Source organism: Sciurus carolinensis, chromosome X (assembly GCF_902686445.1).
Source record: "Sciurus carolinensis chromosome X, mSciCar1.2, whole genome shotgun sequence".
NCBI classification, from domain to species: Eukaryota; Metazoa; Chordata; class Mammalia; order Rodentia; family Sciuridae; genus Sciurus; species Sciurus carolinensis.
In genome coordinates, this window is record NC_062232.1 from 65,104,745 (window position 1) to 65,393,102 (window position 288,358).

At 32.9% G+C, this 288,358-nt stretch overlaps 1 non-coding gene and 1 pseudogene across 1 annotated transcript; one reads left to right on the forward strand and one right to left on the reverse strand.

Annotated features, from left to right (window-relative positions):
- The first annotated feature begins 44,655 nt into the window (after positions 1 to 44,655).
- Positions 44,656 to 227,547, forward strand: LOC124971526 (mitochondrial genome maintenance exonuclease 1-like; annotated as a pseudogene).
- A 41,405-nt stretch (positions 227,548 to 268,952) lies between these two features.
- LOC124972793 (U6 spliceosomal RNA) lies at positions 268,953 to 269,059 on the reverse strand. The gene has a single exon (XR_007106567.1). It is a non-coding gene; the product is annotated as a U6 spliceosomal RNA (small nuclear RNA).
- Positions 269,060 to 288,358: the final 19,299 nt, after the last annotated feature.

Below are 288,358 nucleotides of genomic sequence, written 5' to 3' on the forward strand. Positions count from 1 at the left end.
ACATTAAAATGAATCTTTTGAAGTCCTTAGATACCACAAACACAGAAAGTTCTTACGATGACATTGCTCTATTTGTCTAGAAGAGAGATAATTTTGTTTACTTTAGGAAACATTGCCTCATTTGTTTCTACATTTCAGCAATTAATAAATGTTGACTTCTCACTTGTTCAGTTTGAGAAAATTTTCAAAGTGCCAGGTTATGTCACATAGCTGTACAGTACTCTTCTAATCTAAATTTTCTCTCCACTCTTCACAGAGAAGAAATAATTAGCTATTTGTGTGAAGCTGGCAAAGTCTTTTTTCCTTTTTCTTTTCTGTTTCACTTCCTATTTCCCTCTCTTCAGAAACTTTAAAGATTAACTGGTCAAAAAATCATTCAGATGTTTGGCCCACATTCTAAGAATACAAATTGTATAAAGAGGGTAGTAAATTTACTATAATATATTGTTTTATTTAATATCTCATCAATTAGTTTATTTATTTGTTTACTTATTTTGGGGTACTAGGGATTAAATTCAGGAGCACTCAACCACTGAGAAACTTCCCCAACCCTATTTTGTATTTTATTTAGAGACAGGGTCCCAGTGAGTTGCTTAGCACCTCCCTTTTGCTGAGACTGACTTTAAACTTGCAACCCTCCTGTCTCAGCCTCCCAAGCCACTGAGATTATAGGAATGTTCCACTGCACCCAGCTCTCATCAATTATTTTAAAGATATATTTATACTTACCAAAATATTGAACTTTGTATACCTCTGTGTATGTCTAATCACATAGGCTGTTTATATAAAAGCATAAGAGTATTGCACCAAGGAATAATACTTAGAGAAATCCAGAGACTATCATTAACCATTAGGGACCATCACAATTCAGGAAAAAAAATAATAAAAAATAAGATGCTCACTGTATAAAGTTAATATTTTCAAATTCCTATGGTGTCTGTTCTTTCATAATGGAATGTGTAATAAACCCAACTTGTTGAATTACATTTGTGTTCCTTGTGGTCTTTTTAATGGAGGGCATTAGCATTCTTTTGTGCCTCCAATTTCATGATAAACCACTGTGTATGAATTTTTGTATTTAGTGTTCTGGATGACTTCTTGGATAATTTCCTTTCCATTTCTCCACTATTTCTGTTTTGGATCTCCAATTCTTTGAATATTTGATATCCTAGACTAATTATCAAGATTTAGTATCCCTTCATTATCTTCCATCTCTTCATTTCTTTGACTTTCTTTGAAATTTCATCAACATACACAGAGACAAACCCACATAAGTACAGTTATCTCATACTAGACAAAGTTGACAAAAACATACAGTGGAGAAAAGATAGCCTCTTTGACAAATGGTTCTAGAGAAACTGGAAATCCATATGCAGCAAAATGAAGTTAAACTCCTATCTCTCACCCTGTATAAAATTCAACTCAAAGTGGAACAAGGACCTATGCACTAGAACAGAGACCCTGCACCTAATAGAGAAAAAGCAGGCCCAAATCTTCATCATATTGGCTTAGGACCTAATTTCCTCAACAAGACTCGAGAGTGAAAGAAATAAAATCAAGAATCAACAAATGTAATGGATTCAAACTAAAAACTTCTTCTCAGCAAAGGAAACAATCAATAGTGTGAAGAGAAAGAGAGAGAGAGAGCTTACATAGTGGGAGGAAATCTGTACCTGGAGCACAATCTCCAGGATATATAAAGAACTCAAAAAACTTAACACCAAAAAAATAAATATCCTAGTCAATAAATGGGCTAAGGAACTGAGCAGACAGTTCACAAAAGAAGATATACAATCCATCAGAAAAAATATGGAAAAAATTCAACATCTCTAGTAATTAGAGAAATGCAAATCAAAACTATTCTAATATATCATCTCAGTCTAGTCAGAATGGCAATGGTCAAGAAAACAAGCAACAATAAGTGTTGGCAAAGATGTGGGGAAAAGATATACTCATACATTGCAGTTGGGACTGCAAATTAGTTCAACCACTCTGGAAAGCAGTATGGAGATTCTTTAGATAACTTGGATTGGAACTACCATTTGACCCCCTCCTCAGTCTATACCCAAAAGACTAAAAATCTGCACACTACAGTGATGCAGGGAGTCGAAGGCAAAACCATCACACAGAAAATTTCATTGTATTTACCATTTAGCTCTTAGACAAAAGAGACTGTGAAAGGAAGAGTGGAGCGAAGAAGAGGTGGGAAAGCAGCAATTGCCATAACATAACACCGAAAGCCTGTGGAAAGCATGTGATTTAAAAGGACTTGCTCTGAGTCCCATCTACCTGTAAAACAGTAAATTGAAGTCAACATACCTAAAGATAAGTAAAATAACAGATCTTGTGAGAGGGGCTCCCACGTAACAGCACCTAAGAGAAGTTGCAGATTTTCCCAGATTCCTCCTCTCTTTTTCAACTTATTTGTATGCAAAAAGACTCTTCCCTTTCACATAGGAGAAATCAAAAAAGAACTCACATTGGACATGCACATAGTTACTGTCAAATAAAAGGAGTATAAGAACAGAAGCAAATGTTGAAAGAAAAATATGCTCTTCCAAATAAATTGCCCTAGGAGTTCAAGAATTCAGAAAAAGTTATCTGGTTCCCCAAATAAACCATAGATTATGTTAATTCATTTTATGACAGATTAATGAAGATATACAAGTGTTCAAAAAGGAGACAGTAAGATAAAAGATAGGAATTTCCAGAGTTCAGGAAAACTGACAACATATGTTTGTGGGAATTAGACTTCTCTCTGTCAGATACTGACTGCATGTCCCTAGCAGTTATGGTTCCTGGTTGTGATTTGTGAGTGCTTGTTTTATTGATACTGGAGGGTTTTTTATTATTTAATTCTTATTGGTGACATTTATAAGTTTTGAACAAAATGTACAGTAAAATTGTCTTTATTCTTTTATCTTATACAGATGGAAAAGGTAGCAAATATTTTTTTATAAAATTATTGGACCCTTAGTAAAAAGGAAGATACTACATATCTTCTTATATATATGAGGCAATTTGAACCCGTAAATATTAGTTACTTTGCTCAAGCACATAGTTACATGAATAATTAAAATTGTTTTCCTTATTAAAATGCAATGACATTTTTAGTTAGAAAGTCATATAATATAAAACTTTCTGAGAACCTGACCCAATGCCAGGAAATGATGGCAGTCTTGACATCTGTACATATGACTAAAATATAATCAAAAAGACAACAACCATTACCACCAACCAAAAAATTGCCCAAACTATAAGATACTGGGAATTGTTTTTTGTAAATGAGTAGATTTTAGCTGTTCAGGTCATGAAGAATAAAACAACTATATGAGATAACAAATGTAATTTTGTTTTACAATAGTAACCATCTTAACTCTATATATCCCATAATACCATGTTGTAAACTTCAAATAAACAATTAAGTTTATTTTTAAAATGTACTAATTGGTTATTGTGAGAATTTACAACCCAGCTAATAGGGTGGAGAGGAAGACAAAACTTCAAAATTTATTATAAAATTAAATTCTACAGTAAGACCTTAAAAAATGGGTCTCATATGATTGATAATTGTGGGTTGTACTTTTTGAATTAAAACAAAAATATTTGGGTAGATGAAAGTTGGGGCACAAAGATCTCAACTTTACCTAGATCTCAGACAGTCACAGTTCAGAGGTAGATACAACTCCAAATCAAATCACTGCTCACATCTAGCTTTCATACATAATTTATAGAGTCAGAGAACACATTTACTTGATTTCTTCAAGGGGAGCGTGATGAGGAATTGAATTCATTTACAAACTTCTTATATGTGAAATCAATGACAATATCTATATTGAACCTCTGAAAATAAAACATTGGTAAGGTGGGTTAGCATTATTTCAGAGTCTTGCCATATCAGTGTCTGTAGAAAGCTCTTCTGAACATTAGAGAATTCTAGGAAATATCTAAAGTCGTGTAGTCATAGATAAAATTACAAGAGCATGAAATATCATGTAGATTTCTTTCTTGAATATGCTTCCAGTGGACTTTCAATAAATATTTTGAAATAGTCATGTAGTGCTTCTGCATTTTAGATGGAAGAACCCTGCTGGGAGCAACACTTCAGAGTTGTATTGTAACACACAATCATTTAACTTGTATCAGAGACATAAAGGAACATTCCCCATGAGAGAAAGCACCCTAGAGAATCTGACTGTTAGGGAATATCACATTTTTTTTATGGAGTAGAACCCAGGGCCTTGTGCTTGTGAGGCAAGCACTCTACCAACTGAGCTATATTCACAGCCCCTGGAACATCGCTTTTATTGGTGAAATTGATTTGTTATTTTATCATATTATTTTATTATGTCATCAAACAGACACACCAAGAATCTCTTGTAGAAAGGGTTCCAGGAAGCTAGGCCTCAGAAAAGAACAAGGATAAGTACCCTTATTTTGTCAGTTGAATGGGTGCTAGAATGAAGTTAAGAATGACAGAATCTAGTGCTCAATTAATATCCAAGTACAATACCATGTGAATTAAATGGAATGCAGAGTATCCATTTTAAACTTAAATTGTATTCCTGGGAAGGCTATAACATTGCTCAGAGGGCAATGTTTGACCCAAGATTAACAGATTGTTCAATCAAATTTGATTATAGACTGAAATTAAACTTCTCTAAGTACCACTGTAGCCTGGCTGAATTTGTTGTTCAATTAAGGAGCCTACTATGTTACCCTGTCACCTTTGGGCTTTTAAAGTCTAAAAGAAAACATCAGTGAGGAAATTCCAAGAAAGTCTTCTCAAAACAATATGTTCCAAAGGACAGTAGGTTGTCTTTAAGAACACTGTGTCCCTTGTACCATGATCATGTTGAATTCTATTAGCTAAGTAGGATCAAACTGTACGAGACTTCCATTATTCTTAAGGAAAACCAAGTATACTACAGGAAGTTGAACTAGAGAAGAAATCAATAGTATTCTTATGTTAAAAGGGAACAAATGAGATGCCTCAGTGCAATGTCAAGGCAGATACTGCATAATTGGTAATATCCTTAGTTTGCAGTGTATTTCAAAGTTCAGAGAACTTGGTTCATTGCCATGTTCCCTGAAGCTCTTGACAATAAGTAACTAAGATTAGCTAAAATGTTAGCTTCATGAGGTCACTGATATTTTTTATGCAATGTTCAAATACAACAATGTGTTTTTAAGACACATTTAACTTTTCTACCTGACATTTGGGCTGTTTTTGCTACCAATCTAATAAAAATATAGGTATGACCATTTATTTCTTCCTTTAAAGATCACTGGCAATTCACTTTATATATTTTCCATATGTGATATATACTCAATATCTATTTTGTACTTACTTCCTGTTATACACCATGCTAGGTGCTTGGGTGGGAATAAAAATATGGATAATATTGAATCTTTACTCTTTATCTAATAGAAGAGACAAAGTATATATGCAAAGAATCTTCCACAAGGTAAAAAATGAGGTATAGACTATGAGATTGACATAAATTGTGACAGAATTAACACTTTTCATTTTCTGTGAGGCAGGCAAAATTTTTGCACATGCTATTTTATTTGATCTTCATATTACAAATATATGACATAGCTAATATTATGTCTACTCCACAGTTGAGGAAACTTTAGTTGAAAGAGTCAAAGTCACCCAAAACCACCTGGCTGGTAAAACTAGGTGATGGGCTTCACACTGGGTCATAAGCTTTTGTGCTTAAACATAAATTACTGTCCCTGCTACTTTGATTTCTAGTGTATCTGGCTATTTGTTTATATACTTTCTTATGATAACCCACTACCCAATATAATCCTATTTTTCCTCTTCTGCTTTTTCACTTTACCTCTATGTTAGAGTCAGCTTCTAGTGTGTAGGGAGCACCATGTGTAGGGAGTTTAGGAATGATGCAGTGTGAAGACATAATCTTAGTGCTACTTCTAGCTGGTTGTGTGTCCCTGAGTTCAAAGAGATCATGGTAGACTTCTGGGAAAGTGGTATTTGCTCCTGGCTTTCAATAATTTTCAAGAACTAAAAATACAAAGATGGTGGAGAAAATGTTATATATAGATGTGCCTTGGAAACTTACTGACTTTATAGTGAAAAAGGAAACGGAGGAAGGGGAATGAATCAATGTATTTTCAAGACTTGGAACTTAGGTGAGTAGGATGCAAGTGACATAATTAACAAAATAAGAAAAAGAGCCAGGTGTGGTGGTGCATTCCTGTAATTCCAAGGACTTGGGAGTCTGGGTCCCAAGGATCATAAGTTCAAAGATAGCTTCAGCAACTTACTGTGGCCCTAAACAATTTAGCAAGACCCTGTCTCAAAATGTAAACAAAAGAAAGAAACAAATGAGAGAGAAACAGTTTAAGGATGAGGGAAAGAATATAAGGATAGTATTTTTATAACATTTTGAATTAGAAGCACCAGTGATATATTAAGTTAAGAAATATCTAACAAACAGATGAAAATCAGCTTAACTTAATCAGAAAACAACCAATTATTGTGTTACTTTATGCAGGGTATTTCATATCTAATCATTCTAAATGGAATCAAATAAAAAACAATGTTCAATTTCAAGTAGTGATGGAAATTAGCCAATGGTGATATCTTTAAACTTTGTGGCCCTTCAAGTCACAAGTCTATTCTATAGTTGTTTTAATCTTGAATAACATTTTATCTTTCTCCCTGATTTTGCCTTTACTCTCCAGGGGACACTGTTTATTTACCCATTAGGATTTTATGCTCATACTAATCATACAAACAGAAACAGGAAATTAACTAACTCCAGACCCCTGGGTAAAAATAATGAATTTTCTATAGACAAATTGAATGAAGATGGTTTCATGGTTAGACTTTTCATCTTGTTGCTAGATATGAGTGAGATAATTTTAGGCAGGGGTCGTCTTTGACCCAGGGTTTCTTTGAATATCTTGGGATTTTTATTCTAGATTCTACATGCATGCCTAACATGAATCCTGTCAGTCATAACATGTGTATTTTGCTCCCTAGTGTATGCTGAGCATATCAATCTATCTATCTATCCATATATATATATATATATATATATAAAATCTCTCAAATTACATGTGTATATTTACATATGCACACATCATACACACACATATAGAGAGAGCATGTGTGTATGTGTGCGTATATGGTATATGTGTGTATATATATATATATACACATATATATGTATATACAGAGAGAGAAGCTTTGTTGGTAATGTCAATGTCATTTGGAGAAAGAAGTAATAATTATTAATCTGCCATTCCCATTTGAAGCATGGATGATATACAGAAAGAAGGTAAATTGAAATGGGTTTACCACTTCGCTTTCTCTTAGAAACTGATGAATGTACTAAAGTGAGGTGATAAAGTAAAATTGAATAAGGAGTGAGGAAGAAACAAAGGCAGAAGTAACTTCAAAAGTTTGCCTTAGGGGAATAATTTGAGGGGTTCTATCAAGGCCCTTTCACCTCCTATAGATGAGACATCTTTTCAGGAAATCAGAGCAACTAAATAACTTAGATTGAAGATACTCCTGAAAGAAAATAAATGAAGGCTGACACCTGCCAAGGAAGCAGTGTTTGTTAGGAATATCTGTGGATGTCTGAATTGAGAAAGGCACCTTAATAAAGTGAAACATTAAAGAGAATAGAATGGAGGAAGCAAAGACAAATGGTACTTATTTCATTACTTTACTGAGGTACTGTTTAGTCTGAATATCAAGAGTCTTTGATGATCACTAACCTATATTGAATAGTTGGCAAGTCTACAATCTGGCCTTGATAAAAATATCATTTTTTATCCAAGTTTATAACATATTAATTTGTTCCCAGATGTTTATGTAGCAGTATCAAATCAGATACCATTATTAGAATTTATTAATCTCTTTACAACATTTTTTGTCTTCTATCCAGGGCATAGTCTTATCTTTCCCCTTAATGAAGGAACCCATGTTAGAATCATAAAGGTATTTATTGAAAGAGAAAGTTACTGAGTGTAAAAGAAGACATAAGGTGGTTTATGATATTATTATACCATAGAATACTGTTTCCTAGTGGTCATATATCTGTCTAAGACAGTAACTCTTTTGAAGGACAAAGCTAGAGATAACATTGAGCTATTTCCCCAGGTTTACCTTCCTTGAGATGCTAAATTCCCTGTTTAGTTCTCCAACCATTTTAGTCAGCTTTTTCACCATCATGACCAAAAGACCTGACAAGAATAATTTTAGAGGAGGAAAAGTTTATTTGGGGATCTGGGTTTATTTCAATAGTCTCAGTCTAGAGACCACCACTCCCATTGGTCTGTGCCCAAGGTGAGGCAGAACATCATGGTAGAAGGATGTGGCAGAAGAAAGCAGCTCAGCACATGTCGATCAGGAAAGAGAAAGAGCAAGAGAGAGAGAGAGAGAGAGAGAGAGAGAGAGAGAGAGAGAGAGAGAGAGAGAGAGAGAGAGAGAACAAGCTCAGTTCAACAAGGACACACCACAAATTATACTCCTAGTGACCCACCTCATCCAGCCACAACCAACATGCATACAGTTACCAACCAGTTAATCTCTATTAGAGAACTAATTGCACTGATAATTTTAAAACTCTCATAACCAAATCATGTCATCTCTAAACATTCTTGCATTATCTCACACACAATATTTTGGGGGACACCTTGTATCCCCCAAAGAAGAGACAAAGGCAGAAGTAACTTCAAAAGTTTGCCTTAGGGGAATAATTTGAGGGGTTCTATCAAGGCCCTTTCACCAATAAATTCTAATTTATACAATCTTGTATCAAAACCATAACAGTTACTGCTCTACCTTTCTCAGATACAACTTCAACCTCTTTTTAGTTATTAACTTCTAGTTTGCAATAATCTCATTTCAGAAAAATATTCTCAGTTCCTTCTGAGAAGGTCTGTAGAAAATAATAATCACTTATAAAGTGACTTGGGTTAAGCAAGGGTACCAGAAAAGAGAATATGCTTTCCTTGATCACCTAGTTATCTCCTTTTTCCTCAAAGGTCCACCAAAACAAGGGCTATCAATAATTTGCTGCTGTAATTAACCACTTAATATGTTAAATTACAGAATTAAAGAAATAGACTTTGAAGGAGCTCACTAGTTCCTTAATATTCATAATTTTAATTATAATTATTAAAATGTTAATTTATAAATTAATGGGATTCACTGTGATATTTCTATACATATATGTGCTATGCATTGTTCATGCTCATCTAACCTTTTTCTATCTTTACTACACCTCTCCCCTTCCCCCAGGAAACCTTCCTAGTCCCTAGTAAACCCTCTTCTACTCTTGTACTTTCAGTTTTTTTTTTAAGTTTCCACAAATGAGAGAAAATTTGCAATACTTATCTTTTCTTTGCCTGAATTATTTTTTTACATGATGTCCTCCAGTTCCATCCATTTTCCTGCATGAGACAGAATTTCATTGTTTATCCATTCACGTAGGCAGATTCCATATCTTAGCTATTGTGAATAATGCCACAATAAACAAGGATCACAAGAAATTCACGTGCAGCCCACCCTGAACTCTGACGTCAATCCTGTTCCTAGTGAGGGAGATTTAAGGTGCTCTAAATCATAACATGTTAGTTTAGCATCAAAATGAGCATGCTCCTCTGACTTGCTATCTTAGGAAATATCACAGAATTTGGGCTCTTGCCCTATATACACTGCCATCCATTTAACTAAGAGCTTCTCTTCATATCCTCTTTGATTTTGTCAACAAAGGTTTTGCCTTGCTCTTTTCTTGAGCCAAGTTCTGGTCTTAATATCCTATCATCAGATGATCTCTACTCTCAGTGGTATTAAATTCATATGTAGTTTCCTTTTGTGAAAAGTCGCTAATTACTGAAACCTCCCCAGTTTTTCCCTTTCTTAAGGTCCATACTGTACTTCTATCAAATAAATTGATGTTATGTGTTTTACTAAACTGAAAAATATTTTCATGTCATTTAAAGAATGGGTATTTCATAAGTAAGACAGTGTCCAGGCATTTAATCTAAGACATTGCAAAATAAAGCCATGTGGTTAGCTCACAATTACTAAGTCCTCTCAGTTGTAAAAGATTCTCAGTTGGGTATTAGAGGATATTAAGGAATTATTGTTAATTTTATTAGATGCGATAATAGAATGATGACTTACGTTTTGAACAAAACACAAGTTCTTTCTTGGTAAAAACTATACACTGAAGTGTTATGGAAGAAATTACATGATATCTGAGATTTACTTTAAAATACATGGGAGATAAAATTGAATGTGGACAAGCGAAATAGGGATAAATAAATGAAATAAGATTGGGAAAATGTTAGGAGTTATAGCTAGGTGGTGAAAACAGAAGTATATTATACTATTTTTTCTCTTTATACATGTATTTAAAATTTTCCATTGTAAAAAGCTTTATTAAAAGAGATGTCCTCTCTTTCCAAAGCAATTAAACCTGTGTATGTATATGAATGTGCACATACACTTTCTTGTCTATATATATACATATGTATGTGTTACAAAAAATTTCAGAATTTGACATCCTATGGCATGATTGATAGAACATGGGATGTGATGTTAGGTATAACTGGTCCCTAATACCTAGTGACATAAAAATACATTTTGAATCTTGCTAAACTTTGATTTAATCAGTTGTAAAATGGAAATGATGTGAGTAATAATACCTACCTTGTATTACTGTTGTATGGGTAAAAAAGATCAAATACATAGTATCTTATCTGTTTGTCTATCTAAATAGATAAAAAGTCTTGTTTTTTCATCTCTGGAAGAATTACAGAATGGTCCCACCATTTTAAGATAAATGCACACTTATATGAAGCACATAATTGCTGCATGGTTAAATCAGATTTTCTTATGTATCTGTGCATAAACTTATCCTTACACTTAAATTGTTGGATTAGGTATGAGTCAGGAATAATTATTTTGCCATATCATATTGTTTCATCCTAAGAAAAACCTATTTCTATCATTTTGTAGATAGGATTTGAACCCAGGAAAGTAAAAGAAAAACCTTAATTAATTTCATACACATAATAAATGATGTGTTATGAATATTATGTATCATTTATTTTCCTATACATTCATGTTACTGTATTAAATCTTCCAGTTACCTTAGTTGCCTTTTCCAGGTGCTGAAAAGGAAGGAAAGAAGGAAATACCAAAACAAATCACTGATTTTTAAAACACCAGTAATAAACTGAATAAAAGAGAAATAAAAACCTCTTTATGCATATTAATTATAGAAAGAGTAGATTTCATTGTGGCACATTCATACATGCACATAAAATGTATGATTTCATTCCCCAATAACCCCAACTAGCCATACCCTCCTTCCTCCCACTTATCCCCTTCCTCTACCCCAATCATCTTTTTCTTTTATGACAGCTACTCCCTGCTTCTACACGTGAGAGAAAACATATGACACTTGTCTTTTTGAGTTTCACTTATTTTGCTTAATATGATGCTTTCCAGTTCCATCTATTTCCCTGAAAATTACATAATTTCATTCTTTATGGTTAATTAAAAAACTCAATTGTGTATATATGCCACATTTTTTTTATCCATTCATTCATTGATGGACACCTAGGCTGGTTCTACAACTTGGCTATAGTGAGTTATTCCGTGATAAACATGAGTATGTTTATCACATATCTCTAAATTATGCTGTCTTTAAATTTTTAGAATAAATACAAAAAACTCTCTACAAATATATCCTTTTATGTTTTAAGTGCATTATACATGTATATAATATCACTGTTCATTTTGAGATAATCACACAAGCATGGAATATAATTTGCTCTACTTCAGTCCCCAGTCCTTCCCATTCTCCCTCCCCCGTTCTCCTTTCTCTACTGATCTTCCTTCTATTTATTTATAGATTTTTTAAAATTAGTGCTTTGTAGATATACATAAAGGTGAAATTCACCGGGTATAGTCATATATATACACATAGCATAATTTGGTCAATTTCATTCCACCATTCCTCTTTTTCCATCCCTCCTCCCTCTTCCTCAATTCCCTACCTCTACTTCACTGATCTTCCTTATTTTCATGGGATACCCTTTTCACCTTATTTTGGTCTAGCTTCTGCATATGAGAGAAAATATTTGACCCTTGATATGCAGAGTCTGGCTGACTTCACTTAGAATTATGTTCTCCAGTTCCATCCATTTATCAGCAAATGCCATAATTCTATTCTTCTTTATTACTGAGTAAACTTCCATTGTGTATATATGCCAAATTGTCTTTGTCCGTTTTTCTGTTAACAGGCCGGTTCTATAACTTGGCTATTGTGAATTCTGTTGTTACAAACATCGATGTGCCTGAATCACTATAGTATTGTGATTTTAGTTCTTCTGGAAAAATACTGAGGAGTGGGATAGGTGAGTCATATGGTGCTTCCATTCCTAGTTTGTTGAGAAAAATCCATACTGCTTTCTGGAACGGTTTTACTAATTTGGAATCTCACCAATAATGTATGAATGTATCTTTTCCCAACATCCTTCCCAGCATTTAATATTATTTATATTCTTGTTAATTACTATTCTGACTGGAGTGAATTGAAATCAATGTAGTTTTGACTTTCATTTCTCTGAATGGTAGGGATTAATATCCAAAGTATATAAATGACTCAAAAATACTTAACACCAGAAAAATAAATAACCTAATTAGTAAATGGGAAATAAGTAAAATGATACTTCTTAAAAGAAGAAATTACAAATGACCAAGAAATATATGAAAAAATATATCTTATTTTTTCTCATATATATATATTTTTTTATTTTTTAGAGACTGTGTTTTGATTCTTTGTACACAAATGGGGTACAACTTTTCATTTCTATGGCTGTACACAATGTAGATTCATACAATTTGTGTAATCATACATGTACATAGGGTAATGATGTTTGTCTCATTCCACCATCTTTCTTTCCCCTGCCCCTCCCCTCCCCTTATTTCCCTCTACACAATCCAAAGTTCCTCCATTCTTCACTTATACCCTCCCCTCCCAGTTACTTATCAGCATCCACCTATCGGAGAAAACATTCAGTCTTTTGTGTTTTGGGATTGATTTATTTCACTTACCATGATATTCTCCAACTCCATCCATTTACCAGTAAATATCATAATTTTATTCTTCTTTATGGCTGAGTAATATTCCATTGTGTGTATATATGCCACAATTTCTTTAGTCACTCATATATTGAAGGACATCTAGATTGGTTCCACAATCTAGGTATAGTGAATTGAGCTGCTATGAACATTGGTGTGCTGCATCACTGTAGTATGCTGATTTTAAGTCTTTTGACTATAAACCAAGGAGTGGGATAGCTGGGTCAAATGGTGGGTCCATCCCAAATTTTCTGAGGAATCTCCATACTGCATTCCAGAGTGGCTGCACCAATTTGCAACTCCACAGCAATGTATGAGTGTGCCTTTTCCCCTACATCCACACCAACACTTATTATTGCTTGTGTTTTTGATAATAGCCATTCTAATTGGAGTTAGATGAAATCTTAGGGTGGTTTTAATTTGCATTTCTCTAATTATTAGAGATGATGAACACTTTTTCATGTATTTGTTGGTCACCTGTATATCTTCTTTTGTGAAGTGTCTGTCCCATTCCTTAGCCCATTTATTGATTGGGTTCTTTGTATTTGTGGTGTAAAGTTTTTTAAGTTCTTTATAAACCTTGGAGATAAGTGCTCTGTCTGAAGTGTGTGTGGAAAAGATTTTCTCCCACTCTGTGGGCTCTCTTTTCACATTATTGATTGATTCCTTTGCTGAGAAAAAGCTTTTTAGTTTGAACCTATCCCATTTATTTATTCTTGCTTTTATTTCTTGCGCTCTGGGGGTCTGGTATTGTGATACCTCCTGCTTCAAAAGACTTCTTGTTTTCACTTTAAGGTTTGTTCTTGAAACAGCTTTCAACCTATTCCACTCTGTAAGTAAATAGTTTGTTTGTGTTATTCTACATACCACTGAAATTGGGGTTCTGCAAAACTGAGATTTAGCTTGAGGGTCTTAATATCTTAGCTTGTATCAACTATAATATCAACTGTATCACAAACGCACAAAATTACACACACACACACACAAAAAAACACACACACACTACTCTATATGAAAAAAAGATATCACTTCAAATTCATTTCTCAAACATAAACCTCAACTGTTCCTTTTCCAAGATGTATTTATCGTATATTTATTGAGTTGCCTATATCTAGACAAATTCCAGTGAACTAGTTACCAAGAATTCCTCTAGCTAAAGACAGTTCCCAAGAAGACCACATTTTTCTGTCCCAATAGTATTACCTACTTCCTTGGTAAAGAAGGTTAGATGACCAGAAACATCTGAGTCTAGGCACTAAGCAAAAATAAGGAGGTCATACAATTTATTTTCTACCCTGTTCAATGTACAAAGAATAGTTGTTTTTGAAGATAATAGAAAAAGATAGAGGCAGCATTATGAATAGCCCAAAATAAGGGCTATGAATAAACTATGGATGATTTCTATCAGAAGAGTTCTCAAAATAATACAAAGAGAGGATTTGGTGAATTGATTCTACTCTTGTTTACTTGCCCCTTTATAATGAGCTATGCAGATAGAAAGAGGTAGGATGATATACAGGTATTCATATAGGTTTTAATTATGAGAAAGCAATGCCAGTACTTATCTTTGAGCTTGTGATAATTACTATGCAAATGAAGGGCAACTGTACAGGAAAACCTTTGTGTGTGCACGTGTGTGCACATAATCATGGAATATTTAAACCAAAAGGGCATTTGAGAACATTTAATACAGCCTAATTTTACAGATGAAGAAATTGAAGCACAAAGAGTTGTAATGACTAAAGTGATATAGCCAGGTATTATCAAAGTCATGATTTATAATTTAGCTTTCCTCAAAACCAGAAATGTCTAAGATTGAAAAACAATGTCAAATAATGATTGACTATGAACTTGAAGTCAGAATAACTAAATCTGCATCCTAGTTCTCGCCTTTCTTAGGTGTGTGAGTAAAGTTACAAACCTCTCTGGACCTTAGTTGACTTTTAACAAAGTTGAGGTAACAGTAGTACATCATTTGTAGCAAACAGGTGATTAAAATAATTCCTGGGACATGTTAAATAATCGACATGTTAGTTATTATTTTTACTCATCAAATATTTTTTCTATTTTACTATAATAGGCACTCCAATATTAGAAAAATTCAAGATAACGTTTCTGAAAAGGGTAGGGAAGAAAGTAAGAATGGAGGTTTTTTTAAATAAATAAGAAGTATAGATGAATGTTATTGGTTGATCTTAATTAACTAATGTGTTCATTCATAATCCTTAATTGAAACGTTCTGGGCAGGCATGAAATTCATAGTCATATGTTCCTTTATTTATAGATTCACCCCAAAAAACATCAAAACAGCAGTGATAACTTTAAAAAGAACAAGAAAATCAAAGTTGATCTTCCATAAGCTAAAGTCAGCTGTATTTGAGGAAGGGGTTTGTGATAGGGTTGGATAGGGAGAAGAAAAGGCCAAGTCATTTCAGAAAAGGGATGGGAATAAAACCTATTATTACTATGGCTGGTAGCTTCCTTGGAAACAAGCCAATAATGACAAATGTGCAGAGTACACAAAATACTTTTTTAAAAGGAGTTTGAAGTTCCATTCTGCAGCTAGGGACATGAACCTGAGTCATGTTACCCTTAGTTAAGAACATTTGAAACCAGAGTCAAAGACTGGGGGACACTGTTATTCTCAGAAGTTTTTAAGGTGATACTTTCTCATTTTTATTAATGAATGGTTAACAGCTAGAAAACCAGCTGAACTTGTAAAACTATTGGCCCAATTGAGGATAAAATCGAGAAGTCCTGATATTTTTTGTTTTTGCCCAATGTTCTTCCTGCTATTAGTAAAAATAAATATTTACTCAGTTCTTACTCTGTGAACCTCTGTTTCCTCATACTATATACTGAATATCATTGCATACCTCAGAGGATTGTAGTGAGTATTAAAGAAGTATTTTCTAGGTGTATGGCCTTAGGTATTTTACCTTTAATTAATTTATTTATTTTTATTTGTTCTTTTTAGATATAAATGATAGTAGAGTGTATTTTGACATATTATACATATATGGAGTATAACTTATACTAATTAGGATCCCATTCATGGGTCATCTCACTTTTAACTGGGTCTTAATTCTCTAAGCTGTTTCTTCCTCTGTAAAATAGAAATAATGATAGGAGATAATAGTATAATAGCAATATACAATATTAAGATGTATTAATACAATATGAGATTAGTAATACAATTCTAGGTCTGTTGTCATAAGGATTAAATGTATGTGACGTTCTTATTCCAGTATCTGGCACTATAACTTTGACTATTACTCTGTCAAATGGATAGGGTATGTACCTCATAAATTGTTTGGGGGTTGTAAATCCAGTGATACATATAAATTTCCTGGCATACAGTTGGTCATCCTCTACCTACTCTCTTCTTTCTTCTTTATTTCACTGGAACAGCCTTCCTCCTCTTATCCACTCATAGCTCAAGTGCCCCAGTAACCTGTTATTTATAAGTGCAGGAAACCCAGCAATAACTCATCCCTAATAGCAACCTCCACCCTCTGTTAACTTCCTGGGTGGTGCCTGTTCTGTGATGCCCACAATCCTCCCCTATGGTCTGAGTTTTCCAACAGGTTTGGCACAGACCTCTGCTGAATCATAAATTAATTAAAATGTGCACTCATTACAGATTGGGCTCAATTGTAGACAGTGACATTGTGATGAAAGATAAATCTCCTGAGTTAGTTTGTTGTGTGATTTCCTTTATAAGAAACAGTTAACTATGTATGCCTCAAGACTTGATATAAATAAGTTTACATGAAAGCTTTTCAGAGGTCCTTTCAATTTAGATTTTTTTGTAGCACACTATTTAGCTACCCACAGTTGTATTCTGCTGAACATTGACTAAATAGAAAAGGAGACATAAAAACCATCACAGAATTAGTAGCTTGCTTCATTTCTGCTTCTTTTGTTATTAACTATATTACTGTAGATGAGTCAATTTTAATCTCTAGTTCTCTGTCGCTCCAACTTTAAAATTAGGGAATTCTCTGGATTGTTTATAACTTTAATATTTATAATCAAATATGATGTGTTTGGTTTTTTCCTATTAATTTGATGTGACAGTGAAATTAATACTTTACATTTGTAAATTGATTTTTTTCAGTACTGGAGATTAAAAAAAAGGTGTGCTCTTCCACTGAGCTATACCCCCAGCAACCTTTTTATTTATTTATTTTTTATTTTAAGACATGGTCTCACTAAGATGCTGAGGCTGACTATGAACTTATGACCCTCCTGACCCAGCTTATCTAGTCACTAGGATTACAGGTATGTACCACGACATCCTGCTGATTTTATCTGTTTAACAAAAAGGACTTCTACAAACGTAATTTCACATTATCATTACAATTATACTGTAAACATAAGACTGAGAAACTCGAACACAGTTTATAAAGGTTAAACGCCTTGCTCATGGCCATAGAGCATATTAGTGACAGAACTAAGATGAGAACCCAGGACTCCTGACTCCTAATCCAGTGTAAACACACAGAAAGATGAATTACTCTAATATGTCTGTGTGCTGGAAGAAACTTTACTTTAAAATCTTATCACCTGTAACTTCATTACTTTTAAAGGTGATTTATCTTCATTAGTTTTAAAAGGATAGAACTGTCACTTCCTTCAAGTATTTTTTCCTGAGTATAAAACTTCTATACACCACAGAGACTAATAAGCATCACCATTATAATGGATAATATACCCCCAAGAGCTGAGTGACTATCTCAGTGAAGTTACTTAACACTCATGCTGTGAGGTTATTTGTCCTTACCTATATTATGCAAGTTGGCTAAAAAATAAATGGCGATCTTTATAAGGATGTGCCTCCTAGTTGGGCATGTTGAGACCTGTCTAATTTTTCATTATTCTTATTGGTTCAAAATAGTTATACATAACAATACGATTCATTTTGACATAATTATGAATGCATTGAATATAATTTGCTCCAATTCGGTCCTCAGTACTTACCTTACCCTTACCCACTTCCCTGCTCCAACTCCAGTGAACTGAACCTAGCAATTAAGTAAATTTACCTTTTAGAATATCATTTGGAACCAATACTTTAACTAACTAACTAAATGTATCTGAACAATAAAAATTATCATTAATAGCTGGTGTTTTGATTTGTATCCCACACTTGAAGGAAGCTGAATATATGGTGTTCAAATCCTCAGCAAATTACAAGTAAGAAGAGGGACTATAGAAAGAAGTGCATTGACATCCGAACCAGCTGTAACAGAGATGGAGAAAAGACAGAAAAACAATAAAACTCAGGATCAAAAACTCACAAAGAATAGGTCATTTGGCATAGAAGCAATCAACACTCTCCCTCAGGGCACAATTATACAATAACATACTATGCGATTTCAGATTCTGAGTGATGTCGCTAACTTATTAAAACATTAGCCAAAAAAAAGGTTAAACATTATAGATTTTGTTCTCTGCTTAAAATGACAGTGGGATATTCCTATGGAGTGACAGTGTTCTTAAGCCTAAAGCGTGAAAATAAAGACAAATATAATTTTTTATTTTTATTTTTTACCTAAGTAAAAATAACTCATATTCAAAATGAAGATGGAAGGACTATTTTATTTTTCAGAAGAATCGATGATCAAGACATAAACTTCAACTATCTGCATGACTGTACTCATTGGAATGACTCATTCCCAAATATTCTTCATAACTGAAGTTTACTGCAGTTATAGAGCAAATTAGTCAGCAAGAGTGATTTTTCTCTAACTTGGCCTTCACGGACAGAAAATTGCCAACACTGATATATCTTTTAAAGTGGTCCTTGATTAATGCCTTCTGGGCATGGTAACTTCTCAGAGCACTTTAAGCAATGAGATAACAATCGCGAGCTGGCTGCAAATCCCTTTGAGAAGAAGAGTATGTTTGGGATCACAACTGTAAAGGAGCAAAAGAAATAAAGCACATTCCTAAAAGCAAGTTCTCCTTCTTAAATTGTATGCATATCTGGTAAATATAAAAAGGAAATTTTAATTTAAAAATTATTATGTTTTTTTAGTACACTATAATTATATACAATAGTGGGGCTCATTGTGCCATATTCAGATGTGCACATAACAAGATATGTTCCATTTCATTCAAAAAGGGAATTTTAAAATAATATATGGTCCCATTTAAAAAATATTGACCTTAAGTATGACAAAAAATTTTTTTTATTATGCCATCCAATAAAAGTTGGTTAAGAATGCTTTAATTTATGCTCTTGTTATTCTGAGTATGCACTGAGATCTATCTGTGGTCAATAATTTCAGGATGAGAAGAATTTGTATATTTAGCATTTGTTTATAGCTTCACCAATATACTTATTTTTGACAGTTGGGAGAAAAGTATAAACTTCCATGTAGGCTCAAGATATAGTTAAGATTTTGGGAGAGAAAACTATATTTTTCAACACTGGCAAGAGAATGAATCTTCAAATGGCCTATTTTATCCCTTTCTATCCCTAAATTCTGAGTAGAATACTCGAAAATTCAACTTAGGGTCATATATCCTAAGTTCATGAATTTTTTTCTGAAGCATGAAGATAGAAATATTCAGCATTATGCCTGGTACCAACTAATTGATTACTAATTCATATATTGCCTTAATTTGAATGACAAACAATTTTAAAAATGTGAAACAATCAGCTAGTCAGTTATAGTTCAGCTATTTTCTCCTACGTTGAATAGATTTTCTGGAATTGATTGGGATGAGAAAGCTTCAGACAACTTTAAGCCTAGAGGAACATAGGACTGAATTGTTACAAAGGATCTATACTTTGATATTTCTGGAAATGTAATAAGTAGATCTTGGGATAGAAACTAATTGTAAATGCATACAAATTAGATTAGTTTTTGATTAAAATATTGTTGCTCCAAATTGGTTGAGCGTGTTATACAGCAGGGGAAATGTGATAGGTAACCAGTGGGTCTAATTGTGTTCATTATTGGTTTGGTACAAAAGTAATTAAAACACACACACACACACACACACACACACACACACACACATCAGGATCAAGGCTCGTCATGGGGCTACATTGGTAACTGATATAGAATTTCCTTTCCTGCCTTGCTGTCGGATAGAAGGAAAGATTCCTTTCTTCCCCTTCCCTTTCTTCTCTTCTCCTTTTCTTTCCCTCATGCTCTTCCCTTCTTCTATCCTCTCCCCCTCATCCTTTAGTATAAATGAGAAAGTATCATCACTGAAACTGTTAGGCAAGTAAGATACTTCAGCATATCTTGGACAAAAGGTGATATTCTCTACATATTTTGATTGTATTCTCTGCTTCTAATGTAATTTTATGATTTGACTTCTTGGTGGGAATGGTGGATTCTGTTGTTTTCAGTCACTTGTGAGTTTACTTTGAATGTATTCATATACTATGTAATACAGTAGTTTCCCTTAAGCCTGATTAAACGGGGCTGATTGAGCTTCACAGAGAGCATGCTGCTGGAATCTGCTTAGCAAGAAGTGCGGTTAGAATTGAATGCTTCAGTAGACAAAAACAGGCAAGTCTGTATACTTCTTTGTGTGCTGAATGATATGTTTGTTTTGTGTTTATGTGGCTTTCAATCTTTCGGGATTAGGTGATTCCCCCATCCGCCTTTAGAATTGGTGATGTGGCTAGAAATCATGCATGTATGCAGCAGTTGGCAGAGTTCTCAGTCAGGATCCTGGGAATGCAGATGAGGTCTGGAATAAAAGATCTTGCTAATGTCAGTGATACTAGTCATTGTCCAGGTTCTCACTTGTTCTCACTTGTTTTGAAAATGTATGTATTAGGACAGTCACTATTGCAGTGGAAAGTACAGTCCTTGCTCAGTGTAGGGACTATGGTAGAAAATGACAGAGGCTGCCTTTTCTGTAAGCACACTCTCACTCATGGAATTCCTTAAGAAAACTTAGAAACTATTACCTGCCTGTATATCTGTAGCTCATCATATGTAGGTAGGAAGATAGAAAACATTTTTCCTTGTATACATAAGTATACTAGGTGTAAGATTTATAAGATGAATAAAATGTTCTCTCTTACTGGACACGAATGAAGTCAGCATTTAAAAATGAAAGGCAAGAAAATGACATTGTAGAAGATTCTAATTTTTTCTGCACGATTTTATACTATTCCAAAGTAATTTAAAGCATATTTATTATTTTTGCTGTGGAGAGTTAAGTTGTTTGCTTTTAAGGATGGGGCAAAAATAAAAATTTTATGTACCTGTTACACTAGCAATTTTTGTGAAGATATTTTCACTTTGTAAAGAAAAGAATTCAACTGACTCATGAGGATTGTGATTTCCTAGTTTTTGTGATACATGGCAACAGTCATTTTAATGCTAATTTTGTTCATTTTGATAAAATGGGTGTATACATAGATATCAATAACATCAGTGGTTAGCTTTTCTAGAGAAATGAAAATATTATAGTTTGTTTCCACAGCATTGTGACTGTCAATTCAAGAATATTGGAAATGCTAATTATCCTACATATTTCATCCAAGATGATTTCTGATGTGACTAGCTAAATAACAGATATCTGTGCATGCATACCTTAACAGAAACAAGTCTCTGTGGAAAGATGAGATGTGTCAAATGCCAAAAAAGTTGTCAATATTTATTATTTTCAGAATTGTATAGGGGGCTGAGCAAAAGGAGAATTTATGATGACAGTAAAGGGTGAGTCAAAACCTAGAATGACAAAATACAGTTAACAATTTAACACTTGTTGCTTCTTTTCAAGAATGTACTGATACTTTTAAAGCAAATTTAATTAAAGGTTGGTTAATGCATTTGTCTATATTTGGACTAGTTAATATTTCTGTGTTTATTTTGTCTACTCCACATATAAATATTTTTGTTCTTAGCATGCAATTGGACTTTTTATCTTATTAATCTTCAGTTCTAAATTTTCTTAATATAAATAGAAAAATATTCAGCAGTTTAAGACTCCTGAATTTTCCAATAATCTACTGCAAATCACTTATTAAATAAGGTCATTCGAGATCATATATTTGTAGTACACAGTAAGTTTGCAAATATGAGTGAAAGCATAAATAAACTTCTAGTATCTGCTACTAAATTTATATTCTTATTTCTGAGACATTTATAACTATATCAGCATTTTTGCCTCTACATGTAATCTGGGATATAATTTTCCACTCTAAAAACAAACTCAGAAAATTATATGTTAAAGTATTTACATTTATATTGCTAAACTTAAAGTGTGCATTTTCACTCCAAGTAATGCATGTAAAGGCTTAAGCGACATCACAGTGATTTAGTTTTTCATTTAGCAGAAGGACAATTAGTTCAGAAGTAACTTTCCTGTCATTTTCCTGATTAGTGCCACTTTACTGCCTGCATTTGGCAGATGGTTATTTCATTACTAATCAAGATGAAACTCCAGAGTATTCCTGGTATTCAAGTAGTATGTTCTGTCTCCATAGGAATTGCTTGGGACTCACCCATTGGCTGAGATTTACCTTTTAAAAATATTGCAATGCCAAAGACTAATTAGAAACTCTCATTTGTTATGCCCTGACATATTCTGGCTGCTCGTTTGAGTTAAATGTATTGATTTGAGAACTGCAACGCATCTGTAAAAGTCAGCTATTGCCAGAATATCATGGATATATAACAAGAAATGCAACTTTGTGTTTAAGCCTAGCAAACTGTAGTATTCAGTCAGATATTTTGATTTTTAAAATCAGGGTGTTCTAGCAATAATGACAATGGGGTTCTTTATTTTCTATGAATAAAAGTATATTGTGGGTGTAAACATGATTTAGGGGATTACAGAATATTTGGCCTGCACATCAGATACATATGTCCCTGTGTAATGATGTTGAGATTTTCCTTGGTAAAGAGGAACTAAAATGATGAGGGGGCACTTTACTTGGAAGGGCTGATCCAAATGGTTTTAACAGATTACATTGTTTTGTATTACTAAGGCACAACAACAACTGAACAAATCACCAGGTATTTATTGAGTGTTTACAATGATCCAGGTACATGTAGGAAAAGTTGAATAAAACTGCATGTGTCATATTCTGTTCAATTGTTAATTAATTGTTTAAGTAAAGGCTGAAGCTAAATGTTAAGCCTATTTAGAGAGTACATTTACTCTGAGAAACATTTGCTATATGTGGTTGAGGCAATTTTTACATACTGATTATAAAGTACTTCTCATAAAAGGAAATAATTTAATAAGCAGTTACAGGGTTTTTTAAAATGTTGCCAACAACAGCCAACTCAGGTTAAGGATTAATTATTTAGTTTCTGGAATATTCAAATTACTGCTTTTCTCTTTTCTGTTGTTTGCTCCTTTTTTTTTTTTTACCTCCCTGACGCTTGGACAGGTAACAGTAACAATCTCATACATTCCATTTTAATACTTATTAGTGCCCATGTTAAAATATTTAATAGAAGTTAAAATAGAGGTTTGAGGTGATTTGGCAGTTGATTTCAATTAGAAGTTGATTAGGAAATCAAAATATAATGTAAGAAAAGTGGAATAAATCTGATCTAACTTCTAATGTGCATATATGAATGGACTTTAGTGAATCTCACCATTACATGTATCCATAAGATACTAATTTAAAAAAGTAAATAAGTAGAAAAAATTTGTAGAGGAAAGGTAACAAGGAGGTAAGAAAGGGAGAGTAAGGTTCAGTACTGAGGACTTAATTGGAGTGAACTGTACTCCATGCATTTATAATTTTATCAAAAGAAATCATAAATTTATGAATAGCTATTATAAACCAAAACAAAATTAAGGAGAAAGAAATAAATCTGTTGTAAGAAAAATATATATAAGTATACTAGTCACACCAAAGAAGGCACAAATACTTTTTCTAATTTCAAAGTGACTAGACACTTCATAAATTCAGAAGTAAAAAAATAGTAGACAAATAGTATATAAAACTCTAACTTGGTTTTATGACTAATACAAGGGACTGAAATGTGGGGGGTGGTTGAAGATAAATTAGTAGCTAGGGAAGGTTAATAAAACTAAATAAAATAGGCATTACTATTAAGATGTAGTTCCTGGTACATCCAGCAAAGAAATTATTAAGTATGCTTCTAGTAACATTAATGGTACTTTCCTTGCTGATCTATAAACCAGTTTTGGATATATAAAAATTATGTGGGACTGCCAATAGCAGGTGGGTTTGAATCTCTCCTCCCTTTTGTTAACCTATAATATCAAAAATTCAAAAAAGAAATTTCTATTCCCAGCTATTTAAATGTGTTGCATTACTAAGGATTTGATTTTGTAGAACATAAGACATTAGAAAAATATGAGAAACATGTAAATAAAGAAAATAGCAAAAATATAGTGGCCAGATGCCAGGAAAAACCAGTAATGTGAATGAGATATTTGCTTATGGTGAGAGATTATGCTTTTGAAATCAGCCAGTCTCTGCTTTAGTAAGCTATATCCTACGACTGATTCTTAAAATACAGGCAGTTTTCACTTGTCTACATCAATGGAGATTTCAAAGTGGTATGGATATTTAAAAACTGCATATTTAACAAAAATTTCTATGTAAAAATATATTTTGTGGGTGAGGTCTGGTGAATTTAACTTCTTAATTGCATAGGCTTATAAGGGCCAGGGAAAGAGGACAGAGGGCAAGGGAAGCCAGATTGGGGTTATGAAATGCAATGATGATCTATATGCAGTTAATTAAGTGTTAAACGTTTATTTCAATTGTCTGCTTGGTGTTCTGGTGAATAATCATTAAAAAAGATGTTGTTCTTTAATATTTGTAGCTTCCACAGCTATCCCTAGCAGGTGTAATTTTAATGCACTGAAAGAACATAAATGTCCTAGGTCTCTAGGTGGGTAAGGTTTTATGCATATGTCAATTATGCACTGCAGTCACAGAGAGCAGGATTAATTTGCCAGAGTTATGTTAATCATGGAAATTCTGGAATTCTCAAGGAAATAGCAGGGTAGTTGGTGGGATTTGGGGAAAAAAGTAGGGGTACTGCACAGAAGCAATTTTCTCTCTCTCTCTCTGTTTATCTTTGTGACTTACATTCCAGATACATTTGGGGCATCATCTGTCATGTACACATCATGACTAAAAGAGACGGATTTCTTAGAATCAGGGATTGTGTCCAGTCAAAGTCAATGGGGATGTCATTGTCTTTGTATCACCTCTCTTCATGTTCATTCTTTATGAGAACTAACTTGCCAATTCTGGTTCAGGGCATGTTTGATCATTCTATTTATTTGCATTAGTTACTTTATGACTTCATGCACTTTTCCCCTAGTGGTACTGGGCAATGAACTCAGGGCCATATGCTTGCTAGGCAAGTGCTCTACCAATAATCTATACATACAGTCTTTTGGTTCTTTTTAATAGTCAATCACTGCAGTTCTGACAGGCACAGCCATTTCAGTAATTAATCCAAAGTTTTGATAAACTGATTAATATATGCATAATAAAATAAAAGCCCATCATAATTATAAAAATAATGAAATCATTTGGACTTTAAACTTACTTGGTGAATGTAGGTTAACTACAGTGCTGCTTTATTAATCTATACTCTTAATGCAGTTACAAATCCAGCTATAGAGGGCTTTGGAGACACAATTAAAAGAGAAGAAAAGAAAGGAGGAAGGAAAATTTCAGAAGGTTATGAAAAGATACACTAGAAGGCTTCCGAAATTGTTTATTAAATATTTTGACAATTGAATAGTTCAAAATGAATCTTTCCTTTTTAATGACAAATATAAAGGCAGGTTTATATTCTATGTGATGGGAATTTGCTTGGTATTCAAAAACAAAACTCAAGAATTAATAAAATAATTCTGTCCTTTAAAACGACATCCTCTAAGATGAAGAATACTCATTTTATAAGACAAAAAAATAAAATGACATCCAAATTCAATAGCTCTGCTAATATTTCATTGCTATAAGATGTCAATACAGATCTTCGAATCTTTCTGGTAGTATGATTTTCTGTCTTCTATATTAATAATTTACTTCTGTTACTCTGAAGTGCTGTTTACACTTTGGTAACTCATAATTATGGAAAACTATCCGAAATGTTCTTTATAATTTTGGGGAGAGGTACAGAGAACACTTAAAATGTCTGTTGTTTCTATTTAAACAAACAACACTTTCCTTTTAATACTGTCAATGCAAACAGGCAAACCTTTCTCATTTCTTGGCTGATTTTGAGACCATTGCTAATTGGACAGTTTTATATAATACCCTGCTATCTTTTGACATAATTTAACTGGAAAATATCACAGGTCATGATTTATAAACAGGGCTAGAATGTCATGTCTCAATTTTGAGCATCCATTTAAAAAACTGGGGTTAGTTTACTAATATAAGTAGCACATTAGTTTGTCTCTTTCAGTTTTGAAAATTAACATTTTCCATCGTGCTTGATAGCCTTGTGACCAAATAAGCTTTTAAAAAAGATGGTGTTGAGTAATTTGGAGGTGGGGAAGACTGACCAAAATCTCTCTCATAATGGCCTGGAATTCATCTATGAAAGATTACTTAAATTATTTCCTTTGAACCTTGAACAAATTTATCATCTTATACTCATTTATTACATTTTAAATATCCCATGAGCAAAGAAACACCCTAAAGAAAATCACTAGCTGTTGAAACTTTATTGGAAATTCATTTTCCTAATTAAGGCCTATCTAGATTGCAATACAGAATGGATATTTAAGGGAATGGGAAGAGATAAGTAGGTTGGTGGGAGGAGGTTTGCAAAAGAAAAATAACTTTAAATTATTTCTTTGCATAGATATTATTTATTTGTGACCAGATTCAGATATTATCCTTCAGTGGAGTCAGAATTTTAAAACCAGACCCCGCTCTCACTCCATGCTAGAATTTTGATCCTTTGAATTTCATATAAACATTTCCTCAGTTTTATGATATGCTTGCTCTTTTATTCTTTTCTTTTTTTTGATACTTGTCCTTGTCATAGCAATCATGCCAACAAAATTATTAATAATCATATTGAATGCAAAGACATTTAAAGAAGTAAATGTAAAAAATCTCAACTTGTGTGAAGAAGCTGTGAGAGAAGACAGTAGCATTAATTTAGAGCACTTCAAAACCTACAGGTTACTTAATTGCACCTTTTTCCTTGTCAGATTCAATTGATTACATTAAAAATCCAGCACTAGAATTACTTTTCTAACAAAGCATGATTTATAGTATTAGGCTTATAGGAACATTGTAAAAAGATGTGAAATCAGTGAATCCTTCCTTAGATAAGCAATAAAACTGAATGTAAGCATTGATTTTCTTAGAGTAACATGTAAATTAAAATGTAATTCTAGAATGTAAAGCATTGATTTTCTCGGAGTACCATGAGCTTGGGAATCACATTTTTGCTTATTAAGCTGAGTTATAAAATATGTTATTATTTATTTAAAGAGTCCCAATTCAAAAGAAAACCCTAGTTTTAATATTTCCTCCTAGAAAACTTATCTGTGATTTGAGAGGGAAAACTGACAGAAAGAAATTTATTGAAGATACTTTACATTAGACTCATTCAATTGTAGATTTGTAATAAACCTTAGAGATCACTTAATTCAGTCCTCTTTCCTTTCATCATTGAAAACTGTATGGGCTATTAGAAAATAAGTGAATTGCCACAGACCCATGCTAACTGAATACTAATTGTGTGTGTTCTTTAATATACAGGTTACTTATACTTTTGCCATTCTACTAACACATCTATTTTTTTATGTGTCAAATAAATTTGGAATTTTATTCTCTCATTCTAGTTAATTTGTTTTATCCTATTAAGTTTCATTAAAAGTAAAATAAAAAATATTTGAAACAACAACTTTAAAAAATTAAGCAGGTTAAAATGCTGGCTATCAAGGAGCCTGTGTTGTGCCTGCAAATGGGCAGTATTTGTCTGATCTAAAACAGCTGCCTAATGACTTCGGGTGTGCGGTTCTGATTCCAAATGAAAGGATTCTCCCCTCCCCCCCCCCGCGAAAAATAGAGCTTTTTTATCATGCAGATAAATACTGTATGTATTCATCATGTGAACATAGAGTTTTGAAGTATGTTTACACCACGGAATGGTTTAGCCTAGCTAATTAACATATGTATTACCTCATTAGAATTTTGGGAAACACATAAAGAACAAAAGTCAAATCTCATTCACCAGATAACTATTAACTTTGATAGAGTCCTTCATACTTTTCATTGATTTTATATATATATATATATCTGTATATATAAGAAATATATAAACATGTATATTAGTAAACAGTTATATATGCTTCTCAAAGACAAAAGTTAGATTTTACATATATATCTATTTATTAATATAAATAGTTTAATCCTATATTCAGTCAACAAAATAAACATTAAACTTCAGAATTAAATATTCAGAAATGGTGTATTGACTGCATACACTCCATCACATGGATCTATCACCATTTATTCAGTCAACACTCATTATAAATTTATGCAGTTTCTAATATGTTGCTATTTTTCATAATTGTGTTGTTAAGAAAACATATACAAAAATCTTTGCCCATTTCTCTGGGCAAATTTTCCAGCCTCTCAGAAGTTAGAAAATTGAAAATTGAGTGTATGGGTATGAATAATTGTAAGGTATTGTGTAATGCCACATCACTTTCTAGGAAAATTGTACTATTTAATGCTCTTAATAGAAGTGTATGAATTCATTTTTTTACCTCACATTTGTATATCACATAAGTGGGAGGTAAAATTGTGCATTCATACATAAAATAACTTTTAACCTTCAGCCTTAAATATGTGAACACCATATATATGTATTTAAGCTATACATATATATATATAAACTATATATATATATGCATATATATTGTTTGTTAGGTAAAAAAGAAAAATAAAATAAAACCCTGTATTTTGTGATTTAATACTGATAAGTTCACTGCTGAGTTTTAATTGCTTTGTATATTTATTGGCCTCAATATTTCTTTGTTCAACTCCTCTGCACATTTTCTACTTTGTGTTAAAATATTTCCTCATCAATATCTAAGAATATTTTCTATAGTAAGGATATTAATCTGTTATTGGATTTATTACAAGTATTATTTTTATAAAATTATCATTTGACTTTTTTCATTATTTATGACAGTTTTCATCTAGGAGATTTAAAAATTATTTCTCACCACAGAGACTTCTTCAGTAGTACTCATCCTGAGAAAGTTCTTACCTATCTTGAGAGTTAACAAATATTTACCCTTATTTCTTCCTTAATTTTTAATTTAATTATTTGAGCCATCTGGAATAAATTTTCATATTAGGTGTGAATGATGATATAACGTTGTTCATTTCTAATTTGCTGAAATAATTGTTTCATAGCAATTTATTGAATGTTCCTTCCTCTTCCCACTTTTTTGTTCCTGTGCTGGGGATCAAATTCAGGATATAATACATGTGAGGCACACACTCTACAACTGAATCACATTCCCAGCCTTAATACTGCTTTGAGATTCCACAATGTTGATATTTTAAGTGTTCTGCTTTAGAAAACTACTAATATGAGATTTTTCTCTCAAATTTGTGAGTTAATTTATTGCATTCCAAAATAGTATCCATAGATGGTCAAATGACTTATTCCAGGTTACTCACAAAGTTATAGTTAAGCTTGGATTTTGAGCTCAGGCCTTCTGAAATACTGCCAAGTGTAGTTTAAATTATTTCTCTATCCACAACTTAACTTTAAAATGAAGATAAAATACATTAAAAATTATATAACTTTAATCCATTATTGTAAAACTTTCCAATCTTCCTAGAATAGGTTAGCCATGTTATTTTGTGTTATAAAGTATATTTAATGGAAGACAAGAGGACATTCTGTTTAGAGATCAAAATAAATATTTATCTAAAATTTAGAGCACTAATATATTTACTGGGTTGAACATGGTTAACAGTTTTGAGTTTAAAACCTCAAGTGATCTGTTTCAACTGTACCCAATAGGGTAATACCTTCATGTAAAATCAGATATTCCAAGTTGGTGCTGATTGATCCCAGGGATTATGTGTAGAGCAACTGGAAGAAAGGTATGTTCCAAGATGACTGTTCAAATATAAATACTTCTTTCACATACGTACCTTATTTTTATTGATATTATTACTTGAACTCTGCATTCCTACTTAGTGATCCAGAGACTGAAAGTCAAATAAAATAAGTTAATTCAGTAGGTAAACTGACTAACTAGAATGCATTGATCCTTGTTCATATCAATTAAGTTTGGATAAATGGTTTTCCTTAGCATGTAATTCCCTGATTTCAAATTGGTTCATAAATGAAGAATGGGTCAAGAATGAGCAGATATATCTGTGACGTTAGTGCATCTCATTAGTATTCCCATCACACAGGCCTCCTGTGACTCCCTTTCAGTTTTTTTCCTTTCATTAAATCAGCTACTTGCTTTGTGTTCTAACAGCATGGTGAATTACTGAATTTGTATAATATTTTTAAAACAGTGATTTAAATTGTGGACACAATGATAAATATAAAAATATAGTAACATTTTATGGTTTTGAACTCAGAAACCCTCAGCTCTACTCTCTCAAAACTCTCTCTTTGAAATTTCTTTGTAGGAAATAATATTTTAGAATTGCAAAAACTGGCACAGGGCAGTGTATCTGACTATCATAACTTAGGCCAAAAATATAGATTTGACTCAGTAGCAAAATGAGACTCGGGTAATTTAATGCCTTTGAAGTGGGGAGGGAGGAGAGTAAGAAAGAAACAAAAACAGTGTCAGAGATATAGAAATAACAGCACATTATCAGGTACATAGAATTTTCTTTAGGTTTTCACCATGCTTTTCTTACTACACAACTGGAGAAATAATATGAGGTATTTACTGTTCCAGTTAAAAATAGCTCTGGAATGCTGGAGAACGTATGTCAGAGTCCTATCCTTCATGTCAGCTGTGTCCCTGGCATGAACTCAGGGGTGATACTTATGAGGACCTTGTACCAAAAGCATAGCTGTAATTAAACAGGTGATGTGAGTTCTCAACCACTACACTCAGTTCTACTTTTTCACCCCTTACCCCACTACATCCTTCTTTTCAATAGAGAATTGAAATGGCATTGTAATTTGAGGAGGTCCTATTGCAGTATCTTAGACAGTTAAATCCTGAAGTCCTCCAGTAAGGTCAATATTTTCTGCCAAGTAAGACTATTGCAAAATGTTAAATCTTTATAAAACCATAGACCAGGTGGTCAGTATAAAAACCAGACCATGAAGAACAATCTGATCTTATCTCTTTGTATCTCCTTTCCAATGAGGCTCATTACAGTCTTGTTCATGAGAGACAAGATTCAGTTTTGAACACTCTATTCTCAATGTCCCTGTTCACTTGCCCCTTTGTAAAAAGACAAAAGAAAAAGTTGAGATCAACCTGCCTCGTTTTTTTTTTTGACATGAAAGACTAAATTCCTTTTATACCTTCTAATTTTGTTAAGAAAGAATAGGCAACTAGTTTAAAAGAAGAAAAACATCTTATTTTTACTCGTGTACTATTTCTAAGAAATAATGATTTACCTTACATTTGCTATACAAAACACTTCCACATAATTACCTCAGTTGATCAACAAAGCAGCACTTTGAGGTGTTATTGTCCCCATTTTGCAGATGAAAGAATTGAGCCTCAAAAATATTAAATGATTTGCTCAAGGTAATTAAGCAATACAGCAGGATAATACTGTCCAATTTCTGAACAAAGGGAAAATCTCGAGACACTCAGAACAGACAAATAATTTAGATCATCTGAGGCTTGAGAAGTTTAATTTGGTAGTGCCAGAGCCTAGCGGGTTTGAGGACAATATTTTCCTCTAAGGCAGGAATTTTGGATGTAGCTTAAATAAACACAACTGAACATTCATTTACAACTCATCTTGGAAAAACAATAGTGAAATTGGTGATTTTAAATCTATCCATTCAGAATCAATGAACAATGTTAATGCTTTTTGAAACATCTTATATGAAGAAGACAAATCACTATTTTGTTTAGTCAAGAAACAGAAAATTTCACATTTGATTTTTTAAAGTTTCATTTAAATTTTTAGTTTAATTTTCCCTCAGCTTTATTAAGATACAATTGATGATTAGTTTTTTTTTATTTAGTGTGTACAACATGATTTTTTAATATGTGTATACAGTATCATTAAATCAAGGTAATTAACATAGATATCACCTCACATACTCACATACTTAATTCTTTCATGATGAGAATATTTTTATCTCCTTTCAGTAATACAATACATTATTATTAACTACAGTATACATGCTGTACAACAGATATTCAGAACTTATTCCTCTGGTCTAAGTGAAACTTTGTACTTTTTTACCAATATCTCCTCATTCCCTCTGCCCCATCTCTCCAGTCCCTGGCAACCATCATTATATTCTCTGCTTCTAAGAATTTGACTTTTCTTTTATCTTTCTTTTCTTTTTTTCATTTTCTCTTTTTTTGATGCTACTGAGGATTGAACCCAGAGGCACTCTATTACTGAGCTATATTCCCAGTCCCCTCACCTTTTTGGTGGGACAAGATCTCACTATGTTGCTAAGGCTTACCTCAGACTTGCAATTCTCCTGTCTCAGCCTCCCAAGTACCTGGGATTACAGGTGTGCTCCACTGTGGCTCAACTTTTGTAGATTCCATATGCAAGTGAAATCAAGCAGTATTTGTCTTCTGTGCCTGGCTTAATTCTCTAAGCACATTGTGCTCCAGATTCATTTATGTTGACAAAAATGACAGGGTTTTTCTCTTTCTTAAGGCTGAAAAATATTCCATTCTGTATGTATACCATATTATCTTTATCCATTCATCTGTTGATCAGAATCTCAGTTGATTCACAGGTTGGATATTGTAAATGATACTGCAAAGAATATGGAATCAAGCTATCTCCTTGACATCCCAGTTTCATTCCCTTTGGGTGTACGTACAGAAGTTTGGTTAATGGATAATATGGTAGTTCTATTTTTAATTTGTTGAGGAATATTCATACCGTTTTCCATAATGGTTATACTAATTTACAATGCAAAAGGATTCCCTTTCTCCACATTCTCTCCAACACTTGTTATATTTTTTTCTTTTGATAATAGTCATCATAACAGGCGTGAGGTTATATCTCATTGCACTTTTAATGTATATTTTCCTGTTGATTAGTGATATTGAGCAATATTTCATATACTTTGTGGCCTTTTGTGTGCTAACATTGACAGATATTTATTCAGGTCTTTTGCTTGATTTTTTACAAGGTTACCTGTTTTCTTGGCATTGATTGCTTTGGATTTTGGTTATTAACCACTTATCAGATATATGGTTTTTGAATATTCTCTCTCATTCAATAGGTTCATTTTTAATTTCCAATGTTGTGTAGAAGCTTATTTTTATAGACTCTTATTTGTCAATTTTTCTATTGTTTCCTGTGCTTTGAGAGTCATATGCAAAATGTTTTTTCTCATAGCTTTATAGCTCAAAATCTTATGTTTATATCTTCATTCCACTTTGAGTTAATTTTTATATATGGTGTGGGATATAGGCCTGATTTCATTCTTTTTTATGTGGATGTTTAGTCCCAACACTATTGAAAAGACTATCCTTTCCCCATGTATATTCTTAGAAATTTTGTTGAGGATCAATTGAATATTTATTCACAGAATTACTTATGGGCTTTATATTCTAACTAATTAGGTTATATGTCTGTTTTTATGCCAGTTCCATGCTGTTTTGATCACTATAACTTTGTATTGTATTTTAAAGTTAGGTAGTATTAGACTCCAGCTGAAGTCATCCAATTGGTAAGGAATAACTTGACTTTTAGGTTAGGCAAATATATTATTACTGAGATTCTAAAGAGTATCCACTGTTTCCATGCACACACACATAGAATGTCTGAAGTTATTATAGACATTGAGTCATTCTTTGGCAAATAAGAAATATTTACAATGCAGTTTTACATGTAATTACTTTTTCTATGTTGAGGACATTACCTTTTTGTGATGTTAAGTCTTCTCTATGTATATACTTTCAGATACTTTTGATTTAATATTTTGACATTAGTGTCTCTCCCTTTAATTTGTTCAAAGTGTACTTATTGAAGAGGATACACATTTGATTTGTTTGATAGAACTTATTTATTCAGGAAAGAAGCCATAATAAACACCAAGATTTCTTTTGAATTAATTGTACTGAGATTTGAAGAGCAAAAACAAATAGTGGGCAAAGTTGTGTCACAATATAAACACTCTGTTCAAACTGTAACGTAGCACAAGTATATCTTAAGCCCAACTTCCCATGTTTCTGGTTGAATAGCATCTGAAGCTCTGTATCTTCATAATATCATTCTCCCTTAGCTACTTATAAGACTAAATGTCCTTTCCTCAGTCTCCTGGCTAATGAGCACAGATGAGATTTAATGTTTCATCCTCTAGAATCTTCATATTTAGGAATTACCCCAAAGCAGTGAGTAAAAATGTCACCTATTGTGACTGGCTACTGGTTATTAGGGAATTTAAAGGATATGTATGTTTTCCATTACCATCATGTAACACTGTGTACAAAGATGTCTATTGCCTGGATGTGTAGTGCAAATTGTAGAAGAGAATTGAAAAACTAATGGCATTAATGGGGTAGAGGAGAAGAGGGAGATATAATTCAAATTAATGCTTTTGATTTCAACATGTTAGACATTTTAAATTTAGCTATAGAGTAATGAGGTCTAGAAGTAACAGCTTGTAGACCTTCTACAGGATGGTTCTCATTGGTGTAATTTATATATTCCTTATGTTTATTAGTATACATCTAGTAAGTGCATATGGAGATTGCAATCAAAAAGTGAATCTTTCCAACACATTATAATTTTCACAAAGGGCTGGATCTACTTTCACTACTCCTTTCCATGTTTTTTTTTTTTAAACTTAACTTTAACTTTATTTTGTTTTTATGTGGTGCTGAGGATTGAACCCAGTGCCTCACCTATGCTTGGCAAGCATTCTACCACTGAGCTACTATCTCAGTCTTCTCTTGCATGTTTTTAATTTTACTGAACTAAATTCTACTAATACCTGTGCCTCTTTTCCCACCTCATCTGTTCACTACTCGATATCCACCCATTTATTGTGTGCTTTGACATTTTTATTCTCTGAAGAACAAGTACTTACATAGCTGTCTTTGTATAAGAAATTTGTAACCAGATAGGTTGGGTTCAAATTATAAATATACTACTTAATGTTTTTTTTGTGTGTGAACTTGAGCTGGATATTTAGCCTGTTTCTTTTTCTTTTTTGTTTTCTCATAGTTCATGCTTGTGTCTTTAATTCTTGGATTATTAGGAACAGTTCTAAAGATTTACCCTCAGTTTGTATTCTCATAATTAAATGTGTGCATGCACATGTGTGTGTTTGCATGTACTCTAAAACCCCAATGATTTAGAGCCCATGTTGAATGAATCATTTGGATAATGAAAACTAAAGGGGTTTTACCATTTATACTTTTGTTGTTGTTGTTGTTTAATGTCTTCAAAATAGCAACACCTTTTTCAGAGTAACTATATTGGATAATAGTCATTTAGAGTTTGACATAAACTACTTCCTCTTAGAATTTACTAAACATAAGTTCTTTTCTGGCTAATTCAAGATCATCATTAATATTAATTATTTTATTTCTCTATAAAGCTAGATGATGCATTCAATGGTTACTAATACATATAATGGCCTTTTTCACAATCTGTGATCCTGATCAATTTTACATGAATAAATCTCCATTTACAGTTTTCTTGGTTTTTGTCAGCTGTCATTTCTTGCTGTTCTCAAGTTAGTCTATAATTAACCTTAGTTTCTTGATCAGTAAAATGGGGAAACCATTGGTTCCTATCTTCTGGAGTTATTTATTCAATTTGGTTTAGTTAAAATAAGAAAACGACTTAGAACCATGCATGGTATGTTTTCAGTGTTCAATAAATATTAACTGATTATTATTTTTCTACCATTTAGTTTTAATTAAATCATGGTTATTATCTGAAATGACACCTTAATTTTACCCTATATTTAAGATTGTCAATCTCATTATGGATAAACTACTTGTCTCTGTCAATCTTCTCTTCACATCAGTATGTCTCTGTATGTTCATGGTAAAGAGTGTGCTCCTCTTTTTCCTTTTATCTTTTCTTTTTTTCCTTTTTTGGTTAATTCTTCAACTCCCAAATCTTTAGCAATTTAATATTTTACTTTATAGTGTCACTGATCTCTCCCTCTTCATTAGTTCCAGTCCACAATTATTTTAAAGCATCTTTTCATCCTTTCAAATCTTTCCTCAGCTCTATTGGCTGTTCAAATTTTAATCTTATCTCTGACCTTTGCATCACTACCTAACTCTTTGAAGGTGTGGTATGAACTTTGAAAGTATGTAGAAATATTCCAAACCCATTCATGATGCAAGATATCAGTGCAATCTTAAATGTTGTAACATATCTAACTAATTTCTCACCTACAAAATGGAAATAAGAATAAACACAGTAAGAACAGAAAAATAAATTTTCAAGTGTTGTGCATGGGCAATGATCTGTTTCTTGATCTTGGTGCTGATTACATACATGCAATAATAAACATTATGATTTTATTTTAAAAACTAAATAAATGTGGGCACTGTTCCTGGCATGGAGTAAGTGCTCAATAATTATTTTTACTATTATTATTTTTATTATTGGTGCTTACAATCTGAATTCTACTCCCAAAACTCCAAGTTCATCAGTGACTTCTAATCACTGATTAGAGTGACCTCTAATAATATCCAGTATCTTTTCCTGTTTGAATAATAGAAACCATCACTTTTCATCTTTTTCCTCCCTCACCTCTTTCAATATTTCTGTACTATACCACTCAAATGCTAGTTCACTCAGGGGGATTTTGATAGCAGATTCTTTTTGTTTATGAAAAATTCCGTGTGTGCTTGTGTGTAGTCTGATAAGGTTTTCCTATCTTTGTAAGGAAAAATATTGAGAAGTTAGACAATGGGGCTAATTTGACAGGTTATTTGAGCTGATAATAATAGATATGGAGGTGAATATGCATTCAAAATTGGGGTTTAGGATCACCTGCACTGAGCAGTAGTTTAATTCTAGGAAGTAAAATCTATCATCAAGGAAATGCATAAAGATAAGTTTATATTTGTGAGAGTAATAGAAGGAATATGGAAGAGAGAAGGAGTTTTTGAAGAGGTAGGGTTGGTGCCAGGATAGTGTATTACATAGAAAACCAAATCATATGCTTGTGATGTGCAATTAATTTTCTATTACTTTCTAAAGGGAAAGTTGAAATAATTGCCATAAATTCTGAAAAACATCATTAAAACTCTTTCACATTCTTATTTAAGGGGTGATAGAGAGAGTGCTAGGGAGTGAAAATAGGTGGGTTCAAGTCTCAGCCCTTTCTGTCAGCTCACAGTACTGTATTGGGCAAATAATTTAACCTTTCTAAGCTTCAGTTGTATCATGTTCTTGATAGGTGTAATAATCTCTCATCCCAAGCATTTTCAAAACTTTTCTGTGGAGCTCAAGTGAGATAATATATGTAGAGATGCTCTGTAGCTCACAAGGCATCACACAGATGCAGGGGATGATTTGTAAGGTACTTGTTACATATCCCCTCCCATGCAGCTGCCGTGTGACTGGATGCTACTACAGTACAGCAAATAACGTCAGGGAAAGCAATGACCAGTAGATGGATGAAGGCTGTTGCTTAGGGGAGTAGGTTAGATTTAGGAAGCATTTCTCAGAGTGCAGACCTTGTGGTAAGCTCTCTTACTTGTAATAAGAGTCAGCGTTGTTTGAATTTCATCCTGAATGTGACAACCTGCTGCTTGTTCATAGGTGAGTCACTCTTTCTTATAAATTTATAGTTGAATCGTGATAAGCAACCTGTGCCTGACTTGTATGACAGATCAATGAAGAAAATAGGAAAGAAAAAAAAAAGTGGAATGCTTTTGTAACTGCTGCTTTTATTAGCTAATATTTTAAAGATAATTTTTGGATTTCAAGTTAAAGGATCAAATAAGGCCATGATTTATTTAGATTCTCAGAAGGATATTTATTGGTTTGTAATGTGGAGAATTACATTTTATTGGGAAGGCTAAATGTCAGGGCTAAATGTATTGGGAATTGGGATTTTTAACTATTATTTTTCCAGTTTTATTAAGACATAGTTGACAAAAATTATATATATTTCAGGTGTGCAATGTGGTGAATTTAAGGTGTACATTGTGAAATTATTACCATGATCAAACTAATTAATATATCCTTCACTTCGCATAGTTACCTTTTTATCTTTTGTGGTGAGAATAGTTAAGATCTCTGTTTAATGCTTTACTCTTTGTAAATTTAAAGTGAGCAATATGTTATTAACTATAGTCACCATGCCTTATGTCAGGTTTCCTGAGATTTTTTAATGGAACCTTTCCTGTTTATATTTATAGAAGGTCTATTTTATCTGAGTTGAGTCTTACAAAGATGGAAATGGGAAATATGAATTCTTTGTGATTACATAGTTAAAATAAATTCATGATTTCATTTATATCTTAATAAAATAGGGAAGTATGCAATAGTGTTTTCACCCTGTCCTGGTACTATGTAGTAGGATTTTGCATAAGAAGTAGAAGAGAGAAGGAGAAACATGAGAGAAAGGGGAGCAAATTATTCTGTTGTTGAGATGATTTCTAAAATGACATATCCAAAATGTACCTTAGTAGCTTGATATGGTGTATATTCTATAATATGGGTTATGGTTATTATTATGGAGATTTTGCAAGGGATTCTTTGCAAATAACTACCCCCAGCAATAGTATGAAATGCATCAAATTTAATGTAGTTTTAATATTTATCAAAATTGATTTTTATTAATTTTTGGTTAAAATCAAGTCATGAACTTAACTGGCTCCATTAACAAAATGTAGCAGTGGCTATGTACTTATAAGAATTTAGTCTTGTTTATGAAAAATGGAATATCATTTATGGAAGGAAAGGAGAACATGCATGTGAAAATACTTTGAAACCTATAACTTGATACTGATAAACCCTACCACTGTGAAAACCATTTGAAATTTGTGATGTGATATTGTTTATCACCACTGCATATCATTAACACTTTTCCTTAAAATTAGAGGATATGAAATGATGTCATTATATTGTTATATTCTTAGTTTACTTGTTTTCTTTTATGTTTACATAAATAAATATATACCTGTATAGAAAATTTGAAGGGATAAACAGAAAAGTCCTCTAGAAGTAATTAATCCTTGCCAGGTCTTTCTGATTACCATTCAGTACACAAAGCTACTGGTAAATTACATATACCTTAAGAGGGAGGTTGGCAACAATTATTAACAATTACCACAGATTAGTTTATCAGATTAGCTTGCACATGCTGAACCCCTGGGGAATAAAAACAAATGAAGTATTATGCCCTAGCTCCAAAGAAAAATATCTCATTGGTTAAATAATGAAAAGTAAGATTTCCACAAGTCGAATGTGCCAGATCTAACTTAATTTCTGTTGATACATGAATTTTTAATGATATACTCAAATACACAAAAGTAAGGTAATTTTGGTTGTTGAAATTATGTTCTGGCTGTTATATAAAGTTATCTTAATAATAATAACAACAACAACTACGAATTACATTTGTATAGCAAATACATATAGATTGAGCAAACAGGAGAGAAATTGCTTTGAGACAACTGGAAAAGGTGGCAAACAACTCTCTTTGTAAAAGTGTGCATGAGCCAGCATCTTTTCCCCTGCTTGATAATTTGTAATAGTTTAATTTTGTCTGAAGTGATACATGTATATCCATACTTGTAAAGCACTCATTGTTTTCTATGTTGCTTCTACTGCTTCCCACTCACCATCACTAGTTTTCCTCTCTCATCATTAGTGTTTGGATGTTTTGTTTTGTTTTTCTTTGTTTTCCCCACCCGTTCTTGTGCCTAGAACCTGGAAGACAGAAGAAACGTATGTGGGATTTCACAAAACTTTCTGCGCTTGCCTGAGATGCTGTTTAAATCTGGTATGTATTAGGGTTTGGTGGGAGTACTGCACTGCAGTTGGCCTGGGCTTCATCTAGTTCTGCCATTAAATGGCTATGTGACCTGGAACAAATTTCTTATATCTGGGCCTCAGTTTCCTCACCTTTAAAATGAAGGAATTATATAAAATTATTTCAAGTTCATTTCAGCTATTCATCAATTAATAATTCTCTTTGGTGGGCCATGCAACCTCCTTTTGGGACATGGAGCTTTTGGGGAAATGTTTTCAGGTGAATGGGGATATTAATAAAAATTTCAGTTCAGTTTATTACAGTTTTAAGATGGTTCCTTTGATAAAGGATTTTAAAATAAGTGCATTCACTCTTCATTGTACAATGCCTGGTGTTCACAGCTTCACAGACACTACACAGGAAAAGGAATATTCACCCATGATATTGAGAAGGACTGCAAAATATGTTTGGATAATTTCAGCTTTATTTAAAATAAGGTTCACAAACTCACAAGGTTAGGGGATGCAGTGTTTTGGTGATCATTTGTGTTCAAATGAAACAAAATACTTCTAAGTTTCATTGTCAACACCGGGTACTAGCTTGGACACTTTAAACAGGCATTATCTAAATCCACCGCTCATCAGTATGAGAACTACTTGAACTAATCTTGACAGTGGGAGGAACGGAGTGTAAGACTACAAGAGACCCTAGTTCTAGCCCTCAGTTTTATGATCTGTAAAGTTAGATCAAGAAAGGGAAAGTGAACTTCCCACAAATGCTATGGAGGGCCACCGCCTCACTTAGGCTCAACATTCCCACAGCTCAGCATTCCATAGATGGTCCCTATTATTCTGAAATCTATGACCACCTGTTGCTTCCCGCTGTTTTCTTCTCCTAAATTCACGCTCACTGTGTGTGGGTGTGTTTAATCTTGTGAGAGTTCCTAAAGCATGCCCACTAATTTTCAGACAATTTCTCAAGAAAAACAAACTTTTAAACAGCTGTTAAGTGCCTGGAAAACGCAAAGACCAGTTGCCCCGCCAACCACTTCACCCCGCCCCCCACCTTGCCCAGACTCGGGCTAATGCTACGTCACCCTCAGCTCGCGGTTCCTGGTTGTTGGCTGTGAGCGAGCCGGGACAGGGCGTGGGGCGGTTGGGACTGGTCCTTCCCAGACCTAACAGTCGAGTTGGCGGCTGAAGGGAATCCAGACCCCAGGGCGTCTGAACAGATGGGATGGGGGAGAGGCAAGTAGCGAGGCTGCCTGCTGTAGCCCTCTGAGCGGCTGTAGGGGGAGGCAGGGAAGCGTTTATAGCTCTGTGAACCTTCGCCTTGAAAGCTCTAAACCCCGCGGCGGTCGCTGGAGAACATCGGTACTTTCGGAGGGGAGGAGATATATGTGACTGCCTGGGCAAAAGGGCGGGGAAGCAGTAAGAAAGACCAGGCGTCTCTGGGTCCCGTGGCCTCAGGTAATCAAACTGCCTGGGTTTCTCACTAATTCTCCCAGTTTCGCATTGTAGGTGGCGATCTTGACAGACTAGACAGGGGATTTCAGTGAGGACAGAGCTGAGAAACATTCTTACAAGGTACCAAGGATGGAAAAGGCTGTACTGGGACGGTTAAGTTGTCCAACTGACAATTTGGCGGGACGGGGATGGTAGTTGCACTGACTCTGAGGTGAAAGACTTCTTCGAAGAGACTCGTTCACAGGCATAGCGTGAGGCAGAACAAGGACAAAAAAAAGAGGAGAGGGGACGTAAGTTCTGAGAAAGTGTACTTCAGCTCAACGTGAGAAACATTTCTCACAGCATTTTCGCTGTCCACAAGCACATACTACTGCCTAAACAAGCTCTGGGACATTTCTGTTGTGGCCATTCCAAACGCAGAATGGTTGACCTTTTTATTAGATAACACCTCTATTGTTTTATTCCCCCGAGTCTATGATTACCCTTTATGATCCCCCGCAACATTATTTATATAATTCTTTTGTGGTCAAGTCAGCTGATGTTTTAGAAATTCTTTTTGAATAATTTTAAATGTTACCACTTTATTTTCATAGATATGATTATTAGGACTTCTATTGTTTGTTTAAAATACACAGTAAGCTTAATTAAAATGCTAACAATTAGAAGTCTCTAATTTCCAGCTTAGCACCATAGGCAGCCTATAGTCCCAAGCCTTTCAACATAAAGCAAGGTTAATTAGCTCTTTTTAAAGCTAGTCAACTTTCATTGGAATAGACTCGGGTCTTAAAGAGGGAAATTTTCCACTACCTTAGATCACTGATAGTTTATTTTTTAAAATTGTTTTGACAGTTTTTGTTTCCTTTCTTTCCTACCACCCCAATTTGGTTCTCAAAAACTGAAATAAAAACCCTTAGTGAATATTTTGTATAAACAAAGGATGGATTTGTAAGAGTAGAAAACAGGTCACAGTCCTTATCTAGAGTTAAAGGAAGAAAGTAACAAACTGGAAAGGGCAAAACGAAAATATTTAGGTAGATTAGATAAATAATATATACATTAATTAGCCAAAATAACAGACAAAATTATCCTCACTGCATACTAAAAACTCCTTTCCTCAAAAGTAGTGGGTGTTAGGTGATCTTATAAAAATCATAATAGCACAAATACATGTTTTCTATTAGGAAATTTCCTGTTCTTGGCATAAAGTAAGCATGTACCACTCATTTCTTGAGTATACCTGAATGAAATGAAATGCTTTACATTTATATTTTAACAATATATTCTGAACAATTTATTCTGAAAGTCAGGACTTCCATAAGTGTTTTCTTACTAATTTCATTTTTTTCCACAGTAATTGAGAAACCTTCACAGTTCATTCTTGGAGTTCACCCAAATCTCCTTCCCTTTATCTCCCACTCTCCCCCATCTGTACAGCCTCTGCTACCTTCAAAACTGCTGGATCTGGAAGACTCCTTGCTACTTCATCCTGCTTTTTATAAGACAAAAGAAAATCTGATTGTAAGCATCAATATTCTTCAGATCTTCCTTTACTTTAGTAGCCTTATTTTTCAGTCTGTGATTGTCCACCAATTATGTGACTCTACTCCTTTTTGGAAGCTCTAAAGCTGTGTTGCCCCATGCAGTAATCATTAATTTCAGTAAATTAAAATACAATTAAAATTGAGTCCCTGAGTCTCACTAGCTTTTTCAGCCATTTCTGTGATGTGAGAGTCAGATTCAAATTCAGTTTTCTTTTATTTTTCCAAAAAATTTTAAATAAGCCATATTTCAAATAATAAACAAAGATTTCTATAGTGATGATCTTATTAATATCAAATCCAGTTTTTATGAGGGGCAAGGTAAGGTTAAACACAAAATGTCCTACAGAAATTCAAGAAGTGGGTGTATAACGCAGGGCCTCAGTAAATTGGGCTAAGTGAAGAGAGGGAAAATGTGACTGTAACATTCAACTGATTTGGTCCCACTTATTTAGGCTGGGAAAGAGAGACTTAAATTCAATTTTCTTTTATTAAGGAAGTGCTTTGGCTGTGATTTTAAGTAATTTGTTTAGCATAAATAACAATGATTTACATTTTTGCAAAAAAATTCATAAAAATCAGTTAAAATAAAAACAGGGGAAACGATTCAGAGAGCATCTGCACTATCACAGTGTTGTTTCTAAAAGTGTCATTATTATGCCATTTTCTGCATCTTTGCTAGTGTGGGTATTAAGTGCTGAGTAGCACAGAATGGACACTTCAAGCTGCAACAAATGGGAGTTTCAAAATTACCAAGAATAATAATGGCTCATATTTTTGTGACGAATGTTTTACCTTTTAGAAAGTATTTCACTTCTTTTTTTCCCCCCTCTTCATCAGTCTCACAAGACACTCATTTAGGTAGAGCAGATGTAATCACTTTTTTCTCAAGGTTCCTTTCTGTATTGTCTTCTTTGATTTGACTCTTGTGGCACCTTTTGCATTAAGCCCTTTTCCTTGCATTCAGTATAAACTTTGCGTGTGCGTGTGTGTGTGTGTGTGTGTGTGTGTGGTGCTGGGGATTAAACCCAAGGCCTTGTGTATGTGAGGCACACATTCTACCAACTGAGCTATATCCCCAACCCTCAGCATAAATTTCTTAACATTTTATTTGTAGAGTACTTAAGTTTAATTAACAGTATTGTGGTTTTGATCCTTCTTAGTAGATTTACAGTTCCTGTGGGACAGAAGTAGAATCTGACATTTGATATTTTTTATTTTACTAAACAAGCACTCAAAATAATAGTTTAATTATTATTTAATAGTGAACTCTTTTCCTTCATACTCCTACATAATTTAACACATGCTAATTATAATTCAGTCCATATGAATAGATAAAGCCTGAAGCTGATTAATTTCTATTATTTCATTCTTAGGTATTCAGATTATTAGTCTTAAACTTTGGAAGATTTCATCTACTCTGAGACATGGAACAAGTGTTTCATCATTTCCAACGAGATCCTACTGTGACATTCTCTCCCACTGAAGTTCGTTTGTGGGTAGAAGGTAAGATGTTCTGAGACCTCTCAGAGTCTTGTCTTTCCACTTCACTCCTCTTCTTCTTTCATGTGCTTAGTTGTCCAAATTTCAAAGAATATCCATTCATAAACACACAAAATATTTGCAGTCTTTTCAGAAGATATTTAAATATTAAAAATTTGCACCTGGAATATATAATTTAGGGTCACAAGTTTATATTTTAATAAACACATCACAAGAATAATTTCTTCATATTAATGTCTTATTGTATGGATATTGGGATTAATATATTAATTACACTTTATTTAGTATATTACTGTGTGATTTTTACAGTTAATCAGATTGATATATTATTATGGGAAGCAACCAAACATTCTAAAGTAAGGATACTAGAGGAACAGTATAGCATAATATTTAATATTTACATTTTTTACAAGAAAAAGAGTCAGTGCTCACTGATTATCATGGGCTCTGTAATGTAATATGTAAGAAAGGGGGGCATTAAATGCACTTAATTTTATTACTAATTAAAATTTATTACACTTAATTAATACTTAATTCTTATAATCTTTCAAAGCAAAGGTTATGCCTGCCTCCGTTACATGGTGTTCACATTAACAGACACACCAAGTGAATGTTTACTAATCCAAGAAAAAGGGGAGATCACAAGACTTTATCACTTTTATTTATTAGCATTAAAACATAGCTTTACTTTGGGAAAAATTGGCAGTCTTTTGTATTTTTAGCTATACAAACTCTTCTTAAGGTAATTAGTTACTATGAACCTTTGCATTATTTTTTTTTCTTTTTTCAGTGCTGAGGATTGAACCTAGGGCCTTGTGCTTGCAGCAAGCACTCTACCAACTGAGCTATATCCCCAGCCCCTGAACCTTTGCATTATTGAAGTGTTTTTTTTTTCTTTACACTGTTATAAATAGTGATTACTAAAGCTGGTTTAGCATATTCTGCTATGTTAAGTAAACATAATTAAACAATTCATAGATGAAAATAACATTATTAAAGAATTACAGTACCTTTAAAGTTTTGATTCTCTATAAACAACTTCAGTGTAATAAGATTTCTCTCACATTAAGTTGAAATGGTACAGTTATCTAGCACACTAATATGAATGAGAATTTAGTATGAAATAATTTCAGTTGTGTCAAAATTATTTTTATGCAGAACCATTTCAAATGAAGACGGAATTCTGTTTTCTTTGTTCACATTTTAGTTCTGACATATAATTTTAATGTCAAAAATTAAAACCTCTGAAGCCTATCTCACTCAGTAGTGCACAAGCAGGTGCAGTATATAAATGGAATAAAACTTGGTTCTTGCATTTGGAAGGAAATTTTAAGTTTTCCCGATTGCTATTGCTGGTTTTGTTTCTATGACTTATTGCCCTCTAGCTTCCTGACCTTGCATTTGAAATCTACTGAAAATACCACTAATGGAAGATTTATCTTTCTCTGTGGTTCCATAACACTTCATCTGCTTCTCAAAGCACTTTCTGCCTATTGTATTTGTGTGTATGTGTTTATGTGTGTACTTATGCATTTATGTATGCACATTTTGTATTTTCCTTATCAAACTGTAAGTTCTTTGAAGGCAAGAGGTACCATTGTATTTGTCTTTGTTTCTGATAGCATGCATTGCTGTGGCCTGCAAAGAATAGATGCTTAATAAATATTATTATTGACAGAATTATGAACATAATATTTACCTTTTTAATTTTTCCTGTAAAATTGCCCTTGTGGCCAGAAACTTTCAAATTGTCACACATATTTAACTTTTTCTGGGTCACATGAGCATGTTTTAGTCATCATTGTAGGATAATAAAATTCAGATAAGCATGTCATGAATTATAGGCTTCTGGTCTTAATAATTTCAATTTTCTCATCGAATATAAAATTAGAGATTCTTTACTTATCATACCAATTTGACTTACAGAAGACCTTTTCTGTGGCCAATTTAAAGGGGAAAAGCTGAGGCAAAACTAAAAATGCCAGGGGATTTGCAGGTAGATTTACGTTCGCATATCCAGGATATCATGTTTAAATTAGTTTTTCTGGAACCATTACCCTTATAATATTGTACAGTTTGAGACACAAATGTACTTTTGAAGAATGCTCTGATTTTGATACTTCTAGTGTTTAGAAAAACTAGTATGTTCATTTGTTGTTAAATAAAGGACTTTCCTAGATTCAGGTAAAATAGATGTGTGCTTTAAATTTAACAAAGGAGAAATCCTAAATCAGTTGAGAGAACATAGACTGAGAATTTGGAGACGCCATTTCTAGGCTTGATTGATCACTAAAACCGATTGCAATTCTAGATGAGCCATTTGACTTTTAGGAATCAGGTTTCTTTTTTCTCAAATTGGCAACACAGACATACATGTCTAAGAGGTGTATAGTAATGAAATGGAAAAAAATAAAATATTTTGTAAAAATTAAATACAAAATAAATTTGTGAAATGTATTTTATCATTGTTCCAATTTTATCCTATTAAAAATTAACTATTATTATGCTTGAGACATAAAGTTTGGCATACAAAATTATAGTAGCAGCAGCACAAACATATTCTCTTTATGCACCTTCTTGAATCTTACAGGTTTGTAAGATTGTTAGCTGTATCTACCTATGGATTTAAATATCATAAACCAGGTAGGTAGCTTAGAAGATGTTAATTAGGATAAAATTTTAATTTTGAGAATATTTTTTGGTCAGAAAATGATGAACTAAGCTGGGGAGCTTGCAAAATTAGAAAATTATGAAATGCCATAATGTTCATATTGTCAAAATCATAGGCTATTCAAGATGTATTTCACAGGAGAATCATGCCATTGTAGTGACTATGACAATATTGAATGTATCATTCAGTATGTGCTTTGTGATTTAAATGAAGAACTTGATAAAGGGTATAGTTAATTTTCAGTTAGAAAGAATAAGTTTTTGTTATCTGTTGTACAGAATGGTGACTATAGTTAATAATGATGTGTATTTCAAAATTGCTAAGAGTAGACTTTATATGTTCTTACCACAAAAATGGTGTTTAAGGTAATGGATATGTTAGTTTGATTTAATCATTCCACAATGTAAATAGATATCAAATATAAAAATAAAATAAAAGTCAAAATGCTAAAAAATACTTAAGAATGGTAAGTATGAAAACATTAGAAAGGACACCAATGTGATAATTATAGCTTGTTCCTTGAAGCAATTGAAAAATAAACCACATGAATTTGGGGAGGGATTAGGTATAAATCACCAGTTACAAAATCTGATGCTTTAAGAGGAGAGAACATTTTAGGGGAGGGCTAAGATTCATTCAAATGTCTCTTAAATTATTTTTTGGAGATAACTGAAAAAGTTGCAGTACAGATATAGAGACTGTTGGGGGAATAAAACCAGATGTTATTCTTTCTCTAGGTTTCTATCTTTCTATTTAAGTCTGAAGATAGGGAATTGGCCCTGATAATTTAACAGCAGGTTGAGACAGCTACTACTGTTTCTATAGCTTTGAAGCAAGGCACATAGAGTACCATGGGAATGCAGGAGAGTAATGGAATACAGGGAAATGGGATCCACCTATAACTACAACTAAGGTAGAGAAATTGTCTTTGGGAAATAAACTGGTATCGTTTTTATTCTTTTCTGAGTTTATAATCTCTTCTCTTGGTGCGTATAAAGGAGAGTTAAGTACATTGGCATTATTTAAAATCACACTATACTTAATGTTGTTTTATCTCTAATATCTCCAAAACATAGAACTAATGAAGACTAATTGAAAAATATTAGAAAATTGCTAGGTAAAACAAAATTGCAGTTTCTTTCACATACATTTACACCATCTCTACACATACCTCCTCAATTAATTCTTCTTTTTCCAATTTTTAAAAATTTTTATTTATTTATTTATTTTTGTTTTTAGGGATTGAACCCAAGGGTTCTTAACAACTGAACCACAAAATACTTTATTTGGAGACTCCCTGAATTGCTTAGGGCTTTTCTAAGTTGCTGAAGCTGACTTAGAACTTATGATCCTCCTGCCTCAGCCTCCTGAGCCATTGAGATTACAGGCGACAGCCATCACACCCCACTAATCCTTCATTTTTATTTATTTCATTTTTATTGTTTTAATTATTGTTTGGCCACAAAGCCTCTTATTATTTAAAGAACAAATCCCCAAAGCCCTCTAGTTATAGTAATAATAAGCCTATAGTCTGACGTATAATACTTATGACCAGTATAGAATTGAAAAAAATAACCATTTAGATTGCCACAAGTGAATTTTGAGATCAATTAAAATATAAACTTCTGTTTTTAAAAAAGCTATTTATTTATAACTTTTAACAAATTTAAGTTGCAAAAATGAAAATCATAAAGCACACCCATTACTCTTTACCCACATTCATGTGTTATTAACATTTTATTCCACTTACTTCATTTGTACGTACTGTCTCATTCTCTCCGCCCCAAAACTTTTTTATGGAACATTTGGAGTTATATTAGGTATATCATAATACTTCGCCTCTGAATTCTTGATGCTATATTTCCTAAGAATAATATTTTTCTTAATATATCATAGTACAGTTAGCAATAATTTTATCAACATAATTTGCCCCAAATAATTGCTATATTTTCCAAAAAATAAGAATTTTCTCACATACTATAGTATACTTATCATTGATTTTATCAAAATTATCAATTATTTCAAGTACTCTTTCATTTATAGTCCAATTTTGTGAATTGACTTCATATTCTTTTCAGTATTTTTATTCCCTTCAGCATAGCTTCCAATTTTAGATTGGATATTGCATTCAGCTGTCACCCTCTTTTAACAAAAATATTTCCATAACCTTTGTCTTTTATGATATGTACTTGGAAAAATAAATCCACCTGTTTTTTTGAAATAGAATATTCCTCATTTGGGTTTGTCGGATCTTTCCTTATGATTTGATCAAAGTTATTCCCTCTTAGCCAGAATATGGAGTAGGTGACATTGTTTCCTTCTCAGGGTACATCCTCTGGAGGCATATGATGTATATCTGCATTTTTTAAAAAGAATTTCAGCTTTTTTTTTCTAACTTTATTTTATCTAGTTTTGTATGGTGCTGAGGATCGAATCCAGTGCCTTATGCATGCTAGGCAAGCATTCCATCACTGAGCTGCAATTCCAGCCCTATACATACCTCTTATTGGTGGTGTTAATTTTGATATATTGATAATATTGCTTGACTTTGCAACAACACAGTTACTTCCTTTTTCTTCCTCTGCAAACAATAAACAGTCTGGGGGATACACTTTAAAATCATGAAATATCCTCTTTATCATTGACTCAGTATCAGTATTTTGTTATACATTGCTACCTAATAAATTATTCCAAACCTTAGTAGTTTAAAACAGTAAATATTTATGATCTCAGTTTCAGTGAGTCAGGAATTTAGCTGTGTTTTGGTTGTGTAGTTCTGGCTCAGGGTCTCTCATGAGGTTGCATTTAGGGTGTTGTATAGAAGTTGCAGTCATCTGAAGGTTTGTCTGGGCCTAGAGAATCCTCTTCTTAAATGGTTCACCTTCATGCCTGGCAAGTTAAGTGCTGGAACTGAGAATAAATCAGTAACTTGCCACATGGAATTCTCCAGAGTGCTACTTGAGTGTCTCCATAACAAGACAGCTGGCTTCCTCTAAAGAAAGCAGTGTTAGAAAGAGAGCAAGAGGAGAACAATATATCCTGTGACTTAGTCTTGGAATTCAAACACAAAAAATTGCATTTTTAAATGATATAAAAGAGTTCTATACTTAGCGTCTAATCTAGCACATGCTTTTGCAAGGGGTCATAGGAACTTTCCCTAGCATTAAAGTGGGAAGACCAAACAGTGTTTTTCTGGTGGTTTTGGAACTTCCTCAAAACTTATAGTGGCAATACATGTAAGCAAAACAACATTTGACACCCCGAGGAAGAGCTTGTAAGAACATCACTGAAGAATGCCAGGCATACTTACTATCACAAGTTTATAAGGCACATTGCCAGAGTTAAAAATTACTCTAACATTTATTTGATGCATTTTATCTGTGGAGAAAAACTGATGTTGTTTTGATTGGAATTTTGCTTTCTTGAGGTTATTCCAGACTTCTTAGTATCAGTTTCCTCTATTTAGAAAAATTATGTCAATAGAATTAAAGATAAATACTCTCACAGATGGAAGGCTTAATTATCATCTCAGTACTTTATCATATTCAAATGATCATAATCCTCAATGCTTCTTTCTTTCCATATTTGTTAGTTCTACAATTGACAAAATATAAATATTTCAGGTACACAATTGGATGATTTGATATATGTATATATTATGAAATGATCATAACAATCAAATTAATTAATATATCACCACAATTAAATGCCTTTTGTATAGATGTGTATGTCAGATTTTTTTAAAGTAGAATTTAGGATTGTGATCCATCAATCCTACTTCTGGGAATATATTAAAAGGAAATAAAATCAGTATAGTGAAGCAATATCTGTACCTCTACAGTTATTGCAGCATTATTCGCATTAGTCAAGATATAGAAACAATGTTCAGTGATAGATGAATGAACAAAGAAAATCTCTCTTCTCTCTCTCTCTCTCTCTCTCTCTCTCTCTCTCTCTCTCCCTCTTTCTCTCTCTCACACACACATACAGCAATATTATTCAGCCCCCAAAAGAAGAGATTTCTGCTATTTGCAACAAAATGGATGAATCTGGAATACATTATTGCTAAGGTAAATAAGTCAGACAAAGAAAAATACATCATCTCAGGTGTAGAATCTTAAAAAAAATAATAAATTCATAAAAGCAGAGGGTAAAATGTTGGTTTCCAGTGACTGAGGGCCAGCAAAATAGAAAAGATTTGTCAAAGTGTATAGACTTTCAGTTATGAATAATTTCTGGGCATCTAACCTATAGCATGGTGACTATAGTTAATATTACTGTATTGTTTACTTATGATGTTTCCTTGATGGTCTGCTATTTTTAACTATTTTAATAGATCTTCTTACATTGTTGGTAGACTCATATAATTTTCCAAAGTATGACAGAGTCAGTGAATTGAAAATTTTATCAAAATTCTGATCACACTAATAATATGTGGCACAATTGAGTCAAGGTATTCTTTTCATTTTGTCTAGTGTTCTCTGTTACATGGCCCCCTAAGTCCTCCTAATATATCAGGAAAATTATTAATGAAATATAAAACTACAGATCTCTAATATTTCATCTAGTTATGACAATGTATGTTTACATTATAATTTGATATTAAGAGAGCTCTATTTAAACTCAAGTAAATGCTTGCTGTTTGTTGGAATCATTAGAACATCAATCAAATTAGAGATTCACTGTTAAATGTGTTTGTGGAGGTATGTAACACAAGTCAGCTAAACTATGTTATGTCATGTTCTCAAAAATATATTTTATTGATTTAATAACAATTTTATTAGCTTATATTTATATTTACCTCATTATTAGTTAGGGCTTGATATAATTGATGGTTTTATTAATTTTAAAAATGTTAAAAGTTACTTTCATGTGAAAAATGTTTTAATAAATTCTCAGATGAAACGTCCTTATCCTTTTTAGGGAGTTGTGGAATTCCTCTGGATAATTTCGAGCTTATTTTTTATTCCTTTTACTACCTTCTCATTATACCTCTACTTTTTATCATTTCTTATTCCAATTTTAGTTAATGGTCTAGTCATTGGTTGTATCACATAAAGGAAAATCTAAAGTAAGTATTATTGAAGCCATAGGCATTTGAAATTTTAAATATTGAGGTTGTATTATGTTAAACAACTAGACCACACTTAGATTTTCAAGGATATCATAGAGAGAATTAGTTCTCAAAAATTTTATTCGGGCTGGGGATATAGCTCAGTTGGTAGAGTGCCTGCCTCGCAAGCACAAGGCCCGAGGTTCAATCCCTAGCACTGCAAAAAAAAAAAAAAAAAATTTATTCATCAGTCTTTTCCTAAACTGTAAAACAATAAATCCTTTGACCTAAGTACCTCTAAAATCTCAATTCAAAGTAAAGATTTATTTTACAAAGTTTACAAAAATATATTCATAAATTTTATTTCTTCTGTAGGGCAGGATATAGTGGGATATAATTAGGATGATGTAATATTTTATAATAAATCCCAGGCTGTATAAAGCAAAAAGCATAAGGAGCAGATTAGTTTTCTGGGTACTACTATTTCAACTGGATAGAAAGAGGTCAACTTGTTTTCATTTACAATGTTTGTTGATTTATTGACTAATAGTAAAGATGAAGCTAACATCTAAACCTTTGATAATACAGTACAATACATAAAATTACCACTTAGTTATTTCCATATATCCTGATCCAGATTTATTAGAACAATTTATTTACCTTCAGATCGTAAATTGGGTCCTTGCAGAATTGGCTTAGCTCTCAGAGTTCAATACACTTGTTTTATTTAAGTTTACAAGTTTCAGTGACCTACAATAGTGCATAGAAGATGACCTCTTAATCAGTTAATGTACTCAAATCCGAACCCATTTAAAAATCTGATGAGAGCAATAGACTGCTTTAAAATGTAAATATCCACTCTATTTTGCATTTAATGTCTACTGAATAGTTTCTAAACTAAGATATTAAGCCAAAAAATCTCAATGTATGTTGAGCAGCTCTTTGGCCCTCTTATTCTCTAAATTCTTCCACACGTCTAACATGTTGCTTCTATTCAGGGCAACTAAACAATCTCTTCTAAATAGGAAGTTAGAATTGAATATCATGTGTAAAAGCATGAAGGTATAAAGTCTAGAACCAGTGCCCAACATGAAGAGCCAATTCCTCTATCAGTTTTTGAAGTTACTAGGCGATTAATATAACATACAGATATATATCTGCAATTTTGTAACAGTGGTAGTTCCCTCTAATTTGAAATAATTTGCTAAGAATTTTTGTTGTTTCAATCAATTCCATTTTGACTCTTTGAGGACTTCCAATTTTTCCTTGAGTGAGTGATGAGAAAATGGTTCCATTTACAATAATTCCTATATCTCAATTTAGTTTTCTTCCAAGAAAGGTCATACACTGAACAAATACTGCTATTGGTCAATGGAAAGTTTGATATTATGAGGCTTCTGTATTCCACCCACATAACATGACCTTAACAATCATGAGCTTCTGAATTTTTGAGAAAGCTAAGTTGGTGATCTTAATTCATTTCTGCTAATCACTTGTTTCTAAAAGGACTGAGAATATCTTAATATTAGGTTTTAAAATTGAGTAGTGAGCCCCTAATGAAATGAAACATAATTATTTCAATCCAATTTATGTACACACCTTTTGAACCCATGTTTTCCTTGATTAATGAAAGAAACCAGAGGTTTCTTTTTTGTTTATTTTGTTTAAACTAGACTTTATTTTACAGTAGTTTTAGGTTCATACAAAATTGAGAAAAAAGTACAGAGTTCACGCAAATTCCTCACAACACAGCCTTCCCCTATCCACATCTTGTACCACAGTGGTACATTGTTACAACTAATGAACCAAAATTGACATATCATTATCAAGCAAAGCCCATGGTTTGCATTGGGATGCACTCTTGATGTGGCACATTTTATAGGTTTTGATACATCTAAAATTACCACTGTGCAGCTGGAGGAGGAGGATCACAGGGTCAAAGCCAGACTCAGCAACTTAGTAAGGCACTAAGCAACTCAGTGAAACCCTGTCTCTAATTAAAATATAAAAGAGGGTTGGGGATGTGGCTCAGTGATTACGCACTACTGGATTCAATTCCCAGTACCAAAAAAAGAGAAAAAAAAACTACTATTTGCAATTATAATATCATGTAGAATAATTTCTTTGAGATATAACCACTTTTCATTCTGCCTGTTCATCTCTCCCTTGATATTGAATTTCAAATTTCACCTGTCATTGCTGGCACATAGAAAGTGACTTTTCTATGGTAACCTTGTAACCATGTAAACATGTAGTCATGTATTACCTCCATTAAATTTCATTGACAATTTTTTGTATTTTTCTACAGAGATGAACATGCAATACATGAACAGATTATCTTAATATTTCCCTCCAAATATTTATGCATTTTGCACCTTTTCCTTTAATTTCATTAGCTAGGACTTCTAGTATAATGTTGAAAAAGAATGATGAAAATATACATTCTTCACTTGTTCCTGAACGTGAAAGGAGTGCTTCAATTTCTCACCATTAAATATGTTAGCTGAAGATATTTTGTAAATTTTGTCAAAGTGAAGATACTCCCCTTTATTCCTAGTTTGCTCCTAGCTTTTATCATGAATTACTGTAGGATGCTGTCAAAAGATTGTTCTACTTCTGTTGAGGAAGTAATCATGATTTTTTTCTAGTTAGCCTATTGATGAGATTGATTACAATAATTGATTTTTAAAAATTGAACCAGACTTGCATACCTGAGATCCCTTTTGATTTTGGTGTGGAATTGACAATATATAGTTTTGTATTGGATTTACTGATTTTGCTAATGCATTATTACCTCTATGTTTATGATAGATATTGGTCTTTAGTTTTCTTTTAGTGTGATGATTTTATCTGACTTTGGTGTTAGGGTAATGCTGACTTCAAAAACATTTATGGAAGGAGTAAGGAAGTATTCCCCCTGCTTCGGTCTTTTGTTATTTATAGAGAATTGGCATGATCTTCCCTTAAGTGTTTGGTAGAATTTACAAGTGCACTCCTCAGGGTCTGGTGATTTCTATCTCGGTTATTTCTATTTTGGAGATGTCTATCAGAAGGTTGTTAAATATAGACTGAATTTATTTCATAGATATAAACCTACTCAAACTATTTCTTCTTGTGTGAGTGTTTGTAGATTGTGTCCTTTAAAGATTTGCTCCATTTGATCTAGGTTACCAAATCTGTGGGCATATAATTGTTCATAGTATTTGTTTATTATCTTTTAAAATTCCTGGGAGCTGTTTTGATGACCCCTCTTTCATTTAAGATATTAGTAGTTAGTGTCTTTTTCTTTCTCTGTCTAGTTAGAGGCTTTTAAGTTTATTGGTCTTTTTAAGAAATATCAATTTTTGCTGTTGATTTCTTGTCTCCAGTTTTACTGATTTCTGTTCTTTCATTATTTTTTCTGCTTGTTTTGAATTTAATTTACTCTTCTTTTTTAGTTTCCTAAGATTATATTATTTCATTTAGATTGTGTATATATATATACACACAATTCAAAACCATACATTCTCTTAAAGCATGATTTTCATTGCATTCCCACAAATTTTGGTAATTTTTTAAAATTTTATTTTGTTCAAAGTATTTTAAAATTACTCTTCAAATATCTTCTTAGACCCACTTGTGATCTAGAACTGTGCTTTTTTATCTGGAAGCATTTTGAGATTTTTCAGATATATTTCTGTTATTGATTTCTATTTTAATTCTATTTTAGTTACAAAACAGACATTGTATGATTTTTATGCTTTTGAATTTGGTAATGTATGCCTTATGGCCAATAGTGTGGTCTCTTTCTTGGTGTTTCATGGGTACTTGAGAAGAATGAGTATTTTGCTGTTGTTCAGTGAATTAACTCAATAGATTTCCTTTGTATCCAGTTGATTGATGAAGTTGTTGAGTTTAACTAGGTTCTTCCTGATTTTCTGCCTGGAATGGCTCTTTCCATTCCTGGTACAAGGGTTTTTAACATTGCTATCAGCAGCCTAATCCAGGCACCCTGTCTGTATTCTGACTGGCTGGGTCCCCTCATCCTTACTTAGATGTCCACCTGCATAAGAAATAGGCAAAATTTGGAAAAGGAAAAAAGGAACTTTATGAAGTTTGATCAAACCTGGAAGAAACAGTTAAATTGTGTATCCTATTGCCACACAGAAGCAGTTACAATTTATAGAAACAAAAGCAGATGATATGCATATATAGATATAGTTGTCTTGAGGAGGAGCAAATTGGGACAAAATGTAGGTCATATGCAAAATTTGTTATCCTGTATTAGACAGGATGGAGAGAGAGGGCAGCTCTCTGCTCTCCCACTTCTTTGGATTCAGTCAGAAAAGTGGGTTGTAGCTGTTCAGCTTTAACTCTCATTAGAAAGAACTTCCTTATTTCAGAGAGGGGGGGGTCTTTCAAATTCAGCCTGTTTCAACAGCTCCAACTGTATTAGTGGATTCTATTTTCTTTTCTTTTCTTTTTTGTTCCCTCCCTCCCCCTTTCTTTCTTTCCACTGAGTTACATCACTAGCCCTTTCTTTTTTCTTTTTTTTATTGTAAACAAATGGGATACATGTTGTTTATGTTGTTTCTCTGTTCGTACATGGCCCTTTCCAATATTTATTTTGAGATAGGACCTTGCTAATTTGTTGAGGCTAGTCTCAAACTGGAGATTCTTCTGCCTTAGCCTGAATAACTGGGAATAGAGTCTTTTGTCACTGTGCTGGGCATTACTTATTATTTTCTGTCAGCTTTCACCTAACATATTTTTATGCTCTGTTGTGGGCATGCACGTGTTAAGGATTGTTGTCTTCTCAATTTACTCCTTTATCATATTATTATCCCACTTTTTATGCCTGATTATATTCTTTGCTCTTTGTCAGTTCTGTCTGAAATCGTACAGCTACCTCTGCATTATTTTGATTGATGTTAGCATGGTATATCTCTTCCACAACTTCACATTTAATCTACCTATTTCTTTTTTTTTTTTTATGCGGTGCTGGGGATTGAACCCAGGGCCTTGTGCTTGCGAGGTAAGCACTCTACCAACTGAGCTACATCCCCTGCCTTACGTAGTTCTTTACATTTAAATTTTTTATAGACAAAATCATGTCTTATTTTTTGATCCACCTTGATAGTCTGTGTCTTAATTGGTGTTTTCAGTTTTGGGTATATTTGAACTGATATCTCCCACACTTGTTCTTTTCTGTACATTGTCTTTGTTATTTTCTTCCCCTTTTTTCTAACTTGGTGATTGTCTTTGAATATTTTGCATAATTCAATTTTCTATTGTTTCTTAGCCTATTAATTATACTCATTTTTATTTATTTTTAACATTTCCAATCCATTTCTATAGAATTAGTAAAAGTTTGTAAAAGTAATTCACAAATAGTCCAGGTCTGTTTCAAATAACACTACACTGTTTGACATGTAGTGCAATACTTTATAAAAACCAAGTACCATAACACCTTCCTCCATGTCTTGCATCATTGCTGTATTTTATTTCACTTTTACTTAGGCTATAGTCATGGAATAAATTTTTGCTATTACTTTGTGTAAAATTTTGTCTTTTAAATCAATTAAGAATGATCAAAATAAAGTATTTCTTTATCATAATTGTCCACTTCTCCATTGATGTTCTTTATTGATGTCTCTTTTTTTTTGTGGGTCCAAATTTCTGACCCACATAATTTTTCCTCTTTCTGAAAACCATCCTTTAACATTTCTTGCAAGGCAGTCCACTAGGAATCTATTCCCTCATTTTGTATGTGTGTGTAATAAAGTCTTATTTCCTTTCTCTTTGAATGCTAATTTCATAGGCTAAAACATTCTAGTTTGCTCTTAAGGTATTTTGTTATACTTTTCTTATTGATTTGTAGTTTGATATCATTTTTGTTGAAAAACATACTTTATAAGTTTTAAATTATTTTAAAATGTTGTTTTTTTATGATTCTAAATATGTTCCATCTTAGCGTATGTATCAGGAACACTTGAAAAGAATGTATAACTCTTGCTTTCCATGGGACTTTCAGGAAATTTAGATTAACACTTGTTGGTTGATGATATTATTGAGTTGTCCTTTAAGTGAATTATTGTCTACATATTTTATTGCTTGCTGGGAACAGTATGCTGAAATTAATAACTATAATTTTTGCTTTTTAAAAAATCTGTCTTTTATAAGTTTCTTGAAAGGTAGATATACTGCCAACTATTTATCTAAATTTTTGTCATCTGAGAAAGTCACTTACCTATTCTTGAAGGATAATTTTGTAGGGTAAAAAAAAATGTAGTTTGATGTTGAATTTTTGGCTCAAATCTTAAATATATCACCCTACCCTCTTTTTACTTGCATTGTTTCTTAGGAGAAGATGAATGTAATTTTTACATTTATTCCTCTATAGTTCAGCTTTTTAAAAAATTCTGGTATCTTCCATAATCTTTGCTTTGTCTTTGTTTTTCTGCAGTTTAGCTATATGACTAGTCATTTATTTATTGGTTTTGATTTGCTTTGTTCTTGACATTTATTCTTCCAATGGTTGTTTAAGCTTTCTGAATTTGCTGTTTGGTTTATGACATTAACTGGTGGATATTTTCAGTCATTATTTTTTGAAACATTGCTTTTGTTTCTCACCTCTTTTTTTCCTTCACATAACCCAATTGTAAAAACTATACATTAACTGTTGTCCCACTATTCTTAGACATTCATATGTTTTTCAAAACATTTTTCTAGTCTTTTATTTTCAGTTTTGGAAGTTTACATGGTTATATCATCAATGTCTGGGATACTCTCCTCAGTTGTTTTAAGACTACTAATGGGTTTATCAGTATCAATCATTATTTGTTACAGTTTTATGTCTAACACTTATTCTGATTCTTTCTTAGAATTCTGTCTCTCTTCTAATATTACTCTTCTGTTCTTGTATGTTGTCTATTTTTTCCACTTGAGCATTTAGTGTTTTCATCATAGTTGTTTTAAATTCATGATCCAATAATTCTAACAACCAAGCCATATCTGCTTGTTTTTGATAATTGCTGTCTTTTCTAGTTGTGATTTTTACCTGTTTAGTATATATTATAATTTTTGTTGAAGCTTGAAATGATGTATTACATCAAACATCTCTAGTAATTATGGTTTTAGTGATGTGCTGGTAGGTTTTGAGTGAAAAGGAAGCATTTTATAGTCCTATGATAAGTTCTTAGGTTTTGGCGACCCTATGGCCTTTCGCTATGACCTTCAGAAGCTCTTTTAATTTTTCTCGTCTTTGGTGGGATAGTATGGGTAGCAGGGGCTGGAGTTTTGTATTTCTTTTCCTATGTGAGGAAGGCTTGAACATACTGAAGTAGTGTCTTGTTTTTGTGAAGTGAATTATGTTCCTATACATCCCCGATGGATTAGCTCCTTGGCATATTTTCTGTTGCTATAATAAAATATCTGAGATTGTTTAATTTATAAGCAATAGAACTTCATTTGCCTCATGGTTCTGGAGGGAAGATCAAAAAATTGGCATTAGCATCTGGCAAGGGCTTTAACGTTGTATCAACGCATAGTGAAAGGCAGAAGGACATGTGAGCAAGGAAGACAGAGTAAAGGGGCCACATTTATCCTTCTTCGAGGTATATGTTTCCACAAAAAAACTAACTCAGTTCCGTGACAAGGGCCTTAATTCATTCATTAAGGATAAGTCATACTATCGCAATAGTAATTAGATTTGAACTTGTGTTTTAGAAGGACTATTCAAACCATAGGCTCTGGTACAGTAGTTTCTCCTTCTTTCATGTGCTAACCACATAGTCTACCACTGACTTATATCCCCAGTCCAGTAGCTTCAGTTGGAGGCAGGCCTTGTTTAGAACAGAGTTATCTGGTTTATTTCAAAATGCTTACTTCTTACCTACCTATTGCAGGAAGCATGAGGGGATTTTTCTTTGATATTCATTGTGAGAACCTGATAGTGCTCCAGGTAACAAGGTGAAACTTAAAAAAGTTTGGGACTCCCACTTTGAATGGATCTCCATCCAGCAACTCATAAATTATGCTTTAGGTTTTCCTACTCTAGCACTTGTTCCCATTAAGGGTTTTGTTCATGGGTTTTTGCTCTGGTAGATTGTGATTCTCTTTATCTCTCGTTTATTTTCTTCAATTCAGGAGACAATCATTTGCCATATGAATTTGACAAATCCAAAAGAATTGATGATTTTTTTCAGTTTGTTCAAATTTTTACTTTTCTGTTAGGATGTAATAATAACTTCTAAATTCCTTATATGCCAGATTGGAACCTAGAAGACTTTCAAGGTTCAGATTTTTAATTTTAGTGAAATGGGGTGAAGAGTAGGTTTGGTGCAACTTTATTTTTTTTTATTGTATACAAATGGGATACATGTTGTTTCTCTATTTGTACATAGAGTCAAGGCATACCATTTGTGTAATCATACGTTTACATAGGGCAATGATGTTTTTTTTCCCTTCCCCCCACTCCTCCCACCACTTTTTTCCCTCTATACAGTCCTTCTTTCCTTCATTCCTACTGCTCTCCTTATCCCTAACCCTAAACCTAACCCTAAACCTAATGCTAACCCCTCCCACCCCCCATTATATGTCCTCATCCGCTTATCAGCGAGATCATTCTTCCTTTAGTTTTTTGAGATTGGCTTATCTCACTTAGCATGATATTCTCCAATTTCATCCATTTGCCTGCAAATGCCATAATTTTATCATTCTTCATTGCAGAGTAATATTCCATTATATATATATGCCACAGTTTCTTTATCCATTCATCAACTGAAGGGCATCTAGGTTGGTTCCACAATCTGGCTATGGTGAATTGAGCAGCAGTGAACATTGATGTGGCTGTATCTCTGTAGTATGCTGATTTAAGTCCTTTGGGTATAGGCCAAGGAGTGGGATAGCTGGGTCAAATGGTGTTTCCATTCCAAGTTTTCTGAGGAATCTCCACACTGCTTTCCAGAGTGGCTGCACTAATTTGCAACCCCACCAGCAATGTATGAGTGTTCCTTTTTCACCCCATCCTCGCCAACACCTATTGTTGCTTGTATTCTTGATAATCGCCATTCTAATTGGGGTGAGATGAAATCTTAGGGTAGTTTTGATTTGCATTTCCCTTATTACTAGGGATGTTGAACATTTTTTCATATATCTGTTGATTACTTGTACATTTTCTTCTGTGAAGTGTCTGTTCATTTCCTTAGCCCATTTGTCAATTGGATTATTTGTATTCTTGGTGTAGAGTTTTTTGAGTTCTTTATATATTCTGGAAATTAGCGCTCTATCTGAGGTATGGTTGGCAAAGATATTCTCCCACTCTGTAGGCTCTCTCTTCACATTTCTGATAGTTTCTGTGCTGAGAGAAAGCTTTTTAGTTTGAATCTATCCCAGTTGTTGATTCTTGCTTTTATTTCTTGTGCTATGGGAGTCCTGCTAAGGAACTCTGATCCTAAGCCAACAAGTTGAAGATTTGGACCTACTTTTTCTTCTATAAGATGCAGGGTCTCTGGTCTCATTCCAAGGTCCTTGATCCATTTTGAGTTGAGTTTTGTGTAGGGTGAGAGATAGGGGTTTAATTTCATTCTATTGCATATGGTTTTCCAGTTTTCCCAGCACCATTTGTTGAAGAGGCAATCTTTTCTCCATTGCATATTTTTGGAACCTTTGTCTAGTATGAGAAAATTGTATTTATTTGGGTTTGTGTCCATGTCCTCTATTCTGTACCATTGATCTACCTGTCTATTTTGGTACCAATACCATGCCGTTTTTGTTACTATTGCTTTGGCTATTCTAGGTTTTTTATTCTTCCAGATGAATTTCATAATTGCTTGCTCTATTTCTGCAAGGTACATCATTGGGATTTTAATTGGAATTGCATTGAATCTGTATAGCACTTAAGGTAGTATAGCCATTTTGACAATATTAATTCTGCCTATCCAGGAACATGGGAGATCTTTCCATCTTCTAAGGTTTTCTTTAATTTCTTTCTTTAGTGTTCTGTAGTTCTCATTGTAGAGGTCTTTCACCTCTTTTGTGAGATCGATTCCCAAGTATTTTATTTTTTTCGAAGCTATTGTGAATGGGGTAGTTTTCCTAATTTCTCTTTCTGAAGATTTATCACTTATGTATAAAAAATACATTGGATTTATGAGCATTGATCTTGTAACCTGCTACTTTACTAAATTCACTTATGAGTTCTAGAAGTTTTCTGGTGGAATTTTCAGGTTCCTCTAAATATATAATCATATCATCAGCAAACAGGGATAGTTTGAGTTCTTCTTTTCCTATTCGTATCCCTTTAATATCTTTGGTTTGTCTGATTGCTCTGGCTAGAATCTCAAGGACGATGTTGAATAGAAGCGGTGAAAGAGGGCATCCCTGCCTTGTTCCAGTTTTTAGGGGGAACACTTTCAGTTTTTCACCATTTAGAATGATATTGGCCATGGGGTTAGCGTAGATTGCCTTTATAATGTTAAGGAATGTTCCCACTACCCCAATTTTTTCTAGTGTTTTGAGCATGAAGCGATGCTGTATTTTATCAAATGCTTTTTCTGCATCTATTGAAATAATCGTGTGATTCTTAACTTTAAGTCTGTTGATATGGTGAATGACATTTATTGATTTCCGAATGTTGAACCAACCTTGCATCCCTGGGATAAAACCCACTTGATCGTGGTGCACTATCTTTTTAGTATATATTTGTATGCGATTTGTTAAAATTTTGTTGAGAATTTTTGCGTCGATGTTCATTAAGGATATTGGTCTGAAATTTTCTTTCCTCGATGTGTCTCTGTCTGGTTTAGGTATCAGGGTGATATTGGCTTCATAGAACGAGTTTGGGAGAGTTCCCTCCTCTTCTATTTCATGGAATAGTTTGTGGAGTATTGGAATGAGCTCTTCATTAAAGGTTTTGTAGAACTCGGCTGAGAACCCATCTGGTCCTGGACTTTTCTTTGTTGGTAGGTTTCTGATGACCTCTTCTATTTCATTGCTTGAAATTGGTTTATTTACGTTGTGTATGTCCTCCTCGTTCAATTTAGGTAATTCATATGTCTCTAGAAATTTGTTGATGTCTTCGAGGTTTTCTGTTTTGTTGGAGTATAGATTTTCGAAATAGCTTCTAATTATGTTTTGTATTTCACTTGTGTCTGTTGTGATGTTCCTTGTTCATTCCGAATTTTAGTAATTTGAGTTTCTCCCTCTTTCTCTTTGTTAGTGTGGCTAAGGTTTATCAATTTTATTTATTTTTTCAAAGAACCAACTATTTATTTTGTTAATTTTTCCAATTGTTTCTTTTGTTTCAATTTCGTTGATTTCGGCTCTGATTTTAACTATTTCCTGTCTTCTACTACTTTTGGTATTGGTCTGCTCTTCTTTTTCTAGTGCTTTGAGCTGTAGTGTTAAGTCGTTTGTTGATTTCTACTTCTTTTTTTGAATGCGCCCAATGAAATAAATCTTCCTCTAAGTACTGCTTTCATAGTGTCCCAGAGATTTTGATATGATGTGTCTTTGTTCTCCTTTACTTCTAATAATTTTTTTATTTCCCTCTTGATGTCTTCTGTTATCCATTCATCATATAATAGTGTATTATTTAATCTCCAGGTATTGGAGAAGTTTCTGTTTTTTATTCTGTCATTTATTTCTAATTTCAATCCATTATGATCTGATAGAGTACAAGGTAGTATCTCTATCTTCTTGTATTTGCTAACAGTAGCTTTGTGGCATAAAATATGATCTATTTTAGAGAAGGATCCATGTGCTGTTGAGAAGAAAGTGTATTCGTTCTTTGTTGGATGGTATATTCTATATATGTCCGTTAAGTCTAAATTGTTGATTGTGTTGTTGAGATCTATAGTTTCTTTATTCAATTTTTGTTTGGATGATCTATCCAGTGGTGAGAGAAGTGTGTTAAAATCGCCTAGTATTATTGTGTTGTGGTCTATTTGATTGCTGGAATTGAGAAGGATTTGTTTGACGTACGTGGATGAGCCAATGTTCGGGGCATAGATATTTATGATTGTTATGTCTTGCTGATTTATGCTTCCCTTAAGCAGCATGTAATGTCCTTCTTTATCCCTTCTGACTAGTTTTCGTTTGAAGTCCACATTATCTGAGATGAGGATGGATACTCCAGCTTTTTTGCTGTGTCCGTGTGCATGGTGTGTTTTTTCCCATCCTTTCACCTTTAGTCTATGGGTGTCTCTTTCTATGAGATGAGTCTCTTGCAGGCAGCATATTGTTGGATTTTTCTTTTTAATCCAATCTGCCAGTCTGTGTCTTTTGATTGATGAATTCAGGCCATTAACATTCAGGGTTATTATTGTGATATGATTTGTATTCCCAGTCAATTGACTCATATTTGTTTTTGACATGATTTGGTTTCTCCTTTATTTGGCTATTCCTTTAGGCTAGCGCCTCCTGTTGCTGATTTGCATCGTTGTGTTTCATCTCTTCCTCATGGAATATTTTGCTGAGAATGTTCTGTAATGCTGGCTTTCTTTTTGTAAATTCCTTTAGCTTTTGTTTATCATGGAAGGATCTTATTTCATCGTCAAATTTGAAGGTAAGTTTTGCTGGGTATAAGATTCTTGGTTGGCATCTGTTTTCTTTCAGGGTTTGGTAAATGTTGTTCCAGGCCCTTCTAGCTTTTAGGGTCTGGATTGAAAAATCTGCTGATATCCTTATTGGTTTCCCTCTGAATGTAATTTGATTCTTTTCTCTCGTGGCCTTTAAAATTCTATCTTTATTTTGTATGTTAGGTATTTTCATAATAATGTGCCTTGGTGTGGGTCTGTTGTAATTTTGTATGTATGGAGTTCTATAAGCCTCTTGTACTTGGTTTTCCATTTCATTCTTCAGATTTGGGAAATTTTCTGTTATTATTTCATTGAATAGATTGTTCATTCCTTTGGTTTGTTTCTCTAAGCCTTCCTCAATCCCAATAATTCTTAAATTTGGCCTTTTCATGATATCCCATAATTCTTGTAGATTCTGCTCATGATTTCTTACCATCTTTTCTGTTTGGCCCACTTTGCTTTCAAGATTAAATAATTTGTCTTCAATGTCTGAGGTTCTGTCTTCCAGGTGTTCTATCCTATTGGTTATGCTTTCTATGGAGTTTTTAACTTGGTTTATTGTTTCCTTCATTTCAAGGATTTCAGTTTTTTTTTTTTCAGTATCTCTAACTCTTTATTGAAATGATCTCTTGCTTCCCGTATTTGGTCTTTTAACTGTTGATTGGTGCGATCATTTAATGCCTGCATTTGCTCTTTCATCTCCTTCTTCAATGCCTGCATTTGCTCTTTCATCTCCTCATTAGCTTCCCTGATCGTTTTAATTACGTACATTCTGAACTCCCTTTCTGACATTTCTTCTGCTGTGCTGTCATTGGGTTTTATTGATGTAGTATCTAGGTTTGTTTGGGACATTTTCTTCCCTTGTTTTCTCATATTGGTCAGCTGTCAGTGGAACCCTGAGATATTACAGTTTTCCGCTATTGGCTTACAGTGTCCTGGTAGATTTCCAGTGTATCACCTCCCAGCCTTCAGTAGCCTGATGTCTTGGAGGAATCTGATAATGCAGCACATCCAAAGAAAACTGCCCCTAGCCCCCTACTGGTTCCACGGTTTGGAACTGGCTCTGTGCGGAAAGGCTCTCACTGTGGGCCTGCACCGTGCAGCTGGCCTTGTGGGAGTAGCCCACTGCCGGAGTGTGCAAGGCTACCTTGGAAGACTCTAGCTGCCCTGCCCGGCCCCGATAAGCCACCTCTATCTGGGCCTGCCGCCCGGGCCGAGCTTTACCCAGTGGGCAGACTCACCTGTGGCTCTATTTCAGTCCGAGTCTCTCAATGCCTCCCCTTCTTAACTCCTGGGTTCTGGAGCGACTGGGGTGCAGTCACCCTCTAGGCCGCCATCCTGGATCGCCCGGGTCTGGTGCAACTTTAAATATTCAAATGTCAAACCTGAACAGAGCTGTATGTATAAATTCCTTGTAGATCCTTATAGCTTGTGGTCACATTCCTTTTGTTCATTACTGAATGAAGTATTGTCTAAAATCTGAAATATAAGAAGATAAAGTTTTATTTGATGCTTGGGGTTTGCATTTGTTCTCATTCATCTTCAGTGAGAAAGATATAAAATAATAGGTAATTCAGGTTGCATTGATTCAACGTAGAATAATTATACATTTAGTTTAAAGGTGTTAATATGTATTTCCCTCATTTCTGCCATGCTAGAGAGCTGGTGGGCAAGAGGGCCAAGAACTGCTGAGAAAGTGCTGCTGCTGGCATTGGTTGCGATCTTCAGTATTCCCATCACATAATTCCTAGTAAACCTTTGGAATTTTTGCTTTAATTAATTCACTACTTGTATTATGACTGCTTGACATTACCTGTGAATATTCCTAATTTCTTAAAGTGTTGGTACCATCTCTGTTTCAATACTTTTTGTTTGATCAGCTCCCATGCCTGGGGAATATGGCATGTATGGTATTAACTTCCTATGAGGAAAATTTCTCAATTGCATAGAACTGTTGTTGAGGAGGTAGAAATATAAAATATAAACTTTTATTCATGATGTTATGTGAAATTTTTACACTTCTTAAATACAAAATAGCTTTCAGGTATTTATGGGAATTTGACTATTTATATTCCAAAGCAGAGATTTACCTAGTATTTTCCAACTAAGAAGCTAATATTCACATAGGCTATGATGTTGGTATTCACATGGTACAATAGAACATCAACTTGAATTCAGTGAAAAAGGTGCTTGTTTGACATTTAGAGTCTTTTCAGTCTGAAGATATTTGAGTTTTAAATTGGTATAGATTATGCCTTCCATCTGGAAGCAGTGCCTTATAAAATAATGATTTTCAGTATAATTAATAGAGACTTATTTCTGATGGGATGTTTATACCTTAAATAAACATTTTAAGATATTTTAAAATAAATAGGTAATATATATTGTGTACTGAGAAAATGTGAAGAAGGAAAAATAAGAAAGTAATAATTATCTGTAGGCTCTACAGTCCCACTCTTGAGAGACAATTTCTGTATATTTATTTAGATAATTTTATTTGCATAAATATATGAAATTATATCATTTTCCTTTTACAACACTGGGTGATTCATGTATCATCTTCAGGATTCTAGGCATTACCTTATAATTTATTTGTAAAGCATGTGATTTAATCCCAGCAGTAACTGAATAAAAAATTAAAGGCTATTTTTGGGGAGTATATATAGAGTGACTATATTGACTTCCTTGTGAATTAGGTATCAAATTCATCATGGAAACATCATTTATTAAATGGATCAAAAATTAACAAATCTATTTTTTACTATTATTTACACATGAACTCATTCAATATGAATTTCTCTAGCATAAGCAATATACAGAACACTGTTTGGTACTGAAGGTGATTCAGGGATACATCAAATGACATTTTACTATTGAACTTCATTTCAATACTGATTATTCCAAGAAAGAATAACATTCTCAGGGAAATACTATTTAAATTATTCAAATGCCAATAAACTCTTCTCAGATTCTGTACTAATGGTCATCTATACTCATGAACATTTTATATCATGTGAGTTATTAAAAAATGGAGATAATACTAAAAGGTAAAAGCTAATTCTGGGGTCGAGCGTAAGGCCAAACAACTACTCTTAGTGGTATATGTGAGCACACTTACGCATTAACTCCAGCCCCCAAAATATACCTCCAAAACCCATTTGCTAAAAGCTTGGTCATCAGCATGGTACTATTAGTGGCGGGTGCTACAAGAAATGGGACCTACTGGAAGGTCTTCAGGTCACTAGGGCATACCCTTATAGGTGATTCTAGGAAATCTGTCCCTTTCTCCTCTTGTTCTTATTTTCAGGTCAGAGCTTTGCTTGACCATATGCTCCCTACTGTGATTTATTATGTCTCAACAGGCCCAAATCAAGGAGCCAACCAACCAAGGACTGAAACCACAAAACTGTGGCCACAGTAAACCTTTTAACTTTACACAATGATTATTTCAGGTATTTGTTATAGTAATACATATGTGAGTGTGCACACATACACATACACATACACAGGAAACTTAACACTAGCCCACTATAGCATATGATGAGGGTGATGAAGGAAGCAAATCAGTTGTTTTACAGAAATTCTAGAAGGTAATCTCCATAATGACCATCCTCCTATGTCAGGGTGATCCAATGACAGAGCTATATTCTTCCTATTTGATATCTTTTATTTTTCATGTTCTCACCATAACATTTTAATTGGAATTTCCTTTGTCATTCATGACATTCTTATTTTTAAACCATGGTTTATTGCAAGATAAATTTATGAGTTTCTCAGGTTGCTTGTAATAACAAATGGGAGAAGGGAGGGAGAAAATAGAGCAGTTTTAAAATCAGATTCAGCTCTACCTATCATTTAGATTGAATTCTATAGGGCATAAATGAACATCTACAAAGACCTTCAGAGTCAACCAAGCTGAATACTGGTGAAGATTAAAAACAAGAGTGGAAAGACAGATTGAAGAATAATTGAAAAATAATTCACTTATACTACCATGTTCAATGAAATGAGAATTTAGAGAAAGTGAACAAAGGGAAACTAAAGTTATAGAGGCAGAGGATTTTGTACAATTTTCTGTTGTTAGCAACCAAGAAAAGGTGCAAGCTCTCTACTCAAAGTACAAATTCATTCATCTTCTCGTCTCCTATAATGAATCCTTAACGTTTACTGAATATAAACTATTTCTCAACACAAAAATTGAATTTGCCTTATGAGGGCAGTGGAATTTGTGAATGAAGAACTATTGGGCTTCTAGGAATATTACAATTAGAGTTATTTCTGAGTTTTGTTCACATGAATAAGTACTGTCTACATTTCCTTAGCATGTGAAAGAGATTTCTTTATTACTTTATTTTAAAAGGGAAAGGGCATCTTCTGTTACACTTGTTTGTGGATGCAGAATTTAATATGTAGGCCAAAATACATGTATTTTCTCCATTTAAATATTTTAGGTTTAATAGAGCAAAGTTCAGATTTTGGTATTGACAAACTATTTTGGGGATGAATTTGTGGAAGTGACAGAGCTTCTTGCAGGCTCTGTTTATTCTCCAAATATAGATATAGAACACTGAGTGAAAACTAAATGGGAAAGATGTGGATTAGTAAGAATACTGAAGTATATGACCAGACAGTTGTACTTTTTTGTTGTTAGGATTATGTAGCTTCTATTACAAGGAGTAATAGACCAATTCTCTTTCCTTTAAAGCATATTCAATCATATTTCTTTAGAAAAAGGTGTACTAAATAAAATAGGACCAATAGTAATTTTAAGCAACTTCCCTCATCATTTAATGCCTTTCTCACTCAATCTTTTCTCTTTAGTGTTGTAAAGAGAATAGAGTTAGTATATCTTGCCAAGGTTCTCACATTTATAAACCATTGGAATATTTGGAGTTTGTTTCTTTATTGTTAATGGAGAAAAATATATACTCTTCCTGCCTAGCAGGGTATTTGCAAGAATCAGAAAAAAATTATGTTGTGTATGGAATCACTTTATAGGTTAAAAATTGCTATATGTGAAATAATAATTGTGTCCTACTATTTACATTCTTTTGGCATACATTTTCTCATTAAAATGTCATTAACCAGTGTTTCACATTTTTATTTTCCTGGTCCTCAGTGACTTTCTTATGACATATTGTTTTGCTTTCTACCATTTATTTTTCTCTCTTCCTGTTCATGCCTTTCTCACATTGTGGAAAATCTTTCTAAAGGATTCAGTAATCAAAAAAAAATTTGTAAGATAAAAAAAAAAGTAAGATAAAAAAAGTAAGATAAAAAGGAGGGGTGGTCTAGGTGTATTTGAGTTAATGGACTTTAGTTTTTCAAATAGGATAATCACTTAGGGGGAAAGATTGTTGTGTTTTCTTTTTGTAATAAACTCTGTGTGTGTTGGAAATGTATTTGTTGATTTGAGGTAACATATATATGTATGTATATTCTTATGTAATTCCACAGATATAGATATACATTTAAAATGTCCCCAAACGTTTCCAGATATGCCACTTCACAGTCTTTATTCCCCCACAGATAACTAGTGTTCTTAGTTGGTTTGGGCTTCATAACAAAATACCATAGACTGTATGACTTAAACAACAAGTATATATTTCTCAGACTTCAGGAGTCTGGGATTGCCAAGATCAAGGTATCAGTCCAATTTAGTTTTTGATGAAGACTGTCTTCCTGACTTGCAGAGGGTTGCATCATGACATCATGTGTTAGAAAGAGGGGATTCAGCAAGTGTTCTGTGATCTTTTCTAATAATGGCAATAATTTCATTATGAGGACCCTACTCTCATGACCTCAAAATCTGAACACCACCCAGAGACCTCATCTCCAAATGCTGTATATTGGAGTTAGAGCTTCAACACATGCATTTGGATGGTGATACAACTTAGTCCATAGCATATTATTAATTTTGTGATGATCAAGTGTTTTGTTTATTCTTGAATAGTGGAATTGTATAGTGTCTCGCTTCTTCCATTCGACATGTATCACTGAATTTTTTCCAAGTTGTTTGTATTGGTAGTTTGTCCTTTTCTTTTTTAGTGCTTTGTATGTACCAAAGTTTGTTTATGAGATGAATAGAGCTGATACAATAGATAAATATGAATAAATATAATAAAAATACAATAAATAAATAAATATACTATTAGTTATATTACACATGCCTTGGGGGGTTTATGTCATTATTTTTCTTGGGTATCTACCAAAGGGTGGAACCTTTAGTTAAATGATAGACATATACTTTCTTTTAGCAGACACTATGAAACAGTACTTTGAAGAGGTTGTATGATTTTAAACTCCCATGAACCATGTGTAAGAGTTTTGGTTGTTTTCTTTCACTAGAATATTGAATTTTGAGACTTTTACATCTTTGGCCCTCATATGTATGTCATAAAACATGTTTTATATAATAAAAAGTTATCATTTTTATATCATCAGGTTATAACCACTTTATCTTTTCACATCCTTTGCTTTCTATCTTTCCTTGTCCCTGTGCCTTAACCCTGTTTCATAAATAGCATATTGCAGGATTTTTTAAACCCAATATCATAATCTCTGCTTTTGAAATGATGGATTTATTCCATTTATTTCATGAAATTAACAATAAGCTAAATTTTGGTCATTTGTCTCCCCGCTTTTTACATGTTTCATTTTCATTTTTTTGATTTCAGTATATTTTCATTATATTTTTCATATATTTTTCTCCATCCTAATATGTAATGCATGTACTATATTCTTTTAGTGATTATTCTGGGAACTGAAATCTGAAGAGATCATTTTACAAAGTCTATAAAAGAATATATAAACCTTTTTGCAACCAATTTATAACTTCGAAACATTTTAGCTTTAGTTAGCCTCTTCTTAATTTACATGCAATTTTTATCCAGTATTTTAGCTTAATACTTTTGGTAACCCTGAAATTTGACATTATAATTGTATAGAAATATACGAACTTTAAAATGAGAATATTTGGCTGAGTTCACATTTTTTCATTTTTTCTTTGTCCATTCTTTTACCTCAGATCATCTTTCTGAGATTGCTATATTGTGTGTGTGTGTGTGTGTGTGTGTGTGTGTGAAGTTCATCCTTAGTCATGTCCTTGAGAATTTGAATGCAACTCCTATCCATGACTCTTCTCCATGATCCAATGTGGAGAGCACATGTGGTTCCATAACTAGTTCTCCAATTTGGCATCCTTTTATAAGTACATCTGATGGGATCCAGAAGTTACCTTTCCTTCTGAGTGATATGTATTAAGATGATAATGACTCCTATAATGTGGCCATTTGCTATGGTCCACATGAAGTGATTGACAGGTCTGAGATATATTCATCTTTTGTCTCTTCTGTCACTGAGGAAAATCTGGGATGAGGTTTTGGGTAGGTCTTCTACACTGAGAATGAATTCCTGGTCCCAGGGCCTTCTTCAAATGAGAAGGCTTATTTCTGGAGCATCAAGACCTATGACCTTACAAGTTCCTGTGCAACTTTGTAGCTTTTGCTGTAATACATCTCACATTTATCTTAAAAGACAAGGGGCAAATTTCACTGTCACCTAGTAGTTACAGTGTTCATCAATTTGGGACAAATTCTTTCTGTTCGGCCATGAGTTCTAACACTTCAATCTGATGTGGAGTTATAGCTGAAAATATCCAGGGATACATATTTCACATTAGGGCAGCACTGCCTTTAAAAATTAGTAAATATGCTAACACTAACTTTCATGGACCTCCAGAGTCTGACACCAAAGGACAGAAAATAACATGATATCCCCTAATCAAATATTGACTATTCCTTTACAAGGTAATTTATATTGAGCACCTCAGGATGTTATTTTACTTATCATAACAAGTGCTTTGTAGATTGACAACAAAATAAAACAAAACATGAATATTCATACTAACCTCTGGTTTTATCAGATAGGTGAACAACCTCTATATTTAAATCATATGAAAACTTTTGAATAAAACTTTTCAGTAATTCAGTTGCTGCTGCTTGAAAGATCACCTGATGGGCAGAACAATAATCACCTTTGGTAACTATGAACATTGTGCAGCATTTAGAAAAATTGAGAAGTGTTTTCTTTGCTGTAGGCTCAGTCACATTTACAAGGAAATGAGCACATTATATCTTTGTTGGAGGATGTCATGAGCTATGGTGCACTTAAAATTTTTCTGTTTCTTTCTTTATTTTCACCTGTTATACAAAGAAGATACATGAGAAATTGACTAGAGAATTCTGTTTCTTGCTGGTAAACACAAGCAAATAATGGACACTTAATGGGATATTTAGACTCATGCAGTCAGAATGCTACATGCTTGGTAAAAATTCAAATTTATAGTAACATTTATTCCTCATGAATATATTTACTTTGTGACAACATATCACAAGTATTAGTGATCTCAGAGTCTCTCATTATGAAAATATGGTATGTCATACTCTCCTTGTGTGTTTGCAGCTATTTTCCCCTGTGTTGATTTGATATCCTTTCTGTTTTTTTTCCTTACCTCCTACAGGAATTCAGTTTTCAAAAATTTCTGGCTAGAAAATGGAGGAAGAACATAGTGGTAGAAATTAATATCCATTAATATGGATTGAATTGTATACCTCCAAATTCATATGTTGAAGTCCTAAGCCCTAGTGTAGCTTTCTTTAAAGATAGGTTTTTTTGGATGGAATTAATATTGAGTTTATAAGGATGGTCCTGATCAGATAAGACCAGTGTGTTTATACTATAAGGAAGAAAGGCAGGAGTCCACTCACTCTATCAGATGAAGACACAGCAAGAAAGCAGCCCTCTGAAACCCAGGAAAAGAGTCCTTATCAAACTCGACCATGCTGGCACTCAGTTTTTATACTTTTAGTCTCCAGAGTTGTGAGAAAGTGCATTTCTGTTGCTTAGGCCATCTAGTCTATGGTGTTTTGTGATGGCAGCCCAAGCTCATACTTTTATTATCACAAAATTTTAATTAGTCAGATGTTATAGTTAGTTCACATTATGCCACATGGTTTTTATTAGAAATATCACAAGAATTTATTTGTACCTAAAAGGCATTAAAAAAAAGCAACCTTTGGGATCATCTTAAAGTTGGTACAAATCTGGCTCGAACTCATACCATGGGAAACTTGGATTCATATCATGTTTTGATTTCTAGAATAATGACCTTTATTTTGGTACTGGGGATTGAATCCAAGGTGCTTAACCGCCAACCACATCCTCAGCCCCTTTTCATTTTTTTATTTTGAAACATGGTCTCACTAGTTTGCTTGTAGACTCACAAAATTGACGAGGCTGGCTTTGAACCTGTGATCCTCCTGCATCAGTCTCCTGAACTACTGGGATTACTAGCATGTGCCACTATGCTTGGCTCTGATAGAGTGTCTTGCTATTGAAAGAATTTCAATTGTGGTAATTAAAACTATATTTACCAAGACAAAAAAAAAGGGATTCAGGGTTGGGTTTATGACTCAGTGGTAGAGAGCTCGCCTAGCACACATGAGGCCCTGGTTTTGATCCTCAGCACCACATAAAAATAAAAATAAATGTATTGTGTCCACCTACAAATAAATATATATATATATATATATATATTTTAAAAAGGATTCAGATGATTTTTATAAAGAATTAACAAAAAGAGTTCAATCAAGAAGGGGTTTGATATTAACCTAAGATCTGAACACACTGATTAAAACTCTTATCCCTGAATATTATACATTTAAAGAAAAATGTATTATGAAATAATTAATATATAAAAGCTAAAATTTAATAAACTTTTTATAAAGAATTATGATTTCTTAAACTTCAATTGCACCCATTCTAACCTCTGCTAACAATCCATTTAAATAAGTACAAAGTTGAAATTATTCCCTGATATTATTTCCATTAGTGAGAAATGGCATGTATAATTAAGAAAATTAGGAGAGGTTTGGCAATTCCATATTGGGAGTCATCTTGACACTAGATATAACTTAAACACATATGAAAACATTAAAAGACAGAGGACAATTATCCTGTGCTATTTTTAGTAACATGCATAGATATTATGAAATAATATAAAATTTTATGTAATAAGAGAGCATTTAACAATATAGTATCTTCTTATAAAAAGAAAGTTGGATAGGAATTGAGCATATTTTGCACTAAAGACAGCATTTGCTTTGTTCATATTGTTACCTGACCCAAAAAAAATCATAAATGTCTTTTTCCCCCCCTTATCCATTATAAGTATAATTTCAAATAAGGGGTTGTTTGTCATGTTGAGTGCACAAGACAACCAGCACCTCACTAAAGCAAGCATTATTATTGAAAAGATGATGAATATCTACATGTAAACCCATAACTTTCCCTCAACAGAGTAAAATGTGGGCATTATTTCTCACAAATGTGTCAAATAAGTGAACCATCTTTTTAATTAGAGATTTGCAGAGGGCCTTTGACATTTTTTTTCTTTTTAGACAAATAATAACTTCTAATTCTTGCATGTGCTAGTTTCCTATGGCTACTATAACAAATTACTGCAAACTTGGTAAACTAAAATAAGTTTATTATCTTATGGTTCTGGAGGCCTAAAATACAAAATCAGTTTCACTGGCCAAAGCAAGGTTTTTGGCAAGGTTAATTCTTTCTGAAAATTTAGGGGAAAAAATAATTGTTTACCTGATGTTTTCCACCTTTCCTTGGTTTGTATCACTCAAATATCCCTAGTTTTCATTGTCTATTCTCCTACTACTCTTCTATGTTCATATCTCCCTCTGCCTCCAGCTAATAAAGACACTGTGATCGCCATTAGGACCTACTGAGATAATCCAGAGTTTCCCTCATCTTAAGGTATTTAACTTAAATAAATCTACAAAGTTCTTTTTTCCCATTCATTTATAGTTTTGAGGAGTTAGGATATGAGTAATTTGTATGGTACTTATTAACCATAACACAAATATGAACATGTAATGTATGTTGTGTGTAAAAGAATCCTATGTAAGAGTTTCAACTTTGGGAAATGGATAATAGAGATATGTATATTTATGTTCATGTATATGTTTATATGTATATGTTTAGATATTTCATTCTTTTTAGAGTTTTGTAGAGTCTAGTTCTGTGAAACTGGTAAACACATAGATGAAGAAAGCATAGTGAATTGGCAGGTAGGCAATATTATGCATATGAAGATAATATAAGATAAATATTTTGGTGCTTGGCCTTTCTGAATTTTCACTTGCGATGCTATAGGCAATATTTTTAGGAAAATCTCTAGTGAAGGATACAAAGGTTGCTGGGAGAGGACAGTAGCAGTTAAAAAATGCAGCATTTCAAGGGAGAAAACCTGTGAATTCTTTAAAACTAGGTGGAATTGAAAACACTACTCTGAAGAATGAGAAGTCTGCTTTTCTGAGAGGTGTTGGAGATTTGAAGAAGTGTGAAGAATTGCCTGATTTGATGATTCAGATGAGAAAGAAATATTGTATAATTGACAGCAAGTATTTAAATATGCTATCAGGGGACTATGTAGAAAGTATAAGAAAAGTGATACCGAAGATATTTTTTCCTAGGCATTCCTTTTGGCATTCAAGATGATAAACTGCTAATGTATTCTGAATAACTTTTTAAATCTAAAGAGGATTAACTTAATTTCCTATTTACTTTAAAAATAATTTGAAGAGAATAGGAAGAAACTATGTGGAGAGTTGGGTATATGGGGAGATTTTTAGATATAAACTAGTTTAGCTTTTTCCTTAAATGAATGAATGCTTATTTCTTAGAAAAACATGCCCACTGAAATTATTGTAAATTATTTTTGTGGTGTTGGCATAATTTCTCAATTTTGATAGCTTTTGAGCTTTATTTAAATTTAATAAGGTACATGCTGCAACATTTAATAGCCAGGCCGTGTCAAAAAGACTTAGAAGGAACGTTTTGAATGTGTGTTATGACAACTGCTAATTATATCACTACTTGATAATAAAGGTTATTCATAAAGGATGTCCAGAATTGGTATATGTTTGTATCTTTGGTTTATCAAGTTATCCAAAAGTGAACTCCGTTCTTTTATTTCTTTTTTTTTATTGTAAACAATGGGATACATGTTGTTTCTCTGTTTGTACATGGAGTCAAGGCATACCATTTGTGTAATCATAAATTTACATAGGGTAATGTTGTTTGATTCATTCTGTTATTTTTTTCCGTTTCCCCCCACCCCTCCCACCCCCCCTTTTCCCTCTATACAGTCCTTCCTTCCTCCATTCTGGCCACCCTCCCTAACCCTAACCCTAAACCTAACCCCTCCCAACCGCCATTATGTGTCATCATCTGTTTATCAGCGAGATCATTCATCCTTTGGTTTTTTGAGATTGGCGTATCTCACTTAGCATGATATTCTCCAATTTCTTCCATTTGCCTGCAAATGCCATAATTCCATCATTCTTTATGGCAGAGTAATATTCCATTCTCTCTCTATATATACAACAGTTTCTTTATCCATTCATCAGTTGAAGGACATCTAGTTTGGTTCATCAATCTGGCTATCATGAATTGAGCAGCTGTGAACATTGATGTGGCTGTATCTCTGTGTAGTATGCTGATTTTAAGTCCTTTGGGTATAGGCCAAGGAGTGGGATAGCTGGGTCAAATGGTGGTTCCATTCCAAGATTTCTCAGGAATCTCCATACTGCTTTACTGAGTGGCTGCACTAATGTGCAACCCCACCAGAAATGTATGAGTGTACCTTTTTCCCCATATCCTCGACAACACCTATTGTTGCTTGTGTTCTTGATAATTGCCATTCTAATTGGAGTGAGATGGAATCTTAGGGTAGTTTTGATTTGCATTTCTCTTATTATTAGAGATGTTGAAACTTTTTTTAATATATCTGTTGATTGCTTGTATATCTTCTTCTGTGAAGTGTCTGTTCATTTCCTTAATCCATTGTTGATTGGATTATTTGTATTCTTGGTGTAGAGTCTTTTGAGTTCTTTATATATTCTGGAAATTAGTGCTCTATCTGAAGTATGAGTGGCAAAGATATTCTCCCACTCTGTAGACTCTCTCTTCACATTGCTGATAGTTTCCTTTGCTGAGAGAAGCTTTTTAGTTTGAATCTACCCCAGTTATTGATTCTTGCTTTATTTCTTGTGCTGTGGGAGTCCTGTTAAGGAAGTCTGATCCTAAGCCAACATGTTGAAGATTTGGAACTACATTTTCTTCTATAAGATGCAAGGTCTCTGGTCTGATTCCGAGGTCCTTGATCCATTTTGAGTTGAGTTTTGTACAGGGTGAGAAATAGGGGTTTAATTTCATTCTGTTGCATATGGATTTCCAATTCTCCCAGTACCATTTGTTGAAGAGGCTATCTTTTCTCCATTGCATATTTTTGGCCCCTTTGTCTAGTATGAGAAAATTGTATTTATTTGGGTTTGTGTCCATGTCCTCTATTCTGTACCATTGATCTACCTGTCTATTTTGGTGCCAATACCATGCTGTTTTTGTTACTATTGCTTTTTGTAGTAGAGTTGAAGATCTGGTATTGCAATAACCCTGCTTCACTCTTTCTGCTAAGGATTGCTTTAGCTATTCTGGGTTTCTTATTCTTCCAGATGAATTTCATGATTGCTTGCTCTATTTCTGTAAGGTACGTCATGGGGATATTAATTGGAAATGCATTGAATCTGTATAGCACTTTTGGTAGTATGGCCATTTTGACAATATTAATTCTGCCTATCCAGGAACATGGGAGATCCTTCCATCTTCTAAGATTTTCTTTAGTTTCTTCTTTAGTGTTCTGTAGTTCTCATTGTAGAGGTCTTTCACCTCTTTGTGAGATTGATTCCCAAGTATTTTATTTTTTTTTGAGGCTATTGTGAATGGGGTAGTTTTCCTAACTTCTCTTTCTGAAGATTCATCACTTATGTATGAAAATGAGCATTGATCTTGTAACCTGCTACTTTACTGAATTCACTTATGAGTTCTAAAAGTTTTCTGGTGGAATTTTCTGTTTCCTCTAAATATATAATCATGTCATCAGCAAATAGGGATAGTTTGAGTTCTTTTCTAATTCGTATCTCTTTAATTTCTTTGTTTTGCCTAATTGCTCTGGCTAGAGTTTCAAGGACGATATTGAATAGAAGTGGTGAAAGAGGGCAACCTGCCTTGTTTCAGTTTTTAGGGGGAATGCTTTCAGTTTTTCACAATTTAGAATGATATTGGCCATGGGCTTAGTGTAGATGGCCTTTACAATGTTAAGGAATGTTCCCACTATCCCTATTTTTTCTAGTGTTTTGAGCATGAAGGGATGTGTATTTTATACTTGTTTTTCTGCATCTATCGAAATAATCATGTGATTCTTAACTTTAAGTCTGTTGATATGGTGAATGACATTTATTGATTTCCAGATGTTGAACCAACCTTGCATCCCTGGGATAAAACCCACTTGATTGTGATGCACTATCTTTTAATATATTTTTGTATGTGATTTGCTAAAATTTTGTTGAGAATTTTTGCGTCGATGTTCATTAAGGATATTGGTCTGAAATTTTCTTTCCTCGATGTATCTCTGTCTGGTTTAGGTATCCGGGTGATATTGGCTTCATAGAATGAGTTTGGGAGGGTTCCCTCCTCTTCTATTTCATGGAATACTTTGAGGAGTATTGGAATGAGCTCTTCTTTAAAGGTTTTGTAGAACTCGGCTGAGAATCCATGTGGTCCTGTACTTTTCTTTGTTGGTAGGCTTTTGATGACCTCTTCCATTTCATTACTTGAAATTGGTTTATTTAAGTTGTGTATGTCCTCCTGGTTCACTTTAGGTAATTCATATGTCTCTAGAAATTTGTTGATGTCTTTGAGTTTTCTGTTTTGTTGGAGTATAGATTTTCAAAATATCTTCTGATTATGTTTTGTATTTCACTTGTGTCTGTTGTAATATTTCCTTGTTCATTCCGAATTTAGTGATTTGAGTTTTCTTTCTCTTTGTTCGTGTGACTGTTTATCAATTTTGTTTATTTTTTCGAAGCAACAACTCTTTATTTTGTTAAGTTTTTTGATTGTTTCTTTTGTTTCAATTTCATTGATTTCAGTTCTGATTTTAACTATTTCCTGTCTTCTACTACTTTTGGTGTTGGTCTGCTTTTCTTTTTCTAGAGCTTTGAGCTGTAGTGTTAAGTCGTTTATTTGTTGATTTTTTTTCTTCTTTTGCTGAATGCGCTCCATAAAATAAATCTTCCTCTAAGTACTGCTTTCATAGTGTCCCAGAGATTTGATATGATGTGTCTTTGTTCTCATTTACTTCTAAGAATTTTTTATTTCCCTCTTGATGTCTTCTGTTATCCATTCATCATATAACAGCATATTATTTAGTCTCTAAGTATTGGAGAATTTTCTGGTTTTTATTCTGTCATTTTTTTCTAATTTCAATCCATTATGATCTGATAGAATTCAACGTAGTATCTATATCTTCTTGTATTTGCTAACAGTAGTTTTGTGGCATAAAATATGGTCTATTTTAGAGAAGGATCCATGTGCTGCTGAGAAGAAAGTGTATTCGTTCTTCGTTGGATGGTATATTCTATATATGTCTGTTAAGTCTAAATTGTTGATTGTGTTATTGAGATCTATGGTTTCTTTATTCAATTATTGTTTGGAAGATCTATCCAGTGGTGAGAGAGGTGTGTTAAAATTACCTAGTATTGTGTTGTGGTCTATTTGATTTCTGGAATTGAGAAGGATTTGTTTGTCGTACATGGATGAGCCAATTTTCAGGGCATAGATATTCATGATTGTTATGTCTTGCTGATTTATGCTTCCCTTAAGCAGTATGTAATGTCCTTCTTTATCCCTTCTGACTAGTTTTGGCTTGAAGTCCACATTATCTGAAATGAGGATGGATACTCCAGCGTTTTTGCTGTGTCCGTATGCATGGTATGTTTTTTCCCATCCTTTCACCTTTAGTCTGTGGGTATCTCTTTCTATGAGATGAGTCTCTTGCAGGCAGCATATTGTTGGATTTTTCTTTTTATACAATCTGCCAGTCTATGTCTTTTTATTGAGCAGTGAAGCCATTAACATTCAGGGTTATTATTGTGATATGATTTGTATTCCCGGTCATTTGACTCATTTTTGTTTTTTGACATGATTTGGTTACTCCTTTATTTGGCTATTCCTTTAGGCTAGTTCCTCCCGTTGCTGATTTGCGTCATTGTTTATTATCTCTTCCTCATGGAATATTTTGCTGAGAATGTTCTTTAATGCCGACTTTCTTTTTGTAAATTCTTTTAGCTTTTGTTTATCATGGAAGGATTTTCTTTCATCATCAAATCTGAAAGTAAGTTTTGCTGGGTATAAGATTCTTGGTTGGCATCCGTTTTCTTTCAGGGCTTGGTAAATGTTGTTCCAGGCTCTTCTAGCTCTTAGGGTCTGGATTGAAAAATCTGCTGATATTCTTATTGGTTTCCCCCCTGAATGTAATTTGATTCTTTTCTCTCGTGGCCTTTAAAATTCTGTCTTTATTTTGTAAGTTAGGTATTTTAATTATAATGTGCCTTGGTGTGGGTCTGTTGTAATTTTGTATATTTGGAGTCCCATAAGCCTCTTGTACCTAGTTTTCCATTTCATTCTTCAGATTTGGGAAATTTTCTGCTATTATTTCATTGAATAGATTGTTCATTCCTTTGGTTTGTTTCTCTAAGCCTTCCTCAATCCCAATAATTCTTAAGTTTGGTCTTTTCATGATATCCCATAATTCTTGTAGATTCTGTTCATGATTCTTACCTTTTTGGTTTAACAGGTTCATGAATGACTAGTATAAATATTCTTAGCAATTCCTTGATTTTGAGTTACTTTGTATACTACCCTGTATAAAAAGATCAATCCTTTTTCTTTATTTAAATCTAGACTAGAAGAGCCATTTTTTACTTTCAGGTGTTATGCCAAATGAAAGAATGGGTTCCAAAACCTTCATCTCTGAGAAACTGTAGGGTTCAGTCTCACTGTATTGGAAAGGATATAAATTATTGAATTGCGCGAACACTAGATTCCATTAAATATCATTTATCATTGTTGCTTATTTTGATGGACACATTAACAGAAATAGATTAAAATCATTACTGACCTCTGTTATTTGTCTTAATATTGAGGAAGAGCAAATCTGATTCATAGAATGACACAGCCTGAAGAAACCATAGAGATAGTTTAGTTCAACCTACTTGGTTTATTGGGTAGGAAACTAAGACTATAGAAAATTCACATGGACTGTCAGATTGTGTCAGATGTGTATTTGGGATCCAGTTTTTTTACTTTTAATTATTTTTAAATCACATCCATTCCTTCTTTTTGATACATTTTGATTAGTAGAGTGTGGAATTCAGATGAAAATCAGGTCTTTTGATCATTATCCTGGGATAAAAGGAAATTCCCCATTTTTATTTAGTTGCTTTAAAAGCAAGTTTTTCCAAACAAAATAAAGATTGCTCAAAAATTAAAAAACACAACTAGCATATGATGCTGCTGTCCCACTTTTTGGTATTTACATAAAGGAAATGAAAACAGCATGTCCAAGAGACAACTGCACTCCCATGTTTGTTGCAACACTGTTCACAATAGCCAGGATATGAATCAAGACAAATGTCCATTGATAGATGAATAAGTAAATTGTGATATATATATATATACACAACAGAACATTATGCAGCAGTAATAAACATGAAATCCTATCCTGTCATTTGCAACAACACAAACGAACCCAGAGGACTTTATATTAACGTGAAATGACCAAACTATCCTATGTACATATACGAACATACCACAGTGGATTTCACCTTTATGTATATCTATAATGCACTAATTGGTTAGGTTTTTTTTAAATCCATCCATTCACTGTGTCTGTTAATTGGAATATTTAATTCATTTACCTTCATGGTAATAACCAAAAGCTACAGTTTTACCACAGACACTTTATAACTTGGTTTCCAGTTTTATTATAATAAATTTATTTGTCTCACTCTTATAGTCTTCACTTGTGGTTGTCTTACTTTAGTGGTGTGTTTTGATCATTTTAAAACTATTTTTATTTTCCCTGTGGAATTTTGCTTCATGGTTACCATGAGGCTTCAAAACACCTTTTGAGGGGCTGGGGAGATAGCTCAGTTGGTAGAGTGCTTGCCTTGTAAGCACAAGGCCCTGGGTTTGATCCTCAGCACCCCACCAAAAAAACAAACAAACAAAAAAACCCACCTTTTGATTATAACAAGTTATTTTGAAATTTATAGCAACTTAACATGATCATAAAGATAAGAACAAGAGCTGGGTGTGGTGATGTACACACAAAATTCCCACTACTTGGTAAGAGGAGGCAGGAGGATCCTTTGAACCCATGAGTTTGAGACCTGGCTATACAATATACAGGAACATTATCTTAAAAAGAAAAAAAATTACAAACAAAAATATCCACCAACTAAACAAACAAAGAACAAAAAGATGATGAGAACAGAAAAAAATGAAATATAAAATACGCTAATATAAAACCACACTTGTATCCCATTCTCCACATTTGAGTTTTTGGTTAACCCATTTTCCATCTCTCTATATTACCTACTCTTAACATAATAATGTAGTTCTTATTATTTTAATTGTTTCATTATATCTCAGTCTACAGTGTTTAGTCTTCATATTAATCATATGAATGGTTTATGCCCTGTTTATGAGATCAGAATATTCTAAATGTATCTGTAAAATTACTCTCACTGGTGAGTTTTATATCTTATGAGGCCTTCTTATTTATTAGGGTTTCTTTCAGTTTGAAGAACTACCTTTAGCATTTCTCATAAAACAGGTCTGGTTGCAATATAGTCTTTCAGCATTAGTTTGGGTATGTCTTTATCTTCTTCATTTCTAAAGTATAACTGCTGTGAACAGTATTCTCAATTGTTTCTTTTGCCCAGTATTGTGAAGATCTCAGGCCACATCATTATTTTTGTGTTTTTTTCTTTTACTGCTTTGTGAATTTTCTCTTTATCTTTCAACTCTGTGAACTTTATTATAATATACCATAGGTTGGATTTGTTTGAGTTATTCTGATTGATGTCCTTTGACCTTCTTCTTCCTGTGTATTTTTATATTTCCCTAGGTTTGAGAAGTTTTCTTTTATTATTTATTTGAATAAGCTTTATACCCCTTTCATATTATCAAATCCCTCTTGAATCACAATAACCCAAATATTTGCTCTTAATACTGTGGCAAAGTTCCCATAAACTTTTTTCATTCATCTACATTCATTCTCATATTTTTCTTTTTTCCACCTCTGATTCCTAAGCTATTCCAAAATTCAGTCTGTAGGCATGGCAGTAACTGGGGCCCATATTAGGATCTGTCCAGTATTAGGTTTCATTAGCCAATCTCTAAGTTCCAGGGCAAAGTCCTATACTTAGTACCCTGTTTTACTCCAGGTGAATGGGGACTTGTTCCATGCTGTACTGTCTGAGGTTAGGTAGTGTGGGTAAAAGCAGTTCCTTGACCACCTAGACTTATGCTGAACTGGGTCATGCCAGAGTCTGAAAGATATAAGGACCTGCACAATCTCAGGTGTACATTGACACCCTTTTGTCACCACTGGTAGTGAGGAAGACCAAAATATATGTCTGCTTAACTGTCATAGAGGCCTTTGTTTGATGCTAGGACATGTTCAGAGCTCCATTTTCAATCACTTTCCTGGTGATAGTTGTGCTCCCTGAGACTGGGGAATGATGGTGGGGATGGTCCCTTGGCTGGTGCTAACTTTGGTCACACATGAATCTCAAAACCACAGGATCCTGCACAATTAGCAGGTGGGGAATGTCCCAGTCCAACTCTAAGGTTGAAAATGATATAAGCTGAAACTTGAGTCTGTTCCACTGGTGTTCAGTTGATGCTAAAGGAGGTCTGGAGGATCCTTCTGTGACCTCTCGCCTGTGAATGGGATCTTTGTTCTGCACTTAATTCAAGATCTCAATGTGGCAGTCTTGGCACTGAGCTCCAAGTTCAATTCCTTTGTGCTAGCTTTTGTGCAGTGTTCTTCAGCAGGTGGAATCTTGCTCCTCCAGTTCTGCCAATGCTCATGGAAGGGAAATGGGAAGTGATTTCTTTTACATCTGCTCTAATGCCGTTCTAGCAGCTCAGACTATGTCTATTGACTTAGGGATAAAAGTTGTAGGGCTTTTCCAGAATGGGATTTTATGTTGACAGTTTTGGTCACATGTTTCAAGTCTACAGTCTGGACTTAATTCACTCACTTTCACCCTACCCACACTGTGATGCTTGGAATTGGGGGATGGGTGACTGAGGCAAGTGTTTCTGTTCTTCTGAAAGCAGGACCTATGGTCTCTTGTCTGGTTTCCTTTATCTCTCATGAAGATAGTTTGGTTTTTGAATAACTGTTTAGTTTTGCAAGTCTGGGGCAGATGATTGGAGGATCTTATTCAACTGTCATCTTGCCAGCTTCCATCCATATTGAAATGATGAGGTAGAGACTCATATAAATACTGCATTGATGTCTCTTCATTGACTTCATATATCACTTACACTCTATCAGGAGTATTAGATTTATCATTCAGAATTCAGAGTTTTCAAGATTTACTTGAAAAATTTGATTAAGTTGTCATTTGAACAATTGGGAAAATTAATTTGTCAAGGCGTAACTATGGTGGAAAAATAAGATTGTTTTCCATAGCACCAAAATTTATGATATACAAAAAGGGAAAACGGTAATACAATTTGAAAGTCATCCTGACTTTTGAGTTAATATACTTTGACAATATGATTAATATTTTAAGGTAGATAAAATATCAGGAGAATATCAAATGAATTGTCCTGATTATTCAGTTTGGAGAATATAATAGTCCCACTTATCCATTGCTTTGCTTTCCAGAGTTTTCAGCTGTGGTCAATTGAGGTCCATAAATGTTACATGGAAAATTCATAGATGGGGCTGGGGTATAGCTCAGTTGGTAGAGTGCTTGCCTTGCAAGCACAAGGCCCTGGGTTTTAATCCCCAGCACCACACACACACAAAAAAAGAAAATTCCAGAGATGAACTATTCATAAATTTTAAATTGCATGTCATTGTAATTAACATGATGAAAACCCACACCATTTTGTTCTGTCTCACCATGGAGATGGAGATATATATATGGATATATGTACATAAAATATGTACAACCTATCAATCTCTTAGTAGCCAATTGATTGATCAAATCATTTGTGCTATTACAGTGCTTGTATTCAATTAACCTTTACTTTACTTGTATCTACAAAGTACAAGAATAGTGATGCAAAGGAGGCTCCAGGTCAGAAAATATGAAAGGACAGATTAACTCTGGTAGTTGTGGAAACATTTCAGGGCATATAGGAAAAAATGGTATGTATAGGATTTGTTGTTATCTGCAGTTTTAGGCATCCACTTCAGGTTCTGAAAGTTAATCTTCATGGATGAGGGGGTTACTACAGTACCTTTTTCACTCTTCCTACCTGTTCTAAATGTTATGATTATTCTATCTGATCTTGGTTCCATTACCAATCAACTTTTGGGTTAATGATTTTAGCATTTCTTGTGCAAGCATGTTTTACATTTCAGAATCACTTACTTATCATTAATATCACCAGAATTGCCTAGTATTCTTTTATTTGGCACAACTTTTTAAAACAGAATCTTACATGCCTAAAGTTTACTTTGGTAAGTTAAAGTTAAGTTTTTTCCCTGTGAGGGAAAGAGAGATACTTATTAAAGATATGTAGGCCAGATCTGAAGATTTGAGATCATATTTGCATGTCAGTCCTCAAGAGCTATTTGCATTTTAGCAACCAGTTATCAAGCTAGAAAGGATTTCAGTCTGCTGATATACAATTCAAGATGCAACAAGAATATTGTGGGAGCCATATAAAAAAACTCTCTGTTACGGAAACTTGATGTCTTTGGTGAGAATGAGAAGGCAATGACAAAGGAAAAAAGACAGTAAGATTTCATTCTATATAATTCCTTTTTGCACATTTTAAGTCCTTATGTCCGACATGATACCCAGTAAGAAGAACATAAGGAAGGTCTGTCAAGCTATGTTATACTTTTAACATCAAAATAAGGCATTAGCACATTCTGGGGTCCAAAGACCACATTTTGATAAGCATTTTATTTCTCCATGTATTTTTTGGTAAGTCTACTCCAAATATTCTTAACCTTTTTCTTGCCTAAGGATTTTTTTACCATTAAGACTCCCTTTGTTATTATCTTCTTCTCCAAGTTCCCTATTTACTAAAAATATCTTTATCAAAATTACATTATTAGTTAATAATTTGTTTATGGTTATAAGCCAAACATGATTTCTATTCATAAATTTTATCACGGAATAACTTGTTATCATAGCAAGTTGTTTAAATTTAATTCAGAACAAAGCAATGTGGCTTTAGTATAACTATACTATATTATAATATTTTTGAACATTCTAAAAATTTAAAATATATTCCAACACTTATAACAATATTAATAGACCAAACTAACATATTCTACTATGTAACTCATCCATATATCCTCAATAATATGTCTTCATGCTAATCTTGTGCTATGATTTGAATGTCTCCCGAAAGTTCAAAATTTAGAAAGTTAATTCACAAATTCATTTGTTATTGGCATTTGGAGGTGGGACCTTTAGTAGGTAATTTGAATTAATTGAGATCATATGGATATAACCTCCACAATGGCATTAGTGGTTTCCTAAGAGAAGAAAAGGTAACCTGAACAAGCAAACTTACCTTGTCTGAACACGTGATGTACTCTGACATGTTATGATCTGGCAGTAATACCCTCACTGGATATTGAGAAGATCACAATGCCATTCTCTTGAACTTCTTAGCCTCCAAAACTATAAGAACTAATTTTTTAAATAAAATATCTGATTCCAGTTATTTGTTATTACAACAGAAAATGGTCGAAGCCATCCTGTTAAACATTATCTTCTCAAATAGACTGCTATTTTTTAAATTAAAAAATGGTTTTGCAGATTTTTCTCCTGTATCAAATGGTATTTAATTTGTTTTTATAATTTGTTTCAAGGTGGCTTGTAGAGTAATAATATTCATAAAACATAGAAATATATAAGTATATAATAGTTTATTATATTTCAATTCCTATCTAATCCAGATACTTGATATTAAAGATTCATTCATTTATATGTTTTCTGAGCCCTAATGTGACCTGTCCTTATTTGGAGGTATAAATAGTCAATGCTTCAAACTCTTTTGAAAAATGTACCAAATTAAGACATTGGTTTATTATTTTTATTGGTTCTTTTTGGTTATACATGACAGTAGAATCTATTTTTAAATATTTATAAAAGCATGGCATATATATCTTATTCTAATTAATATCCCAGTCTTGTGAATATAAACAATGTTGAGATTCACTAGGGTGTATTCATATATGTACATAGGAAAGTTATGTCAGGTTTATTCCACTGTCTTTCCTATTCCTAATCCCACTCCCTTCCTTTCATTCCTCTTTGTCTAATCCACTGAACTTCTATTCTTCCCTTGACCCTCATGTTCTGGGTTACCATTCATATATCAAAGAGATCATTTGAGCTTTTTTGGGGATTGGCTTATTTCACTTGTCATGATAGTCCCCAGACCCAATCTTTAACTGATGAATGATATAAACTCATTATTCTTTATGACTGAGTAATATTTCATTGTGTATATGTATCACACTTTATTTATCTATTCGTATGTAGATGGGCATCTAGGTTGGTTACATAGCTTAAGCTATTGTGAATTGTGCTGCTATGAACATTGATGTGGCTGCATCACTGTAGTGTGTTCATTTTAACTCCTTTGGATATATATTGAGGAGTGGAATGACTGAGTCATATAAGGAATTTTTTGAGGAATCTCGATACTCCTTTCCAGAGTGGTTGTACTACTTTGCAGTCCTACCAACAATGTATCAGTGTACCCCCTTTCCCACATCCTCACCAACATTTATTGTTCCTTCTATCCTTGATAATTGCAGTTCTATTTGGAGTCAGGTGAAATCTCAGTGTAGTTTTAATTTGCATTGCTCTAATTGCTAGAGATGTTGAACATTTTTTCATACATCTCTTGACTATATTTCTTCTTTTGACAAGTGTCTGTTTAGTGCTTTTGCCTATTTATTGTTTGGGTTCTTTTTTTGTTAAGCTTTTTGAGTTCTTTTTATATCCTGGAAATTAACAATTAATGCCTTATCTGAGGTGTGGGTGACAAATATTTTCTCCCATTCTGTAGGTTCTCTTTTCATGCTCTGCACTGGTTCCTTTACTGTGAAAAAGCTTTTTAGTTTGATACCGTCCCATTTATTGATTTTTTAAAAATTTTACTTCTTGTGCTTTAGGAGTCTTGTTGAGGAAGTTGATTCATAAGCCAACATGTTTTGCGTATTGAGCTAACATTTTCTTCAAGTGGGTACAGGGTTTCTGGTCTAATATCTATGTTTTTGATCCACTTTGTGATTAGTTTTGTGTGGGGTGAGCGATAGAGATTAAATTTCATTCTACTAATGGATTTCCAGTTTTCCCAGCACCATTTGTTGAATAGGCTATCTTTCTCCAATGTATGTTTTTGGCACCTTTGCAATTCCAATTAAAATTTTAATGACATTCGTTATAGAAATAGGAAGAGTGTCATGAAATTCATTTAGAAGATATTGGCGTATGAGGCAGTTAATCAGATGTAGATTATAGAAAAGATAGACTTTTAAACTTTTTTTGAAAATCCTTAAATTCTCAATAGTAAAGACTGCAAAATACTTAAAAAGTTCACATTGATCTATTATAAATAATTGCCCCTTCAAGACAGTCATGGTTTGAATATACTATTGGAAGCAAATTGTCAACACTTGTTAAACAAAATCATGGTTTAATGGTTTTCAGAGTTTTACATGACTAAATTAGCCTTAATGAATCAATTGTATTTAAAGCAAGAACACAAATCACCACATTACTTTTTTTAAAATAAATTTATTGAATTTAATCAGTGTAATTATCATATTTTAAGGTCACATTTTCTTAGAATTTTTTAAATATAGAAAAAATGATTGCAAATTATATGGAGGTTACAATATTCCCTCTCTTTCCCACACAATTCTCTTATTATTTTTGTGTTTTGTTAATGTGATCCATTTGTTTTAAAGGATGAGCCAACATCCATATATTTAATATGAAGTTAATACTTTACATTACAGTTTATTCTTTACATTGTGTTTTCTATTTTTCCGTTATATAATTTATTATTTTTAAAAATTAATTAATTTTTTATTAAAATCTTTTTTATTTTACAGAAAGCATTTTGATTCATTGTACACAAATGGAGTACAACTTTTCATTTCTACGGTTGTACACAATGAAGATTTACACCATTCATGTAGTCATACATATACCTAGGGTAATACTGTCTGCCTCATTCTATTATCTTTCCATCCCCCATCCCTCCCACCCCATTTTCCTCTACACCATCCAAAGTTCCTTCATTCTTCTCTTCCCCTGCCACCCCCCCTCATTATATATTGTCATGCACTTATCAGAGAAAACATTCGGCCTTTGGTTTTTTGGGCTTGGCCTATTTCACTTAGTATGATATTTTCCAACTTCATCCATTTACCAGCAAATGTCATAATTTTATTCTTCCTTATGGCTGAGAAATATTCCATTGGGCTGTACACCACTGTTTCTTTATAAATTTGTCAATTGAAGGGCATCTAGGTTGGTTCCAAATCTAGCTATTGTGAATTGAGCAGCAGTGAACATTGATGTGGCTGCATCACTGTAGTATGCTGATTTTAATTCCTTGGGTATAAACCAAGGAGTGGGATAGCTGGGTCAAATGGTCGGTTCATTCCAAATTTTCTGAGGAATCTCCATATTGCTGAAGTCAATAGTTTATATTAGAGTTTATTCTTTACATTGTATTTTCTATGACTTTGGTAAATGTATCGTTCCTACATCATATGTAATACTTTTAGTGTCCTAAAAACTCCCTGATTTTATGGATTCATCCCTGCTTCCTCCTCCTTCACCCTTGGTCCAATGAACTTTTTAATGCCTCCACATTTTGCCTCCTCTAGAATGTCATGTGTTTGGGTTCATATAGTATGAACTCTTTTCAAACTGACTTCTTTTACTTAGCTATATGTTTTTATGGTATGTCTATGTCTGTGTGGCATGACAACACCCATTAAAATGTCTTAATAATGTTACATTACATGAATGTAATACTGCTTGTTTCATCTATTGAAAGACACATCTATTGCTTACAGTCTTTAGTAATTATAAATAATGCTGCTATCAATATCTATGTGTAAGTTTGTGCACATATGTTTAACTCATTTGGCTAAATATCAGCATTCAATTGTTGAATCACTTGGTTAGAGCCTGTTTTGTAACAAGCTGCTAAACTGTCTTCCAGGTGGTTGTACCTTTTTTGCATTCCCACAAACAATGCATGACAATTCCTTTTGATCCACATTATTGACAACATTTAGTATTGTCAGTGTTTTGGGTTTAGCCATTCTTAAAGGTCTGTAGTGATATCTCATTATTTTTAAATTTGTAATTCCCTTATGATATGTGATTTTGAACATCCTTTCATATGCATTTTTCCATCTACATATCTTGTTTGTTACAAGGTTGTTTAGAACTTTTGCCCATTTTTAATTGTATTTCCTTATTTATAATTTCAAGTGATCTTTATCAGAATCTTTATTAGATGAATACTCAAAAAATTTACTCCAAACCCATAGCTTGTATTTTTGTTATCTTAATAGAGTCCTTCACAGAACAGAAATATTTAATTTTACTGAAGTCCAAATTATGAGGTTTTTTTTCCTTTCACAAAATTGATTATTTTTATAACTTGTTATTTAAGACAGTAGAATGCATTTTGACACATCATACATAAATGTAGTATAAATTCTCATTCTTCTGGTTGTACATAATGTAGACTCACACCAGTCATGTAATCATATATTCACATAGGGTAATAATATCCAATCACTCTACTGTGCTTCCTATCCCCTTACCCTCTCCCCTCCCTTCACTCACCTCTGCCTAATCCAAAGTACCTCTATTCTTCCCTAGCTACCACCCTTGATTGTGAATTAGCATCAGCATATCAGAGAAAATATTCAGCCTTTGGTTCTTTAGGATTGACTTATTTTCTTAGCATAATATTCTCCATCTCCATCCATTTAGCTGCAAATGCCATAATTTCATTCTTCTTTAAGGGCTGAGTGATCTATCACATTTTCTTTATCCATTCACCTAAGGGCACCTAGGTTGGATCCCTAGTTTAGCTATTGAGATTTGGGCTGCTGTAAACATTGATGTGGTTGTGTCACTGTAGTATGTTGATTTTAAGTCCTTTGGGTATAAACCAAGGAATGGGATAACTGCGTCAAATGATGACTCCATTCAAAGTTTTCTGAGGAATTTTCATACTGCTTTCCATAATGGTTGTACTGATTTGCACTCCCACCAGTAATGTATGAGTGTATATATTTCCCCACATCCTCACCAACATTTATTGTTTCTTGTTTTTTTTGTTAATTGCCATTCTGAGTGGAGTAAGTTGAAATCTTAGAATAGTTTTGATTTGTATTTCTCTAATTGCAAGAGATGTTGAACATGTTTTAATATATTTCTTGATCCCTGTATTTCTTTTGTGAACTGTCTGTTCTGTTCCTTAGACTATTTATTGATTGGCTTATTTGGTTTCTTTTTTGGTGTTTTTGAGTTATTTATATGTCCTAGAGATTAATGCTGTACCTGATGTGCATGTGGTAAAGATTTTCTCCCATTCTGTAGGCTCTGTCTTCACATTACTAACTGTTTTCTTTGCTGAAAAGAAGTTTTTTAGTTTGAATCCATCCCATTTATTGATTTTGATATTTATCTAAGAAGTCATGGACAAGCCTTAAGTCACCAAACTTTCTCCTTGATTACTTCTGTTAGTTTTGAGTTTTACCTTATAAGTCTACAATCCATTTTGAGTTATACTCATGAAATGTCTATATCTACATATATTTTATTTTAGCTTATGCATACTCAGTTGTTCTAGTACCATTTGTTAAAAAGATTCTCCTTTTTCTAATGAATCATATTGATTTTTTTACTTATGAAGGATTTTAATATAATTGAAGGCTTACTTTTTGAGCTGGAATATTCTTTAAAAGTTAATCTAGATTCTAGAGAATGATGATCTTTTGCATTGTTTTTAGATTTTTTTCATAGACTTGATTGAATCATACAATGTGTGTTGTTGAGCATTTACTATATGCTAGTTACAGTATTAAGTGCTGGTGATAAAATAGTTCACAAACACAAATGATGCCTATTTCTATGAAGTACATGTGTTAGTGGGGGGAACATTACAGCATTCATAAAATTTTGGAGTAAAAATATACTTCTCGACCTCACAGAGGAATCGTCTTACTTCTTCATTACACAGAAAAAGACTGCAAATGTTATTACTTATTTTTTTGAAATTAAGGTAAGAAAAGATAAATTACTCAGGTAAGGCAGCAGAATTATTGAGAACAAAATCAGTGACCTCGATCCCATTTAACTGTTATTCTTCCTTAATATCATCTCTTCTGTTTGTGGTATGTGCTAATTAGAAAGTATCACCCATGGTGAAATAAAATATACCCTTTGATTTCAAGATATGTTGTCAGATATTGATCCTAAAGAATAAGAATTTTTACTCTCAAAACCCTGCACAGCTAATGAGGCATACTATTCTGTCATTAGTTAAATCAGGCAGTCACATGCCAATGAATGACTAAAGAAGAGAGAGACTTATAAACTTACAACCTCTTAAATTTCCCTGAAAATGACAATATCATTTTCCATTAGACTTTGAAATTAGATAGAACCAAAACCAGTGGAGTCACTTCATTATCCACCATTACTCGTTCTTTGAGGAAAAGGTAATCCTTGCTTAGAATTAGAAAATTCATAGGGAAGTTCTGAGAATTCATAAAATCATGACATTTCTACATCATTTTCAATCTGCCTTGCATCTAAATATCTGTTGTTGTTTCATTTAAGGAACAAATGAAACAAATTTGTTAAGGAACAAATATACATTTTCTAAAATATATGTGATGACTTATGCCTTTGATGCCAATGCAAGCACACAAATTAAAACAAATATGGTGATGCTCACCTGGTAGACACTAGCACTTCAGGAGCACCTTAAAGTATTTATTTTGTGAAAGTATTTGATGTCTGTTTAATTTATTTAGATTTTGAAATAATTGTAGATTAACACTGAGTTGTAAAGATAATACATAGATCCCAGGTACTTTTTACATAGCTTTAACAATTGAAAATTCTTTCAACATTTTAGTATAATACTACAGCCAAAATATCAACTGATACAGTCAAGATACAGAGTATTTCTATCACCATAATGATCTCTTAGCCTGTATTTTAGAAACACATGTACCCCTACCACCTTACTACTTCTTTAACTTGGACAAATGTTAGCCTGTTCTACATTTGTATAGTTTTGTCATTTTAAGAATATTACATAAATGTATTTGTATAATGTACAACCTTTTAATTTCTGAGTTGTTTTTTCATCTGGCAAAATTCTTTGGAAGTGTTTTATAGTTTTAGCCTGTATTTTGTTCAAGTACTTCATTCCTTTTCATTAGTAAGTAGTAGCAAACAGTATGGATAGCTAAGTAATTCTCTAAAGGAAATCTGACAATGCACATAAATCTAAGGCATTTTTATACATAAGTGATGAATCTTCAGAAAGAGAAATTAGGAAAACTACCCCATTCACAATAGCATCGAAAAAAATAAAATACTTGGGAATCCATCTCACAAAAGAGGTGAAAGACCTCTACAATGAGAACTACAGAACACTAAAGAAAGAAATGAAAGAAAACCTTAGAAGATGGAAAGATCTCCCATGTTCTTGGATAGGAAGAATTAATATTGTCAAAATGGCCATACTACCAAAAGTGCTATACAGATTCAATGCAATTCCAATTAAATCCCAATGATGTACCTTACAGAATAGAGCAAGCAATTATGAAATTCATCTGGAAGAATAAAAAACCCAGAATAGCTAAAGCAATCCTTGGCAGAAAGAGTGAAGCAGGGGGTATCGCAATACCAGATCTTCAACTCTACTACAAAGCAATAGTAACAAAAACGGCATGGTATTGGTACCAAAATAGAAAGGTGGATCAATGGTACAGAATAGAGGACACGGACACAAACCCAAATAAATACAATTTTCTCATAGTAGACAAAGGGGCCAAAAATATGCAATGGAGAAAAGATAGCCTCTTCAACAAATGGTGCTGGGAGAATTGGAAATCCATATGCAACAGAATGAAACTAAACCCATATCTCTCACCATGCACGAAACTCAACTCAAAATGGATCAAGGACCTCGGAATCAGACCAGAGACCTTGCATCTTATAGAAGAAAAAGTAGGTCCAGAGCTTCAACATGTCGGCTTAGGACCAGACTTCCTCAACAGGACTCCCACAGCACAAGAAATAAAAGCAAGAATCAATAACTGGGATAGATTCAAACTAAAAAGCTTTCTCTCAGCAAAGGAAACTATCAGCAATGCGAAGAAAGAGCCTACAGAGTAGGAGAAAATCTTTGCCAATCATACTTCACATAGAGCACTAAACTCCAGAATCTATAAAGAACTCAAAAAACTCTACACCAAGAATGCAAATAATGCAATTGACAAATGGTCTAAGGAAATGAATAGACACTTCACAGAAGAAGATCTACAAGCAATCAACAAACATATGGAAAAATGTTCAACATCTCTAGTAATAAGAGAAATGCAAATCAAAACCACCCTAATATTCCATCTCACCCCAATTAGAATGGTGATTATCAAGAATACAAGTAACAACATTGTTGGCGAGGATGTGGGGAGAAAGGTACACTCATACATTGCTGGTGGGGCTGCAAATTAGTGCAGCCACTCTGGAAAGCAGTGTGGAGACTCCTTAGAAAACTTTGAATGGAACCACCATTTGACCCAGCTATCCCACTCCTTGGCCTATACCCAAAGGACTTACAATCAGCATACTACAGAGATACAGCCACATCAATGTTCATTGCTGCTCAATTCACCATAGCCAGATTGTGGAACCAACCTAGATGCCCTTCAGTTGATGAATGGATAAAGAAAACTGTGGCATATATATACAATGGAATATTACTCAGCCATAAAGAATGATAAAATTATGGCATTTGCAGGCAAATGGGTGAAATTGGAGAATATCATGCTAAGTGAGATAAGCCAATCTCAAAAATCCAAAGGAAGAATGATCTCGCTGATAAGTGGATGATGATACATAATGGGGCGTGGGAGGGGTTAGTTTTAGGGTTAGAGTGAGAGTTAGGGAGGGGGGCAAGAATGGGGGAAGGAAGGACTGTATAGAGGGAAAAGAGGGATGGGAGGAGTGGGGGGAAGGGAAAAATAACATAATGAACCAACATCACCGTATGTAAATTTATGATTACACAAATGGTATGCCTTTACGCCATGTACAAACAGAGAAACAACATGTATCCCATTTGTTTACAATAAAAAAAAGGAAATCTGAGATGAATTTTGGGTTATTGAGAGAAACTCTGCTATAAATATTCATGTACAATTTTTTGTGTATACATAATTCTTCTTTCCTCTGGGGATAAGTGCCCAAGTTCAATTCCTGTGTTGTATGGTAATAGCATGCTTAGATTCTCAAGCAACTGCCAAATTGTTTGGCAGAGTGACTATGCCATTTAACTTTCCAACTAGCAACATAGAAGTACTCCATTTTCTCTGCATCCTTTCTAGAGTTTGATGGTGTTACTGTTCATTTTTATGCTAGCCTTGCTGACTGGCTTTATTGTACTTTAATTTGTATTTTCAAAAATGCTAATGATTTTGAAAATATTTTCATGTGCCTATTTCTATCTTTATATCCATTTTGACAAAATGTCTTTCAATATACTTTGTTCATTTTCTACCTGGATTTTGTTGTTGTTGTATCTGAGGTTTTATAGTTCTTTATATATCCAGATAAAAATTATTTTTCACATATGTGATTTGAAATATTTTCTTCTGTATCATTTTCTTCAGTCCTACTAATAGGATCTTGTGTTTTATTTGTGGTAATGTTGAGTTTATAAAATTTTTTTATAAATTATTCTTTTTGTGTCAGTTCTAGGAAATTGTTACCTTTAGAAATGACAAGGATTTATTTCCTAGGTTTTCCTGAAAGTTTTGACATATATATTTTATATTTATTTCCATGATATATTTAGAGATATTTTTTCAAGTGCAAGAATTATGTCAAATTTAATTAATTTGCCTATGAATGTTCATGACTCCAGAACAATTTGTAGAGGAGTCTGTTTTTTCTCCAATGAGTTGAATTTCGCCTTTGTCAAAAATATCTTGAACATATTTATGTGGGTCTGTTTGTACATTCTGAATGTTCCATTGATCCATATGGTTATATCTCCATTAACACTCTACAGTTTTCATTAATTAACCGTGTAAGACTTGAAATGAGGTGGACTGATACTTTATTACGTTCTTAAAAATTGTTTTTACTCATTCAAGTTCTTATTTTTTTACATATAATTATTAGAATAATTATATATATATACATATCTTTATTTAGGTTTTGATAAGGATTGAATTTATTGGTAAATGAGTTGAGGTAAGTTTTCATATTTACTTTGTAGAATCTTCCATCCCATCAACATTGTATATTTTACCATTTATTTAGATTTTGATTTATTTCATCACAATTTTATAGTTTTTAAATTTACAAGTGCTGTACATAATTTGTTTTATTTGCACTTACATACATTATGGAAATTGTAAATGCTATTGCAATTTTAATTTTGGGGTTCGTGAATTTGTTCATTGCTACTAAATAGAAATGCAACGAGATGCAACTTTTCTCCATTTTTCTTATATCCTAAAACCTTGATGAACTGACTTATTAATTATAGGAGGGTCTTTTTCTATGCAGACAATCATGTTATCTGTTAAAAGAAATAGCATGAAGTCTTACCTTTTAATCTATGCATTTTATTTCATTTTCTTATTTGTTCTTCTTAGGTATACATAACTGTAGAGTGTATTTTGACATGTTATGCATACATGGACTGTAACTTATTCTAGTTAGGATCACATTCTTGTGGTTTTACATGTTCTGGAGTTTCACTGGTGGTGTACTCATGCATGAATATAGGAAATATAGGGTCATATTCATTCTACTGTCTTCCCCATTCTTATCAACTCTCCCTTACCTCCATTCCTGTCTGTCTAATCCACTGAAACTTTTATTGTTAACATCCCTCTTGTTATGTTTTAGCATTTCCATATCAAAGAGAACATTTGACCTTTGGTTTTTAGAGATTGACTTATTTCACTTAGGCTGACAGTCTCCACATCCATCTATTTACCAGCAGAAGTCAAAAAGTCATGCTCTTTTATGACTAATATTCAATTGTGTATATATATTTTTTCTTTATTCATTCATCTGTTAAAGGACACCTTCCATAGCTTAGCTATTGTGAATTGTGCTGCTATGAACATTAATGTGGCTGCATCAATGTTTTATGCTGATGTTAATGTCTTTGAATATATACCAAGGAGTGGGATAATTGGGTCAAATGGTCATTCCATACCAAGTTTTCTAAGGAATCTCCATACTGATTTCCAGAGTAGTTACACCAATTTGCATTCCCATCAGCAATGTACGAGTTTACGTTTTCCCCACATCCTTGTTAACATTTATTGCTTCTTGTATTCTTGATAATTGACATTCTGACTGGAGTGAGATAGAATCTCAGTACAGTTTTAATTTGCATTTCTATGACTTCTAGAGATGTTGAAAATTCAAATACAGAAGGCTTACAGGACACTAAATATAAAAAATTACAACAGACTCATACCAATATACATTGTTATGAAAGTACCTAATGTAGAAAAAATAGAGTTTGAAAGGCTGCCAGAGAAAAATGACAGGTAAGATTTACAGGGAAACCAATCCAGATCTCAAGTTATATCTCCACCTAGACCCTAATAACTGGGAGGTCTTAGAATAATATATAGCAAGCTCTGAAAGAAAATGAATAACAACCAAGAATATTATGCTCAGCAAGATTAAGTTTCAGAATTAATAATAAAATAAAAACTTGCATTATAAACAAAAGTTAAAATAATTCACAACTAGAAAGCCAACAGTATGAAACTTATTCAATAAAATATTTCATGAAGAAGAAATTAAAAAATAAAATTGAAAACCAGCAAAGGGGGAAAAATGCTCTAGAAGAATAGTCAATCACTGTAGAAACTAATACAAATTGAAAACCAAAAATAAATTAAAATGAGAGGGAATCAAAATCATTTTTCAATAATATCATTGAATACAAATTGTCTAAACTCATCAATCAAAAGACATGTACTGGGCTAGGACTGTGGCTCAGTGGTAGAATGCTTGCTTTGCACGTGCAAGGCACTGAGTTCGATCCCCAACACCACATAAAGATATTGTGTCGACCTACAACTAAAAAAATAAAAAAAGACATGTACTGGCAGATTGGATTAAAAAACAAGACCCAAAAATATGCTGTCTCTAAGAGACTCACCTTGAGTGAAAGATATCCACAAATTGAAGGTAAAAGGATGGTAAAAAACATATCATTCACATAAATCTCATAAACAAGCAGGAGTTCCTATCTGATGTTATATAAAGTGGACTTCAAGCCAAAGTTAATCAGAATGGACAAAGAAGTTCATTTCTTACTGCTTTAGGGAATTATACATTGATGAGTTATAACAATTGTAAATATTTATGCCCCCCCAAAAAACCCTTCTCAATTTCATGAATCAAATGGACTACAGCACAATAACACTGTGTGACTTTAACATGCCTCACTCATCACTGGATAGATCTTCCAAACAAATTAGTAGATTGAAACTGAACCCTATATCTCTCCCTGCACAAAACTTAACTCAAAGATGATCAAGGACCTTGGCATTAGACTAGAGATCCTGTGGATATTAGAAGGAAAAGTAGGTCCATTGGTTTATCCTATTGGCTCAGGAAACAGACTTTCTCAATAAGATTCCTAAAGGACAAGAATTAAAATCAAGAATCAACAAGTGGGATGGCATCAAACTAAAAAGCTTCTTCACAGCAAAGGAAACAATCAAGAACATGAACAGAATGGGAAAAAATATTTTCCTTTTACCACCTGCACCTCAGATAGAGCATTAACCTCCAGGATATACAAAGAACTCAAATAAATTAAGAGTAAAAATAAAAAATTAGCCCAATCAATAAACAGGCAAATGAACTGAACAAACTAGGAGTGGAATGATCATTTGACTGTGTTATCCCACTCTTTGATTTATCCCCAAAGGACATAAAATCAGCATACTACAGTGATGCAGCCACACCAATGTTCACAGTAGCTCAATTCACAATAGACAAATTTTGGAACCAACTGAGGTGCCCTTCAACAGAGGAATAGAAAAAGAAAATGTGGTATATTCCTGCAATGGAATGTTATTCAGTCAGTTAGAGAATACCATGCTAAGTGAAATAATTCATACCCCCAAAACCACAGGTGGAATGTTTTCTCTGATATGCAGAAGATAATTCACAATGAGTGGGAGATAGGCAAAAATAGAGTTACTTTACATTAGGTAGAGTGGAGTGAAGGGAGGGGAAGGGGTATGTGGGAAGGGATGATAGTAGATGAAACAGACATTATTACCTCATGTGCATGTATGACTGCATGATTGATGTGATCCTGCAGTATGTATAATCAGAAAAATGAGTGATTACACTCCATTTATGTATGATCTATCAAAATGTATAAATGGATTCTACTGTCATGTACAAACAAAATTAAAAAAATAATGTGGAACTGAGAAAAAAAGAAGAATGAAAATATGGCATTTGCAGTAAATTAATGGAACTGGAGGATATCATGCTAAGTGAAATTAATCAGTCCCCAAAACCAAAGGTCTGATATGTGAATGCTAACTGATAACAAGGGAGGGTAGGTATGGGAAATGTAAAAGTTCATTGGATTAGACAAAGGGGGATTAAATGATGGGAGCAGGGATGGGAATAGGAAAGGCAGTAGAATGAATTGGACATAATATTTCTATGCTCATATATGAAAACATGACCAGTGTTAACTCCACATCATGTTCAACCACAAGAATGGGATCAACACTGTAATGGGTTGCACTCCATGTATGTATAATATGTCAAAATACATACTACTATGATATATATATATATATACACATATAATATACACATATGTATACGTACACTTATGTATATGCATAGGCAAATGAGAAAGCTATAGAACTAAAAATACAATAACTTAGACTTAAGAGACATCTAAGACTATTTCATCCACCAATGACTGAATATACTTTCTTCTCAGTAGCACACATATCATTTTCTTAAATATGCTATATCTTAAACCACAATGCAACTCTTAGAAAAGACAAAAAATAGGGATAATATCTTGCATTCTATCAGATCATAATGGAATGAAATTAGAAATCAACTATAAAATAAAACATAGAAGCTACTCTAACCCCTGGAGTCTAAATAATATGCTATTGAATAACCAATGGATAGCAGAAGAAGTCGTGGTGAAGTAAAAAAAAAAAAATGATAAATGAGAATAGCAACAGAACATATCAAAATCTGTGGGACACTGTGAAGGCATTTCTCAGAGGAAAGTTCATTGATTGAGCTCATTCACTAAAATAAGAGAACATCACCAAATAAATAACCTAACATTACATCTCAAAGCCCTACATGAACAACAACAAGTCAGCACCAATATCAGTACAAGATGGGAAATAATTGAAATCAACTAATATAAATTAAATTGAAACAAAAATTTCAAAAAAATCAATGAAACAAAATGTTGGTTGTTTGAAAATATAAATAAAATTGATCAACCCTTAGCCAATCTAACCAAGAGAAAGAGGGAAAAACTCAAATTACTAAAATCTGTGATGTAAAAGGAAATATCATTATGGACACGACTGAAATACAAACAATAATCAGAAACTATTTTGAAAATGTATACTCCACTAAAATAGAAAATATTGAAGATATTGACAACTTTCTATAGACAAAGGACCTATGAAGATCGAATCAGGAAGATATGGAAACTTTGAGCAGATGAATTTCAAGCAATGAAAGTGAAGATACTGTTGTTTTCTTGATTCATTGTGTGGACTATAACTTCTAGCACTTTGTTGAATAAGAGTGGTGGCAGAAGGCACTCATGTCTTGTTTTGATCTGAGGAATAAAACTTTCAGTCTTTCACCATTAAATATAATGTTAGATGCAGTGTTTTTAATATCAACATTTTTTTCTGAGAAGCTTTATGTTCATAGCAATTGTTTTGGAAAGTATGAACAGTACCCATAGGATCCCTCAGCCAACCAAAGGCATAATCTCTCCCACCATTAACTTCTTATTCATTAGGCTTCACCTTTGATGTTGTAAATTCTGTGGACCATGAAAAATGCATAATACATGTATTCACCATTGCAGAATTATATAGAATAGCTTCACTTCCTTATATACTATGTGTATACCTGCTCATCCCACTCTCCCTAACTCTTGGTAACTGCTAAATATTTTACTTTCTCCATAGTTTAGCCTTTTCCAAGATATCTTCTAGATAGAAATATATATTAGTTAGTCTTACCATGTTGATTTATTTTTAATATTTATTTGTTCTTTTTAGTTATACATGACAGTAGAATGTATTTTGACTTATCATGCACACATGGAGTATAACTTCCCCTTTTTGTGGTTGTCCATAATGTTGAGTTACATTGGTCTTGTAATCCTGTAAGAACATAGGAGAGTTATGTCTGATTCATTTGACTCTTTCCTATACTCACCCCCTCCCTTCCCTTTATTCTCCTGTCTAATCCAGTGAACTTTTATTTTTCCTTCCCCTTCTGCTTATTGTTAGTTAGCATCTGCATATCAGAGAGGATATTCAGCCTTTGTTATTTTGGGGGACTACTTTATTTCACTTAGCATGATAGTCTCCAGTTCCTTCCATTTATCCATGGTTACTTATTTCAGTGAGCATTATGGAGCTAATTCTCCTCAGCATCTTTACATGAATTCATAACTCATTTCCTTTTTTGTGCTGAATAGTATTCCATTGTCCATATGTACTAGAATTTAATACCCACTGATCTCTTGAAAATATATCTGCTTTTCCACATTTGAGGATTTATAAATAATAATGTTATAATAATAAATTAGGAAAATTTTATTACAGATATCTTTGTGTGCCATATAAGACCAGAACTTTTGTTAACTGTAAGGTTGTACCAATTGACCAACCTCTTCCCATTCCCCCTTATCATTACTTGCACCAGTTTTCTGGAAACTACTATTTTACTGTCAACTTCTGTGAGATTGAATTCTTTAGATTGCACATATGAACATGATCATGTGGTGTTTATATTTCTGTGCCTGACTTATTCCCGTGTGACTGTACATGTCAGGATTTCATGTTTTCTAAAAAAGTGGATAAATGTTTTTCTATCATCTATAAATAGCAAATTTTCTTTATTCATTCATTTAGGGAAATTTAGTTTGAAGTAGTCTACAGGTGACCTTTATGTCATTGATTAAAGATGACGTTGAGTTTAGGTATGTCCTTTCGGATCTGTCCATTTCTGATAAAGGAGTGTGAACTTTTCCAACTATAGTAGTAGATTGTAGTTTTTGTTTTCCTTCCTTCTCCTCTCTCTCTCCATTTTCTTCTTCTTTTTTTGTGAATTTGAGTATTGAACCAAGGGGGGGCTCTACAACTGAGCTATATTCCCAGTCCATTTTATTTTATTTCATTTTAAATTTGAGACAGGGTCTCACTAATTTGCTGAGGTTGACTTCAAACTTGAGATCCTCCTTCTTCAGCATCCCAGGTAGCTGGGATTGCAGTCTTGTGCAAACTCTAAATGCCTTTTTTTCTTGTTTTCTGTCAGATTTTACCTAATACATTTTGATGCATCATTATGGGCACATATGTGTTAAGGATTGTTATCATCTTAGAAAATTGTCTCCTTTATCATGTTCTCCTCTTTATGCTTGAAATTATTGTTTGCTCTAAGTCAGATCTGTTTGAAATCAGTATAGTTACTCCTGCATTATTTTGTTTTTAGCATAATATATGTATATCCATAACTTCATATTTAATCCACTTATTTATTATATTTGAGTTTGATTTCTTTTATAAAACAAAAAGTTGGATCTTATTTTTTGACCCATTGTGATAATCTGTGATTTTCAATTAATGTATTCAAATCATTGTCATTTAAAGTGATTTTTGGTATATTTGGGCTGATACCTTCCATACATATTGCTCTTTCATGTTCATTGTCTTTGTTCTTTGTTATTATTTTTCTCCCTCCCTTTTTAAATTTTGTAATTAGCACTGAATATTTTATAGGATTTTAAAAATATTTTTTCTTAGCCTATCAATTATAATATTGTTATGGTTTAGATAAGTGGTGACCCCAAAAGCTCATGTGATATAATGCAAGAATTTTCATAGGTGAAATTATTACATTATTAGAGGTATGACAGTGGATTAATCAATCGACATAGATTAACAGGTGATACTTATAGGCAGGTAGGTTGTGACTGGAGGAGGGAGGTCACTGGTGGCATGCATTTGGGGTTTATATTTTGACCCTGGTGTATGGAACACTCTCTCTGCTTCTTGATTGCCATATCCTGAACTGCTTTCTTCCTTCACATCCTTCCACCATGGTGTTCTACCTCATTTCAGGCCCAGAGCAATAAGTCAACCATGTATTAACTTTGATCTCTGAACTTCTTGTCAGATCTTTTGGTAACAATGTTGAAAAAGTTGACTAAAGCACTCATTTTTACTTCTGTTATTTTAATTTTTTTCTAATAACTGCCATCAAATTTTACATTTACACATGGTCACCAGTTCCAAATAACAGTACCCTACTTCACAAGTAGTGCAATGACTTATAAAAACAAAGGAATTCTAATTCCTCTCTCCTATCCCTTTGAACATTGCTGTCTTTCATTTCACTTATACACAGGTTATAGTCATGGAATAAATTTTTACTGTGATTATTTTGAACAAAATATTATCTGTTAAACTAATTAACAATAATCAAGATGAAAGTTTTTCTTTCACCATGAATTCCACCTTCTCTAATGATGCTGCTTTCTTCTGATATATATATGTGTGTGTGTGTGCGTGTGTGTGTGTGTGTGTACATATATTGCTTTACAAGAAATATTAAAGGATACACACACACACACACACACACATATATATACATACTTCCGATGAAGATCCTTTAATATTTCTTGTGAAGCAGTCTACTGGGAATCAGTTTTCTTTCCCTTTGAAGGATAATTTCATATGATAAAAAATTCTAATTTGATATTGACTTTTTGTTGTCTTATCCTTATTGATTTCTATTTACAGTTTGTTCCCATTTTTTAGAAATTTACTTTGTATGATTTAAATTATTTAAAAATGTTGGAGTTTTATGGTTTGAGATATTATTACATCTTATTGTATTTCCCATTAACAATTGAAAAGAATGTATAATTCATATTTTCAGTGGGATATTCTAGAAATTTAGATTATATCTTGGTGATTGGTGAAGTTATTGAGCTGTTATCCTCCCTTGGTGATTGTTTGTCTACCTGCTTTATTACTTGTTGGGAACAGTGTGTTGAAATTGTCAACAATAATTACACTTTTGTCTTTTTCTCTTTTTGGTTCTTATTTTTTATACTTTGGAAATTTTCGGTTTGGTACAATACATTGAAGATTGCTGTTAACATGAGAGATTGCTCCTTTTGTTATCATATGATTTTCCACTCTGACCCTGAAAATTTCTTTTTCTATGAAATCTACTTTTTATTGACTATCTTTGTAGCTACTCCTGTATTCCTTTCATTAATGTTGGTATAATGTATATTTTTCCATCTTCTAAATTTCACCTGGTCTGTATCAATATATTTGTAACAAGGTGGTGGTGGTTATTATTTTTTGGTGGAGTACATGCAGATGGAAGATATTCTTTTAAATTCACTCTTCTTATCTGTCTCTTTCAATTGCATACAGATGCCATTTACATAATTCATAACAGTATTGTTTGAAGTGTAGTTCACATACTGTTAATTTCATACTTTTGAATTATACTGCTCTTTTTTGTATAAAGATTTGGGCAACAATCAGCACTAATATACTTTAAGAAGAATTTTATAACCCAAGAAGATACCCTATACCTAGTAGCAGTTTTCTAATTCCCCTTACTTCCCAGCCTCTGACAAATAACTCTTTTTCTATGGATTTTCTTTTTTTCTATATATCTCATGAAAATGAAATCATGCATGATGTAGCATTTTTTGTTTGGTATATTTCACTTAGCATAATGTTGCCAAGGGTCATTCATGCTGTAGTGTCTGTCAGTATATCTTTACTTTTTATGACTGAATAATATTCCCTTTTTAGATATACCCTATTTGTTTTCCCATTTGTTATTTTACTGACATTCAGGTTGCTTCTATTTTTTCATAATAGAGTAGACAAATATGAATGGTTTTGCTATGATCATTTACATACATATTTTAGGGTTGGCACATGTTTTCCATTATTTAGGTATATATCTAAGGGTTGCTTTGTTGAATGTCTTAGTTTGGACTGCTGTATCATAATATGGCAGAATGGGTGACTTTCAGTTCTTGAGTCTTAGAAGTCAAAGATCAATGTCCAGCTGATCTGTTGTTTGGTGTGAGCAGCACTCTTCCTGGTAGGTAAATGACAGCTTGGAGAAAAATCTTACTTGCTTTTCTTCTTATAAGGACATTATCCGATTCCTGTGGGCCCCACTCTCATAAAATACTGATGTCCAAAACCATTGTGTCCTGATACCATCACACTGTGGTTTAGAATTTTAATATGAATATTGGTAAAAAGGGAACAAAAATTAACTATAGTTACCATGATGCATAAGAGATAACTAGAATTTCCTAATTCTGGATAATTGAACTTTGTAACTTTTGACCATTATCTCCCAGTTCCTCCTCTTCCCATGGGCTCTGGTTACCACTATTATATTACCACTATTATACTTTCTACTTCTGAGTTCGGATTTTTAGATTTCATATATATGTGGGATTATGCAGTAATTGTCTTTCTATACCTGGCTTATTTCACTTTGCATGATGTCCTTCAGGTTCATCTATCATATTGCAAATGATAAAATTTATTTCTTTTAAAGGGCTCAAGAGTAATCAAAGTTTTAAATTTTTTTAAAAAATTTTCATTGTAGATGGGCAAGATACCATTATTTATTTATTTCTGTGTGGTGCTGAGGATTAAACCCACTGACTCACACATACTAGGCAAGCGCTCTACCACTGAGGTACAACTGCAGCCCCAAAGTTTTAACATTTTGTTGTAGCCCAAAGTATCTATTTTTCTTTTATTTCTTTTGAAATTTTATATATAACAAATTTGTGCTTTATCTAAGGTCACAAAAATTTATTCCTGTGTTTTTCAGTAAGAATTTAATAGTTTTGGCTCTTACATGTAGGTTTGGGATACATTTGGCATTACTACTACTACTACTATTACTGCTACTACTGCTACTACTATTTTATTTTTTTCCAGTTCTGGGAATGGGCCTCACATGTGATGGGGAAGTGCTTCACAACTAAAGTAGAACCCTAGCACTTGAATTAATTCTGATTCAATTAATCTTGACTTTTGTATATGGTCTGAGATAGGAGTTCAAATTCATTTCTTTGATTATGGATCTCCAGTTGTTCTAACATCATTTGTTTGAAAAGACTATTCTTATGATAATTTGAAAAGACTATATCTTCTATGATTATTATGTTTTAGATAAGTGATGAACCCCAAAAACTCATGTGTGAGAAAATGCAAGAATGTTCCAAGGTGAAATGATTAGATTATGAGAGTTGTGGTCTCATCAGTGAATCCCACAGATAGTGATTAAGTGAGTGATGACTGAAGCAGGTTGGATGTGGCCTTAAGAGATAAGTCACTGGGGGTATGACTTTGATGTTTATATTTTCTCCCTAGTGAGTGGAATTCTTTCTGCCATGTCCTGAGCTCCTTTCCTCTACTGTGACCTTCTGCTGTGATGTTCTGTTTTATCTCAGGTCCAGAGCTGTAGAGTTGGCCAATCTTAGACAGCATCTTTGAAACTTGGGCCCCAAATCAACTTTCCTTGTCTAATTGTCCTTTGTCAGGTGTTTTGATCATGGTGATGTAAAAGCTAACTAAAACAATAATTCCAACATAAGACTTTCTGGAAAAAGTAACATTGAGTTTAAATGTTTTGCAATTGCCAAGGTTTGGGGGAGTGGGACAAATAGATGAAGCATTAGAGATTTTTAGAACAATTAAACTCTTCTTTAGAAAACAGTGATGGGGAACACAAGTCATTAAATATTTGTCAAAACATAGAATGTTTAACACCAAGAGTGAAACCTAATATGAACCAAGAACTTTAGTTAATAATAATGTATCAATATTGGTTTATCTGCTATAAAAGAAAATAAAACTAATAAAAGATGTAAAATTAAAGGAAACTATGTGCAGGGTGGGAAGGAAAGATATGTGAGACTTCTCTATATTTTCTATTCAAGTTTTAAGCAAACCTAAATCTTTTGTAGTGAAATAAATTCTATTACCTTGAAAAGGACTATTTTCCCCCACTGAGTTATCATGTCATCTTTTTCAAAAGCCAATTCATCATAAGTGACAGAGCTCACTAATTTTAATTATTAAATTGATCTATATGTCTAGCTTTATGTGATAAACTCTTAAATATATTAGCTTTTTAGTAGGTCTTAAAATCAATAGGTGTGAGTTCTTTTAACTTTCTTCTTTTCAAGTTTGTTATGGCTATTTTGGGTCTCTTGCCAATTATAGTGCTAATTACATTGTTAACTTATTTCTTTCCATAAAAATTCATATGGGATTTTGATAAGGAATGTGTTGACTCTGCAGTTTGTTTTTGGAACTATTGCCAAATTAATCATTTTAATTCTTCCTATCTGTGCATAGAAAAATCTTTCTTTTATTAGGTATTATTTAATTTCTTTCTTCAGTAATTTGTAGTCTTCTTTATATAAGAAATACACATCTTTTGATGAATTTGTTCCTAAATATTTTGTTCCTTTTGGTGTTATTATAAATACAATTATTTTCTTAATTTAATTTTTATTTTTCTGTTTATATATAACAATGCAAATTGTTTTTAAATGTTGGGTTTGAATTTTATAATATTTTGCACTTGTTTATCAGTTCTAGCAGATTTGTATGTGTGAGCATGTATTATTTACAATTTTGTATAATGTAGTAAGATATAGTTCCTAAGTTCTGATATGAATGTCTTTTATTTACTTGGAAGGCTTAGTTTCATTGTTTAGATTCTCCAGTAAAATGTTGAAGAAAAGTGGCAAGTGCAGATAACCTTTTCAGTTTACTTATAAATAGGAAACATGCAGTCATTTACCATTAAGTGTGATTATCCCTGTTGGTTTTTAGTAGACAGTCATTATAGGGCTGTGGAAGTGTTTTCTTTTCCTAGTTTTTCTATGTTTTTCATAAAAGGGTGTTAGATTTTCTCAAATGCTCTTTCTCTATCTACTGAGATGACCACGTGTTTTTAAATTATTATTTATTCTATTGGTATTGTAGTTTTCTTCTTTTATTGAAGTGATTGAGGCTCATTGTTTTGAAACAACTTTGCATTTCTGAGCTAAATCCCTGTTGGTCACACCAAATATATATATTTAACATAGTTATGTATGTTAGGAATTAAGACTGCCATTTAGTTTCTGGAGTTTTTTCCTCTATGTTTTCCTTTTATTGTTTACTTTCTCCTTCATTTGTGTGGGTTACATAATCATTTTTCCGAGTTCAGTTTTATATATAGTTTTTGAATGCATTTTTATACAACTCTTAAGTGGCTGTTCTAGATATACATATACATGCATTCATTAAATATACAGAATTCATCATAGTGTACTGATGTCAGTACATATGTTTATGAGAAATCTAGAAATCATACTTTTATGTCTTTTATTTTGTTTCGAATTTAATTGACTTTAATATTACCTTTCTAATGTTTAGAACTGTATCATACATAATTATAATTTTCCATCAAATATCAAACATAATTTAGAAATGGAAGAGGTGAGTGAAATCATATTGGATTTACCCATATTTTTGCGTACACATTTGTTCTTCTATCCTGATCGTCCAGGGTTTCTTCTTATATTACCATTTGCAGATGGAAAACTTCTTTTTAACTTTCCTATGAAGCAGGTCTGTTGGCAACAATTTCTCTTAGTTTTTTCTCATCTAAGAAACTCTCGCTTTCCCCTCAAGTTGAAGGATATTTTCATTACTGACAGGATTTTTGATTGACAGTTCTGTATTTTTTTCAGTTCTAAAACACATTGTGCCACTTTCTTCTGACTTCTTGCTTCTGATGAGAAATTTGTTTTTGTTTGAGTTGTTTTTCGCTGTTGGTAAAGCCTTTTTTCTCTATAAACGCTTTCAAGATTTTTTTCTTTGTAGTTTTCAGAAGATTGTGATGTCTCTTGTGGACTTCTTTGTGTTTATCCTGTTTTGGATATACTCAGTTTCTAGAATCTTTATATTTATGCATTTTCAGATGTTCTCAGCCTTTATTTCACCCATTACTTTTTCAGCCTTTTCTTCCCCCTTTCCTTCAAGGATTACAGTAGTATGAATTTTAAAACTGTTGTTTTAGTTCTCCAAGTGGCTTAGGCTCTGATCATTTTTTTCCCATCTCTGGTCTATTTTTTTTCCTGTTTTCCCAATTTGGTAAATTTTGTTATTTTAGATTTAAGTTCACTGATTCTTTTCTCTGTCCTTTCCACTCTGTTGTTGAGTCTCCTCATCTGAGATTTTATTTTATTTTTTATATCATTTCAATTTTAAAACTTATATTTGGTTGTTCTTTATGTCATTTATTTCTTTTATGAGATTTTGAGAATTTTGTGCTTCTAATATATTTCATCTCACTGTTGACAGTCAATTTATGTTGCTGGTTCATTGAATGATTAGTGAGTTTTGAATGAAACCTTGACAATGTCATATTAACATTATGAAATTCTGGATATTATTTACATTTTCTGCATTAGTTCATTTTGTTTAACTGCACTCCAGAAGCAGTGGGTTGCATCAACTCACTACTTTCTGCTCAAAGTGAAAATCTAGTTTCTCTACTGAGCATCATGCATAGGAGTGCATTCCCTTATTCATGTCCCCTGATGTAAAGACATCTTATTACTGTTGCTGAGAATTCTAGTGCCTCATGAAGTTCAAATATTGATTCATGAAGATCAAATTCCTGACTTTCTATTTGTTTTCACTATTACATTCCTGGTGGGGGTGGAGAGTAAGGGGCTGTAAAACAACTTGTTATAGTCTGATGAAACTGAGAATATGAACTTCCCACTGGACCTTTGCTGACATGGGTGGGGATTGCAGATTTCTCTCAGTGATTTTTGGCTGGAGTAGAGTAGTTATTGTCTAAAGTCAAAAAGAAAATGCAGGGAATTCACTACTGTGTAGTTCCTCAGGTACCTAGGCCCTTAGGAAGTTTACCTTTCTATTACCAATTTTCAGAATTTTCTTACATTTGCTTTGTTTACAATACTCAGGTTTCTACTTACACTTAGCACAAAGAACAGGGAGAAAGACATCTTTCAGGATGTAAACCCTTTTTTTTAAAGTAAATATATTCACCATAGGGAAAATAGCTTTGTGCATTTCTTCGGGTTCATTTTATGCTTTGGTAATGTTTTTATTTTCAATTTATAGTATCAGGGAAACTATTTTACAATGATAGGTCCCTTGACTCTTTTTTGGTACTGGTTATTGAACCCAGGGGTGCTTTACCACTGAGCTATATCCCCAGTCACCCCTACTTTTTAAAATTTGTATTTTGAGTCAGTGTCTTTCTCAGTTGCTTAGAGACTTGCAGTTTTGCTGAGGTTAACCTTGAACTTACAATCCTTTTGTCTCTGCCTCCCAAATCACTGGGATAACAGGTGTAAGCTACCATGCTCAGCTCCTTTGGTTACTTTATTCTTGCCACAAAAAAAAATAAACCTCAAAACAAAAAGCTCAACATTTTGTAGAGCTGTTTGGTTTAGACAATTTGTAGCAAGGTAGGTCTTAAGACTGAAGAGGCTAAGATTTTCCCCCTGTTTTCATTAACCAATTAAATCTTTTAGTATTAATATCCATTTTTATTATGTTTAGATTTATGCTTTATTCTTTACATGTATCCAATGACTGTTAAGATTAATTTAAAATGCAAATTCAGCATCCTTAATCCAAAAATTTGGAATCCATAATGCTTCAGAACCTTAAAAATTTTGAGCACTTACATTATATCACAAATGGAAAGTTTCACACATGGCCCTAAGTGATAGATCAGAGTCAAAACACAGGTACACTGAAAATACTGTATGAAATTAATTTTAGTCAATGTGTTTAAGAGGTATTTGAGACATAAATGGATTTTGTGTTTATACTTGTTTCCCCTCTCCAGATTATCTCATTACTTATATGCAAATATTCCAAAATCCAAAAAAATTTCAAATTCAGAACACTTGTGTTTCAGAGTATTTAAGATAAGGAATACACAACCTGTAGCCATGATTTTGCCATTTGGTTAAATTTTAGCTAGAGCAAATGATTTAGATCTAGAGTGTAATAAGATTTAGTGGATTATAGTATGCCAGTGAAATAAGCATTTATATGATAAGTTCATATAAATCAGGTTTGATTCTGTTTAAGTTCTTAGATTTTTAATGACATCAAATAATATGAGCATTTTCTTCTAAGTAGTAAGCAAAAAATTAGATTTTGGGGACTCATCTTTATGAAATATTTATTATATTCCTTTTCCTCTTCTTTTAATTGAACTGAATTTTTCAGCATTTTTAATGATATTATAACATTGTCAATTACCTTAAGTAATGACAGAGACTTGGTGGACCTAGAAAGATAAATAAACTGAGAATGAAGTACATCAAACACGTATAACAAAGTGGAGGAATAGCAGTCATTTTAAGGTATAAATCCTAGTCTTATGTTCACATTTGCCTTTGGCAATATGTTTCTCTTGACTACTCAGATGTCCTGAATTCTCATATTCTCCTTTAGTTATGTAAGTTATATTCTGTGGTTCATTTGTAATTCAAAATTCAAATATGCCCATTTAAATAATGTTACCCTAAATTTTTTTTGTTTTGCAGTTTGGGGCAGGGTCACAGAATTCTCAAAAACCTTTTTTATTGACTTCACATTTTTCACTATTCCAAGAGTTTTGTAGATAAAAAGAACAATCTTTTGCAAGATTTTCATCAGAATGAAGTGTGGGTAGCTTAATATATTAAGGGAAATGGTAGTAGGGGCAGGCATAGGTAGTTTTGGAGGGAAATACCACCACATGTTAGTATCTAGAACTGCTTTTTACTCAATCTTAGCATGTCCTATTAATATCACTTGTTAATACAGCATTTCCTTAAGTGATGGGACAAAAATTTAGTACTACTCAATGTTAGCAAAAATGAGGTAACAAATTTAGAAATTTGTTAATTTAAAATTTTTGAAATTTGTTAATTTAGAAAATTGTTAATTTAGAAAACTTGAGGCATCTTTAGATAACAGCAGGATACAGCTGCAGGAGCCAGTCTCAGGTGAATTATCAAACAGGCCAGGATGTTGATTTTAAAGTATAAAGAGCTTGCATTTTGTCAAAAACTGTTAAATAACAGTTTATCAAGTCCTAGTCATCAATAAGTAACTAAAAATATATACTCAAAAGAAACATTGTATCTTAAAATAACTATATGTTATGCCCTGAAATCGAACAACAACAAAAAAACTTAGCCAAAACCCCATAGATCTCTAAAGAAAAAATAAAAAAAAGCATCTTTCCAATTGAAAATGAATTAAAAAGTTATTTTTGTGAGTCATTATAGTCTAAGCAAGTGTTGCAGATATTCTTAAGAGATTACATTTTTGTGTAACTCAAATTCTAGGTATTTACCATGTTCACTCAATTTATAGAAGCACTTGATATTTGTTCTGTTGATTTAATTCTGGGCATTGTTAATCTTATCCAGTTTTATTAACTTGGAATTTATTTATATATTGCTAGTAAGATTTTTTTCCATCATTTTAATCTTCTTTCCATGTCTATATCACTTTGCATTATGGAGCACCATGACATCATGTTTTTCCCCTCTTTGAGTTTAGCTAGTAAGAAGAAACAGTTTAATGTAAATTATTGTGGTAACTGAATATCAGTCGACTGTACTTTACCATGGTAGAAAAATTTTAAATGGTGAATTTTGTTGAGTACTAAGTATGTCAAAGAAATGACATTTCCCCAAATCCAGTCAAACAGGTATTTATTTATTGTCATCAACTTGTATGAATAACAATAAGACATAGGTAAGACATGAAGTAATGGTCTGTTTCCTCAGAGAGCACTCAATGAAGTTATGGAGAGCTACAACAGATCTCAACCAATTGAAAAACATTATATCCAAGATAAGAATGATGATGTTCTTTGCTATTGGTTTGATTTAACTCTGAGATCAGTCAAGACAAATCAATGTTTTCCAACACACAGTTCACCATTAAACTTTTAGCAAGGATGGAATTGGAGGATATTATGTTAAGTGAAATAAGTCAGAAACAGAAAAAAAAAAAACAATACTGCATGTTCTTAGATATATATGGAATAAAGAATGTTGATTTCAAAGAAGTAGAGCATATGGGACTGGGGTTGTGGTTAAGTAGTAGATTTGTCTAGCTTGTGTCAGTCACTACTGGGTTCAATCCTCAGCACTACATAAGAATAAATAAATAAAATAAAGTTATTTTGTCCATCTATAATTTAAAAATATACTAAAAAAGGAAGTACAGAATGAGTAGTTACCCAAAGCCTGGGAAGAGTGTGGAAAAGGGAAGAATGGTGATAAATGGTTAATATGTACAGATGTGCACTTACATAGAAATAACTCTTATGTTATTTAGAATAACAAAAAATAATAGAATAACTGAGTGACAACAAGAAATTGAATATTTCAAAATAACTATTATAGAGGATTTTGAATGGTCCCAACGTAAAAAATATATATATATATATATATGGCATATATATTTGCATATATATAGAGAGTAATATATGTACCAGTTGTCCTAATCTGATTATTAAATATTGAACACATGCATGGAAATGTCACATTGTGCCCTGTAAATGTATACGAGTACTGTGTCAATGAAATACACAAACAAGTTTTTAAAATATGTAGTAGAAGTAATACATCAATGTAAGGGAAACAGGCTAATCTAATCCTGTCACCAATGACTTTTTCTTTGTTTTTAAAACTCCAAGTTAATATTACTCACCATTGCCTAAGACACTTGGAAATCAATTGTAAGAAAAATTGTAAATCCAAAATTATTATACAGCTTACATGTAATGTTTCTTTTCCAACAAATTTGTCAGCAACTATGTAATACTGATTTAGAAGAAAGAATAGTAATATTTTAAATTTCTAGCAAGGACATTGTTTTCTTCTGCTACGATGTCAGTAGTTAGAAATCATATAGTTTACAAAGAAATTTTACACAGTATTTCACTTAATCTTCATAACTTCTGTTTAAGTCTGATTTAGATTTTATAATCTCATTTTAACATGTTTAAGATAGTTTAGAATGATTGTGTTTTAACCTTGGTTATGCCACTGTAAACTTACAGACCAGATATTTGACCTTAAATCTTCAAACAAATCCCAACATGCCTCCAAATACATTTGAAATATCACTTCTAAACTATAGATGTTAAAGTAGGGCATAGATAACATAGGTTTCCATAATTGTTGTATTTTATAGAAGAAATAAAAATTATTAGATTTTGTTTTATATTTAGAAAATACAATTGCACCCAAAAAGGAAAAAAAATGGTCTTTCTGACCAATAGCATGTAGGTAAGGATAAGAAATCACAACTAATATACCTTTTTATAATAGGTTTTTAAATAATTAAAATTTTAATAGTCCTAGAGAAAAGTCTTGATTCATGAGCACATAGCAGAATTTTCATAAAGTATATAACCTGTGTAATCAGAACCTGATCTAGAAACAGAACCATACTAGCAAATGAGAAACTTACTTTAACACCATCTTCCAATCACTTCTTTCCCCCAAAGAATAGCCATTTTTCTGATTTCTGATGTTTTAGACTGGTTTTGAACTTTATATAAATGGACTCATAAAATGTGGAATAAGTTGGAGTTCTCAAGTTAGAGAATAATAAGATTGTAGAAAAATAAAATTCTGTACAATGAAATAAAAATATTGAAATTATTTATGTCATTGCTTTATACCAGTTTGTTGATAAATTTCTTAAAAATACTACTTTTAATCATAAATAACCACTGAGTTTTTACTAAGGGAATTATGGTTATTAACTTTAGGCTATAGTAAGAAATTTCATTCCTCTCTTCTTTCTTTTTCCTCCTCTCCACTCCCAATTACTCATCAGGGCAGAGAGTGTATCCAATTTTGAATCATCAACTTAGCCTGCACTTTAAGACTCTGAGAAGCCAATTATCTTACATGGCAAAGAAACTTTCAAGCCATTTTTTCAAGCCATTTTTTTCTCCTAGGAAGTCTATTCTGTATTCATTTAGTAATTGAATGCCTCCAATGGTCACAGGCAAGTTTTTTATTGGTGATATTATGGTTTAGATGTGAGGTGCCCCCTAAAGTTCATGTGTAAAACAATGCAATAAAGTTTAGAGGTGAAATGATTGGGTTATGAAAGACTTAACCTAATCATTTCATTCATCCACTGATAGGGATTAACAGGGTGATAACTATAGGCAGGTAGTGTGTGACTGGAGGAGTTGGGTCATTGGAGGTATGCCTTTGGTGTTTATATTTTGTCCCTGTTTAGGAGAATCTTTTCCTTGTAGTCATGTCCTGAGCCACTTTCCTTTTTTATTCTCTTCTGCCATGATGTTCTGCCACACTTTGGATCCAGAGCAATCCACCTGGATATCTATGGACTGTGACCTCTGAAACCAAGAACCCCCAAATAAGCTTTTCTTCCTATATAATTGTTCTTGTCAAGTCTTTTGGTCATAGGACAAAAAACAGACTAAAACAGAAATTGGTACTTAGAAGAGAAATAATTCCCGTGATTAACCCGTCCATGTAGTCCATAAGCTTTTGGTGCTTTTTAGAATTCATGGGAAATTTGGAAAGTTTAGCAATAAAAGCTGGAAAACCTTTGGAATGTTGTAAATGGACCTTAATAGGTCATTCTGGTGATAGTGAAGTAGATCTGAATGGTCTGCAGAGAGAAAAGAGGGATTCTCAGACAGTAAAGAAAGGAAAATGAGAATTCTTTTGGAAATTGAAGGAGACCATTTGTGTTATGTTCTACCTAAGTTGTCTACATTTTGTATGTATTCTGATACTTTCTGTGAAACTAAATGCAAAGGTGATGGAATAATTAATCTGTTGGAGGAAATTTTGAGACATCGCGGCCTTCAGGAAGTGGCATGGATATTGCTGGCAACTTTAGCCAAGTTTATTGTTAAAATCAGGATCAGAAAACAGAGCAGAAAAATTTGAAACACTTGGACTTGATAGGTGGAAGTAAAACTGAGGCTAAGGAAGTTGACATTACTGTCATTAAAGAAATGATGAAGACTTTGCCTAGAGACAATGAGAAAGGTAGCTTGAGGGCATCTAAGAAATAGTTAAGACCACACCCATCTCAGACTTTAGGGAATAAAAGTAAAAATTCCTTTGAGAAGACACCAGTGGGGGCCTGTGCTTGCATAGAGCAGCTTAGGAAGTTGTTTCACCGTCCTTGGTCACGCAGTCACTCAAAGTCTGCTCTAACTGTGGAGTCTGGAGCCCTGGCTACAACAGGGGATGGTGGAAGATCTTGGCAGCAACCACATGGTGCTGGTTCTGCAGGAATGCAGATGCTGATGTTAGGGGTCATGGAGGCTTCCACTGAAATTCTGGAGGAAGGCCTGGGAGGCCAGGCAAAGTGCAGCAGGGTCAGAGTCTCTGTGGGTAGCCCCTTAGAAAGTAATGAGTGAAGTTAAGAAGGAAAACAATACTACAGTAGAGACCCTGGAAATTAAAAGATGCCAGTACCATGGAATGTCTACAGAGGAAACCTATAGGCATCTAGCAGAGACAGACCACCAGAGAGGCCATGTAGGCTTCAACCAGCAAAGTCATAGGGGTGGAGCAACACAATCCCTTTGGAGGAAAGCATCACAATGCCATGTGTCCCAGTTACTGGAGGTGGACCTATATGGCTTGTTTGCTCAGCTGGATTTCAGTCTTATTTTGGTTTTGTCCTTTTTTTTTCTGTGCCCCTATTTCTCCCTTGGGAATGGGGGAGTTTACTCTGTGTCTTTTTATATTGGATATATGTAACTTGCTTTTGATATTTACAGGGACTTATGATGAGAGTTCACCTTGACTCTCAGAGGAGACTATGGACTTGGACTTGTAGGCACTGCTAACACTGTTAAGATTATGGGGACACTTGAAAATAGACTACATGTATTTTGCATTGTGAGACAGCCATGAGCTTTTGGAGACTGGGATGGAATGGTATGCTTTCGATATGAGCTGACTAAAACAGGTAATCAATATGATAATAAGTAAAGTTTCTGCTTAATAGTGACTACATTGTGATGGTGGAGAGATAATTATACACAAAGCTAATATGCAATTATTAGCTTGATTTGTGTACTTTTATGTGATATATAACATATTAAATGAAATATAAATTTTAAAATATAAAATAATTAGTTAATGTCAGTATAGTGTACTATGAAGCAATGTAGAAAAGGCAGAATTTATATTGCATTTGTATTATCCAGAAAAAATATGACATTGATGCAGGAACCTGAAAGTTGGAAGTTGAGTATTCTGAGCAGGGAAAATAGTATATTTAAAAACTCCTTAGAAAGAATTTCCTGTTCACCAGTTAAGTTCAACTTTTACAAATGGCGGTGCATTTGGAATCTCTTAGCATTTGTGACACTTTATTAAAATGTCATCACTTCAGTATTGAGAGATTCTAAAGCTTGATATTTTTCAATTATGAGTCCCTAAAAGGAAAATGTGGCAGGTTTGAAGATTTTTTCCATAAGTTAGACTCAATATATTCTGGGACATAGTACATATAATTTTTTAATATACTCATAAGTTGATGTTTGATCAAAATATCAACTATTATAAAAAATTGTTATCTTACAATTATTTGATAAAAAGGAAAACATATGTACATGAGCTTAAGGATTGAATGGAGCTAGGTCAGTTTAATTACCACAGTGGTTATCAAAATTTTTGTTTCAGAATCTTTCTTGACCTAAAAATTTTTCAAGGCCCCAAATAACTCTTATTTATATAGATTACATATAAAAACATTTGCTTTGTTTTAGAAATTAAAACTGATAACTTAGAATAGACATTTTTATTTAATTTAAAATTATTAAAATAAACTTGTTACATGGTAACTTTGACCCTATGGATAATAACTTTTCCAAAGTGCAAAATAGAGGCATAGAACTGTTTTACATCTTTGCCAATATATTTAGTGACTGGTTTAATAGAAGGTAAGGGATTGTCATATTTGTGTTCTCATATAGTCTGTTTCATAATTTTGTTTGAAGAAATAGAGCCACACAGATATGTACCTGAGAAAAGGAAAACTTTGCAGGCTCAGCAAACAGTCTCAGGGAATACCCTGGACACTTTGGATCACATTTTGGGGGTCTTGGTTTATTATAGATGTTTACTATGTTGTAATGCACACAAAACAAAGGAGTAGAAACACCTAAATATTTAACAATAGGTAATGATTAAAAACATAATGTATATAGTTTAGATAGAATATTATGAAACCATTAAATACCATGTTTTTGAAGAAAAATACATAATGTTGTGAGTAAATTCTTATGAAAATGCATTTTGCAAAAAAAGTCTATGTAGTCTGATATTTTATTGAATTTAGGCATTTAAAACACACTGGAATTAAATAACCCATAATGTCTTTGTTAATACTGGTAGTGTTATAAGGAATTTAAAGTTTGGGATATTTTTGCATTTTCAAAATGTGAATAATGAACAGTTGTTAAATTTATTATTAAAAATTGTGAAAATCCCCATGAACATTTTATTAGCATTAAACATGGAATATTAATTTCTAATTGTTTTCTGTATTCAGTCTCTGGTGCTTACAAGTCATTATCACGTTCAGTGTAATTTAGAGGCAGAATTCAGGCCAATGACTAGAATAGTGCTTCCCAAACTTGTTTTTCTATTAGTGGGTTATAGTTACACATACTATTGGAGTTCATTTTGATACAATTATACAATCATGGAATATAATTTGCTCCAATGCAGTTCTCAGTAATTCCCTACTTCCCTGTAACTTTTCTTTCCCTCCTCATGTCCCCTTTGCTCTCCTCTATTAAGCTTTCTTCTATGTATCTATAGTTTTTAAATCAGTGCATTATGAATATATATAAAGGTGAATTTTATTGTGATTTTGAGATATATATATATATGTATATGTATGTATATATATTTGATCTGATTCATTCCACTGTTTCTCCCATTTTCCTCATTAGAGCCATCTGGATATCTTGTTTAATACAGATTCTGGTTTCTAATTCAGTAGGTCTGTGGTTGAAACAGAGGCACTGTGTTCCTAAAAACTGCCAGATGATAGTGATATTAGTGCAGGGATACTTGGGTGACAGGGTATTCCTTTTATACATTTATTTGTTTTTATGTCTCTTTTAGAGAATCAGTCATTTTCTTTACAATCTTGTAAGGCTTAGTATAATTATACATGCACTGTAAATACTTACTTTATATTTCTGGACCTGAATTTAATTGAATATGAAGTAAAAATGTCAGAAAAAAATTTATAAATCTTCCAAGGGGTAAGGTATTGGAAAGAGTGTTACAGTTTTTGTTAGATAGATCTAGGTTCCCCATCACCTGTATTGCCACTTACTTGTGGACTTGAACTTGGGTGCAAGTCACTTCAGTTTTGCTAATATTGAGAAAGACAATTTTTAATCTGATGTCTGCTAAATCCTTATATCTAACAATATATAATGTGTCTCCCTGGTGGTCTAATAACTTTCTTTTTTATTTTAATTTTTTATTAAAAATAAATTTTCTCTGATCTTTATCCCTTAGTCATAGTGAACAAATAGCTTTGCGATAGCAATGATCTCTTCTGGACAATATGAATTAAAAGAAAATTTTAAGGAAAATAGATAATTTTGTAATTTTTGATCTTAGTATACATAGTCACCAATATTTTAAAATTTCCTAATCATCTGAACAAAAGTTTCTATTTTCTCTGAAATGGAAAAAAAATGGTTCCAATACTACCTGAATATAACTTTCAAATAGATTTTTGAAAATTAAAACAAAAACAGATTTTGCAAAAAATTTCTGCTTATTTGCTATAGTCCCTCTGCATTTCTCAAAGATAAGTGACTGGAATTTTTATTTATCTACCTCCAATAAAAGGATTGTGAAAATATTGGCCTCTTTTTAAAATTTTAAAGTTGTCTTATGATTTAATTATGCCCAAGTTCAGCAAGTGTAATAGTAAAATTAGAACAATTTTTCTTCAGAAAAATTTCAGAATACATGTAGAATTTTATGATATCAAAAGGAAGTAATAAGAGAGATTTAGAATGCATTACTAGACCTATCCAGCTAATGTTACCAAATAGGATAGCTGTTCTTTCAATGTATGAACTACCCCAAAATTTGAGTTGCTAAATTATAGCACCTGTGTGTTATGAACATATTTAATGGATGTCAATGAAAAGGTTGGGATCTGGGACTGAGGGAATGCTATTTTGTCAACATGTAGTACTTATTAGATGTAGAATCAGGAATACCTGGAAAAAAATAATTCACAAGTGCTGTTTTAGTCAACTATTTCACTGCCTTCACCAAAACCCTGACAAGAAAAATTTTAGAGGAGGAAAAGTCTATTTGTGGGCTCACAGTTTGAGAGGTGTCAATATATAAATGCACAACTTCATAACTTGCGGCTCAAAGTGAGGCAGAAAGAACATCATGGCAGAAGAGTGTTGTGGAGGAAAGTGACTCAGAACATTGCACAGTAAGCAGAGAGAGACATCTCCTCACCATAATGAAATATCAACCCCTAAGGCACACCCCCAATGACCTACCTCTCATCTACACCCTACCTGCTTTCAATTACCACTCAATCCCTGAAGGGATTAATTCACTGATTGAGTTAAAGTGTTCATAACCAAATTATTTTACCTCTAAACCTTCTTGTATTATCTCATATATGAGTATTTTTGGGGATTCCACATATCTAAACTATAACAAGTACATTATAATAGTGATTGTTTATAACTAGAGACATATTTCAGACAAAAGGAAAGATAATCTAGGAGTAGGGAGTCATTTTCCAAGAAGTGGAAGGAAAAAGTTTAGGAATAAATAGTGTATGTGTTGGGAATATTTCATTTATTCTGGAATATTCGTCACCACATGTGCATGTTATCAGAGGGGAACTATTGAATGGCTCTTCTGAAATGAATACTATGAACATCACTTCTGTTTGCTTTGTAACGTATAAGGAATTGGAAAACAGAACAACTTGACCTTCCTGCTGTGGTGTTATTTGTGTACTAACTAACAGTAATAAAGGCAAGAAATCATGGATAATTCACAAAATAGAAAAGTTAAAAGTGGATAATCAAGATTTACATTTGGTTTTACTTTTTTAGTTTAATTCTTGACATTAATTATAATGCACTTGGGGTGGTATTTCATCACTTGTATGTGATGGCTTTTCTAGTGGTATAACTCAAAAGGAAAATTCATGTGGCAAAGTGTAGTAGAATCTGTATGTCTTTGGATTTTGTTTTGGTATACCTGGGACTCTATTACCAGAATTTGGTGATATCAATCAGTGATATCTGCAGTTTCCAGAATTGAAAGTGTGTATTTATTTTTTTTAAATCTCATAATGAAGTGAAATTATAGTTCATTTTAAATAAATAAAAATTTTTGTAATTGTTTCATATAAAATAATTTAGGTCAATCTTCATTGTAGTTTAATACTTAAATGGCCTATGTTTAGGTTAGGATAAGTCTCCACTATCATAGAATAATTAAACTACTTGGTTGCATAACATCTCAGTTAACTTGACCCTACCCATGTAGCCTTAGTTTGGTGGAAATATTTGTTTGCTGTACCTCTTTGACTCTATGTAGATGTAGGCATCTGATAAAAATCAGAAATTTGAACAGAAGAAAAAATCGAAATCCTGGTTACAAGTTCTTTATCAGATACATGATTGAAAATATACTTTCGAAAACTGTGTTTTCACTCGATATTTTTGAAGAGAAACTTTCAAGTTTGATGAAGTCTAGTTTAGCATTCTTTTATGAATGAGGTTTTTAGTGTTATATCTAAAAAACAATTGCCTGATGAAGAATGCAAAGACTTTATTCTAGAACTTTTGTAGTGTTAGGTTTTAATTCATATCTATGTCTCATTTTTACTCAATATTTATGCATGGAGCAAAATGAGGTTCAAGCTTAACTTTTAAATTATTAATGTCCAATTCTTCAAGCACAATTAGCTCTTGGAAAGTTTGTTGTTTTTCTATTGAATTGTCTATGCACTTTTGTGGAAAGTCAATTAACCATATGTATGTGTGACTATTTGGGAGCCTTCTTTTCTATTTCATTACTCTTATTTATCATTTGCAAATACCATACTGTCTTGATTACTGTTGGTTTCACTGTAGTCATGAAATCCTAAAACTTTGAGTCTTCTTTTATACTATTGAGTCCCAAAACTTTGGTCTTCTTTTCCTATTAATTTATTTTTAAAATTGGTGCATTGTAGCTATACAGGAAAATGTCATTCATTGTGATATATTCATAAATGCATATGACGTGTTTTATTTAATTTCATTCTATTGCTCCCCTTTCACATCCATCCTTCTTCATCCTTGTTGCCCTTCCTGTACTCCACTGTTCTCCCATCTACTGCCATGAGATATCCCCCTTTTAAAATTTCCTTTCTTCTCTCTAGTTTCTGATATATAAGGGAAAATATTCAACCCATGAGTTTCTGAGTCTGACTGATTTCCACTCAGCATAAGGTTCTCTAGTTTCTTCCATTTACCAGAAAATGACATAATTTCATTCTTCTTTATGAATGAGTAAATATCCATTGTGTATATATAGCACATTTTCTTTATTTGTTCATCTGTTCATGATCATCAGTGCTGGTTCCATGAATTGGCTATTGTAAATTGAGTTGCTATAAACATTTATATACAGATATCACTGTAGTAAGCTGATATTAATTTTTTTTGATGAATACCAATGAGTTGGATAGCTGAGTCATGTGGTGAGTTCATTCCTAATCTTTTAATGAATCTCCATACTGATATCCAAAGTGGTTGTATTAATTTGTAGTTCCACCAACAATGTAAGTGTACCATTTGCACACATCTTTGCCAGATTTTTTTTGTTATTTGTATTATTTATGGTTGACAGTCTTACCAGTGAGAGGAAATCTTCATTATAGCTTTGACTTGAATTTCTATGATTGCTATGAATGTTGAACATTTTTTCATATATCTGTTGATCATTTGAATTTTTTTGATAAATGTCTTTTTAGTTTATTTGCCCACTTATTGATTGAATTATTTTTGTTTTGTTTTGTTTTCTGTTACTGGTGTTAAGGTTTTGTTAAGTTCTTTGTGTATTCTGGATAATTAATCCCCTATGAGAAGAGTAGCTGGCAAAAATGTCTCCCAATCTATATACACTCTCTTCATGATATTGTTTCCTTTGCTATGAAGAAGCTTTTTAATTTGAAGCCACCTCACATATGGATTCTTGGTTTTGTTCAGCTTTAGAAGTCTTAATAAGGAAGTTGGTGCTGGCACATATGGGTCGCAGTGTTGACCCTAAGTTTTCTAGAAGTTTCAATATTTCTGGTATAGTTCCTAAATCATTGATCCACTTTTACTTGATTTTTATTCAGGGATATCAGTTCATTTTTCTATAGATGGATATGTGGTTTTCCCAGTACCATTTCTATCTTTTCTCCAGCGTAGGTTTTTGACACCTTTGTTAAGGATCATGTGACTCTGTCTATCTTTGTCTCTGAGTCTTCTATTCCATTGGTCTTCATGTCTATTTTGGTGACAATATCATAATGTTTTTCTTAATGTTTTTCTGTAGTATAATTTGAGAACAGGTATTATGAGGTCACCAGCATCACTCTTTTTGCTCAGTATTGATTTGGCTTTTCTGGGCCTTTTATTCTCCATATCAATTTTAGTATTTTTTTGGTTCTGTGAAGAATGTCATTACTATTTTGATGGGAATTACATTGAGTTTTTGATTCCTTCGATTATATGGCCATTTTGACAGTATGAATTTATTTTGTCCAAGAGCATTGTATGTCTCTTCATCTCTAAAGTCGTCTTCAATTTTTTCTTCAGTATTCTGATTTTCACTATAAAGATCTTTTACTTCAGTGGTTAGATTTAGTCCCAAGTGTTTTAATTTTTTAGGTTACTGTGAATGGAATTATTTTTCCTGATTTTTTTTCTCTGCAGATTCATTATTGGAGTATAGGAAGGCTATTGATTACTATATGATAACCATGTATCCTGCTACTTTGCTTAATTTGTTAATCAACTTTAGAAGTTCTTTGGTGGAGTATTTTGAGTCTTCTGAATATAGAGTCATTTTATCTGCAACATAGATAGTTTCACTTCTTTTTATATTCATATTCCCTTAACGTCCTTCTATTGTCTGATTGTTCTGACTAGTTTCAGGAACTATATTAAATAGGAGTGGTGAGAGTGGATATCATTATCTTGGTCCTGACTGTTGAGGAAATGATTTCAGTCTTTTTTTTCAGTATGATCTTAGCTTTGTGTTTTTCATATACAGCCTTTATGATATTGAGGTACATTCATTTTATCCCTGTTTCCAGGGTTGTCATATGAATTAATGATGGATTTTGTCAAAATATTTTATTGCATATACTGAGATGATCGTGTTATTTTTGTCCTTCATTCAGTTATATGATAAATTACATTTATTGATATGTGTCTTTTGAACTAACCTTGCATCCCTGGGATAAAACCCAATTGATCATGGTGTACTATCCTCTTAAAATGTTTTCAAATGCATTTTGACAATATTTTATTGAGGATTTTTGCATCAATTTTCTCAGGGATATTGATTCATTGTATGCTTTCCTTGATGTGTCTTTATCTTGTTTTGTTATCAGGGTGATATTTCTTAGAATGAATTTGGATGTGTTCCCTCCCTTTCTATTTTATAGAAGAATTTGGGGAGTACTGGCAATAGTTCTTCTTTAAAGATCTTGTAGAACTTGAATGAGAATCTATCTGCTCTGGGATTTTCTTTGTTGGGAGTCTTTTTATTGCTACTTCAATCTCATTGCTTGGTATTGGTTTGTTCAGTTTTTTTGTATCCTCTTGGTTCAACTTTGGTAAACCATATGTGTCTAGAAATTTGTCAATAATTTCTAGATTTTCCAATTTATTAGAATATAAGTTTTGAAAATAGTTCCTTATGTTCCTCAGGATTTCAGCAATGTCTGTGGTGACATCTCCTTTTTCATCTCTTAATTTTATTTATTTGAGACTTTTCTCTCTTCCATTTGGTTAGGCTGGCCAAAGGTTTATCAATCTTATTTCTCTTTGCAAAGAACCAACTCTTTCATTGATCCTTTGTAATATTTCTATTCTAACTTTCATTAATTTGGTTCTAAATTATCTCCTTTTTTCAACAGAATTTGGTATTAGTTTCTTCTTTTTTTTCTACAGCCTTGAAATGTAACTTTAGATATTTTTGAGATCTTTCTTTTTTTATGTAGGTACTCAATTCTTTTAACTTTCCTCTTACAACTGCCATCATAGTGTCATACAGATTTCGATGAGATGTATCTGTTTTCACTTGTTTTTGATTTTTAAAAATTTCTCCCCTTATGTCTTTTCTTCCCCATTCCTCATTCAAAATTGTATCATTTAATTTATCTGTGTTAAAATGGTTTGTTTTTAAAATTTTTTTATCAATTTCTAATTTTACTCCTTTATTATCTGATCAGATGCAAGGGATTATTTCTTTCTTTCTTTCATTTTTTCGCATTTGCTAACAGTTATTTTGTATCCTAAAATGTGGTCTTTTTATCAAGGATGCTTTCATTTTTCCACATATGTATTGCAATTTTCTTGTCAACTTCTATAAACTATCTTGATGGGTTATTAAAAATTTTGCTGAATCAATAAATATTTACTGTTATTTTACACAACATGCAAATATTAACTTGAGGTGGATTAAAGACTTAAACATAAATTCTAAAATCATATAATTTTTCTAAGAAAATAGGAAAAATATTTCTAGATAATCTTAGCAATGACATTTTTGTGCATGACAAAAGAATCAACAACAAACAACAAGAAGAAAGAAAAATGAAAATATATCAAATGAGAAAACTTCTGTAAATCAAAGGAAACACTGAAAAAATTTAAAAGACAACCTGTAGAATGGGAGACCGTATTTACAAACTATAGATCTGAAAAGTCGTTAATACCTAAAATATATAAGGAATTTAAATTCACTATTTTAAAAAATTCTGATTTATAAATGAACAAAGAATCTGTGTTAGTCATATTTCCATTACTTTAACAAAATGTTTGAGAAAATCAAATGACTTAGAAAGTGGAAACGTTTATTTTGGCTCACACATTAAGAGATTCCAACCCATGATCAGTTTGCTGTGTTGCTTTAGGTCTGTGGCAAGGCAGTATATCCTGAAAAGGTGGATGTGGTAGAGCAACCTGCTCACCTAATAGAATATGGGAAACAAAGAGAGGTGGGAGGAATGGACTGGGCATGTCACCACTGACCTAATGTCATCCCACTGGTCACAAACTCTTAAAGGTTCCACTATCTCCCAATACTGCCACAGGTGAAGTCTTTAACACATGGGCCTTTGAATAACATATATCCATACCACAGAAGAAACTGAATGAATATTTCTCAAAACAAAACATTTAAATGTTCACAAAGTATATGAAACAGTGATCAACGTCACTAATAATCTGAGAAATACTACTAAAAATTGCTGGATGGAATTGGAGAATATTATGCTAAGTGAAATAAGTCAGTCCCAAAAAACCAAAGGCCAAATGCTTTCCCTGATAAGTGGATGATGATATATAATGGGGGTAGGGGGTGGGGTTGTGAGAAGAATGGAGGAACTTTAGATTACATCAAGGGAAATGAGAGGGGGATTGGTATGAAAAATGGTGGAATGAGACAGACATCATTACCCTATGTACATGTATGATTACACGAGTAGTATGAATCTACATTGTGCACAACTATAGAAATGAAAAGATGTACCCCATTTGTGTAAAATAAATCAAAGTGCAGTCTGTAAAAATAAAAAAAATAATTTAAAAGATAGGAAATAAGTTTTGGCAAAGATAGAGCCCACATAAACAGTTGGTGGGAATATAAATCAGTATACTTGTTATGGAGAACAGTATGAAGTTTTCTTTAAAAATTAAATATAAGCTATCATATAATCTAGCAATGCTACTTCTGGGAATATATTCAGAGGAAATGAAATAAGTATTCAAAAGTGATATCTGCACCTCTGTGTTCATTGCAACATTATTCATTATAGCCAAGATATGTGGATAACTCAGGTGGTCTATAGACAAGATGCCTGGATAAAATTAAATTGTTATATATTATCAAAACATATATATAAAATGGAATATTGTTCAGTGATTAAAAGAAGGAGATCCTGTCATTTAAAACGACATAGATGAACATGGAATACTTTATGCAGAGTGAAAGCGGACAAAGAAGACAAATACCATATGATTTAACTTACATGTGTAAATTTAAAAATATCAAATTTATAGAAACAAAGAACAGAACAGCAGTTTCCAGAGGATGGGGATTTGGAGAAAATGGGAATAGCTTATCAAGGGATGCACATTTTCAGTTCTAAGTTGAACAATTCTGTAGTTTTAATTTATAGCATTGGTGGTGATGAACTTGCTCATTAATTTGTGATAATCATTGCACAGTGTTAATGTATATCAAATTAGATTGTATACATTCAATACATAGATTTTTCAATTAAATATTTTAATTAAAAATAGATAAATTTGAGAATAATTTATTTTTTATGAATATTGAGCCATACAAGCCAAGCATATGGTGTAGTTCTCCTATAACTTAGGTCATCTTGGATTTCATTCATCAGAGTTTTGAATTTTACAGTATAGGAATACTGCCCATATTTTGTTAAATTTGTACATAAGTATTTTATATTTTTGATGTTTTTGTAAATAGTACTTATTTTTTTAAATTAACAATTGTTTATGTTTAATAAATGGAGCCATAGATGCTCCTTTGCTTGTGATGGGTTAGATATTGCAAATATAAACACAGTATTCCTAACTTATTAAACATCATAGCTTATTTTAGTCTACCTTAAAAATATTCAGAATATTTACATTAGTCTGCAGTTGGACATTGTGAGAGGACATCATACTGCATATCAGTAGTCCAGGAAAAAATAAAAATGTGAAGTATGGCTTCTTTTGAAAGCATATTGCTTTCACCTAAAAGTTGAAAACTTTTTTTTTGAACCACTTTATGTTGGGGACTATATTTACAATTGATTTTTTTATATATTGACCTCTATTGTGTAACCTTGCTTACTCAATACCAATGAAATCTCCTCAATTCAAAATGACAAAATCTGAGGGTACCTGTATTCCCACATCTTGCCAACATTTATTGTTATTTGTATTACTATTCTGACTGGAGTGACATGGAATCTCAGTGTGCTTTTCATTTGCATTTCTCAAATTGCTAGAGAGTTGAATGTTTTTTTTTCATATATTTGCTGACCATTTGTATTTCTTCTTCTTATGTGCCTGTTCAGTTCCATTGCCCACCTATTGATTGGGTTGTTTGTTTTTTGTTTTTTGGTGTTGAATTTTTTGTATATCCTGGCGATTAATACTCTCTCTAAGGTACAGGTGGCAAACATTTTCTCCCATTCTGTAGGCTCTCTCTTCATGTTATCAATTGTTTCCTTTGCTGTGAAGAATCCTTTGTAGTTTAATACCATTCCTTTTATTGATTCTTGATGTTACTTCTTGTGCTTTAGGTGTCTTGTTGACTAAGTTGGTTCCTAAGCTGACATGGTTACAAGTGGGCTTATATTTTCTTCTAGCAGGTGCAGGGTCTCTGGAGTTATGCCTAGGTTCTTGATTCACTTATTCTGGTGGTACTGTAAATTGGTGCAACCACTCTAGAAAGCAGTATGGCAATTCTTCAGAAAACATAGTATGGAACCACCACTTGACCCAGTTAGCTCACTCCTTGATATATATCTGATGAACATAAAGTTAGCATACTACAGTGACACAGCCATATCAGTATTAATATCAACTCAATTCACAATAGCTAAGCTATGGAACCAAAGTAGATGCTCTTCAACAGATGAATGGATAAAGAAAATGTCATATATGTATAACACAGACTATTACTCAGCCATAATGAAGAATGAAATTATGGCATTTGGTGGTAAATGGATGGAACTGGAGAATATACTAAGTGAAATAAAACAATTCCCCAAAACCAAAGCTTGAATGTTCTCTTTGACGTGTGGATACTAACATAAAGTAAGGAAGGTTAAGGGAAGAATAGAAGTTCATTGGATTAGACAAAGGGGAAAGAAGGGATAGGAGTGGGGATGGTAATAGGAAAGACCATAAAATGAATCATACATAAATTTCATATGTTCATATGTGAATACATGACCAGTGAAATATCAAGCACAGCTAGAAGAATGGAATTATAATTAGAATGAATTTTAACATATTATACATATATTTATAATATATGTATGTATAATATGTTAAAACATACTCTATGTCAAAAAGAACAACAAAAGATAACAAATAAAAAATCAAATTCACACAAAATTCATTGGTTCATATAGAGTCCAGAATTTTCAATAAAAAATTAAAAAATAGCAAAATATTAGCAGACTTGCTACCAAAGAAGATGTACAGATCTAATATAAGTAGGTGAAATATGCTCAATTATTAAGCATTAGAGGAATGCCAATTGAAAGCACAATGAAACACTACTATATACATATCAGAATAGCAAAACAAAGAAAGCCAAACTAAATTAAGTAATAACAACAAAAATGAAAACCCTGATAATACCAAGAATTGGCAAGGGTGAAGAGCGACTGGAAGTTTTGCACATTTTAGTGGGAAAGCAACATATTTTACTACTTTTGAAAACAGTTTCATATAAAATTTACCATCACTTGCTTTATGACACAGTGATCATCTTCTGGATATTTATCTATGAGAAATGAAAAGTTATGTTCACTCAAACTCTTCTACACAGATTTTCATAGCAGCTTTATTTATTCTATTACAAAACTGGAAAAATGCCAAATTTCTTTCACTAAGTAAATGGGTAAACTGTGGTATATCAATAAATGGAATAATAATCCAAAGTAAACAGAAATAAAACACTGATACACAAAATATACAACAGTGTTGAATCTCACTGTATTTTGCTAAATAAAATATGCCAGATTCAAGTATCTGCATTCTGTATTTTCTTTATATGATATTCTAGAAAAGGTAAAACTATAATGACTGAAAACATGCCAGTCATTAGGACCTGGCTTATGGGCTGAACTGACTGTAAATAGACATGAGGAATTATTTTTTAGTGAACCAACTACTTCATATCTTGACCATAATAGTGTTTACATGATTGTATAATTTGCCAAAAACTTACATTAAGAAGTATGAATTTTAATAAGTAAATAATACCTCAATAAGAAATGAAAAAATATAAAAAATATTCATGCAAAGAGAAATCACTAGTCTGTCAAAAATCTGATATTTTCTAAATCTGTACATATAATATATTGAGAGTTCATAAAGAGCATACAGCATCTTTTATTCTTTTTTTTTCCCTGAGGAACATAGTTACTTTCACATGGTAAGCACTTTTAAAATACTTGTTAAAGACATTTTCAATTATGTAGAGTTAAAATTTTTGTTTAGATTAATGATTAGGAATACTCACTAACCAAAGATAAATTTATATTTTTTTAGAAAAAAATCTACTAATGCTTGAGAAAGAACTATAACATTTTAGAAAATATTTCAGTCAAAAAATGAAATCATGTGTCATTGCATAGGTCTTACCCAAATTAGAAAAGCAGTCATCCTGAATAGGATTTTTTGTATTTAATTCCTCTGATTTATTGAATCAAATAGGTTGTGATATTTTTTAGAAGGGGTAAAACTAGATTTTCCAAGTTCCTTCTTTGTGTGTTTTAAATGTTTCCTTGACAAATCAATCTTCGTTCGTGTTTTCAGCCTTGTTGATTTTTTTTCGTGGGGTTGGGGGGTACCAGGGATTGAACTCAAGTGCATTCGGCCACTGGCCCACATTCCCAGCCCTATTTTGTATTTTATTTAGAGACAGTGTCTCACTGAGTTGCTTAGTGTCTTGCTTTTGCTAAGTCTGGCTTTGAATTCATGATCCTCCTGCCTTAGCCTCCCAAGCTAATGAGATTACAGGCAAGTACCCTGTACCCAGCCCTGTTGATTTTTACCCTATTTAGCTGTATACCCAACATGTAAGTGAGACTGACTTATAAAATAGCTTATTTAGTAATTTTATAAAAGATACACCTTAAACCAATTATCACTATGTTCTAGTTAGCTTTTTTTGCTAATTTGACCGAAAGACCTGATGAGAAAAATTAGAGGAGGAAAAGTTAAAATGGGGCTCATGGTTTCAGAGGTCTTGGTCCATAGGTGGCCAATTCTATTCCTTAGGGCCCAAGGTGAGAGAATATAATGGTGAAATGGTGTAGTGAAGGGAAGCAGCTCAAAATTTCACACCAGAAAGTAGAGAGAGAAACTAAGCTCAGCACACAAAATTTATACCAGAGGCAGGCCACACCCTGCAGGGATCTACCTCCTTCAACTATACCCTACCTGCCCACAGTTCCCATCAAGTTAATTACTATTAGGGGATTAATGCACTGATTAGGTTAAAACTTTTGTAAGCCAATCATTTCAACTCTAAATTTTCTTTGACACATGAGCTTTGGGGGGACACCTAATCTAAATCATAACACACTGTATATAAAATAACATTTGGTAGGTTTCTATTTAATTTAGAATCTGTGACCTCCAGTTTATAGGCACATATATATATAATTAACATATATATATATAACATATATATGTTATTAATTTCTATTTAACAAATTACAATAAACTTAGCAGCTTATAACAACACTAACTACTGTATGACAGTATCTGTGGTTCAGGAATCCTTCCATGGCTTAGTTTTTGGTTCAGGGTCTTTTACATGGCTACAATTAAAATGTCAGCTGGGAGCTATAGACACCTCAAGGACTGACTGTGAAAATTTCCACTGGTAAGCTCACTCATATAATTGTTGCTGGGACTCAGTTCTTCATGGGTTGTTGGACCAAGGACTTTAGTTCTTTTCTGACTTTTTGATGAAAATTTCCCTTTCTTCTGCATGTGGGACTTATCAGAGTTTGGCTCACAACATAGCGACTCCAGTAGTGTTTATAATCAAGAAACAGAATGCCAGCAAGATGGAAATTATTCTTTTGAATTAATTTTGGAAGGGACACCCACCCCATGACTTTTTCCATATCCATTGTTTAGCAGTAAGCTAATAGGTCTAATCCATATTCGAGAAGATGTGATTGCATAAGGGGGTCATTAGAATCCTATCACAGTACATTAATGGTCAGAATAGTGCAAGTTTACTTGCTAAAATATTTAATTTAACCTATTTCCGTGAAAAACTATAATCCAATACCATTCAATGATGTTCTAAAATTCATAAAATTCTCTTGGTTGGTGTGCTAGTCAAATTTTTATCCCTATGACCAAAATACCTGAAAGATAAACTTAGAGGAGGAAAAAATTATTTTGGTTCATGGCTTTAGAGCTTTATTCTATAGTCAGCCATGTCTGTTACTCTGGGCCAAAGGTGATGTTTAACATCATGGTGGAAGAGTGTGGTGAAGGGAAGTTGCTCTATTCATAGCAGTCAGGAAGCAGAGAGAGAGAGGGGAAGGGGTCACAGGGAAGATAAACCCTTCCATCTTCCATGTCATGCCCTGGTGATCCACCTATTCATCTACCTCCCATTTGCCTAAAATTCCCACCCTGTTAGTCAATTCCAGCTGGATGGCCTTCTTAGGTCACAACTCTCAAAATCTAATCATTTCACCTCTGAATATTCCTGCATTAACACAGTCTATTTTGAAGAATATCTCATATCTAGTATACTATATACATTAAGTGGACTATACTGTATACATTAAGAAGATGAGAACACTAGCAAGAAAAGGAAATTGAAATGAAGTAAAAATCGTGTGATTTTTCTATAATTTTATGAAATATTATACTAATTCCATGTAATTTGTTTATTTTTTATGAAGTGGTTTTGTGTCTTCTTGGATCTAGCTTGTTGAAGAACTACAGTAGACAAGAACAACTGCTGATCATGTAAGCAAAACCTACCACAATATATATACAATGAACGTAACACTCTACAGAGATTCAACTTCATGTAAAATGTACCACAACTGGGAAACTGTAGTTTCCCCCTCCATGATATTACCTTCTTGTACATAATTTACCATTTTTATGGTGTCCCAGAGTGAGAGGATTTTTGCAATAAAATTTTATTTTTGTTTTAACTGATATATAAAAACACAAAATTGTACATATTAATACCATATAATGTACTCATGTACATTTCATAATGTTTAAATTGGACTTAATATATTTATCTTCTCAAGCATTTTTTATTTATGGTGATAGCTTTCAAAATTTTTTCATGTAGCTTTTCAAAACATACAATATATTTTATCAATAGGCACCATACTGTGCAATAATAGCACAGGAGAACTTCCTCCTATCTATCAGGAGCTTAGTATTCATTTAATAATTTTTCCCCATCCCTTTCCCTCTACTTTCTCTGGCTGCCTCAGGTCATCACCATTAAAAAATCAGCTTATGATCTCATAAGGTGAACTTTTATTTTTAGATTCCAAACCTGGCTTATTTCATTTAACATAATGATCTCCAGTTCCATCCATGTCATCACAAACAATAGTACTCTGCTGTATATATGAACCACGTTTTCTTTATCCTTTCCTAGTTTTTGGGTTCTTATGATGTTTCTATTTCTTGGCTAATGTGAATAGCATCAAAAGGAAATGGTACTAGAAATGTATCTTTTACATACTGAATTCATCTTCTTTGGATATATACCCAAGGATAAGATTTTTGGATGATATCTTAGCTCTTATTTTCAAAATTTCAAGGAACCAGAGAATAATGTTTTAAATAATGTGTATACTAATTATAATTGTACCAACAGTGTGCAAAGCTTCCCTATTTTCCAAATCCTCACTAAGTCTTGGTATTTTTAGTCTTTTTAATATTAACCCTTTTATTGGGGCGAGGTGATAACTCATTGTGGTTGTGATTTTCATTTTCATTTTCTCAATGATTAGTGATACTGAGAATTTTTCTAGATACTCATTGACCATATATTTGTCTTCTTTTGAAATGTATTCATTAAGGTCTCTTGCCCATTTTTAAAATAGATTGTTTGGCTTTGAGTGCTCTTGAGTTTTGCGAATTCTTTTTAGATCCTGGATATCAACCTCCTGTTCAATATATAGTTCAGAAATATTTTCTCCCATTAGGTGTATTTTCAGTTCCTTGTTGATTGTTTCTTTTGCTGTGCAGAAGTTTTTCCCCCCAATAATCCTACTTGTTTGTTGTGTTGTCTATTTTTGCTATTGTTTTCTGTGTTTTGGGATATAGTACACAAAGTCTTGACTCAGTGTTCTCAAGTATTTTTCTTTTATTTTCCTCCACTAGTTTCATAGTTTTGGCTCTTGCATTTAAATCCTAAATCCATTTTGGATTAATTTTTATAAATGGTGAGCAAAATGTGTCTAGTTTCCTTTTCTACCAGTGCTTATCTGATTTTTCCAGTGGCGTTTGTTGAAAAGACTGTTTTACTTCTAGTGTGTATTCTTAGGACCTGTGTTGAAAATTTGTTGGCTGTTGATGCATGTGTTTAGTTCTAGGCTTTCTATTCTGTTCCATTGGTCTGTATATTGTTTTTAACAAAATACCATAGTGTTTGGACACTACAGCTTTATAGTACATTTTGAAGTCAGGTAGTGTAATACTTCTTGTTTCTTTCTTTTTACTCAAGATGGATTTAACTACTTAATTTATTATTTTGTATGTATTGTTCTACATAAATTTTAGGATTGATTTTACTATTTCTGTGAAGAATGTCATTGTGATTCTTCTAACTTGAAATGTGTATTGAATATATTTCACTTTTATTATGTTTCAAATGACTCAAATGTATTGTTAAATTACATGTATGCTGATTGTACTTGAGGAGGGTTTAGGGACTTTGGTGGGTGTTCCTAATTCTAGTAATCAACTGAAGTTTCTGCTCTTCTAGTGTTTTCAACTATTAGAGCAATAGCCACACTATAATGTCATGGTGAAGAAGCATAGTATTAATTCACTTTTTAACTTCAAAATGCATGGTGTTTTCCCTTTTTTTTGTTATTATTTATATATGACAGTAAAATCAATTTTGATAAAATTATAAAAGCATAGATTATATCTCATTCTAATTAGGACTCCATTCTTATGGAGGTACAAAATGGTAGGATTTGCCTCGGTATTTTTATATTTGAAAATGATTGTGGTGAATATGTAGTTCACTTTAGGCAGTATGGACATTTTAAAACTTTCAATTTCTCCCATTTCTGGCACATATTTGTGTCCTCATTAATTTCTTTAAGAAATTTTAAAGGTTTCATTATAGATATCTTTTACCTCCTTGGTTAAATTTAATCCTAGGTATTTATATTTTGTTGATATTTTTAAATGGAATTAAATTCCAAATTTCTATTTCAGATAGTTCACTAATAGCACATAGCATTTTTAGTAATTTCCATGTGTTTATTTTGCATTCTGAAGTTTTGCTGAATTCATTTAGTTCTGATAGGTTTTTTGGTAAAATTTTTTGAGATTTTCTAGATAAAGATCACTTAATCTGTGATCAATGAAAATTTGACTCCTTTTCCAATTTTAATGCCCTTTATTTCTTTATCTTCCTCTATTACATGTTGAGTAAATGTGGTGAACATGGGCATCCTTGTCTGGTTCCAGAGCTTAGAAAGCTTTCAGCATTTTCCCTTTCACTATATTGGCAGCTATTAGCTTATTATAAATGGAATTTATTATGTTGAGTTATATTCCTTATATGTTTTAATTTGCTTGATGTTTTCATCATGAAGGGAATTTGAGTTTTATTAAATGTCTTTTCTGCATCAATTGAAATGACCATAACTTTTTTCTCCTTTCATTCTGTTGATGTGTCATATCACAGTTACTGATTTGTGTTTAGTGAACCATCCTCAATCCCTGATATGAATGCTACTTAATAATGGTGGAAAAATTTTAATGTGTTGTTGAATTTGTTGGTGCTCGTATTTTTTGTGGGTTTTGGCATCTAGGTTCATCAAAAATATTGACCTATATTACATGTTTGGGTGTGTGTCCTAATCTGATTTTAGTATTGGGGAGTTGTTGGACTGAGAATGTATTTGGAATATTTCCTTCTTATAACTATTTTTGGAATTACTTAAGGGAAATTGAATTTTGTTCTTTAAACAGTTATAGTAGTCAGCAGTCATTTCTTCTGGTCCTGGATTTTTAGAATTTTTATTATTGATTCAAGCTTGTTATTTGTTACTGGAGTGTCCAAATTGTCTTTTTTTCATGATTATAAGGTATATGAGAATTCATTTGAATATTTCTTTTTTCTCACCTAGATTACCTAGGATTTTGTCTATTTTATCATTCCGTATACCATTTTTTTGTTAATCATTTGTATAATTTCTTTTGGGTCTCTATTTCATTTATTTCTGTTCTTTATTGTGCTGTTCTTTTTACTAATTTTGGGTTTTATTTGTTTTCATATTTCTAGTGCCTAGACATTCAGTGATCAGTTATTTATTTTATTATAAGCTTTCTCTTAGTATTGATTTTGGTATATTGTGTCTCCAATTTTATATGTTTCAATATATTTTTAAATTTTATTCTTGATTTCTTCCTTGATATGTTGATTGTTCAAAAGTAATTTGCTTAATTTCTATGTATTTTGCAGTTTTCAAATTTTTCTTGTTCTTTATTTCTACTTTTGTTGCATTGTGGTCAGAAAATATACTTGATATGATTTCAGTTTTTTAAAACATCTTGAAGATTCTTTTGTGGCCTATTGTATAATTTTCTTGGAAAATGGTCCATTGGCTGATGAGATGAATATATTCTATAAATTTTGTATTGAATGTTATGTAAATGTCTCTTAGGTCCCTATGGTCTAGGGTGAAATTTACCTCTGCCATATATTAGTCAATTTTCTGTCTGGATGATCTGTCCATTACTGAAAGTGGGATGATGAAGTACCCACCTATTATTAGCATTGAATTCTCTCTCTCTTGCTTTAGGTCTATTTATATTTTAAATAAATATATACATATATATGTTTATACATTATATATATAAAATGTTTGTATGTATTTAGAATTAATATTTCCTTTTGATGAAATGATCCTTTATCATAATGCAAGTTCCTTCTTTCTTCTTGTGGTTTTGGATTTAAAGTTTATTTTATCTGATGTAATAATGGGCAATTCTGCTTTCTATTAGATTCCACTTGTCTGGAATATTTTATTGTACCCTTTCACTTTCAGTCTGTGTGTGTCATAATAGGTGAGGTGCATTGCTTCATAGCAATATATAGTTATACCTTATATTTTAATTCATTCAAACACTATAATTTTTAATTAGGAAAATTAATGCATTTACATTCAAGGTAATTATCTATAGGTAAGATCTCATGACAGTCATTTTGAAACTTGTTCTTTCTAATTTTGTTTTTCTTTCTTTATTTCCTTCCTTCCCATCTTCCCCTGCATTTAAGTGATTTATTGGATTAGTGGTTTTGATAGCTTGCTCATTAACTTTGAGTTTTATATTATAGATTTTTTTATTTTTGATTATCAAGAGATAGGAAAATAAAATGTTTTGGTTAAAACAAGCTGATTTGGAATGCTAATTTGACATAATGATAAAGAGAAGAACAAAACCAAATAAACAGAAAGAACAAGAGAAAATGCTGCCAATGAGCAATCAATAAATGGGCTAAGGAACCGAACAGTTTACAGAATAAGAAATACAATCAACAAATATATGAAAAAATGGTCAATATCTCTAGCATAGAAAAATGCAAATCAAATCTCCTCTAAGATTTCATCTCACTCCAATCAGAAAGGCAGTTATCATGAATACAAGCAACAATAAATGTTGGCGAGTTTGTGGGGAAAAAGGTACACTTATACCTTGCTGGTGGAAATGCAAATTGGTGCAACCATTATGGAAAGCAGTATGGAAAAATTGGAATGCAACCACCATTTGACTCAGCTATCTCACTCCTCAGTTTATATCCAAAGGACTTAAAATCAGCATAATACAGTGATGCAGTCATCTCAATGTTTATAGCAGCTCAAAAATAGTTAAACTATGAAACCAACCTAGGTGTCCTTGAACAGATGAATGGATTAAAAAATGTGGTGTACATCATATGTATACATATGTATTTATGTATATGTGTGTATATATATGAATATGATGGAATATTACTAAGGTTTAAACAAGAATGAAATTACGGCATTTGCTGGTAAATGGATGGAGTTGGAGAGAATCATGCTAAGAAAAATAAGTCAAACCCCAAAACCAAAGTCTGAATATTTTCTCTGATATGCAAATGCTAATTTGCAATAAGGTCCGGGGTGATAGGGAAGAAAAGATTTACTTTAGATTAGGTAGAGGGGAGTGAAGGGGGAGGGTAAGGAGTATGGGGGGAGGGAAGGTAGTAGAGTGAAACAGACTTTATTACCTCATGTACATATATGATTGTATGACTGATATGATCCTACAACAGTATAATCAGAAAAATGAGAAATTGTACTCCATTTATGTATGATTTATCAAAATGCATAAATGCATACTCCTGTCATGTATAACTAATAAGAAAAAATAAAAAAATCAAAAAAGAAATTTATGCTTCCACTCCATGACCTCTCACATTTTGAATTTTATACATTCTTTTTGTCTCTTAAAATATGAATATACTTACTACTTTTAATTATTTTGTTATTTTAATCTTCATACTAAGAAATTGAATATTGTACACACCTTGCTTACAATTGAAGAGCATTTTGAACTTGTTTGTATAATTGCTCTTACCAGTAAGTTTTATACTTTCTGTTGTTTTTGTCTTACTCATTAACCTTTCTTTCTCTAAGTTTGAAGAACTCCCTTTAGCATTTTTTATAGGATAGGTCAGGGGGAGGTATATCCTCTCAACTTTTGTTTGTCTAGTAATGTCTTTTTCTCTCTTTCATACCTACATGATAACTTTGCTGGGCATAGTATTCTCAGTTGGCAATATTTTTCTTTCAGTCATCTGAAAATCTCATGCCTTTCTTTCCTGATCTGTAAGGTTACTCCTGAGAAATCTGTTGTCTGACAAATGGGAACACCTTTCTGTTTCATTTGTTTTCTCTTGCTGTCCTGAGAAGCTTCTTTTTATCTTTTTATTTTGAATGTTTGATAATAAAATATCTCGGGGAACACTTGGTTGAGTCAAATATCTTGACCTTTTTCTTTTCTCTCTGGATATTTGCATCTTTCTCTGGGATTTTGGTGTTTTCTATTATTATTTCTTTTCTATTATTATTTCTGTTATTATTTCTACCCTGTGGATATTCACAAGTACTTGTTGAGTCCAAATAACCCAACAATGTTTTCTTTTAATTTTATCTCAACATTTACAAAAAACATTCTTCATTTTTCTTCATTACTTTTTACTGCCTGACACCTGTCTTTATTCTGTGGCTTTATCCTGCTATTGATGCAATTTTTTTGCAGTTTTAATATTGCTGAGTGTACTTTTAAGCTTAAGGTTTTCTATTTGATTTTAAAAAGTTGTTTTCATCTTGTTGTTATGTTTATATTAGAATATTGAAATATTTCTCATTTTTTTTCAAGTTCATTGAATTTATTTTTTTGCATTTTGATTCATTGTACACAGTGGGGTACATCTTTTCATTTCTATAGTTGTGCACAATGTAGATTCATACCATTTGTGTAATCAAACATGTACATAGGGTAATGATGTCTGTCTCATTCCACCATTTTTCATATCCTCCTCTCATTTCCCTCTATGTAATCTAAAGTTCCTCCATTCTTCTCTCACTCCCATTCCCACCCTCATTATATATCATCATCCAATTATCAGGGAAAACATTCAGCCTTTGGATTTTGGGGATTTGCTTATTTCACTTAACATGATATTCTACAATTCCATCCATTTCTCTGCAAATGCCATAATATTCTTCTTTATGCCTGAACAATATTCCATTGTGTGTATATAACACAGTTTCTTTCTCCATTCATCTGTTGAAGGGCATCTAGGTTGGTTCCACAATCTAGCTATTGTGATTTGAGCTGCTATAAACAACTGCGTTGATGTGACTGTGTTACTGTAGTATGCTAATTTTACATGTTTTGAGTATAAACTGAAGAGTGGGATAACTGAGTCAAAAGGTGAATCCATTCCAACTTTTCTGAGGAATCTCCACACTGTTTTCCAGAGTTGCTACACCAATTTGCAACTCCACCAGCAATGTAAAACATGCCTTTTTCCCCACATCCAAGCCAACATCTATTATTGTTTGTGTTCTTGATAATAGCCATTCTAATCGGAATAAGATGAAATCTTAGAGTTGTTTTAATTTGCATTTCATTAAATTTCTTTTAAAAAAGTATTTTAAATTATTTATTTGAAAGCATGTGAAGTGATGGATGTAGCAATCAGCTTGATTTACTCATTCTAGTATGTGATGTTTTGATATATGCATATATACTACATTGTATCTTGTAAATATATGCAGTTATTATTTGGTCAATTAAAAATACCAAAATTTACCGATGAAAGTAATAGAGAGTAACAAAAAGGCTATAGAATGCAATTGTTTGTTAATTCCGTTTTTTCTTAGTATGCTTTTGTCCACTACAAGTGCCAAGTAAGTTTCCTGCAAAGTTTTGTTTTGTTTTTTCCTCTCATGTAGATTTTGATATATCACCTGACTGTAAGAGTTCACAGATTTGAAAAGTATTTGAATTTTACCTTTTTAAAAGCAAATAGGATTATGAACTGTTTTATATTTGGAAACAAGCTTCCCTTGAACAGTGAGACATTGCAGTAGATCTGCAGTTTGATAGTATGGAATGTGAGATCGTCACAAGATATTATCTATTGGTACTTTAAAGACTAACAGATATTAGCCACAAAGTATAGTAAAGCTGAAAATGATGAATTGGGATATGGTTTCTGAATGGGATGAATTTGAGCAGTGATAAAACAATTGGAAGGGTAGAATTTCAAATTTGATAATATGGTTGTGTTCACTTTCATAATTAGATTACTTTATTCAATTTACTGGTTTCTAATTTAATTAAATATTGACTAGTATCCAAGTATTTAATTAAATCAGCTATTCATAAAAGTTCACTTACATGGTTCAAAACTGATAACTTTGGAAATTAATGTTACCCTTTTTGTTTATTACATTGAATATTTTTGTACAGCATGCCATGTGGTAGTTCTAGGAGAAAGTAATCTTTATGATAATACACACTTCTGAAGTGTCTGCTCTCAAAAGGAACTTTAGTAATAGTCAAAATGAGTAAACAAAATATGGATATATACTGTAATATTTTCAGTCATAACAATGAATTAAAATATTTTCAGTGTTCGTTCATGGATGAACCCTAAAAAATATGAAAAGGGAAGTAAACCAAACACAAAAGACTAATTTCATGATTCCAATTACATGAAGTATTGACAAAAGGCAATTTTGGTGAGGCAGAGAGCAGTTCAATATTTTCTTAGTTCTGTAAAGGATAGCGAAATAGGGTATAATAGCTAATGGTGTGTTTCTTCTTGAATGGACAATAAATATTCTGAAATTGACAATAGTGTTATTTGCACATATCTGTGAATACACTGAAAACCACTGATTTGTACAGTTTATAAGGGGAGCTTTGCAGTGTGTGAATTATATCTCAATAAATCTGGTATTTAAAAAAAAAAAAACTTCTTAGATTGAATTTGAAGCATCCAGGAATTATCCACATGTGGAGAGGTATATATGAATAAGTCTGTTAATGCTTTATATTAAGATCTTATTGTTTTCATGATATATAAATATCTTTCTGAGGTAGGGTTTGTTCATAATTGTAATTTCAGGAAAAAAATCTGAAAGACATGGCTTTTAGAAATATATAACAATTATGATTAGATCTTTTTAAGTCAATTTTTTAATCTATGTGCCCATCACTTTGGTCAGTGGTTTCTTTCAAATAGATAGAGTGTCATCTGAATTGGGATGAATTTTAAATATCAAATTGATTAATACTGTTTTGTCATGATCGCATTGTCCATAAGCATATTCCTTAGCATTAAGATAATCCATTTTGTGGACAATCTCATATATAATAACCATATTATCTCTATTAGAGGTAGAACTATCAGACTCTGATCTTTCTCAGGCACTAACTTAAACTTGCATCTCTTTGAAATAAAGATATAATCTATAATGGAAGTATCACTGGGCTAGCATTTTAGAAAGTTGTCCACTTAATCATTGCTCTGCCACTGACTGCAGTGTACCACCTCTTTGAGATTCTGTTTTTTCATTTGTAAAATTAAGATGTTGTTCTATGTGATTTCTAAATTTTAAGTTATATGCAACACCAGGATATACCCTGACATAATCTCAGAAGTGTATTTAAGGTCAATTCTAATTGTAAAATGTAATATTTGATTTTAAATATAATTTGTGAATGTTGCTGAAAGCCTCTCCCAATCTAAAAAATTCCACCAAGTATATTTCTATTTGAGATATTTAATATGTATAAAACTAAAAATCCAGAATTCCTGTAATCAATGAGACAATGTACAGAAATAATCACTGTGCATGAATCTTATTTTGAACCAGGGATGCTGTAGTAGTCTTCTCAGGATGTCATTATAAAATATACAGACTGAGTGACATAAGCCAAAAGAATTTATTTTATCAAAATTCTGGAGTCTGAAAATACAAGGTCAAGGTACAATTAGGATTATTTGGAATGAAAGCTTTCTTCTGCCTTCATATGACTACATTCTCACTATACCCTTTCATGTCCTTTCCTCTGTTTGTGCATGCATTGCTCCTATCTCTGTTCTCACAAGGACACCAGTCATATGGATTAAGGCCCCAAATTTATTATTTCATTGAAGCTTAATCACCTTCTTGAATATTTTATCTCTGAGTGGCATTGGAGGTTATTATTCGATTTCTGAATTTTGGAGAGACACAATTCAGTTAATAACATTCTGCCCTCTGGTCTCCAAAATTGCTATCATCCTCACATGCAAAATACATTCACCCCATCCCAACATCCCCAGAATCCTTCATCCATTCTAGCATCAACTCTATATTGAAAGTCTCATCTATATATCTTCTGTCACATATGAGTGGGTTTCAATTTGTGATTCATCCTGATGGAAGATTCTTCTCAAGCTGTAAGGCTGAAACCACACAAGTGTGCACATTCGAAATGCATTAGTGGACAGGGACAGGAACAAAATATATATTCCTATTCCAAAAGAAGATAAGAAATAAAAAAGAGGTAACGGGTCCCAAGCATATCCAAATCCTAGGAAGGTAAATTCCATTAGAAATAAAGCCTTGAGAAACCCTCTGTGTCAAAATGCTCTGCTCTCTGTGTTCACTAGAGCTGTCGCCTATCCTTCTAGGGTCACTAAGGTTGTGCCTTCACCACTTTTGCCCAATGTGACAGTAGTCCTGCCTCCTTGACCATGGGAAGTAGCCCTGTCCCTTTGAGCATTGGCAGTTTCTTTACCTCTAATACCCTAGGTGGAGGAAGCCTGATTGTTGAAACTGAGGAGGTGGCCCATACCCCTGAATTCAAAGAAGAGTGATATTTCCCACCAGGTCTCCATGTTTTGGAATTGTGATTTCAGCAGAGTCACACAGATACCTGAATCACCCCTGTGGTTGTTTCTTTTTACAAGCAATAAATTATATTCATAGCCTGACAGATCTATTATCTCATCCTGTAGAATCACAGAAATCTGAAAACCCTATTTACCTCCTCTCATTTCTGTATACTTTAGAACAAATGATCAGTGATTTCCTGGTACAATCCCATATCTTCTTATAACTCTTGCTAAAATGACTCTAGAAATCCATGTGTAATGTCCTTATGGGTGATTGGACACTTCCTTAGTCTTCCTTTCAGAATATTCTTTCTCTTTTTATTCATATTGTTGGACTGATAAGTTTTCAATCTTCTCTAGAACTGGTTTCTTTTTGTTTAATAAGTCTGCTGTCTCTCTCCTCTTGTATTTAAATATAAGCAGTAAGGAGAAACTAGGTTTTACCTTCAATGCATTGATTGGAAATTTTATCTGCTAAATATCCAAATCTGTTACTCGAAAGTTCACCTTCACAAAATTCCAGGAAGAACATTTAGCCAAATCCTTTGCCACTTTAAGACAAGGATCAATTTTCACCTTGTTATCAATAACATTTTCTTCATTTATATCTGAGAACTCACCAGAAGTATATTTAACACCTATTTTTCTATCAAGAGATTTTTCAAGCAGTATAAGTTTTTTACAACATGCAACTCAAAACTCTTCCATCCTCTGCCCATTATGCAATACCTATGCTACTTTCATATTTTTGATGCTTCTTATAGTAGAACCCTGCTTCTCAATGTAAAGTACAATAACTAGTATTTGTCAACTGTTATAGCAGAATACCATATTTAGGTATTTATTTTCTCAAAGTTCTGAAGTCTGAAAATCAAGGTGTCAGCAGGATTGATTTTAACTGAGGGCATTTTTCCTAGCATGCATATGGCCACCTTCTCACTGTCTCCACACATGACCTTTCCTCTGTTCAAGTGCACATTCCTTACATCTTTTCCTCCTTTTATAATGAAATTGTGGTATTACATTGGACTCTCACCATTGTGACTGGTCCCATTTGGCCTTAATTATCTGTTTAGATGCCCTATCTCTAAACACAAATAAACTGGGGGTTAGCTTCAATTGATGAACTTTAAGGGACCCAATTCAGTCCATAACTTATTTTCTTGCACAATTTTCTGAAGTTAAAATTTTTGACATAAAAAAGCAATGAATTTAGGCTCTCTGGGACCCAAGAGATCTTTGGAAGTATAGGTTGAGTGAGGGAGCAAGAAACTCTGAGGGGGAATAGGTATAGGAAGCAGTGGCAGTGATGGGTATAAGCAGATTCTGCCCAAAACCATACCACACCAATGAGAGTTCAGTCTTGACTTCTTGCTGTAAGCACTTTCCCAAGTTCAGATCACTCAGAGAGGACTTCATTATTCTGGGTTTATCTTGTCAAATAATCTTGGATTTATGAGTAGCAAGATGACCAACACCAAAGAGGATAAAGATGCTTCTAGTGAACATAATACAAATTAATACCTGGATTAGAAAAAATGTGGAGAACCCTATCAACAAATTTTTTTTCTTCTTTGGTTGATTAGTGTGTGACTTTGCTCAGAAGTGATTGTGATAAATAAGGTTTTATGTCTTCTCTCAAAGTGGTGCTGATACTGGGAACAATAAAGGACATACACTAAGTGAAAGCATCAATACATGAATAATAACCAAGCCTGGGACTCTTAAGAGAGAAAAGCTTACTAAATAGCCTTTTGCATAAAAGAAGCAGCAATGATCATCCCAACAGATGGGTAGACATACAATCCATATGACAAAGCATGGGAACAAACCACCACAAACAGGCCACAACAGAATAGCTGAGCACATTGACATTACAGTGGAGACAATGTCAGAGAAAGTATTTATAAATTTCATATTTAAAATGTTCAACAAAAATAAAATATTGAACAGACTAAAAGAAGATGTAAGGAATGAAAATAGAAAATATAGGAAGTGAAATTATCATTTTAATAAGGAGGTAGAGATTCTGAAAAAGAACCAAATGGAAATCTAGAAGTGAAAGAAATCTCAATAAATCATATTAGAAGTTCAATGGAAATCATCACCAATAGATGAGATCACTTTGAAGACAGATTCTCAGGATTTGAAGACAAAGTATGTAATCTTGAAAAGTAAATAATTTTAAAAAAAGATAAAAAGTGATGATGGCCAGAGTATTCAAGATATCTAGGATAATATTAAGAGACTAAATTTAAGAAACAGCATGTTAGAAGAAGGCTCCAAAACATAAAATAAAGGAATGCATAATCTTTTAAATGAAATAATAACAAAAATTACAAATCTTAGAATTGATATGGAAATCCAAATGTGAGATTCATAAAGATCCCCAAATAGTGAAAATCAAAAAGATCCTCTGCCTGACACAGTATAATGAAAATATCTTTTGAATAGAGTAATTATAGAATTTTAAAAGCCACAAGAGAAGAAATGCAAAGTCAAATTTTAAGTTAAGACAACTTAGGTTTCAACTGAATCTCAACCCAGATCCTAAAAGCAGGAGGTCTTGGAATGATGTGTAACGAGCCCTAAAAATGAGCACCAACCAAGATTACTACGTCCAGCAAAACTATGCCTCAGAATTGAAGATGAAATAAAAGCATTGCATGATGAGTAGAAATGAAAAGAATTCATAACTACTGAGCCTCAATTACAAAACACAATGAGATATGTCATGCAGAGGAAATGAAAATGAAATCCAGCTTCAAAATGAATTGCACTATAAGAATAGTCAGTGAAAGGATATAGTATTAGAAATAAATCAGAATGGCAGGAAACAAAATTTATTCTTCTATAATATGACTGAATGTAGAAGATATAAACTAGCCAAACAAAAGAGATAGTTTAGAAAATGGATTTAAAAACATGACCCCATAATGTTTTTTTTTTTTTTTTTAATAAGACTCACCTTATAAGCAAAGATATCCTCAGGTTAAAGGTGAAAGAATGAGAAAATATATACCACGCAAATTGAAACTGAAAGGAATCAGGAGTATTTACTCTCAGCTGTGACAACATAGACTTCAGAACAAAATGAATCAGAAGAAACAAGGTCGTTTTATACTATGGGTATAATCCAATAAATATATATAATGATCTTAAATAGTTTTGCTCCTAACAACAGGGCACCTACAAACCTTGCTAAATAAAAAGAATAAGAAAAACCAAAATTCAAAAATACTGGGTAATTTTGACACACCTCTCTCACCACTAGCTAGGTCACCCAGACATAAACTACATAAAGTCTCTTCAGAACAAAAAAAAAATTACTATTAATCAAATGAAAATAATGAACATCTATAACACATTTCATTCATCACCTGAATTCACTATGTTGTCAGCGCATATGGAACTTCCTCTAAAACAGATCATATTTTATAGCCCAAAGCCAATGTTAAAAATAGAAAAAATAATAAAGATAATTTTCCATATCCTATCAGATATAATAGTATGTAATTAGAAATCAGTGATGACAAAAAATAAGAAACCATTATAAAATATTTTCATATAAGGAATGGATGACAGAATAATCAGGGCAGAAATTAAAAACTTAGAAAGAAATGAGAATAGGGATGCAACATATCAAAATATCTAGGATAAGATGAAGGCAGTGACTATGAGTTTCTACATTAAAATACGTAGAAAAATCCTAAATAAAAACTCTGTTGTTATATGTCAAGGCCCTAGAAGAAGAGAAAAATGATGAATACCCATATCAGTATATGATATGAAATAATTAAGCTCAGAGCCAAAATTAATGGAATTTAGATTTTAAAAAATACATAGGATTGATGAAAGAAAGTGTTGTTTCTTCAAAAAGATAAACAAGATTGATAAACCCTTAACAAAACTAACCTGAAGAAAGTTAGAGAAGCCCCAAATCAACATCATTAGAGATGAAAGAGAGGTATCACCACACACACACTTCTCAAATTCAGAGAATTTTTAGACACCATTTTGAAAATTTAACTCTAATAAACTAGAAAATCTTAAAGACATTGAAATATTCCTAGAGACATATGACTTACTCAAATTGAACCACGAGGATATAGAAAACTTAAACTGACCAATATCAAGTGATAAAATGGAAGCAGCTGTTACAAGTCTTCCAACGAAGAAAGTCCAGGACCAGATGAATTCTCAGCTGAGTTCTAATACACTTTAAAGAAGAACTAACGTTAATCCTACTCAAATTATTTCATGAAATGGAAAAGTATGAAACATTCTCAAATTAATTCTGTGAAGCCAATATCATCCCAATATCAAAATCAGGTAAGAACTCATTAAAGAAAGAAAACTTCAGACCAATTTTCCTGATGAACATCCATGCAAATTCTGTAGTAAAATATTGGCAAACTAATTCAAATAAACACTAAATAAACAGTGTACCATGATCAAGTGGATTTTATCCAAGGGATGCAAGGTTGGTTCAACATATGCAAATGAATATATGTAAGTCACCACACAAAGAAAAAGAATCACATGATTATCTCTCATTAGATGCAGGGAAAGAAAAAAAAATTTGACAAGACCCAGCACCTATTCATGTTTAAAAAACTAGAGAAACTACAGATAGAACTTATGTCTTCGAGGTTTTCTGTTTTGTTGGAGTATAGATTTTCAAAATAGCTTCTAATTATGTTTTGTATTTCAGTCGTGTCTGTTGTGATGTTTCCTTGTTCATTCCGAATTTTAGTAATTTGAGTTTTCTCCCTCTTTCTCTTTGTTAGTGTGGCTAAGGGTTTATCAATTTTGTTTATTTTTTCAAAGAACCAACTATTTATTTTGTTAATTTTTCCAATTGTTTCTTTTGTTTCAATTTCGTTGATTTCAGGTCTGATTTTAACTATTTCCTGTCTTCTACTACTTTTGGTATTGGTCTGCTCTTCTTTTTCTAGGGCTTTGAGCTGTAGTGTTAAGTCGTTTATTTGTTGATTTCTACTTCTTTTGTTGAATGCGCCCCATGAAATAAATCTTCCTCTAAGTACTGCTTTCCAAGTTCTACAAAACCTTTAAAGAAGAGCTCATTCCAATACTCCTCAAAGTATTCCATGAAATAGAAGAGGAGGGAACCCTCCTAAACTCGTTCTATGAAGCCAATATCACCCTGATACCTAAACCAGACAGAGACACATCGAGGAAAGAAAATTTCAGACCAATATCCTTAATGAACATCGACGCAAAAATTCTCAACAAAATTTTAGCAAATCGCATACAAATATGTATTAAAAAGATAGTGCACCACGATCAAGTGGGTTTTATCCCAGGGATGCAAGGTTGGTTCAACATTCGGAAATCAATAAATGTCATTCACCATATCAACAGACTTAAAGTTAAGAATCACATGATTATTTCAATAGATGCAGAAAAAGCATTCGATAAAATACAGCATCCCTTCATGCTCAAAACACTAGAAAAAATTGGGGTAGTGGGAACATTCCTTAACATTATAAAGGCCATCTATGCTAAGTCCATGGCTAATATCATTCTAAATGGTGAAAAACTGAAAGCATTCCCCCTAAAAACTGGAACAAGGCAGGGATGCCCTCTTTCACCACTTCTATTCAACATCGTCCTTGAGACTCTAGGCAGAGCAATTAGACAAACCAAAGAAATTAAAGGGATACGAATTGGAAAAGAAGAATTCAAACTATCCCTGTTCGCTGATGACATGATTATATATTTAGAGGAACCTGGAAATTCCACCAGAAAACTTTTAGAACTCATAAGTGAATTCAGTAAAGTAGCAGGTTACAAGATCAATGCTCATAAATCCAATGCATTTTTATACATAAGTGATGAATCTTCAGAAAGAGAAATTAGGAAAACTACCCCATTCACAATAGCATCGAAAAAAATAAAATACTTGGGAATCAATCTCACAAAACAGGTGAAAGACCTCTACAATGAGAACTACAGAACGCTAAAGAAAGAAATTAAAGAAAACCTTAGAAGATGGAAGGATCTCCCATGTTCCTGGATAGGCAGAATTAATATTGTCAAAATGGCCATACTATCTAAAGTGCTATACAGATTCAATGCAATTCCAATTAAAATCCCAATGATATACCTTGCAGAAATAGAGCATGCAATTATGAAATTCATCTGGAAGAATAAAAAACCTAGAATAGCTAAAGCAATCCTCAGTAGCAAGAGCGAAGCAGGGGGTATCGCAATACCAGATCTTCAACTCTACTACAAAGCAATAGTATTGGTACCAAAATAAATAAAGGCATGGTATTGGTACCAAAATAGACAGGTAGATCAATGGTACAGAATAGAGGACATGGACACAAACCCAAATAAATACAATTTTCTCATACTACACAAAGGGTCCAAATATATGCAATGGAGAAAAGATAGCCTCTTCAACAAATGGTGCTGGGAAAACTGGAAAACCATATGCAACAGAATGAAATTAAACCCCTATCTCTCACCCTACACAAAACTCAACTCAAAATGGATCAAGGACCTCGGAATCAGACCAGAGACCCTGCATCTTATAGAAGAAAAAGTAGGTCCAAATCTTCAACTTGTTGGCTTAGGATCAGACTTCCTTAATAGGACTCCCATAGCAGAAGAAATAAAAGCATGAATCAACAACTGGGATAGATTCAAACTAAAAAGCTTTCTCTCAGCAAAGGAAACTATCAGTAATGTGAAGAGAGAGCGTACAGAGTGGGAGAATATTTTTGCCACTCATACTTCAGATAGAGTGCTAATTTCCAGAATATATAAAGAACTCAAAAAACTCTACACCATGAATACAAATAATCCAATCAACAAATGGGCTAAGGAAATGAACAGACACTTCACAGAAGATGTACAAGCAATCAACAGATACATGAAAAAATGTTCAACATCCCTAGTAATAAGGTAAATGCAAATCAAAACTACCCTAAGATTTCATCTCACCCCAATTAGAATGGCGATTATCAAGAACACAAGCAACAATAGGTGTTGGTGAGGATGTGGTGAAAAAGGAACACTCATACATTACTGGTGGGGTTGCAAATTAGTGCAGCCACTCTGAAAAGCAGTATGGAGATTCCTCAGAAAGCTTGGAATGGAAACACCATTTGACCTAGCTATCCCACTCCTTGCCCTATACCCAAAGGACTTAAAATCAGCATACTACAGAGATACAGCCACCTCAATGTTCATGGCTGCTCAATTCCCCATAGCCAGATTGTGGAACCAACCTAGATGCCCTTCAGTTGATGAATGGATAAAGAAACTGTGGCATATATATACAATGAATATTACTCAGCAATGAAGAATGATAAAATTATGGCATTTGCTGGCAAATGGATGAAATAGGAGAATATCATGCTAAGTGAGATAAGCCAATCTCAAAAAACTAAAGGAAGAATGATCTCGCTGATAATCGGATGAGGACATATAATGGGGGGTGGGAGGGGTTAGCATTAGGGTTAGGGTTAGGTTTAGGGTTAGGGATAAGGAGTGTGGTAAGAATGAAGGAAAGAAGGACTGTATAGAGGGAAAAGAGGGGTGGGAGGGGTGGGAGGGTTGGGGGGGAAGGGAAAAAAATAATGAATCAAACATCATTGCCCTATGTAAATGTATGATTACACAAATGGTGTGCCTTGACTCCATGTACAAATAGAGAAACAACATGTAGCCCATTTGTATACAATAATAATAATAAAAAAATAAATCTACAAAGAAACAGGTTAAAAAAAAGGAAAAAAAAAGAACTTATGTCAACATCATAAAGTCTATGTATAATAAACCCAAGGCCAATATCATACTGAATGGAGAAACACTGAAGGCATTTCTTCTAAAAACAGGAAAAATGAAAGGATGTCCACTCACACCACTCATATTCAACACTATTCAACATAGTCCTTAAAACTCTAGCCATAGGAATCAAGCAAGAGAAGAAAATTGAGGGAATAAAAACAGGAAAATAAATCCAATTATCTATTTGCTGACGACATGATCCTATACTTAGCTTTGCCTGAGGACTTCTAGGTCTGATAAACAAATTTTGCAAGGTAGCAAGATACAAGCGCAACATACATAAATAAACCACCTTCCTATACTCCAATAGTGAATCTGCTGAAAAAGAAATTAGGAAAAATATCCTATTCACATTAACCTCAAAAAATAAATACTTGGAATAAATCTAGCCAACAAGGTGAATTACCCTTACCATGAAACTATAAAAAACTGAAGAAATAAATTAAGGCAGACTTTACAATATGGAAATACCTCCCATGTTCTTGGATAAGTAGAACTAATATTAACAAAATGGCCATACAACCAAAATTTTATATAGATCCAATTACATCCCTTTCAAAATACCAATGACATTCTTCTCAAAAACAGAAAACACAGTTCTGAAATCCTTTTGAAAGAATAAGAAACCAAGAATAACCAGAGCAACCCTGAGCAAGAGCAATGCTGAAGGCATTATAATATAGGACCTCAAATTCAAATACAGAGCTATGAGAACAAAATAAGCATGGTATCAAAACAGACATGAAGAATGATAGAATAGAATAGGAAACAAAGAAACAAATCCACATAGATACAGTCATCTGATACTTGGCAAAGGTGCCAAAAAATAAGTTAGAGATAAGGTAGTCTTTTTAACAAATGGTGCAGGGAAAACTCGATACCCATATGTAAAAGAATGAAACTTTTACCCTACATGTCTGTCAACTCAAAGTGGATCAAAGACCCTAATAAGTAGACCAGAAAATCTAAACCTGCTAGAAGAAAAAGAATGTCCAACATTCTAACATATTTTCATGGGCACCAACTTTCTTATAAAGATTTATAATCCACAAGAAGTAGATCCAAGTGTCAGGAGGTAGATTGTCATTAAATTATAAATCTTCTACACATCAAAGGAATCAAGAGTGTGAAGAGAAAGCCTAGATAATGGGAGATCTTTGCCAGCTCAGATAGGGAATTTATATCCAGTTATATAAAAAATTTTTGAAAACTAAACTTAACACTCAAAAAAAAAACCAGTTAATACATGAGCAAAAAGAACTATACAGGCATTTCTCAAAAGAAAACATAAAAATGGACAACAAACATATGAAAAAAATTTTAACATCTTTAACAATCAGGGAAATGTAAATCAAAACTACACTTAGATTTCATCCCATTCAATTCAGAACGGCAACTATGAAGAATACAAATAATAATGTATGCTGCCAAGAATGTGTGGGGAAAGGAACACTCATACATTGTTGTTAGGTCTGCAAATTAGTGCAACCACTCTAGAAAACAGTATGAAAATTCCTCAAAATACACAAATGAAAACAACATGTTACCCAGTTATCCCACTCCTTGGTATTTATACAAAAGATTTTAAAATTGCATATCATCAGGCTACAGTCAATCAAAGATTATAGCAGCATTATTCAATATAGTTAATTATGGAACCAGTTCAGATGCTTACAGCAAGAGTGGATAAAGAATATGCTGCATACATACACAATGAAGTTTTACTCAGTCATAAGAAAAATGCTATGTCATTTGCTGGTATGTGGTTGGAACTGGAGAACATTATGCTAAAGGGAATAATCCAGACCCTGAAAGTCAAGGATCATATGTTTTCTCTGAAATGCAGAAGCTAAACAAAAATAAGAAATAAAGAATGGAGGATCCCATGAAAACAGAAATCAGTGGAGTTGAGGAAGGGAGATGGGGAAAGGCAGGAGGGACATGAACAGGGAGGAGAGTTAGAATGAAGTTCACCAAGATGTTCTATGGACAAGTATGAAAATATCACAGTGAATTTCACTTGTATGTATATCTATAATGCAGTATTTTTTAAAAAAAAACTACATATAAATACACAAAAGAATGGAAAAATAGCGGAAAAGAAACAAGGAAAGGAGGGAGTAATGGCAAGGGGACGTACTGTGGACTGACTTGGAACAAATTATATTCCATACTTGTATATATATGTCAAAATGAACCCCCAAATTTTGTGTAACTAATAATGCACTAGTTTGAAGAAGTTAAAAAAGAATACTATACTAGGTATCCACCTGGAAAAAATGAATCAATTGAATTCATTAAGGGCACCTAACATAATCATGTTAAAAATAATCTTTATGGCAATAGTAGTAGTTGCAGTAGCAGTGATAATAATAATGGTGGTGATGATCACTATTGAAATAATAAATAACTTGAAGTTTCACATGTACTAATGGAGATTTATACCCTTTATTTCCTGTAATTAAAACTCAGTTGTTAAGAGGGACAAAAGGCAAGCTGAAAATGGGGAGATATACTTTCAAATCATATATCCGAAATACTGGTATTTAGGATATATATAAAACTCAAAATTCAACAGTAAATTATCAGTTCAATTAGGAAGTGGGCAAAATATATAATGAGGCATTTCATTGAAGAGAATATTGAGATTGTAGAAAAAATTGTTAAATGTCATTGCCACCTGGGAAGTGCAAATTAGAATTACCGTGAGATATCCTTAACAGCATACCCATCAAAATGGCTAATTTTAAAAAAAGGCAACATGTTCTGATGAAAATATAGAGAAATGATCACTCATACACTGCTTATAGGAATATAAAATGGTATAGTTAATTCTAAAAAAATATTTTTGTAAGGTCTTCTAAAACTAAACTCTTTAATTACCATTTGCATTCTTGGGAATATTTTCCAGAGAAATCATAAACATACCCACAAAAAACCTGTACATAGATATTCATAGCAGATTTGTTCATAACAGCTAAAAACTGGAAACAATCCAGATAACCTTCAAAATGTGAATAAATAATTTGGTACATCTATGCAACAAAATACTAGTCAGGAATGAAAAGGATACTGAGAAACACAAAAATTTGGATTGAATCCTTAGATAATTACACTGAGTAAAAATTCAATTCTAAAATGTTATATACAGCATGATTCTACTATATAACAAATGCTGAAATTTTTAAATATAATTAACAAATTAGTTGTTGTCATGGTTAGAGACAGTGATGAAGTAGGGTAGGAGAGAGGTGGCTGTGCTTATAAAAGGGCAATACAAAGTATCAGTGTTATAATGGAACTAAATTCTTTCTTAGATGTGGTGGTTTGTATACAAACATGTACAATGATGAAATTAAACACATACAAATAAGTACACATAAAATTGGGGAAATTAAAGAATATTCTTTAATATTCTTTTTTCTTGGATTTTATCAGTGTTAATATTCCAGTTGTGACATTGTACTAGGGCATTTCAAGATGTTGCCATTGGGAGAAACTGGGTAAAGTGTACATGACATTTATGTGTATTATTTCTCAAAACTTCATGTGAGTCTGCAATTATCTCAAAATAGTTTAATTAGAAATATATGATAAAACTTGGCATATGGTATGCTATATCATCAAGAGACTTCCATATTCTTCCATCTGCTCTTTTGAAGTTACTCTCTTCATTGCTTATTTCCCTTAGAATAAACTCTTTTCCTTTGCACTATGAAAAATACTTTAGAATTATATCAATTTTAGACAGTTTCTTGTACTATCTGACACAACCTCAAATGTTCTGTCTCGATAAACTGGAGCTAAGTGATAAATTTAGGTATATTATTCCCAAGTTCACTCTATTGCTAACCAGATTTATACCCTTGAATAATTGACTTGTTTAATCTTAAGTCACCTGATGTATAAAGTAGGAATGATCATGTCCCTAATTCATAGAATTCTTAATGTAGATTAAAAGAGTAATGTAAAAAGAGTGCCTGACACAGTGGCAACATGCAGTTCTAAATTAAGAGGCACAAATACTAGCTGTTATGAATTTTATAAATACAATGTTAACTAATGATAATTACTAATGCTAATAACTTCAATCATAATATTTTCTTTTGTATATTTGCCATTTCCCTAATATTTTGTGATTACCCAGTTACATGCTAGAAATAAAAAACTAAATAAATCATACTCCTTCCTCTAATGTAATTGTGTTGAATTTTGGAACACCTGTGGGAAAGCTTTGTTTTATCAAACTCACCCAAGTTAGTATGCAGCTGTCACTGTTGAGTTTCTTGCTTTCCAGAAAACAATAACTTTGACTTGTGTTGAGAAAAATACCCTAAATTCTTACCATAGTTCTGTGACATATGTTTAACTGCTTAAAATAGTTAATGAAAACAAAGTAAATACACACGTTTCCCGAAATATGCCAATGTACCATCATGACAATAATAATTTTGAAGAATTGTGTGGTTTTCATCATTGCATAGAAAAGAGTTTGTAAATACATTTAACAGTTTGAAGGCTCTTTACAAGTTTGTGCAAGTCATTCTTTCTGTTATATCTACCACTATTAGTTCCCATGCACGTCATTCTTTTTCTTGACAATTCTGTGTCCCTCCATGCTACCTGCCTTGCAAGAACATGCCAGATATTGTCTTCTCTGATTTTCCCACCCTTATCCTCTTCCTAGAGAGGGAGTCTACTCCTTTCTACCTGTGGTACTCATTCTTATCCTTTAATGTCTAATTCAGATGTTGTGTCTTATAATCTTCACTTATAGTCCCAAATAAAATCAATTTTTTCTTCCTCCATCTTCACATGGTTCCTTGCTTGGATCTCTGTGGCATGTGTCACATTTTAGCATTGGTAATGTATTTCCCTGGGTCTTACCAGAGAGGCGAAGCTCTCTGAAGGAAGAGATGATAGCTTATTCATTTCTATTTTTTCCACAGTGCCTCAAAATTACCTTTTAGGTAATAAATACTCACTGATTGTTTCTTGCATTCAATTTGTTGAATATAAATACAGTCAAGTGTGATGATTTTTGTGGGCAGTAGTTGACTTTTATGTTACACTTTGTGGTTTCCTTTTTTTCTGAAGCACATTAAATGATGAAGCTCTTAAAATTTAAATCTAAACTAAAAGGTCAATGATTGTAAATTCACCAATTTAAATATGAATACTATAAATATCTTAAGTATATAATGAACTCAGGGAAGGGCAGATTGAGTTTGGAGAAAATGAATCTATGAAGGAAAGTACAGCTTAGTATCTGTCAACTGATTTTTGCCCTAGACTACAAAAATGCTTCTGGAGTGGGCTGCCTAAGTTTGAATTTATGCTTATCACATCCTTGCTTGTGACTTTGAACAAGTTTTCATATCTTTGGAATTTTACTACCTCATGAGATTAATAATACTCCCCATATTCAAATGGTTTTTATGAGAACTAAATGAATCAACTTGGAAAATTCTGAGAATGTTACCTTGCCTCATATTAAACCCCTGTTATGATCATCATCATCATCATTGTAAAGAGACAATAGGGTTTTCTTTCATTTTCATACTTTTATCATGTATTCATAGGAATGGCCTTGAGAGAGGCTCATTCCAGGAACTTTAGTAACAGAGATTATGTGAAGTAGTTTCCACAAGTTCTCAAACTTCCTAATCATTTTTTCTTAAACTTCTGCTGATGATTATGATTTTTTTCATATCTATGTGCCAAATACACAAAAAATTTACCTAATATTTTCCTTTATTTCAACTGTCTTGTGAAAATGTAAATATACTTATTTATAAGTTAACTTTTATACACTTATAATACAGAAGATGAATATTATAAATAGAAGATGCACTTTGATAAACACTAAAATAATATAAACTGTTTAAAAATCTATATATAAATTAAAATTGTTATATGATTATAGGTAATAGTACATTTAAAAGCTGTCTTATATAATCCTTAAAATATTCTTAATAGGGGTTTTATATGATACCCATATATAGGTTTTTGTGCTTTTTTTGTAAATGTATGGCCAGCAAGTTAATGCATCAAATTATGTGCTTTTTTTTTATTGTTGTAGTTGTTGATTACATAGATTTAGAAAATGGTGTGTACAACTTTTATTTTGTGTTGGGTAGAGGAAGAAAATTTAGAGTTTTATGATAATACCAGCTAAATGACTCAGAAAGATAGTGTTAGTGTGAGTCTTTGTCATGCTAATAAGATTTTAGCATGTATTTGTCAGGTTAAAGAGTTCACAGGCATAATATTAATCTTATATGCACAAGATGTTATTGAAAAGCTGAAGAGGCAACTGGAACATGCCAGATAAATTTGGGGCAAGCAAATTAACTCCCAAGTTACTATTTATGGTTAAGTTTCCTCATTTCGAAATGAAGACACAACATTATATCTCATGGATGGTATTTGTTGTTTATTAAGGAGACTAAGGAGCATTTTACTTGAAAAGGAAACCTGTTTGACACAATGCTTTGGGAATTTTCAGGACTCCCTCTATCTTCCGTGTAGTGTACACATGGAAGTAACCATCTGTGATTACTGATAAACTAGGGAAGAGACTGTTTTTGAAAGTGTCTTTGTTGAGGGTAAAACTCTGAAAGTACTTTACAATTGAACAGTGTAATCTATATTTGATACAGATATAGATTAATCAGAAGATAAAATGACATTACTCAGGTTGTATACTGGAAGTATGTAAGCATGTAAGCAGAGAGACTATGGCAAATGATGTAGCCCAGGTGAAAGATGTTCCTTTTAGTAAAAGGTAATAGCTATTAGGATGAAGGAAAAATGGTGGACTAGCAATCCCAAAGTGTTTCTTCTGACGAATATTTAATGCTATGGAAAAAATGATCATGATACTACTTTCGTGTTAACAGAATTCAATTATGAAATAGAATTGATAGAATGTATATGCACACAAATTATCTAGAGGAATAATTTTTATATTCTTCCTTGTAACATGACAAATGTAACATTATTAAATTGCCAAGTTCTATAAAATGAGCATGAATTAATTGTTTAGTTGATAAAAAAAAGTTTTAGAAAAAAGCATTGAGGTACATAGAAAGAACACCAAGCTAAGAGTTGTATTTCTGTACCAGTTTAACTTACATGACTTTGGGTAAGTGGCTTAACCTTTACTGAGCTTTGAATGTCTTAACTGAAAACGAAGAGGTTGTAGATGATCTCCAAATCCATTTCTTCAGTGTCTCAAATTCAGAGAAAATGTTATTCCACTTTCATGTTCATGTAGCAAGTTTAGGTCTGGTGGATTTTCAACATATGATGAAAAAAGGATGCCCAGCTTGCATAAGGTGAAAAACTTATTTTGAGGTAGATGTGACTAAAGACTGTTCTCCAATGTGTTATTTCTAATTAGTTCTTTTTAGTTATACATAATACTATAGGATTCATTTTGACATAATTATAAAAGCATAGAATATAATTTGCTCTAATTCAGTCCCCAGTACGTCTTCCCCTTCCCTTCCTCCTCATCCCCCCGTGCTCCCTTCCCTCTACTTCCCTCTGTTTTTCAGTCTTTGTGTTGTGTATACACACACACACACAAACACACAAACACACACTTAAATTAGTGCCTTCTGGATATACATAAAAGTGAGGTTCAGTGTGGTATATACATGGGTGTACATAGGAACATTAGGTCAGATTCTTTCTACTGTTCTTCCCTTATCCCGTCCTTCCCCCAAAATCCTCTTCCTCTACTCTACTGATCTTTCTTCTATTTTGATGGATTCCCCCTTTTCTTTCTTTTTTCTACCTCTGCCCCCCCACCTTATTTTGTACTAGCTTCCACATATCAGAGAAAACATTTGATCTTTGACTTTCTGGCTCTAGTTTATTTCAGTTAGCATGAGCATCTTCACTTCTACTCATTTACCAGCAAATGCCATGATTGCATTCTTCTTTATAACTGAGTATCCCATACAATCTTTGCTTACTATTATAGGGTACCTTGGTCTGTTTTATTTGTTTGATTTTAATCTTTCCTCATGACTTTGGATGGTGTTTGTCATTGGTAGTTATTGGAGTAAAGCGTGTTCCTTTTACTGGAGGAAAAAATGGGTTCCATTTTCTTTTTCCTGGAAGAGTCATAGATTGACATGGCAATAATGGGAGTAATAAAACTCATTTTCAACTTGTGATTAAACTGTCCAATGTTTAAATAATCACAAACATTTTTGTAACTATGTTGCTGAACATTTTTATCTTTTTAATTTATATTGAAATGCCACATTTAGTTTCATTTTAAAGCTTTATTTCCAAGTATTGTGATTTTCAATGCTTGAGATACTTAAATAAGTGGTTACCATTTACCTGATCAAATAATGAAGGGAGTGTTACTTAACCAGTGTGCTTTAGCCATAAGCAAAAGGGAGACTGTAAAGCTTTACTTCTTTCAGAATAAGCCTATTATGAATTGCCTTTTTAAACTCTAGTAATGGCTAAAAAGCAGTTTTAGTCTTCTATCTGCATATATTGAAATTATTTATGAAATAGTTAAATGCTTTTAAAAATGTAGAGATTTTTAACCAAAAATACATACATGCAACCATTGTTATAATTCAGTAGGGGAAAAAACAAGTCTAATAAACTGTTTTAAAATGGAAGCTTGGAGCTTGGATAGTTAGTTTGCTATAGTTTTTTCATGTTAAGTGTGCTGGCTTTTGCATTTTTGTTTGCATTGTTGATAAAAGCATACATTTACTTTTTATGTTTGAAGCCAATCATTTTCTTAGGACATTTTTATTCTCTTTTTAAGTCTGAGAAATTTCACTTATATTGGCAACAAATGATGAAGAATTCATTCAGTACTAATAAAAATATGCATGATACATTGATAGAAAAGAAGCATGCAATAATACTTTCAATTCAAACAAGTACACCCTGAATTTATTATTCTGTTGTATATTCTTATTAGAAATAAACTTGTAAATAGTGATTTTACAATATCTAGGAAAGGATTTGAGTTTATTTCAAATGTACTTAATATTTGTATTTTTAAAACAGTTCATAGACTTTTTATTTATTAGATTTTATATTATTTTAATGTTAATTTGAAATCTCAAGATTCAAATAGCATTTTACCACTTACATGGTATTTTGATATGAGCCAGGTATAATTTCTATTTTACCAATGGAGAAACTGAGACATAGTTGAGCTAACCTACTCCAGCTATAGTGTCAGAAGTAGATCATGGCTTTTCTGATCTTAAATCTTGTTTTTTTTTTCTAATCTGTTTTTTACTTTATAGTAGTATTTCTTATGAATGGTCACAGGAAGAAGGTTTGTATAGTTCTGATTTTCTCATCTACATAATTTTCCTTCTCTCTGAAATTTTTTTTTTAACATTTCTTGCCAGACTGGTATACTGGCATCAAATTTCCTCAATTATTCTTTGCCTGGTTAGTCTTTATTTATCTTTCACTTTTGAAGGAAAATTTCATACTGCAATTCTAGGTTGGTGGGTTTTTTTTTTCCCTCTGTATTTAAATATTCATTCCACTCTATTTTTGCTTGCTTGGTTTCTGAGAAGGTAGATTTAATTCTTATATTGTTACTCCATTAATAAGGTATTTTCCCCTCTGGTTTCTTTCAAGATTTTAAAATTTATCTTTGACTGTCTGCAGTTTGATTATGATATGCGTCGGTGTAGTCTTCATACTCAATTCATATTGAAAAATGTGAAAACATTTTACAACATTATATAGTTGTGAAATGTTGTTCTTTATAATCTCTAAGTGTAATAAACTAGAACCTCAAGGGAAAAGGGAGTCTGACAAAATTATGGTAGATATGTAAATTTTTGATATTTGCACAAGCTTGTGAAAATATACAGAAAGGCTATATGATGTAATGGAAACAATATCAGAGTAGAGTTAGGAAAAAATCTAAGAAAATCATCTAACCTCTGTAAAATGAGGATTTTTATTGTTTCCTTGTTCAAACTGACCTATTTTGAAAAATTGGTATGCAAATTAAAAGTGGTCATTGATGTATCAAACATTGTGGAAATGAAGATAAACTATTATTATTATGTCCAGAGATTCAACAAACACAGACTTCTTGAGTTATGCAAGATGAATAAGTTCTTTGGGTATCCTGTAGAGCACAACACATATAATTAGTAATACTCTATTAAGTGCTTCAATTTTTAAGAAATGTAGATGTTATGTTAAATGTTTTTATCATCATCATCATCATGACAGAGGAAATTTATAGAGGTTATGTATATGTTTATGGCATAAATTGTGGTGCTTGTTTCATTTGTGAATAATATTCTCTAAACCCAGGAAGTTGTATAAACTAAGTATTTGCAACTTTTGTGTCTATTTTTGTAACTCAGTAAAGTATTAAAATATAAATTTTATTTTCTCTGCACTCACCAATGGCTAAGGAACTGAATACAATATTACACAGATTACAAATATTACAAGTATTACGCAGATTTTTTTGAATGACTAAGTACACATACTATCTCTACTGTGTTTTTCTGAAAATATACTTTTTTGGAGTACCTATTGAGTTCACAGTATTTCTGTTGGGAGTACTATACTCTATTTTTGGTGCAGACCAATTTATTTTTCACATAGACATCCTTCAGGCATGCTGAAGTGTGGAAAACTTCCTGTCAGAACAGTCCATTAAAAATAAGCATTCATGGGTTCAATCTTCAGTATTAAAAATAAACACTCATTTTGTGTTTTAAGAGAGTAATAAAACAAAATATTTACAATGTTTACAAAACAACATTTAAAACTGTCCTCCAACTATATATCCTCTGTAATATATTAAAACTAAATCTTGTGAATTAATAGCCTACCAAAATTATTAAATTAATTTACATCCAACCATTCATATAGAAGTTAACTATTAATTGATGATTTTGGGCAAAAAGTGTACTGTAAGAAAATTGAAGTTTTGTCCCATATAAACCTGTGTTACTGTTGGAAAAAAGAAATTATTATAATATCTCTAAATTAAGAAAAGACTTATTTTAAAAATAATAAAAGCAGATGATGTTACATAATGGGGGGGTGGGAGGGAGGCAAGAATGGAGGAAGGATGGATTGTGTAGAGGAGAAAGAGGGGTGAGGGGTAAGGAAAAAGAATGAGACAAACATCATTACCCTATGTACATGTATGATTACACAAATGGTATGACTCTACTTCATGTACAACCAGAGAAACCAGTTGTACCCGATTTATTTACAATGAATCAAAATAAATAAATTATAAAAAAATAATAAAACAAACTATACCCTTTCAGGTTCAGGTATACAGTACTCTATAATGCACTTACACAAAATTAGGTACTAGCACTAAAAACATCATTGAAAAAATAGTTTGGAGTAACAAATAATCCAGAAATTTCTAGTAACACCAGGTGAAAATATCACTCAGGTGAAAATATCACTCGTTTATGAAATATTGGTAATTATCAAATTACTAAATAGTTGCTTTTAAGGATCAGTTTTCACTTTAGAAAGGTTTCTTCAGTTTTCAAGTATATTAAATGACTTAATGTTTCTTTTTAATCATCTGTGCCAATAGAATATTTGTATCACATGAAAAGAAATATGCATAAAAATTCTATATACAGTAAAGCTGCTATGAAATAATTATGTAAGAATTTGAGAAACATGGCATGCATAAAATCAGCATGTCTTATTCATAGTAATATCTTGTATTTATGAAACTTAAAACATATATATATATGTATTCCCTCCAAATCTGTGACTTGGACAAGGTCACATATATTTAGTGGAACTACTACAGTTATTTTTTTTTAGTTACATTGTAGTTTTATGTTGCATAAAGCATAGGGAATTCAAGACACTGTGTTTTCCTGCATTTCTTTCTTCTGAGTAAGAGCATTTGTTTTGTTTACAATGCCAAAGATATAAATAATAAATATTTCCTGAAGAAACCCAAAGAACCTCATTTTCTGTCTGTAACCAATGAGAAATGTTGAGTCTCATTTCCTTTTTTGGCCCTATCCTTCACTGAATTTGATTCATTTGTAGAACATCTTAGACATACTAAATAATAGTGAAATTTGTGTAAAGAGTCTAGAGTTTTTCAGAGACATGATATTTTTATATAAAAAACTGTTTTACCTTCATATTACCTTCTCAACTGAGATGAACAACACCTTTGGGATTTTTAAAATGTGTAAGGAAGGTTTCCAAGAAACAACTTTTAAGTGGAAGGGTATAGAAAAGGTAAATAGAAGTATGGGATAGAAGACATGTTTCTTGCCCATTCTATGCCTTTAGTATGTCTCAATAGAATAAGAGACTTAAGGTATCAGAGTTTATATAATGAAACGCAGAGTGCTAATCAGATTATGCTAGTAGAGAGGTACTATATATCCAGCTATATACTATATATATATTCCTTTTCTTCTTCATTTTGAGACTTTCTTTTTCCATTGAAATGAATCATCTTCATATTTTGGTCATATGTCCCAAATTCAAGATTCCATACTCTTTTATTTCCCCATTGAAAACTTTTATGAATTATAACTGTCATCCACTCTACATTTTGAAAATGTTTTTATTGTGGGAAGAACACTTATCATGTTATATCTCTTAACAGGTTTTTAAATGTACAATGCAGTGTTTTTAACTATGAGATTTATGTTGTAGAATAGATCTCTAGAATTTAGTCATCTTGCAAAACTGAAAATTTAAGTGCATAGATTAGCAAGTTCCCATTTTGCCCTTTTCACATTCCTCAGCAAACACCATTCTAGTCTCTGTTTCCGTAAGTCTAGTCACTTATTCAAGTGGAATCATGCAGTATTTGTCCTTCTGTGACTGGCTTATTTCACCAGTTTCCCCGGTTCACCATGTTTTTGCATATTGTAAGACAGAATTAAGTATTAACTTCTTAAGGAAATATTATAATATTAACATTATTTTATTCCATGTGGGGATATTGTTTTTATTAACTTATTTCTCTGCAAACCCCTTTAAAGATATCTTGTCATCAAAGAAAATGTTGGATTTATTATTTTTAAGTATAATCACTTTTTGAAAATCAATCTATATCAAGTTATACTGAACCAAATGCCTAATACACTTTTCTCTAAAAGAACAAGTAAGTTACATGCTTCTTTTATTTTTAGAAATAGTTTATTTTATTTAATTTATTTTTTGGTACCAGGGATTGAACCCAAGGTTACTGACCACTGAGTCTCATCCCCAGCCTCTTTTATATATAATTTTGAGACACAGTCTCACTAAGTTGCTTAGAATCTCACTAAATTTTTGAGGCTGGCCTCTAATTTGTGATCTTCTGGTCTCAGCCTTTTGAGCAGGAATTACAAGCAGCTCAAGCATGATTCAAAGAAAGCAAAAGTACTTTTGGTGATTGGCCACCATTCATTACATATTTATCTTCTTTCTTTGTAAATTTCATTAGAATCTGTCCAGAATCTGATGTTAATTCAGTCATCAGGATATGCATCAACTGTACCTTCACTGTACTATTCACTTTTTCTTTCAGTGGTAAACAAGGGAATTTTCTAAAGTATAAATCTTGAACTGCTATATGTGAGACTCATAAATTCTTCCTATAAAATAGTGTCAGTAATAAAAGTCTTCACAGAGACCTGATGTATGAACTATAGCTAGTACCCACTAAAATCTGTCTTTGGTGTATAATTATTATAATACTGTGTTTAGTATAAAGCATCTGTAGAGGTGATAACACTTCATATGCACTTCATAAATTTCTAAAAGTAGATGTTTTATTTTTATTGTTTAAATTTTTTATTTATTCTTTTTAGATATGACAGTAAAGTGCATATTGACATATTATACATACAAGGAGTATATCTTATTCTAATTATGATGTCATGAGCTCACAAAAAAGTACAACTTTTCAAATTTCAATTTTTAAATTTTCTTTATTAAATTATCTTTTTATTTTTACAGACTGCATTTTGATTCATTGTACACAAATGGGGTATATCATTTTCATTTCTATGGTTGTACACGATGTAGATTCATAACATTCGTGTGATCATACAAGTACATAGGGTAATGATATCTGTCTCATTCCACTATCTTTCATACCCTCTCCCTCTCATTTCCCTCTATGTAATATAAAGTTCCTCCATTCTTCTCTAACCCCTGCCCTCCCTCCCCCATTATATATATCATCATCCATTTATCAGGGAAAACGTTCAGCTTTGGGTTTTTTGGGATTGGCTTATTTCACTTAGCATGATATTCTCCAATTCCATCCATTTCTCTGCAAATGCCAGAATATTATTATTCTTTATGGCTAAGAGGCATTGTGAAAGCACATTGTTTTCTATACACTGAATAGTGAATGAGTATCAGTGAAATTATAAATCATGTAAGTATATGTTTACATTATGATCAGAGAACTTTGATAATGAAATGTAATGATCAAAAAAGCTAAAAAGATCAGAGAAGATGTCATGATTAAACTTTCCAATTATGCTTTTAGTAAAGAAAATCAAACAAATTCAGATTTGAAGAAATTGTGCTTTCATTTTGATTAGTGATAAGAAAGTTTTCACAGCCTACTCTATTAGTATAAACTGTATTTTGTTAACTGCTATGAGGTATTCATAAGTAATATGAAATTTTTCCATATCCTCTTATATGTTTAAAATTTTTTGCTGCTTAACAGATGAGTATAATTATATGTAAGAAAGAATGGTGCCAGGCAAGGTGGCACACACCTGTAATCTGAGTGACTTGGGAGGCTGAGGCAGGAGGATCTTGAGTTCATAGCTAGCCTCAGAAATTTAGTGATGCCCTAAGGAACATAGTGAGATTGTCCTAAAATAAAATTTATATATATTAAAAAAGAGGGTTGGGATGTAGCTCAGTGGTTAAGTGTTCCTGAGTTCAATCCCCAGTACAAAACAAAGAAAGGAAGGAAGGAAGGAAGGAAGGAAGGAAGGAAGGAAGGAAGGAAGGAAGGAAGGAAAGAAGGAAGGAAGGAAGGAAGGAAGAAAGAAAGAAAAAGAAATAAAAGAGATAAAGAATGACTTCGTAATTGTTGGAGCAAGTCATGGAGACATGGAGATGGGAGACATGAACATGATATGATATACAGAAGAGAGAACAGTCTTATTTTTGAAGGAATGGTTTCAGGCTAAAGAGCAATGATATTACAGCTCAGTACTATATTTCTGAGCATGTACTATATTCTGAACACTCTTCTGAGCACACTGCCCATATTGTTTTATTTATTCTTTATAACAACTCTCTGGAAATAAGCACAGGTAATGTTAATGTCACATAGCTACTAAGTAATAAATACATGATTTAAGCATCACTAGTCTAATTCCAGAGTCAGAAATCTAAACTACCACTCTGTGTAATATTCCTGTATGAAAGAAGGCAGTGTACACAACAATATGATTGCATTTGGTTCTAATATCTATGATTATAATCTCACATTCCTAATGTTAGTGAAGAATTGATATGTGCCCAGCACTATTCTAAATTTCCTAAATGGATTGGTGGGATTAGGTTGTCCTTTCTCTATCTTCTTGACTTCTGTCACTCACACATACAAAATAACCTCATATACCAAGCCCTAAATTTTTTCCATGCTTGACACTTTAGTCTTGAAGTAGAGGTTATAAGATTGGACAGAGGCGAGCCAGATGTAATAAAGAAAATCGCAATGGTGGAAGTGCCTTTTAGATCCCTGTACTGCTTTATGAAAAGGGATAAAGCTGGAGGCTTAATACCTGCTTAATGTTAAAGGATAGCTAATATACAAATAGTGTCATTTGATGTTAAAAGCAGATCAATATCACCTTGATATTAAAAGGATATTTTGTTTTCCTTGAGGTCTTTCCTCTGAGTAATTTGGGGTTTCTCTCCAAATGTCACTACTTGTTTTACTCAAAAATGATTATAACCACAGACTTTTTTTGGGCGTCCAAAATTTGTCTCATTGTAAAACATTACATTTGTTTTTTAACATCCTAAATGGAGCTTTAAGGTCTGTGACAAAGTAGACAGTTTTAGATCATGGGATATTTATTAATCTTTAGTTAGATTGTCATAGAATAGCACTGGCTCAGCTGTTGATGTAAGACATATATCCTTTAAATTTTCCAAGGCCGAGATTTTCTAACTTTGAGGATGTTACAGTACCTCTCTGAAAACCAAAGATTAACAGAGAGTTCTCTGATTTGTGCCAGAGTAGGTTCTTCCTTATAATTTTGATTACATCTATTATCTTGTTTCTAGATCTATTTTATATATGCTATTCTTTTATCATGTCAGCCCAGATATATCACTCACATCTCTTATCTCACAGTATTTACAGCCTGCAATCTTTATCAGGCAAGTAAAAAGCAACTTTCTTGAAATGGCATTTGAATTGTTGTTATGCTTCTTATCATTTAATAGATGTTAAGCAACTCAATAACAGGGATCATCTTACTCCTTTCTCTTCACAGACTGTAAAATAATGCATAGCACATCATGAGGTATCAATACATGTTTGTTTGTTTATTTATTCATTTTAAAGGAAATTCTAATATTTTCTGTTCTAACACTTCCCATGTCTGGAAGAATGCAGTTTCTTTCTCAGATTGGATTGGAAATGAATGGGTAAAGATGAGGAGGTAAGAGTAAGAGTGCATGTGTATGTGCAGTGACAGAGAGACTTGGAATTTTTTGGTTTAAACATCAACATTTGAAAATTTTTTGTCAACAACAATATATTTCCTTCTAGGAAAAAAATAATTGGAGTTGTTGGGAACATGAGATTAAAGTCATAGATATTAGAGTAAAAACTTTATTACTGGATACTTTGTATTTTTTCATATAATACTTTCGTTTTATACACTTCCTAACTAAGGTTAAAAGAAGTTAACTGATTTAAATAGATAAGAATTGAAGGGAGACTTAGAGCCTTATTCCTGGTAAGTTATGGCATAGCTCATGATTTTCAACTTTACTAGTGTTGCTGTGTGGATTTGTGTCTCACTGAAGTGTACAGAAGAGGTAGATGGGAAAAGAAATGTTGCTGGAGGAGACTAATAGGAAAATCAGAAAAGACAAAAATCACAAAAGGAGGATATTAGGGAATGAGTAGGAGTGTTACAGATGATTCAGAACTCCTAACCTCCAAGTAATCAGAGAAGTTGGTTGTAGTGACCTATAAAGATAATAGAGAAAGAAGATAGCTGCAGGGTTGAGTGAGATAATCAAGGGTGAATCGGATTGTAAAATGCATTGACATTTTAAAATGACTTGTCCAAGTGCCATCAGGTCATGGTGAGAAGGGTAATTATGTAACTTTGTAGATAGTGAGGTAACAAGGTATAAAAATTTATGATAGATTTTTGGGGCAATAACACCGAGGTAAAATAAAAGGATGGTGAGGGTTTGTTTCTTTTTTGTTTGTTTTGCATTGAGAATATCATATTCTCCCAGGATGCTTCATTATAGAATTAGGTTTGAATTATCAACTCAAAGGAGGGGTTTTCATTTCATTCATGAATAAAGGCAAAATAATACATTCCATCACCAAGGACTTTTTGACTGCTTCTATGTGAATGTCACAGGAAATCAAAACAATTACCTTGAATGACATCAAAAGAGAGATCATAGAACATGTATGTAAATCTGGAATTGAAAAAAATAGTCATATTTAGTCTGTTTGTCCAAATTATATCAAAAGCATCGTTTAGTTTTGTCCACCTAAATGGTGTAAGCAAGTGCTCTCTACTCTACTAGATTCCCAAAGTGACACTACTACATAAATCAGTTCAATGTATACATAAGGGAGTTTTTGAAGAGAGTCATTATGACACTGACACCAATTATTTCCTAAGGTTAGAAGATCTTTATGACGAGGTAATGAAAGGCAAGGGCAAGAAAGAGAAAAACATTGAAGATATGTATTTTTATGAGTTTAGCAATGAATTTTGTTTAACTTTGGAAAGCTGCTCTGGAATAGAAAGCATGTTTATTAAAAGGTAAAGAAAATGCATGATTATTTGATCTCTTCAAAACCCATAAAAATGCCAAATGTTTATATAATTTCCTGGCTAAGGAAATTTAGAAAAAATATTCATCTGGAAGCTATTTGTTATTAATTTGTTTTGTAGTTGATTATGTATTTTGCGTATTAACCTTTCAATATATGTATAAATTACAAATGTTTTCTCCCACTCTATGTATTTTCTCTTTTCAGTTATTATCTTTGATTAGCAGAAGCTCTTTAGTTTGATATCATCACATTTGTCACTCTTTGCTTTTGTTTCCTGTGTGTTTGGAGGGGAGGGGTTATAAAAATCCTTGTCCACTCCAATATCTTGAAATATTTTCACTATGTTTTCTTCACATAGGTTCATAGTTTCAGGGAGACAGTTATGTGAAGTGAAGTAAGCATAGATAAGTAAGACATATTGCATTCATACTTGAAGTCTAAAAAAGTTTATCTCAAAAATATTGAGTGGCTTGGGACAGTAAGAAAGTAGAGGTATGGGGAAGGTTGATAAATGGGTACTAAGCTACAGTTTAATAGGATCAAGAATATCTAGAGTACCATTGCACATTATGTTAACTATAGATAGTAATTATGTATTGTATATTTTGAAAAACTAGAAGAAAGGACCTTCAAATTTTTCACCAAAGAAATTATGAATATTTAAGGAGATAAATCTATTTAACCTGATCTAAATATTATACAATGCATACATGTACTTGAACATGACATACTTGAACATTAAGTGATAATTAATATGTATAGTGTTTATGTTTTTATATATTAAAATTATTTAAATTGTCTCAGGTTTCAAAAACACAGAAAAGGATTTTCTGGAAAAATTATTATATGCTACGAATTATGCCAGGTGGTGTATGTATAATCATTTTATTTGATCACTAAAACAACCTGAAGGTAGTTAAGTATTATCTCCATTGGACATTATTCTCCCTTCTATTTATCATTCTCATGTCTCCCATCTCCATGCCTTCCTCCAACAATCACTGAGAAGACTGTACTTATAATTATAGTCATCTGTTTAACTGTACAAATTTAAATATGTAAGAGGGTTTAGAAAATTGTTTTTAATAAATCTCTGATAATATGGTAGCTACTTCATGGTTAGTTGGTGAAACATATGAGAAGAGCTCAGGAAACTTCCTTTCCTTGATTAAATGGCATATGGGATAAACGGGCCCAATATGTAACCTAAAAAACTTCATGCCTACACATAGTGGCCATGTATTGTCTCCAGATTTCTGTCATCTGATTAAAAACTGATATAAAGATACATAAAAGGACATCAAGGAAAATGAGGTGGCTAAAATTTGTGGACAGAATAAAACAAACAACATTCTGCATAGAAAGAGATTCATATGTATATGTAATGAGTACCTTGAGTCTTTGAATACCGTTATGCAAAAGTATGGGGTAAAATGATATCAGTCCAGGGAAAAAACAAGAACCAAGAAAAGATAATTACTGGATATCTCTAAACTACATAATTCCCCAAATCCACACTCCTGAGAATAGCTTGAGATCACATGAACCAGAGTGGAGAGACTTCATTAAATATGTTAGGCATTCAGTAGAAACAACCAAAGTATCATACCATAGTAGTGGTGATGTTGATTGATTGCATAAAATCATATTTTGGGACCTGTAGTTGTTGCAAAGTAGTAAAGCACTTGCCTAGTATGTGAGAGGCCCTGGATTCAATTCTCAATGCCACAAAAAATGAAGTCATTTTTGGGTGTGGGGAGGAGCAAAATTATTGCACTGGTAATGGCCACACTCCATGTTGAAATATTAAAAATGTAATTTTATTTTCTTCTCTGTTTCCTCCTCAATGCCTTGTAGATCCATATATAAAAGGCTACTAAAGGGCAAGAGGATACACACGTATGTACACACACGCACATACACACATATGCATGCACACACAAATATACTCATTATATAAATAAACTTATTCAAGGTAACCAAAGTTAAAAAAAATGTACATATGCCACAGAGCTGGAACTAAAAGTCTTGATTCTTTTACTGAACTATTGTTTTTCCTTATCATATTCATTGTCTTGTGTCAGAATAAATTTCCTAAATTATTGTGAGTATTGAAGTTCCAATGCTGAAAAACATGTCTCTAAGTTGTTTTAAATTTGAATATTTTCATGCAGGTAATTGACTGTTTTCTTAAAAATTGGACAAATTCTGGGAACATCTAAATCTTAGGTTAAAAATAATTTATATTTTTAGATAGTTCACAATAAAGAAAAGTGTTCTATAGTTATTATGCTTTTGTATTCTGAGTATAAATTACTCTCTGATTCACTGTAGTCAATCAAGCTTTTCTCGAATTCAACACTTTTATATTGTTTAACCTTTCATATGATTTTATTCTTTTCCCATTTTCATATTTTTTATAACAGGAATGACAAATTTCAAGTCGTTATATAGTATTAACTTTAAAATTAATTTCTTGAAACATTAGCATAACAAATAATATGATTGTCAAAAACAGGGAATATGTTAACATGTAAAACCTTATTAAGAAACAGTTAGATCCTTGGAATAGTCACTTTTGTAAGTCCTATATGCAGAATGCAGGATGAAAAATTCACTTAGGTAGCTTTCAAAATCTTGGGAAAACTTTAGTAATTGTAATAATAGATGACCAGCTTAAAATTTATCTCAGTATTTTATTAAAAGGAATCAGTGCTTATAACATGAAGCTGTTTTAAAACCACAGAAGTACAAGTGCTATAGACACATCATTAAAAAATGCATTTAGTTACTCTGAGCCTAATAGAATTGGTTTGATAGTATCAGGAGAAATTACTGAGAGATGAGGACTTATAATGCATAAAAATATAAAATATATCTGATCCAAAGTCAAATGTTATAGGACTAGAGGTCATATGTTTTAGGAACATTCAGTATTTTAACTTAACCAGCTAGAAATCTGCTTTTTAAGCTCCGTGTTATTCAACCTTTTGAAATTAAGCATTATCTTTTTAATGAAGAATAAACATTTCTCTGCAAAAGAGAGCACAGTGTCCTTGGTTTCATTATTCCCAGAAGTCGACTTTCTTTTCCCTGAATACTTGAAATATAAAAAAAGAAAAAAAGTCATATAATTGGTTTTAGATATATACAGTTATATACAGATAGAGAAAATTAAAAAATACAGTTTCTTCATTAATTTTATCTTACTAAGAGCTATGATGACCTCTTCAGCTGGCTAACATCTGGACAAAGCTTCACAAAAAGAAAGAGAAAAAAATATCTTGATCAGGTATCTGATTAGAAAATTGAGTGTTTTGATGTATTGGTGAAACAGAATTATCAGTATAATGAAGATGCACAAGGGAAGGGTAGACTTGTGGATTTGGTGAGGGCACAAAGGAAGATGATCATGAAGAGAAGTAAGAAAGTCATGTGTATAGCTGCTTTGTGAGGTTTGCTTCATTAACTGAGATCATCAGTACTCCATTCTTTTCAGTCTTTTCTACACTACTTGCTTCAAGCAGGCATTTCGACCTTCTTAGAATGTGGTTCTGTCATGGATATGAAGTTACCAGTGTACAACATGAGAGCTTAGGCCAAAAATGCAACATTTGTACATGAGGTATCTTGAAGTAGTATTAGTTTTGTGGGGCTTCTTCTTGATTATTTAGTTTTCCATTTTATCTTTTTTAAAAAATATTAGTAGTTAGTCTCTAATTAAGAATTGGCAATGAGTTATAACGTAGAAAATAAAAATATTAATGAAGTTGATTGAACCTTTTGTTTAGCATGTAATAGGATAAAGAAAACACAACACATTTTAGATGATGCTGTGATGGGAAAGAGTACAATCTACTGCAGAGTATCTGTTCAGTGTTCTTGTTATGGTGGACTATAACACTAGTTCATTCTGATGGAAGTGGTCCAAAAACCAAATGAGGAAACACTTCTCTAATGGCATATTTATTAGACTAAGAAATTTTAACTAATGAGTATTTTATGTAAGTATAAGTACTACATGTACTTATAATTCCAGTGACTCTGGAAGCTGAGGCAGGAGGATTACATGTTCAAAGTCTAGCTTGGGAAACTTACTGATACTATATCTCAAAATAAATTTATAAAAGACTGGGGATGTAACTCAGTGGTAGAACACCCAGTGTTCAATCCCAACTACCAAAATAAAAAAAAAATTACTTTTTCATGGAGTAGAAGAAGGAGATTGAGGGGAAGGGAGGAATGGTGGGCAAGGGAAGCAACTGAAGATTAACATTGACTGACCTACACTATATGCATATATAAATACATTACAATGAATTCCACTTTAAAGTATAAGTATAATGCACCAATTTAGAAAATAATATATAAATAAAAGGAAGACCAGTAGAAGTAGAGGATGGTGATCAGTGGAGGAAGGAGGGGAAAAGGTGAGGGAAAGAAAGGTGAAATATTGGGGATTGATAATGGCAAATTGTTACATGCATTTGTGATTATCTCAAAATGAATGCACATAGATAATGTATATAATATATACATAGAGAACTATGATACACTAATGATAAAAGAAAATTTATAAGTTTATTGTTGCATTTGAAATTTATAATTGGGTATCCTTTACCACTGGAAGTTATATCATTTTTCACAGGAATGTTCTGAATTAGAAAAATTATATAGAATGTCAACTAAGTATAAAACTTAACTTATTGAATTTTCTAAATTTAATACAGCAAAACTCTTGTATGACAGTATTTTTCTGGTGTTGTGCAGAGTACATATGTACATCAATATGCAGTCTGATAATTCTGGCAAAATTTACTGAATTAGATACAAATATATATTCTCACATAATAAACTTAGCCATCATACCTATAATATAATATGACTTCCAAATTTAATGTGAGAAATGAATTTCAGTAACAATGAATTTATAGTGTAAGAGGGATATTATATAATAATTCTTAATCTTTTAATTTTCTGCATTTTAGAAATTTTATTGAAAATATTTGCAAAATATTGTAAGCACATTCTATTACAATGAAAATTTTGACACTAAAGTCTCTAGGATTTGAGCACTCGGTCATGAGAGAATTTGAAATTAATAAATTTGTAAAATTTCAACTACAAAACATTGAACATTATTAAGGAATTTATTTCGTGATTAAATTGGTATAATTATTATATGTATTAGTTGATATGTTAAGGGCTTGGGGCTTCTGAATATGACATGATTTGAAGTGAAAATTCTGTACTTTGACCAAACAGAGTGTTTTAACTTCTGTTTTGAATTTGGTTTACTTGTAAAGATTTGAAATGTAGGCATTATTATCTTAAATATAGTTTACTTTCTCTTCTCTCTCCCTACTTTTTATTTTTGATTCATTGTACACAAATGGAATACAAATTTCATTTCTCTGATTGTACACAAGTAGAGTCACACTGTTTGTGTAATCATACATGTACATAGGGTAATGATGTTTGTCTCGTTCCATTATCTTTTCTTCTTCCTGCCCCCCTCCCCAACCCTCATTTCCCTCTATACAATCCATCCTTCCTCCATTCTTCCCTTACTCCCTCCCCCCGATTAAGTATCATCATCCACTTATCAGAGAAAACATTTGGCCTTTGGTTTGGGGAGATTGACTTTTGTCACTTAACATGATATTCTAACTCCATCAATTAACCTGAAAATGCCATAATTTTATTCTTCTTTATGGATGAATAATATTTCATTGTATATATATACCATAGTTTCTTTATCCATTCAATTGTTGAAGGGCATCTAGTTTCGTTCCACAATGTAGCTATTGTGAATTGAGCTGCTATAAACATTGATGTAACTGCGTCAATGTAGTATGCTGATTGCTATAAACATTGATGTAACTGCGTCAAAGTAGTATGCTGATTTTAAGTCCTTTGGGTATAGGCCAAGGAGTGGGATAGCTGGGTCAAGTGGTGGGTCCATTCCAAGTTTCTAAGGAATCTCCACAATGCTTTTCAGAGTGGCTGCACTAATTTGCAACTCTACCAGCAATGTATGAATGTATCTTTTTCCCCATATCCTCATCAACACCTATCATTGCTTGTATTTTTGATAATAGTCATTCTAATTGGGGTGAGATGAAATCTTAGGGTAGTTTTGATTTGCATTTCTCTTATTACTAGAGATGTTGAATAGTTTTTCATATATATGTTGATTGCTCGTAAATCTTCTTCTATGAAATGTCTGCTCAAACTATCAATATTTGCTGACGACATGATTCTGTACTTAAAAGATCCAAAAAATTCCACCAGAAAACTTCTAGAACCAATAAATGAATTCAGCAAAGTAGCAGGATCTAAAATCAACACTCATAAATCTAATGCATTTTTATTCGTAAGTGATGAGTCCTCTGAAAGAAAAATTATGAAAACTACCCCATTCACAATAGCCTCAAAAAAATTAAATACTTGTGAATCAATCTAAGAAAAGAGGTGAAAGACCTTTTCAATGAGAACTGCAGAACACTAAAGAAAGAAATTAAAGAAAACCTTAGAAGATGGAAAAATCTCCCATGTTCTTGAATAGGCAGAATTAATAATGTCAAAATGGCCATTCTACCAAAAGTGCTATATAGATTCAATGCAATTCCAATTAAAATTCCAATGACCTACCTCACAGAAATAGAGAAAGCAATCATGAAATTCATTTGGAAGAATAAGAGACTCAGAATTGCCAAAGAAATCCTTAGCAGGAAGAGTGAAGCAGGAGGTATCACAATACCAGACCTTGAGTTATACTACAGAGCAATAGTAACAAAAATGGCATGGTATTAGCACCAAAATAGATAGGTAGACCAGTGGTACAGAGTAGAGCACACAGAGACAAACCCACATACATATGATTATCTCATGCTATACAAAGGTGCCAAAAGCATACAATGGAGAAAAGATAGACTATTCAACAAATTGTGCTGGGAAAACTGGAAATCCATATGCAGCAAAATGAAACTAAACCCCTATATCTCACTCTGCACAAACCTCAACTCAAAGTAGATCAAGGAAGGACCTAGGAATTAGACCAGAGACCCTGCACCTAATAGAAGAAAAAGTAGGTCCAAATCTTCATCATGTTGACATAGGATCAGACCTCCTTAACATGACTCCCAAAGCCTGAGAAATCAAAGCAGGAATCAATAAATGGGATAGATTCAAACTAAAAAACTTTATGTCAGCAAAGGAAATAATCAACAATGTGAAGAGAGAGCCTACAGAGTGGGAGAAAATCTTTACCACAGATAGAGCACCATATCCAGAATTTATAAAGAACTCAGAAAACTTTACACCAAGAGTACAAATAACCCAATCAATAAGTGGGTTAAGGAACTGAGCAGACTGACTGTCCTCCCTCCACTCTCATCCCCTGTCTCTCTCTCCATTTCTTTCATTCTGTTATTGCCATCATGTATATGTTAACTATTTTTCTGTTACCCTAAAGTTCTTGGGTATTGTTCTGGGTTTTTTGCATTTTTGTCAATCTTTTTACTTTTTTGCCATTCCATTTTAAAATTTCTCTTTAGATATTCTGAAGCTCAAAGTTTCTTTCCTTAGCCAGGCCCAATCTACTACTTAGTCTAAGAAAGGCATTATTCATTGCTGCTACAATGTTTTTGATTTTTTGCAATTTTTGTTTGTTTCATAGAATTTCCATTTCTCTGCTTACATTTTGAATGTGTTCTTACACATCTACTTTATCCATTTAAAGACATTAGCATATAATCATAGTTCACTTATATTCATAGTTTGATAATTCTCTAATTTCTGACATATTCAATTGTTGTTCTGATGCATTTTCTCTACAAGTTGTGAGATTTTTAAATTTTCTTATAGTACATCTTTTTTTATACTCTGGCATGGTATATCCTGTGAAAGGAATTTATATACATAGACCATTAGTGATGAAATTATAAGTTATAGGATGAGGGGAATTGCTCTATAATTCTATGATTAGATATTAACCTTATAGTGAGACTGTGCAACTGGACTGTGAACCTCAGAAATGCTTCTACGTATTTCCCCTTTTGATGGGGCAGAAAGACTAAAGTGAAGTAGAGTTTGGTATTCCTTCCCCACTACCTGTTAGTTATACTCTGATAACACCCCAATGAGTTAAATCTGGTTAGTTCCTCTTGAGCGAAGACCTTGGGAAGAAGAACAGAATGTTCTGGTATATTTCAAAATGATTCATTTTTCTCCTTATTTTCCAAGAAACACAAGATGATTTTCTTCTGTGATGATTTACCTCCTGGAGGTAAAACTGACAAATTTTGGCACCCTGTCTATGATTTCCTACCCCTGGAGTCTTTAACTCTCTCTCTCTGAACCTCCAGAAACTCCTCAGTTACAATTCAGGTATTCCAATTACTGTGTTGATTTATGTGGAGTTTCTGATTTTGTGTCTGTTCCACTAAATTGTGGTTTTTATATATTCTCCTGTTGGTTTCTCCAATGTTGGGTGCAGTTGTTTGTTATCTGATCATACATCTTTGGCAGATCTAAGAAGAGTTACTGATTCTTAAGACTGTTCAGTTTTGACTTGTTAGGATAGAGTGGCAGCTTTCAAGGTTCTTTCATACTGCAGCAGAAACCAGGAGCCCCATTTGTGTTCATTTATATTGTAAACATTTCCCTTTACAGTGATATGTATTTGTATTGTTACAATGTTTTTTGTTAAGATTTAGTGTTCAAGTTGGGCTATCTACATACTACCAACATAACTGAATCATTGATATGGCACACCCCATTTAAAGATGTAGGGCCCAATATTTAACTTGATTTCAAAGAGCCATCTGCCAAATAGAGAAGACTTGAACCTCACTTAATTTAAAAGAAACTAAAATTTCACAAAAAAAGCAAAACACATTAAAAATCCTCAAGAACAGAAGTAAACATTTTCTAGATTTATAGTTACTTGTAATATGATAGCTAAGTCTTTCACATTCTTATTTTGGTCTGTGGCATATACTTAAATTTAGTGCATTAAGTGAATAAGCAGGTAGTTAATAATCAAAAATTGGGTATAATTCTGTGTGCTCTTGGGAGTACTATAAAACATAAATTACAATCCTCAGTCACAATGCATATGAGCTGTATAGATAAAGCATGAAGATATAAAACCAAAAGTAACAGATAACAGTTAAAATATATATATATATAATTAATATTAATTGCAATATCAGGAGTGAGATCACTGTAATCTGTAAGGAACCTCTGTGTTATTTAGAGTTCCCCTCTGGGAAGCACATTTGAAATATGGCTTTCCACTGACCAATTTTAGGCCCCTTTCAAATACTGTCTGGAGAACTGACTGAGCCTTTAGGTGGAGAAAAGGGCACACTTCCTCCAGAAGGAATGCAGACCCAAATCTGGCTCATCTATTTGCAGGCAGAGTAGAGCTGAATATTAGTCCCTATATGTTCCTTCACCTGAGTACCTTGTTCCAATATATGGCATTCAAAATTAGCATAAGTTGTGGAATTTATACTTCTTGTGGAATTTTGAGTGTCACAATAATTAGAATAATGGCACAAGATCATTTATTTCATGTCCTAATTTATCATCATAATCACTGAAATGTCAATGAGGAAAATGAAAATTTTGAAATAATACCAAAAATGTAAAAATTATTACTTGATTACTTGGTTAATGAAAGGATATGAACTGTTGACTAAAATGTCTTTTGAATGCAATCTGTGTCTATGTATTAGAGTCAAGAGTAAATCAAATCTGCTTTTAAGTTGGACAGAAATAAGGAAACTTTATGATATTGTAAGTATTCAGGATATTTTAGAAAAAGAGTTGTTTTCCTACTTTTCTCATGAATGCCTTTAGAAATATATTTTTATGAAGTATATATAAATTTTTAACATTAGAATAAATTTTAGTTGCAGAAAACTTTATAATCCACCTTCTTTATGGGAGTATATAAACTTTACAGAATAGAAGTTGAATGTAAAATTACTAGCATTTGTGACATGGAAGCTTGGATAATGGTTTTCCTGTCTAGGAGCAGTACTTTGTGGGCTGCTCAGATGGTATTGAGAGACTGCCACTTTGCTTTGAGAACATCCAGATAGGCATCTCAATCCTTCCTACTTCACTTCAGGCAAATATATTGGGCAGTCTTCTTGCAAAAGTCCTGGATTCCACAGTGACAGCTGAATTGAACAGAAATAATTGGTATAAGTGGCTCATAGAATAAATAATGTGTGTAGTGGCAATTTTATTCTGCCAGCATGAGACCAATGAAACGCACCTGGTTTAAGACACAAAGTTCTATTTGAATACTCTAAATAATATTCTGAAAGAACCATTGTAATTCACCTTAGGTAATTACTACCTATATCCTAACCAGTTAGAGTCTAGTGTTTCTCAATGGTTTGAAACTTTTTTTGGAAGAAACAAAGATATGTGTGAAAGTCATATTTCCTTGTTTTAATTAGGGATCATAAGGCCTCCCTAAGTTTATAGTACAAATATATTAATCATATACAAGGTTAAAAAAATGTACTATTTATACATACTTAGTTTGATCTCAGACTTGATAGTTTCTGATGTCCTGTTCTTACTAGTAGCATTTTAGTGGACATGCTAGCTTTCTTGATACAGTTATCTATTGTTTCAGTCTTTTGCTTGTCCCTGAATACCTACCCAGTATTTAATACAGCACTAAACAAATATGTAGGTATTTATGTTGATTGATTGATTAATACCACAATAAATATTGACTTTTTGTTCCTATGAAAATTAATTTTAGTATAAAGTTTCCATATAAATATTCATGAACTTAGTCAATATTTCTCAAGGCGGGAGTTACTGATAGTAAGGGGAGTGTGATCAAAGATGTGGGCATAATTCTTTCTTTTGAGGGATTGTTTCATACAATGCAGGATGTTAAGTATGCCTGACTTTTTGCCACTAAATACTAGTATTGTTCTCCATTTATTATGATAACCAAAGAAGGATACCCCTGCACATTTCACATTACACAGAGAAGAATGGAGACTGCCCATTGCATCAGTTACTCAGTATTTATGTGCACTTTGATTTCCAAATATAGAATTATTTCTGTGTTCTGAAACTTATTTTAGAGACCAAAAATAATGCAAGGGTGAATTTTTGATACTCCAGTTTCCACTAATTTTCAGACTAGTGGGGGAAATAAGGCATCAGTGAATAAATACAACATAAGACAAGTAAAATAAGTGAAATGAGTAAGAAATGTACAGAAGAAAGTGAGGTTGAAGTTTGAAGAAGTGGTAGGATGTTCAGATTGATGATGGGGAAGATTTTGGATCTGGTGAAAGAATTAATATGGGAAAGTCCAGAACATTTTGAGAATATTTAGAATTTTTATTTAACAGAGAGTTTCTGTATGTGAGTAATTATAATTGTGTCTGAAACACCTTAATATCTAATAAAAAATTTCAGGTATTGCCTTGTGGAAAACACTAAATTAATTCTGAAGAAACATTGTGATAAGCTATATAATGTAGATAATGACAATACATTTAGCTGTTACAATAATTAACATAAATATAAGTGTTTTGCTGCATATACAGCTGAAAAGCCTGCCAATAACGAATTATATTGGTGTGCTAAAATAAGGAGTAGAAATTTTCTTCAAATCTAGTATAGCAAATAATATATTAGTGTTTGTGTCATCGATTGGCTAGTGGCTGCTGTCTAAAGTAGTTACATCAAAAAAGGATTCTGTGGTTGAATCCAAGCCTAAAAAGTGAAAGTTATGATCAAATAACTATATCTGATACAAGAAGAAGGTGGAAGATTAGAAGGACCAATGCCATGAATCTGACATTCTTAACTATAGAGCAAATGTTTTAAACCGAACTAGAATCTAAATGATAGCTAGCAGAAACTGTGAACAGGATTTAAGCTGAATGCTAAAGTCTCTAGACAATGTTATACAAAAATCTTTCATGTTTAGTATGAAAAGATATATTGGGGCTACATACATTTCAGTAATATCTGCAAACACTGGTTATGATTCATAACCAAGTTGTATCTTCCAAAATAAGAGTATGTATTACATAGAAAATATGAATTTTCAGGAGTTTCAGAGTCTGAAAAGATAAAGACAATACTTTATAAACACAATTGAGTTCTTGCTGATTTATTTAACTTCTTGGTAATAGCAAGATGAAGTTCAAAATAATTTGCTTTCTTTAATGACTTAATTCTGTTATTTATTAGAGATCCATTTTATTTTTGTTCCATCAACTTTAGAGTTTATTGAATGAATTTCTAATATAACTGGATTCTGAAGTGCTGTTAATATAATCTAAAAACTGCAACACCCCACTCCATATTTTAAAGAAAGAAAAAAATTGAGATTCATGTAATCATGACTAATCCCTGAAGTTTATGCCATTTGGCTTAAGGAATTTTGAGGGGGGAGGTGTATGGGTGGAAGATGAGTTGGAATTTTTTGTTTGTTTTACTTTTTGCTGGAAACGATGACACATAAAGAAAATATCTTTATTCTGGCACTCTTGTCACATTGCATTTTAATATGTTAGGTATATCTTAACTGTTTAGTAAACACAACTTAAATATTTGTGTGCCAATAAAACATTCTAATGGAAGAACCCATTGAGAAAATAAAATAGTAATATTACATCACATTTTCATTTAATAAACATAATAAAGATCACATAAATAGAAAATGATAATTAACATGTATTTATAAAAATCAGTTTTTATTAAAATTAACTGTCAATATGTAGACAGTGAAAATTGATTTTAGAAAAATTCAAATTCAGTATTAAAGCATACACAACTCAGACTCTGTTAAGCAGAGTGAACTCATTCCCAGATAACTACATGCTAATAAAATAACAGGACAGATCTAGGAATGGAGAGGATGAATGTTAAAATTCACTGACTTTATTTTCCTTCTCTTTTTATTTCACATTCCTCTAGTGTCATTGCTTTCTAAATTTTCAGTTAGACATCATGGAAATTAAGACAGTAATAAAGTATATTTAATTCCAATCCTTTTTTTATTAATGGGTGCTCTCAAAATATTCATTGAATAAGGTAGGCAGAATATATTACCTTGCCAACCATCTTATGTGATAACAATAATGATGATAAAGTTAGTTCACATTTATTATTTTCTAATAATGTGCTATGTACTGTGATAATATGATTTTACTTCTATATCTTATTTAATACTAACAAGAAATATGAGAATGGTGCTATCATTACTTTTATTTTAAACATTATAAATTTAGTCTTTACAAAAATGAAATGATTTTCCTCTAATCATGCAACTACTACAAGTTGGCACCTGGATTTGAAGCAGTACTGCTCCGTTTAGGTATTCTTAGTTTTTAAATATTTTTAGTGTATTACAGTTATACATAATATTGAAATTCATTTTGACATAACTATAAAAGTATGGAATATAATTTGCTTCATTTCAATGCACCGTACTTCCTCTTTTCCTCCCTTCCTCCTTCCCCTGGTTCCCTTCCCTCTGCTGTCCTGGTCTTCCTCCTATTATTTATAGTTATTTTTAAAATCAGTGCTTTATGGATATACATAAAGGTGAAATTCACTATGTTATATTCATATATGTACATAGGACACTTTGGTCAATTTCATTCCACTGCTGTCCTTCACTTTTCTTCTCTTTCCTCCCCGCCTCAACTCCCTTCCTCTACTACACTGATCTCTTTCTATTTTTAATGGTATCCCTCCTCTTTTCACTTATTCTGCTCTAACTTCTGCATATGAGAAAAAACCTTTGACCCTTGATTTTCTGGGTCTGTCTTATTTCTCTTGGCATAATATTCTCCAGTTTCATCCATTTACCAGCAAATAACAAAAGTCATTATTTCTGGTTCGGTAAATCTCCATTTTGTTTATCCATTCATCTGTTGACCAGTAATTGAACTGGTTCCATAAAATGGCTATTATGAATTGTGCTGCTATAAACATTTTTGTGGCTATCTCATTATAGTATGCTGATTACATTTCTTTTGGATAAATACCACAAAGTGAGAAAGGTGAGTCATATGGTTTTTCCCTTCCTAGTTTATCGAGGAATCACCATACTGTTTTTAAGAGTGGATGGATCATGGTGCACTATCTTTTTAATATATTTTTGTATGTGATTTGCTAAAATTTTGTTGAGAATTTTTGCGTCGATGTTCATTAAGGATATTGGTCTGAAATTTTCTTTCCTCGATGTGTCTCTGTCTGGTTTAGGTATCAGGATGATATTGGCTTCATAGAATGAGTTTGTGAGGGTTCCCCCCTCTTCTATTTCATGGAATACTTTGAGGAGTATTGGAATGAGCCCTTCTTTAAAGGTTTTGTAGAACTTGACTGAGAACCCATCTGGTCCCAGACTTTTCTTTGTTGGTAGGCTTTTCATGACCTCTTCTATTTCATTGCTTGAAATTGATTTATTTAAATTTTGTATGTCCTCCTCATTCAGTTTAGGTAATTCATATGTCTCTAGAAACTTGTTGATGTCTTTGAGGTTTTCTGTTTTGTTGGAGTATAGATTTTCAAAATATCTTCTGATTATGTTTTGTATTTCACTCGTGTCTGTTGTGATATTTCCTTGTTCATTCTGAATTTTAATAATTTGAGTTTTCTCCCTCTTTCTCTTTGTTAGTGTGGCTAAGGGTTTATCAATTTTGTTTATTTTTTCAAAGTGCACCACGATCAAGTGGGTTTTATCCCAGGGATGCAAGTTTGGTTCAACATACGGAAATCAATAAATGTCATTCACCATATCAACAGACTTAAAGTTAAGAATCACATGATTATTTCAATAGATGCAGAAAAACTATTCGATAAAATACAGCATCCCTTCATGCTCAAAACACTAGAAAAAATTGGGATAGTGGGAACATTCCTTAACATTGTAAAGGCCATCTACGCTAAGCCCACGGCTAATATCATTCTAAATGGTGAAAAACTGAAAGCATTCCCCCTAAAAACTGGAACAAGGCAGGGATGCCCTCTTTCACCACTTCTATTCAACATCGTCCTTGAAACTCTAGCCAAAGAAATTAGACAAACCAAAGAAATTAAAGGGATACGAATTGGAAAAGAAGAATTCAAACTATCCCTGTTTGCTGATGACATGATTATATATTTAGAGGAACCTGGAAATTCCACCAGAAAACTTTTAGAACTCATAAGTGAATTCAGTAAAGTAGCAGGTTACAAGATCAATGCTCATAAATCCAATGCATTTTTATACATAAGTGATGAATCTTCAGAAAGAGAAATTAGGAAAACTACCCCATTCACAATAGCATCGAAAAAAATACAATACTTCAGAATCAATCTCACAAAACAGGTGAAAGACATCTACAATGAGAACTACAGAACACTAAAGAAAGAAATTAAAGAAAACCTTAGAAGATGGAAAGATCTCCCATGTTCTTGGATGGGCAGAATCAATATCGTCAAAATGGCCATACTACCTAAAGTGATATACAGATTCAATGCAATTCCAATTAAAATCCCAATGATGTACCTTACAGAAATAGAGCATGCAATTATGAAATTCATCTGGAAGAATAAGAAACCCAGAATAGCTAAAGCAATCATCAGTAGAAAGAGCGAAGCAGGGGGTATCACAATACCAGATCTTCAACTCTACTACAGAGCAATAGTAACAAAAATGGCATGGTATTGGTACCAAAATAGATAGGTAGATCAATGGTACAGAATAGAGGACATGGACACAAACCCAAATAAATACAATTTTCTCATACTAGACAAAGGGGCCAAATATATGCAATGGAGAAAAGATAGCCTCTTCAACAAATGGTGCTGGGAAAACTGGAAAACCATATGCAACAGAATGAAATTAAACCCCTATCTCTCACCCTCCACAAAACTCAACTCACAATGGATCAAGGACCTCGGAATCAGACCAGAGACCCTGCATCTTATAGAAGAAAAAGTAGGTCCAAATCTTGTTGGCTTAGGATCAGACTTCCTTAACAGGACTCCCATAGCAGAAGAAATAAAAGCAAGAATCAACAACTTGGATAGATTCAAACTAAAAAGCTTTCTCTCAACAAAGGAAACTATCAGTAATGTGAAGAGAGAGCGTACAGCGTGGGAGAATATCTTTGCCACTCATACTTCAGATAGAGTGCTAATTTCCAGAATCCATAAAGAACTCAAAACACTCTATACCATGAATACAAATAACCCAATCAACAAATGGGCTAAGGAAATGAACAGATACTTCACCAAAGACAATGTACAAGCAATCAACAGATATATGAAAAAAATGTTCAACATCTCTAGTAATAAGAGAAATGCAAATCAAAACTACACTAAGATTCCATCTCACCCCAATTAGAATGGCAATTATCAAGAACACAAGCAACAATAGGTGTTGGCGAGGATGTGGGGAAAAATGTACACTCATACATTGCTGGTGGGGTTGCAAATAGTGCAACCCCTCTGGAAAGCAGTATGGAGATTCCTGAGAAAGCTTGGAATGGAACCACCATTTGACCCAACTATCCCACTCCTTGGCCTATACCAAAGGACTTAAAATCAGCATACTACAGAGATACAGCCACATCAATGTTCATGGCTGCTCAATTCACCATAGCCAGATTGTGGAACCAACCTAGTTGCCCTTCAATTGATGAATGGATAAAGAAACTGTGGCATATATACACAATGGTATATTTCTCTGCCATGAAGAATGATAAAATTATGGCATTTGCAAGCAAATGGATGAAATTGGAGAATATCATGCTAAGTGAGATAAGCCAATCTCAAAAAACTAAAGGACGAATGATCTCGCTGATAAGCGGATGAGGACATATAATGGGGGGTGGGAGGGGTTAGAGTTAGGGTTAGGGTTAGGTTTAGGGTTAGGGATAAGGAGGGTGGTAAGAATGGAGGAAGGAAGGACGGTATAGAGGGAAAAGAGGTGTGGGAGGGGTGGGGGAAGGGAAAAAATAACAGAATGAATCAAACAACATTACCCTATATAAATTTATGGTTACACAAATGGTATGCCTTGACTCCATGTACAAATAGAGAAACAACATGTATCCCATTTGTTTACAATAAAAAAAAAGAATGGATGGATGAATTTGTAGTCCCTTCAATGATATATGAATGTACCTTTCCCTCAACATCCTCACCAGTATTTTTTTTTAATATATGTTCTGACTGGAGCATGAGAAAATCTCAATGTAATTTTGATTTAAATTTCCCTGATTTCTAGAGATATTGCAATTTTTAAAATATGTTTATGGCTCTTTGTAATTCTTCTTCTGAGAAGTGTCTTTAATTATTTTGCCCATTTATTAATTGGATTATTTGTTTTGTAGTGTTAGTTTTTCTGAGTTTTTAAAATACATATATTCTGGGTATTAATCCCCTTTCTGAGGAGCAGGGTGCAAAGATCTTTTCCCATTCTTTAGGCTTTCTCTTCAGAGTCCTGTTTTCTTTGCTCTGCAGAAGCTTTTTAATTTGATGATGTTCCACTTATCAATTCTTGTTTCCATTTCTTGTCCTTTAGGTGTCTTGTTAAAGAAGTTAGTGTCTGGCCAATATGTTGGAGTGTTGGGTCCACATTTTCTTCTAGCATTTGCAGTGTTTGTGGAATAATTCCTAGTTCTTTGATCTACTTGGAGTTGACTTTCGTGCAGGCTGAGAGATATAGGTCAAGTTTTACTCTTCTACATGTGGAATCCAGTTTTCCTAGCACTTTGTTAAAAGGCTATCTTTTTGTCCACACTGTGTTTTTGACATCTTCCTGAATGTCAATTGCAGATGAGTATCTACATGGATTTGTTCCTGCCTTCTGTTCTATTCCATTGGTCTTCATGTTTCTTCTGGTGCCAATAACATGCTGATTTTTTTAATATCATTCTGTAGTAGAATTTGAAGTGTAGTATTGTTATTCCTCCAGCCTTGCTCTTCTTACTCAGTATTGTGTTGGCCATTCTGGTTCTTTTATTCTTCCAAATGAATTTAAGAATATTTTTTACCTAGTTCTATGAAGTATGTCTTTGGTATATTGATGTGGATTTTATTGAATCTCATAATACTTTTGTAGTATGGCCATTTTTTAACATTAGTTTTGCCTATCAAAGGAGGACTTTCCATCTCTTAAAGCCTTCAATTTCTTTCTTCAGTGTTCTATAGTTCTCATTGTAGAGGTCTTTCACCTCTTTGGTTATTTTTTAGGTTATTATGAATAGAATAGTTTAGTTTACCAATTTTTCCTCATCAGATTTATTATTGGATTATAGGAAATGATTGACTTATATATGGTGAACTTGTATCCTGCTACTTTGCTGAATATGTTTACCATATCTAAAAGTCTTCTGGTGAACATTTTTGTGTCTTCTAAATTTAGTATCATGTCATTAACAAAGATACTTTCACTTCTTCTTTTCCTATTTTTATACCTTCAATTTTCTTCTCTTGCCTGATTGTACTGGGTAGAGTTTCAAAAACTGTGTTCAATAGGAGTAGTAAGACTGGCATACTTGTTCCTAGTTTCAGAGGAAATGCTTTCAGGTTTTGTTCCTTCACTGTGATGTTAATTTTGTTAGTTAAGTTTCTTCTATCCATACTTTCTCTAGTGTTTTAAACATGAATGGGTGCTGGAGTTTGTCAAATGCTTTTTTTGCAACTATTGAGATAATCATGTGATTCTTTTTTTTTAAGCATGTGATTCTTTTAGTTAACTCTATTTATGTGGTAAATCATATTTATTGATTTGCACATGTTGAATCAACCTCGAAGCCCTGAGTTGAAGCCAACTTGATTATGGTGCACTATGTATTTTTGAATGCAAGTGTAATTTTAGCCTTTGCATTGTACTACTTGAATGGATTGGGTTATGATGTAGTAATTTGGTCTGTCCTTTTATAAGTTTCAATTTCATTTTCCATTTTAAATAGCTTTCATTTTATTTTATATACTTAAAAATAAATCTCACATACTCCACTGAACATGGCACTGGTAAAAATTGAAAGAATTTGTTTTGAGAAGATATAAATATGTTAACCCTTTACATAATTTTAGTTTTTCCTATTTGTTATGCATTATTTTTCTTTGTTAGGGATTAAATTGTTGGACTGATCATGCAGTTTTCATTTAAATATTTGGTTATTTATTTTAAAGTCCTAAGCAGGACCTTTACCTCAGGGTAATTAGAATAAGGACCCCAAAATAAGTCTCATTCTGAATACATCTGTATAATTGAAAGTGGTTTTCATCTCAGATATTCATCGATTTTGTACAGTTAACTCAATGTTATTTTAGGTTTAGAAAGTGAATGCATAATTTTCACCAATATCCAGCTCTGAAAAGTATTTTGTTTATGTCAATTCTTATGCAGGACACTAACACTTGTGTTCTCTGAATATTTGTATACATTTTCTTGGTGTTTTTATCCAATTTATAGCTTTTACTGTGGCAAAGTCAATTAAAACATCCTGCTTTGTGTTTTATTCTATCAAACTTTTTGATTGACATGTAACATTTATATATAGTTTATGAAGTAGAATTTGATGTTTTGACTTATGTGTATATTGGGTAATGATAAATTAAGGGGACTTATCACATTATCCCTTAAACTTATTTTTATGATGAATACATTCAAAATCATTCATTCTCACTATTTCATTATTTATACTATATTAGTGCTAATTATATTCACTGTTATGCCATAAAACAGCAGAATTTATGGTTTTTAAGTACTACCAGCTCTCGAGAAAAAGAAATCTTTATTTTAGTAAGTGAAAATAATTCAGTTAGAAACAGTGTTTTAAGTTTTTTATGGGCTATTTCTTTATTATTATTTTTTCTTTTTCTTTTTAGCAAAAACAAGCGAGGGTTAAGTTTTTATCCTTGGGGCTTGAACTCAGGACCTCACACATGCTGCGCAAGCATTTTACCACTGAGTAACATCCTAACCCCATTATTTTTAAAGATATTTTTCTCATGATAGTTCCTTGTTCTGTGAAAATACAACAAAAAATTAAAATGTCCCAAAATATCTTAAGAATTGAAGCAATATGTATATGAGACATGTGTGGGCTGCAATATTGTATGGCATTGTATAATTCCACAGCTGATGCGCTTGCCGTGGACCAGCGGGACAAAAGACACGTATACTTCAGAGGTTCATGAAGCAGCTTCCGCTTTATTCAGATAACACCCTCAATATATAAGCAGTCTCATGCATAAGCAATTGTAACCAGATATGTCCATCCAATCCTATTAAAGGTCAAGCGATCACGAGCTCAAGCATACATGTAAGATATATCTGTCCACGCGCTAGGCAGCTGAACTAATTATCATACAGCCAATGGTAAACGCTTCCTGTTTTTCTCAAGGCGCATTCAGCACGCCCGCATTCAGCACGCCCTTTGGCTCTCTGCCAGTCTCCATCTTGGATGCATGTGGCGTAAACCTGGGCCCCGGGTCTCGCCCGCCACAAACTCACAGGTGTGAGTGTTGAAAGGGAAATATACAAACCCCCGTATTCAGTTCTGCTTCTTTCATAGTTTTGTCTAGTATCTGCATTGTAAATGAGTCATATTAAGGTAAAGGGGTATCATCTAGTCACTAAAAAAATTGGATCTTAACAATTGTTTCAGAAATAGTATTTTCAACTTAATATTTTATTTCATTAGCTAATTTGTGACTTGTTTATAAAAACATTTTATTTGAATTTGTCCAGTTTTCTTGAGGTATAATTGACAAACCTGTATGTTGAAGGTATACAGTATCATGACTCAATATGTACATGCAATTGTGTGATTACCACAGTTAACACATTTTCACTGAACAGTTTGCATGTGTATGCATAAGACCTACTCTCTTAGCAAACTTAAACAATACAGTATTATTAACTGTATTCACCATGATAAATTTAAATCTGCAGAACTTAATTATGACTTAAAGTTTGTGTCCTCTGACTAACATTTTCCCATTATGGAAATGTTTTAATCAACCTTTCCCTTCCCACCTTGTCAGTTGACATTTAGTAATTTAAATTTTGACTTAAATCCTCCCCAAATTAGGGAATATATCTGGTACAAATGAACATATACACATATACACGCAAGTTAACAGGGTCCCTTTGAATTTCATATATATTATGCATTTAATGTATTATCTCTGCTCATAACTCACTAAAAAAGTTAACATTGATAATTTTACTTGTGTGTAATTTTAAATGGTTATTTTAAATGCAATTCTTAACATTCAGAACTTTACCGTAGTTTGTTCCTCTAATTTTGGAATTTCATAACATGTTTTCCTTCAAGTCAATTTGTTTCTACAATATTTCTGCTATATTTTAAAATAAATGCCTATAATATATATTTAGCATCTTTATCATGAACAACTGTTCTGTAATATTACATGTATGAGACAAATTTATCTGCTCAAGCCAGGTTTGTTTTGCATATTTGAAATTCCTGGCTATATCTGGATTCAAGTTCCATACTTTGCTCATAGTAATATATTTATGCTCCTTATATATGGTTTGTATGACTAATTTGCTAATTTCAAGCAATTCACAGTTCATAGGTCATAGTGATAAGAAATATTTGCCACTTGAAATTCAATAAATGGAGGAGTTTTAAAATGCATTTCCTGGCATTTCGGATTTTTTATTGTTTCTAATTCAAATATGTGCCCAGTTCCTTATGAAATATAAATGAATATAATTTTCTTAAATTTTGAGTTTCAGAAAATTTGAATTATATTTGATTGTAGATACATCTCTTGAATTTTCAGTTGTATTATTAATTTAAGTTTCTTTACCAATTGATAACTAATACAACTCAGTAACATATACTTTCCTTGAATTCCTTGCAGTCCATTTCTGGTCTTCTTCATGATAAAGTTACAGCACACATATGAGTAGAGTCCAAATTAGGCTCAAATAGCATTGTGTTGTTGTTTTTTTGGATCTTGATTTATTTTACCTAATAGAGTGTCCATGTTCTTTTTTTATGGAAGGATAATATTCCATTCCTTATATATACCATTTTTTTCTTTAATCACTCATCTGTTGATGGACATTTAGGTTGATATCTAAGATAACAATTTTAAATGTTTTCACCTTTTACAAAATATGATAAGTGTAGGAGGTGATGAATATTGTCATTATCTTGATTTCATAATTCCATAATGTATACATATATCAAAACATAACCTTTTACTCCATAAATATGTACAATGAAACTAATAAAACAACATTTTATTTATCCATATATAGGACATAAAGTATTCATCATTGAAGTCAAATTTAATGCTGTTTATAGTGGTAGGAAATGTTGAATTGCAATTTGTTGTAATGAGCATGTGTGTGAAAACATTGTCTGGTCAGTGAAATTGATTCTATTCACTCTTGTATTAATACTTACACTCTTCCTTGCTAATTTAAATTTTGGGCATTTTTTTAACTGTGAGACTTTTATGACCTTTCTGTATGTGTTTATATTCCATTGCCTGAAACCAATTTTTTTTTGTACTGGGAACTGAATTCAGGGGTGTTTAAACACTGAGCACATCCCTAAGTCCCCTCTTTTTAATTATAATTGTATATAGTATTGGGATTCATTTTGACAAAGTAATATCTGCAAGGAACTTGATTTTATTCCCCATTTCTTCCCCTCCCTTTTTCTTCTCCCTTCCCCATTCTCTCTCCTCTCCTTTATTGATCATCCTTTCACTCCTATATTTATCTTTGATTGGTATTTTCTACATATACATAAAGGTAAAATTCTTTCTGGTACATTTATATATGTATATAACATGATATTGTTAAATTCATTTCATATTTCTACCCCTTTCCCTTATATCCTTGCTCCTTCTCATTCTCCTTCTACTCTACTGAACTACCTTATATCTTTATGATAACCAGTATCCTCCTCTCTCACCTTCTATCCCTTATCTTGCTCTAATTTCACATTCATCTCTTGATTTTCTGAGTCTGGCTTATTTCACTTAGCATGTTTTTCTCCATTTTCATCCATTTACCAGCAAATGTCATTATTTCATTGTTTTTTGTGACTGAGAAAAATCCATTCTTTCTCTCTCTCTCTCTCTCTCTCTCTCTCTCTCTCTCTCTCTCTCTCTCTCATATATATAAATATATCACTTTCTTGGACCATTCATCTGTTGATGGGCACATCTGGATTGATTCCATAGTATAGATATACTGAATTGTGCTACTATAAACATTGAAATGGCTGTATCACTGTAGTATGCTGATTGTAGTTTTTTTTTTTTTTTAATAAACAGCAAAGAGTGGGATAGCTGGGTCACATAGTGATTCCATTCCTAATTTCTTGAGTAGTCTCTGCAATGCTTTTTATAGAGGTTATACTAATTTGCAGTACCGCCAACAATGCACCTTTTTCCCCACATCCTCACCAGCATTCATTATTGATTGTGTTCTTGATAATTACCATTTTGATTGAGTTGAGATGAAATCTTACTATAGTTTTAATTTGCATTTCCCTGATAGCTAGAGATGTTGAATATTTATTCATATATTTGTTGGCCATTGTATGTCTTCTTTTGGGAAATTACCATTTAGTCCTTTTACCCATTAAATACTTTGGTTATTTGGATTTTTTGCATTAGGTTTTGTGAGCACTTTATATATTCTGGATATAAATCCTACATCAGAGCAGTGACTAACATATTTTTCCCCATTCTGTAGGCTCTCTCTTCACTGTTTTTTTTCTTTTTATGTGCAGAAGATTTGTAATTTGGTGGAATTCCACTTACTGATTCTTGCTATTATGTCTTGAGTTTTAGGGCTCTGGTTAAGGAAGGCAGTGCCTGTAACTATATGATGGAATTCTCACCTTCTGTTAAATTCTATTGGTTGCATGGTTTCTGGTCTAACTCCTAAGTCTTTGGTCCATTTTGATTTTACTTTTGTTCAAGGTGAAAGGTAGGGATCTGATTTCATTCTTCCACATCCAGAGATCCAGTTTTTCCAGCACCATTTGTTGAAAAGATTGTCTTTTTTTCAACATATATTTTGGCACCTTTATCAAATTATCAGATGCCAGTTCTTATTTATTTATTCTTTTATTTTTAAATATTTTTAAAATAAGCCAATCCCCAAAAACCAAAGGCCAAATATTTTCTCTGAAAGTGGATAATGATACATAATGGGAGTGGGGGGTAAGAGAAGAATGGAGGAACTTTAGATTATGTAGAAGGAAATGAGAGGGAGGGGGTATGAAAAATGGTGGAATGAGACAGATATCACTACCCTCTGTACATGTATGATTACATGAATGATGTGAATAGGAACAAAAAGTTGTACCCCATTTGTGTACAACGAATCAAAATGCAGTCTGTAAAATAAAAAATAAAAAATAAATTTAAAAAATGTTTTTAGGCAGGGTTTCTTAAAGTCTCACTAAGTTGCTAAGCCTGACTTTGTACTTGGAATCCTCCTGCCTCAACCTCCTGAGTACCTGAATTACCGGTGTGTGACATCATGTCCAGCTGCTTTAAACCAAATTGTAAGATCCTTAAATGCAGAGACTATTCAGTCACTTATTAGTTTGTATATCCTTAAGTAAGTAACTTACTTTTCCAAGAGTCAAGTCGGTTTTTACATCTGTAAAGTCGCATTGTAGTTTCTTTTCTTCTCCTTTCTTTTGGACTGAGTATTGAACCTAGGAATTCTTTATCACTGAACTACATCCCAGTTCTTTTTACTTTTACTTTTATTTTTGAGACAGGGTTTTGCTAAGTCACTGAGTAAGTTGCTGTGGCTAGCCTTAAATTTGTAATCGTCCTGCCTCAGCCTTCCCAGTTACTGGGATTACAGATGGTAACATAGTACTTTCTATATTCCAGAGTTGTGAAATCAAATGAGGTAATTTATGAGAAGTGCTTAGAATGGTGGCAAGTGTTAGGTATTAATACAGCAAGTCTTGCTGTTTCTTAACAAAGTATATGACCTAATCTTTTAGTCTATATGAGGTCATAACTACATAAATTACTTATCCATTTGCCAAAATAGAGATAAAATTTACCCAAATGCTTGCATACATATATTCATGCACATTATATTTAAAAATAATAGTGTTCTTCATATTTGTAAATAGATATTTTAAATAAAATGTTCTTGGGGAAAAGTGACATGGGATAACAACAGAAATGCCACATAGAGTTGGGTGTATATACCATATAAATCGTTATAAAAATCACAAAAATTCAGATTGATAGGTATTTGTTCATAATATTAATTTATGGTAGCAATTTGAGCCTTACCACTCTGTGAGAAAGTATATAAATATACAGATAGTTTTAAAACCTTGAAACTTGTATGCCAGATACTAAAAATGAGATTTCTGTTTTAAATTGATTATCTCACTTTGAAGTAGTATGTAACTGGAATTTTAATCAATTACATTTAGGAAATAAATATATTTATTTATGTCCAATAGAATGACTCCTGTTTTCATAGGTTTGTGAACAGGTATACATGAATCTTTGTTTAGTTATTATATTTGAAATTTATTCACTTAATGAGGGAATTTTGCTTTCCTTTACTCTTTTTTATATGTTTAATTTTTTACTATCTCTCAGTGGCCTTTTAAAAAATTGGTTCTTTTTATTTATACATAACATTTGTGCATGCGTGATGTGTAAATTAAAAAAAGAAAAAAGATACAAGTAGCAATTTATTGTGTTTAAATATCCTCAATATTTCACATACCCAGATTCCACATTTTGTTTTATGAAATGCAGCAAATATTTGCATTATAAAGTAATAAACTGTCAACAAGACCATAAGAATAAATTGAAGAATTGTGATGTGTATAATTTAATAATTTGGTCGTTATACATGAGCAAATCTCTGATAGGGAAAATGTAAATTATCTTCACATTTTAGGTTATTTTTCCTTTTCTTTTATAAGCTATTTTATTAAAACTTCCTGGAAAAGCATGTAAACCAGTTAAAGCATATGGCCCTGAAATAGGTCCCATGCTTTCACTAATCAATAGCCTGCAACTGGATTTTGAACAATGTCAGTATATATTGTTTTGACTTTTATTTACATATGTATCATTTTGAGCTATTAATGAAACAATTAAGAAGTCATTCTGATTAAATTACTTCTATCTATAATCATGAAAGCTTTATTAATCAGATATCTAGTCATTTCTTAAAAGAAGTATGAAGAAACTAAGTACAATGTGAAAGAAAATCCATCCAAGGAGGCATTTATTATAACTAAAAATTGATTAAAAAGTAGAATTTTGTACTTATTTTTACAAAGAATTCTTTTCTTTGACTTCTATCTTTTCTTTCTCAGGCTTAGATTATAATTTACTAGTATATGGAGAAATCTTTGAAAGAGCAGGAATCAATGGGGAGAGGTTACTCAACATCACTCAGCAAAGACTTACTGAACTTGGCATAAGTCGAACTGATCACCAGGATATACTATTAAAAGCAGTCGCTAATATTTGTAGAAAGGTAAGTAGAGAGAAGTCTTTCTATATTGCCTGTCTTCCTAGTTAACAAAAGAATGAGTTAAGTAAAAAAAAAAAAGTGCTTCTTTCTGCTACACATTGTAGTTTTCTACTTTTTCAGTTTAAAGTTTAGTGTGACTGTTAAGTCTCTGATTACTCTTTTGAAGTCTTCCACTGAACCCCTCCCATTCCTGATTTTGAATCTTGACTCTGTTTCAAGTGGTTAGTACTACTACTACTTTTTTTTTTTTTTTACTGGGGGATGACGTGCCCCATCATTGTAGAGGAAACTCAAGGATATTCTGCCTAGTCATTTTTCTGAGAAATAAAAGTCAGGATATCCTAGAGAATCAGCTTATAAATTCATATTAAAATCAAGAAAGAGTACAGTTATATTTACTGAAGCTCAAAAAGAAACAAAGAATGATCTGGGGGTTATCAAGGCATGACACAATGTTCTAGACAGCTGTATCTTTACTTAGAAATAGAGTTGACATTTTATATAAAAACCAAATCAAACCAAAATAATAATGCTATATATGGGCACACCTAGAACTATTTAAGAAAGGTGAAAATTTTTTTCATTATTTCAGGGCTGCGATCATATTAAATTCATCTACCAATTCAACTAATTTTTAATTGAGGATCTTTAATTATATCAGTAATCAAATAATATCATACACCTAGTATGTAAAACTTTGATTCCCCATATTTTCATTTGACATGATTGGAAATATTTTATTTCTAATAGATTTTTAAAATTGTAATATGTCATATCCCTTTTGGATGAACTTTGTCCTTCCACTTCCTCTGTAAAAATGCCATATTCTTTAAAAATTAAATCTATGTATATCTGTATCATTTTCCTTCCTATTCTGCTTAGATTATAATGGTGTGACAATATGTATATTTTAATCAAGCCTTGTATTTTATGCAGTTGAAAATTCATCTAATATTACTAACTAGCCATAGGGATCTTCGCACAATGCCTGAATGAAATAGCAATATGTAGTAGAAGGTTCATTTGTATTCCATTACCTAGATTAAGCAGTGTTTTATTTCTTCATGGAAAATTTACAGCAGAAACTAGTGACTATACGAAGACCTCAAGTAATTGTTTCCTATATAATAAAAAATGTTCCCTATGCAGTAAATCATTTCGTATGTAGTAAAATGCCATTTTAAAATATTTGATGGAGGGGACATTAATAATCTGTCTCAATAAGCAACCATTCTCTAAAATATCCTTGTATTTAAATTGAGTAGTTCCTTACATGACCTCATAAATCAATCTTTCCAAGGGTGCTACCATGTTATCTTTCCCAAGTAGTGTGTTTGTTTTTCAAAGGAGTTCTTTTTGATGAAAGGGAAAAAGTAGTTGTAAAGTAAAAATTGGCTCTTCTGTCAAGTTTATTGAAATATACAGCAGCCTGAAGATTTTAAAGACCTACACTTTCTAAATGTTTCATGACTATGTTTAGCTTCTCTTGCACTTGTTCCACTTAAACATTTTGAAAGATCAGCCTATGAAGGTACATTTGTTTCCAGAAGTCAAATAGAGATAAGTTTTTATATAGTTTGTTGAGCAATGAGACTAATAATAAGACTTTTTCTGACTCAAATTCTGAAAATGAGCCAAGTACTATATCATATCTTAACTAGATATGTGGGTCTTCCAGGATGAAACAGTGATACCCCAATAGAAGAAAAATGCTTAAGAGAGTGTGCACTGGAAATAAACAGAAAAAGTGACCACAGTACAGGTTTAAATAACAAGTGATGTATTAGGTAATAATTTTTTTAGGGAATTATTTTGTGCTTCCAAGAAGGGTGCAATTTGCCAAATGAAGGGATACCTACCAGCAGTTATAGAATATGACTATATTCCTTAGCATATATTTAGTAGATATTAGTCTATCCGAATTTTACAGTCAAATGGAAAACAGATATATGGAACACATATATACAGATATTAAATATCTCACAAAAGATAAAATGGAGAAATACAAGGAGAGATGAGAAGAAATTATGGTATAAAATAATCAATTTTCCACAATTCTCTGCATCACAACTTTATAGAATTTAAATATGTATTTTTGTGTTGATAGAGGGCTAGAAATCACATTGAGAAACATAATTTTGAGATCTACCAATATACCAAGTTATAGTGAAAACTTTGAGAGAGTATATATGCTTCCTCATGAGGGAAATGCATTGATGGAGAAGATCAGAAAGATTAAGTTCAAGAATTTGAGGTGATGTTCTTTATAATGCCACTTGACTTTATTTACAAAGGAATTGCTTTAAAAATAGCTCCCCATATAATTGTCTAATTTTCATATCAACTTTGAGAGCTAAGAAAGGAACATTAGTGGTGGGTGTTATCACATCCATTTTACAGATGAAGAAACTAAGGGTCATAAAACTTAATTGTCATGCTCCATTGTTTATTTCTATGGAACTGAGTCTAGAATTCTAGTCTTTTAGCTAGTATTCTTATGACCCAATTATAGTAGGAAGGAGAGAAAGGTTAAGGAAGGACGAAATACAGAAGGATGAGAAGGGTCAAAGTCTATGAGGGGAACCAGGAAATTAGTGAGGTTAAGAGAGATACATCTGACAAGGAAGGCATTGACACCAGAGTCAAATTTAATAGAGAGAAAATTTTGTATCATAAATGTATGGACAGTATTTTAAGGAACATATTTTCTTATGTTAGAAAAGAATTATGTGTAACAGTCAGATGGGTTAATTACATAACAAACTTAACTGTTACTTGTGCTAAGGCCTTCTTAAATATGTAACTTGCTTTATGGAAGATCCCTATTATTGTGCTTGCATATTTTTAATCAGGTAAGTAAGCATGTTTGCATTTTAGAAATCAGCTAGGAACTTAAAATTTTTTACCAGTTAAGAATTGTTAATTTTTAACCCTCACTCATATTCATCTTGCCTTGGTTAAGAAGGTACTATCATGTATTATCAGACACCTCAGTAGGACCTTCAAATCCCTCACAGAATGTACCTCCTTTCTGGAAAGATAAAGGAGCAGTTACTGACAGATACTGATATATAGTCACTTCTGTTTTTACTATATGACTCTAAGCAATCAAGAAATATTCAAAGGATTTGTCATCAAAGCATGGAGCAGAAAATATTTTTATTGAATTTACCATCTTCACTACTGGATTTTCTCTTGTATTTGAATTACAAAGAATATGAGAAAAAAAAAACAGTTATCAAAGGATAGCAGATTACTTATGTTAAAAATGTGTGTAGATGTGTTTATATGCATTTGGCAGTGTGGAAACAGCAAATTAATTTTGATGTGCACTAAAATATACTCATTGATTTATTAGATCCATCAATAAACACAAATTATATTTCATATAATTGAATTAAGTTATGTGAAGATAATTACTGACAAGGGTGAGAAGCTAATATCATTACAAGGAGGAATCTAACTCTGTGACAATAAGAATTTATCAATCTCAGAGGAGCAGGGAATTTTCTTTTTCTGGAATGACATAATAGGAATTAATTGAACACTGACTGTGGTATTTCCTCTAAGTATCACAGTGTTTTCACCATAATTACTATCAGTGACACTTATAAAGTTTGAGGACTCCTTTCAAAGATTCACAATTCATCATCTATTCTAGTAAAAGTTGAAAAATAATCAGAAGAATTTTTTTTCAAAAACTGAAAAATAAAACTAATGATGAAAATTATATTTCAAAAGTTCCATATATTAATTCAGACAGATGATATTTTCTATTATATTTAAAATTTTATTTCTATGTTCTTTTCGGAATTTGTACTCAAACCTAGCTCATATTTAAACCTGAGGCAGAATCCATTACTATCTAATAAAAAATCTTAAATATGACATCTTTTTATATATTTTTTTCTGTACAAAAATGGCATAAAGTATGGGATAATAATTTATTTTGTGGATTACATTATTTTCTCTGAAAAATTGAGAAAAAGATAAAACATTTTGTTGCTTTCCTTATGCCAATATTGTTTCATGTAATATTTTCTATACTTCGAAGTTTGCAATAGAACATTAGACATTTTAGAAGTTCCTTTTCTTACATTATTCTTCTTGAAATATTGAGTAGAAGAATGAATGCTTATCTTTACTTCATGGTGAAAACGTTTCATAAAACACACTAAAAAATTCCTGTGAAGTCAGACAGTCAAGCAATATTTTCAGATACTGAAGCTATTGTTCCCTCCCTCCACCTTTTGAAATGTAGAGAATACCATACAGCTTTCTTTAAAAATATATCCAGTTGCCTCTTAGTCCCATGTTGCTATAACAAATGGTTATAAATTGTAACTATGTTAGAAGAATGGAATGTGATTTAAATGATGACAAAGCAGATGGTTTACTCTTCAACAGTTGGAAGGAATGAATAGTAACTGACTTCTTGGTTTCAAAATTCAACACTTTCAAGTTAATTTACCTGCACTGAATGTCTTTTGAAGGTTATCTAAAACAAAATTAAAGTCTTTATTTGACAACTTGTAAATTCTAAAGTCTTTATTTGACAACTTGTAAATCTTTCTGGCATGTACAGATATTTTTATTAAAATATCCTTCACAACTTTGTTTTTTCCCAGTACAGTGGAGTTAGATTTCAACAACTCCAAACAGATTTGATAGAAAAACAACAAAAAAATCTCAGTTAAATTGTTACTGAGTACCCCAGAGTAATATGTGAATGAATGAAAAAACTTGAGTAACCAGCATTATAATGAAATAGATATTTAAGTGTAGTGGGAAACAGAAGTACTTAGATATGAAAATAAATGTGTTATAGCATACTAATAAAAAAAGGTTTTATAATTTGAAATTACTTATGAATGTAAACTCTGTACATTCTGCATTCTGTGGTACCATAGTTGTGACTAATTTCGTGTTCTAAAAACCTCACTTGTATTGTTTTTCTTTTTTTTCCCTTTTCATTATTTGTGTTACCATTATGGTAAAATTGATCTACATGCATTGCTTGCATACTTAATCTTTCTCACCCAACCAGACAAACTTTTATTTTTTGTATCTGTTAATTCTGAAAATACTAACTATACTATAACATCAGTATATGATTTAAATTAAAGTCCATCTTCATTTCTTTATGTTCTTCAACATTCTAGGAGAGAAAACCCTAAAATAATTATGAAGCCTGGTAATCCAAATAATTTTTATTTCTGGTTTTACTTCTACAATCTCATTTTACTATACCTATTAATAGAAATTAAATATAAAGACTAAATATGTTTAATAGCATAAACTAATGCCTGGCCAACTCTTTGATTAGATATCTGATTCCATAGTGGCATATTGTATGGCAAACAAAAATTTAGGGAAATTGTGCCACTATCGTACTGTATAATTTATCACTTATACAGCCTATAAAATAGGAAGTTCCTCAAGTTCATTCATAGTTATTTAAATACAAGAATTGGTATCTGGTTAATTTTACAGACTCTGAGGGTAAGGTACAGTTGTGAAGGGGGACTTGAACTATTTGGACAGCTGCTGGAAATGTCATTCTATTAATAGCAAGACATGTGTCTGACTATGCCTACCATTCCCTTCTTTCACTACTACTTGCTAACTCTAAGATGACATGGTCACTCTCTCCCAAAGCTTCTGTCACTTCTAAGTAGTTATTTCTTAGTTAGAATTTGGATCAGAAAATTTATTCTTATCATGGTTTTCTTTTCTGAGAGATGAAATTGCCAAGGGCTCAAGTCTCCAGACTCAGGTGAATTTTCTCTCTTTGTATGGGGGTGGGTAGAACTAAAAACATATGCACATTATTTCAGAAGCAGGATCAGTAATCTTGAAAGGCAGAGATGTGAGAAAATTGATTTAGAATTTTTTTTATCATTTACAGTTGTTTTCAAATTTTCTACAATATATTTTATGAGATTTCAGAAATGATGTTTGAAATTGAATCCAGTCACATAGATTTGTACATGATTAAATAATATTACTAAGATAGTATAAATGTATCTAAACATCATTTGCACAAAAAGAGAACTGGAATGCGCTCTGCAGAACTTACCTGCATAGTTCATCTTCTCTTTGTTTTCTAAACATTTTCCTGTTAAAATCCTATTTCTTACTCCTTGGCTCTTTTTTGTTCATAAGTTGTTTTGTTTCTCTTCCTTCCACCCCATTTAGAGCAAAGTTGAAGAGCAAGCTATGCAAGAAGAAGAACAGGTAAGAAAGCAACAATAGCAACAATAACAAAATCTATTGGGAAGAATTAAAGAAAAACCTAATTCATATAACACTAAGGACCTAAGTATGATGATATGATGTACTCAGATTTTTAATTTCATGTTTCACAGTGTAGTTAATAAGTTGTTTCAGAATTGCTACCATTAACAACTGCTTATAATATGAAAAAAAGTGAGTCAATTGGGATCTTTCCAGTGTACTAAATATCCAGATGGAAGCATCTGAATGACTGATTGGTTCATGTTGCATGAGGACTAGGTAATACTGTTTCTGCAAAAATCTATCACTTTTTCTCTTTTGGCCCTGAGATTTCTGATATCATGGTATTTGGATACATTATCACCTTCCTTATCTTCTGTACTATGTAAGTCGTGTGTGAGAGAGTACCTGTGCCTGTGTGTGTGTGTGTGTGTGTGTGCATGCATACACGTGTGTGTGTGTTTGTGAGTTATGCTATATAAGGTTGTGCCTTCCGTCTTGGACAAAAACATACAATTTCATGGTTTGCTAGTGTATAAAAGTTTTTAAGTAATGGAAATTTTTCTGGTTTTTTTCTTTTTGTTTTATATGCAGTATGTCTGTTCACCAGGGAATTTTTTATAAATATCTTACCATTGATGCATTTTGTAAGTGAAGAAATAGAGGAACTATTAAAGAGTAGACACATTTCATCAAAGGATTATTGATTCATCATTTTTCAGTCACAATATTTAACAGAAAAGAATCATTAGATATGGTTAATGAAGGAATGTATGAAAAGGAGGCTTACAGATTCATTTGTAAATTTCCTTGTAGGCAATAAACAGTATAGATTATTTAGATCTATGGGTTCACAATTTAATTTTTTTATAAAAATATGTCAATATTGTACTTGGTGGAATTAAATTATATATTTAAATGCTCAGTTATAAATATGAAGCATTCTTATTGACATTGAATAAGATCAATATCTTCAACATAGCCGAGACTATGAAGAGTTTGCTTATTTGGATACTTTTGAGGAGTAATGTCAACTTTCTCCTAGGGTCTGATATTGTTGAATATTCATATCTGTTCTGGTTTTAATCACTTTCAGCATACCATTACTGTGAAATTTTAGTATACATAGTGGTTTGCAATTGGAAACAGTTATATTGCAATTGTATACCAAGTGAAATTTTAATCTAAATGCTACTTTGAACTAATTTTATTGTAGTTATCACATTGCTTTATATACAGATCTACTTGTTGTTGTAGATTATTTATTTGATTTTAATTCAAAGATGCTCTTGGAATACATTCAACTACCTGGGTATATGGGGGCCTCAAAAAATCATATCCCTTTAAATTATGCTGCAGAGTGTATGCTCTAAAAACAGTCTGCTTGGGGTTATATTCAGATAACACTTAAAAGATCTATGTCCTTGTGTACATAGCTATATGATCTTGTGTAAAAATATGGATCAGATCTTATACAACTTTATCTAAAATTGGGGATCATGCTGAAGATTTTTATAGATATTACCTGAGATAATATTAGGGATTTTTGCAAATGATGTTGAATAAATGTTGGCTACTAATGCTTTTTACTTTCCACTTCCTTTGTCTTGCTTCCATAATTGTTACCACCTTCTTTTTCTCTTCCACCTCCCCCACCCTATCATATCATTATCATCATCACCACCACGACCACATTAAGTCACTTATCTCATTGTTACTTGGCTCTGTGCTCAAATCCACACTACACAGTTCAGGCAGAGTAATTTTCTTTGGCACTATCCTCATCTTAATATCCTCTTGGACAATTACCTAAGAAATTAAAATCAGACTGCTAAATCTACCATTAAAATTCCCTCATGAATATAATTTCTATCTTTAATGATAGCTCTCCAGTTTATTTTTTGTCATTCTTGACTTTCCTACTTCATTTCAAGCAATCAAATCCTCTTGCTATTGCTGTTCGAAAACAACAGGTGGTAAGAATGAAAAGAAAACGAGGCTGGCTATCTTGAAAAATTATCATGGCAATAATAAAAGGAAGAATATTAACAGTTTACATTTATTTAGACCTTTAACATCTGTAAAACACTCATGTAATAATATGCAAAATATATTTCACATATTTACATCATAGATATGCACACACACATATATGATTTTAGGGTTAAAAAATATTTTTCCATCTTTTCCAACATGATATTTTTTCTCATCCAGAGAGGAACATTGTTTTTGCTGGATAGACCATCATATATAACATCATATTTCAGATACTGAAACAGGCCACAGGGAGTCCCTTTTCAAGAAGAATTCCATAACCCTTCTTAGAAGACAGATATGTGGATTCAGAACTGATGAACATATCTCCAGGGGTATGCTGGGGATAAGAACCTTGAGTTAGGAATTTATGAGTAAAGCTCATCCCAAGTAAAAAGAAGAGCTTTCCTATAAAAGTGCAATAAAAGATTAACCGGAGAATCAATGAGGATGTCTGCAATGCTTTGGGTCTCCAGAAATAGAGTTTATGGAGAAGTCAAGGTGAGCTATAGTATCCTAAACCTATGACTCATGAGTTCAAGAAAAATATTATTGACTTTGTGCACAGGATCATTTTGTAGAGTCCTTTTCCCTCATGCTTTGTTTATTACCATACCTCAAAAAGAAGAAATAAAAACACTGTTATGTTTACTTGGGTCACATGTCAAAGTTAATGCTTTTTTAGGTGACAGGAACATTTTATTTACTTGTTTTTAAGGCATAGTTAATGAAAATGAATGCAAGGTTAAATTAGTGGTGTGCTGGTTAATGGTTAACAACTGGCATTCTGAAAAATAACATGCCTGATGTAGGGCTGCATAGGAATAGGTATAATATTATATACATGTATTTAAAGATACATGGCACATGATGAGGATGTGGGTGAAAATGTACACTTAGATGTTGCTGTTGGAGCTGCAAATTATTACAACCAATTTAGAAATTAGTATGGACATTCTCAAAAGACTAGGTATTTCCAGAAATGTTATATGACTCAGCTATCCCACTCCTTTATATTTATCCAAAATAACTAAATCCACATACTGTAGTGATACACACCTACCAAAATCAATAGCACCATGACTCACAATAGCCAAATTATGTAACTAGCCCGGGTGTCTGTCAACAGATGAATAGATAAAAAATTTTGGTATGCATACACAATGAAGATTTACTGAGCCATAACAAAGAATGAAATTATAGCCTTTGCTGGTAAATGAATAGAACTGGAGAACATCTTGTAAAGTGAAATAAGTCAGACTCAGAAAGTCAAGGATTGACACAGAAGATAGAGAGGAAATAAGGAATTTTTTGGAAAAGGCAATATAATAAAATTAGAAGGGAGAATAGTGGAGTAGAAGAAGAGGATTAAGAGGGAGGTGGCGTGATGGGGAAGTAGAGGAACTGTGGAATGAAACTGACAAAATTATACTACATGTATATATGGATATGCCACAATGAATTCCGCTTATATGTATAACTATAATGCACCAAGTAAAATTTAATTAATAGAAAGAAAACCAATAGAGTAAAGCAATGGGATCAGGCAAGGGAGGAGGAAGAGGAAAGGGGCAGTTGTGGGGTTAGAAATGGAGAAAATTATGTTATATGCGTATATGAATATGTCAAAAGGAACCCCACAACTATGTATACATACATTTCACAAATAACAAACTAAGAAGATTTCTAGAAAATAATTTACAATTAATAATAAGGTATACAGTATTCTTTATTATAAAACCATATATCCTATTTAATCTTAGGGTATACTTTCAATAATTTTTGACTAATTGTATTATAGCAACTATGTAATTAACAAATGAGTACAATTTCATCATGAATGTTAGATTACTTTTACAATAATGAATAAAAATGGGAAATAAGAAAAATGCATGTTGCAAGTTCACTCATTCATTTGTAAAACAAGTTGCATTGTTATCTCAAATGATAGATTTTGAAATTCAGAAGAATCATTTCTCAACTTTTTGTGGAATGCATGATACAATAGCTACAGACTCATAACTATTAACAATTAACCAAACAATAAGTAAAAACCTTATTTGTAGTGTTTGTTGTTGTCTGTAGAGTAAACACTCCCTCTCTGACTTCAAATTACCAACATGACTGAATTGGGAAAAGATGTAGAATAGCACACCAACACATGGATACAATTGAAGTAAATGACTCAAAAACAAATAATAGTTAACTGTGATAAAATAATAAAGGAGGTGGTAAGTTTTGAATATTTATTACATCTTTTTTTTTGGTGGGGGCACTGGATATTGAAATAAGTGTCACTTGAACACAGTCACATCCCCAGCCCTATTTTGTATTCTATTTAAAGACAGGGTCTCACTGACTTCCTTAGCACCACGCTTTTGCTAAGGCTGGCTTTGAACTCAGGATCCTTGTGCCTCAGGCTTCCCAGCCACTAGGATTACAGGCATGTGCCAGTGGGACTGGCAAGGCTTCATTCCTGATAATTACCCTTAAATAGTCATCTTCATGTGTTTTAGTTTTCTATTGATGAATTATCAAGTCACCACAAATATAATGGCTTAAAATAGCACTCATTTATTCTTAGTTTGTAAATCTAGTACAAGTCTCAGTGGGCTAAAATAAATGTGATTCCAGGGCTGCTTCTCCTTTTAATGTTCTAGGGGAGAATCTATTTCCTTGTTCATTCTGATTATTGGTAGAATTCATCTCCTTGTAGGACTGAAGTCTCTGTTTCCTTGCTGACTGACAGCTGAAGGTCACTTCCAGCTACTCACATATTTGCCTCATAGCAGCCATTTTTAATCTTCAAATCCAAGAATGCTTGACTCTATCCTTCTTTAAATTTTTCCTACCCCTTTTATCCATTTTGACAGTTCCATGACTTCCTCTTCTGCCTCCATTTTTTTTTTTCATTTACAGGCCTATGTTATTGTACTGGGCTCACCTAGATAATCCAGGATAATCTACAGATTTTAAGGTCAGCTGATCAGCAATCTTAATTCCATAATAACCTTAATTCACTTGACCATGTAACATAACACCTACACAGATCACAGTGGATTATTAAATGGACATTTTTGGGGAAGCATTATCCTGCTTACCACAGGAGAAGTTTTGAGAAGAAATATTTGAGGTCCCTCACTTTGGTGTTAAGGGATGGTGGTCTACAAACCTTTCCTTTCCATCTGCCCCCTTGGAATGTCTTTTCTTAGAAATTTTATTAACCTTGAATTATAAGTGCCTAAAGACTCAAAGTGTTAATAGGGAAGCTACATCACTATAAGATTAAACCCTCTCCACATTTTGTATCTTAAGCATTTGGTTTTTAATATTAACTTCAGAACTTTGTAATATAAGGTTAATTATTTAGCCTCTCTGATCTTCAGTTTCTTCATCTTCTGAATAGGAATCAAACAAATCACTTTACCAATATTGACAGAGTTAGAAATGTGTAAGTAAACCTTGAGACCAGTGTCTAGCATGCAGTAGGAATTCAATAAGTAACACCTGTTATTACTATTACCAATCTATATTCAATTGCTTATGTTCCATTTGAAGTAAATTTCATTTAGTCCTAGGTCATCAGTTAGCTTTTACATATAGAATGCATATTTATAGCCAAATTATTATATTTCACAGTGAAAAAAGCCCCATATATTAATAGGTTCAAATCACTGGGTACTGGCATTAATGTATCTAATTTCCACTATTGAAATATCTTATCTAGTGCAATAATTTTAATGATAAATTTAGGTATCTTTTCAGTGTCTAGTAGACTTTCCATTGGTTATCCATAATACATAATAAGAGGTTTTATTTGAACAAAAACACTAGTCACATTATGAGGTGTTTGGTTATTTAGCCAGGTTGTAACTGTAAGCTACCTTTGACTTTTAAAATTCCTACAAATTGAATAATTCACACACAATTATTTATCAAGCTCTGAGTGATTTTCCTTTGTGGTGTGATTCCATATCTTCTTTTTCATTCTTACTGATTAGTTCCAAGTTGTGACTATGCAAGCTAAAATCTAAAGAAAAACAAAGGTGGAAGACGTGAAAGTCACATAAACTGAGGAATTATAACATACTATGAGTTGGATAAGAAAGTTCAGGAAGTAAAGAGATATACATCCAAGGAGTTGATAGTGATCATCAATGGTAACTAAAAAGATGGTATAAGTTGGAAAATCATGTTTCCAATAACAAAAAACAGGCATTTCTGTGTCTGAAAAAATTTTTGCAGAATCTAGAAAAGGCAAAAGTCTCATCAAATCCCTCTCTTTCTCTTCTTTCAGGCTAGTCCTACACCTTAAGTCTTTAGGAACCAAGCATAGTTACAACAAAGGAGATAAGTAGGATGAGATACTATGTTCCTCCATGTCTCCACTTAGCTGTTCTAAATACTTATAAATACTCCCTTTGCTTACTAAAAGCAATCTAGCTTTAGAGGTTTGTAATTCTAACATGTTAAATGTCAGGCACAGTGATAAACAATTTACATAAATTATTTTCTTTTTTTTTGCCTTACTTTCCACATTTGTAAATGAGGTTAATAATACTGTATCATAAAGTCAAAATGACTATTGAGTTAGTGAAAAGCAGAGTTCCTGACTCACAAAAAAATGTCAGCTATCATGATTATGTATTAATAAATTGTAGTTTTATTCCCTTTATCAAATTTTCTAGGAGTTTAAAATCATGTTTTAAAGTTCTGGCATCTTAAGAATTTCAGTAGGTGTGATCACGTATTTTTATTCAATCCAGAATAACACAGTAAAACATACTATTTTTTTTTAATAAATAAGGTGGTAACTTCCCTTTTGCAGCATAGCCTGTCTGAGTTTGTAGGTACTTAGTTTTATATTACCATACTTTCAGATTGTTCTGATACCCTGGTAATAACTTCAGGTCTTCTCTTTTTTGACAGATAAGGGAAATGAGATGGTCTGATAATTGAAAGCTGGTTTGTTTTGAAACATTATATTGAATTATATTAATTTGTTTTTCATTCCATCTCCTTGTTCCTGGCTCTACAATTTGTGATTATCTTCATTATCTAATAGAATCTGCAAGAATATCCCTGCTGTGTCATGACTCCAGACATTGTATTAATTAGAGTTGATACAATTCTTCCTTAAACAGTTTTCTTTAGCTCAGATTTTTCAACTTCTCAGTATTTTCAAAACTTGAATTTTAATATGATAGTTTTGCTTTCACCATTCAAAGAAAATACCTAATTTTACATACAAAGCTATTTAGGACACTCTTTTCTTCCCTCTGTGTTCTTTGACTTTTCCTATTAAGTTTGAATCTCTACAACCATTGATTTTTACGTCCTCTTTCACTTTTTCCTTCCAAATTCACTGCTCTTTATACTTCTAGCTTGGGTAGTGGAAGACAGCAACTGTTGGAAAGAATATAGACAGTACCCAACTAATTATGATTTGACTTATGATGTTTTAACTCTATAGTGGTGCAAAACCAATATACATTTAAAAAATGTGGAACTTAAATTTTTGAATTTTGATATCTTCCTGGTCTAGTAATATGTGGTACAGTGTTCTCCCATGATGCTGGGTAGCAGCAGACAGTCACATTTCCCAATCACATGATAATGACAGTAAATAAATGATAACTGTATTCTACTATATTCAACTTTGTGTTGGATATGTAATAAAATTTGCTGAATGCAGACTTTGTGTTAAATTATTTTGCCCAAATGTAGTCTAATGAAGTTCAGTAAATTAGGTATATTAGATGGATTTTTGACTTAGGATTTTTAATTTATGATGAGTTTATCAGGACCAACCTCATTTTAAGATGAGCAGCATCGGTGCAACCTTCCAGAATAAGTACCTTGTGATGGTTTAGATATTAAGTGTCTCCACGAAGCTCATGTGTGAGAAAATGCAAGAAAGCTTAGAGGTGAAATGCTTGGGTTACAAGAGCCTTAACTTAATCAATGTGTTAATCATTTGGTAGAGATGACTGAGTTGTGGTTATTATAGGCATGTAAGGTGTGGCTGGAGGAGGTGGGTCATTGGAGTGTGCCTTTTGGGTATATATTTTGAGAGCTGAGCTTAGACTCTCTCTCTGCTTCTTGGTGGTTGTGGTCTGACCTGCTTTCCTCCTCCACATACTTCTGTCATGATGTTCTGCCTCACCTTGAGCCCCAAGGAATGGAGCCAGCTCTTTACGAACTGAGACCTCTGAAACTGTGAGTGTCAAAATAAAGTTTCCCTTCTTAAAATTGTTCTTCTCAGGTCTTTTTGTCACAGCAGTGAAAAAGCTGACTAAAACATACCCTTATGCCTTTTCCATGAATTTCTCCACAGGAGAGCAGGCATTGAGAGAGACAAATGGATTAACCTGCCTTCTAACATCACTTTTCCAATCATTAGAAACAAGGAGAGATTATGCAGTAAGCAACTCATGCCTTTTAGCACATGCTACCAAGCACAGCTTTTGAGCACTCATTACCTAGTAATACAGGCCATCTTTATTTGTAAACTCCCTGATATCAAAAGTGCTATGATATCATAATTGTGTCATTGAGCTGTTACTGGAAGCCATGTGTAACCATATGAAAACTTTCATCCTCAAATAATTTCCAAATAACACTCCATAGTGAATAGACTTGAAAAATTATTAGGCTGAAATCATACTTCTAAAATATGAAGTTCGTTCTCTTACCTTAATTCAGTTTGTTTTTGGTCAACTTTTTCAGTACAATTATTTCTTCACTTTCTGCTCCTTATAGACAGGTTGTGAAAAGGTGTTGAGATGTGTAAAGTCTTAGCATTAGAGTATATTGCTTGATGTAATTTATCTCCTATGTGGATGAAAGCTTTATTCTTCTTTCTACATGTCCATAATGAAATGGAAGACCTATTATGTCATTTCAGTGACATACTATGTTGCTGTTAAATAAGTACTTTTCTTATTCTCAATTATATTTAAAAATGGAAGTATGTCATTGTATCTAAGATGATTTAGTACCTGGCAGTTCAAGATTGCCATGTTCACTTCAATATTCTGACATTTGCAAAGGTTTCATTGCCCATAGATCAGATATTTTGAATGCTTTATATATTGTATTTTTATTAATTTCATAATGTATCTTTGGGGGACAATTAATACAGAATTTTATAATTTTATCACTTTCCCTGAGCAATATGAAGCATTAATATGACATAAAATATAAAATTTATTATAAATTATTGAAAAGTACACAGAAGAAAAATACAGTGGAATGTGCTATTCTGAAGCTTTATTACTTTATTTGAACAATTTTATTTTAAATGAAATAGAGTATTCATGCACATATTTCTATCTATGCAGCATTTCTTGGAATAGCATCCCTAATCATCACTGTAGAATTAGGGGACTATATAGATAAATGCAATAATAAAATCAGTTCTTGTCTCAAAAGGCTGAGTTATATTAAATATCACCTCATTGTTCTTAAAGTTAGTATTCAAAAGGACCTAGCTGTTTCTCATTGTTGGTGTTTGTGCTACAACATTAATATGATATTCAGTAATCTCCCCATTCTTAAATTTAATATTCATTTAAAAAGAAAAGATATATTTATTCTTTATAAGTTCCTGAACCATTTGAAGGTTTCAAAGTAAACAGAATTCAATATTTTGGTATAACCTTTAATGGAAAAAAACATGATTTCATGATTCACTGTATATTCTTTGAAAGATTTATATTTTTATTAGGGTCAATGATTTCATGAAAATGTATTGTTATTTTGCAAATATGTTTTCTTCTGCTAGTCTGACATTTCACATCAGGGAATCAGGCAAAAGGTGCACAATTTAACAAATTTGAAAGCTTTTGTTGAGGTCAAATCACTTTCTTAAATGATTAACCTTTGAAGTAGAAGGCTAAACAAACATAAAATGAGCATATTTCCTGAAAACCTCCTTAGAAATTCAGTTGTTAGGTCCTTCATACTTGTGCTCTCTCTCAATCTCTCTTTTACACCCTCCCTCTTTCACATACCAAAACACACACACACACACACACACACACACACACACACACACACACACAGTAAAATATATGTTAGATAATGCCTTGATTGGACTCAGGACAAAATATAGCATTGCTTATAAAAAATATACATTTATTTTTCCCAGTTATAGTGATTAGCATGTTCAAGATGAAGGTGCCACCAGATTCAGTATCTGGTAAAGGCCTGCTATGGAATAGATGGCCATCTTTTGGGGGCTTTTCTAACAATGTGCAGGGTATAAGAGATCTTTCTTGGGTCTCTTTTAAATTGATTCTATTTAGTTATATATAACATTAGGAGACATTTTGACATAATTGAAAAAGCATGGAATATAATTTGCTCTAATCTAGTCCCCAGTACTTTCCTCCCTCCCCCTGCTCACCTCCCTCTACTCTACTGTTCTTTATGGAATTCATTTATTGTTATTTTTAATTAGTGTCTTGTGGATATATTTAATGTTCAGATCTACTGTGGTATATTCTTGTATATACATCTGAAAGTTCAGTCAGATTCTTTTTAAAGGCACTATTTCTATTAATGAGGGCTCTACCATATGACTTAATCACTGTCCCAAGTCCTTACTTACTAATATCTCTATCTGGTGAGTTAATATTTCAACATATAAAATTTGGAAGGTCTCACACACATTCAGATCACAGAAAATTACTACATTTCCAAATAAAAGTTTAGCCATATGCAAACTGTAATTGTTCTATTTCTATGAAAGGTGTCAGATAACAACACAAGAAAAATTAACCCATTCTCAGTTATTTTCCTTAATATGAAATTCATGTTATTTTAGGGTGTAGGTAATGTAGACCTTCTTCATTGTCAACCATAATGTGAAAAAAATTCAAAATATGAGTTCTTAATCAAATGAGTAAGATGCAATATTTCTTCAAATAAGTTAGATATTAGACATTATATTAATGTTGAATCATGCTTTATATATGGTCAACATTTTAAAGAACATGCTTAAAAATTAAATCTATGTGAATATATTTTTAAATATCATGAAATTGTTTTCATCTCTGTTGAATAATCTTTGAATATGTTATATGGGTACAAGGATCATCGTGTTAAATTTATTGCAGTGTTGAATTGTGTCTGGAATATAGATGGCACTCAGTTTGCTTGAGTGAACCTAATTCACACAATTATAAATAACATTCATATTTTTATCTTTAGTGGTCAGATTTAATTGTACATCTTTTTTTTTTTGGCTTTTTTTGAATAACAATTCAGGATCCGAATATAACTCTCCACAAAACCATGGGAATTCTCCATCTCCAAGTGATAAAGGGTGAACATTTCCTTGACTATTTGTACTACTTAAAGTCAAATGTTGACTCACAGAGTAGGTTTTTGGTTTCAGGATTCATGGATTTTGTAAGACATACGTCTGCTACACATAATAATGAAAACCTATATAATGCCCAAACTTTCAGATTAAGAATAATAGAAATTATCTAAACATATGCGTGATATTGAACATCTAGTTTGGTAATGTTTGGCCATCCTAATTTCATCCTTTATTTGGAATACCGTGGTTATATTTATTAATGATTATTGTGTACCATTTCAGAAGACACAAACTGGCTAAATTTTTTTTTTAATTTCAAAAGTTTTTTCCTTGGAGCTGGGTAGATAGCTCAGTTAGTAGAGTGCTTGACTTGCAAGCACAAGACCCTGGGTTCAATCGCCAGCACTGCAAAAAAAAAAAAAAAAAAAAAAAAATTGTCCAGTTTTTTTTTCCTTCTAATTCTTTTTTTTTTTTAATTGTAAACAAATGGGATATATGTTGTTTCTCTGTATATGGAGTCAAGTCATACCATTTGTGTAATCATAAATTTACATAGGGTAATGTTGTTTGATTTATTCTGTTAATTTTCCCTTCCCCCCACCCCTCCCACCCCTCTTTTCCCTCTATACAGTCCTTCCTTCCACCATTCTTGCCCCCCTCCTTAACCCTAAACCTAAACCTAACCCTAACCCTAACGCTAACCCCTCCCACCACCCATTATTGTCTTCATCTGCTTATCAGCGAGATCATTTGACCTGTAGTTTTTTGAGATTGGCTTATCTCACTTAGCATGATAATCTCCAATTTCATCCATTTGCCTGCAAATGCCATAGTTTTATCAGTCTTTATAGTGGAGTAATATTCCATTGTGTGTGTGTAATATATATATATGCCACAGTTTCTTTATCCATTCATCAATTGAAGGACATCTAGGTTGGTTCCACAATCTGGATATGGGGAATTGAGCAGCAATGAACATTGATGTGGCTGTATCTCTGTAGTATACTGATTTTAAGTCCTTTGGGTATAGGCCAAGGAGTGGGATAGCTGGGTCAAATGGTGGTTCCGTTCCAAGTTTTCTCAGGAATCTCCATACTGCTTTACTGAGTGGCTGCTCTAATGTGCAAGCGCACCAGCAATATATGAGTGTACCTTTTTCCCCACATCCACACCAACACCTATTGTTGCTTGTATTCTTGATAATCGCCATTCTAATTGGGGTGAGATGGAATCGTAGGGTAGTTTTGATTTGCATTTCTCTTATTACTAGAGATGTCGAACATTTTTTCATATATCTGTTGATTACTTGTACGGATTCTTCTGTGACGTGTCTGTCCATTTCCTTAGCCCATTTGTTCATTGGATTACTTGTATTCTTGGTGTAGAGTTTTTTGAGTTCTTTATATATTCTGGAAATAAGCGCTCTATCTGAAGTATGAGTGGCAAAGATATTCTCCCACTCTGTACGCTCTCTCTTCACATTACTGATAGTTTCCTTTGCTGAGAGAAAGCTTTTTAGTTTGAATCTATCCCAGGTGTTGATTGTTGCTTTTATTTCTTCTGCTATGGGAGTCCTGTTAAGGAAGTCTGATCCCAAGCCAACAAGTTGAAGATTTGGACCTTCTTCTTCTATAAGATGCAGGGTCTCTGGTCTGATTCTGAGGTCTTGATCCATTTTGAGTTGGGTTTTGTGCACGGTGAGAGATAAGGGTTTAATTTCATACTGTTGCATATGGTTTTCCAGTTTTCCCAGCACCATTGTTGAAGAGGCTATCTTTTCTCCATTGCATATTTGGCCCCTTTGTGTAGTATGAGAAAATTGTATTTATTTGGGTTTGAGTCCATGTCCTCTATTCTGTACCATTGATCTACCTGTCTATTTTGGAACCAATACCATGCCGTTTTTGTTACTATTGCTTTGTAGTAGAGTTGAAGATCTGGTATAGTGATACCCCCTGCTTTGCTCTTTCTGGTAAGGATTGCTTTAGCTATTCTGGGTTTCTTATTCTTCCAGATGAATTTCATAATTGCTTTCTCTATTTCTGTAAGGTACATCATTGGGATTTATTTGGAATTGCATTGCATTGAATCTGTATTGCCCTTTTGGTAGTATGGCCATTTTGACGATATTAATTCTGCATATCCAAGAACATGGGACATCTTTCCATCTTCTAAGGTTTTCTTTAATTTCTTTCTTTAGTGTTCTGTAGTTCTCATTGTAGAGGTCTTTCACCTCTTTTGTGAGATTGATTCCCAAGTATTTTATTTGTTTCGATGCTATTGTGAATGAGGTACTTTCCCTAACTTCTATTTCTTAAGATTCATCACTTATGTATAAAAATGCATTGAATTTATGAGCATTGATCTTGTAACCTGCTACTTTACTGAATTCACTTATGAGTTCTAAAAGTTTTCTGGTGGAATTTCCAGGTTCCTCTAAATATATAATCATGTCTTCAGTGAACAGGGATAGTTTGAATTCTTCTTTTCCAATTCGTATCCCTTTAATTTCTTTGGTTTGTCTAATTGCTCTGGCTAGAGTTTCAAGGATGATGTTGAATAGAAGTGGTGAAAGCAGGCATCCCTGCCTTGTTCCAGATTTTAGGGGGAATGCTTTCAGTTTTTCACCATTTAGAATGATATTGGCCAAGGGCTTAGTGTATATGGCCTTTACAATGTTAAGGAATGTTCCCACTATCCCAATTTTTTCTAGTGTTTTGAGCATGAAGAGATGCTGTATTTTATCAAATGCTTTTTCTGCATCTATTGAAATAATCATGTGATTCTTAACTTGAAGTCTGTTGATATGGTGAATGACATTTATTGATTTCTGGATGTTGAACCAACCTTGCATCCCTTGGATAAAACTCACTTGATTGTGGTGCACTATCTTTTAAATATATTTTTGTATACGATTTGCTAAAATTGTTTGAGAATTTTTGTGTCGATGTTCATTAAGGATATTGGTCTGAAATTTTCTTTCCTCGATGTGTCTCTGTCCGGTTTAGGTATCAGGGTGATATTGGCTTCATAGAGTGAGTTTGGGAGAGTTTCCTCCTCTTCTATTTCATGGAATACTTTGAGGAGTATTGGAATGAGCTCTTCTTTAAAGGTTTTGTAGAACTCGACTGAGAACCCATCTGGTCCTGGACTTTTCTTTGTTGGTAGGCTTTTGATGATCTCTTCTATTTCATTGCTTCAAATTGATTTATTTAAATTGTGTATGTTCTTCTGGTTCAGTTTAGGTAATTCATATGTCTCTAGAAACTTGTTGATGTCTTTGAGGTTTTCTGTTTTGTTGGAGTATAGATTTTCAAAATAGCTTCTAATTATGTTTTGTATTTCACTCCTGTCTGTTGTGATATTTCCTTGTTCATTCCAGATTTTAGTAATTTGAGTTTTCTCCCTCTTTCTCTTTGTTAGTGTGGCTAAGGGTTTATCAATTTTGTTTATTTTTTCAAAGATCCAACTATTTATTTTGTTAATTTTTCTGATTGTTTCTTTTGTTTCAATTTCATTGATTTCGGCTCTGATTTTAACTATTTCCTGTCTTCTACTACTTTTGGTGTTGGTCTACTCTTCTTTTTCTAGGGTTTTGAGTTGTAGTGTTAAGTTGTTTATTTGTTGATTTCTACTTCCTTTGTTGAATGCGCCCCATGAAATAAATCTTCCTCTAAGTACTGCTTTCATAGTGTCCCAGATATTTTGATATGATGTGTCTTTGTTCTCGTTTACTTCTAAGAATATTTTTTATTTCCCTCCTGATGTCTTCTGTTATCCATTCATCATATAATAGTGTATTATTTAATCTCCAGGTATTGGAGAAGTTTCTGTTTTTTATTCTGTCATTTATTTCTAATTTCAATCCATTGTGATCTGATAGAATACAAGGTAGTATCTCTGTCTTCTTGTATTTGCTAACAGTAGCTTTGTGGCATAAAATATGGTCTATTTTAGAGAAGGATCCATGTGCTGCTGAGAACAAAGTGTATTCGTTCTTTGTTGGATGGTACATTCTTTATATGTCTGTTACGTCAAAATTGTTGATTGTGTTATTGAAATCTATGGTTCCTTTATTCAATTTTTGTTTGGAGGATCTATCCAGTGGTGAGAGAGGTGTGTTAAAATTGCCTAGTATTATTGTGTTGAGTTCTATTTGATTTCTGGAATTGAGAAGGATTTGTTTGATGTACATGGATGAGCCAATGTTTGGGGCATAGATATTTATGATTGTTATGATTTGCTGTTTTATGCTTCCCTTAAGCCTTATGTAATGTCCTTCTTTATCCCTTCTGACTAGTTTTGACTTGAAGTCCACATTATCTGAAATTAGGATGGATACCCCAGGTTTTTTGCTGTGTCCATGTTCATGGTATGTTTTTTCCCATTCTTTCACCTTTAGTCTATGGGTATCTCTTTCTATGAGATGAGTCTCTTGCAGGCAGCATATTGTTGGATTTTTCTTTTTAATCCAATCTTCCAGTCTATGTCTTTTGATTGAGGGGTTCAGGCCATTAACATTCAGGGTTATTATTGTGATATGTTTTGTATCCCCAGTCATCTGACTCATTTTTTTTTTGACATGATTTGGTTTCTCCTTTATTTGGCTATTCCTTTAGGCTACTTCCTCCCATTGCTGATTTGCATCATTGTTTTTCATCTCTTCCTCATGGAATATTTTGCTGAGAATATTCTGTAATGCCGGCTTCCTTTTGGAAATTCCTTTAGCTTTTGTTTATCATGGAAGGATCTTATTTCATTGTCAAATCTGAAAGTAAGTTTTGCTGGGTATAAGATTCTTGGTTGGCATCTGTTTTCTTTCAGGGTTTGGTAAATGTTGTTCCAGGCCCTTCTAGGTTTTAGGGTCTGGATTGAAAAATCTGCTGATATTCTTATTAGTTTCCCCCTGAATGCAATTTGATTCTTTTCTCTCACAGCCTTTAAAATTCTGTCTTTATTTAGTATGTTAGGTATTTTCATAATAATGTGCCTTGGTATGGGTCTGTTGTAATTTTGTATATTTGGAGTCCTATAAGCTTCTTGTACTTGGTTTTCCATTTCATTCTTCAGATTTGGGAAATTTTCTGCTATTATTTCATTGAATAGATTGTTCATTCCTTTGGTTTGTTTCTCTAAGCCTTCCTCAATCCCAATAATTCTTAAATTTGGCCTTTTCATGATATCCCATAATTCTTGTGGATTCTGTTCATGATTTCTTACCATCTTCTCTGTTTTTTCATCTTTGTTTTCAAGGTGAAATATTTTGTCTTCAATGTCTGAGGTTCTGTCTTCCAGGTGTTCTATCCTATTGGTTATGCTTTATATGGAGTTTTAAACTTGTTTTATTGTTTTTTTCATTTCAAGGATTTCTGTTCTTATTTTTTTTCAGTATCTCTAACTCTTTATTGAAATGGTCTCTTGCTTCACATATTTGCTCTTTTAACTGTTGATTTGTGTAATCATTTAATGCCTGCATTTGCTCTTTCATCTCCTCCTTCAATGCCTGCATTTGCTCTTTCATCTCCTCATTTGCTTCCCTGATTGTTTTAATTTTGTACATTCTGAACTCCCTTTCTGACATTTCTTCTGCCGTGCTGTCATTGGGTTTTATTGATATAGTATCTAGGTTTGTTTGGGACATTTTCTTCCCTTGTTTTCTCATATTGTTCAGATATCAGTGGAACTCTGAGATATTGCAGATTTCCTCTATTGGCTTATAGTGTTCCTGTAGATTTCCGGTATATCACCTCCCAGCCTTCAGTAGCCTGAAGTCTTGGAGGAACTTGATAATGCAGTGCTTCCGAAGAAAGCTGCCCCTAGCCCGCTACTGTTTCCAGGGCTTGGAGCTGTCTCTGTGTGGAAAGGCTCTCACTGGGCTGTCTGCTCCGAGAGGCTGGCTGTGGAAGGAGCCTGCCACCGGAGGGATCAGGGCTGCTTGGGGAAGTCTCTGGCTGCCCTGCCCTGGTCCCAGAGGCTGCCTGCAGGCCGGAGCTCGCTGCTGGCTCTGGGACTTGAAGCTGGCTCCGTGCAGAAAGCCTCTCACTGGGTGGCCTGCTCCGAGAAGCTGGCCATGGAAGGATCCCACTGCCGGAGGGGGCAGGGCTCCCTGGGGAAGACTCTAGCTGCCCTGCCCTGCTCTGAGAAGCCGCCCCTGTCTGGGCCTGCTGCCCGAGCCGAGCTTCACCCAGTGGGGCAGACTTACCCCATGGCTCTATGTTAGTCTGAGTCTCTCAGTGCCTCCCCTTCTTGAATCCTGGATTCTGGAGTGACAGGAGATGCAGTCACTCTCTAGTCTGCCATCTTGGGTCGCCCCCCCTTCTCTTCCAATATTTTTGAAACATTTGCATGGGCTTTCAATTTTATATAATTTTAAATTTATTTTCACTGATGCATAAAATTCATATTTGTCAGTGGAGTTCCATGCAGTGTTTCCATGCATGTATGTATTGCATGATATTTAAATCAAGTAAAACATATGTTCTTCCTCAAATATTTGTCATTTCTTTATGGCAGCATCTTTCAAAATCCTCTCTTTGTAGCTTTTTGAAATGCAACGTTATCTACAGTCACCATAGTGTGCAATAGCAAACCAGAACTTCTTCTCCTAACTGTACCTTAGTAGTCAAATACACACGCACACACACACACACACACACACACTATATATATATATATATGTATATATATATATAGTTTTATGTATTATATATGATTTTCACACACACTACATGTATTTCCTGTTTATATTAATGTATATATACATATGTATGTTTTACAAATACAATTGAGTCTACTAATCTACAGGATCTTCATTTACAGAAACATTAAGTTCTCATGAATTTTTAAAATGCCTATATTATAAACATTAGAGTATGTGTTAGTTTTTCATCAGTGTGACAAAAATATCTGACAAGAACTATTCAGAGGAGGAAACGTTTATTTTGGATTCATGATTCCAGAGGTTCAGTATATGGTTGGCAGACTCCATTGCTCTGGGTCTCAGTTGAGGCAGAACACCAAGGTAGAAGGCTGTGGTGGTGGTAAGCTCCTTAGTTTACAGCAGCTGGGAAGCAGAGCAAGAAAGAGCAAGGAGCCAGGGACAAGATATAATCCCCAATGGCATGCCCCAAGTGACCTACTTCCTCCATCCATGCCCAACTTACTACAATTAGTGCACAACTTTCCATCAAATTAAATGTGTTAATACACAAAAATGACATTATAGCTCTCATAATCCAATTTTGTCACTGCCGAATATTGTTGTATTGCCTTAACATATGAGCTTTTTCATGGAATACTCCTTGATCCAAACAATAAGTAACTTACTTCTATGAAGATATCTGGACATAATTATATAATACATCATCAAGCAACTCTATCCCTCCCATTAATTTCAAAGAATAATCTAGATCCTTATTTTCCTCTGAGTATGCATATAACTTATTTTTCTTTAATCAGTGCTATTCATTTCTCACAATACTGGCAACACTTACAAACCCATCGATTGCGAAACTCCTGGAGTTGCTAAAGTCCATCACTTTAACATTCACAATTGGCTCCAAAAGCAATCATTAGTAATCATCAGCAGTACTGAGATACTTCAAATCATGCTATTTCATGAACTTTCATGAGAAGTTAGAAAATTTTAGCACTATTTGGGGATATAACTCCTTTTCTGAAACTAAGAATTAATTTTAGTACAGAAAGAAATGCTATGAATATTGTAGTTAAGACTAAGTGTCATTTTTTAAAAATATCACCTGTGGCATAATCATTCAATATTTCCCTCAGTCATTCAGATTCATTATAATATAAAAACAGTAAAATTTTCATGCTATGATCTTCCTTTTATAATACTTTACTAAAAATAAAACTATTCCTTCTGTTTATGTAAAACGTATTATTTAGAATTCACCTTTGATGATTTTTCTCCTATTCCTTCAATAGAGAACATAAAAGTTATTTTATACTAAGTTCTTCCTTTATAATCTTTATAATAGCTTTAGTCTCTCAGAAATCAATATCAACTTTGGTAAAATGGAAGACTATTAGCTATAGAAAAGTTAGACTCTTGGACTGATTCTTCGTTATGATCAGAAAAGTCACCTCTTTTCCTTATGTTTCTACTCCTTTCCTCTTCACTTTTATTTTAAATGTTCAACTTCCAGTTACTAATATCACTTTTCAATGATGTTATCATCATAGTAGTTAATTCCTAAAAGAAAGCATTTCTGTGTATAATTTCAAATTTTTTAAAGTTTGTATATCATCTCTTTTATTTTTTAATTTTTATTAGTTATTTTAGATATACATGATAGTAGAATGTATTTTCACATATTACATGTACATGGGTATAACATATTTTATTTAGAATCTCATTCTTGTGGTTGTACATGATGTGGAGTTTCAGCGATGGTATATTCATATATGAACATAGGAAAGTTGTGTCCAATCATTATTGTCTTTCCTATTACCAAGCTTCTCCCTTCCTTTCATTCCCATTTGTCTAATTCAGTGAACTTTTATTCCCCCACTTCATTGTGTATTAGCATTCACTTATCAAAGAAAAGATTCAACTTTTTTTTTTTTGGGACTGGAGCATAAGTTTCTCCAGTTCCATCCAATTTCCAGCAAATTACATAATTTCATTCTTCTTTATGACTGAATAATATTCCATTGTTGATATGTACTATCGGGGATTCCCCTGCCCGCAGGAAAGAACTCCCCGACAACATGGAGCTTTCCAAGATTCTTTATTGTTCTCTTCTTCCCGCTCAGGGGAGCACACAAAGAATATATATGGTAAGGCAGCCGATCAGAAAGCTATACAGACAAGGCACGAGCTACATACATGATCCTAATGTGTAAGTGTATGGGGCACGAGCAGATCACGCGCTGCCCACGAGCAACAGGAGCCAACAGCTAAGTACTTCCTCATATGGCGTCAGCGCGACTCCTGCTTACCGCGTCATCAGTATGCGCCATGGACCGTACGCCGGCAAACTGCCAGCTGCCATCCTGCTTAGCCTTGGGCTAGGGGTCCCGGGTACCCCGACAATGTACCACATTCTTTATCAGTATCAGTTCATCTGTTGAAGGTCACCTAGTTTAGTTCCATAGCTTTGCTGTCGTGAATTGTGCTGCTATGATATTTATGTGACTGTGTCACTATAGTATCCTGATTTTAAGCCCTTTAAATTTTCAACATATAGTATATTCTCATATCTTGAATATTACTCTAAGACTGCTTAACAGACATCCTTATCATACATTCAACTTCTGTCTTATCCTATATCTTCTCTGACTTCCTTTCATATCTCTTCTCATTATACCAATTTCCTCTATACCTTTCTATTATTTAATCCTTGGCACCACCCCCACTATCAATCTGAGGCCAGTATAAGCTTTATGCATAGTTCTATAAACACTTCTATTTCCTGACTGGGTACCTTTTGGCTGATCGTGGCTGATCGTGGCTGACTTTTTTACACCTGTACTAGGTAGTTGAATGTTTTGGGTGGGCATAGTGGAATGTGTTTCCTTAATATTTGCATTGGCTTTCTTTCGAGAAATTAGTGTAAAATAACGTGTATGTGATCTCCCAAATATTGAATCAGCTGCACACATTGCACTTTTTTGAGACTAGGATCTTCTTAGAAATAATTAGCATTTGGAAATGAATTTGTGGAATATTTAAGAAATTTTGCCCTTCACTTCAAGTATCTTTCAAATAATTAAAAATGGTTGCAGAACTGGGAAGGCATATTTTTTCTATAAAGTGGTTTCCCAAACAACAAAGGGGAAGCATAGGAAGAATTTTTCTCTATGGTCACTGCTATCAAATGTATTAGCAACTTAATGAATAATGAGTATACTCATTTAATGCTAAGATAATCATAAACTATTTTGTGTTGGAGTGTGTTTTATTAGAAATTGATCATAATATATAATTAGCGTTCAAAATAACCCTTACTGAATATATTATATTTAACATTTCTATTGCACATCACTATGGACTTCTGTAGAGGATATAGGGAGACACTCTTTAAAATCATTATATCCTTTTTAAACAAATGTAAACAAATGTTCATCAGAAAAAATTCTCTTACTTTACATGTGCATGTGTATCATATCTAATTTTGAATGCCATACCTAAAATGAGGTATGGAATATATTGAGTAAAAAGGAAATGTGTATGAATTGTGAAATTATATAGTATGTATTTAGAATACTTTTCAAATGCTTATTTTTTCTATTTTCTTTATTTTATAAATTTAGTAATTTATGACATTTAGAATTTATTTCTGTTTAATAAGTTTGAGTGACTTAATGATTTTTTGAAGGCTACATTGTTAGATAGTAGAAATGATAAAACTAGAGAATGGATTTCCTGACCCTTTACATTTTATGTTGGCCTTCCTACTTTCCTTCCTTCATTCATTCAATGACTACTTTAAACACTTTCTACATGCCAAGCATTGTTATGAATGATGGGAATTTGATGAACCAAAAATATTATGCATGGTACCTGAACTTATTGATTTTATGCATTCCAGAATATGGATATGGGCATATAATTGAGTGAAGACTTCTAGAAGGCTAGACATAGGAAAATAAGTTGGTTAACAAATTACTACACACACACACACACACACACATGTAAAGTAAGAGAATGGTAAAATAAAGTGTGATATTTATGAGTTAGAGGACTGAAATACCAGAGAGAAAGTAGTGGATAAAAACAATTGATTTTAAAATGTTCATTGAAGAAGTATTTAGGAATCCTGAGAGGTTGTTCATGCCCTGATAGTTCAGCAAAACATAGTGGCATCTGAGGTAATGACCCCTATGGAGTACAAAAACAAGAAATGCCATTGACATTGCTAATAGACCAAAGAAATGGAGAAAAAAATCTAAAGATTAAGGCATTTCAGACCACATACAGGCAGCTAATAAGTTTAAAGTGGTTTTCTGTAGAAGCAGTCCCATCTTGTGGATTTCTCTAATTCCTCTTATTCATGTGGCCAAAAGTGAAACATGAACCCTTCTGAAGAAGTGGACCAAGAAAGTATGGTCTGTGTTTTTATTCAGAGGCCTTGTCTAGACTGTTTGAAGTAGATGCTTTGTGTACCTATGAGCAAGCACAATTCCCTAATGCAAAGAAGAAGCAAGAGTTCCAATGAAACTGGTTTTATGGCTTCAATCCAGAGAAAGGCATAAAATCAAATACAAGAAATAGTCTAATTACCTTAAAAATCCCTTTGTAAAGAACTGTGACACTAAGTGTGACCTAGGTCCTTCATCAGATCATGACATAGAACAGATATGCTACTTAAAGAGGTGGAAACAGTGGATCATCCTGGAACTGGGAGAAGATAACTTCAAACATAAAAGGGTAACAGTTTCATGAAGTGTGGAAAGCATATTTTCCCCCCAGGGTAACTTACCTGAAAATCTCCTAGGATCTTGGTACATTGAAAGCATCCAGAATATTCTGAAAGATGTTAGTGGAGTGTCAATTCTTCAAAAGTACTGTTCAACATGAGACCTTAAAGTACATGGGTATACTGGCCTGTATGGCTAAGTATGAGGGCAAACTATGTGAGTGACTGAAAGACATCAGAAAAAACAATAGAAAACCTGCTACAGGTTGTGGAATATGTTGTTGCCAAAAATCATGATGCCAACTGTAGCATTCAGGTTTGGTGGCTTAATTATAGTGGCCTACAAAGATGGATCAAATGTCCATTCACATTTCATTGGTGCACAGATCTGTTCTCAGTACTGGTACAGGTGGCTTCTTTGACTAAAAGAGTAACACAGAAATGGAAAGAACCAGAATGTTCAGAAAACAAATTAAATGGCAGCAGGTTATTTAGGAACATTCAAGACATTTTTACAGTTTGGAAAGATGTATTGCTCTTTACTGTTACCTAAAAGTGTAGGTGCCACCACAGTTGACAGCTATCATAACACAAACAGAAGCATTTGTTAAAATTGATTGTTACCCAAAAGCCAGAAAAGTCTAGATTTAAAGAGACATCAATGTATAAAATACAACTATGATATCTCTTATAATTATTTACCTGAAAAGAGGGCAAGCAGTACTCTTGGTCATGTTGGTGATTCTTGGATGTCCTTGTAGACCTTTTTTGTGTCCTGGAAAGCATGCCTAGTCTTTGAATGGAGATTGGAAGGCACTGAAGCTTTGTATGCCAAGCTTAGCATATCCATGATTAGAGAGGAGGGAAGGGGTCACGCCATCTCTAAGGTGTATATAGAGGAATAATGCACAATACCCAATCACCACTGCCGATAAAGTTTCCTAAAACTTGCTTTCTATATTGGAATTGTCTGTATATTTCATTTGGGAAAAAGCTTAAATTTAACATTTTAAAAAAGAAATGTGATTAGTTTGCCTTGAATAAACATTGTCAGAGAAAATGAACACATTCACCTGTTCATTTGAAAGAACCCTTGGCATACCAAATAATCCCACAAGCTAGGTAGATCCAAGTTGGCAAATCATCATCACAGGCATGTTAGTAGCTATTTCTGGTGTGAATGAACAGATCATGTAAAAAGAGAAATTTTATCATCTTTGGAATTTTTCAACCACTGGGTAATTAATAAAATTTGTTAATTTTCTTTTTCATTTAATATGTAATAAAAATATTTCTTGTCATTTGGTTTAGGAAACTTAACAAATGCACATTATAGCCTTGGGGAGAGTTTCCCATTTATGGAGTTGTATGTGAATATTTAAGTTAAAGTTGATGCCTTAAAATAGTAGGTTGCCACAATCCCTTTTAAGTATTTTACATTAGCTGTTATTTTAAAGAATTAAAATAGGAAATATGAGAAAAGTTTTAAATAGGAATTATGTACTGGTTACTATGCTCATTTGCATGAAGGAATTAAGAAGATGTATTAAAGAGGAAGGGTACATTAGCAAGCCTGAAAATGAAAACAAATGACATGGTATTGTTTACCACCAAATGAGGAAAGGATTTCTAGAATGGATAAAAGCATGAAATTATAGCCAGTGTTTTTTTTTTTTTTTTAAAGCAATGTAACAAAGGGAAAATAAAAGTGGATAAAGAAAGAAAAACAATAAATGGTACAGTTCAAAATGTTTCAAAGTTAATGGGTATGGGCAAGTGATTTTTTTGATCTTTAAGTAGACTCCACTAGAACAATGAAGGAAATACATATTATGTAAGATATTCTTTATAAATATTTTTCAGCTTTCTTAATCATAAATAATATGTTGTCTTCTTTATAGTATGTGATTACTCTTATTATAATATCTAATAATGTCCTGAAAATAATAGATCTGACCTGTATACTGATTTATAGTTTTAAAGTTATTTCACATTATTTACCCATTTTATCTTTAGTTTCAACCTATAGTTTTTAAACATAAACCTTCAATTGTAACCTAGAATTTTCATTAAGGATCTTAGTTTTACAAATAAGAGAATTAAACCAAGAATGAATCAGTTATATTTTTAGTAAATTGTTAAGGGCTGGATATGAATTCAGACCTTTGACTTCAAATACAGTGATGGAAAAAAAGATCAAAGAGGTTGGAATTTCTTCTACAATGTTTATATCTCCCTTAACGACAGGCATTGACTTGATTTTTCAAAGTGTATTACTCCTGGAAAATACAGCTCTTAGGGATGTGCTCTTATTTTTGAAGGACCAGGATTTTACATCAGATAATCAATAATCTGTGGAAATTTTTAATCAGAGCCTTCCATTTATCAGAACCATGTAAATTATGACTTTAATTATGTTCTTTGGGGAAAATTATCTCACCTAATTTCATTTAAATCACAGTAGGAGACTCAAAATTTTATTTCTTTCATTAATGTTGATGTTTACTGGATCCTGGAAGTAAAAAATATTTCTCCATATTTAGAGTTTAATTTTTGGGTATTCACATCTGATTTTAAGTAAATAAAGTAGTTAGAGGTTTCTCAATAAGTAAATAAAACATTGAACAGAATATGTAACAGATAGTTTATCTCCTTTGTAGTAATGTATGTAAAGTCAAATCTGGAAACCTGTAGATCTTGTTCATGACACAAGATATAAATGAAAAAAAAAGTCACAGATTTAATTTAGCTATAAGCTATCCCCAGACTATGAAATAAAAAACGGTGTTCCCCCTTTCTACAAAATATAGTGTACATCTAAAGAAGATGATTTTATGGTATATCTATCCTATTTTCCATTCCACAAATCCACAATGTTTTTTTTTTTTTTGATACCCTTGAGAAGATTCCCATATTTAAAGTAGAAAACATCAGGTAGACTTCTCTGTATAGATTGGTGTTTTCTAAATGCATGTGTTCCATTCTATAATTGCAACTTCTTTGGATGTTACTACTGATTCACATAGAATGGGATGAATAATGTTAGAAAATTGCAAAACAATCCAATATCAATATTAAGTATTTGGGAAAAACTGATACATAGTGAAGAGGATCCTATCATAGCTTTAGTGGAAGCTTAATGAAATATATGTGACATTTCTTTCTACTTTTATTATTCTCATCAATTATTGAAAGTTCTTTACTCAAATTAATAAAGGTCATATACTAGCAAAAAGTAGTTAACTGTCAAATAGAAAAAATAATTTATTTATTTCATTTAATGCATCAAAATCAAATCTGAAATGTCAGTAACAAATTTTATTGGAAATATGAAGAGTTGTCTTTCTGAACTCTTAACATGTTTATAGGCTCTCAAAGGTATTGAAGTGAATTACTTTTGGTACACTGTGACCTTTGTAACTTCAGAGAAGTTCCGGTATTTTACGAAAAGTTAGCATATGAGAAACACTTGGAAAACTTCATGACTTCAATGCTATGTGTAATTGATAGTGACAGTTTAACACTTGGATACTAATCTATATGACTTCATAAAATTTCAACAAGACCCTCTCTATTACAATTTAAGTGGCATCATTTGCTGTTAGCTATCCAGGCAAGCATAATTCCCATTATGTCACTACTGGACTGCATTTCAAATTCTAAACATCTCCTAATTATAAGTTATCTGATCTAGATATTTTGGAGTTACAGAAAAATAAATATTTTGCAAAAAATATTTTAAAAGCAAAAAAGAAAGACATATGCCTAAGTTTGCACTCTTGAAGGTCTTGTGAGGAGGTGTCAACAACAAGAACAAAAAAAGTATTTGTTGGTTGTTCAATTTTAATGTAATTTTCTAAAATTACACTAAGGAAGTCAATCCAAATTTACTTATGATATCAAAAGAACTAAATATTAATTTCTTTGAAATTTCCTTTGTATTGCAAAGAGATTGCCCATCATTTAGAATTTAGTACTTAAGATTTTCTAAACTACTGTGATTCTTTTTAACACATACTAATTATATATAAATAGTATCTCATATTTCTGCATTTGATATATTTAAATATCTTATGCATAGATAAAGCAGACACTATTAACTACATTTTAGAAAAAAATACTTAAGACTTCAGATTTGAACAAAATCGGTCTCACAAAAGACCTAGATATATTTGTTTCACCACAGTGAAAAAAGTGTGGTGTATGTCAGGAAATCTCCATTTTCCTAATCTTTTTAGGGCCAACAATACTTAATAACAGTAAAAATATCACTACCAATCAGGAGGCTTCTATTTTAAAGATAAGTTGGTGTGAACTTGGGAAACCAATCATGTGATTTGGAAGTTAAAAAAAATTTAGCACTTTAAAATCAGGAAGTATATTGTCCATGTATTCCTTAAAAGTACTGGAGCTATATTTCACCTGAACATGAAGTAAATAAAAATAAAGAATTAAGAAAAGTGAAGTTGTAATATAAAACAACTCTCAAAAAGTAATTAAACTAGTGAAACATCTTGTTAAAATAACATTTATATCATTATAAATTATAAAGTTAAACATAATTTTGATAAGTTCTTAAAATATAAAGTATGTATTCATATACTATTAATTAATTTTAATGTTAATCATAATGATTAATATCTGTGATACTAGATTATATCAATAAAAGCCAGGGAATGTTGGGAAGCAAAGGGTAGAAGGAGATGAATGCTTGCATTTTGAAAATTGGCCTTAATAGCTGATGTCTTTCTGACATCTACAAATAAAATGTATAATCCTTCATTTTCTATTGCTTTCATTTTAATATTCTAAATCCCTTTGAAAAATTGAAATATATACCCAAATGTGCATTTACCAATCAGCAAATTTAAAGCAAGCTCATTTGTATGAGATAGACACTATCAAAACATCAGGAATGTAGAACACTACTTTTTTGAGGTTGAATCTTGATAGTTAAAAACAATTGCTAAGAGTGAACATTTGAACATATCACATAATATGTTATATTTTAGGCAGAACTGATAATTGAAGAGCTGTATATTTGGTTCTCTGGATCCATAGCAATCATACAAATATGATTTTCATATAATTTCTTATTGGACTCTGACCAAAATTTATATTTATAGATCTGGTTCCTAAAAAAAGAAAATATTCTTGCACCCAAAACTTCCCAAGACCAAAAGAGAATGTCATTTCTAACAGGTTCCCTCACTTTTTAGTAATCCAAAGATAGCTCTTTGACCATTATATAGCCAAACTAGAGTAACATTTTCTAAAGAGCAGGCCACATGTAGCCATTATTGAAACTCTGTGGTTATTTCTGCTAGCTGTTTCTCAAGGTTGTGGAAATACAGTATGGGTGGTTCAGTTTGTGTACACATGTTCATGCAAAGAACACATGTAAATGGGAATGCCTAATCAAGTGTTTCATTTAAATACCTTACCCAATTAAAAATCTTACAGCTCATGTATGTTTAAATTATAAGCTCTCAGAAAGGGATATACATAATTTCCCAGGGAGTAAGGATAAATGAAAGGAACCTCATTCTCTATTTCTTTTATTCCATACCCAATACTGTCCAATGAATAAAGTAGCATGGGTTCTCCTCTTAAAAGATTATGCTCTAGAAAAGACATGAGATGGGTCTATCAACAAGGCAGTATCAGAATTAACACATCCTAATTGTAGTACTTTTGTATATAATAATATTAAAATATCAATATTTTCATGGCTGAACTTTATTCCTTTTGTGCTGTCTGTGCATCTGCCATGAACAATATTTAAAGGATTGAAAGTACTTGATGGTAATTTTGCATCCCTCTTACATTACTTTGGCTAAATGATGTTGGTATTGAACCTATTCCATGTTTATAATGTATTAGAAAAGTACTCTTCATTTCTCTCCCCAAACTCCTACTTTAATTTCAGAATGACAAAAAGATGCTTACAAGATTTGGGAAACAAAGTGAACATCTTGAGCATGCTATTGATCGTGTTCTTGTCATGATATCGGAAAGAAGAAGGACGCGTAGTCTACATGGCACTGTTGAACAACCACCTCATAATATTCTTACAGCTGCTCTTGAACTGACTAACATGGTCAAGATGATACTAAGCCTTCTGGAAAGGTAATTCTTAATATCTGATCTCTAAATCAATAAGATAGTTGTATTTTTTCCTTCTTGTTTCTCCTTAGAAATTTCCATATGGACTTTATTTTATTCTCACATTTTTTAAAGATGTTTATAGATAATTTATTGTTGCTCCGACCATCTCCCTGGAATGCACAACATATTTCTACAATTCTCCTTAAATGAACAAATATTTGATCATCTGACTTTTAAAAAAATTTGTTCATTTTACAAAAATAACATTTATTTTAGAAAGGATTCACTTTGGGTTTCTTTTATAACTCCCAAACTCCAATGGTGCATGTGAAGTAGCACTTGTTTTTCTACAGTCTTCCAAGAACGCATGTTAGCCCAGAGTTCTAAATTATCACATCTGCACATTTTAACAATAGCAAAATTATTTTTCTTTGTATGATAATTAAATTAGGGATATTTTGTGAAAGAAAAATTAATACTGTCTTTGAATTCTTGTGTTACTAAGAAAAGGTGGTGGTTATCAAATTCCTAATCTTGATTTTATAGCATTAATATTTTAACTTTCAAATTATTGTTTTGATGAAAGACTTTTGTCAACTCTTAGTTCTATATACAAATAAAGCATTTTATGAATATTTATTCCTAGACCTTTTCCTTCTTCTAAGTGTTATATCCCAAGATAAGGGAGGATGCATAGATAGAGAGAAGCTTCTTTTTATGATCGTTTAGACAAATACAAGAAGTCATGACATTTGCCCCTGCTTCTTTGTCAACTGCTCTTTCTGATTCCTTATGATCTATTTTTTTATTACAGTTAATATTTGATTTAAAATCTGTTTGTTCATATAAAGAAAGAAAGAAGAAGTAATTGACCCATTTGTTCAAATAAATTTTAAAGTGCATATTAGAAGAAATTAAGCATATTCTTCAGTTCCTCTACTCCCTTTCCTTTGGAGTCTCTTACAAATATCTATCCAGTAACAAACTGAAGCAAGGAAAGCCCAGCAAGCACAATCAGAAAGCAAATTATTTGGATCCTTGGAATAAGCTCAACTTAAGGAGAAAAAGAGGAAAATTATATTAGGAACACAGCGAAGATATCCACAGGATGAAGTAGTGTCAAAAAGAGGACCTCATGCTGGGTGCAGTGGCGCATGCCTGAAATTTCAGCAGCTTGGGAGGCTGAAGCAGGAGGATGGAAACTTCAAAGCCAACCTCAACAAAAGTGAGGTGCTAAGCAACTCAGTGAGATCCTGTATTTAAACAAAATACAAAATAGGACTGGAGATGTGACTGGTTGAATGCCCCTGAGTTCAATCCTTGGTACCCACTCCTCCCCCAAAAAAGAGGATCTCACTAAAATGAATTCACCATAATGAGTTCCAATCTACTTAACCTAGTATTTGTTAATTCAAAATGTTAGATTTTCTCATTATATTGAAGTAGTCTTATTAAAAAATTCACATCATATTATCAGTATTAAGAATTAATCTTCCAGAGTTTCACTAAATTCTTCAATTTAAGGGTGTATTTGTTCTCAGTGGGACCATGTAGGATTAACAGGAACTTATATTTTTCTTCCTGTATTTTATAGTAAGTAGCCCATAAGGAGGTAGATTCCTGTTTTAGAATAAGATGATCTATAAAAAAGACCTCATATGTCATATAATCATGTTTGAAATATGGAAAATCACCATAGGATCTTCCATCTCAAGGTTTTAAACTTTAGTTTAAAATATTAAATAATCATGTAGGGTTTTCTTAAGAATTAGTGACCAGCAAATAAGAGATATTTATGTTGAGTAACATTTTTACTAAGCTAATTTAAGCATTCTAAATTATGATCTTTGAACATCAAAAATGTGATGAAACAATTTTTGTATATCATATACTGCACATGGTTGTTATAGATCACCTCAGTACTCTTAAATTTCTTTGCTTTAATCACTTCTGATTTTACAAAGACCTTCCAGAAATGTCCTTATGTTTTGCAAGTTGCATCAGGGAATCATCTGATTATTTATGAAAAGATAGCATCAAGGATTTTGAGAATAGTTATGGCTCAACCAAATTGAATTTCTTACACAATAATTATATTTTCCCTTACCACATATCTAGTTATAGTGTCAACTAGAGAAATTGCTCCTTCTTTCCTCTTTGAAATTGAATCATTATGTTCCTGGGGAAAGTGATTTATTCTAAAATCAGCCTCAGCTCTTTGTAGAAAAATTAAACAGGAAAGATACTGTTAAATGTAAAATTTTCATCATTAATTTTAATAGTGAATTATTCTCAAATTGTGGTGAAAGCAATTACTTCACCTGATTCATCCTTGTTTAATAAAACTACTATTTCAAGCACAAAATTATTTCAGATTTATTTAATAAGAGGATATAAGTCTCGTGAGTCATTTTGGTAAAAGAGACAATAGCAATTTTGAGAATTGAATTTGATTCAAGAATTTAATTCAAGATATCATGAATAAAATGGAGAACAGCCTGTTATTTGACCTCTTCCCTTAATGAGTTTTCTCTTCTTTTTCTGTAAAATGTTCAGACTTATAGTGAATTAATTGAGCTTTTTCAACTGACCTTTGCTATGCAAACAATTTATTTTACAAGCACTATAAGCTTATATTCATATAAAACTTCCTTTTAGTGCTTCTTTATTAGTAACAGAAGGTATATTTTCAGATTTACTGTAGAAGTTATGGACTTTTGAAAGATTTTATTCATGGTACTAAATGAAATCTTAAGAATTTGTTGACATGATTTTTTTCTCATTACATTGTTTTCATTAACCATTAAAATTGTAAGTGGCTTATGGATTTGAAGCAAAGAGAATTTATGAATTCATTTAGTATAATGTGATTCAAGACCACTTCACTTATATATGCATAAGATTTTGCTGGTAAGGGCTCTTAAGGAAACATAAATTGAGCATGTTTTATGTTCAAAATTAAGAGATAGAATAGATTAAAGGGACGGGCTTTTTTTTTTTTTTTTTTTTTTTTTTTTTTTTTTTTTTTGGTACCAGTGGTTGAACCCAGGGGTGCTTAATCATTGAGCAACATCCCATATACATATTTGCTGTTGCTGTTGTTGTTGTTATTGTTTGATTGTTGAGACAGGGTCTCAATAAGTTGCTTAGAGGTTTGCCAAACTGCTGAGGCTGGCATTGAACTTGTGATCCTCCTGCCCCAGATTTGTAGCTGCTGGGATTACAGGTGTGCACCACTATGCCTGGCTAGGCTCCATTTTATAAAAAAGAAGGTCAATGTTTTCTTTCTTATTAAATCAAAAGTTTTTGATATAGAAATAGATGAAAAGAACAAATGCCCAACAAATTTTTCCCAAAGTTTTCTTTCCCTGGACAGAGTTGTAGAAAATTGTACTGTGTATCCTGGCAACTATTTTTGCCGTGTAAGTTTATATGCTTAATTATTAGAGGTAATTTCAGTCATTGCCCATGCTATATGCTATGGAAACAACCTCAAGCAAAGGGAACTTTAATGCAAACACCAGGGCTTTAATGTCTTAGCAATTAGGAGGGTAGCTTACAAATTTCTTTTTCTTGCTGATTCTTAAAAATAAAGTTTCATATACCTTCTGAAGGTCAATATGGATTCAGCACTGTAGTATTTATTTATTTTACAAGTGACATTCTGAAAATTGTTCTCCATTTCTGAAATATTCTTAATATACATATGAAATCAGTGATCATATTTCAATAAAAAGGATATGTCTTATAATTGTATTCAAATTTCCACTTGTGATTACTGGTCCCCCATACCAAATAAGATTAAAGATTATATTAGATACAAATAATAAAACCCAAACTTTTCATTTAGCTATAGTGTCTCAAATAAAATATTTTCCTTTTGTAGAAAAAAAGAAATATAAGCAAATATTTATTTTTCAGTGGTGTATTTAGGTTATATTTGACTCTCTTTTCCTGTCTTTGTTACTTTTTATGTACACTAAGGAAGTTAAGAAAAGGAAACAATATAAAATAAACCTACTCTGCTATATACATTTTTACAGTAATTTGCAAACAGAAATAATTATTTTATATTTTGCTCTTACCATCTTGCCATTTAACTGAAGTGATAGAAATATTGCACACTAAAATTTCTGCATAATATTTGTTACTTTTTGATATAATTTTGTGATATATAGATTTTAACTGACTCCTGGACTTTTTGATCTAAAACACTACATATTGTGGATTATTATTTTCAATTTATTAAGATTTGAAGGTACAGTATACAATAAAACTCAGATTGATGGAATCTCTTTTTCATCCTTTCCTGGCAGGCCTCCGTTTGATTGCATGTCAGAATTTTCCAGTCTGAAAAGTCATCTCATTAAACATATCACGTTACTGAAACATTTTTCTGAACAGGTAAGACATAGTTTTGTTGTTATGTTCCCCATAAATCTTCATATACATTTGTTCATCAAGTCTACCAACTTTATCTTTAATAATTACTATACAATCTGTCCCTTCTTTATCATTTTTAGCGCCAACATTGAAATTCCAGTCTATACTTTGCTAGAAAATACATGGAATGTTGGTATAGCTACTAAATGGAGTTGTCACCTCAAATCTCTCTCCTATTCAATTTGAATTTACTGCTATTGCTGTGTTTTTCTAAAATAACTATTAAGCTGATCAGAACTTTCAAATGATTGCTATTATATAGTGAAAATTGTCTGATCTTGGAAAAACAGGCATTCAGCATCCTTCTTGTTTCATAATAGTCTATTATCTTACCATATTTTATATGACCCTTGTACTACCATGAAGTTGTTTTATTCATTTGTCCTTAAATGTTTCATAGATTAGTCTCCATAATTTTGTCATATTATTTGTTCTACCTAAAATTTGCTACCATGATTGCTCTCCTTATCATAACACAATATGTCTTTAAGGACTAATTAAGGACTCACTTATCCATTCGTCTATTTATACTTACTTTCATCCATTCATTTATCCATACATACACACATTCATACAACAAGGTGACTTATTTTGCAGTTCTTATTACACTGAATTTGGAATATGCTAGTTTCTACCATTGATTTAATTCCATAAACATTTGAGGGTTGGCACTATATACATCCATGTACTGGACTTCAGAAAGGAAAGAAAAATGAGTAAGACAAAATTATTTCTTTCAAATATTAGCATAATACTGAGATATGTAAACATATAATGTTTAATTTTAATGTATATATCATATCTTAACAAAAAGCTTTTAATTCTCTTGAGGCTAGATCTTATCTGCTATTATTTTCTATTAAGATTATTCAGCATATTTGTACATAGTAAGTGGTCTAATAAATATTTAGAGGTGAGCTGGGCATAGTAGTGCATGCCTGAATTCCCAGCTAATTGGGAGGCTGAGGTAAAAAGATCTCTCTAGCCCAGGAGTTTGCAGCCAGCCTGGTAAACATATGAAGTCTTATTTTTCAAAAATTAATATACTTGATAGTGATTAAACATACCAGAAATTCTTGAAATAGTATTCATTATCACAGGTTTTGTGTCCATGTGAATTGCATTTGTTTTCCTGAAATTAGTTTGAAGTTTAATAATAGCTCATGTTTGTGTGGTAGTAAATAACTTGCTAGGCACAGTTATACAGGCTAGATATAATAAATTTTTTAATCTTCAAATCCTCATTTCAGGCTTGTTAACTGAATGGAATTTCTTCTGCAGGTGAGGGCAAGTGTGTGAAAAGACAAGAATATTGGTAACTGAAGTCCAAATATTTTCTGCATTAATATGCAGATGAGGCTTTTCATTCTAAAGGTCCACACCTAACTCAGTCTATACCATTTCTTGCCTTACGGTGGAGAAAGGGTCATGGAATAATTTATGTCTCATGAATATCCTAAAAATTAGTCTGCTATTTACAGCAAAGACACTCCAGATTCTTATTAGACTAATCATCTTACAAAGTAAAATATGAAAATTTAGAAAACATAAGCACTTCTATTTGAGAACACAAAAAGATATTAAGACAAGGTGGAGTTTATACTTAAAATATCCCATAGAGAAAGAAAGCTAAGCATAATGAATCTCACTTTTGCACTGATTTTATCTTGTGACTATTTATTCAATTAAAATAGGCAACCAAGAAACTGAAAGACTGAGTAAAAGTTTGTTGATGAGAAGCTGAAAAGCTGACCAGAGTTTTCATTAGTTTTATATAACTAAGTGAATTAAATGGGTACTCTTGGCCAACCAAGCTTTTAATTAGGAGCAGTGATGGATTAAATGCTAGGTTTAATGATAAACCAGAAGGAAACTATATCTCCCCCAAACTGAAGCTCAGCTTTTAGTGTTATTCTTGATTGAATTAATTTGATCTGCTCCCCCTACTATAACTGACTGACAAAATCAAAAGTAAATTCTCTGTAATGAAAATAATATCATCAAAAGCCTCAAATGATTTTTTAAGTTTTTCATACATAATGGCCTGTATTCAATAAAAAAAATCAAGAAAGCAAAAAGAAACTCATTATTTTAATCCTAGTGGCTTGGGAGACTGAGGCAGGATGATGGCTAGTTCAAAGCCAGCCTCAGGAAAAGCAGGGTGCTAAGCAACTCAGTGAGACCCTGTCTCTAAATAAAATACATCATAGGGCTGGGGATGTTGTTCAGTGGTGGAGTGCCTCTGAGATCAATCTCCACTAACGCCCCCCGAAAGAGAAACTAATAATTTAAAATAGACAAATACTTAATGAGACTGATAATGAAAAAGAGAGAGAAGTCAATAATGATAAAATAAAATAAAGAAATTGGAAGATTAGTTCAGTCTTACACACATAAAGGATCATAAGAGAATTATGTGAAAACTTTTTACTAACAAGTTTCAAAACCAAGATGAAATAAACACATTTTCTGGAAACATAAAAATTACCTAAACTGAGTGAAGAAGAAAAAGAAATATTAACGCAACAATAACAAAGTAAAGAGATTGAATTTACAATTAAAAATCTCCCCAAAATGAAAACTCCAGGACAAGATGATTTCATTCAAAATATTTTTAAAACAATAACCAATCATTCTCAAACCCTTACAAAGAAGACAAAGGAAGGGAATACTACCTAACTCATTTTTCAGGCTAGCATTATTTTAATTCCAAAGCCAGTGGAAGATGTCACAAAGAAAGAAAATTAGAGACCAATGTCATTATAAATACCAATGGAAATATACTCAAAAAATACTATTGAACATAATAAAACAGACTATTATAAAGATAATATGTCATGATATTGTGGGATTTATCCTAGAAATATAAGGTTTATTTGCTATAAAATAATCAATCTTCCAAGTATATATTCATGAAATGAAGGGAAAAATGCATGAGCATCTCAGTTAATAGAGACAGGGCATTTGAAATAAGCCAGTTCTCTTTAATGGTTAAATAAAACATTCAGACAACTAGGAATACTACAGAACTTTCTCATCATCACATATGGCATTTATAAAAAGCCCACAGTTAAGATTATGATCAATGGTAAAAGAATGAAAGTTTTCCTCTGAAGAGCAAGAATGAAATGTTGTCCACTATTATCACTCTTATTGAATATTACACTGAAAGGTCCATCTAGGGCAATTAAATAAAAAATAGAGATTTTGAAAAATCCAAATTGGAAAGGAAAAAATAAAATTATCACTGCTTACAAATAACATTATCTTATTGGAAAGTCCAAAGAATATATAAGAAAAGTTATTAGAGCTAATAAATAAGTTGATCAAAGCTATAGGGTAAAAGATCAATGCACAAAAAATCAGTTGTGTTTCCATGATACTTAAAATGAACAATCTAAAACTTTAATTAACAGTTCCATTTATAATAATACCATTTTACAACATACTTATGAATAATTTAATCAATGTGATGAAACACATTAAAACTGAAAAACATGACTCAAAGAAAGCTAAGAATATTTAAATATATGGAAAATATCCTATGTTAATGGATAGGAAGATTTTAATATTTTTTTTAATTTTTTATTGTAAACAAGTGGCATACAACTTGTTTCTCTGTACATGAAGTAGAGGCATACCATTTGTGTAATCATACATTTAAAAGGGTAATGATGTTGATTCATTCTGTTATTTTTTCCTTCCCCCCACCCCTCCCACCCCTCTTTTCCCTCTATAAAGTCCCTTCTTCCTCCATTCTTGCCTCCCTCCCACCCCTCATTATGTATCATCGTCCGCTTATCAGTGAGATCATTCATCCTTTGGTTTTTTGAGATTGGCTTATCTCACTTAGCATGATATTCCCCAATTTCATCCATTTGCCTGCAAATGCCATAATTTTATTATTCTTTATGGTTGAGTAATATTTCATTGTGTGTATATATATATATATATATATACATATATATATGTGTGTGTGTGTGTGTGTGTGTGTGTGCGCGCCACAGTTTCTTTATGCACTCATCAATTGAGGGGCATCTAGGTTGGTTCCACATTCTGGCTCTTGTTCATAGCTGAATTGAGCAGCTATGAATATTGATGTGGCTGCGTCACTGTAGTATTCTGATTTTAAGTCCTTTGGGTATAGGCCAAGGAGTGGGATAGCTGGGTCAAATGGTGGTTCCATTCCAAGTTTTCTAAGGAGTGTCCACACTGCTTTCCAGAGTGGCTGCACTAATTTGCAAGCCCACCAGTAATGTATGAGTGTACCTTTTTCCCCACATCCTCTCCAACACCTATTGTTGCTTGTATTCTTGATAATCACCATTCTAACTGGGGTGAGATGGAATCTTAGTGTAGTTTTGATTTGCATTTCTCTTATTACTAGAGATGTCGAACATTTTTCCATATGTTTGTTGATTGCTTGTAGATCTTCTTCTGTGAAGTGTCTGTTCATTTCCTTAGCCCATTTGTTGATTGGATTATTTGTATTCTTGGTGTAGAGTTTTTTGAGTTCTTTATATATTCTGGAAATTAGTGCTCTATCTGAAGTATGAGTGGCAAAGATTTTCTCCCACTCTATAGGCTCTCTCTTCACATTACTGATAGTTTCCTTTGCTGAGAGAAAGCTTTTTAGTTTGAATCTATTCCAGTTATTGATTCTTGCTTTTATTTCTTGAGCTATGGGAGTCCTGTTAAGGATTGATTTAGCTATTCTGGGTTTCTTATTCTTCTAGATGAATTTCATGATTGCTTGCTCTATTTTTGTAAGGTATGTCATTGAGATTTTAATTGGAATTGCATTGAATCTGTATAGCACTTTTGGTAGTATGGCCATTTTGACAATATTGATTCTGCCTATCCAAGAACATGGGAGATCTTTCCATCTTCTAGGGTTTTCTTTAATTTCTTTCTTTAGTGTTCTGTAGTTCTCATTGTAGAGGTCTTTCACCTCTTTTGTTAGATTGATTCTCAAGTATTTTTTTTTGATGCTATTGTGAATGGGGTAGTTTTCCTAACTTCTCTTTCTGCAGATTCATCACTTATGTATAAAAATGCATTAGATTTATGAGCATTGATCTTATAAACTGCTACTTTACTGAATTCATTTGTTTACATTATCTGTTTCTTTTTTTTTTTTTTTTTGGCGGTACTTTTGGGGCGAACTCAGGGCCTTGTGCTTGCAAGGCAAGCACTCTACCAGCTGAGCTATCTCCCCAGCCCCATTATCTGTTTCTTTGAAATGATCTTTCATCTCCTGTAGTTGCTCCCATAATTCGTTCCTTAGATCTTCTTTTAGGTCATTGAATGTTATTTTTTTTTATAATCTTTTTCTGGAATTTTATCCATTTCTGTATTGTTATCCTTTGTTAAGTGATTGTGAATTCATGGGGGATATTTATTTGCTTGTTTCTTCATGTTTCCAGTGGTCTTGGACTTGTGAATCAATTGAGATTGACTCCCCCTTTCAGTTTTATACACATATCCTTTTGTGGATAGTTATTTTGTTGTTGTTGGTGGTATTGTTCTAGGACTTCTCTCTGTTTTGATATATGATTAGATATCTAGGGGTATGACCTGAGGAATTCCTCTGGTTATTCCTCCTTGTGGCTTAGTTGTTCTTTTGGGGGATTTTTGTCTCCCAATTCTTTGTGATGTTGAGGCTCAGGTGCTGATCTATCCTGTGTGGGTTAACATTCTCTGTTACTAGGCTGAGTTGTGGTTATTGCTCTGCAGCAAAATCTATACTCTGTGATCTTGAAGTGTCCAAATCACTTTCCAGTCCCTCTAAGAGGAAGAAGGGAGCCAAGAATAGAACAGTTACTAACAGATGTACACCCTTAAGATAAATGTCTGGTGTTTACTTTGTCATTTATTACCCTAACTGCCACCTATACAGGATTGGTAGAGTCAGCAATTAACAAGAGTATCAACAGCAAAGCACTGTGGATTTGATCAGGAATTATTCAGCAGTTGTCTATTATGTTGTTCATGTATTAATAATATCAGTAATATGAATGAGGTGGGAATTACATAAACTTTAAAATTATATTATTTAGTTGGATAACAGTTTCTTTGTGGGGTGGGGAGTACTGAGTATTTAACTCAGGGGTGCCCAACCACTGAGCCACATAGCTAGACTGATTTTTTATTTTATTTAGAAACTGGGTCTCACTAAGTTGCCTAGTGCCTTACCTTTGCTGAGGCTAGCCTTGAACTCCCTAACCTTCCTGCTTCAGCCTCTCAAGTTGTTGGGATTACAGGCATGTGCCACTGTGCCCGAATGGATAACAGTTTCTTATGTGAAGAAAAAATAATTTAAGAAGGCAAGAAAAGTTCAAATTGGTTAAAAAATGAACATTGGAGAGGCATAAGATAGATAGCAGATAGTTAGCTGCAAAGAAGGAGAAATAACAAATTAACTAAAAGTATTGAAAAAAACAAGAGAGGAAGAAGGAACAGGAAAATTAGTGGGAAAAGAAAGAATGATAAATGAGACAAAAATCAATGGGCAAAAAAGTGAATGTAAGAACAAAACAACTCAAACCCACATATAATTGTACATCACCTATCAAACCAAGGTTAAATAAAAAACAGGTGCAAAGAAAAGAAATTAAAGGGAAAATAAAATTATGTGAATATATAAAATATGATGCAATCACATTTGAAAAATAAATTAAATTTTTAAAAAATAATTAAAAATAATATTTTTTAAATGGGGGAAATACAGAGGAAAAAAGAGACAGGAAAGAGATAAGAACAATAAAAAAAAAGAAGAAATCTTACTGAGAAATAAAGGACTTCTTTCTACTGAGGTAATCAAAACTATGCAGGGTTGTGTTTTCATCTTTATATTTATTTTTGACTTTGTAGTCCTTAGGTCAATGGCTGGGGTTGTTAAGTCCATTGCCTCTGTGTTCTCCCCTTAGCAGTCAGCCATTGTGGCAAGTGGGCAAAACTGGTTGTAGTATATCTCAGCTTCTAGGCTCCCAATATAATGTGGGATAGACTGTGGGTGCTGACAAATTGTGTATTTGTGTGGGGTGGTGGTGGTGGTACACAATTCTAAATTGGAAGTTTCAGAAGTTGGAGTTTACTCTTGGTCAAATTTTGGAACTTTGTTGGTGGGTATTTGAGATTTGATTAACACCCTCTATTGTCCAGGAGATGCTAGTCTCTGAAGGATGTCTTGATCGCTAGGCCCTCGGGTGAAATTCAGTTTCAGGACATAGGAATTAAAACTCCACAAGTTTCACATTCACTGCTATGGATATGAAATGATAGTTATACAATTTGGAATGCAGATGTTTCTAGGTGGCCACTTTAAATGTCATCCCAAGAGGTCAGGGCTGGGGAGATAGCTCAAGGGCTGGGGAGATAGCTCAGCTGGTAGAGTGCTTGCTTTGCAAGCACAAGGCCCTGAGTTCGATCCCCAGCACCGCAAAAAAAACAAAAAACGAAACAAAACCAAGAGGTCTATGGGGTACTACCAACAAAGGGAGCTTTTTCACTTAGTATTCAGAACCTGTATGGACCAGGTATAATTTTCTTTGTGATTACTTCAGTCTCTGGCTCAGACATCCACTGGGAATTTAATTGGTGACTTCTGGCAACTTCTTTGAGTTTCTGATCTGTCTTTGCTCATTGCTGCACAGCCTTTACAGATGTTTCCCACACTGCACAACTGTTTTCTGTGCCAGTGGATAGCCCCCTAAGGAGAACTTTTGGGGGACTTCCTTTTACTGAACTGCTTCCTCTACTGACTCTGTTTCCATTAAAATCAGCCTTCTTCTCTAATCCACATCTTTCCCCAAGACAATTTTTTCATTATTTTTATTTTTTTTATCTGCCAGGCACTCTGTCTCCTTTGCCTGTGCTCCCACTCCCCTCAGCTGTTGCTACTACTGTGATGGTTACCAAGGTGGTATGTCTCTGACATATATTTTTTATATTATGCTCAAGCTTCTGTCTTTCCCTGTTTTCTTTTACAGTCCAGTATTAATTTTCATTGAGGATTTCTTAGTTTCCCACCTTGCTGAGAAGCAATATTCTTGTTTTGTAAACCTGGTGCTATGAAACTGCAGGGAAGTGTATTCTTTCTCTAGTATGCCATCTTTCTCAGGCTATAATAGCCATTCTTAGTGGAGCGAGTTGATATCTCTTTGTGGTTTTGATTTTCATTTCCCTGGGGATTACTGAAGTTGAATATTTTTCTTGGTCATTTGTATGGATTCTTTTAAGAAATATCATGTTGTGGTAACAATGAAAAAAAAACTAATTCATGGGGTAATTTAAACTATGAGTGAGCTGAGATCCTCACCCTTTTATTCTCATCAGCAGTAGCTTAGCATGGCAGCAAACAGGGATCCTGTTTTTATCAGTATATACTACATTCTGTAACTAATAACTTCATACCCAGGGAAATGTTCTAACTTCTTGGAATGTTCTGTTTTCAAGACTCAGATAAACTTTTGTTATTTGCAGCATACAATATTTTTTCTCTAATCATTCATTTTTTAACCTAATATAACCTTCTCCTTAAGTGCTACTTCCCATAAGATAGAGTCATTCATGGCAAGCTATTTGTCTCATTATGACTCCAACATATCCCCCTTTTTAAAACATTTAACAAAGACTGTTCCATCAAATTTAAGTCTAGTGCTGGTGTTGTTGAAGGTGCTATGATAATCATGGTAATCATGCATATGCTGCAGAATTGTCCTTATTTCAGCATGGTAGTATAGAGGGTAAGTTGCAAATTAGAATCAGAGCTAGTAGACAAGTTATGAATAATAGTATCCATCATTAAAGATTTATTTCTGCAAACCAAGATAAAGAAGATAGAGAATGGACAAATTGCATTAAACATTGTGTAGTGTTATATTCTTGTAGTTTAAGTAGTTGCATTTGTTCGTCAGGATCCTTCTGACATGCTTTAATATCTTTACCAAGAGGGGATGCAAATACAGGTGACAGTGACTATGCAATGATTAATCATATTCCAGAGGTATCATTGTAAGGTAAAGTATGGCACAAAATCAAATAAATAATGAATCACATTCAAGCTTTTGTCTAGTCCATAAACCTACCAGAAGTTCTCTAAGCCATAAAACAGATAATTCAAGAGCATCTAGCCTTTGTAATATCTGTTGATCAATACGGGTCTGTTCTCATAATTGTGATATAAAATTTTGCATTTAAGTATTTAATTGTTGAGCCATTTGCAAGGAAATGGTCGATGAAGTGGCTGCTATACCAGCACTTGCTGCTGTGACAGTGATAGCAATAATAGCAACTTTGAGAGTAGAAAAAAAATATTTGGGTCTATATAATATTAACTCATTGTTGGGCGTTGATAATCCATTATGCCATGGATGAGTAATATTCACTGTCATCCATCTATGAGCTTGCTGTTTTTAAATTATAATTGTAGTAATACTTAAAATGGTAATATTATGGGTAGAACAAAAAGGGGTTATTTCCTTGAAGGGTGACTTTGTAAGATCATGATTCATAACTAGTATTAGAAATGTTTATATTTTTAATTAATGCCAGAATATAAGGTTTAGTAGTATACACCATTGTATGTATTTCTGTTTCATTCCATTCCATAACCATTCCATAGAAAATGCTCCCAATATCCATGCCTGTGATCTTGGTCAGTAAAGGGTAATCCCAAATGCCATATATTAGTATGAGGCCAGGAGCATGAATTAGTGAAATTTATACATAATCATACTATGGGGCCTTTCAGTTTTGGATTATAGTTAGTAGATCCATTATAATGAAAGGGCAATGAAAATGCCTATATTGTAGCATTGCATGGCAGCAAATCCAAGTCTATTGGTCTCCAGTTTGCTGGAAGTTTTATCTAAAGTTAAATTTTGTATAGTAAAATTTGGGGAAATTCAGACACTCCAGGATAAGTCAGGGAGATCTAGACCATGTAAGTGGCTATGTTGCCAAATAAGAATAGATAGTGTATGTGGTAATTGTGCCGGAAATTAGGTTGTCCTACAAACCCTATCATCTTTTCAACACATTGTTTTTTTTTTATTTCATTCATGAAAGATTTATTTTGATGAATATGATTTATGTACCATTGTTCTTTATTTGTTCACATAATTTGCTATTGGTAGTGGTTATACAGATGGGAAGATAAGGACTATACATATATTCCAATTTTCAGAAATTATATGGCAAGTAAAAGGACTATCAGCAGAAGTGGAAACTTCCTTTAAGGGCTGAGTTGGGCTTAAAATAGCCCTCAAGTAAATTCTATATCATTGGAGTTGATGGGAAACTCAGGATGAAATCAATCTACAGAAGTAAAATAAGATGGATTCAGAACATAAGCCCAATAAATATGACCTTTCCTTAGGGAAAAAGAATTGTCAATATTATACATATCCAATTTACCTATTACTTACCTACTTGGATGAATTAGTGGTGATCACAGAGATCATGGCTAGAAATAAATTCTCTGGTATCTTTGCAGATTGAGTATTTTCCAGTATCTTTTCTCCTTGATTAGCAGGAATCTTGATGTCTGCACAAGTCAGATGACTCGGAATGGATTTAAAGGGATAGTAATTACATTGGTGGAGGAATATCATGGGAATCATTCCAAGAGGATGACTGATTGTCATTATCTTGAAGATGGGGAAGGAATCCTTCTGATTGAACCAACTTATTGTAGGGTTTGATATGCCAGGAAGAAACCCAGACAACACCAGATGGTAATGAAATAGCACCATGTCATCATCCCCAGATCACCAATGGAGCAGGATCTTGCCATGGTGGACCTTGTTCTGTTACCTTATATAATAATCAAGGATGCATTCAATCTAAGATGGATTTGAGAGGTGTAAAAATGTCATCATATGACAGTTTGCCCTTGTTCATTTTGAATTAAAAAATTAAAACCTTTAGATAATTGCTCTTGAGGTGTATATGATGGATGTATAATCCCCTTTTTTGTTCAAATAACATGTCTTAAGGATAGATGAGATATTTCAAAGATAGGATACTATCTTTGAAAGTATCAAAGGGTTAAAAGGGATACTATGTTTGAGACCGATGTCCCTTTGAGTGCAAAAGAATTGAAAAGCAGCAGAAATGTAGGCTGGGCTATTAACAGTTTTCATAATTGAATGGCATACTATAGTAGTAAATGCTGATAAAAGCTGTCATCTAACATTGTGAAAGCTCTTGGAAGATTGAGTTCTAGATGTACCATACTAGAGAAGGTATCAATAGTTACATAAATATGTTTTATTTTCCAAAAGTTGCATGGTGTGTAGCATTCATTTGCCATAATTAATTAGCATGGATACCATAAGGATTGACTCCTGAGAGCTGTATAGCTTCTAAGTGTTGACATATAGGACTGGCTTGAACAATAGGTTTTGCTTGGGAATGTGAGATATTGAAAGATAAACCTAAAACCTTAGCATTTTGATGGTGAAAGGCATGAGATTTTTGGGCCTGTTGAAATGAAGTTGGGGAATGTGTATTAACAAAAATTATGGATACTAATACTAATTTTTCAACCCTTTATGATTGCCTGTAGTAATAGGTCATGAAAAGGTGAGTGACAATGCACATGTTGGATGTATATAGGATATAACCATCTATGCAATGAAGTAGACAGCATGGTTAAAAAAAAACGAGGAGAATCTTGTGATGGGTTAAGGTAAGCATCCAATAATATTTAAAAAGTACAACAAACATATTGGGAATGCAAACTGAGATTAAGTAGTGAGCCAGCAAAATGTTTTAAAGCCAATATAGTGGCATAAAGTTCTGCTTTCTATGTGAATCCTTGTTGATATCCAATTATATGGTTCCAAGTTCCATCAGGTGTTTTCCAGAAGAGTAACATTAAAACCTTTAGATAATTGCTCTTAAGGTTTGGATTGGTTGGATAGCTAATGGGCATTGATTCCATATAGTTTAATATTTTAATGTAACTGGTCCTGTAGACATCGTGAGACTCTGTCCTATGTGCTCCCAAGTTTCTGTTTCCAAACTACCAGGGTCTGAATACCAGGGCATTGTTCCCTAATGACAATCAAATGCTCCAATATATCTGATAATGAACAGGTCCTCCTATTGTCTTGAATAAGCCATTTAGCTGAAAGGTATGCCCTTTAACTTAAGAAGAGATTGAATTCACCATATTTGCTCTGTTTGAGAAAGAGAAAGCAGATTTTGTTGCAGGCTCAATGGGAAGGTCCCTGAGACTTTTTGTCAATTTACTAACTGTAACGTCCAATATAACCTCTGCCAGAGGTGTTTCCAAAGTCTGTAGAACAGGTACCACGCACAGGACATCAAATGTCCTGATAAATACACAAAGAAAAACTAACTCATGGGGTACATTAAACCAGGAGTGAGCCAAGATCCTCTGAGTTTGTCTCCTCATCCTTTTATTATCATTGGCAAGTAACTTAGCATGCCAGCAAGCAGGGATTCTGTTTTTATCAGTATATGTTACATTGTGTAACTAATAACTTCATACCCAGGGAAGTGTTCTAACTTCCTGTAAGGTTCTGTTTCCAGAACTCAGATAAATTTTGCTGTGCACAGTATATGCTACTTTTTCTCTTATCATAACTTTCATTATTTTTTGTTTTATTTATTTATTTATTTAGATTCATTGTACACAAATGGGGTACAACTGTTGTATCTCTGGTAGTACATGAAGTAGAGTTGCACCATTTGTGTAATCATACATGTACATAGGTTAATGATGTTTGTCTCATTCTGTTATTTTTCCTTCCTCCCAACCCTTCCCACCCCTCCTTTTCCTATATACAATCCATCCTTCCTCCATTCTTGCCTCCTTCCCACCTCCCATTATGTATCTTCATCCGCTTGTCAGAGAAATCATTTGGCCTCTGGTTTTTTGAGATTGGCTTATCTCACTTAGCATGATATTCCCCAACTGTGTTCATTTAACTACAAATGCCATAATTTTATTTTTATTTATGACTGAGTAATATTCCATTGTGTACATATACCACAGTTTCTTTATCCATTCATCAATTGAAAGGTATCTAGGTTGGTTCCACAATCTAGCTATTGTGAATTGAGCAGCTATGTTCATTGATGTGGCTGCATCACTGTAGTATTCTGATTTTAAGTCCTTTGGGTATAGGCCAAGGAGTGGGATAGCTGGGTCAAATGGTGGTTCCATTCCAAGTTTTCTAAGGAATCTCCACACTGCATTCCAGAGTGGCTGCACTAATATGCAACCCCACCAGCAATGTATGAGTCTACATTTTTCCCCACACCCTTGGCAACAACTATTATTGCTTGTATTCTTGATAATCACCGTTCTAATTGGGGTGAGATGAAATCTTAGGGTAGTTTTGATTTTCATTTCTCTTATTACTAGAGATGTTGAACATTTTTTCATTTATGTTGATTGCTTGTAGATCTTCTTCTGTACAAGAAACCCAGAATAGCTAAAGCAATTCTTAGCAGAAAGAGTGAAGCAGGAGGTACCACAATACCAGACCTTCAACTATACTACAGAGCAATAGTAACGAAAACAGCATGGTATTAACACCAAATGAGACAGGCAGATCAATGGTACAGAATAGAGGACACAGAGACAAACCCACATAAATAAAGTTTTCTCATACTAGACAAAGGTGCCAAAAACATACAATGGAGAAAAGATAGCCTCTTCAACAAATTGTGCTGGGAAAACTAGAAATCCATATGCAGCAAAATGAAATGAAACCCTTATCTCTCACCCTGCACAAAACTTAATTCAAAATGAATCAAGGACCTCAGAATCAGACCAACAACCCTGCACCTAATAGTAGAAAAAGTAGGTCCAAGTCTTCTTCCTGTCGGCTTAGGACCAGACTTCCTTAACATGACTCCTTTAGGAAATAAAATCAGGAATCAATAATTGGGATACATTCAAACTAAAAAGCTTTTTCTCAGCCAAGGAAACTTATCAGCAATGTGAAGAGAGAGCCTACAGAGTGGGAGAAAATATTTGCCACACATAGAGCACTAATCTCCAGAATCTATAAAGAACTCAAAAAACTTTAACCACGTCCCCATAGGCTACACTTCGCATAAGAAGGAGTCACTCATGACATGCAATTTGCCTCATTGTGATTTCCAACAATATCTATTTAGGTCTATTGCCCATTCTTATTCACATCGTTTTGTTTCTGCTGTTAAGTTTTTTGAGTTCTATATATCTTGTGGTTATTAAACCCTTGTCACATGTATCATTTGCTAATTATTCTCCCATTCTGTAGGTTGTTTCTTTAGTCTATTGGGTGTTTCCATTGTTGTGCAGAAACTTTTTTGTCTGATGCAATCCTATTTATCTGGTTTTGCTTTTAACTATTTTTACTATTCTTTTGTTTTCCAAAATCCTTGCCTATTTTGGTGTCCTATAGTACTTCCTGTATGCTTTTCTCTAGTACTTTCATATGTTCAGGCATTACAATTAAATCTTTAATTCATTCTGTGTTTTTATAACTGGGGAGATAGAGAAGATTAGTTTCGTTTTTCTGCATGTTAATATCCATTTTTTCCAGGACCATTTAATACATCTTTTTATTACTGACCCGTGTTTTTCACCTATTCTAGATATATTTCATGTATGAAATTTGATTTGTAATCATTTTCTGCCACTCTATGGGTTTTACTTTTACTTCATAATGCTGTCATTTACTATTCATGTTGCCATTGTCATATCTTAAAAACTATTTATTTACCCCAATACATAACAGTTTACCCAATTTTTGTCTCTTAAGTCTATGTGTAGGGCACTTTTTATGTTAAGTTTTTGTATGACGTGAAAATTCAACTTCATTTCATTCACATGGAGATACCTAGGTGTCCTAGAAGGATTTCTTGAAAAGACTATTCTTTCTCTATTGAATTGTTTGACACTTTTGTTAAAAATTAAATTTAAATGTTAAAATTTAAATTATAGGTAAGAGTGTAATTATAAGTAAGACTCAATTCTTTTGATCATTACATTTACAAGTAGCACATCATCTTGATTACTGAAACTTTGTAGTGAATTTTATAATTAGATAACAGTGAATCCATCAACTTTGTTCTTCTTTTTAAAGATTGTTTTTAGAGTTCATTATTCCTTGAATTTCCATATAAATTTTGTAAACTTATTAATTTCAGCCTACAAAAGAAAGGAAGCTACAATTTGGAGAGAGATTGCATCAAATCGATTGAAATTTGTATCTTGCCATCCTAAATACATTGTCTTCAAATCCATGAATAAGTTATGTATTTTCATTTAGTTAAAGCTTATCTATTTTGTTTCAACATTTCGTAGTCTTGTTACATAGGTGTAGCTGCTCTTGTGCTGGGCTAGCTCAAACATAGGGTAAGGGCGCAGAGTCAAGACCCAGACTCTGGGAGTTGGGTGGAAGCAGGATTGTGGCAAGCAGCCTGCAAACTTATTTATTGTGGGAACAGTTATACATTATATAGGTTTCTTGCCCAATCACAATGTGCCATGGGGTATCAGACCACCAGGTTCCTATAGGAGTTCCCTTGGTAACACTGAGTCAACTTGGGGCAGTTGTTTACTTTCCTTGGTGACTGAAGTGGAACGCTCCTCCCTGCAGATTTACACACTTGAGACGTTCACTACTGCCAGCCAAGAACTAGGATTTCTCCCAACACATGTCTTAATTTTTTTTCTTAAATTTATTTCTAAATATCTTATTTATTATTTGATGTTAGATTAAATGTAATTTTTCACAATTTTATTTACAGGCATTATATTTAAATCATCCATTATACCATATAGAACTGTAATCAGTTTTGCATATTGATCTTGAATCTTGTAACTATGTTTAACTCATTAGTTCTAACTCACTTAGTTTGTTTTTTATTAATGGCCCTTTGGATTTTTCTATATACACAATCATGACTCTAGAAAGAGAAATAACTTCTTCCTTTCCAAACTTGCTTCTTTGTATTTCTTTTTCTTTTGCTATCATTTCCTATAAAATAATTGAATAAAAGTGACAAGAGTGGTCCAAACCTAGATCATGACTCATTCTTGAAAAGTATTAAGTCTTAGCTCTTTATTTCTAATGATCTCTATGTTAGGGTTCATAGTGTTTTTATCTCTAATAAAATAATATTTTTGCGTCATACTTTAAAGGATTTACTATACCAAGGGAAATATCACTTAAATTCTTTGAATTTTAGTTCACCTAGTTTTAAAAGCTTTTTTTTCCCTTCATGGTGATATCTTAATATTACCGGAGTGATACATATACAGTGTTCAGAGTTTGATACAAAAAGATGCCATATATGAGATATATATTTTATTGTAAATAATTGATAAATAGAATGTCCATGTAGTTAGGGATAGAGTGAGTTTTAGGCTGGGTCCTATCAGTAGCAGAGGACAAGTTGAGATTACATATGGGAGAATTTATTGGATAGAACTCCTGTGAAGGGAAATAGAGGAGACTGAGAAAAACATCAGATTGTGAAGTAGGTCTGATCCTTGTTGAAGAGCGGAGGAAAGGAGGAAAAAGGAAATGGAAGAGAGCAAGGAAGGAAGGAAGGAAGGAAGGAAGGAAGACAGGCCAGCCTCATACAGAAGAGCAACCCTCAAAAATTTTATCAAGGTCACTGGGAAGTTTACAAGATAGTCACCTGTGAGAAGTGGCCTGTATCTTCTAGGAATGGACTTGCATTACTAGTCCTATTATTTTCAGTCCTTGGCTGGAAGGAGGTCCTGAGAATTGTTTCAATTTTAATAGGATAATGCAATGTAGTTGGAATGTAGTAATTAAGACTGATTATTAGTTTGCTCATCAAAATAGGATCTTTGAAAGATATGTTTTCTTGACTGCTATAGCATGGCTATAGGCAAAGGCAATATTATTCATAGGAACTAAGATCTTCATTTAGTATCTAACAAAATGAACCACGTGTGTTAAAACCTTTTTATGTAGAGATTGAATATGAGTTATTTTTCTTAATAACAGGTAGGACCTCTGAAGAGGTACAATTAACACTCTTTAAAACCCTGATATCAACTGGGCATGGTGTCAACATGCCTATAATCACAAGGACTTGTGAGGCTGAGGCAGGAAAATCACAAGTTTGAGACTAGCCTCAGCAACTTAGAGAGACCCTGTGTCAAAATAAAAACAAAATTTAAAAGAGCTGTGGATGTAGCTCAGTGGTTAAGTGTTCCTGGGTCCAATCCCTCAGTACCCTAAATGAATAAGTAAATAAATCCCTGATATCTCAGAAATCACTGGCTTCAACAATTCTATAATTCTATAATTCTAACAATTCTTCAATAATTCTACCATGAGGTAGAAATATGTGTGACTTTCCTTCATACGCTTACACTAGCATGGCCTTCCCAAATCAGCTTTGGGTGGGAAAATGGGAGGAGAGGATCATCTTGATGCTTTGTGGAAAAAATTAAATTATACCCCAAATTCATTAATGTAATTATCACAAAAAAGGGATTCAGAATTAAAAAAAAATAAAACTAGGATATACCTATGACTTCCTCCCATAGTTCTGCTCTTTCATGCACATTGTTTGGAGGATTTGAGTTCAATCTAAGTAAAGATGCCTTCTTTTCATTTTCAATTCGGAATTAACCTTGGCTAGGTTCTTTGTACAATGTACTAAGTTAAACTAAGGAGAGATTTTCTGAGTCAGGAATCATATAAGCATGAAGTACATTATCTTGGACAAAAATTAATGGAAGGGAGAGAAAATGACTGGAACAAGGTCTAGTTGAACACATGGTAAACTTTTATTCATCTATTAATGATTTTCTTCATATAAGTTATATCTCAAAGTATCATGAATAAAATGTACCAAATAAATCAGATGAATGCAGTTGTAAAGTTCCATACAAATGTGAAAATTGACAGTGACCTCTCATTTTGAAATAACATCTTGCATCTTCCAATAACATCTGAAAAGTTTGAATTGGTCCCAAGGTCTTTTCTGAACATTATAATTCTAATGCAGAGTAACGAATTTACCTCCATTGGCAATAACAGTTGCAGCACACCATAGACCTGTTGACAGTTGAAATTTACCTATCCAATGTATTGTGGTGTATATCACTGTGTATCAAATGTTGGAAATAGAAAAATTTAGAAATTGATAAATGTTTCAGAAATAATGGTGGGAAATATGACTTACCCTGATACAATTTTTGTCTTTATTGGATAGTATAATTGATTGATAAGAAAGACAATGTAATGAGCAATATATTTGGTTACAAAAGATTCAGTAAATCTGAGATTGACAGTGAAATATTACCTAACATCTAGAGCTGAGTAATGATCAAAATTGCTTAATATGAATACTATGATCACAAATATGTACTAACATGATCCTTCTTGACAGTGTAAAAAAGAGACAGGCACATAAATACTCTTGTACTTGGATTATTAATTTTTAAAATTTTTATGTTTAAAGTTGGGGAAGTAAATTTATTAGTTATCTTTATTTAGTTCATTCATTTAACAAATACTAGATGCCTGCTGTGAGCAAGCATTGTAGACGATGTAAATGTAAATCAGATGATTTTGATTCTTTTTTCATGAAAATTACTGTCTAGTAATTTTAGTCTAAGCTATTCTAGGTATAATCCATCTAAGTTAATATTAAAATGTAGTAATTAATTTTATAAATATTATTATAATACTTTGCTTAAAATATTTTGTTTTACTTCTGTAATTTGCTTTTAGATTGATGGCTTCACATCCAGAAATATGAATCCAAAAATCTTTGAAAGCATGCTATTTACTATAAATTAAATGTTTTAATTTATAAAATGGGTGGCAATGTTTGCAATTAAGGAAATTTTTATTAAATTTACTTCCAGGAATTATTGTATGTGTGACAGGCTTTCACATGGATATCCTATCAGTTTGGTAATAATAGCATTTGAAAAAGAAGTAAAAATAATTGTCCCAGTGAACTTTGCACTTTTTTCTATATCAACTGCCTCCTATTCATCTATTATATTACAATACTTGACTGACTCTATTCTTATGTCCCATAATTTTTATCATATTTTAATTCATATATATTCTTCCTCTGTAACTACTCTACCTTTGACATTTTGATTCTGGCTTATTTCACTTAGCATGATAGTCTACAGTTCCATCCATTTACCCCAAACTGCCAAAATTTAATTCTTCTTTATGGCTGAGTAGTATTCTGTTGTGTGTGTGTGTGTGTGTGTGTGTGTGTGTGTGTGTGTGTATCATGTTTTCTTTACCCAATCATCTGTTCAAGGACACCTAGATTGCTTCCATAGCATAGTTATTGTGAATTGTGCTGCTGTAAACACTGAAGTGGCTGTATCCCCATAGGCAAGAAAACCAGACACTTCACTAAAGAAGAAATACAAATGACCAACAATTATATGAAAAAATGTTACCTAGCAATTAGGAAATTGAAATCAAAATTACACTAACATTTCATCTCACTCCAGTCATAATTGCAATTATCAATAATAAAAATAATAAGTGTTGGCAAGGTTGTGGGGAAAAGGGCATGCTCACAAGTTGTTGATGAATCTACAAATTATTCCAACCACTTTTGAAAACTGTATGGAGATTCCTAAGAAAACTAGGAGTGTAAAAATATTGAAATTTGATCTATATATAATTTTGCTTGCCCTAAAACTTTATTTTTCTGTTTTTTCAACCACTTAAAATGTAGAAAACATTCTTAGCTCATGGGATAATTTTTTTCAAGTGTGATGGGCTGGATTTGACTCACAGGATTTAGTTTGCTGACCATGAACTTAAAGTGCCAAAGAATATTTCTTAATCTTGCTATACATGTAAAAAATTTATTGGCAGAGGAATTCTTCTTATATTAACTCAGAGATCCATGCTAATGGAGGCTACATCTTAATACATACTTATATATTCACAAAGATGGGAAATGGAAATGTATAGTATTCTATATTAAAGCTTTCAACCAGAAGTGACACTCATGGGTTTTGTTCACATTTTATTAGATATAGCATGTCACACAGCCTTTCATAACTTCATATTGATCAGGAAAGGGTGGAAATGTAGTCCTGACATTTACTTGAATAGAGGAATAAAACAAGTCAGATCTATGGCTTTTTTTCAGACCTAGGCCATTGGAATACCATCTTAACTGATCCCCTATGTTTACCCTTCTATCTTATTTTACTTCATTTTTTTGTCACTAAAATTTGTTTTAATGGAACTCAAAATCTTATGACATACATTTGGTCAAATTGTTTCCATTAAAAATTCCTGATTTAAAGAATGAATAACTTAAATCTAACACACACACACACACATACACAGTCTACAAAATATCCTCCTTTCCATCTGAAGGTAAGATGCATTGTTATCATTTAAGCCATCTTTTGCTATTGAATATTAATTGCCATCAAGGCAAATGCTTCTGAAACTGGTTTTCTACTGATGGTTAAATGAGGATGCCAGGGATTTTGGATTAAATTCATCTAATCTTCTGGACTTTCTCTAAAGATTATGTAAACTTGCCAGCTCCAGCAGCTTCCTTGTTCACTGCTTTGATGACAAACACTGCACTTTTTTTCTTATATCATGAAAAAGAAAATTACTCAGAGCAAAAGAGTCAGAGAAACTCTCAGCACATACTCTACTCCAATTTTACCATCATAGTCTATGAGATTAATTTCCTTAAAGCACAGTTTCAGTTATACCATTGGTTTCCTAATTGCCTTCAAATTAAAAGTTCTGATTGTATGATTTAGAGTTCTGTGGAAATTTGGCCTGAAAGGAATTTCAAGTTATGTTCCTCATTTTCCCACTTAAAAGAAAACTTTTTAGATAAAATTCTGTTTTATCTGGAGTTCTGGAAATTCCTTAATTCTACTGTTGTTGTTCGTTAAACTGTGTCCTCAAACTAATGTGAGTAATTAATGCCCCAATCAAAGATGGGAAATCAACTCTGTATGGATAAGTCCACTGAAAGGTATAAAGCCTACAAATAAAATAAAATATTATACATACACTAGCCAAGTATGAGCAATTGAAAATTCATTGAGAAATGGGTGTCTAAGCCTTAAATAAGCAACTGTTGTCAAATAAGCATTTCCCAGCACTGCACAACCTCATACCTTCAGAAGTTATCAAAAGTAGTACTGAAAGCATTGTTTGCATTATGTACATGCTTCTTTTCAGTAAACACAATCTTAGATATCACTATCATGTGCTTGTAGAAGGGAACTTAAACACTCATAAATACCTATTGTATTCTAGGTACTGTGGCAGCTAATAGACATGCTAAGATGAAATATTCTCTACCTCCAAAATAGGATTAGGGCCCTTTTGTAGCGAGAACATCAATTTTAGGGAAATGAAATTTGAAAGTATGGACTTGGGACTATTGAAGATAAAATTTATATATTCAGTCCTATAAAGTCAGACATGACAAGACATGTGGGCAAACAGAAGCCCAGAGAAAGGAATTTAGGTTTCCAAGATTACCACTACTCCATGAATGTCATTTAAGGAGTATAATTCTCATATCAATGCTCTCATGTAGTCATATGATTCTTCAGATGATAATGGTAACTTTTGGCTTTATGTTAGAGGCATTACACACATACCACACTGGCATTCTTAGTGAGATTACACGTACAATACTTGCAGCATCAACTCCTGAAATTGTATCTGAGATCCTTGCTTCCCCAAATCCCACTCCAAAGATACTGACAGTGTAGAGATATGCACAAATCTTTAAAATGTTCCTCAAGTCCCTCCAACATATTGACTACTCAAGCACTGGTAATTATAGCCCAACTCTCTAAACAACTAGTAGTCACTGCATCAAACATTAAGCAAGTTAACTTACTTAATCTTGATAGCCAACTATGAACCATATTTACATAAATAAATTTCTATTATCCCCATTTTACAAATGGGGAACCTAAAACAAGAGGAGTTAAGTAATTTGCCCGAGTTCACACAGCTATTAGTAGTGAGACTAAGATTTTTGAATACAGGTGCTCTTTCCAAACTAAGCAGGACTTCTTAATCTAACACTATGGACATTTTGGTTTTGAAAATTTTTGTTTCATGGGATATATGTATCTCCAAATATTGCCAAAATTCCCCCATGGGACAAAATTGCCTCTTACTGAGAACTCTACACTAGAGTCTTAACTCTGAGCTATATTTGTCTTTATCTAATATTTCAATATTTTTTAACTTGATGACTATTTACTCAAGAAGATAATAGCACTTAATGAATATATATATATATATTTTTTTTAAATACTGAAGTAAATATTACTTGGATTCATCATTAACTCTTTTTTTCCCATTATCTTCTGAGAAACTTCTAGAGGTTGAATAAATTGACTTATAAAAAGATTTGCATAGCCTCTATTATATCTGTTTAGTTTGGTCTCAGAATGAAAAGAAAACCCTCATGAACATCAAGGAATACTTTTAATCTCTCATCATTCCAAATACATAAGAGTACTTAGCTTTAGCTCCAACTGTTTATTATGCAGAGCAGAATAATCTGTTTTAACTTTTTAATTTCACCTTCCCTCCATTTCACACAGAGTAAAGCAATACCAAACTCAGATATTTTTTGCCTTATGTTGTAATTTTCTATCCCAAGGTTAAATTTTTAAAAAGGTTAGGAAAGGCTACATTACAAAGGATTTATCTCTCCCAAGGCTAAATTATATTCTTAAAAAGAAATAAGAAAAAGCTACTCTTACTCTTCCATTTACCTTTTTTTTCCTGCTCTTTCAAATGTTGCTCCCTCTCTTCTCTCTCATTTCTCTTAAGATTCACCAATATTTGAACAATTCTGAAAACATTTCAGAAGTTGACTTGATGCTTAGATCACAATTTAGTCATCACAAATAAATTATCAGGGTAGTCCTAAAATAATAATAATAATGAAAATAATAATATCTTATTATCTATTTTAAGGTCACATAGCTACGTTTATCTTTGGTTAGGATTGTGTTAGTATGATATCTTCAGAGAGCTTTAGGATTCAAAATAAAGGAAATATGGGGAGACTAAAAGAGGGATAAAATATAACTCTCATAATTTTATAAAAATGTGGCTCGGCTGTACAGCACCCCTGGGTTCAAAACCTGCTACAAAAAAAAAAGAATTATCTGAGGAAATTTCAAAACTATTAATGCTCATACTCAACTCTAGAGATGCTAGATTTAATTGATATGAAATGGGACCTGCCTATTGTTATTTTAAAAAAAAATCTCCAAAAAAATCTCCTGTGTGTCCAAGGCTGAGATCCAGACTATTAGGTGGGACCTACAAATCTACTTTACAAACAAGGGTCCTCCAAATTAATTTGATGCAGTGGCTACATGTTGTATACAGTTAAGCAAATTTGTGTATCCAGCATATCACAAATATACTATTCCAAGCAGCACATTCAAAAGTGCACTGCAGTTTGTAGCTTCTGAACAAGGCTTTATCATTCATCTTAAATCCTAGTTGTCCTGATGATAAAAGCAGAACAGATGATCCAAATCTGTCATAGATTCAGAAATATTTTATTTTTAGGAGTCATATGTTGTTTCTTTTCTCATTATTATGCATATATAATTTATGTGATATGCATTAATGTGAAAATTACTATACATACTAGATTTTAATACTCACAGTGAATATTGTAGAAGAGCATATTTGTTTTTGGACTCTCAGTGCTGAATAATGGAAAAATGGTTAGTGACTTAATATTTGCACTGCAGATGGACATAGTTCATTTGCCAGCAAAGAAAATGTACCTGTGAATTTCAAGATTTGTGTTTGAAGTGTTTTCATTTAATTGTACATTTTTAATTTTGCAAAATCTCATGGAAGCAGAAATGTTCCAGCAAGGATAATTTATTTTATCTTTAGCTTATGTAATAAAATTGTTTCCTTTGTGCTCTGGTCCCCTTTGCTTTTCTAAATATACAAATGTTTGCCTCAGGGATTCCTTCCTGATTCTCTTGGAGAGCTTATATTTCCTTTAAAATTAAAGCCTCATAAAAAAGAATCCTAATAATATTAGATACTTTAATTATTCATTCTTCAGTAAAGGCTGGAATTTATGTTGACATAAAACATAAAGCGAGACTAATCTTTTGGGGATTTCCATCTGATATTGAGGTGGAGCCTAGTTCCCTTTCATTTGGGACTCAACATGCTTATATTCAGACCCATAATGAATATTCCACAGGGATGAAAGTGTAATTTGTGATTGCAGTATCTCTGGTGTGTTTTCTACTATTTATATTTTGGTTTTCTAAAAGGAGGTGCTTCAATCCACTCTTTCACTTTTGCAATTCTTAGGCATTGGCAATGATCTATTAACATGATCAAAGTCAGTAATGATATCTAAAAGCCAGTCCCAGCTACTGGTAAAGCAATAAGGTGAACATAACATTACCATCACTACATACTTTCACCTTATCAATTAATCCATCCCATTCATTGCTTTATTTTTCAAAACCTTGATTTCCATGTTGCTGTTTCTAATTTTAGCCTACTGTGATTCAAAGCATCCTCTAATATCATTAAAGAGTTAACATACAGGAAAACTGCATAGGGAATTCCATGTCAAATGTATGTACCAGTCAATTCTGCTACAGGAGAACGTTGCTATAGAAATTCCTTAATATATATTTGCATAATTCCTAGAGAATTTTATAATTCGGAGTTTCAGTGAGAAATTAGAAAATTTAAGATTGTAAAACAAAGCTTTTTTCTGAAAATAGAAGACTTAACACATTACAGTAATTATGAGAGCATTAGTAAATGTCATTTAAAACATGGTAGTGACTGCTTCTCCAGATGAAATAAAATATTTGATTGTGGCAGAAATATAGTATGTAGAAAAATTTTGATATTTTCCCCATGAATCCATGTTTTCATATTTTAAGTCATAACTAAAAAGCTACCAAGTTGAAAAATAATGTATGATGTGATTGAATTAGCATGGAAGATTATTTAGAATAAATATTTAAGGAAGAAACATATTTTTGGTAACAACATAAGTTAATCTGTTTATTCAATATTAAAGAAATTGAAAGACATATAAGTACAATAAATTTAGTGAATCAAATATCATTTAAAATGTGTGGAAGCAGTATGCAGAGTAGATGTAGTTTATCATAAATAATATGTCTGTTTTCATTATTATGGTCTCAGATGTGAAATTTTAACGATGATACCCTAAGGTAGTATTTCTCATCAGCATCACCTGGGAACTTGATAGAATTGCAAGTTTTGTGGCCTTGCCTAAAAGCAAACAAATCAAAAATTCTGGGGATGGGGCCCAGCAGACCCTCCAGATGATTCTGATACAGAGTAAACTTCGAGAATAACTAACCTAAGGTATTTTTTCATTAAATTTAATATTAGCCTAGGCAAAGTTTTACATGAATAACATAGTCAGTTTATAATGGTAGCAATTGGTAATTCCCTTCACTCACTGTCTAAAACTAGTTTGATTCAAAATTTATAATGTTTTAATTAATTTGTTACTGAATGAAGAAATACATATTATAAAATGTGCAAAATATTTTCTCAAATATTATGCTATCAGTAATAACATTTGGAGATTGTTTATGCATTGGATCTTAGAAATCATCAAATGATACATTACCTCATCCAACAGATCAGAAACTTGGCTTAATAAAATAATAATTACATGCTAAATACTTTCCATGTTTAATGCTGATTCTCATAATAATCCTGAACATCATGTATTTATTGTGCCACTTTTAGAGACCATTGAAATTGAAGTTCAAACAGTAAAACATTACTTAATCATCAAATTTTCCTGACATTTTTCACTTAATATAATATTTTTTAAGTTCATACATGCTATAGGAAATATTGGTACTGTTGGCAAAGTACTTTATTCCTTTTTCCTTGTGTGGCTATGCCACATATCATTTATCCAATCATGAACATTTGTATTATTTCCACATTTTGGGTTTTGTTAATATTGCTATTATGAGCATTTGGACACAAGTGTCTTTTTATTTTTTTATTTATTATCTTTTTGCAAAAATTTTTATTTTTTTATTGTAAATAAATGGGATACATGTTGTTTCTCTGCTTATACAAGGAGTAAAGGGATACCATTTGTGCAATCATAAATTTACATAGGGTAATGTTGTTTGATTCATTCTATTATTTTTTTTCCTTCCCCCCACCCCTCCCACCCCTCTTTTCCCTCTATACAGTCCTTCCTTCCTCCATTCTTAACACCCTCCTTAACCCTAACCCTAAAATTAACCCTAACCCTAATGCTAACCCTCCCAACCCCCATTATATGTGCTTATCCGCTTATCAGTGAGATCATTTGTCCTTTGGTTTTTTGAGATTGGCTTATCTCACTTAGCATGATATTCTCCAAATTCATCCATTTGCCTGCAAATGCCATAATTTTATCATTCTTCATTGCAGAGTAAAATTCCATTGTATATATATGCCATAGTTTCTTTAACCATTCATCAAATGAAGGACATCTAGGTTGGTTCCACAATCTGGCTATGGTGAATTGAGAAGCAATGAACATTGATGTGGCTGTATCTCTGTAGTATGCAGATTTTAAGTCCTTTGGGTATAGGCCAAGGAGTGGGATAGCTGGGTCAAATGGTGGTTCCATTCCAGGCTTTCTCAGGAATCTCCACACTGCTTTCCAGAGTGGCTGCACTAATTTGCAGCCTGACCAGCAATATATGAGTGTACATTTTTCCCCACATCCTCGCCAACACCTATAGTTGCTTGTATTCTTGATAATCGCCATTCTAATTGGGGTGAGATGGAATCTTAGGGTGGTTTTGATTAGCATTTCTCTTATTACTAAAGATGTTGAACATTTTTCCATATGTTTGTTGATTGCTTGTAGATCTTCTTCTGTGAAGTGTCTATTCATTTCCTTAGCCCATTTGTCCATTGGATTATTTGTATTCTTGGTGTAGAGTTTTTTGAGTTCTTTATAGATTCTGGAGATTAGTGCTCTATCTGAAGTATGATTGGCAAAGATTTTCTCCCACTCTGTAGCCTCTTTCTTCACATTGCTGATTGTTTCCCTTGCTGAGAGAAAGCTTTTTAGTTTGAATCTATCCCAGTTATTGATTCTTGCTTTTATTTCTTGTGCTATGGGAGTCCTGTTGAGGAACTCTGGTCCTAAGCCGATATGTTGAAGCTCTGGACCTACTTTTTCTTCTATAAGATGCAAGGTCTCTGATCTGATTCCGAGGTCTTTAATCCATTTTGAGTTTAGTTTCGTGCATGGTGAGAGATATGGGTTAAGTTTCATTCTGTTGCATATGGATTTCCAATTCTCCCAGGACCATTTGTTGAAGAGGCTATCTTTTCTCCATTGCATATTTTTGGCTCCTTTGTCTAGTATGAGAAAATTGTATTTATTTGGGTTTGTGTCCGTGTCCTCTATTCTGTACCATTGATACACCTTTCTATTTTGGTACCAATACCATGCCGGTTTTGTTACTATTATTTTGTAGTAGTGTTGAAGATCTGGTATTGCGATACCCCCTACTTCACTCTTTGTGCCAAGGATTGCTTTAGCTATTCTGGGTTTCTTATTCTTCCAGATGAATTTCATAATTGCTTGCTCTATTTCTGTAAGGTACATCATTGGGATTTTAATTGGAATTGCATTGAATCTGTATAGCACTTTTGGTAGTATGGCCATTTTGACAATATTAATTCTTCCTATCCAAGAACATGGGAGATCTTTCCATCTTCTAAGGTTTTCTTTAATTTCTTTCTTTAGTGTTCTGTAGTTCTTATTGTAGAGGTCTTTCACCTCTTTTGTGAGATTGATTCCCAAGTATTTTATTTTTTTCGATGCTATTGTGATTGGGGTAGTTTTCCTAATTTCTCTTTCTGAAGATTCATCACTTATGTATAAAAATGCATTAGATTTATGTGCATTGATCTTATATCCCGCTACTTTACTGAATTCTCTTATGAGTTCTAAAAGTTTTCTGGTGGAATTTCCTGGTTCCTCTAAGTATATAATCATGTCATCAGCAAATAGAGATAGTTTGAGTTCTTCTTTTCCTATTCGTATCCCTTTAATTTCTTTGGTCTGTCTAATTTCTCTGGCTAGAGTTTCAAGGAAGATATTGAATAGAAGTGGTGAAAGAGGGCATCCCTGCCTTGTTCGAGTTTTTAGGGGGAATGCTTTCAGTTTTTCACCATTTAGAATGATTTTAGCCACGGACTTAGCATAGATGGCCTTTACAATGTTAAGGAATGTTCCCACTATCCCTATTTTTTCTAGTGTTTTGAGCATGAAGGGGTGCTGTATTTTATCAGATGCTTTTTCTGCATCTATTGAAATAATCATGTGATTCTTGACTTTAAGTCTATTGATATGGTGAATTACATTTATTGATTTCTTGATGTTGAACCAACCTTGCATCCCTGGGATGAAACCCACTTGATCATGGTGTATCTTTTTAAAATGTTTTTGTATGCGATTTGCTAAAATTTTGTTGAAAATTTTTGCGTCGATGTTCATTAAGGATATTGGTCTGAAAATTTCTTTCCTCGTTGTGTCTGTGTCTGGTTTAGGGATCGGGATAATATTGGCTTCATAGAATGAGTTTGGGAGGGTTCCCTCCTCTTCTATTTCATGAAATACTTTCAGGAGTATTGGAATGAGCTCTTCTTTAAAGGTTTTGTAGAATTCGGCTGAGAACCCATCTGGTCCTGGACTTTTCTTTGTTGGTAGGCTTTTGATGACTTCTATTTCATTACTTGAGATTGGTCTATTTAAATTGTGTATGTCCTCCTCGTTCAGTTTAGGCAATTCATATGTATCTAGAAACCTGTTGATGTCTTCAAAATTTTCTATTTTGTTGGAGTATAGATTTTCAAAATAGCTTCTAATTATGTTTTGTATTTCAATTGTGTCTGTTGTGATATTTCCTTGTTCATTCCGAATTTTAGTGATTTGGGTTTTCTCTCATCTTCTCTTTGTTATTGTGGCTAAAGGTTTATCAATTTTGTTTATTTTTTCGAAGCATCACCTATTTATTTTGTCAATTTTTTGTATTGTTTCTTTTGTTTCAATTTCATTGATTTCAGCTCTGAGTTTAACTATTTCCTGTCTTGTACTACTTTTGGTGTTGGTCTGTTCTTCTTTTTCTAGGACTTTGAGCTGTAGTGTTAGGTCGTTTATTTTTTGAGTTTTACTTCTTTTATTAAATGCACTCCATGAAATAAATTTTCCTCTAAGTACTGCTTTCATAGTGTCCCAGAGATTTTGATATGATGTTTCTTTGTTCTCATTTACCTCTAAGAATTTTTTAATTTCCTTCCTAATATCTTCTGTTATCCATTCATCATATAATAGCATATTGTTTAATCTGCAGGTGTTGGAGTAGTTTCTGTTTTTCATTCTTTCATTTATTTCTAACCTCAATCCATTATGATCTGATAGAATACAAGGTAGTGTCTCTACCTTCTTGTATTTGCTAACATTAGCCTTGTGGCATAATATATGGTCTATTTTAGAGAGGGATCTGTGTGCTGCTGAAAAGAAAGTGTATTCGCTCTTGATTGGATGTTATATTCTATAAATGTCTGTTAAGTCTAAATTATTGATTGTGTTTCTATGGAGTTTTTAACTTGGTTTATTGTTTCCTTCATTTCAAGGATTTCTGTTTTTTTTTTTTCAGTATCTCTAACTCTTTATTGAAATGATCTCGTTTCCCGTATTTGGTCTTTTAACTGTTGATTGGTGCGATCATTTAATGCCTGCATTTGCTCTTTCATCTCCTCCTTCAATGCCTGCATTTGCTCTTTCATCTCCTCATTTGCTCCCCTGATTGTTTTAATTATGTACATTCTGAACTCCCTTTCTGACATTTCTTCTGCTGTGCTGTCATTGGGTTTTATTGATATAGTATCTAGGTTTGTTTGGGACATTTTCTTCCCTTGTTTTCTCCTATTGGTCAGATATCAGTGGGACGCTGAGATATTGCAGATTTCCTCTATTGGCTTATAGTGTCCCTGTAGATAATCCAGTATATCACCTCTCAGCCTTCAGTAGCCTGAAGTCCTGGAGGAACTTGATAATGCAGTGCTTCCAAAGAAAGCTGCCCCTAGCCCGCTACTGGTTCCAGGGCTGGGGGCTGGCTCTGTGGGGAAAAGCTCTTCCTGGGCGGGTCTGCTCCAAGGAGCTGGCTGTCCATCGCGCCTGCACTGGAGGGAGCAGGGCTGCTTGGGGAAGTCTCTGGCTGCCCTGCCCTGTTCAGAAGCCACCTGCAGGCTGGGGCCCGCCACTGAGTCTGGGGCTTGGTGCTGGCTTTGTGCAGAAAGGCTCTGGCTGGGCGGCCTGCTCCATGAAGCTGGCTGTGGAACAAGCCTGCTGCCAGAGGGAGCAGGGCTGCTTGTGGAAGAGTCTAGCTGCCCTACCCTGCTCTGAGAAGCTGCCCCTGTCGGGCCTGCCGCCCGGGCCCAGCCTCACCCAGTGGGAGAGACTCACCCTGCAGCTCTATGTTAGTTCGAATCTCTCAATGCCTCTCCTTGTTGAATCCTGGGTTCTGGAGCGACAGGAGATGCAGTCACCCTCTAGTCTGCCATCTTGGGTCCACAAGTGTTTTTTTAAATAGTTATTTTGTGAATTCTTTGAATTCATTGGAATAGAGACATAGGAGTGAAATTGTTGAGTCATTCGTAACAGCGTGTTTCATTTTTTTGTTAATATAGAATTTTTAGAAAAGTTTTACATTTACAGAAAAACTGAATGAAAAGTAAATAGAGTTTGCATATATTTCCTGCACCCCCATAGTACCTCTGGTCATTAATAACTTGCATCACTGTGGTACAAATTTGTTATAATTAAGGAACCCATACTAATGTATTTTATTAACTGAAATTCATACCTTATTATTGTTTACTGTGTCGTATGATTCTATGTATTTTGTCATTGAATAATTCCATGTATCCAACGCTACAGATTCATACAGAATAGTTTCATTCCTCTAAAAATTACCAGAGTTCCACTGATTTATCATCCCCTAGTACACCCCTACCCTTAATCCCTAGCACAATTTTACTATATCATTTTTCCTTTTCCACAATGTCAGAAATTAGAATTATGTAGATTTTAGGTGACTTTTTTTTTCATTTGGCACTATATATTTAAGATTCCTCTGTTCATGATTTGATAGCTCAACTTTTTTAACTGCTGAAATATTGGATTTCTTTTATTGATTTTTATTAATTTTTTAGATATTCAAAACTTTATTTTTAAAAATATGCAATGCTTCAAAAATTTGTGTGTCATCCTTGTACAGGGGCCTGGCTAATCTTCTCTGTATTGCTCCAATTTTAATATATGTGCTGCCAAAGCAAGCACTGGATTTCTTTTAAATATTGACCACCTGCAGATATTTGTGTAGATGTGATTCACAAGATATATAGTTAAATACCTAAGAGTGTGATTCCTGGATTGTATGATAAGATGTTTAAAGTTGTTAGAAACTTCCAAACTTTCTCATTTGAAAGTTGACATTTTTTTTAAATCCTGAAAGCAATGAAAGAGAGTACATGATGCCTCATATCCTTACCAATATTTGATAATATTCATGTTTTGAATTTTAGTCAATCTAATAGGTGTTCAGTATATATCAGTTTCATTTTCAATTTTCAATATGACATATATTGAGCATCTTCTCATACATAAGATTATTTGCCAATTTGTTAATTGGAAGTTTTGTTGTTTAATTTTATGTATTTTAGGATTTCCCACCTTTCTTTTAGTGATTTCTAGTTTAATCCTATCTTGCCCTGAGTGTAGATATTGTATGATTTATATTCTTTCAAATTTATTAATATATATTTATGGTCAAGAATTTTATTTGTTTTGTTAAATGTTTCATGTGAACTTGAGGATAATGTGTAGTCTGTTCTTCTTGTGTAAACTATCTATAACTGTTCATCATATCCAGTTGATTGATTGTGTTGTTGAGCCCAAATACCTCTTTTCTGATTTTCTGCCTGTTGAATTTGTTAATTTCTGATAGAGGGATATTGATGTCTGCAACTGTGATAGCATATATATCTATTTCTCCTTTCAGATATATGAACATTTGCCTCATAGCATTTGATATTCTTTTTTTAAAAAAATACGTTTTCTTGGAGAATTGATGTTTTTATTATCATAAATACACCTCATTATCCCTGATTGCTTCCCTTGCTCCTAATTCTACTCTTAATTAAATTAATATAACTACTTTCACTTTCTTTTGATCAGTTTTTGTATAGTTCATATTTTTATCTTTATCTTTGTACTTTCAATCCACATGCATATATATGCATAATGTTGGTTTCTTAGAAACAACATAAAGTTTGGATCTTGTTTTTTATTTTACTTCAACTCCAGCAAATAAATATCTACTACACACCTCCTCATAATACTTTACTATTCTTTATCACTTATGTGCCTATTAAAAACATAAATTATTGACCTATACCAATGAGGTGATATCACAATCTGTGACTCTACACTAAATGATCCAAAGTTATTCTCATTCTCTTTTCTTTCACTGGTCACCTGTCATGTATCATTGACTATTTATTGTAACTTCTCATTTGGTGCCATGTTTTATACCCAGTAGTGTGACTTGAATGCTTAACTGTGACTCTATTCCACATATAGAGTTAAGTGCATGGGTCTGCAATGACTTTCAAATGACAAGAACACTCTATAGAAACTACTTCTGCCTCTAATTTTAATTTTGCTTGCTTCTTACAAACTTTCTCCTACAACTTCCGATTGTCTAGTAATATATGTGAAAAGTTTATAAACCCAGAGTAGGTAAGAACTGGACATTCACTTATAAATCATCTATTTCTACCCAATATTTTTTGCTATGTAATGAAAATTTTGCTAAGAGTAGTAAATAACAGTACCAAGGGTAAAATGCCTGCTTGGTAACTGAGCCAACAGTAAAACTCCTATTCCTATTAACTCCAACTTCAGCACTTATAAAAAGTCATACTATATTATCTCCTATGTTTTTTGAGTAAAAATATATATCAGCTTTGATCTAAATCAAAGAGAAAATTACATATAGAAATATAGTTATTTTATGTATACTGTCTTTCTACATCTATTAGGCTGGTTGTGAAAAGATGTGAAATTACAGCTGGTCATGGTAGTGCATACTTCTAATCCCAGCGATTTAGGAGGCTGAGGCAGGAGGCTAGCAGTTCTGAAGCCAGTGTCAGCAATTTAGCGAGACCGTAAAACACCTAGTGAGACACTGTCTCAAAATACAAAGAAAAAGGCCTGGGGATGTGGCTTCATGTTTAATCACCTCTGGGTTCACTCCCTGGTACCAAAAAATAAAAAGTGAAATTAAAGGAAAAATATTGTCTTAATGTTATTTAATTTTTTTGTACTACTTTATTTTGCTGCTATTTAACGTTATTCATCAGTTTCATAAGAATACCTATCTCTAGGATCAAAATCTCACAGCTTTTTAAAACATTAGAAATAATAGGTCAGTTGCAGTCGCAGAGCGAGCTGGCAGGTGAGTCAGGCTGCCTGCATTGCAGAGGTAGCCAGCGCGCACCCAACCTGCCTACCTTGCGGAGCTAGGCGGTGGGCAGCCAACCTGCCCAACCACCAGGCCGAAGACAGACACCATCACTGAGCAACCCCGCCCAACCACCAGCCAAGGTCTGTTGCTATCATGGAGCAAGCCGGCAGAAGAGCCAGCCCGCCGGCATCACAGAGCTAGCCACAGACTTCTTTAGAGGCTGGTGCAAGCATTTTGAATTATTCCTGAGGGCGTGGCCATCATCATTGGAAGGGCAGCTCCCTTCCTGAGACACCTACAGGAGGCTAGAGGAACTTTGACAAGACCCAGGAGTGAAGAAGAGGAGGTATTGAGAGACTCGGGACCAACTGAGAGCCACTGGGTGAGTCTCTCCCACTGGTCGGGGCTCCCCAGATGGAGCAGTAGTCCCAAAACACAAGGAACTTCGTGGAGTAGAGTGGCCCAGTGAGACTCCCCTGCTGCAGCAGAGATCCCAGTCAACCACGAGCATTGCAGAGGAGGGCCACACAGCGAGAGGCTTCAACACAGAGTTGAGGGTCCAAGGCCCAGGTGGTAGCTCTGGTCCACAGGGAATGTAGCAGAGGAGGGCTGCTCAGCGAGGGAGTCCCTCACAGGGTCAGGCTCCCCAGCCCAGGTAGTAGGTCAGGACCCCTGGGAACATCGCAGAGGAGGGCTTCCCAGTCCAGGTGGTAGTTCTGGACCAAAGGGAACTTCTCAAGGAGAGCTGCCCAGCGAAACTTCCCCACCAGGTGAGTCTGCCCCACTGGGCGAGGCTCTCCCACCAGGGCAGTAGAACCAGAGACACAGGCCCAGATCAGACATGCCCCAGTCTGCAGTCTAGTCCCCCTTTGGATGACCATCAGTCAACACGTGGAGGCGCCTCTGACAACTGACAGGGAATATACCCCACATGAAGGACACCACCACTAGAGGGGCAGCTTCCTAGTGGAGCACCCCATTATCAAGTTCCTCCAAGACTTCAGGCTACTGAAGGCTAAGAGGTGAGTTATTGGAAATTTACAGAGACAATATTAGTCAATAGAGGAAATCTGCAATATCCCAGAGTTTTACTTCTAGTGGGGTAGATACCTGAGCAATATGGGGAAACAAGGGAAGAAAACATCCCAAAAAAACCTAGATGTTATAGCAATAAAGTCCAATGACAGCATGGCAGAAGAAATGTCAGAAAGGGAGTTCAGAATGTACATAATTAAAACAATCAGGGAAGCAAACGAGGAGATGAAAGAGCAAATGCAGGCATTGAAGGAGGAGATGAAAGAGCAAATGCAGGCATTGAATAATCGCACCAATCAACAATTAAAAGAGCAAATACGGGAAGCAAAAGATCATTTCAATAAAGAGTTAGAGATATTGAAAAAAAAAGCAAACAGAAATCCTTGAAATGAAGGAAACAATAAACCAAATTAAAAACTCCATAGAAAGTATAACCAATAGGATAGAACACCTGGAAGACAGAACCTAAGATATTGAAGACAAAATATTTAATCTTTTAAACAAAGTTGACCAAACAGAGAAGATGTTAAGAAATCATGAACAGAATCTACAAGAATTATGGGATATCATGAAAAGGCCAAATTTAAGAATTATCGGGATTGAGGAAAGCTTAGAGAAACAAACCAAAGGAATGAACAATCTATTCAACGAAATAATATCAGAAAATTTCCCAACTCTGAAGAACGAAATGGAAAACCAGGTACAAGAGGCTTATAGGACTCCAAATACACAAAATTACAATAGACCCACACCAAGGCACATTATAATGAAAATACCTATCATAAAAAATAAAGACAAAATTTTAAAACCTTGGAGAGAAAAGAATCAAATTCCATTCAGAGGGAAACCAATATGGATATCAGCAGATTTTTCAACCCAGACCCTAAAAGCTAGAAGGTCCTGGAACAACATTTTTCAAGCCCCGAAAGAAAACGGATGCCAACCAAGAATCTTATACCCAGCAAAACTTACTTACAGATTTGACAACGAAACAAAATCCTTCCATAATAAACAAAAGCTAAAAGAATTTACAAAAAGAAAGCCAACATTACAGAACATTCTCAGCAAAATATTCCATGAGGAAGAGATGAAAAACAACAATGTAAATCAGCAAAGGGAGGAGCTACCCTAAAGGAATAGCCAAATAAAGGAGAAACCAAGTTGTGTCAAAAAAATAATGAGCCAAATTATCAGGAATACAAATCATACATCAATAATAACCCTGAATGTTAATGGCCTGAACTCATTAATCAAAGACATAGACTGGCAGATTGGATAAAAAATAGAAAGATCAAACAATTTGCTGCCTGCAAGAAACTCATCTCATAGACAGAGATACCCACAGACTAAAGGTGAAAGGATGGGAAAAAACATACCATGCACATGGACACAGCAAAAAAGCCAGAGTATCCATCCACATATCAGATAATGTGGACTTCAAGCCAAAACTAGTCAGAAGGGATAAGAAGAACATTTTTTACTGCTTAAGGGAAGCATAAATAAGCAAGACATAACAATTATAAATATCTATGCCCCAAACAGTAGCTCATCCATATACATCAAACAAATCCTTCTCAATTCCAGAAATCAAATAGACCACAACAAATATAATACTAGGTGATTTTAACACACCTCTCTCATCACTGGACAGATCTTCCAAACAAATTGAAATGAGAAATAAATGACAGAGTTAAAAACAGAAACTACTCCAACACCTGGAGATTAAATAATATGCTATTGTGTGATGAATGGATAACAGAAGACATCAGGAAGGAAATTAAAAAATTCTTAGAGGTAAATGAGAACACAGAAACATCATATCAAAATCTCTGGGACACTATGAAAGCAGTACTTAGAGGAAAATTTATTTCATGGAGTGCATTCAAAAAAAGAAGAAAAAATCAACAAATAAGCAACCTAACACTACAGCTCAAAGCCCTAGAAAAAGAAGAGCAGAACAACACCAAAAGTAGTAGAAGATGGGAAATAGTTAAAATCAAAGTGAAATCAATGAAATTGAACCAAAAGAATCAATCAAAAAAATTGACAAAATAAATAGTTGGTTCCTTGAAAAAATAAATAAAATTGATAAACACTTAGCAACACTAACGAAGAGGAGAGAGAAAACTCAAATTAATAAATTTCAGAATGAACAAGGAAATATCACAACAGACACGAGTCAAATACAAAACATAATTAGAAGCTATTTTGAAAATCTATACTTCAACAAAACAGAAAATCTCGAAGACATCAACAGCTTTCTAGAGAAATATGAATTACCTAAACTGAACCAGGAGGACATGTACAATTTAAATAGATCAATTTCAAGTAATGAAATAGAAGAAGTCATCAAAAGCCTACCAACAAAGAAAAGTCCGGGACCAGATGGGTTCTCAGCCGAGTTCTACAAAACCTTTAAAGAAGAGCTCATTTCAAAACTTCTCAAAGTATTTCATGAAATAGAAGAGGAGGGAACCCTCCCAAACTCATTCTATGAAGCCAATATCACCCTGATACCTAAACCAGAGACATATCGAGAAAAGAAAATTACAGACCAATATCCTTAATGAACATTGATGGAAAAATTCTCAACAAAATCTTAGCAAATCGCATCCAAAAATATATTAAAAAGATAGTGCACCACGATCAAGTGGGTTTTATCCCAGGGATGCAATTTTGGTTCAACATCCAGAAATCAATAAATGTCATTAACCATATCAACAGAATTGAAGTCAAGAATCACATGATTATTTCAATAGATGCAGAAAAAGCATTTGATAAAATAGAGCATCCCTTCGTGATCAAAAATAGGGATAGTGGGAACATTCCTTAACATTGTAGAGGCCATCTATGCTAAGCCCATGGCCAATATCATTCTAAATGGTGAAAAACTGAAAGCATTCCCCCTAAAAACTGGAACAAGGCAGGGATGCCCGCTTTCATCACTTCTATTCAATATTGTCCTCCAAACTCTAGCCAGAGCAATTAGACAGACCAAGGAAATTAAAGGGATACGAATAGGAAAAGAACTCAAACTATCCCTGTTCACTGATGACATGATTATATATTTAGAGGAACCTGGAAATTCCACCAGAAACCTTTTAGAACTCATAAGTGAATTCAGTAAAGTAGCAGGATATAAGATCAATGCTCATAAATCCAATGCATTTTTATACACAAGTTATGAATCTTCAGAAAGAGCATTTAGGAAAACTACTCCATTCACAATAGCTTTGAAAAAAGAATACTTGGGAATCAATCTCACAAAAGAGGTGAAAGACCTCTACAATGAGGACTACAGAACACTAAAGAAAGAAATTCAAGAAAACCTTAGAAGATGGAAAGATCTCCCATGTTCCTGGACAGGCAGAATTAGTATTGTCAAAATGGTCATACTACTAAAAGTGCTATACAGATTCAATGCAATTCCAATTAAAATCCCATTGAAATACCTCACAGAAATAGAGCAAACAATCATGAAATTCATCTGGAAGAATAAGAAACCCAGAATAGCTAAAGCAATCCTTAGCGGGAAGAGTGAAGCAGAGGGTATCTCAATACTAGAACTTCAACTATACTACAAACAAATAGTAACAAAAACGGCATTGTATTGGCACCAAAATAGACAGGTAGATCAGTGGTACAGAATAGAGGACATGGACACAAACACAAAGAAGTACAATTTTCTCATACTAGAAAAAGGGGCCAAAAATATGCAATGGAGAAAAGATAGCCTCTTCAACAAATGGTGCCGGGAAACCTGGAAATCCATGTGCAACAGAATGGAACTAAGCCCCTATCTCTCACCCTGCACAAAAATCAACTCAAAATGGATCACGGAACTTGGAATCAGACCAGAGACCCTTTATCTTATAGAAGGAAAAGTAGGTCCAAATTTTCAACATGTTGTCTTAGGATCAGACTTCCTTCACAGCACTTCCATAGCTCAAGAAATAAAAGCAAGAATCAATAACTGGGATAGATTCAAACTAAAAAGCTTTCTCTCAGCAAAGGAAACGATCAGCAATGCGTAGAGAGAACATACAGAGTGGGAGAATATCTTTGCCACTCATACTTCAGATAGAGCACTAATTTCCAGAATATATAAAGAACTCCAAAAACTCTGCACCAAGAATACAAATAATCCAATCAACAAATGGGCTAAGGAAATGAATAGATACTTCACAGAAGAAGATGTACAAGCAATCAACAGATATATGAAAAAATGTTCAACATCTTCAGTAATAAGAGAAATGCAAATCAAAACTATGCTAAGATTCCATCTCACCCCAATTAGAATGGCCATTGTTAAGAATACTAGCAACAATAGGTGTTGGCGAGGATGAGGGGACAAAGGTACACTCATACATATCTGGTGGGGCTGCAAATTAGTGCAACTACTGTGGAAAGCAGTGTGCAGATTCCTTAGAAAACTTGGAATGGAATCACCGTTTGACCCAGCTATCCCACTCCTTGGCCTGTACCCAAAGGACTTAAAATCAGCATACTACAGAGATACAGCCACAGCAATGTTCATTGCTGCTCAATTCCCCATAGCCAGATTGTGGAACCAACCTAGATGTCCTTCAGTTGATGAATGGATAAAGAATCTGTGGTATATATATAGTGGAATATTACTCAGCCATAAATAATAATAAAATTATGGCATTTGCAGGCAAATGGATAAAATTGGAGAATATCATGCTAAGTGAGATAAACCAATCTCAAACAACCAAAGGAAAAATGATCTCACTGATAAGCAAATGATGACACATAATGAGGGGTGGAATGGGGGAAGAATGGAGAAAGGAGGAATTGCATAGAGTGAAAGAGGTGTGGGAAGACTGGGTGGGAAGAAAAAAAATAACGGAATGAATCAAAAACTATTATCCTAGGCAAATGTATGATTACACAAAAGTTATTCTGCTACTTCATGTAGAAACAGAGAAAGAAGATGTATCCCATTTGTTTATAATAAAAATAAATTTTAAAAAATAATAGAATCAGTGGGTGCAAATACTGTTAAAATTGAGATTCTTCAAAACTTTAATACATTCTCCCTTTCCCATATGATCTCAGCACTCATTGCTGACCTAGGTCAATCTTGAATTTTTCCCATGAAAAAGTGACTTTGGTATTACCACAAATGGTACATGAAACCATAAATGTCATTTGGGGAAACAACTGGTAAATTTTCAATGTACACTGTGGTTAGGTATGAATTTATGCTTTTATTGGTAGTTGCTATAATGGTATTGTGATTAATAGGAAAATGTCTTTTTTTTCCACTACTTTGAATATGTCTACCATCTGGCCTGCATTATTGCTAATGAAAAATTTGCTACTAATTTTATCATGATTCACTTTCAGGAAACCACTTGTTTTTTTCATTATTATTTTAATACTTTGAATTGTCTCATTTTTACCATAATTTTTCTGGATGTGGAAGTTTTCACACTTAACTTTCTTAGAGATTAATTGAGCATGTTGGATTTTATATTACTATTTTAAAATCAAATATGGAAAGTTTACAGCCATTAATTTTGAAAAATTTCTACCCCTTTCTTTTTTGTTTCTGGTACTCCCACTATACATACTTCCACTATGCATATTAATCATGTCTAATGTTATATTGAAATGCTATTGCTTTATTTTTAATTTCTCCCCATTGTTTAGATCACAGAATCTATATTGTTCTATATTCAATTTTGCTGATTTTCCCTTATAACTAAATAAAATGTTGAGCTCCTCTTTAAGTTTTTCTTTCCAATTATTGCATTTACCAAGTATATAATACACATTTAAGTTTTTGTGTATAATTTATACCTATTTATTGATGTTCTTTATTTGATGAGTCATTGTCTTTATAAATTTCTTTACCTTTGAAACATGATTTCTTCTTTACTTTGAACATATTTTAGTAGTTTCTCTGAAGAATTTATAAATGAAGTCTGACATCTGGTCTTGCTCAGAGACTTATTAATATATTTTGTATTGAAACATAATTTTAAATACTTATGGGATATGTTGTAATTTTTTCACATCTATGTATAATGTGCAATGATAAGGCCAGGGTAATTGGTATATCTATCATCTCAGACATTTACCATTTCTTTGTGTTGGTAACATTCAAAATCCTCTTACTGGATATTTTTCCTTGTTGTTGAAATATCTTTACTTTTTATTACTGCATTATAGTTATGCATAATTCTGGGATTCATTTTGATATACTCATATATACATATAACATAATTTGCTCCAATACACAATTAAATGCTGTTAACCATAGTTACATTTCTTCAGAACATGGAAGTTATTCCTCTTATCCCACCATACCTCTGTATATGTTAATCATCTTTCTGTATTCCCCATGATGTGGTTTGGATATGAATTATCCCCAGAGACTCATATGAGGGAAACTCAGTTCCCACTGAAACAATGTTGAGAGGCAATAGAACCTTTAAGTGATGGGGCCTTTTTGGAGGGAATTAAGTCCTTGGAAAGAGATTTATGTAGTTTTCATGGGAACCTTGTTAGTTCTCAAAAGAGTGGGTTGTTAGGAAACAAGGTCACCCCCATATACTTAGACCCAATCTTTCTATTTTTATACCATGTTGTGACAAAGTCAAGAGGGTTCTCACAAAAGGCTAAATGCATCAGGCTGGTTTATATTTAGCTTTCAGCCTCCAAAAAGGTGTGCTTAACAAAATTTTTTTTCTTTATATATAGTTCAACATCAAGTCATTTGTTATAGTAAGAGAAAATGAACTAATAAAGCTCTCCACAATTCCCAGCCTCTCACAGTCAGTTTTATTCCCTGATTTTTTTTGGTGCGTGTATGAGTCAACATTTCCTCTTTCTTTTCATGTCCTCTAATATTTTTTGAAAATCAGAAGCCTTAGATCCAATACTATGGCAACTCTAGATTCTGAGAAAAAGATGAATAAAGTTGATAAAAATGAATATTTATAAGATACTATTAAGTGTACATAACAATAATTATGTATTCTGGAACTGAAAATATCATATTTGAAATTAAGAGCTATTTTGATATATGGATTCAATATTGGAGTATATTAATGAACTCGAAGATAAGTTAACTGAAAATTGTTCCACTAAAGCAATGAGCTGGGAAATGACAACAGAGGATGTATATCATGTTCAAAATGTCCAACATACATGTAATTGGCATTCTAAGAGGTGAGGAAAGAGAGAATGTGACAAAAGCAATATTTAAAGAAGAAACAGGAAAAATTTTTCAAATGTGACAATGGACATCAATCAACCCAAAGATTAAAGTTCAGCAAATCAACAAGCATATTATAAATAAATAAAACCTCACCTATACACCTATACACATTGTTGTAGTTATTCAAATTACTGAAAAGTCAAATACAGAAAATTAACTGGATGTAAACATACACATGCATTGAAATATCACATGGAGCTCCATTATTATGCACAATTTTTTTGTTTTTATGTATCATTTAAAATAAATATAATTAAAAGGGGAGTCTAGTGAATGGTAATTAAGTCATGGTGCACCACTGTTGGAAGGGAAATACAGGTCTCCTGGGAATGAATTAGTTCCCACAGGAATTGGTTGTTATGAGGGAGCCTGGTACCACCTGTGAATGTCTTTTGTGTGCACCACTTGCCACTCTCACATGTGTTCCTACCATTGTACTGCCATCCACTGTGATTTACACACCAGAACAAAGTAGATGCTGGCACCATGCTCTTGAACCTCCTGGACTGTGAGCTAAATAAATGTCTTTTCTTTAAAAAGAAAAACTAAATCTTAGTATCAGTAAGATAAAGGAGACATTCTTTAAAGTAGCTACACTTAGGCAGCTGAATTTTAGCAGAAGAAACAGTAACTCAAACAGGATAAGAAACCGTTCTAATTTTCCAAGGACTAAGGGAGTTCTAAGAAAAGGTCTTTGACATGAAAACTGTAATAGTCCTAAGCAAGTAGGAATGGTATGTCACTCTATTAAGTGCAATTTTGCAATATCTTTAAATTGGTGAAAGAAAATAAATGATACCAGTTTGCATTCTGTTGTTTACAATTGAGGGCAAAATTGAATATATATACTATTTAAAAGTAAAGCAAACTTAAGTGTTTTTACAAAAAATAAATGTTAAAAGAATTTGTCACAGGACACCTGAACTAAAATAAAAGGAATTCTTCTGCCTGAATGAAAATTATCTCATATAGAAGAAATTGCAGAAAGGAATGAAAGACCCAAGGAAAAGTAAATATGTGGGTAAAAGATAAATGAATATTGCCTATTTGATACAAAAATAATAATAATGTCATAAAATATATGACAGTCGTAATGGTAAAAATATGACAACAATGACACAAGTTTTATGTAAAATTCTAGATACTATTTTATAGTGGTAAAATAACCAATTTAATTGAACTTATAGAATTATATGCATATAAAAATCTGGAGTGTAACAGTTATTAAACCTTTTGGCCTCAGAAGCTATTTTATCTCAAAGATTATTTGCAGTCCCTAAGAATGTTTGTTTATGTGGATTAAATCTATTGATATTTCCCATAGTTAAAAATCTAACTATAATAAGCCAACTGTGTGTTAACATGAATAGCATATGTTAAAGAAAGACATTTTCTAAAACTAAACAAAAATTAAGAATAATTGCTTATTTAAGATTTCCAATGCTATTCATTCTGGGTTGGTAGGTGACAGCTGGATATTTATATTTGCATTTGTATTTAGATATTATATTATCACAGGTCATAACCCTCTGTAATATACCACTGAGTAGTCACGAAAACTTCAAGTGAAAAAATATGTTTTTAAGATAATTATGAAATAATTTTCTCATTATTCCCTGAAAATATCTTGGGAACACAAAGTGTTTTCTAAAACTGGCTTTGAAAATTTGTTCTATAGTAAACATGGAAAGAGTAACAAAAGAATATATAGATAGAAACCTAATAGACAAGAAGAAATAGAATCATATAAATATTTAATTGAAAAAGAGGAATAAAAAAACGGAAGAAAAAATACTGTAAAATTATATATAAGTGCACATTTATTGATAATTGCCTTAAATTTAAATAGTTTAATATTCCAATTAAAATTAAAACTAATGTATTATTTTGTATTTAAATGCACTTAAATGATTTTATTAGAATTGTACTCTAAATATAAGAACAGAAGTAATGAAACTGGAAGAATGAGAAAACATGTAACATGTAAAACTGAAATGGTGGTGTGAAACAGACCAGATGACTGTTATACAAAATACAGTGAGTGAAAGAAGCCCAAGACAACATAATGCATACTCTGTTTTCATTTATATAAAGTTCAAAGCAGAAAAAATAATTTAAGAGATAATTTGGAATATTGCCTACTCTTTGAAGACAGACTGAGAAGGAGTACTGGAACCATTTAATATTCTTACTTTTATTATGATCATGCAGCCATACACATAGGAAAATATTATCTTCAACCTGTATATTTTAATTAGAGAATTTATATGTTATTCATTATAAAATAAATAAAGTTCCTTTTTAAAACTATGGTGTGGAGGATATCATTAAAATATTTTTTCATCTTTATAATCTTTGGCTGTATAGAAGACTAATTTTGGCAGTTGAAGAAAATAAAAGACTGAAATATTGGATAATGGCAACATAATAAATGGAAAAGTGGAGATTTGAGTATAAACATATTAAGATCATTGTCCTGATCAGAGAACGATACAGGTATTGATTAGCCAAATTAAGTCTACTATACATAAAACTCTTATTAAATGTACATAAATAGAATATGTATTATATTGACTAATAGAGGGGGAAACCAAGAGAATGAGGAATAGGTTACTCAATAGAATGCAAGGAAGTATGGTAAAGGGGTCCAAAAATATCATGGACCATAAAATACATAAAATAATATAGTAAAAAAATAATAAGTTCAAATGTATCGAAATCACAATAAATGTAAAATTATAATAAAAGCTGTTGGTTAAGAGACAGAGACTCTCATATTGATTGGTTCCTCAGGTTACAAATAATAAATTCTGTAACTTAAAAATAAATAGATTGTTTGAAACACAAATGTATGGATATTTGTTCAGTTTCCTTAATTAAACAATAACAGATTTCATATTATTAATTAGACACTAACTTCTGTTTTCCTTTTTCTTGTAGTCTGATCTTAGCCATGAAATGGAATCTGATATCATAGATGTGGTAAGTGGTCTTCCAACACTTTGTTTGATAGTTTTTCCTGTGCACCATATATTCCTTTTTTTTTTTTTTTTGCTTTTGTTGTATGAATTTCTTAGTGCTTTTAAATGATCTTAGTTTTTATCCTTCAACAGCAATGGCATTGATTGCAAATATAGTTTAAATAATTTGCTTGGTGTACATCTGAAATTTCAGACTGCTTTATTAAAATAATTTAATAGTGTTTTCTATTAATACTAGTTAATACATATTGGGCTCACACAAAGTGTTACCTCATTATTCTTCACATTAACCCACTGGAACTCTTATTTTTCTCACTTTACACATTAGAAAATAAATGTCTAAACAAGTTAACTAACCTGCTTCATGTGCACAGTAGATGCCCATATGGAAGTACCAGGGGCCCCCAAGGCAGCTCCATTCACAGGATCCACTCTAAACTCATGACATGACCCACCTCAGACCACTCCTCTTTCTCTCTAAGTTCCCTCCATCACCTAAAGCCCAGTTCTTGATGCTAGGATACCAATTCCTATGACATTCTATATAAAAGTAGGTAAACCTATATAATGAATTTTAAAATATGTTTTGATGATATTTTGTGGCATACAAATGAAATTGGATAAAAATCAAGTAAATAATTGTTTCTTACAGAAGATTGTGTTTTAGAATATGAAAGAAAAATAAAAGCCATGAACCTAATGAAAAAGATATCCTGTAATGAGCAAATGTCAGAAGTAACTCCCCAGCATTCTAAAATTAAAACAAATCTCTTTACTAACATTTGTTATTTGAAATACTCTTCCCATATTATTTTTCTTTTGTCAAGCTTTGTTTTGGGCAGCAATTTTAACTTATTCTGAAATTTCTAACCAACCAAGCAAACTGGTGGTAACATACTTTATAAGTCAAAATTATTTGAAATGATTAATATCAAGTAATGACACAGAGAAATTCCTCTTAAAATGCCACTACTTAGGAAGTACTTCACCTCAATTCGTTCCACCAAATGAAAACTTGGGCCCACAGTTTTTGTGTTGGCTACCTCTGTTCAGTCTTTTTTTTTTCCTTTGGGAAAAGAAAAATATGCTAGCCTTCTCCAGACCTAAAGATTGCCAGGAGTGTTTTAGTTGAGGCTGAAACAATCATGGTATTAGTTTTCCTTGATTCTAGATAGATCAAGTTAGTATGGATTTGAAAGAAGTTTAAGAGGTTCAAACACTTATGATCACCATTTACAAAAGAGGAGACATTTTTGCCTGAGAAATGACTGTTTTCCAATACACTGATGTTTAAAAGTAATTTCTATGATTTAGAGTTATTCTTTGCCTGTGTGAAATTTTTCCTGAGAGATCTACCAATTTTACCTAGTATGTTTTTTTTTAAGTGCAAGAAAATATTGGGGTCTTTTTTTTTGAAAGACAGGTTTTGTTCAGGCCACGTTGAAAGGAAGCATGAGGACTTGGAATTCATAGAGAGTGGAGAAGAAAAAAAATAAGGAGCAAAAATAGGCTACTTGACAGATTTTTTCTTTTTTCTTTTTTTTTTTTTTTTGCATCTGGGATTGAACTCAGGGGTGTTTAACCACTGAATCACATCCCCAGGCCTTTTAAATTTTTATTTTGAGACAGGGTCTCACTGAGTTGCTTAGGGCCTCAATATGTTACTGCAGCTAGCCTTCGTATTGTGATCCTCCTGACTCATCCACTTGAGTCTCTGGGATTACAGGCATGTACGGCCATGTCCCTGGTAATTGACAAATTTTGGGGGGTCAGGCATATGTGCTGTTTTTTATGTAATATTTTAGTTGATACACAAAACAAAAGTTATGAATATGGAGGGGATACCATGAAATGTTCAATACATATATTCACTGAGTGATGTTTATAATAGATTAAACATATTTATCTCCTCAAATATTTATTATTTGTGGTACAAGCTTTCAGAATCTTTTCTTCTAGCTTTTTCAAATATACAGTATATAATTAAGTACATAATTATTATCTACAGTTTCCATACTGCACAATGGCACCTTATAGCTTCTTGGTACTTTATGATATAATTTAGTAACCATTGATCAAACTTTCCCCAACCCTCACCCATTCTCTGTCCCTGGTCCCTAATAACTAGCACTTGTCTCTTAAGTTTTATGAGATCAACTTATTAGATTCCACACATGAGTGAAATCATGCAGTGTTTGTCTTTCTGTGCCTGACTTTAACTTAACATAATGACCTCTAGTTACCTTTATGTGGTTACAAGTGGCAAGTTTTTACTGTTTTTACAGGTTAATAGTATTCCGTTGTGTATATGTACCACATTTTCTTTATCAATGTTTAAGTTGATGGACAATTAGGTTGTTGATATTTTTTGGCTGTTGTGACTGGTACTGTAATTAACAAAGCAGTGCAGATGTCTCTATGACATACTAATTTCATTTATTTTGGATATACGTCCACGATTGGAACTATTCAATTATATATTAGTTTTAATTTTCCTATCTTCAGGAACCTCCATAGCATTTTCCATAGTGGCTATTTTTTAAAGAAATGTTTGGTTTCATATTTACATGAGGAGTTAATTAACTGCTCTGTAAGTATCACTGCCTACTTCATAAAACGTAAACACATTTACGTTTATCATATTTGCTACTAAGTCATTTAATTTAGGCCTGTAATTAACAAACCATAGCAAGTACACAAACAGCTTTTGGAATCAACATATAAATAGAAGACCAACTTATGAATTTGTTTCTTATTCTCTTTGCTAAGGCAAAATTCATGAGTATGTACAAATATAAATAAATCCCTAAAAAACAAGAGTCTACTTTCTTAAAGGTCTAAACTATAATCTGGGCTACTAAAAGGGTAACAGCATCTAGACAGATGCAACTTTCCAATTCTGCATAATATCAGGGGACAAAAATCAACATTTGAATTTTTGTTTATTTTTCCCCCTCCAAAAAATTTCAACTAAGATCAAAAGTTTGTGTCCAGAACAAATTGCTGTCAAATTCCAATTTAGTGTCATTTAAAGTAAGGTAACCAGATAATTGGCATTTTCAAGAGGGAGGTTAATCAGTTTTTGTGCAGATTGCCTGGAACTGAAGCACTCTGTCCCTATCTAATTTGTCCCTTCCTGGTCCCAACATGCTAACTGCCCCATTGCCTGACTCAGTTAAACTGATAACATTGTACAAAAAATAATATATAATCTATTTATAATTTTAAAATGTATACAACCATTCAAAAACAAAACAAAACACAACAAAACCTGACAACTACCACCTCCGTCAATATAGTGGAGTTCAAGTCTCCATTTGTGATAAAATGAGTAAGTTAAAAGAGTAAAGGGAGAAGGCGAAGGTTGACAAGGCCACAACCCCAGAGAGAGTGTAAAATCCAAGTCCCAAATTGGCATGTATGAGTAGTGAGAGAACTCATATACTCCTATATTCTATCTTCAACTAACAAGTCCTGCCCAAGACATGAAGATCAAACCAAATCAGGGTTCTGTGCCAAGTGTACTTCTGAGCCATCAACACATGCAAGTCGTGAAATCAATTCAAATCATTGGCTGGTGATGCAATCTAGGCTGATGGCATTACTTCCACTTTCCTCTGTGTCTCAATTCATTCATGATCATTTTAACAGCTCAAAGTTCTCATATGTAGAGACAGAGAAGAGAATAACCAGTTATTGTATTTGATCACTTAATGTATGAGAAAACAATCTTCAGTCAAAACAAAATGAGGCTTCTGGTAGAAATGAATCAAAATATGATTTTTAAAACAGTGGCTGTAATAATTTGCATCCCTAAAATATTCCTTTTTCTCTACATCTTCACCAACACTTGCTCTCTTTAGTCTTTTTAATATTAGTCATTCTCACTTGGATGAGGTGGTACCCTCATTGTGGTTTTGAATTGTATTTCCCTGATTATTAGTGATGCTGAACATTTTTTCATGTACCTGTTGACTAGTTATATGTATCCATTTGAGAAATGTCTATTCAGTGCTGGGCATAGTGGTGTGTACCTACAGTCCCAGTGGCCCAGTGGGCTGAGGAAAGAGGATCACAAGTTTGAGGCCATACTCAGCAACTAAGTAAGACCCTCAGCAATTCAGTGAGATGCTGTCTCAAAATTAAAAGAAAAAAAAATAAGAAAGTACTGGGGATGTAGCTCAGTGGTAAAATGCTCCAGGGTTCAACCAAGTACCAAAAGAACAAAACAGAGAAAAGGATAGAAATGCCTATTTAAATCTATCACACATTTTAAAATTCAGTTATTTAGTTATTTATAATTTAATTTTTGAACTATCATATTGTCAAATATATACATTGCAAATATCTTCTCCCATTCTGTAGGCTTTCTCAGTGTTAAGTTTATACTTTGCAGTGTAGAAGCTTTTTTTAAATATAATCCCATTTGTCTACTTATACTTTCTTTTCCTGTGCTCTTGGGATCTGTTCCAAAAAATTCTTTCCTGGTCTAATATTGTGAAGCATTTCTCCTGATAGTTTCAGGTCTTACGTCAAAGTCTTTAACCCATTTTGAGTTGATCGCTGTAGATGGTGAGAGAGTGATCTAGCTTCATTCTTACACATGTGGATATTCAATTTTATCAGCACCATTTATTGAAAACAGTGTCCTTATATATTTTTAAGAATATTTTGTGTCTATGTTCATCAAGTATATTGGTTTGTAGTTTTCTTTCCTTGCTGTATCTTTATCTTTTTTTGGTATCAGGGCGATACCTGCTTCATAAAAGGAATTTGGGAGTATTTTTTTCTTTTTATATTTCATTGAATAATTAAAAGACAATAGTCATTAGTTCTTTAAAAGTATGGTAGAAGTCAGGTATAAATCCATCTGGCCCCAGGCTTTCCTTTGTTGGAAGGATTTTTATTAACTGTTTTGGTAACATTGCTTAATATTGATCTGTTTGTTTTCTATGTTCTCCTACTTCAATTTGGCTAGAACATAGAAATTTGTCAATATCTTGCTAGATTTTTAATTTATTGGAATGTATATTTTCAAAACACTCCCTGAAGATCCTCTGGGTTTTGGAAATGTCTATTGTGATATTTCCATTTTCATCTGTAACTTTGTTAATTTGGTTTGTTTCTCCCTTTTGTTTACTTTGGATAAGGGCTTATCTTTTCAAAGAACCAAATCACTGTAACATTGAGTCTTCATTTTCTTTTCTTTTTCTTTTTTTTTTTTTTTTTTTGGTTTTCTCTACTTCATTATTTTTGGTTCTTATCTTAGTTAGTTCCTGTCTTCTTATGGTTTTGTAATGTTCCTGCTTTTCTAGGGACTTGAGATGTAACATTAGTGTTTATTTGGGATCTGTTTTTGTTAAACAGGCTCTTAATGTTTAATGCCATTTAGAACTGCCTTCATGGTGTCACAGAGATATTGTTATATTGTAAATTATCTTTGTGTGATTCTCCGAATTTTATTTCTGCTCTGATTGTTTCTATGATCCATTCCTCATTCAAAAGTATATTGTTCAATCTCACGTGTTTATGTGGTTTCTTTGATTTCTTTTACTGCTAATTTCTGATTTTATTCCACTATACTCTGATATGACATAAGGGATTTTTAAAAAATTTTCTAAGACTTGCTTTGTGACCTAAAATATGTTCTGTTTTAGAAAAGGTTTCATGAGCTTCTGAAAGGAAAGTTCGGTCACCTGTTCTTTGATGAAATATTCTCTAGATGTCTGTTACTTCCATTTTGATTTAGGGGTTATGTAGATCAGAATTTATTTTATTGATGTTATATCTGAGTTACCTGCCTATTGGTGAGAGAGGTGCATTGAAATCATCCAGTACTATTGTAT